This window comes from Elgaria multicarinata, chromosome 3 (genome assembly GCF_023053635.1).
Source record: "Elgaria multicarinata webbii isolate HBS135686 ecotype San Diego chromosome 3, rElgMul1.1.pri, whole genome shotgun sequence".
NCBI classification, from domain to species: Eukaryota; Metazoa; Chordata; class Lepidosauria; order Squamata; family Anguidae; genus Elgaria; species Elgaria multicarinata.
Genome location: NC_086173.1, coordinates 47839720 through 48128077, shown reverse-complemented (window position 1 = coordinate 48128077; position 288358 = coordinate 47839720). Strand labels below are relative to the sequence as shown.

Sequence of the window (288358 nt, the reverse complement as noted above, 5' to 3'; positions counted from 1 at the left end):
TTCCCAGATGGTGACACTTGAATCCCCTGATCTCAGACCAATCTCTCATCTCTGTCCCAATCTGCTGTACGCAACGAAACTACAACGCCTTCTTCCACCCAATGACACACAAGGACCTCTCCACCTCTGCTTAATTCCAAAGTGTGATGTCATGCAGCCCTCACTGGTGCTTCATCAGCTTGGAGTCATGGGCACTGAGGACAATTTAGGACAAAGATTCTGTGTTCTGAAAATTCTCCACTGTTTGTCTAAAAGAAGAATGGGGAAACCTTTCTCCTTGGAGCCCACATTGGGAAACAGTGCGTAACAGTGGTGGGTGGAGCAAAAGGATCCCTCCCTCCCCCCCCTCTCTCTCTCACACACGGACACACACGGACACCCCATTTACACAGCCCAGGCACTTGCTGAATTTCCATTAAATTCATTTATATTTCTGAGCTTTCCTGTATAACATTAGAACAGCCTATTTACATATGGCAACTGGCACTAGGCACTGGCATCACTCAGCCTGGAACAAAACTTTGGCTTTGCTGAACTGGCAGCTCCATTGCATCTGTGGCTGATGCCTATTCCCATTCTCCATGGTACAGACCTATATGGGTTAGGACAGACCCTCCTGACTGTTCAACGGATCCAGAAGGGATGAATCAAACACTAATTCACCTTTGCGCCTTCCATCCCTCTCCCTTCCTCTCTCTCTCTCTGTTTTGGTTCTAGAAAGTCCCTTTGCAAGAATGCAAGAACAGCACTGAAAGTACTGCAGTAAGATGTTCATGGTGGACGTTCTTGAACAACAAGACTGCTCCGCCACACTCACTGATGGAGTAACATCAAAGTAACTCTGGCTTCCACATATTCTATGGGTTGGCTGACAAAACATACACAGGCCATTTCTACACCAGCCTGGGGTTTAGGGAGGGATGGGGGAGGATCTCACAAGATCCTGATAGCGAGGTCCTCCCCTTAGTCCACATGTGGGCGCAACATCCCGGGAGGAAGGGGGGTGTCATGCCCCCCATTTTTTTTAAAGGAGCTGAGCACACATGTGCTCCAACTCAAACATAAGTAAAAAAAAATATAGACCCAACCCCGCTCCCCCACAATTCCTCCCGCCCTGGTTCCTTCCCTCTACTGCTCCCCTCTACTCACGGGGAGGAGGGAAGAAAGCAGGACGGGCAGCCACATGTCCTATGGGCTTGGGATGATTCCAAGACTGTGGGAAGAATAGGATTTTCCCAGGGAGTACTTATTCCTGGAAAAAACCGTTCTCGTCCCTCTTTCCTTCAGGGAGTCCCTGAGCGTCATTTGGATGCACAGGGACTCGGCCGTGACCAGCCCTCATTTTCGGGTTGGTGTAGAAATGCCAACAGGCATCATTCAGGGTTACTTTATAAATGGCTCTGAGTCTGTAGTCTAGCACCCATTGATTAAGGTGTTTGCTGATCTGGGCAAAAGGCAACGTGTCCAAAATCCAGTTTGCTAAAAGCCTGACATTGTCCTATGATTTAATGAATAGTGGAATAGGAAGGCGTACAAATATTTTTTTTTTTTATTGGGGTTTTATTGGTGTGTGAGTGTGTGTGTGTGTGTGTGTGTGTGTGTATGTGTGTGTATATGAGAGAGAGAGAGAGAGAGATACTTCAAGCAGGGATATATGTGTACAGATATATAAAACATCACTGTATGTTATACTAATTAGTCTGCTGTTCATTGCAAGAGATTTAGAAGATCAAAATCAGAAACAATAGCAGAAACTACCTATCGAATGTAGATTTCCAAACATTAATCAGGTGGCCCAGATTGAAATAATACTAAAAATTTGGGGACAAAGAACCCTTGCTATCATTAGGGGATATCAGTATTAAGCACTAATTTTGGTGCTATATTTTGTAACAAGCTAGAAGTGGAACACTACTGAAAACAAATAAAATGCAGAATCGAGCCGCATTAAGTTTTCAGCAGGATGGATCAAGAAATAGATCAGCTGGCATAGTGGTAAGAGCTGTATACCACATTTCCTGTACTGTTTACTCTCTCAGTATTATCTCTGCATGATCTTTGAGTAACAAGGTACCATATGACCTCTTAATAGAGAAACTTCTTTATTATTCCGTTAAGACTATATTAGAAAGCATACCCACCCCGTCCCCAAGCAGGTATCGCCTCCTTATGCCAGAGGCTGTAGTGAGAGCCAGTGAGGTGTAGTGGCTAGAGTGATGGACTAGGAGTCAGGAGATCCAGGTTCTAATCCCCACTCTGTCATGAAAGCTTACTGGGTGGCGTTGGGCCAGTCACAGACTCTCAGCCCAACCTACCTTACAGGGTTGTTGTTATGAGAATAAAATGGGGAGGAGAAGGAAGAGGAGAAGAATTGCTACCTTGGATTCCTTGGGGGGGGAAAGGTGGGATATAAATGAAATAAATAAATCTGTTCTCTCTTGTGCAGGCTACCGTGCGAGCCATGGATGCCACAACTGATTTCCTGCTGAAAGAATCAGATACGAAGATGAATATCACAAAGTTTGCATTGACTGGTGCCTCCAAGGTAGGTATGAACTACAAGTCTATGCTGCTGCACAACTGACCCTTTGCATGCGCATTCTTGTTTCTTCTGCACATGCTGTGTTCCTTCTCTCAGGAGGGAAATGCACACACTCCTCACCCATCTTTTTAATCATTCTATTGCAGCGTGGCCTTGTGACCTGGTTAACAGCAGCTGAGGATAGCAGAGTTCATTCATTTGCTCCAGTTGTTTATGATCATTTGAATCTGGTTAAGGTGAGGCTCCATTTCCTTTTGTTCCAAAGTAAAAAATCCATAGCAATAAGTTACTCTGCATATGCGTGTGTGAGTTTATGAGCAAATGGGAGGCTGATATCCCTCACCACTAGTCATACTTGCTGATGCTGATGTCAAAACTGCCATCTTGGCCCTGTGGGGAAGAAGAAGGACCGAGGGGACAGGAGCAGGCAGAAGTAACATCGGGGCCTGCTCCTGCTGGACTCTTCCCCCCCCCCCCCCACAGGGCAAATTGCCATCTTGGCCCTGTGGGGAAGAAGAAGGACCGAGGGGACAGGAGCAGGCAGAAGTAACATCGGGGCCTGCTCCTGCTGGACTCTTCCCCCCCCCCCCAGGGCAAACTGCCATCTTGGCCCTGTGGGGAAGAAGAAGGACCGAGGGGACAGGAGCAGGCAGAAGTAACATCGGGGCCTGCTCCTGCTGGACTCTCCCCCCCCCCCACAGGGCAAACTGCCATCTTGGCCCTGTGGGGAAGAAGAAGGACCGAGGGGACAGGAGCAGGCAGAAGTAACATCGGGGCCTGCTCCTGCTGGACTCTCTCTCTCTCTCTCTCTCTCTCTCTCTCTTTCTCTCTCCTCCCTCCCTCCCTCCCTCCTTGACTCCTTTTCCTTGTGTGTCATGTCTTTATTAGATTGTAAGCCTGAGGGCAGGGACTGTCTTTTTTGCAAGTGTAAGCCGCTCCGAGAGCCTTTTTTGGCTGAGGAGCGGGGTATAAGTATGATAAATAAATAAATAAATAAATAAATAAATAAATAAATAAATAATAAAACATGTGGAGGGCACCAGGTTGGGGAAGGCTGGAATAAACATAGGGCATGTCTAGACACAGGGAGGGGAGGGGGAAGAACTCGCGATATGGTGATCATGAGATCCTCCACCTCAGTCCACATGCAGCTCGCGACGTCCTGGGAGCAAGAGGACATTGCGCCTGCCATTTTGTTTGTTTGTTTTTATTGAACATGGGTGCATGAGTGCTCCATCAAAAAGGTAAGTGGGTTTAAAAAAAAAGACCCTGCTCCCCCCACCAACCCCTGAGCCCCATGCCTGGAACCCGCTCCTCTTGTTTATTCGCGAGGAGCTGGGATGAAAACGGGACGGCTGCCTACACGTCCTGCGTTTTTGGGACGATCCTGCGACCATGTGAAAAGCTGTCCCAGTTATCGTGGGGAAAGGGAGGATCATTCCCCCCCTGCCCCTGGGATCGCCTGAACATCATGTGGGATAACCCACACGATCCCCGGGATAACCACTCATTTAGGCATGCCCACAGGCACAGAAGATGAGCAGAAATAAATGTACTACAAATTTACTTTTCTCTTCTCCCAGGCGTTTTAACAGCATTTTAACAGCATTTAACAGCGTTAAGTTTGTTTTTAATGGACCCCAGAATTGTTGTTTTTAAATGGATATTGTTTTTATATTGTTGTTTTTATGTTTCTGATGTTTTTTAAAATTTTGTATACTTTTTAATGTTTACCATTTTTAACTGTTGTAAACTGCCCAGAGAGCTTCAGCTATGGGGCAGTATATCAATATAATAAATAAATGAATAAATAAAGTCAGTGGTGAGTTCTTTGGAATGAGGTATATACCCTGTACCACCAATGCAAAGGAAGTGGATTGCCATCAACTGAACCCTGCCCTCAAAGGCAGAAACTAAACGGCAAATCTAACACTATACTCAAGTTTACAATCACACCCTGAATCTTGACACTGTATATTAGGAATAAAATACAAGTTTGTCATGTTTTGAGCTTTATCAACTTGATCACATTAACAGTCTAAATAAATTCATGGTGATAATTACTATGCTTGTAGCTCCATACTGTATCACCCCAGGTAATTAACATGTAACACGCATGCTGCACATGACCTCACATATTCCCAAAGCTCACATCTCTTTGTCTTTGCTTAGATTTTGCATCATGAGTACCAATCACTTTGTGGGTGGAGCTTTGCACTGAGGATTTTACATGATGCAAACATAACTGGACAACTGGATGATTCACGATTCAAAGAACTGGCTTCACACTAGGGATGTGCTCCGCTTCTCTTTGGTTCAGAGAAGCAGGAGCGAGGCGGCCTAATTCGCCTCCAGAAAAGGCGGAGGCGAAGAGAGTCAGGGGGGCTGCGGATCGAGGCGAAGAGGATCGCCTCAATCCGGAGCTTCGCCTGCAGGTAAGTGGGGGGGAGGGGGACTAATCTGGCACTGCTGGCGCCGCCATCCATGCAGCGGTGGCAGCGCCAGGTAAGGGAGCAGGGAGGAGGGATGCTTACCTTCCTCCCTCACGGGGTTCAATTGAAGCCCCGGTTGAAGCCGGAAGTGAAGGCCGAGGCTTCTTCCGGCTTCAACCGGGGCCTCAATTGAAGCCCGCGACGGAGGAAGGTAAGGGGGCGGGGGTGGGGGCGGGGGCCTGGCCTACCTGGTGCCGCTGGTGCTGCCATTCATGCAGCGCCGGCGGCGGTGGCAGGTAAGGGAGCAGGGAGGAGGGACGCTTACCTTCCTCCGTCGCGGGCTTCAATTGAGGCCCCGGTTGAAGCTGGAAGTGAAGGCAAAGGCCTCTTCCGGCTTCAACCGGGGCCTCAATTGAAGCCCGCGACGGAGGAAGGTAAGGGGGCGGGGTGGGCGGGTGGCTTATCTTGCGCCGCTGCCGCCGCTGCCGCCGCTGCCGCTGCCGCCGCTGCCGCTGCTGCCGCCGCTATCCATATAGTGACAGCGGCGAAGCTGGATCTCGCTCCGCGGAGCGGAGCGGGAGACAGGCCGAGCGGTGCGAAGATTTTCCGGATCGGGCCACGAAGCGGATTGGGGGGTCCGTGCACACCCGTACTTCACACATTGATCCACTAGGTGAGTAGTTTTTATATGTTAGGGTTTTGTGGAGGGGAAAAAGGATGGCAGCAAAAAGGCAGAAACTAAAAACCGCTGGAGCCATATTGTTCAAACTCAGGTTGTCAAACCTCTTTGGGGTCTTGCACGTTGAGCAGTTTCAGCCCTTGGCATCAAGGAGATCTCCAGTTGTTAGTTAAGAAGTGCTGGGCAAGCAGGGCACCTTTCCTTTTGCAGATTTGTTGGGCAGTCGGTTACCTGGAGCTCAGCAGAGGCGAGGTGTCCACAGATCAAAATGTGGGAAAGGAGAGGTCAGCCCAAGCAACCCACAGGGCAAAACAGAATGACCTTTTTCTCAAAGTTCCACATCATGGGTGATGAAGGATCATCCTTAAGAGAAAAACTCTCACAACCAACAGTGAGGTGCCAGTGAGAGAGAGGCTCTAATCTTTGTGGATGCCCTGTTGCTGCAGATGTTGGAACCTGGCATGTCGTTGCTTCGCTTCGCTACCCCTTCCCTTCCACTTCACTTTGTTCACTTGTGAGCTAGGCTCTGTCTGCACTGCTGGCATGAAATGCAAAACATTTAAAGTGTGTATCAGAGAAAAATAGAAAGATTTGCGGCTTTGGCCAGCTGGTGTATCTCTTAGAGACAGAGTTAGATTGAAGACAGAACTCAGAGATGGCTGTAGCTGAGCCCTGAGAGGCTGCTGTGCCACACAGAGCCTTTTTAAGAGCATCTCAGAGTCCAGTGTTGGTGCAGGCAGAATGGGCTGGCAGTGGATTTTTTGAAAAACAAGAGTCACCGGAAGTGACCAAGCTATAAGCTGTCACCCTACCTCCAGCCACAGGCTGGCATAAGGCAGAGAGAGGCTGAAAGCAACCCAGATGCACCTGTAGCTTAGCCCTGAGGCTGGCTTGCCACCCAGAGTATTTTAAGAGTGCATCAGAGTTGAGTGGTTGTGCGGGAGGAGAGGAGGTAGAGACGGCTGGTGGCAGAAGTTTTTAAAATAAGAGTCACCAGACATGACCAAGCAATAAGCTGCAATAACCAGTATCCTCAGCCACAAGTGTGCAGCCCAGCTGGACTGAGATTGTTTGAGGCTGGAGGCTTTGGTTTGGATGCAATGACTTAGAGTGAAAGACAACAGAGGCTGCACAGGCTACCCAGAGACACCTGTTGTAACTTAGTCCCGCAGTACCGGCATGCAACACAAGGCAATAGAAAGAGGGTGTCAGAGTTGCGTGTTTGTGCAGGAAGTAGACAGGAGTTCAAAGCCTGGATGTGCAAAGTGGTGCCAATGCACAAGTCTTGAGAAACTAATGTATATAAGTGAGAAGTGTGAATGGGTGAAGTAGTGTTCACCGCCACAACACCCACCCTAAAGTTAGAGTAGAGAAACTTTACACAGTTACCCAGGAATAAGTCCTATTAAACTCAGTGAGGCTTGCTTCTAGTTAGACATGCATGAGATTTCACTTCATGAGGCTGCATTGGATAGGGAAAAATAAATCTGAGTGCTAAAAGTTGAAACTGTAAGAAAACTTCATTGATTTTTTAATAATTTTTATTGTACATTTTAACAAAACAGAAAAAGAAAATAAAGAAATAATAATAATAGACATATACAACTACATACTTAAAAAGCCTCAGTTTCAAATATGTCCAATAGGTGACTATTGGTCATTTCCAGAAGATATGAAAAAAAGAAGCATTAGCTGTGTGACACCTCCAACAATTAGTCAATTTGGACAAACCTTTATTAAACAGCTGCTGTAGCGTCCAATAAAATCAAAACAATAATTATTGCTGAATAAGATGTAACCAGAGATGCATTGACATATCAGATACTGATGCCAAAACATGGTCCATTGATTTAATAAAATAGAACATTCCAATTCCCTATTCCATTCCTGCTGACGCCCCAATGTATCATATTTATTCACTGATAATAAGTATTTATAAACATGAATTGTGGGTCAGTTTACGCGGTCAGCCTCAATAAGTGCTTCTAATAACAAGGGAGATTCTGAAACAGTAAAAGCCGCAGGGCCAAATCTAGATTCTAACAAATGTTGCAGTTGCAAATACTGCCATTCAGCTGTGGTAGGTAATTTAAATTTATCTCGCAAAGCCGAAGATAACAAAAACTCATCATCTGCACCCACTAATTGATCCAGGGTAAAAATCATTCTGTCTGTCCAAGTCTGCCACAAAAACATTTTCTTTCCTATTTTTAAGTCTGGATTTCCCCATATGGTGAATTTAGCATAAGAAAATAGGTCGAACTGTCCCTTTAGGTTGGCCATGTGTCCTTCAAAGAGGACATTCCTTTATTTGTCAGGCTCTCAAGGACACTCCTCTATGTGAGGCACTTTTATGTGAAGAGCTGTCCAGTCCAAGGTCAGTTAAAAGATAAAGAGCCATCGGAAGGAAGAGCCGGGCCTTGAACTTGCAAGCCAACAATTAGCACCTGAACAGCAGGCAGAACAGGTAGGCACACAAGTCACCATGACCAAGTTGTTTAAACAACACGACCAAGTTGTTTATAAACACAAATCAAGATAGTTTTAAAGACAATAAAGTCATATGTCAAGTTGTATCAAAGTCTGGATTATAACACTGCTTTTCATAAGTGTCACAAGTAAATAACAGAAAATAACAGGAATCTGGTATTAGTCCCGTTTCATCGTGTTAGACTTCCTCAGATAAGCAGTTTCATTATCTGTAATGCAAATAGAGAACTTTCCCAACAGCTGGTGCTTTGGCTCTGAGTATGAATCTACCTGTGTTGCAATAGGCAAACGTATTTCCAGACACCCTCTCGCTATAACCTCTGATACCTTCTAAACAACCTACCACTTCCACAATTGTCATTGGGTCAAAGGCTGTTGTTATTCAGGACTAATAAGGCACAATAAAGGTGATCATAATTTTGAAAACCCTCTTTTGGGCCAAACTGGGCAGATCAAGTAGGTAGAGACTGGAATGGGACAATGTGTGTGTAATGGGGGGGGGGGGAGTAGTTCTATTCTAATAACAAGGTCTTGTTTTATTCTTACACTGTCATACCATTATTTTAAAGGCTTGCCACTGCTGTATTTGTACGTGTTTAAAATACCTTAGATGGTGTGATCTAACATTCTAGGTGAGTCAGACCGCTAACTGGTTCCTTTCAGACTGGTCTCTTACTTGGCAGCTTCTTTTGGGCTACAGGAATCCAGCGGAGGAGGCCTGGTGTTGTTGTTCCCTGACAAGTTGGGCTGCATTTACACAAACAGTTCTGGCTGATGCAATTCAGGGCCCTGCCTAATGTGAGAGCATTTAAAAGGACTGGTAAGTCATAGTTGAGGATAGGCTGGCACCTGTTTTGAGGCTAGAGTCCCAGTATTAATATGTATGCTGCCCTTTCCCTTCTCGTCTTGGTGGCTTGCCTGCCCTCCGCATGGCTATTTGGAAGGAAGGCCCTGGATGACTACATGGCGCAGGTCGACCCTCACTACAACTACACCCTCGTGAAGACGGAGAAGAGGCCTCTTCTTGGTGTCACTATCTATTCACTCAACATGACCTCGCAGAAGTGGCTGGATGGTGAGCAGCAGTGTGCAAATGCGGAGGAAGGGGACCTCACTGCCACTTGTAGAGGAGGAGAGAGAGAAGAGGCATAATACGGTGATGAGCCTGGTGCAGGGATGATTCCCACCATGTGGAAAATAAGGGAAATGGGGACCTGTGGGGACCTAAATTACCAGGGGGCTGGCTATGAAAGGGACAAAAGACACTGCCCCTGCCTCTTCCCAACTTCTGGGGACAGATTTTCTAGCTATATGAGAGTGACCTGATAGAAAAGAGGGCAGGGCTCCTGCAGCTTTAACTGTTGTGATGAAGAGAGAATTTCACTAGGTGCTGCGTGCATACAAATGACACCTGCTGAAATTCCCTTTTCTATGCAACTGTTAAAGATACAGGAGCCCTGTCCTACTTTTCCTGTGGTCACCCTATGGTTAGGCATGGGTGCCTTCACCAAATGACGTAAAGCAGGTGGCTACTAAAGTGAGGGCCTTTTCAGTAGTGGCACTTGGTTGTGCAGAGCTCTACCCAAAGAGACTCACCTGGCACCAATATTGTCATCTTTTTGGCTGAAAATCTTTTTATTTCCACAGGCTCTTTAGTCCTTTCATTTTGTTCTTTAAATTTGTTATTGCGTTTTTAGAACTTCAATTGCTGCTGTCCTTTCTCTGTTTCTTACTTTAGTTGTATTCTGTTTCAAACCCCTGAAGGTTTTATAAAAATGTAATAAATACATTCGAATTCCCTTTCGCCACTGCTGCTATTCTTGCTTTCAAATATCAACTATGCTTCCTGGGTGGATAACGTGGTTCAAAGGGCAAGTACAGCCCCAAATGAGTGAATTCTGTGATCTCGTTTCAGAATCTGAAGTGAACAGACCAATTTGGTGGCATCAGCTGTTCATTGTTTTGCCAAAAGAACAAACAGTGAAGAACTCGTGTTTGCTGTTTATCATAGGCGAAAATAATGATGTGCGTTCTGTAGCAACGAGTTTTTTCCTTGCCGTTGTCAGAAACCTAGCAGTATCTACTGGATCGTAAGTAATAGGAGGGCTCACCAAGCAATGAATAGGGCAAGCTAGGCTGTGTGCAGCAGCTGTGCTACGTAATGAGGATTAGTAGTTTCAGTCAAATGAAGACAGAGAAATTTGTAGACCTGGACCCTAAAGCAGTAATCCCTTCTTGTTTGGGGGTGAGGGACGGGACAACAAGGTGTTGGGGAAAATGGGAAGAAAGCACTAGGCAAATGTTCGATTGAATCTTCCAAGGTGCTTTTTCCACAAAGAAGTGCTTTAAAAATTAACCACATGAAATTACTATTAACTCTTTAATTACTTTAATTACTTTATTATTAATTAATTAATATCCCAACTTTCTACTACAATAGTTCTCAAGATGCCTAACAATGCAAGGTAAAATACAAACTTATAATTCAAACAAAGGAATTGAGAATAAAACTGCTAGTATTATACTGCCTTTATTCAAATCTATGGTGTGACCACACTTAGAATACTGTGTACAGTTCTGGGGCAGATCTAGACAGCGACCTGAAGGCGCTTGCATGCGCCTCCAGTGTGCCTTGAAACTGATTGTGTAGATCCTGCCTACCTGCTGGCCAGAAGAGACGGAGGAGGAGGCAGCGGCGGCGGCGGCCCCGCATCGCCCCTTGCGGGGACGGGGCGAAAAGTTTCCGGCCTTGGCGGCGAGGGGCAATGCGGGGCTGCCGCCGCCGCTGCCTCCTCCTCCGTCTCTTCTGGCCAGCAGGTGGGCAGGATCTACACAATCAGTTTCAAGGCGCACTGGAGGCGCACGCAAGCACCTTCAGGACGCCTTCACGGCACTGTGTAGATCTAGCCCTGGCCACCCCCCACAAAAAAAGATATCACGAGCTGAAAAAGTGCAGAAAAGGGCAACTAAAATAATTAAGGGGCTAGAGCATCTCCCCTATGAAGGAAGGTTATGACAGCTGAGATTGTTTAGCTTGGAAAAAAGGATGCTAAGGGGAGACATGATAGAGGTGTACACAATTACAGAATGTGGATAGGGAGATATTTTTCTCCCTCTCTCAAAATACTAAAACCCAGGATCATGAAGGTGATTTGGTGGAACATTCAGAACAAATAAAAGGAAGTAATACTTCACACAGTGCATAGTTAAATTATAGAATTCTGTACCACAAGATATAGTGATGGCCACCAATTTGGATGGCCTTTAAAAGGGAGTTGGATGAATTCCTGGAGAAGAAGGCTATCAATGATTACTAGCCCTGATGATTATGTGTTACCTCCAGTATCTGAGGCAGTAAGCTTGTGTGCACCAGTTGCTGGGGAACATGGGTGGAAGGGTGTTGTTGCACCATGTCCTGCTTTGTTGGTCTCTGGTCAACAGCTGGTTGGCCACTGTGTGAACAGAGTGCTGGACTAGATAGACTGTCGGTCTGATCCAGCATGGGACTTCTTATGTTCTTACAATACAGAGGAGAGGATGGCATGACCAAAAGTACAATCAGCTCTAGCTCAAACATCCAGTCTGTAATGTTTCATGAAAATGGACAGTGCCAACCAGGTTGCAGTGCGGCACTTTTCAGGCATGGAAGCGGCCCTGGTGAATGGAAGCGGCATTGCTACTGCACAAGCAGAGTGCTCCCAGGCTTGGGAAGAGAGTGTGAGCCCAGCCAGCTCATACAACAGGTTGATAGTCGTAATAACCCAAGACACGAAGTGTGGAGTCAAGAGAGGCTGACCTTTGTGCTTGCTGCTGTAGCAGACAAGAGGCAGGGTGACAGTCAAAACTGTTCAGCCCTTGACTCGGGTTTGCCATATCTTTTGGTTCCTCAAATGACTCTAATACGTGCTTCCAAAGTGTGGCTTTTAAATGATTGGACCTGTTCTTGCTTGCTTGCTTGAGGAACCCCTGCCATGAGGGCAAGCCTCAGTGACATGTTCTAAACCAAGGCAGAACCAGCAGAGGGAGTGCCTGTCTGAGGGCGGTGGTTTCACACTGCAGCAGGTGCACTTACGGAAGGGTGCCATGAAAGCCATACACCTGTCAGGGCGATCAAGAAAGTTGTGAAAAGGAAAAATAAATAAATTAAATAACCAGGAGACAGAAACACACTTTAATAGCAGAAAGGATAAACCTCAGCATTTTGTCAAACAATATGTTTTTTAACAGTGAAACAGCAAGAGAAGCTCCCTATGAAGTGCACGCAATGACAGTTGAAAGAGAACTGCGGGAATGAGGGGGAACCCACCAGAGAGAGGTTCTTACCACACATTCCTCAGGTATAGAAGCTTCCGGAATTGAGGCTCCATGCAGGCACAGAGCCTATATGTGTGATTCATAGAGTCCATGAAAATAAACTTCACATCTTCTAAAAATAATAATTCATGCCTGATGTAGCATCGATTGGATGGGCAGCAACAGGCCATAGAAGTGAACTACGTCCTTTCTGCTTTCCGTTCACAGTTGTGACAATCAGCATGTATTTGCTTTGCTTCTGCAGGTGCGTAGCTCTTTTGAATCAGATCCCAAACCAGCCAATCACTTTCCATGTAAGTTCTACTGAATATTTTCTGTTCTTGAAATTTCACATTGATGTTCAAATTCTCTAGTGTGAGTTTGAGTACATAGAAAAGTGTAGGGATGAATGTAGTGAAGAGGAATCCTGCAGATCGTTTTGTTGGAGTCTTCCATGGGAGTCGTTAAAACAGCCTACTTGGGCATGGGCCCTGGGTCTTTGACCTGTGCCCTGAATCTTTAGAGCTGCCCCAGTTGCCATCATCTGCATTAATATAAGCCTGCTTCTTCCCTCTAGGCTCAGTAGCCTTGCAGTTACCTGGAGATTTTAGAATATGCTCCCTTAGTAGACCAATATCTGCAACAAGGGCCTTAGCTAGACCTAGTGGTCTAGCAGGATGGAGGGGTGAAGTTCTTGCGATTTTTTATCATGAGATCTCCCCCTCTGTTCATACGTGGTGTGCAACGACCTCAGACAGAGAGGTATTGCGCTCGCCTATTTTTGTTGTTGTTGTTAAAGGAGCAGCAGCGCACGAACGCTCGTACACAAAAGGTAAGTGATTTTTTAAAAAATAATTACTTTCCCCGCTCACCCCAACCCCGATGGGCGCAGAGCTCCTGAGGAGCTCTATGCCTCGTGTGCAGGTTCCGACTCCTCGCGAGGAACCGCAAGGAGCCAGAACAAACTGCGGCACCCAGCCACACATTCCCTGGCTTGAGACCATGGAAAAAGCAGGCCTAAAGTGGAGAGTGAGATCCTGGGGCAAGGGAGGGATCATCCCTCCCCGATCCTGGATCCCTTGTGCATTATGTGGACGCACAGGGATGATCCCGGGGATCGCTCCGGGATAAAGCCCCAGCTAGCTATGGCCCTAAATGAAATGTTCTATTCCTATCCATTCCATCACCACTTGGTGTCCAGTACAAACACTTTTTTTCTTATTTGACAACTAAGATGGCTACCTCTTTTTGTTGTCCTTGTGGGTGACCTCAGGTCTGCTGCAGAGTGATTTCTGTTCTTCACAGCCAAACCCCATATGGGAGTCCAGGAATCTCCAGGCAGTGTTGTCCCTCTGAAGCCAACTAGCCCTTGGCATCAATGGGATTGACAATCCTCAGAAGAGGTCTCCATTCCTGTTTTCCATTTGCCTTTAAAAGCTGCTTTAGATAACCCACAACGGTGCTTCAGGATGGTCACCAATATCACTCTGTATTTTCCTACCCTATTACTCAGTGCTTGCCGCTTGGAGCCAAAGTGAATTTTTCTTACATAGATAAACAACAGCAATATGCAAAGTGGAAATAAAATCAGATTTTATACAATGAGATTTTTTTTAATGAAAACAAAACCCCTGTCACTGTAGCAAAATCATAAGAAAAGCTTCAGCTAATACAAATTAATTTCGTGCTTCTTCATCAAATACATAGCCTTATTACAAATCCTTTAGTAAAACAAAGAAAAGGAAATATGACAAAATTTGAAGGTATATTATTGGAACATATGGTCAATACAAGAAGATGCATTTCTACATTTTATTCATAATTTATTGAAATAGATACAAATATGTCAGATGGATTGAAAATAATATGGGAAGATGATATTAGATCAAAAGGTGTGGGATAAGATATGGGCAATACAATCAAAGAAAAACTATATCAAAAGTTTGGCAAGAATAACCCCACAAACAATACAAAAGGTTGGAGAAATTGTAATCAGCAAGGTTTTTGTATCCATATGTGGTGAGCATATCCTGTTGTGCCAGTGTTAGAAAGTCATATTCTCAGAAATGGCAAATACCACACATCAAATTATACATATTTCCTCAGCATTGGCCTCATTAACAATGTGTGTGTGTGGGGGGGGGGAGGAAATAAATACAGATGTGATATCTAAGGACTTAATTGCATTCATGATAATAGAAGCACAAAGAGTTATAGCTAAAAGTTGGAAAACTGCAGAACTTCTAACATAGAAATCTTGTTATATAGAACTATGGCAAGTAGCTCAGACAGAAATAAATGATGTATCAAATGAAATGAGCCAAAGATGAAGTTAAAACATCTGACTTCTATAAAATATGGCAGGATTTTATTTTCTATACTAGCCAGGGACATAAGTCACAGAATTTGTCAAAGCCTTTCCTCAGACTAGGGAAAAGAGACTAAATATGGTGACAGCTGTTATGGTGAAGAATTATGAAGAAAATCTCCAGGCAGCCTAAGGATTTCACCTATATCTTGGTTTGTAAGGTAAAAGGAAAATAGACATACGTGTTAAGTGTATTACCCTCTGTTAATAATTAGATTTGAACTTCATTTATGGCTTGTTTGTTTATTTGTTGTTGTTTTTTAAAATGCATTTTTATTTCCCTCTTACAATTGGTTTGTTTCATTCTGCTTCGGAAAATTAATAAAATCTTTTTTAACAAAAGAAAAGAAGAAAAACGAGGAAGTGAGCAAAAGTGAATATGACCGATTTGTCCATCCCTATCTTGCCTCCATATAAGTTGATCAGCTATTCCTATACTCTTAGTAAAGGGCAGGTAGGTGGGCTGCTTCTTTGCCTCACACTGAGGAGGAGGAGGAGGAGTCCTAAGCATGTTTCCTTTCCCAACCTCATCCCTGATGGGCCGGGGCAAAGCCACTTCCCCACCAACACCACAAGCAAGGGTGGGATGGAGGGAATGGCCATATATTTTCACCAAAGTGGCTCGACAATGTTGGCTTTATGATACAGGAGCCAAGGCACCCCTGGGGGGTGTCTATACAAGGGGAAAGCCCCGGGGTGGCTCTGCAGTGGCACTGTGTCATTTATATGACGCAGCAGCCATTGTGGCACCACCCCGGGGCTTCCCATCAATGCTCTGAATTTAAAAAGTCAGGGATTACCCTGACCTTTTTCTGTGGAGCAAGGCAACAATGGCACATCCAGTCTGTCACCTTGCTGATGACAACCCGATTGGTCGCCATCGGCTGAACAGGAAGGCAGAGATGGGCCAGAGAGCCCAATGTTCACCTCTGCACCTCCACACCTCCTCTGGAGTGGAGAGGAGAGCTTGGAAAGCCCCATGAGTTAGGAGGGGGAACAGGTAAGGAATGCGACGAGGCTCAGCAGTGTTCGTGTAGTGGAGCACGGGGCAGCAGTGGCTCTTCTTCCCCCTTCCATTAATGGCTACACACCTCACATTCACACCTTGGCGTGGGAACAACCCCCAAGGAGGTCAAGCATGGGGTTGGGGGGTTCATGGGGCCAATGCGCTCTCATCAAGACACCCCCCAAGGCTTCTCAGGTGGGTATCGAAACAGAGCTTTAACTTCAGTTCTGCTCCACCTCAGTCGATCGTATTACATGATGCATGCCCCTCTCCATAGCTAGCGAAGCATTAGTCACCCTACATCTGTTTCCACCCCACAGGGAACTCATTTTGTGACAGATTTTCCAGTCACTGTGGATTCAGTGCAGTTTGGGAGTCCATGTGACCTCAGCAGCCTTCAGCACGGGCTGGTGAAAGTGGCGCTGATTGGCTGAAGGAAAAATTGCATGAGGTTGGGGCAGAGTGAGAGTAGAGGGCTAAAAATTGTTACCTGGAAGTAACTCATTGCCTTCCATTGCACTTTGCCAAATACAAAGTGCAATGGAATGGGGAAAGAAGCCAGCCTTGCTACTTTGAAACTGCCCTGTTGCAACCGTGGGCTCAGTCACTGCCTTTCCACTGCTTACTGCAGTTGTGCACTTAGGGACGTCCCTCCCTCCCCAGAGAAAAAGAGGGGTGCGAGGATGGCTGTGTACATGTCTATTCAGAAGTAACTCCTCCATTTCACTTTATGAGCATGCAAGTGAGGGGAGGGGGGAAAGGCTGATGATTCAAAGCTTCAAAGCTATGAAGGACCACAGCTGAGAGAAGGTGGGTGCATGGTGATTCAAAGCTATGAAGGACCACAGCTGAGAGAAGGTGGGTGCATGGTGATTCAAAGCTATGAAGGACCACAGCTGAGAGAAGGTGGGTGCATGGTGATTCAAAGCTATGAAGGACCACAGCTGAGAGAAGGTGGGTGCATGGTGATTCAAAGCTATGAAGGACCACAGCTGAGAGAAGGTGGGTGCATGGTGATTCAAAGCTATGAAGGACCACAGCTGAGAGAAGGTGGGTGCATGGTGATTCAAAGCTATGAAGGACTACAGCTGAGAGAGGGTGGGTGCATGGTGATTCAAAGCTGCGTAGGTACACAGAGGTACCCTGTCACCGATAAGAAGTTGAGCAGAAAAAGGAGTTGGGGAGGACCAGGAATGTTGACACTTGAATCCCGTTAACCCAGACCAATCTCTCACCCCTTTGCCCTCTACAATGCCCTCTTACCATTATGCTTTCACTCGACCACAGACAAGGACTTCCCTTCCTGTGCTTCATTCCTAAGTGTTATGTCATGCGTCCCTCACTGGTGATTCATCAGTTAGGAGTCATTGGCACTGAGGACCATTTAGGACAAACAGCATCTCTACACAAAGCTCAAATCTCACACCCTTACCAGGGCTTCTGCTTCCAGATTCCTTGCAGGATCAAGATCGGCTCCTTTTCACATGGTTTCACTCATTTTTCTTTTCTTTTCCTGGCAAATTCTATATGTTTCATTAAACGGACATTTGATGGTGATGCAATATAGTGTCACTCCGAAATCTCACCAAAAAGTTATTGCACCTTGAAGTCTCTTATTGCTTTTTCCCTGAACAGAATCGAACCACTTTAATGGCTGGATGGGAGGTGTCCTGGATCTTTAAAATATTGTGTAAAAGACTTGCAAACAAAAAACATGAGTGGCCAATCACAAGTGCACAATAAAAGCCTTATGTAAAAATGTTCCAAGTCTCTGTGCTATAAAAACTCTCCAGGAGGAAGAACAGATTTAGAACTGCTCATTTAGAACAAGAGCATGGAAACTTTCTCCTTGGGAGAGGGGCAGATGCCCTTCGAAACAGTAGTCCAGGGGAGACCTCTCTCTCTCTCTCTCTTTCTCTCTCACACACACCATTCACACAGCCCATTCACAATATATGCATGTCACTATACATATATAGCTATGCCAACAGGCACTGGCAACACTCAGCCTGGAACCAAACTTCACTGATGCCTCAGCTAGACCTATGGGTCTAGTGCAACGGAGGGGTTAAGATCTCGTGATATTTTTATTGCGAGATCTCCCCCTCTGTTTACACTCGGCACATGACAACCTCGGAGGGAGAGGACATCGTGCACGCCATTTTGGGTTTTTTTTTTGTTTTAAAGAGGAAGGAGCGCACTAGGGCTCATGCACAAAAGGTAAGTGTTTTTTTATTTTTAAAACATTTTCCTGCTACCCCACCCCACCCCCGATGGGCGCAGACCCCAGCTCCTCGCAAGTAACTGCGAGGAGTTGGGACAAACTGTGACGCCCACCCACATGTTCCACGGTCTCGGGATCATCCTGAGACCATGGAAAAAGCAGGCCTAAAGTATATGGCTATATCCTGGGGCAAGGGAGGGATCATCCCTCCCTGATCCTGGGATCCACTGTGCATCATGTGAACACACAGGGATGATCCCGGGGATCAGCCCGGCATAAAGCCCCATCTATCTAAGGCCAAAGACTCTTGGCTTTGCTGAAGTGGCAGCTCCATTGCATCTGCGGCTGAGGACTCTTCCCTCTTCTCCATGGTACAAACCTATACGAATAAGGACAGACTCTCCTGGTTGTTTAGGGGATCCAGAAGGGATGAAACAAACACTAATTCATCTTCTTTCTGTGTGTGTTTTGTTTCTAGAAAGCCCCTTTGAAAGAATGCAAGAACAGCAAAGGAAATGATGCAATGGGATGTTCATGGTGGACATTCCTGAATGATAAGACTGCTCCGCCACACTCACTGATCCAGTTCCCAATGGTCAAAGTAACTCTGGCTTCCATATGCTCTATGGGTTGGGTGACAAAACGTACACAGGCATCATTCGGGGTTACTCTATAAATGGTTCACAATCCTTATTGTACACCTCTTGATTAAGGTGTTTGCTGATCTAGGCAAAGGGTAAACAACAGGTCCGGAATCCAGTTTGTTCAAAGCTGGACAAAGATGAAATATTTTCATCATTCATTAATGAATGATGGAACATGAAAGAGTATTTTCTTGGATTTTCTTAGATGATGATGATCTGTGCATTCTGCTTTTGTCAGGATGGATCACAAATCGATCAGCCAGAGAAGTGGTGGGAACTATACACCATATTTCCAATACCATTTGCTCCCTCAGTATTACCTCTGGAGGACCTTAGAATGACAAGGGATCATATGAACTCTTAATAGAGAAAATCCTTTGTTATTATCCTCACCCCTTCCCCAAGCAAACATCTCCTCCTAATGCTAGTGGCTGTAATTCTATTCCGTCTTGTGCAGGCCACTGTGCGAGCCATGGATACCATAACTGCTTTCCTACTGAAAGAATCTGAGACAAAGATGATTATCACAAAGTTTGCATTGTTCGGTGGTTCCAAGGTAGGCGTGAACTGCATGTCTGTGCTACTTCAGCTCACCTGTACGCAACTGACCCCTTGCATGCTCATTCTTGTTTGTTCTGCACATGCTATATTCCAACTGCTCACCCATCTTTTTTTTTTAATCTTTCTATTGCAGCGTGGCTGGGTTACCTGGCTAACAGCAGCTGTGGATGGCAGAGTTGTTTCATTTTTTCCACTCTGTGCTGATCTGTTGAATATAGTCAAGGTGTGTCTCCAATTCTTTTTGTTCTGAAAGTGAAAAACCAGTAGCTATATGCAATCTTGTCTATGTGCACATGATTCCAAAAGCAAACAGAAGGCTTGCATCCCTCACCACTGGTCATGCTGGCTGGGGTTGATGGGAGTTATAGTACAAAACATCTGGAAGGCAATAGGTTGGGGAAGTTTGGCACAGACACGGGAGCAGAAGATGGGTGAAATATACAAATATAATTTTTGAAATGTTAGGGGTGAATTCTTTGAAATGAGGTATATATTCTGGAACACCAGTGGAAAGGTAGGAGATGTCTCTCAACTAAACCCTGCCTTCAAGGGAGTAACCAAACTGAAAGTCTAACACAGTTCTGAAGTTTGCAGTGGCATCGTTGCCATAATCCAGGGATCCTGAGTCTTAACCCCCTGTATGAGGAATAAGGTACGAGTTTGTTATGTTTTGAGCTTTATCAACTTGATCTGATTCATCATCTGAATTAAGTCATGGGAATAAATCCTATATTTGTAGCACCTGTTTGTCCTCCCTGCTATATCACCTCAACTCATTAACATGTAGCACACTTTCTGCATGTGACCCCATATGTCCCTGAAGCTTACATCTATTTGTCTTTGCCTAGGCTTTGCATCACCAGTACCGATCTTATTGTGGGTGGAGCTTTATTATGAAAAATTTACACAATGCAAATATGACTCGGCAATTGGATGAGCCACGATTCAAAGAAATGGTTTCACATATTGATCCTCTTGGTGAGTAATTTTTTTAATATCAGATTTCTGGGAGAAAAAGGAGGATGGCAGCAAAGAGGGAAGTGATGAGAAAGAGCAGCTCCATGCAGATTTCAACATGCAGTGATAGAGTAGCATGTCATAATGCAAGGACAGGGGGAAACTCAGGCTTGATTATGAGATGGTCAAATCAAATCTTTCTTTTCAATTCATGGTGCTGCAATTTAAGACAACGCTTATTCTATTTAGAGATGGCGGTGTAGTCACACAGACTTCATTTTACCTTTAGTCTTTATATAAATTACCTATTGTATTTTGAGGGAGGCTGTGAGGATGGCTCCACCAAAAACTAAGGCCACAACTAGACTGAAGGTTTATCCTGGGATCATCCAGGGTTCGCCCCTGCCTGAGTGCTGGATCCCATGTGTGTCACCTAGATGAACAGGTTTGACCCCTCGATGATCCAGGGATAAACCTTAGGTCTAGCTATGGCCTAAGAAAGCCATAGGAATGCCACCTACACCCCCAGAACCTCCCATGGCTAAATCTGCCAAGACTCTTTGGACAAAAGGTGAAGGAGAAGACGTGAACAGTTTAATAAAAAGCATATCATTACAGCTGTCTCAACAGTAAAAACAGCTGGCACAATTGGACCAAATGGATCAACAATTGGCACACTTGGATCAACTGGACCAGCTCCAGTCATTTTTGGATTCTATAAATACACTACAGGGGACTGTGGACTCTATGGATACTCCTCTTCTGCAAATGGAGTCTAAAGTCAACAACTTGGAGGATTGAATGACTGCTCATGAAACTGTGAACACTGCATCACATAATCTGCTAAAATTGCTAAACTGGAAAACAACTCCGATAAAAGATGTCAAAGAAAAGGCCGAAGTGCTAAATTCCTATGTTGGCTCAGTCTTCTCCCCCCCCCCCCCCAAAAAAAAAAAACCCTGGAAAAATGAAGCACAAGTTGAGGGGGCAGGATTGCAGTTTGAGATTCTAAACAAATGGTCAAGGAACACCTAATTTCTTTGAACGACTTCAAATCTCCAGGGCCTGATGAACTGCATCCTACAGTAATGAAGGAGCTAGCAGAAGAACTCTCAGAACCCCTGTCTATTATCTTTGTGAAATCATGGAAGACGGGTGAGGAGCTGATGACTGGTGCAGGGCTAACGATGTCCCTATCTTCAAAAAGGGCAAAAAGGAGGAACCTGGGAACTACAGACCAGTCAGTCTGACATCCATCCCTGGGAAATTTTTGGAGCAGATGATAAAGAAGTCAATCTGTAGGCACCTTGAGAACAATGCAGTGATTACTAGAAGCCAGCATGGATTTGTCAAGAACAAATTCTGTCAGACTAATCTGATCTCATTGTTTGATCGGGTAACCTCCCTTGTGGACTGTGGGGATGCTGTGGACATAATATATCCTGACTTCAGCAAAGCTTTTGACAAAGTGCCCCATGATATTCTGATTAACAAACTATTTAAAAGTGGGCTAGATGGAACGACGCCCGCCCACACATTCCGCAGTCTTGGGATCAGCCCAAGATGGTGGAAAAAGCAGGCTAGAAGTGGAGGGCGAAATCCCGGGGCAAGGGAGGGATGATCCTTCCCTGCTCCCGGGATCCCCTGTGCATCATGTGAATGCACAGATATGATCCCGGGGATCACCCCGGGATATCGCCCCATCTTGCTATGGCCTCAGACTCAAAGAGTGCTTATCAATGGTACCTCTTCAAACCGGGGGGGGGGGAGATAATGAGTGGGGTCCCGCAGGGCTCAGTCCTGGGCCAAGTGCTCTTCGGCATTTTTATTAAAGATTTGAATGCAGACAGGCTGGAGCGTGTTCAGAGGAGGGCAACAAAGATGATCAGGGAGTCTGGAAACAAAGCCCTATGAGGAGAGACTGAAAGAACTGGGCATGTTTAACCTGGAGAAGAGAAGATAGAGGGGAGACATAATAGCACTCTTAAAATACTTGGAAGGTTGTCACTGTCCGGAAAGCTGCCAATAGACCAGCTAATTAGACAGAGGTACAGATGTGGGCAGAGTGCCCAGACGAACCCCAAGAATTCGGCCACAAACTCAGCAAACAAACAGTGGAGTTTGTCTTTATCTGTGCTATGAAATAACACAGTTAACTCTTTAATGTCAGAGTACAAGACGTTTAAACATGAGGCAGAGTCCAGTTCCATTCCAAAAGTCAAAGGCTTACGAGAGGTAGAGAGAGTCCAAGAAAACAGTCCAGAAGTCCAGGGATACAAGCAGGTCACGAATTCCAATGCTGTCCAACGTTCAACCAGGATACAAGGTCACCGAGAACCAAAACAGGAATCAAGAGCTTTCCCCAGGATGCTCAGCTAATCTCTGGCAAAGTTCCTGTTGCTTCCCAGCTCTCTAAATACCCCTCCCTTGCAGCTACAGGTGTTCCCTATTGAGCTGGCGTCTAGCATAAATACGCAAAGACCTGCGCCGGGCTTCCTTTCCGCCCTATGCTGCTTAAACAACTGTGCAGGTAAGTTTGTTGCTTCTCCCTCTGTGTCTTCTGAATTGGCCAAACTCCCTTCTGGTTTAATCACCGGCACACTGGTACTTGGCTCTGCTTCCACTTCATTCTCTGAGTTGGCCCCACTCCCAGCTGCCACCAGTTCAGCAGCCGTGACACTAGCCTCTGTCTGCACTGGTTCTGCTTCCTCCTCCTCTGAGTCCATCCCCAGAAACTCTTCAGAGGGCCTAACAGTCACACAGAGGAGGGCCGGGATCTCTTCTCAATCATCCCAGAGTGCAGGACACGGAATAATGGGCTCAAGTTTCAGGAAGTCAGACTCCGGCTGGACATCAGGAAAAACTTCCTGACTGTTAGAGCAGTATGACAATGGAACCCATTACCTAGGGAGGTTGTAGGGATCTCCCACAGCAGAGGCATTCAAGAGGCAGTTGGACAACCATCTGTCAGGGATGCTTTAAGGTTGATTCCTGCATTGAGCAGGGGGTTGGACTTGATGGCCTTATAGGCCCCTTCCAACTCTACTATTCTTTGATTCAATGATTGCATGATTCTCGGAGATGTAACTTGTGTGTTCTCGGGATTCCTGAATAGCCTGCAGAGATTCATCTGGCAGATTTTATGGATAAGTTCCTGCATGAGCTGAGGATCTTCAGCTGGATATTGAACGCGACTATTGTGTGCCTGGAGGTCCTATATGTGGGTCCAGGGAGGGGGCACTTATTCAGTTTCTACGTGCTTCGACTAAGGAATTTCTTCTATGGATGGCTCAGCAAAAGGGAGAGTTGCAGTGGGGACCAACCAACACAAAAATAATGGTTTATCCTGATTACTCAAAAGCAGTGTCTGATCAAAGAAGGAAATTCTGTTCCTGCAAATAAGTCTTTGCCAGGAACAGAATTTACAACGTTATCTCTAATTTCCAGCTATTTTTCGTATTAATTATGAAAGCCAAATTAAGAAATTTCATATTCCTAATTCAGCTGAATCATTCTTAATTGGGCTCAAAGCCAAAACAAAAAATCTGTGCTATGAGAGTGTCTCTGAGGCTGTGCTGTGTTATTCGCAAGCCTGCATCTTTTGTTTTCTATTTTTTCTTTAAATTGATAAGACTTTCTGGGCATTGTGCCAAGTTGTTATATTTACTAGCTACTATCTCATACTTCCCCCTTTCTTATCTGATTTCCCCCCCTCCTCTTTCACCACCTTCTTTTATTTTTCTTTCTTTTCTTCCTAATATTTTTTTTCATAAATTTCAATGTATCCCTAAGTACTTTTAAAACAACTGTAAACATTCTTTTTAACCACTTTGTAAATACTTTTAATATTCCCCCCTGTTTTTGCTGTTGTCATTACTTTACAACTTACATACATATTTATTGTTTTTGTTCATTACTAATAATATGTTTAACATAGGTTTTAATATTAATGGACATATTACCATTATGATTATTTTATAATTACAGGTTGGCTTCTGTTCTTTTCTTTCTGTCTGTCTGTCTGTCTGTCTTTCTCATTTTTTCAAGGTAGTCAGGTAATACTTAAATATTGACTGCTAGTTTGATTGAATACTGATTAGTTCAATACAGGGGAGTGGGATGAGGGAGTTGCACCATGGTCTCTAACAAAAGACAGGATTTTTTAAATTTTGTTTTAAGTTGGTCTTTTGTTGTTTTTTGTTTTGTTGTTTTGTTTTGTTTTTTAAATATATTTCTTTCATTTTTTTCTTTTAGTATTATTTGGGAGATATTAGCACACAATCTTTTTATTTCTGCAGACCAATATGTATTGTACTTAGGTTCAATGTGACTTGTGATTTGAATGTAAGAAATATTTTCAACATTGGTATGATTTGTTTATGTGGTATTTATTTATATATATTTGTTTATGTGGTATTTATTTATATATGTGGTTTATGTGTTATTTATGTTTATGAAGCATAAATAACATGCTTCTTACTGTCCAATGCTTAATGTGACTTCATGGAATGTCAATGGGTTTAAATTTGGTAGTAATTTAAGAACTGTACATATATGTCATTTGGTTAATCTTTAATTGTTCCATTCTAGAATATAATGCACGATACAGTAACAAGTCTAAGTTCATAATAAAAACAGCAGGGGATGAAGTATTCCTGCCTGACAACACCAACTTTTACTGGGATGAGCTAAGAGGAGAGAAATATATACGGTGAGTTAATGTTTCAAATCATCAACAAGTGCTCTCTCTCTCTTCTGGAGGCACAGCCAAAAGGATCAATGGGATTAGGCTGTAAATATTTACAGATCCAGATATAGAGTTTTTCTGCACTAGGATGTTAGTCCACTGTATTTACTTTCATTGTTGTTGCAAAATTGAGATCTAACCCCTGTTTCTTTTCCTGCTTTTCAACTACATAGCTTCTAGGTGGCGCTGTGGTATAGCAGAATATTTCAATTACACAAGTGGAGAAATGCGTTTTGTTTCACTTGCACAAATAATACTGCATTTTCTCAGCTCTTAAAAAAGCCTCACAAGTCCTCTGAAAAAATAGTAACACATCATCATCTAAAGAAAACTTAAACAACTGTGCTTGAGGAACAACTAGCACACAGTTAAATGCCTTGGATAGAAAAGATCATATAGTGCAGGGTGTAGTCAGAAATAACATAAAGAGAGAACTGACAAGCAGATTTCTCAGGTGTAATGTAAGCCCAGCTTCCTTCCAAGCTTTGTAATTTGTATGTAGTCAGTCAGTCAAGTTTATTGCTTTTGGCCAATGGCCTTTGCAAAATTATATATGTACATAACAGTATACTGAATGCTGGATCAACTCTCAATTTTATTCTACCACAATTCTTTATTGTGTCTGCCTTTAATTTCTTTTATAAATGCACTGCATCTTTACTAACCCCATTATCAGTTATTATGTAACTTTAAGAGTGGATATTGGGTGATGAGGTCTTGGGGACGTCATAGGCACCAATCAATCAGTGCTGTACACAGCCATTTCATTTTGTAAATAGCAGATACAGTATTTTAAGACCTGATCTCTTAAAACACCGGATTTTGGGCAGAATGGATGTAGCGAGGGTGCTTCAAAATCAAATACACTGTTCCAAAAATCAGACTTCACCATTCATAATTCCTAGTTCTGGTAAATTTCCTTGAAGGTGGAAAACTCTGATCATCATCTTTTCCTCTTCCTCCATCTCTATTAAGGTTTTGAAACACTCTTTCTATTGCCTTACAGGATCATTCCAAATGTTGGTCACCTTCTCATCATGCCTCCAGGGATGCTCCTGAACCCACTTAAAGCTTTTTATGTTGCCACCATGCAGAATCTGAGAAAGCCGCAAATTTCCTGGAATAGGACTGAGGTGAGAAAAGCTAATTTGCCTTTTCAGTTACTTACAGGTAGAATTGGCAAATGTCAATATTTTTATTGGCAAATGTCAATACTTTTGACATTTCCTTCTGGCCTCCTAAAAATTACCATTAAACAGCAACATTCCTAAAGTTCCTGATATTTTCCATAACATATGAAACATGCTTCAGCAATACTGCATTTGTGTCATTTCAAGGGAAACGACACATCATATGGAAAATCCATGACTGAATCTTTTGAGGCATTTTTGTTCCTAAAAGCAACTGCGAGAGTTATCACCAATCTTATGGAGATAATAATAATAATAATAATAATAATAATAATAATAATAATAATAATAATAATAATTTATTTCTTACCTGCCTCTCTGATTGGATCGAGGCGAGGAACAACAATAAGCATAAAATACTGATTAAAAACATGGTATACACTGTTTAAAAACATACTAAAAACATACTAAAAGACTGTCAAGCTGACAAGTCTCCTCCAGCAGGCTATTCCACAGTCGGAGAGCAGCAGAAGAGAAGGTCCTCTGGGTTATGGTTGTCAGCCTAGTTCTTTTAAGAGGCCCTTTCTACACCTAAGGATTATCCCAGGAAAATGGAGGGATCGCCCCTGCCTGCTCCCAGGATCCCCTGTGTGTCATTTGCATGCACAGGGATGATCCCAGGGAAAAAGGTAGGTGTAGAAACAGCCAGAGTCTCATCATTGTACATTGGTACTTCTAAATTATTTTGACCAAGTCCCTCACCAAAAGCTCCTCAGATAAGAGGATCTTATGGGTTGATAACTGGTTAAAACAACAGGAAACAGAGGGTAGTAGCGAACTGACAGTTTTCACAGTAGACACTGAAATTACTCAAGGATCTGTACTGGAATAAATTCTATTTAATTTATTCAAAATGATCTGGAGTTGGGATAAGCAATGAAGTGGTCAGGTTTGCTGATGATGCAACATTATTTAGAACAGTGAAAACCCAGGTGCACTGTGAAATGCTCTAAAGGATCTTGCCAAATACCAAACCACATTTGAACGTAAGTAGTTAAAAGGGTTCTGTTTTTAATTGCTGGAAGCTTGCACTGGAGAAAAGGAGTAAGCAGCCTTTGGGCAGAATGGCACCAAGTTGGGTGGGGCTAGATGGAGAGAAAGAGAGAGAAATGGTGTGGCACAGAGAGGGGGGGGGCTGGCGGAAAGAGAGAGGGAAAACAGAGGTTACCAAGAGGGGGGAGCATGAAGGAGAGGAAGATCGGGTGGTTCCCCCACCCCACCCCACCCCACCCCCATAACCAACAGAGCAGCCACCCACATATCTTCACCCCACTGGTGCTGCTGCTCCTCTGCCGCCACTGCCACTTCTCCTCTGCGGCTGCCCTACCCACCACTGACTGCCGCTGTGCCCAACAACTGCTGGCTCCAAGGCCAGGTCAGGCCGCAGTGACTCCAAGGCTAGGCCGGGGCTCCAAAGGCAGGCTGGGCCAGTCCAGGCTCCCCGCCACAGCTCCTGTATGAACAAAAAGAACCCCAAGAGGCGACCACCATAGGAATAAAGTTAAACCAGTAAAATAACTGTTATTCAAAATTGTACACAACTATATTATACTCAGTTAAATGTATTCAATATGATGATAATACGAACCAGAAAACAATTCCCTTCCACATCAGTGTAGCAGTATAACATTCAATATGGTTAACAATCATTCACATGTATATTAAACCAGTCAATACATTGGACTAGGACCCCATTTGTAATGAGAGTAATGTGCAATCAAACAATACACAATTCACATACAAAAACAGTATATCTAGACCAAATTAGTCAAAGTAATTAAACATTGTTTAAAAGACCACATTAACAAAGTTCATGATATTCCTTGTTTCGAAGATCTCTTTCTCAAAACGTTCATCTTAATAAATCCACAACGTTGGTCTTAGTAATCTGTAAAAAAATAACAGTCCCAAAATAAACAAATTTAGTTAGAGCCTCGTTCCCAAGGAAAGGACACCGAAATTATTTTGTTACACATAAACTTACCTTGGGAACGAGGCCAAGTACATGAATGAGATAAGGTACTGTGGAAAAGCTCTAACTAAATTTGTTTATTTTGGGACTGTAATTTTTTACAAGATTAATCCATTCCAGTCCCCCATCAGATACCAATTCTCAAAATGTAGCTCTGACAATTTGGACAGTAGTCCATAAAATTCCGCTTTACCATTGTTAGGGGCATACACTCCGCAAATCATTGTTGGAACACCATCTGACACAATTTTTACCCCTAAATAACGTCCTTGTACATCAACTAGGATCTCTTCTGGTTGTAACTGCGGCTGTATATATATTACTAGTCCATTTTTCTTATTTGTACTTGCCGCAATAAATTCCAGCCCCAGGTTCATGTTAGTTTGTTAGCCAAAACTTTGAGCAATGGAAAACAAAGTGAATTGTTGTATTAGAAGCAATTCATGTAAAAGAATTGATGCAAAAGAGTCTAAAACATGCAAAGAAATGTTAGACTGCCTTCTACGTTTGGATTTTCAATTTTTAAGAGATCAGAGAAATTGTCATGCCTAGCCTTGCAGACCCCTCATAAGATGAGGAAGAGGCCTTACCAAAACAGAAAGAAGCTGAGGAAATCCAGGAAACACTCTGCCTGACAGGGCAGGAATAGCCAGACTCATTGCATGTGTTAGCAGAGAGTTCAGAGTCTGAGCAGGAGCACCATCCTCCCAGATTCTGTCTCTGTCCTGGATGGGAGAACTGGACTAACTTTTAAAGACACCATTTCCTAATTGAAGGAGGAATGCATAGAACAGAACCGTAGGCTTTAGCTAGGGTGACCATATGACCGGATTTGCCCGGATTTGTCCGGGTTTTGGGAGGGGGAGGGGAAATCCGGATTTTCCAAAGAGCAGCTCTAATGGGACTTAACAAAAATGCTTATAACTCTGTCATTTTTTAAGATAAAGACATGAAACTTGGCACGATGGTAGCTCTTAGGAAGGGCTTTAGTTATACCAAATTTGAAACAGATCCGTTCATCTATTGATTTTATAGGAATTTTTTTAAAATTGAGGTTTTAAAATTATTATTTTTAAAATCATCATTTTTAAAGATAAAGAGATGAAACTTCGCACCATGATAGGATTTAGGTAGAGCATCAGCCACACCAAATTTGAAACAGATCCGTTCATCCATTGATTTTTTAGGATTTTTTTAAAAATTGAGGTTTTAAAATTAATATTTTTAAACCATCATTTTTAAAGATAAAGAGCTGAAAGTTGGCACTATGATAGATTTTAGGTAGAGCTTTAGCCATACCAAATTTGAAACAGATCTATTCATCCATTGATTTTTAGGATTTTTTTAAAGTTTGAGGATTTAATTTTTTTTTAAAAAAGTTATTTTTAAAGATAAAGAGATGAAACTTGGCACCATAATTGCTCTTAACAAGGAGTTTAGCTATGCCAAGTTTGAAACAGATCTGTCTATCCATTGAGTTTTAGGATTTTTTTAAAAAAGTTTGAGGTTTTAACATTATTATTTTTAAATGACATTTTTAAAGATGTCATTTAAATGACATTTTAAATGACATTTTTAAAGGGCAGAAAGTTGGCACCATGATAGCTCTTAAGGAGAGATTTAGCCATGCCAAGTTTGAATCAGATCTGTTCATCCATTGTTTTCTTAGGATTTTTTTAAAAGTTCAAAGTTTTAAAATTATTGTGTTTTAAAACTGCTGGAGCCATATCCTTCAAATTCAGGTTGTCAAACCTCCTCTTTGGGGTGTTGCACATTGAGCAGTTTCAGCCCTTGGCATTAAGGGGATCTCCAGTCTTTAGGTAAGAAGTCTTGGGCAAGTAGGGCACCTTTCCTGTTGCAGATTTGGTGGGCAGTCGGGTCCCTGAGCTCAGCAGAGGCAAGGCATCCACAAATCAAAATGACATTGAATCTCTCACTTGTTCTTTATTTCAGTGATTTTAACATTAAGATGTTATGTAGAACAGATTTGTCTTAAATGTGTGCTGTAAAATCAGACATGTGACCAAGGCTATGTTCGGGTGGGCACACCCCCTTGGTGCTGGACACCAAAATATGGTCCAAAATATGGTCACCCTACCTTAGCTAGACAATGGAGAGGTGAAGATCCCACAATATTTTTATCGCGAGATCTCCCCCTCTGTTCACACACTGCACATGATGATCTCAGAGGGAAAGGCATTGTGCCCACCATTTTTAAATATTTCTTAAAGAAGATGTGCATGAGCACTCGTGCACAAAAGGTAAGGTGTTGTTGTTTTCTTAAAAAACATTTTCCCGCTCCACCCCACCCCCAATGGGCACAGTGCTCCTTGCGAGTAACTGTGAGGAGCCGGGACAAACCGTGATGGCAGGCCACAATTTCTGTGGTCTTGGGATCATCTCGAGACTGTGTAAAAAGTGGGCCTAAAGTGTAGGGAGAGATCCCGGGGCAAGGAAGGGATGATCCCTCCCTGATCCCAGGATCTCCTGTGCGTCATGTGGACCCACAGGGACGATCCCGGGAATCACCCCAGGATTTCACACTGTCTAGCTAAGGCTTTAATCACCAAGCCTCTGCATCAAAAAGCTTAGCAAGTAGAAAGAAGAAAGAGTAAGCCCCACCCAGGGAAACATTCAAAACCCAATCACAGCATTGAGGAGAGTCGCATTTTTCAAAATGCTAGAACAAGAGGAAGCAATTTGCTTTTGGATCACAAAAGCCTTGTGGCTAGCAGCAATGAACAAAAACCAAAGAACTGGGTTATAGATCGTAGCTGCACTAGCCACAGTACATTTCCCAGTGATTTGTTTTGATAAACTTAGTGAAAGCAATTATGGAAAAGTCCAAACAGCAAATGGGCAAACTATGGAGATTCAAGGCATAGGGGGTGGACTATTACAATGCCGATTGCCTGATAAAAATGTTGCAAATATAGCAAATGATGTGTTCTTCATTCCTGACCAACTGCAACACACTAAGTGTGTCTGCATTAGACATAAAAGGCTTTACAATACTCTTTGAAGACAGAAAGTACACAGTAACCAAAAACAATAGTTATATTCACAAACTTTTGAAAATGCAGGTATCTATTGAGTTAAGACTTTAAGGTCAGCAAGCAAACATGGCCCAAGGTCATGGAGATGAAAGCAGCCTGCACCTCTGGCACAGAAGACAAAGGTGATCTTGGAGCCACACACAGGCATCAAGGCAAAACAAAGTGACAACAACAATACATCTGGGTCTATATGCGTGTAAAGGCAAAGGGGGTCAGGCCCTCCTTTCCAACTCCAACTGAAAAGAGAAGTTCCAACATGTTAGATCTTGTACTCTGTGGTCCAATTGATGTGCCTTCATTGGGGAAGAATAGATATGTTTTAAATTTTGTGGATGACATATCTATTGCGTAACATATCTACTGAAGGAAAAATGTGAAACATACACCACGCTGGAGAAATACATCGCAATGTCCAGCAACAAATTTGGCAAACGACCTCAGGGACTGCAAAAAAACAATGGCGGTGAGTACATTTCACACAACACCCAAACATTCCTGGACAAACAGGACACATTCCACTGGAGGAGTGTGGCAGAATGGCACTGCCTAAAAGAAGCTGAGATCTTTCCTGGAAATGTCAAGTTGTATACTGATTTATTGATTTATTTATTACATTTTTATACCGCCCAATAGCCAAAGCTCTCTGGGCGGTTCACAAAAATTAAAACCATAATAAAACAACCAACAGGTTAAAAGCACAAATACAAAATACAGTATAAAAAGCACAACCAGGATAAAACCACGCAGCTAAATTGATATAAGATTAAAATACAGAGTTAAAACAGTAAAATTTAAATTTAAGTTAAAATTAAGTGTTAAAATACTGAGAGAATAAAAAGGTCTTCAGCTGGTGATGAAAGGAGTACAGTGTAGGCGCCAGGCGGACCTCTCTAGGGAGCTCATTCCACAACCGGGGTGCCACAGCGGAGAAAGCCCTCCTCCTAGTAGCCACCTGCCTCACTTCCTTTGGCAGGGGCTCACGGAGAAGGGCCCCTGTAGTTGATCTTAAGGTCCGGGTAGGTACATATGGGAGGAGGCGTTCCTTCAAATAACCTGGCCCCAAACCGTTTAGGGCTTTAAATGTCAATACCAGCACTTTGAATTGGGCCCGGACCTGGACTGGCAGCCAATGAAGTTGTAAAAGGACTGGCGTAATGTGATCTCGCCAGCCAGTCCCTGTTAGTAAATGGGCTGCCCTGTTTTGTACCAGCTGAAGCTTCCGGACCGTTTTCAAAGGCAGCCCCACGTATAACACATTGCAGTAATCCAAACGAGAGGCTATCAGAGCATGGATAACTGTAGCTAGGCTATCTCTGTCCAGATAAGGGCGTAGTTGGTATATCAACCTAAGCTGATAAAAGGTGCTCTTTGCCACTGAGTTCACCTGTGCCTCAAGTGACAGTTCTGGATCCAAGAGCACCCCCAAACTATGGACCCGATCCTTTAGGGAGAGCACAACCCCGTCCAGGACAGGGCAAACATCACCTCGCCGGACAGATGAACTGATATATGCAGACTTACCAAGTTGATAGTACAAAGATAATATCATGACAGCAACTTGTCTCCAGAACAGATTGCCAACCAAGGGCACAACACAGACACCATTTCAGCTGCAGCACAATTTAGCCCCAAACATGGGACACATTATCTTAAGTTGACCTTCAGTACCATACAAGGAACTCTCTAAGAGCTCTTCTTGACTTCCTTCATACCTCTGGCAGCTGCCTGAATTGACTTCACACAAGGCAGAAGTAGACAAGCCTGATACAATTTGTGGTTGAAAGATCAATTCCCACTTGAACCACTCTATCAATGCCATTGAATTGGGTCTGCTTGAGAAACTGCACTCCTGATTTCCCCCCTCTGCTTCTGCATCCCTCATTTGGCAGGGGAATACAAAGGGAAAGATGACTTGAAGCACTCCTGATTGTTCTTCCCCATCTCTCTCTTTCTAGACAAATACTACAGGCATTATCAATTTCTTCACAGACCAGAAACCCTCATCAATCGTGTGTTATACTGCTACTAGTATTAGCTGTAAAAGGTAGGATTCTTTCAGATATACGAAATTGTTGGTGGTACTTTCTCCCAAAAGCTGTTTCCTCTGTGTTCACCATGTCTCACCTTTTCTTTCCTATTCTTAGGAGAGACTTCAGGCTATTTGTGGCCCCTGGAATACCTAATCCTGTACTATGGTTTCCAGGCAGTGTTAAAAAAATGGTAAGTAATAGAATCATAGAATAGTTGGAAGGGGCCTATAAGGCTGTTGAGTCCAACCCCCTGCTGAATTATTTATTTATTTGATTGCATTTGTATACTGCCCCATAGCTGAAGCTCTCTGGGCGGTTCACATAAGTTAAATGCAGAAATCCACCTTAAAGCATCCCTGACAGATGGCTGTCCAGCTCCATCTTGAATGCCTGTAATATGGGAGAGCCCGTGACCTCCCTAGGTAATTGGTTCCATTGACTTACTGCTCTAACTGTCAGGAAGTTTTTCCTGATGTCCAGTCAGAATCTGACTTCCTGTAACTTGAGCCCATTATTCTGTGTCTTGCACTCTGGGATGATCAAGAAGAGATCCCGGCCCTCCTCTGTGTGATAACCTTTTAAGTATTTGAAGAGTGCTATCATGTCTCCCCTCAAACTTCTCTTCTCCATGCTAAACATGCCCAGTTCTTTCAGGTCAAGTCTATACCATGCCTATATTCCTGGTAGTCCCTGGATCATCCCTGTGCATCCAAATGACGCACAGGGATTCTGGAGGCAACCCAGGACAACCAGGGACTTTCCTCAAGATATCTGAGACTGTGGAAAACCCATGTTTTCTGCGGTCCTGGTACCATCTTGAGGAGCACGGGCCACGTGACCACTGCTCCCAGGTCGTCCCTTCCTCCCCATGAATAGCGGGTCTCTTTAAATGGGCACGGAGCTGTGTGGGAGAAGTCTGTGCCCATCAGGGGTGGGGGGTGGGTTTGGTTTTTTTTAAAAAAAACAACTCACTTTTTCAGTGGAGCACAATTGGATGGATGAAATGGAATACCTTGAAAGGAGATATTTCACACTGAATATTCTACACTGCATTATTTACTTGCAGGTCCAGTTGTTCTCACCCATAATTCTTAACCTTGGAGTTAGAAGCGCGCTCAGTTCTCTGTTTGCTTCTCTTTGCAGGGAACCGGTGTTTATAAAGCAGAAGTAGCCAAGCCTTCAAGAGGCTGGAGAGGCTTCTTTATTAAGGTAAGTATCCAACAGCACTTATGTGATGTCCCTCAGAGCAATATAAAAACAAAACAGAGAGCCTGCACAGAAGGACAAAGCTCCATTGCAGAAGTTCACCCTCAACATATGATGAGGGTGATGAAAAGTGAGATGGGCAGGGGTCTCACCTTTACTGTCCCCACTGGCAGGTTCTATATTCCCGCAACAGGAACGCTTTGGATAGGGCTAACCTGGGTCATTTCCAGGGCAATTTCCAGGGCATTTCCAGAACCCACTGAGGGGGAGACCTGGATGGATATCTATCTATCTATCTATCTATCTATCCATCCATCCATCCATCCATCCTTCCATCTATCCATCCATCCATCCCATGGCTCCTGGGACTGTGGACTACACCATTCAGTGCTTGCCTAGTTTTGCAATCAATACATCATTGTTCTCTGGCAAGTTCAGGGTAGAAAGTGATGCAGTCAAAATAACTAAATATTTAGCTAGCCTTTTAGCCTAGCTCACTGATACTGTGTCCCTCAGAGGAATAGGAAGCAATTAAGTGCTGCCTGAAAGGAATATGCATTGTTATGTGCTTAGGGTCAGTCCAAATTACCTCCAGGGGACCCATTCAATTCAGTGCCTCTGATTACAAAGAAATTCAGGATTTCCTCCAGGCCTGTAGCTCTAAGCCCAGGAGAGGCCTGCAGGAGTAGCAGGAAGTGAGGCTGAGGGAGGGATGATCTCAGGCAAAGGGGGAGCTGCTTCTGTCTCAGGAGGAGAAGATCCCTGAACAGCTGAGGGGAGGGCAGGATCTCTTGGACTGGTGATGTCGTGGGCCCTCATCTTGAACACAGTGTAAATGAAGAGACGCCCACAAGTTCTCTGGTGCCATCTTTCTAGCAAGCTGAAGTGCTGAGTAAGAGCTGAAGCCCCTGCAAGTTCTCCCCTCTCAGGAGTGGGGTGCAGGAGCGTAACTCTTAGGTTAATTGAAAATCAAGTGATACAAAAGTGCTGTGCAACCACTTGAATTGGCATGAAACCTTCTGCCATTACGCTTGAGTTTGGGCAGATTAAAAGTACAAGTAAATAAATAAGTTTCACCCTACTGCTGAAAAATGGTGTAAGATACTCAATCATTTCTTGAATATCTCTGTGCTATAAATTCAGCTTTCATTTCACTCTTCTTCACAAGGCAACAGACCGATTGCAATGACCATTTCTTTTCCAGGCCACTTTCCCAGGACCTGGGAACCATAAGTACGCATTCAGCTCGGAGATGCACATAATCCCAAACACATATCCATGTGCAGACTGCAACGGGGACCGATGCTACGGGGTGCTGGTGTGACCACCTCTGAAGATGCTGTGTATTGGAGGGAGTAGTTGCGATTGGCATGCTGCCATGATTTTCAGCCTATTTAATTTTAAGCATCTGTTGTGTGCAGGTGCAAAAAAGAAATGGCACCAAACCACAGTGGGAGGGGGTGAGAATTCTGGAGAAACTTCTCTTGGTGCAAGGCTTCAGTGCTTACCTTTCTGATCAGAGGTGGCTGAAGGGTGGTGATGTGCACACACTTCATTTTACCATTTTTATCTGGTTCCATCCTTGCAGCCCTTGTGTCTGCTTGAGCTCTCTGAAAAGCCCCCTAGACGTTTAACAACAACCAAACCAAACCAAAAGTGCTTCGCTCGGTTTTCAGGCACCCAGCAGGCAGCAGCATTGGAAACTTTGAAGTTATGTAAGAGCAGCTAAAAAAGAATGAAAGAAAAGTTGATCAGCTTTCATTTCTTACGTATTATTGGCAATAAAATGTGCAGTTGGATTAAACCTGTGTTGTTGTTCTTTTGCTGCTCTTGCTTTTTGGTCTACTCCAGTGGCTTAGCCACACAGGTTAGTTTTCAGAAAGAACAGTGATCCAGTTTAGGACCACAACTGATGATTGATTTGTTCTTCTGGAACATAAACTAGGCCTCCCTTCTTGAAACTCCATTCCCTCTCCCCAAACACACACAATGGCCTTCTTACCTCCAGAACCGTCTCTGGCTTTCTGGGCATCCCTCTCCACAGACAGCTCTCCTACTAGGGGCTGTTCTTAAAGATACATGAGGCCTAAACTGACTTTGTTACCCTGCCCGCCTTTTTAGAAGACATGTGTAGATCTTCTCATCTACACAAATAGTACTGTATACTAATTTCAGCATTACATAATCATTCCATAATGGCATTACAAGAATCATGAAAATACAAAATCTTTGTGCCGTCCTCGTGGCCTTGCAAGTCTTACAGGGCAACGCTCTGTAGCAGAGTGCTCCACCGTCTCTAATTCAGATGGCAGATCACCTAGGTCCTTTGAGCTGTCTATATGATCTATTAACCCCATTGTGGTTGTGGGGTGGCACTGCATTGTTTATATAGCGCAGCTGCCGACTTGAAGCCAAATTGGGGTTTTAGATCTGAAACATCGCTTTTTCACAATGTCCTTTTACTGCAACTTTTCCAATTGCTCAGAAGCCACCACCTTGTTTCTTCCCTCTGTCTGAGATGGCTTCGGTTTGGAAGCATTCCAAAGGAGCAAGGGGGTGGGCTGGACAGTGGAACAGCTGCCTCTGCTGCAGTTTCTCGTGAGTAGAGGCGCTGAGGTGGTTATTTGTAAAACTCCCTTTTCCTGGTTTGTCTCGCTCAAGTGTGGCTGGTTGGTGGAGGAAGCTCGGCTTCCTCTCTCCCGCACACATGCACACGCACACACGGACTCATGCACAGCGAAGAAAAGGAATAGCGCGCATAAGTCTTCCAAATGACCCCAGGAACAGGAGTGGGGATAGAAGGCAGCAAACCATCAAGTTTTGCCCAAAGTGTTTGGGAAGCTTCTCACAGTGGCTCTTCCCTGCTTCTGCTGCTGCAGCAAAGCCACCTGTGTACTACATACATGGAGAGCAAGAGGCAGGCAGAGAGAGGAGGGAGGACTTGGGAGCTGCCGAGCACTGCACTCCAAGGAAACCAGCGTGATTCTCTCTCTCTCCCCACTCCGGCAAAACAACAACATCAACCCTCATCAATGGTAAATGAGGCTAAAAAGGCGATGGTGGTGTTTCTGTGTTTTTTGACTAGCATTGATCTTGCTGTTGGGGCCTGCGCTCCCTTCTGCCATCTGAATTTATCATTCTCACCCCACAGCAGAGATGCTGCAGGGATTTGGGGGGAAGCAGCTGCAAAGCTTGTCATAGTAAGCTTCATCCCACGTCCACTTTTGTTCTGGTTCTCCCTCAAATTATCCTACTTCGGATATATAGCATTTATATAGCGCATGAAAGCTTGCAAACTTACACCTGTGTGTTTGTAAGTCCCAAGCCTCTTTATACGTCTCCTGTAGTGTGTTGCTGTTATCTGGCTGAGGATAAAAAAGTGTCGTTGTTTTCACCGTTGCCTCTGCCCATTGATCTCCTTTGCACCTGGTGGTAGTTGGACAACTCCCCCTCCATTCACCCTGTAGGAAAACCTCCCTCCTCCCTTCCATGAACTGCATGCAATGGTGTGATAAGCTCAGAGAAGCAGCAGCAGCAGCAGCGCTTCTGACTAAACGTCTCCGTTCACCCCAAGCCTTCCTGATTCCTGCTGGCTCGTTGCAATTTCTCGGAAACAAAGCAGGGGATCTAGCCTGTCCTGCTGTACAGTGCATGCCCCGCCTGTTTACCTAGGCTGCTGCCCCACGCACAGGAGAAAATGCTCTTTTGTGACCTCCCCCCAAGGAGGAGCATCTGGTTCTGATCACTGGAAAGGTGGGTTTCTTTCTTGTTTGGCTGAAAACTGTGAAAGTTTCCCGGCGGATTAGGGGGCGCGTGCGAGCGCCTGACGGCAGCTTTGAACTATCAAAGGAATCCAACACCTCTCCTCCATTCCTTCGTACTAGTTGACTATAAGCTCTGAAGGGCTTGAGGGAGGAAATTTAAAAAATCATAACGAATCAACAGATGACCCAATCTGATTAAAATTTGATATGCTGAAAGACCTACTTACCTGCCACTGTGCCAATTTGGATCTCTTTTTCTTTAAAAATGAGGGTACGCTGGCAAGGAGGGTGCATTTTCCACATTTCTTTTAAGGTGAAACTGCATACTCAGGAGGAAGCAGTTCTTCCCTTGTTAATGCAACCTGGGCTCATTCTCTAGGATTGCAAAAGAGAAATTGCATTGAAGATGGTGAAAAAGAGTTGAGTGGCGTGTATACCACTGGACTCCCAAAGCAGGCAAGAAATCAATACAAAGAATTATCGGGAGCCAGTAGGGTATGCAGGAAGGGAAACCTCTGCGGCTTTCCTCCTTGGACGCATGTGACTGCTTGCTCCTGAGCTGCCTGCTGTGCAAAATGGTTTAACGTTCCAGAAACCAGCAAGTTGGGTTTTTTTAAGTTTTTTTTTTTTTTTGCTGCCTATTGCGACTTCCATTGAAGCAAAGGCTCAGTTAAAAACACACACAGAGCTAAAGAGTCTCTCCTCCCCACACCTTCCTTTCTTCCCTTGCTGTCCTGTCTCACTTGATTTGTTTATATGTGGGTGAGGATTGCTGCTGCTGCTTTTTGCTTGTTCAACTCAGGGATTAGCCACTCCTGTTTCCCTGCCAGGAGGAAGTCGGGGAGTTTGGAAGCAGGAGGAGGAAAGGATTTGAATTGGTACACCCCTCTCTTTTGTCAGCAATACCACCCCATAGGCAAAGAAGATAAGCAAAAATAAATGTACTACAAAATTACATTTGGAATGAGGTATATGCCCTGGACCACCAATGGAAAGGTAGTGGATGGTCATCAACTGAACCCTGCCCTCAAAGGCAGTAAGAAAAATGCAAATCTAACACTACACTCAAGTTTGTAGTGTCACCATTGCAATGAGAACATTCTCAATGTTCCTGACAGGGCATCTGAAATGTGCTTCAGCCATACAGCATTCGTGTGATATCAAGGGAAACTACATGACTGGATCACTCAATGCAGTTTTGTTCCCAAAAGCAACTGAAAGGGGCCCCAACTTGGACCGGGTGTTTAGCTAGGGTGACCATGTGGAAAGGAGGACAGGGCTCCTGCATCTTTAACAGTTGCATAGAAAAGGGAGTTTGAGCAGGTGTCATTTGTATGCATGCAGCACCCAGTGAAATCCCCTCTTCATAACGGCTAAAGTTGCAGGAGCCCTGCCCTCTCTAACTAAAGATGCACTCGATGGTCACATTGTAGGACTTTTTTTCTGGATTCGGGATCCAAGATGGCAACGGACGCAGGCATGTAAGCTCCAGCTGTTACTCCAATTTATTGGAAAAGTTTTTTACTGTGCTGTTTAGTACAGACAGTCAGTAAGGCTAAAGACTAAAGGAAGAGGAGTGTCAGCAGGGGAGGTAGATAATTAATCAAGAAAGAAAGAAAGTCACCGCCGCTGGCCCCGGCTGCAATTCACAAACGGCAGCAGCCCGAAAGATTGATAAAGTTGTCAAGAAATACTTTTGTAAGCCGCCATGAGAGCCTTTTTTGGCTGAATGGCGGCATAAAAATCCTTAAATAAATAAATAAATAAGTTACTTCTGACTAATTTCTGCTAAGTACTTGGCACAACATTGTTTGTTTGGAAGACTACTCGCTAACCAAAATAATAACAATTAGGCACAGCTGGCAAGTACGTATTATACACACTATCTCTAGTATATATAATCAAAGCAGAGGCGAAGGTTGGGAGGAACGATAATTAAGTTGTTGTTGTTACTTACAATGGAGATGGTATAAAGCCCTCAGTGTGTGTTCATCTGCCAACATCTGTCATTAGCCTTTCTCCTCTCAAGCACCCTCCAGAGATTGGACCAAAGGAATGATGCTCAATATTCAATATTTTAAAGGTTTATCCACTCCTTAACAATTTCTTGTTAGGCAGTTTTACTGGCTGCATGCAGCGTATTTGCAGGTGAGCATTTTGGCTTAGGTTCTTGGCTTTAGCGTGGGATTTTTAATTTTGTTCATTCACAGACATGCACGTTATAGCTCCAAATCTCAAGTTGGCCTTTCAGTGCAACTACCAAAGGTCCCTTCTTGACTTTCTTCATACCTCCAGCAGCAGCCTGGATTGACTTAACACAGCCTGATTCAATTTGTGTTTGAACTAGCAATTCCCACTTGAACCACTCTGTCAATGGCTGCTGCTGGATTGGGTCTGCTTGAGAAATTGCATGCTGATTCCCCACCCCCGGCCACTTCTGCATCCCTCATTTGGCAAGGGAATACAAAGGGAAAGATGACTTGAAGAACTCCTGATTGTTCTGCCCCATCTCTCTCCTTCTAGACAAATACTACAGGTGTTATCCATCTCTTCATGGACCAGAAACCCTCATCAATCAGGTGTTATATTGCTAATACTACTACTGTCTCTAAAAGGTAGAATTCTTGCAGAGATGTCAATTTCGTGGTGGTTCTTGCCTCTAGAAAGCTGTTTCCTCACTGCTCATGTCTCATCTTTCTTTCCTCTTTCTCAGGCGAGACTTCAGGCTACATTTGGCCCATAACATATCTAATCCTGTAAAATGGAGGCCATGTGGTGTTGAAAAAGTGGTGAGTGGATTTAGGATACTATTTCTTCACACAGCTGAGGAAGAAATCAAGGGGATTTCCCATCAGCTGTACTTGGTCAATAAATATGTGCTTTTCTCATTTGTACCCCAAAAGCCACTTGTCTTCTCCCAAAGGTCATGTTTTCTGTTTCCAGAAACAGGTGTTTACAAGGCAGAAGTGAACAAGCCATCAGAGCGCTGGAGAGGCTTTTTATTGAGGTAAATATCCAGTCCTCTTATTTGACTTTCCCCCTGGGCGGCTTCTTTATTCCCAGAACAAGAATGCCTGGATAGGGCTGGCCTGGGTCATTTCCTGGGCTATCCCAAGCCATATCTTGGAGAGTGCTCACACCACACCCTCCAACATGTCCAAAGCTCTGCTGAGCTCATGCTGGCAGGGCAGAAGTGAGGGAGGAGGTCTGTTTCCACTCCTTCCCCCCTCCTCCCAAGTTACTTTTCTCTTTCTTTTAACCAGTTCCCTCCTTTTCCAGGGGGAGAAGGTTACCTGTAGTACCTCCAGGGCTGGGCTAGGTGACTGGTTGGTTTTGAGGTGTGGCTGGGAGCCAGCAGAAGGCAGGATTGACAATCTCCCCAGGACTTCCCCTTGTTACATCCTCAACATGCCTTTTCCTCCTCTCCAATATCAGAACTCCGGTGCTGGAAAGATAAAGGGCGAAGATGTTTTTGTGGAGGCTGGCAGGGGAATTCAGGGTCAGTTCTCCTCCTCCGAGGACGGACCTCTTTCGTTGCCCTCTGGGGGGCAGATCCAGTACAGTGTCCCTGGGACCACAGGACTGCACCAATCAGTGCTTATCTAACTTTGCAATAAATGCATCATGTTTCTCTGGCAAATTCAGGGCAGAAACTAGTCTTTCAGCACTAGCTGACTCATACCATGTCCTTCAGTGGATTTTGGAGCAATGAAGTGCTGCTGGAAAGCAGTCTGTATGGTGACTGAAACCGGAGGAGGTGTCTATGCGATGATGCATTGGTGCCGCAGCCCCCAAACCCTGCACTTCCACTCCTGCAGAGTTGTCCCCACGGCCAGGAGCAAGTGTGGGGTTTGCATCAATCGGAGGAGGAGCAGCCCCCCAGTGTGCTGCCGCTCCACACTCTGCCGCGCTGTTGCGCATCCGCCCTCCCCCCACCCCCGTTTTTTCCCCAGCTGGTGCTCTCCCTGCCAAGCATTTCTTTCTCCTGAGGATGTTGGAGAAACTGTGTGGAGGTGTTCCAGCAGCCATTTGGCTTGCTGGCCCACCCCTCCCTCTGACCAGGCAGTTGGTGACCAATCAAGGATCACCATCTGCTCTGGCGCAACTCTGGAGCAGCAACAGATGGCAGATGTGCCATCGTTGTCCCGCTCCACAGAAAAATGTCTGATAAGTCCCCAACTTTTTTATTTCGGAGCTTCTGGGGGAAACCCTGGGCTGGCTCCACAGTGGCTTCTGCGTCATATAAACAACACAGTGCCACTGTGGGGTCACCCCGGACCTTTCCTGACATATAGACAGCCTCCAGGGGATTGGACCCAGGTGATACAAATCTGCTGTGTAGCTGCTTGAATTGGAACAAAATCTTCTGCCACTATGTTTGATATTGAGCAGGTTAAATAAATAAATAAATTTGGCACTGATACTGACAAATGCAGTAAGTTATTACTATTATTTCTTGGATATTGCTGTAATATAAGCTCTTTGATATTCTTGTGCTACAAATGCAGCTGACATTGCACACTTTGCAAGGCAATGTACTGAGTAAATTTGCAATTTCTTTTCCAGGCCACTTACCAAGGACCTGAGCTCAAAAACTATGTATTTACAGAGATGCACATAATCCCAGACACATATCCATGTCCAGACTGCAAAGGAGAAGACTGCTATGGGGAGCTGGTGTGAGCCCCTCTGGGGATGCCGTGAAGTTTCATTGTGCCCTCGCCATTCCTTACCTGTGGTACTTTACAGGTGCTTTAGACGTCTTCAGCATCCTCCCGGGTTGCTCCTGCGCTTTACAATCACTGTTCCCTATTTTATCTTGATTTTGTTGGTTTGTTTGGTGGTGGTGGGGAATGCAGTACGTTTTGCACTCCTGAAACAAAACTGGCCCATCCACGAGTGGAGCTGCCTCATTACACCTTTTCCCGCTATGTAGTGGAGGAAGCAGTTGTGATTAGCACTATGCCGGATTTCTTGATGTATTTATGTTTGACCATTTGTTGTGGGGAGGTGTGAAAAGAAATTGCACCCCAAAACTGTGGGGAGGGGTGAGCAGTTCTGAGAAATTTCTCTTGGTGCAAGGCTTCAGCGCTTACCTTACTGTGTGGGGGTGGTGTTTGTGGCCTTCATTTATCCATGTTTATGTGGTTCTGTCCTTGCATCCTCTCTGGCTGCTTGAGCTTTCTGAGAAGGCGCCTAGAGGACTTAGCCAGGACTTCCTCCCTCGGCGTTTCCTAGGGCGACTGCCTGCTGAGCCAGTGAAAGCTGAGCAAAGGGTGGTTGCTGTTTTCTTGGTTTTGCTGCTGCTGTTGTGGATAAAAGGACTTTTAACAGCTACAAAACCCAACCACAAATGCCTCGTTCAGTTTTCAGGCCCTCAGCAAGGCCGCAGCATTGTAAAGTTGTGTAGCAGCAGCCAAAGAAGAAAGGAAGGAAAGTTTATCAGCTGTAATGCATTATTGACAATAAAACATATAAGCATATTTGGGAGGCCCGTCATCCCCCCACTGCTCCAATTGGGGCTTTAAAGGTCGGAAAGTGTCACTCCCAGACATTATAGAAAAGACCCCGATTGCAACAGTGGTGAGGGGGAAATGACACACTTTCCCCTCCTCCACTCTAATCACGGCTTCTATAAGCATGACAGAGGGCCCCGGAAAGCATGCTCCCCCCCCCTCACTGCTCCAATTGGGGCCTTAAAGGGTCTTGTTCACACTGCAGCAGGAGGGGGGAGCCACCGAGGTTGGACCGGGCTTCCGAATAGCAAGAGTAGTGGTAGCAGCGGCAGCAGCAGCTTGAGTTAGCAGCAGCTTTGTCCCCAGAGAGGATGTCAACTCATACTATTTGGTATTATTCCTTTTCACTCCTAATGTTCCGAGATGTAATCTATCTAACTTAGGAGGAATGACTTAATTTCCAGTGTCTCTGCAAATCTTTTCTACTCCTGAGTAGGCCAACACAGCTAGCAATCTCTGCTTGGGGGATGGAAAACTATTAATAACACAGGCATAGGCTCATAAGTGAATTTGTAGAAATACTTCTACTCTTTAGGGTCTAATGAGTTGATACTTGGTGTGCATCTCCATGAATATGAATGCTATCCTTCTTTAAAATGGGAGGGGGATAAAAGAGGAGGATGTTTTACAGTCTGATTCACACTTCTCAGAAATTGATGCTGTGTGTACATCTGTGTAAAACCAAATAGATGCTTCTGTAAAGTGTTCGGCATGGCTGATGATAAACTTTGCATAAATGGCCACCACAGCATGTGTTCTGTACAGCTGAACAGGAAACATCAGCAATTCACCACTTGTGGGCATAGTCACAGTGCAAAAACATGGAACTGAGGCAGGGATCCTCATGATTTTACGTGGAAAATACAACAAATCACAATCCAGTTACACAGCACAGCTGCATCCCTGTGATTGGATTGTGGTTTGGTATATTTTCCATGTTAAAATCATGAGGATTGCTGTGGATCCCTGCGTCAAATACACCTTTTTGCACTGTGGAGAAATGTGTGTATGTAGTGCTTGGTATGGGTGGATTTTATCTTTTTCAATTCATGGTGGTGCAACTTAAGATGACATTTATTTTTATTATGATAGAATTCACAATGGCATTGATTATTTGTTTGTGTGTGAAATGTTCCATGTGCTTAGCAATCCTTTGTAGGTCTGCTCAAAAGTAAGTCTCACTGAGAGAGAAATTGTTGTTTTCCCTTCCCCGCCCTTCGCTTTCAATGTTGTAAGGGGGTTGCTGGGTTGAATTGTTTGTAAACTTGGGCCTAGAATCCATTTTGTTTTGCTGTATCTCAGTCATATTGTAAATATGTGTTTTTTAAAAAACCTTTCTTTCCTTCATGGTGGGAGTTAACACATATTCCCGGCTATATTCCTCCTGTTTGATGGTCTCCTATCTCCCTTTAATTTAAATTGTGGAGAAGTGGGCTTATCTATAAATGCCATTTTCTGTGTTGAAACATGCCCTGGATAAATTTGGGTGTTTCTTTAAAAAAACACGTTTTTAAAAAAGGAGAAGCCTGCTCTCTGTTAGTTCTAGGAACGTAGTATGTTTCAATTATGTAACCCAAACTAAGGCCTTAGCTAGAGCAGGCTTTATCATGGGGCAAATCCCAGGATTGTCCCTGTGCATCCAGATGATGCATAGGGTATCCCGGGATCAGGGAGGGATCATCCCTCCCTTGGCCCAGGATATTGCCCTCCCCTTTGGGCCCGCCTTTTCCGAGCCTGAGACAGTGGAAAGTGTGGCCCGTTTCCGCGATTACTCGCGCGGATCCAGGAGCTGCGCCCATCAGGGTTAGGGTGGGGGAGCGGGGAAAGCAGTTAATTTTTTTTTTAAAAAAAAACTTACCCTCAACGCACGAGCATTCATGCACTCCGTCTCCTTTAAAAATAAAAAAATGGTGGGCACGACGCCTCTCTTCCTGAGGTCGTCGCACCTCACGTGTAAACAGAGGAGGGATCTCACGTTAATCGCAATGTGAGATCTTCCCTCCTCCGTTGCGGAATATCAGGTAAGTCTAGCTAAGGCCTAACTCTCTAGTGGTCATTGACTCTTGCCTGCTGCCTCAGTTTGCCTATGTGTTACTGAAAAGTAACATCAAATGCTGAAATTCCACATCCTCTGAAACTGAAGGGGGTGTTCCTTTAACTGCTTTGACCGAGGACAGTGTTTCTTTAAAGCGCATTTTGAAAGCCAGAGTTGTGTATTAACCTGTGCATATATATATCTAATTCCTTCCCACTTTGAACTCCCCGACCCCAATCAAGCAACCTAAAGAAAGAAAGGGATGAGGAGAGCTGACAGCCTCTTAAATATTCCTTCTCACAACACTACAGTGTCCCATCCCTTGTCCCCACACCCAATTCTGCCTTTACTAGTAACAACATACTGAATAAAGAAACAGAACAATGCAGCAAATGGAACAGTAAAGAAATTGAAATCAGTAACGTTTTTGTTTTGCTGATTTGTGGCAGGGAAGACAAGTTTGGTGTATGCCTTGAATATACTAAGATTGGTTTGGAATTAGGATTTCCCTCCCTGCTCCCCTTCCGAGAGAAGTTGTGCCAGTGTGTATGTGGGGTGGAGCCTCTGCGCCGGCTCCCTTGGCTACCACAGTGAAATAGGTGTGTGCGGCCAGATAGAAGTTGGTCAGGCGTGTAGGCAGGGCAGAGGCACTGTGCTGGCTCTGTCAGCTGCTGTTGTCACTGCCTCTGCCGCAGCAATGAAGTAGATGCTGCTCCCTGAGTTTCCTGCCTCTTGGTTCCACAAGACATCAGAACCTTATCTTAGAAGTCTCATGAGATGTGGGACTTCCAGGAGATGTCAGTAAGCCAGTGAGTGATGTGGCTGCCTAGAACTATGTCCCACTGACCCCTGAACCAACTCATCAGGCAGCAGGTTGGCGCACTAGGCACCGTTCTGCTCGCTGGGTTCTGAGAGAAGCCAGCAAGCAAGTGGCAGCTGTTCCAACTCTCCCGGAAGTCTCACATATGATGAGACTTCTGGGATGAGGTGTCTGACATCTCACAAGATGTCAGACAACTCAGCGCAGAAGTCTCACAAGACAAAAAGCTGGGATGTCTGGATTTCTCCAGATACTATTTAAAAATATTGAACACTGCCCGGCTCCCCGGGCAAGCACAAAATCCCAGGCAAATCTCGGGAATTCCTGCAATATGGTCATCCTATGAATGGATGAAATTCCTTGCAATTGCAAACCCTGATAGGGCAAGGTTCCCGATTGGGGTGGGGGCTGTTAGCATGTGTGACTACACATTTGCAACCACCCCGAATACTTTAGCAATAAAGGTGTAGGAGTCTTTAGAGATACCCTCTCCCTGGGGATGTTGAGATCATGGGTTGGGGAGGGAAGGGTTAAACCACCCCTCTCCATGAGCTCTGGTCCCAAGGCTCCATCACCTGCCTGGGATTACTTAAAAAAACAAAACAAAATATGCACACTGCATATACTGTAATATGTATAGTTTTAGTCTTATTGTGTCCGTGGGAGAGAAGAGATGGGATAGAAATTTTAGTATAAATAAATAAAATATAAAATATAAATGCTTTTCCTTGGAGCATTCATGAGGACGTACCAAATATTTCTGAAAATTACCTACACATTATATTGAAACTTCATGTCAATTTCAGCAATGAAGAAGCAGGTTCTCCCAAAAAGCTGAAAAAGCAGCAGTTGCATTATTGAGTGCCTACTCAGGAGAATGCAAACTATGCAGGTGCAAAATAAATTCATAAGCTCACAAAATGCTCAGTTTAAATTGCAAGCAGATGACTAAGTGTCTGGAAATACATTTGCATATTGCAAAACAGGGAGATTTCATCTTTGGAGCCAAACCACCTGAGGGTAAGCAAGATCTATTCTGGGTCTGAACACACCAACTGTTGGGAAAGATCTCCAAGTCTTGGCAGCCCTCACCAAAGTGTTTCGCCTAGATCAGGTTCTTCAATAAACAATGAACTAAACTTCCCCAGTACTAGTCTCTTCTGGCAGGCCTACCCAGATGAATTTTAAACCTAAGAATTTTCAGATCCTGTGATTGTTGTTTTAATATTGTATTAGTTTAATATTGTATTAGTTTTATATGCTCTTTTAACTAATTTTATGTATTATGTTGTATTTGGTGTTGTTCCCCGCCTCGTTCCAGAGTTAGGGTAGAGTTAGGATAAGGCCCTCCTCCGGGTGCCTACCCCGAGAGAAGCTCGGAGAATGGCAACAAGGGAGAGGACCTTTTCAATGGTGGCCCCCCAATTATGGAATGATCTCAATGAGGCTTGCCTGCGCCAACATCGTTATCTTTTTGGCACCAGGTCAAGACTTTTCTCTTCTCCCAGGCATATAATAGCGTTTAACAGCATATGCTGAGTTTTTTAACTGACCCCAGAAAAGTCGTTTTAAATGGATATTGTCTGTTTTTGTTTGTGTTTTATGCTTTTTATGGTTTTAAATTTTGTATATTTATTTTTAATGTTCACTGTTTTAAACTTTTGTAAACGCCCAGAGAGCTTCGGTTATGGGGCAGTATATAAATGTAAATACTAATACTAATACTAATACTAATACTAATACTAATAATAATTTATTATTATTATTATTATTATTATTGGCGTGCTCATCAGGAAGATGGACAAAACAGGAGGACAAGAGGGGTACAGACTTGCATGAATTTTACATATGTTAATTGTAGAACACCATACAGCCCCCACCATAGTGGGGAAGAGTGTGGCCACATGTCCTAGAGAGATTGTCGGACAGTTAATTGTGATTTAGAAACACGTACAAGTTTGCATTAAGAGGAACTTGAGAAGGGGCTGTGGTTTATGAAGAAAGAGGCAAATAGTAACAACTGCAGAAAACATTAAGAAATTTGGAGTATATCCTTAGAAAATGAGATGTAAACATCCCATACACCTCACGTACGACACTCACAAGAGGAGGGATTTTAGGAAGGGTCTTCCATCAGGTCAAATTCACCTACAGAGATCAATCAGGAATCTTCAAGTATTAAGGTTTCCATCTGTAGTAATGGGTGTACATTTTAGGATAATAGGCAAAGGCAAAGTGTATGAAGTCTGACCTCACCTCAACTTTGAGGTCTGCTTCTTCTGAAATCAAGATGGGTTGGGATTCTCGAGGGCAAATAGTCCTTTGCCAGCAAAATATCTGTGTAAGTTTGAAATCTTTTACATATCCTCAGTGTGTTTTTAATCAGGGCAGTTTAGTGTATGTATTCGTCTGAACTCCTTTTATTTCTATAACTTAATAAAAGTGATCTTTAAAAGTGTGGTGTAGTGGCTAAAGTGTTGGACTGGGAGTTGGGAGATCTGGATTCTAGTCCCCACTTGGCCATGGAAACCCACTGGGTGACTTTGGGCCAGTCACAGACTCTCAGCCCAACCTACCTCACGGGGTTGTTGTTCTGAAGATAAAACAGAGAGGAGAAGGATTATGTTCGCCACCTTGGGTTCCTTGGAGGAAAAAAGGTGGGATATAAATGCAATAAATAAATTTGTTGTTCCATTGAAGTTTAGTATCTTTCACTGCCCAAGAGAAGCCACTTGAAAAATCATAAGACACAACAAGCAAGTTCAAGCAAACTGCCTGAACTGTAGAAAGACTCTTTAAATTTGGCAAAAGCAATACCTTTCAAATAGTTTACTTGTGTTATATTTGGCATGGGTAAGAGGGATACCTTTCAAATTGGTTAAAGGCAGATTGGACAAGGGACTACTGTATATAGAATGATTGGCTCAACTGAGCAAGACTCCTTCAAATCATTTCCGTATTCCACAGACACACTGCATCCAAAATCCATTGTTTGCACAAGCACATCCTACCTCACATTATCCACACTTTCTCTACCTTAACACTTTTTCTGGGGGGCGGAATAGTGCCATGACTCCTGCCCCCACACTGCCACAGATGGGTTGAGGGAGGCCTGCCTAAGTACCATCCTCCATCACAAGCTAAGAAGCTCTGCCCCAGGGGGTTCTGGTAACTACCTACTCAAGACTCAAAAGCATTGAGAGGCTAGTCTCAGGATACAACCCCTTCAACCTCCCACTGATGCTTTGGGGCATTTGCCATTGCCTCTCCCTTCTTAATACTTCCTTACCTGTACAGACCCTACTACCTGTAATCAATAGCAACACACCCCAGTTACAGATGTTGCCATACCTGATGTATTCCACACATTTCTGCCATATTGCAGAGCAGGTGACAACAACAAAACTATTTCATTCTTAGGGCCAGTGCAGGTGTAGGTGATGTTGGAGCAGGAGAATCACACTTGTCCTGTAAGCAATGGCTACGCCTGTAGTGCACGAAGGGAAGCTGAGTGGGTGCTGAGCTGCTCCCAATCAATGCTGGGGCTGCGTGCCATAGCCTATGGCAACCCCTGATTGGTTGCCATCAGCTGAAAGGTTGCTGGACCACCTCCGCACCTCTGTGGACCCTTGTTCAAAAAATAAAATAAAAAGAAATTAAAGGGGTGTGTGTGGATATTCTGTGAGGGAGGGAGCACCCCATTCCTTCCCCTTGTTTCCCCCCCACACACACACACTGTTCCTCCCCCTTGTTTCCCCCGCCCACACACACACACATTTAGCGACCCTTCGCATTTACAGCTTTTTTTTAAAAAAAAGAACTAAACTTAGGCCAAGATATACTAAAAAATAAACCTAACCTTAGAAGAGGAGGCAAGGATGCTCCCAGGTGCCCCTGAACTGCCGTGTGTGTGCTCAGGTGGGTGGGTGTGGCGGCAGAGCCTATAGGAAAGCCCGCAACTGTGCTCCTTCCGCTGTAGGTGGTTGGAAGGAGCGCCAATGCAGCGCCGCGGTGCCCCGTGCTACCCCCGCTGCAGACCCGACGTCAGGACGAGAGCATAATTTGCAGGGAGGATAAGGACATTTCAGGGGGTAGGAGAAATTCACATTCCAGGGGGGTTGTCTGTTGTGGCAATGGAGGTTTCCTTCCTTCTTTCCTGTTTGTGCCTTAACCACAAGCTTCAGAGCTCCATTGGGTGGTGGACTGTCACCCCTCCCCGATCACCCCAGGAACAAACGCTACATTGTCATATGCTGCCATTCCAAGGGAGCTGTGGCGGTGGTGGTGGTGAGGAGTAGAAGCCCCATGAGGGGATCTGCTGACTTCACCATCCTTGGGGGGCAAAATAAAGACTTTTTTAAAAAAAACCTCCTTCAGCTACAAGAGAGTTTATTAAATACTCCTGGACCCCCACATCTAAGCCCTGCCCAAAATACCCACCCATACTCAGCTTCTATTTTATCAGGAGTGAGTCCGACTTTGACACCAGTGAAAACTTTCTTCCTGATACAGATAGCAGCCACAGGGTGGTGGCTGGGCGACTTTCACTGGGACCCAGTTCAACTCTCTCTCCTCTCCACTTGCTGTCCTCCTATGGCTCAGGAGGCCTCCTGTGGGTATAATTTGCATTCAAGCAATTCATGTGACATCTACTTTAGTTTGCAGCCTCATCAGAAGTGTGGGAGGCAGGAGGGGCTTTCCAGAGCAGCATCAAAGGACGTGTGTCTCACTCCCCGAGGAATGAATTTCAGGCAAGCTTCTCAAACCTATTTATTTGCGACATGCATTTGACATTGCAAAAGCTGGGATGGTTTACTTAAGTGGGGGGTTCGTTTTGTTTTTTCAACAACTGCTTTTTATGTTTTAGTTGTAATTCGCCTCTAGGGTTCAAGGACCAGAAGCCAGGATTACAATGCTTTCAGTCAAAAATGCTCACAGTGCTGTAAAAACAATTAAACAGCACCAAATGCAAAACTGCAAGGATGCCAGAAACGAGTTTTATTTTGTAATGGGAACAAAATAAAGGGGCAAGATAAGACAAAGAAAGTCCTAACAGGAAAGCTCGCCCACTCCTCCACATAACTTTAAAATGGCACCTTAAAATCTGTCCAAAAATTACAGAGATATTGTAATTTTGTTGGCCATCTATGTCTGGACCACATTTATAAGGTGGCTGTAGATCTGGGACTTGAGGTCAGTGTAGAAAACCTTTTTGATGATCTCAGCCTGGTGCAGAAGCTTCTGCCAGAGGTGAGAAAATTGGATCTTCCACTCGACCAATAATGGATAGAACTACTGACACACATCTAATCTAAATTTCTAGTGCACCTTGTCAGTGCTGTGTTTGCCATACCAATAAGCAATGCTTACGTGGAGAGGGTGTTTTCACTTGGGGTGTGCACGGACCCCCCGCTCCGCCCTGCGGGCCGATCCGAAAATTTCGGATCGGCCCGCTCCACTCCGTGCCGCTCCGCCCATACTCCACTCCTCTTCGCCGCGGAGCTCCGGCTCCGAATCGGAGCTCCGCAGTGGAGGGGAGTGGCGCCAGGTAAGGCCGGGAGAGGAGGGCGGGGGGGTTACCGGGCCCTGCCGCCGCCCATGCGGCGACGGCGGCAAAGCCTGGTAGGGGACCAAGGGGGAGGGAGGCCTTACCTGCCTCCTTCCGCGGTCCGTCGGCTTCTTCAATTGAGCCCGCGGTTCAACCAGGAAGTCTGGGCCGCAAGTGCTCAATTGAAGAAGCCGACGGACCGCGGACGGACGCAGGTAAGGGAGAGGAGGGTGGGTTTACCGGGCCCTGCCGCTGTCGCCGCATGGGCGACAGTGGCAGGGCCTGGTAAACCCCACTTACCTTTCTGGCGGAGCTCCGGATCGAGGCGAAGGATCCACCTTCACCTCGATCCTCTTTGCCATGCTCCACCGGCCCCCCAATCCTCTTCGTCTCTGCCTTAAGGGCAGGCGAAGCCCCCCGCTCCGCTCCTGCTTCTCCGGTTCAAGGAGAAGCGGAGCACATCCCTAGTTTTCACACAGGGGCATCCTGTGGACTGACAAGAGGAATCGTATGTTAGTTCCTCTTGTGAAAGCAGAGCTTTCTGTGAAATTTAACTATGAGATGACAGTGGGGGAATCTACACTACTGCTTTTCGGCGCCAGGTCAAGACTTTTCTCTTCTCCCAGGCATTTTTAACAGCTTTTTAACAGCATTTAACAATGTTAAGTTTGTTTTTAATGGACCCCACAATTGTTGTTTTTAAATGGATACTGTTGTTTTTATACTGTTTTTGTGTGTGTGTGTGTGTGTGTGTGTGTGTGTGTGTGTGTGTTTTTAAATTGTATACTTTTAATGTTTACTATTTTTAAATGTTGTAAACCGCCCAGAGAGCTTCGGCTGTGGGGCGGTATATAAATGTAATTAAATAAATAAATAAATAAATATTTAAAGCAGTATTGAAGTGCATTGATAATTGTTTGGGCACAGTACACATTCCTTATATTGTTTTCAAAGCATTATCAAACACATAAAACAGCAAAGCCAGCAGCCAAAGGGAAAGAACCAGATGTCTGTGGAGACACTGAAAGGGATTCTACAACCGCAGTACAATTACAAGCAAACGTCTTGTAAGGAATTCCACTCTTTCCTGATTCACAGCCGACCCCTTTTAAGGAAACTGAGATCCACTGAGAAATAATCCCGGGCACTTCGTGAGGAAGAGTGTTGGGCCATAGCTACATGGGGCGAAATCCCAGGGCAATCCCTGGGATCATCCCTGTACATCCACATGACGCACAGGGGATCCTGGGAGCAGGGAGGGATGATCCCTCCTTTGCCCCAGGATCTTGTCCTACACTTTAGGCCCACTTTTTCCGCGGTCTCGGGATCATCCCAATACCGCAGAACGTGTATGCAGGCATCACGGACCAACACACGGGCACAGGGTGGGGGGGGAGTGGGGGAAATTGTAAAAAAAACCCTTACCTTTTGTACACAAGTGCTAATGCTCTCCTTCCTCTTTAAAAAAATGGCGGGCGTGACTTCCTCTCCCTCCGAGGTCATCATGTGCTGTGTGTAAACAGAGGGGGAGATCTCATGATAAAAATATCACGAGATCTTCACCCCTCCTTCACGCTGGACCAGGTAGGTCTAACTGAGGCCTTGGAAAAGGCAAGGACTCTCTCCACATCAGAACAGGTAAGCTTTGCCTCCCTTTGGGACTTTCAGCAGTGCTGTGTGTTCAGGTGAAGAAGCTTCTGAGGAGCTTGGTCTGCTGTGTGCTGTGTTACCCAGACTTTGTTCTTTCCTTTCTCCAGCCTCAGTTGTAGAAGCCAAGCCAGAGAAACACCAACTTCAAAGAAGAAACAGGGAATGACCAGAAGATGCTCTCCACAGCAGAACAGCTAAGCTTTGGCTCCCTTTGGGACTTCCAGAAGAGCTGAGAGTTCAGAAGAGGGCTGCTGGCTAGCTTAGTCTGCTGTGTGTTAACCAGAGTCCATTCTTTCCTTTCCAGAGCCAGCGTTGTGTGCCACGACAGCAAAAAGAACAACATAAACTACCACAAAGAAATTTGTACAGCAACTAAAAATGTTAATTTCAGATACATTGAATGTCTCACTTGTTCTTTATTTCAGTGATTTTAACATTAAAGCATTATTTGGAACAGGCTTGTCTTGACTGTGAGCTGGTCACCCTAAACTAGTGGTACCAATAAAAAGCAATTGTGAAGCAAATCTTCCTTTTCCTCCTTAATGCAATAACTGTGTTAAAAAAAAGGACAAAAAAGTGGCAGGAAAACACAGGAGGGTCACAAGTAAAAGATGTTGTCATCTGGTCTCCTTGTAAACATCCGTGAGTGAGGCAGGGTGCTGTTGCCATAAAAGCCACATGTCTAATCACCGTAGGTATTGATGGGTGTATTTTCCCATCTTACTTAATATCAGAATTACCGTTGTGAGTGATTAAAATTGTTTCTTCACCCCAAGAAGTATCATCACACTAACTGTGTGTTTACTGTTTTGCAAATCCTGCAGCAAAATCTAAATGTCTTTAGTTGGTTTTCTAAATCACCTCTACAACACTTTACGAATCTTATGTAATTTTGCAATTTTGCTATACACCACATTGCTGCCTTGCGGCTATAAACTCGAACATACAGAAAGGCAGAGAATGTAAAAACCCCGAAAAGAACATGTAAAGAGGCAGATCATAATCCCATAAAAATATCGGAAGAAAAAGCCTCAGTAAAGGCGTGAGTTAAAGACTTCGTGTAGAAAAGACCCTGAGCGGATCTAAACTGCGTACTGAAGGCGCTTGCATGCGCCCCCAAAGCGATTGTGTAGATCCTGGAAGGAAGAGGCGGAGGAAGAGGCGGCTGGGGAATCCGGCCGTGTCCTTGCCGCCACCGCCCACCTCCCCACCGGCCTCTTGCTGCTGGCAAAAGAGCCACCCGGGTCGGAGAGCTTCTTCCGCTCTCCGCCCCACCTTCTTCCGCCGAGTGGCTCTTTCGCCGGCAGCAGGAGGCCGGCGGGGAGGTGGGCGGTGGCAAGGATGCAGCTGGATTCCCCAGCCGCCTCTTCCTCCGCCTCTTCCTTCCAGGATCTACACAATCGCTTTGGGGGCGCACTGCAGGCGCACGCAAGCGCCTTCAGTACGCAGTGTAGATCCGCTCCCCATAATTTTGTTGAGATTAGCATCTGTTCATCTGTTCGTCTAAAGCTAACACTCTGCTGCCATCTGCTGGTCATCAGTTAGGGTAGCATGAACGTCCAAAACTGAACCAGCTTGGAAAAGAGACGTTTCTTTAGAATCTTTGAATGAAAATAAGTGGAAGTCCTAGTACTAGAATTCTCAGGTTCTCAGCAAAAACCCAGCTCCAAAAAAAAGGAAAAGAAAAGAAAAAAGTTTACATCCCAAGATATGCAGGAGAATTAGCCAAAGTTCAAGATCCCCACCTAATACAGTCAATCACGAATGAGCAGCCATGGTAGGAAACTCACCAACAGGTATGTCCCCAGCCGCCATTTTGCTACTGTGTATCAGGCCTGGCAAGGTATATTGCTGCCTCAAGCAAAGTGGCAGTGCTGCTGCTGCTGCCCAGCTGCCTGTGCATGCCTGGGTAAGGCTGGGACTGCCCTTGCATGGAAGTTGAGTGGTGCTTCCATCTGTGTTGCATGTGTGTGTCTCCTTGCAGGATTCCTGTGACTGGTGCACCAGGAGTTGTAGGCGGAAGCCTATTTTTAAAATTAAGTTATTTTCAAATACTCAAAAAACCCAAATTCATGTTTTCTGGTACATCGTACAGCCAGACCTATCAGCTTGCCAAATTTCAAGTTTCCAACTCATCTGGAAGTAGGTAAACATTTCCAGACATGCAAACCCACAAGCATACTTTCAGCTTTATGGGTAGAGATTTCCATCCAGCCTCCAATATTCCATTCTTGCTGGACTGTGTACTGGCTTCTCAGCTCCAGGGATTTATGGGTTACGTAGATTCATTCCAATCTGGATTCAGACGTGGTTATGGACAGAGGCTCCATTGGTCACCTTGGCGGACAATCTACTCTGGGAACTCGGCAGGGCGAGTGTGTCCCTGTTGGTTCTGCTGTACCTCTTGGGGGCTCTAGATACCATCAACCGTGGAATCCTTCCCAGTATGTCCAGGCCTTCAGGATAGGACTGGGAGGAACTGTTATATGGTGGCTCCAGTCCTTCTTGGAGGGGCAATCTCAGAAAGCAGCACTGGAGGATTCCAGATTGATGCCGTGTGGTTCCCTTTGATGCCTGTGGTGTCCCTCAGGGTTCCATCTTAGCACCACCCCTGTGCTATTTAACATATACCTGAAACCACTGGGAGAGGTTGTCCAGAGTTGTAGGGTTTGGTGCCAGCACTGTACTGTACATATGACAACCAGGGCAAAGGTGTGGGTGTGATTTTCATTGGGACCTAGTAGGGGGAAAGGGTTCAACTCCTCACGCTGTCCTCCTATGGCTCAGGGAGGCCTTTTCATTGCTGCAATCCACTTTTTTTAAAAGGCAATTTAATTTGCATTCAAGCAATTAGTGTCACATCTATTTGGCTTGTAGCCTCCTGAGAATTGTGGTAGATGGGCATGAGAGTTGGGAGGGGGTTTTCAGGAGCAGCACGAAGACTGTGGAATCTCCTAGGATCTCCTAGTCAGAGGCCAGCCCCCCACCCCACCCCACCCCACTCCAAATGGATTTCACACATTTGACATTTCATAAGCTAGGATGCTTTTCTCAAGTGGAGATTTGGTACTGTTCCTTTAACAATAGTTTTTTATGTTTTATTTGTAATTTGCCTCAGGGATCCAAGGACCAGAAGCCAGGATAATAAAGCTTTCGACTGAAAATGCTAATGGTGCTGAAAACAGTTGTTCTCCTGTAAATACAATAAAATGTCACCAAACAGAAAATTGCAAGGACGCCAGGAACGAGTTTTATTGAGTAATGGGGACAAAATAAAGGCGTAAGATCAGACAATGGAAGGCCCAACAGGAAAGCCCACCCACTCCCCCACATGGTTTTTCTGAATGGCTGTTATGTCCAATGGAAGCCAGAGCCACAGGGATTTTCTAGATGAGGCTTTTGAATCTGCTACTTCTTCCGGATTATTTGTTTGATTAATATCAGGCCTTGATTTTTCCTTGCCTGCCTTTCAGTAGGTTTCACTACAAACCTTTACCTTGATGGCTGGAGACTGGTAGTATGTAGTGGAAATCCACACTATTCCCTCCCATCCCTGGTATAGATCCTCCCTGGTCTTTCACAGCCCCACTTTCCACAATGTGCAGAGGTTTGCACAGAGGAAGCCAGAATTTTAGAACAGGTACGAGAGAAGCAAAACAACATCAGAGGTGTAATTGACTTATATGTTTTATTGCCAATAATGCCAGTAATGCCTAAGACATTAAAGTTGATAAACTTTCCTTCCTTTCTTCTTTGGCTGCTGCTACACAACTTTGCAATGCTGCGGCCTTGCTGAGGGCCTGAAAACTGAACGAGGCATTTGTGGTTGGGTTTTGTAGCTGTTAAAAGTCCTTTTATCCACAACAGCGGCAGCAAAACCAAGAAAACAGCAACCACCCTTTGCTCAACTTTCACTGGCTCAGCAGGCAGCCACCCTGGGAAATGCCGAGGGAGGAGGTCCTGGCTAGGTCCTCTAGGGGTCTCCTCAGAAAGCTCAAGCAGCCGGAGAAGATGCAAGGACAGAAATTCGGCACCGTAAGGTAAGCGCTGAAGCCTTGCACCAAGAGAAATTTCTCAGAACTGCTCACCCCTCCCCACAGTTTTGGGGTACAATTTCTTTTCACACTTCCCTGCAACAAATGGTCAAAAATAAGTACATCAAGAAATCTGGCACAGTGCTAATCACAACTGCTCCCTCCACTCCATAGTGGGAAAAGGTGTAATAATGAGGCAGCTCCACTGGTGGTGTAATGGGGCCAGTTTTGTTTCAGGAGTGCAAAACGTACTGCATTCCCCACCACCACCAAACAAACCAACAAAATCAAGATAAAATAGGGAACAGCGATTGGAAAGCACAGGAGCAACCCGGGAGGATGCCGAAGACGTCTAAAGCACCTGTAAAGTACCACAGGTAAGGAATGGCGAGGGCACAATGAAACTTCACGGCATCCCCAGAGGGGCTCACACCACCTTCCCATAGCAGTCTTCTCCTTTGCAGTCTTCACAGGGATACCCGTCTGGGATTATGTGCACCTCTGTGGTAAATACATATCGATTCTCATTAGCTCCTAGGTAAGCGACCTGGAAAAGAGATTGCAAATTCACAGAGTACCTTGCCTTGCAAAGCGTACAATGTCAGCTGCATTTGTGGCACAAGGATATCTAAGAGTTTATAGCACAGAGATATGCAAGAAATAATAGCAGTATCTTAGAGCATTTGTCAGCAGCAGTGCCAAATTTATGTATTTATATTTTTAATCTGCCCAATATCAATCGTCATGGCAGAAGACTTCATTCCAATTCAAGTGGCTGCACCAGGTTTGTATCACCTGTTTCAATCACCATACAGATTCCTTTCCGGCAGCAGGGCAGATATAACAAGGGGAAATGTTGTGGAGGCAGCAAGGGGAAATCTAGGGGGTCATCTTGATGGCCCCCAAACCCCCACATCTACACTCCTTCACCTTCCCCCCCCCCGCGAAAGAGTGAGTGTGACACTTTCCGTGAGAGGAGGTGAAGGGATGCCCGTGCACCAGGTGCCTGCTCAGGTTCCAGGTTTTGTGTTTTTTTAAAAAAATTGTTTCGGAGGAGGCACTCCACCCGGGTCCAAAAGCTTGTTTGTTTTTTAAAACCTTTCCTCAGAGCTTTATCACACCTGCGTTATACTGTGCAATCACTGCGAATTGCGTGCAAAGGACTCCAAAGTTTTCCAGCTTATTATCTGCTTTTATTGTGAAGTACTCCCATGCATCCTGCTTTAATTGCGCTTCTTAACCAAAAGAAGTGCAATATTTTGCTACTAGTTTTCGAGCGTATCATTTGTTGTTTCCGAGAGGCCACTGGGGTGCAGGAGCAGGATTTGAAGAAAAATTAAACAAATGCTTACATCTGCGTAAGCTTTAAAGATAAAGACATCAAAATTGGCACAGTAATAGAGATTAAGGAGAGCTTTAAGCATGCCAAATTTGAATTGGATTGAGTCATCTGTTGATTTTTAATGATTTTTTTTACATTTCCCCCCCTTAAACCCATTTCCTGGTATGCAAAGGATCTAGCCGCCCGTTAGCAATAACAATGGTGACAGTTTAGCGCTGTAGGGATAATTTGAGGGAAACAAATGTGGGATGAAGCTCTCAGCTTCTCCCCATGCTGGAGAAGTGCCGAGGTGGGCCAGCAGCCGTTCAGCTCACTGGCCCGCCCCTCCCCCTCTCCCGGCCAAGTGACCAATCAGGGGTCGCCAAGGGCTGGGGCACACCTCCAACGCAGCTCTAGAGCAAGGGTGACAGATGGCAGAAGCCGTCATCTCGCTCCAAGATAAAAATAAGTTGAGGTAAATTCTTGCATTTTTTAAAGCAGCGCTTCGGGGGTTTGCCCCTGGATGGGTTCAAGATGGTGACTGCATCACACAGGAGACCTGCTGCCACTCCAGATCCACTCCAGGGTAAATCCGTCATCAAGACAAGCCCCTGGAGAGGTTGTCAGTCCTCCTGCTAGCTCCCAGCCTCACCTCAAAACCAACCAGTCATCTAGCCCAGCCCTGGAAGTGGTACAGGTAATCCCCTCCCCCTGGAAAAGGACGGAACTGGTTAAAAGAAAGAAAGAAAAAAGTAGCCCAGGAAGGGAGGGGGAGAAGGAGGTCATATAACTGCTGCTTGATATTTACCTCAATATAGAAGGCTCTCCAGCCTTTTGATGGCTTCTTCATTTCTGCCTTGTAAACACCGGTTCCCTGCAAAGAGAAGCAAACAGACAATTGACCTGCTTCTAACTCTGAGATTAAGACTTATTTGTGTGAAAAACTGGACCTGCAACAAAATGTTGCAGTGAAGAATTTTCAGTGTGCTATGTTTCCTTTCAGGATAGGTCATTCCTAGGAACAAAGAAAGCTGCCTTATTCTGGTCAGGTTCGCACTTCACTTTAAGCCATGATGGTTTATAAGCCGCTCCCACAATCAGACAAACAAGCTACGCAGAGCAAGTCCCCACCTCCCATCCCCGGTCATCCTTCCCCTTAGCTGGGATGATATCCCAGCTTCCTTTGCGCTGGATGCCATTCCCAGATTACTATTGTGCCACAGCTACATCACCTTCCTCTGTCTGATTGGCTGGCTTTTCGCTAGGGGGCGTCTTCTTTTACCGCTGCCTTGTCAGCGCTGATCTCACCCTGGCGTTAATCCTTTCCTGCTTGCCAGCATCCCCACGGCCATCACCCCACCAAAGCTGTGCTGACCCACTCCATACCCTTTCTGCCTTGCCTGCCTGCACCACCATCACCCCACCCAACCCGCAGCACTCCCTGCCTCTCCTTGTACCACCATTTCCTCTGTCCACCTGCCCTAAAAAGAGGCTGGTGGCTCTAAACCCTAGGAAGTCTGCAGGAATGGGACAACATTTCCTACACAGGTTCCCCTCGCGGGGAGGCACCCAAGGCAGAACTAAAGCCCTGTGCGGCTATGCCTCTCTTTGGGAAATGGGGGGGGGAGGTTTTTTGACACTTTGGAAGTTGGCATAACGTACTACTGAGAGAAGTGTGAAGGCGGAGATGGGCAGAGAGCACAATCTCTTGCTAGGCAGATCTTGGAAACAGAGATCGCCCGGGAGCATCAGAGTGGCGGCAGTGGTTCTGACTGCTCTTGCCAAGCGACCTATTTGAAAGTCTCTAGAGCTCCAGATGACACAATAAGCCATGATGATTAAAATACACCTCACGGCAGACCATGGCCTCCTCTTGACGAGCGCGGGAGGAAAGCGCATTGCTTTTATTTTCCCCAGTAGAATGAAATGGACTCTGCTCCATATATGTTACACAGCAGAGCCAGCCATCCCTAAAACCCAGTTTTTCAATGCTGGGAAAAACATACTTCCCAGGAGCAGGGGAAGGGCAGAACCACATCATCAATGAGAGAGGCTTGTTACCCGCCCATCTCCCCCAACCCCGCCCCCTGCTATTTTATGGGAATGGGAAGGAATGGATGTGGCAGATCTCTATTTTTATAAACAGGAGAAGCGCAGCTGTGCAACAGTAAAGTAAAGAATAAAAGCTCCGTTGAGAAATGCGCAGGTTCAGATATGGATTAGGGTGAACTAACACAGCTTCAGAGAAGCTAAATAACACAACATCAGAGAAGCTACATAACAACAGAACGGTTAGGAAAAGGATTGATGGTGGGAAGGGGCAGTGTCCTTGAGGACACCCCCACTACCCCATTTTCCCCCATCCCAGCAAACTGTCACTGAGTTAGAGCTTCCTATCCTATTTACTCCATACTAATTAACACAACATCAGAGAAGAGAATAAAAACATCATCAGAGAAGCTAAGTAACATAACAGTAGAGAAGTAAAGTATGAAGCAATAACGAAGCATCTAAATATGGCTCTCAATGGAAGGGGGAAAGGAGTGGTGGGGGAGGGGCAGCCCATCCCTTTCACCACATCACAGCCAGGTCACAGGCTTGCCCAGGATTTAAGGCAGAGGAACGGGGGCACATTGCAGAGCAAGCGCGAAGGAGGTACATTGCAGAAGCAAGCTCTTCAACTAAAAAGAACGCAGTAAAGCCACTCTGTGATATTGTGGCTGGAAAGGTGCGTGCTGGCCACAACGTCATCTGCCACAAAGGACCAGACAATGCACCCAAGGCAAAAGGGGGAAATAAAGACATGCCTCAGGCCTACCTGGAGATGCAGGTCATGGAACCTGGGACTTTCTGCACGCAGTGCAGCTGCTCTATCACTGAGCTATGGCTCCACTTTCCATCCACCCTCCCTATCTCCCAGTTTTCCATTTTCTCTCCCTCCAGCATTAGCCAAAGTTCCATGGCCATGGAGCATGCATATAGATGTGGAGGGCTTCTTGTGTATCCCCGTGTTCCCCATTCATGTCACAAACGTTAGGTCAACAGATGTCTGTGACACTCTCAGAGCCACGTTCCACCCACAGCAGCCACGGCAGCAAATTAACTGCACACTGAAGGCTGAGTAATTTCAATATCTATTCAACAGAAACATGACCTTTGGGAGAAGACAAGTGGCTTCTGGGGCATGAATGAAAAACAGCCACATTCATTTCCCAAAGGACTTTTGATGGGGAATCCCTTTGACTTCCTCCTGAGTTCTGCAAAGCTCTGCAAGCAGTAGTCTGAATCCACTTACCACTTCTTGAACACTGCACGGATCCCATGATATAACATTAAGTATTCCAGGGTCCACAAATTGCCTGAAGTCTCGCCTGAGAATGAGAAAGGAAAGATGGGACATGGTGAGCAGTGAGTAAATGGCTTTCTGGAGACAAGTACCACTGCCAATTTGACATCTCTGAAAGAACCCTACCTTTCAGAGACAGTAGTAGTATTAGCAGTATAACACCTGATCGATGAGGGTTTCTGGTCCGTGAAAATATGGATAATACCTGTAGTAGTTGTCTAGAAAGAGAGAGAGATGTAGAAGAACAATCAGGAGACCTTCAAGCTTTCTTTCCCTTCCTACTTCCTTGCCAAATGAGGGATGCAGAAGCAGAGGGGGAAATCAGGATGCAATTTCTCAAGGAGACTCAATTCAATGGCATTGATAGAGTGGTTCAAGTGGGAATTGATCTTTCAACCACAAGAATCAGGCTGTGGGAAGACAATCCAGGCTGCTGCTGGAGGTATGAAGGAAGTCAAGAAGGGCCCTTTGGTAGTTGCATGTATGGCACTGAAAGGCCAACTTGAGATTTGGAGCTATAAAGAGCATGTCTGTGAATGAATAAAATTAAAAGTCCCACACTGAAGCCAAGAACCTAAGCCAAAATGCTCACATGCAAATATGCTGCATGCAGCCAGTGAAACCGCCTAACATGAAATTGTTAAGGAGTGGATAAACCTTTAAAATATTGAATATTGAGCATCATTCCTTTGGTCCAATCGCTGGAGGGTGCTTGAGAGGAGGAAGACTAATGACATATGTGGCCAGATGAACACATGCTGAGGGCCAAACTGCATGTGACCATCTAGTGCATCTTTAGCTAGAATGGCCAGATACAAAAGAGGGCAGGGCTCCTGCAGCTTTGGCCATTACGATGAAGAGGGGATTTCACCGGGTGCTGCATGCATACAAATGACACCTGCTCAAACTCCCTTTTCTATGCAACTGTTAAAGATGCAGGAGCCGTGTCCCGCTTTCCATATGGTCACCCTAGCGAAACACCCAGTCCAAGTTGGGGGCCCTTTCAGTTGCTTTCGGGAACAAAACTTAGGGTGACCATATGGAAAGGAGGACAGGGCTCCTGTATCTTTAACATTGCATAGAAAAGGGAATTTCAGCAGGGGTTATTTGTATGCATATCGCACCAGGTGAAAAATCCTCTTCATCACAACAGTTAAAGCTACAGGAGCTATACTGTGACCAGATTTAAAAGAGGGCAGGGCACCTGCAGCTTTAACTGTGGTGATGAAGAGGGAATTTCACCAGGTTCTCCATATATACAAATGACACCTGCGGAAATTCCCTTTTCAATACAACTGTTAAAGATACAGGAGACCTGTCCTCCTTTTCATATGGTCACCCTAACAAAACTGCATCAAGAGATCCAGTCATGGATCTTCCACATAACATGGAGTTTCCCTTGATATCATATGAATGCTGCATTGCTGAAGCACGTTTCTTATGCTCTGATAAGTGTCAGGAACATTGAGGATGTTGCTGCTTACTGGTAAGGTTTTAGGAGGCTAGAGGGAAATGTCAATTTTATTTATTTATTTATTATTTAAAATATTTCTTAGCCTCTTTTCAGGGCAGAAGCTCTCCCAAGACAGCCTATAACAATACATAAAAACAGTATAAACATTAAAAGCAATAAAAACATACACAGTAAATAGCATTTAAAAACCATAAAAGCTAACAAGAAAATGAACAAGAAAATCATCAAGAACAACAAAGGGCAGTAGCAGCAAAACAGTATTCATTATGAGAAGGCCACAGTAAAATAAAACGTTTTTAAGGCCTTCTTAGGGTGGTGCGTTACAGTCCTCTGATCGGAGTTTGTTCCACAGGTGTGGGGCCACTGCTGAGAAGGCCCTCTCCCATGTGGTTGTGGTTGTTTATTCGTTCAGTCGTTTCCGACTCTTCGTGACTTCATGGACCAGCCCACGCCAGAGCTTTCTGTCAGCTGTCGCCACCACTAGCTTCCCCAAGGTCAAGTCTGTCACCTCCAGAATATCATCCATCCATCTTGCCCTCTTGCTGGTGGGCAGATAGGAAAGGGCCTCTCGTTCTGATTTTAAAGTGAGGGCAGGTGATCCTTCGAGTAACTTGGTCTCAAACTATTTAGGGCTTTAACTGACAAAACCAGAACTTAGAATTGGGCTCAGAAACACACCGGTAGCCCGTGCAGTTGGCGCATCATGTGGTCAAACTGCCCTATTCCCACCAATACTCGGGTGGTTGCATTCTGCACCAGTTGAAGTTTCTGAACTGATTTCAAAGGCAGCCCCAGGTACAGCACATTACAGCCCCACATTACAGCGCATTACAGCCCCACGTACAGTCAATAATAAAAAGCCCAAGCAAGAGTGGTTGAAAAATGACCAAATGTCATTCTCCTTTCCATCATTTGGTGGTAAAGGACAACATGTCTTGTTTACCTCAGACATTCCCCCTGTAAATAACTGACAAGGGCAATGAGCTTCTCTCACCTCAGTTCTATTCCAGAAGACTTGGGGCATTGTCAGATTCTGCATGGTTGCAATGTAAAAGGCTTTAACTGGACCGATTACATCCGGTTGAAAAAAACCATAATCACTATTTGAGATGATCCTGCAATGCAATAGGAAGAGAATTTCAAATCCTGCTCACTATAGATGGAGGAATAGGAAAAGATCTAAAAGAGCTTTCGCCGAGCTCTCCAACCTGGGTGGCACTTATCCCAGCAGCAGGAGGCCGGCGGGGAGGCGGCGGCAGCGGCGGCAAGGACGTGGCCAGTTCCCCAGCCGCCTCCTCCTTCACCTCTTCCTCCGTCTCTTTTTTCGGGGTCTACATCATCGTTTTGAGGGTGCACTGAAGGCGCTTGCGTGCGCCTTCAGTACGGTGTCTAGCTCTTCCCTGGTTACTCTATATTCGACACTGGTTAGGTCTTATCTTGAGTACTGCATCCAGTTCTAGGCACCACACTTCAAGGAGGATGCAGACAACTTAGAGGATGTTCAGAAGAGAGCAATGAGGATGATCAGGGGTCTGGAAATAAAGCCCTATGAAGAGAGATGGAAAGAACTGGGCATGTTTAGCCTTGAGAAGAGAAGGCTGAGGGGAGACATGATAGCACGCCTCAAATACTGAAAAGGTTGTCACACAGAGGAGGGCCAGGATCTCTTCTTGATCATGTGCAGGATATGGAATAATGGGCTCAAGTTACAGGAAGACAGATTCCAGCTGGACATCAGGGAAAACTTCCTGACTGTTAGAGCATTATGACAATGGAACTAATTACCTGGGGAGGTTGTGAGCTCTCTCACACTAGAGGTCTTCAAGTTGGAGCTGGACAGCCATCTGTCAGGGATGCTTTAGGGTGGATTCCTGCATTGAGCAGGGGATTGGACTAGATGTTTTTATAGGCCCCTTCCAGCTCACCTATTCTATGATTCCATGATATATAATTTGCAGATAAAGGAATTCTGCCATGAGGCGAAAAAAAGGCAGTAGTGCTTGAGAAGGGCAATTTTAACCCTGCAAAGAATACGGAAGCAGAAGCCCTGGTGAAGCTGCAGGATAAAAAGCTTGTTGTGGAGAAGCCCACAACCTTGTGTTGAAAAATTATTTATGTGGATCTGTAAATATTTACACCCAAGTCCCATTTATCATTCCTGCTCTTCCTCCAAAAAGGAAAACACGTATTGACATTTGGAAACATCAACTCACCGCAAATGTTTCTCTTCATCTAGCTCATTCCAGTAAATGTAGGTATTGTCCAGCAGATATACTTCATCTCCTGTGTTTTTTACTATGAACTTAGGCTTGTCGCTATATCTTTCATTGTACTCTAGAATGGAACAATTAAAGATTACCGAAATGACGGATATGCACAGTCCTTGAATTACCACCAAGCAAGAGAAGCTCATGATGAAGAGGAGCAACAGAAAATGCAAGGGTTCAGTTAAGGAAGAGAATGTCTGAAAAGTCTCACAGCCTTCCCCAACCTGTTGCTCTTCAAATGTTTTGTACTACAACTCCAAGCATTCCTGGGAATTGGCCCTGCTGGCTGAAGCTGATGGAAGCAGGTGTCCAAAACATCTAGGCCAAATCTGCAAGGAGAATGTGTGTGTGTGTTTTTTGGGGGGGGGACTCGGTTTACCTCTGGACTTTCATGTTAGCTCCTCCAATAAAATGGTGCAGATTTTTTTTTTAAACTAACTGCTTACACATGGGAAACAGCACCTAAAACTGCATTAATTCTGGATTGGCTGAGTGGAATCCCACAAGTAAGAACATAAGAAGTGCCATGATGGATCAGACCAAGGGTTCATCTAGTCCAGCACTCTGTTGATGCCGTAGCCAACCAGCCGTCGGCCAGGGACCAACAAAACAGGACATGGTGCAACAGCACCCTCCCACCCATGTCCCCCAGTAACTGGTTCACCCAGGCTTCCTGCCTCGAATACTGGAGATAAGAACATAAGAAGAGATAAGAACATCAAGTGTGTAGGTGTGGGGCCGTGAATAAGTGGAGGCTTGCTCCCAGCCCCTCTCCTTCTAAGTAGACATTGATCTGACTGTCTCATAGTCTAGCCTGAATTTTCCCATCTACCTACATTAGGACAAGCTCCTCCATCAAAGCTCAATGAAATCTGCTTGGAGCTGCTCTTTCCTACCGCTTCCCTTTTTGCTGCCATCCTTTTTCCCCTCCACAAAACCCTAACATATAAAAATTACTCACCTAGTGGATCAATGTGTGAAGCCAGTTCTTGGAATCGTGGATCATCCAAATGTTGAGTTATGTTTGCATCATGTAAAATCCTCTGACCAAAGCTCCACCCGCAAAGTGATCGGTATTGATGATGCAAAATCTAAGCAAAGACAAAGAGATGTGAGCTTTGGGAATATGTGAGGTCATGTGCAGCATGCGTGTTACATGTTAATTACCTGAGGTGATACAGTATGGAGCTACAAGCACAGCAATTATCACCATGACTTTATTCAGACTGTTAATGCGATCAAGTTGATAAAGCTCGAAACATGACAAACTCGTATGTTATTCCTAATGTAGAGTGTCAAGATTCAGGGTCCCTGTAGAGTATCTCTTGGCAATGGTGTGATTGTAAACTTGAGTATAGTGTTAGATTTGCAGTTTAGTTACTGCCTTTGAGGGCAGGATTCAGTTGATCCATCCGCTTCTTTCCATTGGAGGTACAGGGTATATACCTCATTCCAAAGAACTCACCACTGACATTACAGAAATGTAAATTTGTAATACATTTATTTCTGCTCATCTTCTGTGCCTATGTCTATACCAGCCTTCCCCAACCTGGTGCCCTCCAGATGTTTTGGAATCAGCGTCAGCAAGTACAACTAGAGGTGAAGAATATCAGCCTCCCATTTGCTCATGAACTCTCACACACATATGCAGGATAACGTCTGGATACGGATTTTTCACAAAAAACAAAAGGAAATGGGGTCTCACCTCACCCAGATTCAAAGCATCACTAGCAATTGGAGCAAGTGAACGAACTCGGCTATCCACAGCTGCTGTTAACCAGGTTACATGGCCACGCTGCAATAAAATGATTAAAAAGATGGGTGAGGAGAGTGTGCATTTCCCTCCTGGGAGAAGGAACACAGCATGTGCAGAAGAAACAAGAATGTGCATGCAAAGGGTCAGTTGTGCAGCAGCATAGACTTGCAGTTCATACCTACCGCAGAGAAACCAGTCAATGCAAACTTTGTGATATGCATCCTTTCATCAGATCCTTTCAACAGGAAATCAGTTGTCGTGTCCATGCCTCGCACAACAGCCTGCACAAGAGAGAACAGATTGATTTATTTCATTTATATCCCAATCATCATTATCATCCTCTTCTTCTCCATTTTATCCTCACAACTACAACCCTGTGAGGTAGGTTGGACTGAGAGTCTGTGACTGGCCAAACATCACCCAGTAAGCTTCCATGGCTGAGTGGGGACTAGAACCTGGATCTCCTGACTCACAGTCCAACACTCTAGCCACTACACCACACTGGCTCTCATTACAGCCCCTGGCATTAGGAGGTGATACTTGCTTGGGAACAGGGTGGGTATGCTTTCTAATATAGTCTAACGGAATAATAAAGAAGTTTCTCTATTAAGGGATCATATGGTTCCCTGTTACTCAAAGATAATGCAGAGATAATACTGAGAGAGTAAACAATACTGGAAATGTGGTATACAGCTCTCACCACTATGCCAGCTGATCTATTTCTTGATCCATCCTGCTGAAAACTTAATGTGGCTCGATTCTGCATTTTATTTGTTTTCAGTAGTGTTCCACTTCTAGCTTGTTACAAAATATAGCACCAAAATTAGTGCTTAATACTGATATCCCCTAATGATAGCAAGGGTTCTTTGTCCCCAAATTTTTGTGAACCGCCCAGAGAGCTCCGGCTATTGGGCGGTATAGAAATGTAATTAATTAATTAATTAATTAATTAATTAATATTATTTCAATCTGGGCCACCTGATTCATGTTTACATTCAATGGGTAGTTTCTGATTTTGATCTCATAAAACTCTTGCAATAAACAGCAGACCAATTAGTATAATGAACAGTGATGTCTTATATATCTGTACACATATATCCCTGCATGAAGAATCTCACACACACATACCCCAAAAAAACCTAAGACAATCCAAGAAAAATATTTGTATGCTTTCCTATTTCACCATTCATTAAATTATAGGACTATGTCAGGCTTTTGCCTAGTTCAGCAAACACCCTAATCAAGGGGTGCTAGAATACAGATTCTGAGCCATTTATTGTGCAAACCAGAATGAAGCCTGTGTATGTTTTGTCAGCAAACCCATAGAATATATGGAAGCCAGAGTTACTTTGACCATTGCGAACTCCATCAGCGAGTGTGGCGGAGCAGTGTTGTTATTCAGGAACGTCCACCATGAACATATTGATGCATCAGTTTCTTTGTTGTTCTTGCATTGTTCCAAAGGGACTTTCTAGAACCAAAACAGAGAGAGAGAGAGAGGGAGAGGGAGAGGGAGAGGGAGGGAGCAAAGATGAATTAGTGTTTGTTTCATGCCGTCTGGATCCCCTGAACAGTCAGGAGGGTGTGTCCTAATCCATATTGGTTTGTGTGGCATTACACACCACAAGTCAGTTCCCTAATGCATGTCTAGAATTTGTAAGTCTATTGTGTTTAAAATGTTGACCTGAGTGGGTGGAGACTGAATATCTTAGGAGGGGGGAGGAGGATATATAAGGGAATGACTGAGGTGACAGGAGGGGTGTGTTTTTAAAGTACTTCGGTAGGAGGGAGAATTAGAGGATCAGGGTAAAGAGGGTTGTCTTTTGAGTGTAGTGTGCAGATAGTCAGTTGGTGTATATTAAACAATCCTGATAATAAAGAAGGTTTAAGAGTGAAGGTGTAAGAGAAAGGAAAGCGTGTATGAGAAGAGAGAAAGGAATAGATGAGAAGTTTTAACAAGGGTCTGAAAAGTATTATTATGAAACAAAGTTTGTGAACATTGAAATAAATTTTTATTCAGTTTGTTTTACTACCACAACAATCCCACATGTCTCCTTGGCATTTATCATCTGCAGTTATATACATATAACACCCGTTCTGACATTAATGCACCATCAGCGCATATAATACACAGCGCATTATTTTATTCCTATTTAACCCCTTTCTCCACATACTTTGTAGAAAGGTGGTGTTTGTCCCTCACCTCAAGCTCATAAAGTGGCGGCGCTTAGCTTGAACAGGGAGTGTCCGCAGCCAGGCCTGTTGTAAAGAGCGTGTGTCATGGCAGTTTGTACCATGGAGAATGGGAAGAGTCATCAGCCACAGATGCAATGGAGCTGCCACTTCAGCAAAGCCAAGAGACTCAGTGAAGTTTTGTTCCAGGCTGAGTGATGCCAGTGCCTGTTGGCATATGCAAATAGACTGTTCTAATGTTATACATGAAAGAGCAGAAATATAAATGAATTTAATGGAAATCCAACAAGTGCCTGTGCTGTGTAAATGGTGTGTGTGTGTGTGTGTGTGTGTGTGTGTGTGTGTGTGTGAGAGAGAGAGAGAGAGAGAGAGAGAGAGAGAGAGAGAGAGAGAGAGAGAGAGAGGGAGGGAGGGAGGGAGGGAGGGAGGGAGGGAGGGAGGGATTCTTTTGCTCCATTCACTACTGTTATGCACTATTTCCCAATATGGGCCCCAAGGAGAAAGGTTTCCCCACTCTTGTTTTAAACAATCAGTGCTTGTCTTCTTCCTGGAGAATTTTCATAGCACAGAATCTCTGTCCTAAATTGTCCTCAGTGCCCATGACTCCAAGCTGATGAAGCACCAGTGAGGGCTGCATGGCATCACACTTCGGAAGAAAGCCTAGGAAGAGAGGGGTCCTTGTGTGTGGTTGGGTGGAAGAGGGCGTTGCAGTTTCCTTGGGTACAGCAGAGGGGGTTTGCCAAACGGTCACCCAGATTGAAGCGTCATTCCGGAGGGCTGAGCAGTGACACCCTGTTTGGACAGGTGCCTCGCTGAAAGGCTAAAGGCCCCTGTGTCAGGTAGCCAGAATGTGTGATTTTCTGAGTGACTGGGAAACCTGACATTGCATCTTAATGCCAACATTGTTCAGCCACACAGGTGAAAACATATATCGCCATTCCCTCCATCCGACCCTTGCTTGTGGTGTTGGTGGGGAAGGGGCTTTGCCCATCAGGGATGAGGTTGGGGAGACAGTCAAGGCAGACTGACAGCACAGCTAGGTCGGAGGGAGGGAGGGAGGAACCAAGAGTCCTTTCGGGGCTGCTGCTCCTCCCCATGCCGCAGGGTGAGGCAAAGAGGCAGCCCACCTACCTGCCCTTTACTAAGAGGGTAAAATAGCTGATCTGCCTATAAGGGGCCAAGTAGGGATGGGCAAATTGGTCAGATTCCCTTTTGCACACTTCCTCATTTTCCCATCAAGTTTTTCTCATCCCATTTCTGTATTAGTTTGTTATTTTTTAAGTTAAAAAATGCACATGAACGTTCATACACATTTTTGCGTGCACTTTGCCATAATATACAGATTTCTTTTGAATGCATTTTTGGATTGGAGTACTGCACTGCAGAATTCAGAAAGGGGCTAACCTGAGACTTTGGCTGCAGTTTGGTTCACAAATCAGTTCTGGAAAGGTGATTTTCGCACGTTCATGTTAGAATATGAACAAAGCAAATTTCTCCCCTATTCCTAGGGCCAAGTCAAATTTTTTTCCCTTGCTCTGTACCAAATTGGCCCAGGCCAGGTTGTGCCCTGCCCCCCCACACATCCACACACCTACTTACTCTGTTGGTGCTTGTGCAAAGGTACGGGGCCATTCAATGTGGCTCCAACTGAGAGGCACCGGATAATAGAGTAGAAATGTGACAGAACGTTATCGGTGGCCACCCAGAGACACCATTGTGGATTATCCCAACCATCCTCTGAAGGGAAAAGGCTGATCTGAAGGACTCCTCTTCACTACATTCATCTCTACACTTTTCTATGTACCCACCCTCACCCAGGGGAATTTGTAGGTCATTGGGAAGTTCCAAGTACAGAAAATAATCAGTAGAACTTACATGGTAAGTGATTGGCAGGTTTGGGATCTGATTCAATAGAACAACACACCTACAGAAGCAAAGCAAAAACACGTTGATTGTTACAACTTTGAAAGGGAAGCTTATGTCTATGGCCTGTTGCTTCCCATCTAGGTGATGCTGCATCATGCCTAAAATTGCTCGTGAGAAGGTGTGAAGATTTTGTTTGATCTCCTCATTTTGCAAAGCATCCAGTTCTAAGTCATGTCATCTTTGCAACTAGAGTTTGTGCGTGTTTATTTGGGGCGTGGGAGAGAAGGGGGACTTCACCTGGGACAGAGAGAAGCTTTCCTGAGTGCAGCAGGTTAGATGAGCTGCAGGCTGGAGATCTGCTTGCTGGTAACTTTTTATCACTCAGCTGCTGTCTTATTTGCGCAAACCAACCATTGGATAAAAGAAACATCCACATTAAATATTACATTTGAAACAAATTTAGATATAATACTTTGTCTCTACTGTGTGTTTTGGGGTTGATGTTTTTTAGGTCATCTCCTAGCAGCTTCTTTCTCCTTGCAGCCCTAACTCAAGGGACATGATGACACTTTAAGAGCTCCACCAATGGACGGCTGCCATCAGAGGCACGTTTGACAGGAATGCAAGACAGAGCCTTCCCAGTGGTTGCTGCCAGGCTCTATAACCCCGCTAAAGGCTAGTTCCATCATTGCTGCCCTTCTGCTGGCAGGCAAAGATGCATTTAGTCAGGCAGGTTTGGGGATTTTTAGCTGACTTTTTGCTGGAGTAGGCTTGTTTACCCTGACCTAAATGCGCATATTCGCATTTTAGGTTACTTGATGCAGCCGTTTTTAACCCGATAATGCACATCTTCGCATTCGTGATTTACCGTGACTTTTAGATCACTTCCAAGTTTGCACTGCGTTATGGCTATGTGTCTTTGGAGGAGTTGAATTGGTTTTTGACATGTGGGTGGAGCTTTGAGGGTAGGACAACATGATTGGCCGATTTCCCGATATCACACCAATAGGCTTCCTCATTCATTCACACCATTTTTAGTTTGAAGTCTCTCTGCGGTGCTCTGCAGAGAAAGCTTCTTAAAACAAATTTATGTATTTATATATTTATTGCATTTCTGTACTGCCTAATATGCGAAGCTCTCTGGGCACTTCACAAAAACAAAGAGGGGGTAACGAGAAGCCAGATGAAGGAGACGTGTTCTGCTGCCTCATTCCTTTCCCTCTGCTGACTCGTTCGTTCCCCCCACTCCCAGTTTGTCTGTTTTATGAATCTGCGGAGCTCTGCATATAGAATTTATAGTTTTGCTCCTCTCTCCTCCGTAGCTTCGTATGTGCGAATGTGAGTATATGAGCATGTGCACATTTATAACTACAGTACACAAAAATTTAGGACATAAATCACTGTTGCTGCTGCACTTTACCTGCTCTTTACCTACATTTGAATCAATGAAAAATTGGGTTTATATTTAATGAGGAGGAATCCCGTTGTCATATAGACGGGGGCCTCATCAGTTACTGTTTATTTATTTATTTATGGATGTATTTTGTAACGTATTGGCTTTTCCATTTTTAATTATAACTTTGTCTTTTATCTTGTGTTTGATCGATCATTAGCAATCTTGAACACTCTTTGTAGTAGAAATGTTGGATACTAATTTATTAATTAATTAAAAATTAATTAATTAAAAATTAATTAAAAATTAATTAAAAATCAAATAGATCATAATAACTTCATATGGTTAAGTTCTTAAAGCACTTCTTTGTGAAAAAGGACGCTAGGAGATTCATTTGAACATTTGCCTGGTGTTTTCTTCTCCGCCCTTCTCCCCACCCCGAAACAAGAAGAGATTGTTGCTTTGATTCATGGTTCTCCAAAATTCCCTGCCTTCATAGGACTGATAATACTCATGCTCATTACATAGCCCAGCTGCCCCACACAGCCTAGCTAGCCCTCATGGCCTCCAATATCATCTGTATGCCGATGATACACAATTATATCTTTCATCTCCAGATCTTTCTCCTGATGTTCACGATCGTATCTCGGCATGTCTTTCAGATATCTCAGCTTGGTTGCTTCATCGTCGTTTGAAACTTAATATGGCAAAGACTGAATTGCTTGTTTTTCCTCCTAAACCTTCTCCTCATCTCTCATTCTTTTTTACTGTCAATGATGTTACACTTACTCCAGTCAAGGAAGCTCGTAGTCTTGGCTTTATATTTGATTCCTCGCTCTCCTTTATTCCTCATATTGAGACAGTAGCTAAATCCTGTCATTTTTTCCTGTATAATATTGCCAGGATTCGATCATTTTTGTCTGTCTCTTCTGCCAAGACTCTTGTTCATGCATTGGTTATTTCTCGGTTGGACTACTGCAACCTTCTTCTCACTGGCCTTCCTTCTTCTCACATCAGTCCGTTGGTTTCTGTTCACCACTCTGCTGCTAAGATCATCTTCTTGGCTCGCCGCTCTGATCATGTAACTCCACTTCTGAAATCTCTTCATTGGCTTCCAATTCACTTCAGAATCCAATATAAACTTCTCCTGTTGACCTACAAAGCTTTTCACTGTCTAGCTCTTTCCTATCTCTCCTCTCTCATCTCACACTATTGCCCCGCTCATGCTCTTCGCTCCTCTGATGCCATGTTTTTCGCCTGCCCAAGGGTCTCTACTTCCCTTGCTCGGCTTCGTCCATTTTCTTCTGCTGCCCCTTATGCCTGGAATGCTTTTCCAGAACATTTGAGAACTACAAGTTCAACCACAGCTTTTAAAGCTCAGCTAAAAACTTTTCTTTTTCCTAAAGCTTTTAAAACTTGATTTTGTTCTGACTTTATACTGTTAGTTTTACCCTACCCAGTGCCTGTTTACCCTACCCTGTGCCTGTTTGCATTCTCTTCCCCTCCTTATTGTTTTATTATGATTTTATTAGAATGTAAGCCTATGCGGCAGGGTCTTACTATTTACTGTTTTACTCTGTAAAGCACCATGTACATTGATGGTGCTATATAAATAAATAAATAAATAAATAAATAAATAATAATAATATTCATTGCTTGGTGAGCCCCCCCCCCCCCCATTACTTACGATTCGGTAGATAGTGCTAGGTCAATGACCTGAGGAAGGGGAAACACATCATCATTATTTCCAGCACCCACAAACAGCAAACATGAGTCTTTCATTGTTGTGACTTTTGGCAAAACAATGAACATCTGATGCCACCAAACTGGTCTGTCCACTTCAGATTCTGAAAAGAGATTCACAGAGTTCATTCATTTGGGTCTCTATTTTCCCTTTGAGCCACATTGTCCACCCAGGAGACATTTCTGAAAGCAAGAATAGCAACAACAGTGGACAAGGGGAAATAGAATTTATTTATTTGCCACTACTGAAAAAGCCCTCTCCTTAGTATCCACCTCAGTATCCTTAGTATCATTTCATATGGTGGAGGCACCCAGAGGAGAGCCCCTGAAGATGACCTTTGCATTTGGGCAGGTGTTGCAAGAGGAAATGATCCTTCAGGTAACCTGTCCCCAAGCTGTTTAGGGCTCTGGAATTTAATACCATTACTTTGGAATGGACCCGGAAACAGACCAGCATCCGGTGCAGATCACAAAACCCTTGGCTGCAGTGGATCATATGGACTAGTCCCCATTAACATTCTCACTGCCCTACTTTGGACCAGCTGAAGTTTCCATTTTCCATTTTCAAAGGCAGCCCCACATATAACACCCTTCAGAAACAAGAGGTTACCAGAGCATGAACAGCTGTTGCTCGGTTATGTTTGTCAAGATTGAGTTGAAGTTGCTGTGTCAGCTTAAGCTGAGAAAAGGTGCTCTGTGCCACTAAAGCTACCTGTGCCTTCCAGTGACAGTGCTGGATTCAAGAGCACATTCATTTATTATGAAAGTACAGTTGAGGAAATGTACTGGACTCTCCCTGGCAGAGGGTCCAATGGTGCCCACCAAGGGGTCTGAGATGTGTTGTTGTTGTTGTTGTTGTTGTTGTTGTTGTTATTATTATTATTATAGAATATATTTATTTATTACATTTCTATACCGCCCAATAGCCGGAGCTCTCTATATAGAATATATAGAATTATTGTTGTCGGATTATTAGTATTAGTATTAGTATTGGATTTGTATGATACACATATAGCTTTCTAGAAATTATACATTGGATTCAGCAAATGTAGACCAAATATCCAAATAAGTATCTACATGCCACCAGTTCAAATACCGAAACATTGTAAAGTGTTCAATCCATGGCATGAAAGAAGGTGAGGGTTTCTCCTTCCATTGTTGTAATATCAATTTTAGCAGTCAAAAGGGCAACAGAGAACCCATTTACACTTACTGTTTGTGAATTCCCATTCAGCAGGTAAATAATATAAATGTGTGTTTATGTCAGTGAATATTAAAGACTGTTTTAGTACAAAATCCAAAGCAACTAGGAGACATGGCCAAAACATGTGTTTAAAAGAAACGTGAGCTGCATTTACCACCAACAATTAGTTGACTTTGACAATCCCTTATTAAAGACAAATCGTGATGTCCAACAGACACACACACACAAATTCCAGAACATGCCAAAGTGGCGACCCACTGATTAGGTGCTTTGGGTTCCTTAAATTCACAAATGTGCCGAGGGGTCAAAAATGCTTGGGACCCCTGCATCAGGGCAGCATATTTGGAACAAACATCAGTTTGCAACTTGAAGAGGAGAAGCAACTTAGCTCTCTGAGAAGCCATTGAGCAACATTGACTAACTGCCATTGTTCTGTTTGAATTGCAGCTTCTGCTCCTCCCCCCCTCCTTTTCAGGTACTTCAAGCCTCCAGTTTGCCGCAGTTTGCAACTTGAAGAGGAGAAGCAACTTAGCTCTCTGAGAAGCCATTGAGGAACATTGACTAACTGCCATTGGTCTGTTTGAATTGCAGCGTCTGCTCCTCCCCCCTCCTTTTCAGGTACTTCAAGCCTCCAGTTTGCTGGAGGCGCGAGCCGTGGGGCGAAGCCGGTCAAGCGGATCGTCTACTCTGGAGGAAAAAACCCAGCCACGGTCCGGTCGCTGCCACTTTCTGATTCAGGTCACGATCTTCTCATTGTCTCCTCTCAGTTCTTTTCTCCTCATATCTGCTCCTTATGGCTCGTTCCAATCTCGTCTCTCCTAACTTAGTTCCTATCCGGTGTCTCCCCTCTTCTCAGCTGCCTTTTTCGTGTTCCTTATGGAACTGTCGCTCTCTTGCTTCTAAGGCCCCTGTCATCCAGGACTTGTTTATCTCTAGGTCTCTCCACCTCCTTGCTCTTACTGAAACCTGGCTTCCTGCCCATGATACTGCCATCTCTGCTGCCCTCTCTCTTGGAGGACTCTCTTTCTCTCACACTAGTCGCCCAGAGGGTCGGGGTGGTGGTGTGGGTCTTTTATTATCTAGTTTGTGCCAGTTCCAGCCTCTTTCCATTCCACCTTCACATTGCTTCTCCTCCTTTGAGGTACATGTGGTGAGGCTCTTCGCTCCACTGCGACTGCGGGTTGCAGTTCTGTACCGCCCCCCAGGCTCGTCCTCAAAATTTATCTCTGATTTTGATTCGTGGCTGTCCTTTTTCCTCTCTGACAACTGTCCTACTCTTATCCTGGGTGATTTCAACATTCATGTGGATGACCCTCAAGATGCTGCAGCTCTACGATTTCGCTCATTATCTTCCTCTTATGATCTTAAGCTTTGGTCTGATGCACCCACACATTCCCTTGGACACTGTCTGGATCTTGTTCTCACTCGGAATTGCTCTGTGTTGGACTTTTCTACTGCTCACTTTCCGCTGTCAGATCATCACCTAGTTTCTTTCAATATTACTCATAATCCTCCTCCTTCACGTCCCGCTTCTCGCTCTTGTCGTGACTTGCAATCTATCAATTACGAGGCTTTTTCCCAGTCTCTAGCCTCCTCCCTTCCTTCTGTCTGTTCGGCTGTCTCCTTGGACTCAGCTGTCTCCTTCTTTAATTCCTCCTTATCTTCAACTCTTGATAATCTTGCTCCATCTACAACTCGGATAGTTCGCCCTTCTCAACCCCAACCGTGGCTCACCTCTTCCCTCCGCTACCTTCGCTCTTGTTCCCGCGCAGCTGAACGCCTTTGGCGTAAGACCAGGGACCGGGCAGACTTTGTCCATTACAAATTTGTACTTTCCTCTTTCTCTTCTGCCATCTCACTGGCCAAACAGCAGTACTACTCAACGCTGATCCAGTCAAATGCTAGGCATCCTCAGCGGCTCTTTGCGTCCTTCAATTCTCTTCTGAAGCCTAATCCGCCATCTCTCCCCGCCTCTCTGTCTGCTAATAACTTTGCCTCTTTTTTCAATGCTAAAATCCAAACTATCCGCTCTGATCTGGCCAGCTCTGCTCCTCTTCCAGTTCCTGTTCCTCATCTGTCAGCTCCTCCTGCAAATTTCTCTGCGTTTCCTTCGGTCTCTGCGGATGAACTGTCTACAATACTGCGCTCTTCGAAGCCTTCCACTTGTTCTCGTGATCCGATTCCTTCTCGCGTCTTTATTAATCTTATTCCTGCTATCCTCCCTTCCTTGCTACATATTATTAATCTTTCTCTGTCCTCTGGTTCATTTCCTTCTGCTTTTAAACATGCTACAGTCTCTCCCATTCTCAAGAAACCTACTCTTGATAGGCTATCTCTGTCTAACTACCGACCTGTCTCTTTGTTGCCGTTTGTTTCAAAGATCCTGGAGCGTGCGGTCTACTCTCGCTGTCTTGACTTTCTTTCTAGTAACTCTGCTTTGGATCCATTTCAATCTGGATTCCGTCCTCTGCATTCCACCGAAACAGCCCTTACTAAGATCACCAATGATCTCCTTACTGCCAAGTCTAAAGGCCATTATTCCGTTCTTATTCTCCTTGATCTAACTGCAGCCTTTGACACGGTTGATCATGATCTTCTCTTAGATTCCCTTCATGACCTTGGATTTTGTGGCTCTGTCTATAACTGGTTTGCCTCCTATCTAGCGGGTCGCTCTTTCAGCGTGCTGACTAATGGCAGCTCGTCTTCCTCCTTTCCCCTTTCAGTAGGGGTCCCGCAAGGCTCGGTGCTTGGCCCGTTGTTGTTTTCCTTATACATGTTGCCCTTGGGCAAGCTTATTCAATCTCATGGTCTCCAATATCATCTGTACGCCGATGATACACAACTATATCTGTCATCTCCGGAACTTTCTCCTGATGTTCACGATCGTATCTCGGCATGTCTTTCAGATATCTCAGCTTGGCTGCTTCATCATCGCTTGAAGCTTAACATGGCAAAGACTGAATTGCTTGTTTTTCCTCCTAAACCTTCTCCTCATCTCTCATTCTCTCTTACTGTCAATGATGTTACGCTTACTCCGGTCAAGGAAGCTCGTAGCCTTGGCTTTATCTTCGACTCCTCGCTCTCCTTTATTCCTCATATTGAGGCAGTAGCTAAATCTTGTCGATTTTTCCTGTATAATATTGCCAGGATTTGATCATTTTTGTCTGTCTCTTCTGCCAAGACGCTTGTTCATGCACTGGTTATTTCACGGTTGGACTACTGCAACCTTCTTCTCTCTGGCCTTCCTTCTTCTCACATCAGCCCGTTGGTTTCTGTTCACCACTCTGCCGCAAAGATCATCTTCTTAGCACGCCGCTCCGACCATGTTACTCCGCTTCTGAAATCTCTTCATTGGCTTCCAATTCACTTCAGAATCCAATATAAACTTCTCCTGTTAACCTTCAAAGCTTTTCACGGTCTAGCTCCTTCCTATCTCTCCTCTCTCATCTCACACTATTGCCCCGCTCGTGCTCTTCGCTCCTCTGATGCCATGTTTCTCGCCTGCCCAAGGGCCTCTACTTCCCTTGCTCGGCTTCGTCCATTTTCATCTGCTGCCCCTTACGCCTGGAACGCTCTTCCAGAACATTTGAGAACTACAAGTTCAACCACAGCTTTTAAAGCTCAACTAAAAACTTTTCTTTTTCCTAAAGCTTTTAAAACTTGATGTTGTGCAGACTTCTACTGTTACTTTCTACTGTTAGTTTTTCCCTACCCTGTGCCTGCTTACCCTTCCCTGTACCTGTTGGCATTCTCTTCCCCTCCTTATTGTTTTACTATGATTTTATTAGATTGTAAGCCTATGCGGCAGGGTCTTGCTATTTACTGTTTTACTCTGTACAGCACCATGTACATTGATGGTGCTATATAAATAAATAATAATAATAATAAAACATCTGAGCACCAGGTTTTGCAATGGGGAAAAGGCATCTTGGAGTATGACGAGAGACTATTGCAGCATCCAGGGAAGCTCCAAAACTCAACCCCAACGTTTACATAATTTGGACTCAATCTCCACCTGCCCTGTAGTCTCTCAGCAGGGAGTGGGCACAAAACTTATTAAAGTGGCGTATTTCTCGATCTCTCATAATACTAGAATTTGGGGTTCTAATTGTGCTCACCGTAGGTTTAGATAGGTGTGTTTTTCTGTGTTTCTTAAAATCATAATTAGTCTTGTAGGTTAATTAAAATTGTTTCCCCACCCCAAGAAGTAGCATCACAGTATCTGTGCATTTGCTGCTTTGCAAATGCTCTAGTAAACTCTAAATATGTTTGTTTGGACTCTGCCTCATTTCCACCCCATGCCTATCCGCACTCCTCCATCAATGAGCTCCAGAAGTTAACTCCCTTGCTGTAGTGGAGGCAGTCAGGAAATAAAGACTCTCACTTAGCAGCAGTTGTGATGGATCACAGGAGGGGCTGTGCTGGTTCATTTGCTTGCGCTCTCTCGCTCTCTCACCATGCAGACTACAGCCTGGGCCTCACAGTCTCCAATCCGGGGGCAGTGTCCTTGGTTCCTTCCATAGCCAGCCCCCTGGAAATGCAGGTACCCATGGTTCCCCATCTTTTCCTTACTGCCCACATGGTGGGAATCACCCCTGCACCAGCCTCCTCCCCACATTATGCCTCTTCTCTTGCTCCCCCTCTATAAGTGGCAGTGAATCCCCCTTCCTCTGCATTTGCGCATTGCTGCTCACCATCCAGCCACTTCTGCGAGGTCATGTTGAGTGCGTAGATAGTGACACCGAGAGAAGGCCACTTCTCCTTCTTCAAGAGGGTGTAGTTGTAGTGAGGATCAGCCTGCGCCACGTAGTCATCCAGGGCCTTCTTCTCAAATAGCCACGCAGAGGGCAGGCAAGTCGCCAAGAGCAGAAAGGAGAAGGCAGCAGACATATCTGTGCAGGAATCCAGGACTCTAGCCTTGAAACAGGTGCCTGGTTGCCTCCAACTGGTACCCTGGGTTGGATCACAGCTACAGATGGAAAATGCCTGGTCGTGTTGGCAATGCACAGCCAAGCTTTGCTCACAGGCAGTTCCTTCAATGAATGCCACTCTGCACCTTCCCAGTCCTTTTAAACAGTCACTCAGTAGGCAGGACCCCAAATTGCATCATCATCATGGAAGTATTTGTGCAAATGCAGCCCAGCAGTACGGGAACAACAACCAATAATCTTTTGCTGAGTTCCAATCCCCAATGAGCCTCCTGCTCAGGGCCAAAGCCAGCAAGGAGCCAGTGACACACCTAGAACATTTAGACATCTCATTGAAGGTGTTTTTAAAAACTGGAAAATGACATTTTAAAAATGATGGTATGACAGCTTAATCAAAGAAAACAAGACTAGAGAGTCTGTGAACCGCCCAGAGAGCTCCGGCTATTGGGCGGTATAGAAATGTAATAAATAAATAAATAAATATTATAATTAGAACAGACAAAAGTCCTTGCTCACCCACCCACCTACCCACACCCCTATTATCCCATTACAGTCTCTACTTACCTGATCGGCCCAAAATTATTCCTTGCTCAGACAACTTTCAAAATCATGATCACCTGTACTGTGCCTAATAGGCCCTGAGATATGACAACATTTGAGCTATTACAAGTGGGGGTGAGCAAACTGGGGAAGCGCTCAACCCACGAACAGCCACCATTTGCATAGAGGGGGGAGACTCACACCTTTTGGCACCTCTGAACAGCACATGTCTCTCCCCCCCCCACAGTGCCAATGCCTATTAACACAATTAAAAGGGCCTTTAAAACCCCCAAAGGTGCAGAGGAGGGGAAGACGTGCACTTCTTGGAGCCTCTGGAAAGCGCACACTTGCCCCTGCTGCATGAATGGTGGCGGCCATTAATGCAGCCAGGACGGACCCGCGCAAGAGCGCCCATGGGAGGCTCATGAGCATTTGGGCCCACGCTATGGCTGAGCACATCCCATGGGGCTGTGTCGTGTTTCCCAAAAACCTCCTGCCTTCTTGGGAGACAATAACAAGGCCTGCTAAGTAATCCACAAAGCTTTATTCAAGCAATAAACATCTCTTCCCACCTGAAGAGAGTCTAATCTCTAGGAACTTTCCTCCTAGGCAAAACTATGCAAACTAAGCGAGACAATTGTCCTTTCAAGAAGAATGGAAAGCCTTTTCCCAAGACACATTAACTTCAGAGAGACTAGTTCTGAAGCAGCTTCTGACAGGATGCCAGCCAGGCTGACTTTCTCTCGCCTTCCTTTAGCTCCGCCCATTTTAGTCTGCGGCATACTCTAGGAACAACTAACCTGTCCATGTTCTCTCCCTCGGAAGAATGTTGGCTTCCCACTGACTGTGTATTAGTTGCCCTTGACAAGATAAGCTCGGGAGAGAGTTCACTCTCAGCTGGTGAAGAGCCCGTGAGAGATTTCTCCCCCACTGGTACAGGCTGGCTTGTTTCTAGCGCCGACTCCTCTACTTCAGAGTCCGATTCTCATTGATCACCTGAAACACCTCCTTCCAACCCAGGGGGAGCAGGGCTGGACATGACAAGCTGGATGTGGGAGTCCACTATCCTTATGAACAGAATTTGATGTTCACACTATCCTTAATTAGGTGTCCAGCTACTCTTTAGTTCAGGAATGGGAAACCTGTTGTCTTGCAGGCATTTTGGCCTGCAACTCCCATCAGCCCTAGCCAGCATAAGCTAATGGTGAGGGATGATGGGAGTTGTAGGCCCAGACATCTGCTGGGCCACCCACCCCTGCTGTGGGCCTTCAGGTATTGAGTCTGAAGGTCAGCAGAGGGGCTGCTAATGCCTTCATCTGAATGCATGGGCAATCTTCCTTGCCACTACAAAACCCAATAGGGCAGGTTCCCGATTGCAGGGAGGCTTGTCACCATGTTTGGCTGCACATATTTGCGACCGCCCTGAATACTTTAGTATGAAAAGAGTAAAGGTCATTACAGGCACCATCCCCCTGGGGATGTTGGGCTCAGGGCTGGGGAGGGAAGAGTTAATCCACCCCTCCCCATGTGCTCTGGTCCGAAGAATCCACCCCTGCTTAGGATTACTTTAAAAACACAATACGGACAGTTGCACACTGCGTATAGTGTAATGTGTATAGTTTTAGCCTGAGTGCATCCAAAGGAGAGGAGAAGTAGGATAGAAATTTTGGGATAAATAAAATAAAAATGCTTTGCCTTGGAATGGCCACATTCATATGATACAACCCCTGCCCTCGGAGCATTCATGAGGACATATGGTATATTTCTGTAAATTCCTTGCTCATTGCACTGAAAGTCCCAGTCAATTCCATCAATGAAGAAGCAGGTGCCACCCCATCCAGCTGAAAACACAGCAGTTGCATTATTGAGTGCCTACTCAGGAGAATGCAAACTATGCAGGTACAAAATAATTCATAAGCTCACAAAATGCTCAGTTTAAATTGCAAGTAGACAGCTAAGTATCTGGAAATATATTTGCATATTGCAAAACTGGGAGATTTCATCCTTGGAGCCAAAGCACCTGAGGGTAAGCAAGAACCATTCTGGCTCTGCACACAGGAGCTGTTGGGAAAGATCTGCAAGTCTTGGCAGCCCTCACCCAAGTGTTTTGCCTAGGTCAGGTTCTTCAATAATCACGGAACCAAACTTTCCCAGTAATTTTGGCTTGCTCATCAGGGGAGTGGCCAAAAAAAGGTGGATGCGAGGGGGTACAGACTTGAATGCATTTTCTATATGTTTTCTTACATGTACAGATGAAAATTTAGAAATAATTACTATAGGGTTTTTTGGGGGAAAAATCGATATGACCCTGTTCAGATGACATGCTGAGCCATGATAGTTATGCATTTTGAGCTGAACATTAAGGCTTAGCTTGTCATGTGATCCATTCCTAACCATGGTGGCTACATAACCATGGTTAAACACGCTCACAACTATTCACTGCAAAAGGCAGGGTGACCAAATGTCCGGATTGGCCCGGACACACCCGGAAAATGGGGGGATCTGCATCCGGCCGGAAATACCTTCCCCCCCTTTTGTCCGGCCCCAATGGAAGCCGGGAGAGCCTTAATAAATCCCAATTTACCAGGCCTAAATTTCGCTAGTGAGTGGTGGTGGCCATCTTGAATCTCGCCCAAAATCACGCGAGATCTCGGCAGCTGGCTGGGAACTCTGCGAGACCCAGCCAACAGCCGAGATCTCGCGTGAGTTTGGGCGAGATTCAAGATGGACACTGCAAGGGGTGGGTAGTGAGAGTGGGGGCTGCGTGCAGGAACTTCCAGCAATGCAGCCTCCAGCCCCCCCCCCAGTGCAGCAGCAGCAGCAGCAGCAGCAGCAGCAGCAAGAACAGGAGGAGGTAAGACTGAAGTTTGTGTGTGTTTGTGTGTGAGAATGTGTGGGTGCATGGGGTCTTTGAGTGAATGCATGTGTGCATGCATGTTTTTTGAGTGAGTGATGCTGAGTGTGTGTGTGCATGCACACGTGTGCTGGCAGTGTGAGTGTATTGATGTCTGAATGGGATGCCTGGTTGTTTGACTGAATGAATGCATGAGCATGTTTGCAGTGGGGGTGGCTGTAGTTTTCTGTGAGTTGAGGGGATGATTTGGAGGTGAAGTTCCTATTAAATAATGCATTTTAGACCCATAGACCTTCCTTTCCAATTTGTTTACTATAATTGGCATGACGTATGTTTTGTAACAGTGGCTGACAATTGTTCATCCTTCTTAAAGAAACTTTTTTAAAAATTAACAGGGTTGCTATTATCATCATCATCATCTCTCTCTTTTCTTGCTTGTGGTTTTTCTAGATGAACATGATGGGCTTTGCCAAGTCATGTTGTCTTTTACTGATTCAGAAATGTCCTGACTATTGAACATATTTTAAGTATAACTACTTTCTGGATGTTGGCATGCATGTATTTCGGTAGACCTAATTTCTGAAGGTTTTCTGTAAAAACAACCACAATGTCATGCTGGTGACTGATGTGACTAACAAATAATTGTAAGTTTTTCCTGTTGCCATAGTTCTTTAACTTCCATATCCAGTGATGTATATTTTTCTTTTCTGCAACATTTTTGTCATTAGGTATTGCAATTTCAATGTAGGTGTGTTTTTCTTGGTTGTTTTTGACTGTTATGTCTGGTTGAAGTTGAAACAAGCTAAGACAAGCTTTAATCTATTTTGTTCCATGGCTAACATTTGCAGGCTGTTACGTGATGCGTTCTCATTAGACCCGTGTACAAAAAAGTCAGTACTGCTCACAGAAGCTACCTTGTAACAACTCCCCCCATTGATGACAAACCAATCTTATTGGTGACGTCATCACAACAATTATACAGGTTGGAACTGGAGACTTATTTCACTGGTCTAGAATCATAGTAACTACTCTTTCTAATTAGACTTTATAGCCAATTAGAATTTATCCTTAAAACAGGATACAGTATTGCAAAAACATGTTCATGCTGAAAACACAAAAGTGATAATCTGGCAATACACAATACTACTGACAGTATAAAAACTGTGCCACTTAAACAAATTCTTTCTGAGGTGGGGGAACACATTTTATATGATTCTTTCATTCTTGCTTATTGCTTATGTGTGACTGCCTATGTATGGTGATTAGCTGGTGGAGGGAATGGAAGAAGAGTTGAATGTACTAGGATAGACAAAGAAACTTGCTATTAAGGAGGGAAGCATGGGGTAAACTTCACAATATTAACACTATAAATGTTTTGGGAAAACAACAATTGGAAGAGAGCACATCTTTCTTTATACAGCAGTAAAACAATTTCACTCAAAGTTCTATTTTTATTCAGCTGAGATATCAGTTCTTGATGGGACTGAAATTTCTAGAGCTTCTTCAAAAGCAAGTTTTCTTGCAACGTGCATCACCCCGGCTCCAGACGCGGAAGCCGCAGGGAAGACGCTATCCCTGCAGCGTCTGCCATTTTTTGTTTTGTTTTAAAGGGGCCACGTGCGCCCCGAAGACTCTGCAGCAGGTAAGGGTTTTTTTAAAAATTAAACCCCCGTCCCGCTCCTGATTCCCCCCCAGCCCCCCTGCCCACTCTTTCCCCACCCTCCCTCCCCAGTCCCGATGTCCATGCCGCCCTCCCAGTCATCCTCCCGTGTGTGTGTTTGTGCTGCCTGTCCGTCTCCGCCGCCCTCCCTGTCCCCCTCTCCTGCCGGTCTGGCCTCCCCCCCCGGATCCCCTCCCAGCGCGCTGTTCCCTCCGCGGCTTTTCCTGGCTACTCGCGAGCAAGCGAGTAGCCGCAAAAAGCTGTGGATGCTGCTAGACCTTCCTCAGTCTCGGCCTCAGGCCGGGACTGCAGGAAGGGCACGCCATAAGCGACTTTGCTTATGGCGCCTTTAACCAGGTCTCAGCGCAGCCTGGGCCCGGATTCCCCTGTGCGTCATCTGCACGCACAGCAGGGAAACCGGGCCTTGCAGCGCGCTAAGGCCTCGTCTAGCAACGGCCTAAGTTATCTGGAACACTGCATACAGTCTATTGTGGGTCTTCTCACTGACGAGCAAATAGTCTATATGGAATTATTGAGTAGCTGCTTGTTTTTGGGCTCTTGTAGTCTTTGGATGCTGGAAGACTACTGCAACTGGTGTCATCTGGACTCTGGTCTTCTGTACTGCAGTTCATCTGGGTTCCATCTTTCATTATTACTTTTCTGAGAAGACTTCTTGCATCTCTTTAGGATTATGATGGTGTTGGCAAAAACCTGCATAGGAAATTAACTACAAAGAGGTGTGGACTTTCTTCATCGCTGGATGAAGAGCAATAACAAAACAATAACTATGTACATGAATCTGTGCATTTTTTTCTCCTTAAGATTTAGAGGCTAAGTTTTTACTCTGCACATGCTCTTGGCTAGGCTGCCAAGGGCTAGTTAAACCTGAGTGAAACTTTCAATCAGGGGGCTTTGGGGGTAGCAGCATTTCTTGTTATTATTATTATTATTTATTTATTTATATAGCACCATCAATGTACATGGTGCTGTACAGAGTAAAACAATAAATAGCAGGACCCTGCCGCAAAGGCTTACATTCTAATAAAGTCATAATAAAACAATAAGGAGGGGAAGAGAATGCACCAAACAGGCAGAATAAAAGTCAGAACAAAATCAAGTTTTAAAAGCTTTAGGAAAAAGAAAAGTTTTTAGCTGAGCTTTAAAAGCTGCGATTGAACTTGTAGTTCTCAAATGTTCTGGAAGAGCGTTCCAGGCGTAAGGGGCAGCAGAAGAAAATGGACGAAGCCGAGCAAGGGAAGGAGAGACCCTTGGGCAGGTGAGAAACATGGCATCAGAGGAGCGAAGAGCATGAGCGGGGCAATAGTGTGAGAAGAGAGAGGAGAGATAGGAAGGAGCTAGACAGTGAAAAGCTTTGTAGGTCAACAGGAGAAGTTTATATTGGATTCTGAAGTGAATTGGAAGTCAATGAAGAGATTTCAGAAGTGGAGTAACATGGTCAGAGCGGCGAGCCAAGAAGATGATCTTAGCAGCAGAGTGGTGAACAGAAACCAATGGACTGATGTAAGAAGAAGGAAGGCCAGTGAGAAGAAGGTTGCAGTAGTCCAACCGAGAAATAACCAATGCATGGTTATTTGCCGAGAAATAACCAATGCATGGTTAAAGAATAACCAATTCTTTAAACATACTTGCATGGCTGACTAGAATAAAGAAAACTAAAGCAATTACTCTGAAAGTTACTGGTGCTCTTTGTGCAAAGCTTGACTGAGTAATTGCAATTGAAAAAGGCTTATAGTCAGGGGGCTTTACTTTCCATTCTTTGGACTGCAAGCTAAGGACACTTTCAGCTTTAGTTAAGCAAATGCTATGCTCTGTCTTGGTGTCTTGAAGGGGCTCTTCTACCGCCCCATGAGGATGTTGGGCTCAGGGCTGGCAATGGAAGGGTTAAACCTCCCCTTTATTTATTTATTGCACTTCTATACCACTCCCATAGCCAGGGCTCTCTGGGCGTTTTACAGAAATTCTAAAATTAAGATAAAAACGAGTATACAAAATTTAAAATTCTAAAACACAGAACATACACACATAAAGCATTTTATGTTTTATGGTTTTATACACACATGTATAGTTTGATCCTAAATGTCCCCGCTGAAGGGGAAAAGTGGGATAGAAATTTTAGATTGAATAAAGTAAGAATGATTTGCTTTTGTAAAGGTAACATTCATATGTTGCAGCTTTTGGAGCATGCATCAGGAGGCAAAATATTGTTCTATAAATTACCTGCCCTCTTTATGTAAAGTTCAACAGTTTCGACAATGAAGAAGCAGGTGCCAATAAACTGATGAAAACACAGTAGTTGCATTATTAAGTGCCTCTTCTAAAGAACACAGTAACAAAATATTCATAAGCTCATAAAATGCTCGGTTTAAATTGCATGTAGACGGCTAAGTGTCTAGAAAGATATTTGCGTATTGTAAAATAGGGAGATTCCTCCTCAGAGCCAAAGCACCTGAGAGTAAGCAAAATCCATTCTGAACACACGAGCTGTTGGGAAAGATCTCCAAGCCTTGGCAGCCTCACCAAGATGTTTGGCCAAGATCAGGTTCTTCAATAAACTCCAAACCAAACACAACTCAATTCCATATTGCACTTGCTTTGTATTGGTTCAAGTTGGCATATATGAGTGACTCCTGCCTCCCCAAAAATGCTTTCAAGAGCAACTTCAGACTCGTATTGGGTTCAATTGACCAGACCTATATCACATGCTTATGGGATTGATACTGATAGCTTCATCCGACAAGTGTTTTAATGCATGCTCGTTACTGGGCACTCACAAAATACTTACATGATGTCGTCCGCCTCTCGCGTATCTTGCGCCCCTTCTGGCGGAAGATGCACAGCAAAAAGAACCAGTAAAAGTCCGGTTAGAGCTCTCCCCTACCTGACTCTATAGTGCTGATTACTTCCTGTTTTCAGGAAGCGATGTTGTAGTGGCGACAGAAGAAATGACGGGAGCCACTCGTTGACACTTGTGGGATGAAGCCCTGAGTGTTTTCTCTCCTTTGCTTCTGAATAGTGCTGATAGATGCTTAAAGGAAAAAATAGTCTAAGCCGTTGGATTTGGTTATAATTTCACAGATGTCTTACTCCTGTTGGTACTCATTATATAAGATGTTATTTGGTCTGGAGAGTTACTTTATAACCCTGACTATGCCCCTTCCCAATAAGAAAACCATTCACAGCATTGTGTCTATAATGCATGCCTTCTGCCTTTCTAGAGGGAAGATTTGACAACACTTCTGTCCATCAAAGACTCTGCATTTGTGGGTCTGGGGAGGGTGAGGACTTCCCACTCCTAAGATGTCCCATCTATGACCACCTTAGGTTTAAATTTCTCGCTATTATTCTCGGATACCTGTTAAACAGACCTCTCTTAGAACAGCCATGTCTTCTTTTCTCTGGCACTGATGTTTTTGCTTCTGCCCAGGTAGTATGTGTCAAATCCCCAAACGGCTTAGGGGGGATGATTCTGATCCTGTTGGATGTGTGAATTTGTGTATATATAAACATGTGGTTCTATTGAACTGATCCCTTTTTTTACTTATATTGTGGCTGCCTACAGCTCTAAACAATGAAATGACTAGTAGTACTACCCTCAGCACAAACAATAGCTTCAGGGGCAGTTCAGGTAGCAGCACAGGTGGTGGTGGTGGTGGTGATGGTAAGGGATAACCCCCTATATCAGTGCCCTGCTCCGATCCAACTTGGAGCCCCCTCCAAGCCACATTAAGGTAAAACATAAATGGGAGACCTATGGCCTAGTTTGGCCCACAGGTTGTTCCCGGAACCCTCTGAGTCATTCACCAAGTAGAAAAAGGTTTCAACGTCTTACTATTTCTAATAAGCAGATTGCAGTGGTTCGCAGCCTGCAATGATTAAACAGTAGAACAACAGATACATCAGGACAACAAAGCAATTTGATGAATCCATCATAAAGTAACAGTGAAAAAGGAAATCAATATGACTAGATGAAACAAGAGATGTCAATTCAGTCATGAAGACTATTGACAGACTAACTGAAGCCTGCAAAGAATAAGACTGACAACGTTTTTAGCTGGACTAGCAATCTATCTGTTCATAACCAAAGTATAATTTCAAATCAATCTGCCCAAAATTCGGTATAGTTGCCAATGTGCAGTTGTGTTTGCAGTATCCTAGAGCAGTCACTTTGGTGTAACAGCTTAACCATTCCATACATTAAACCACAGAATAAATATTGCCTTTTTTAAATGCAGATTCCCCCTAACTGGCCCAAACCAGGTTTACTTATTATCTATAGCTGTTTCTGCAGTCATTGACAACTCAAACCAAGAACAGAGGTGTGTGTGTCTGTGTGTGTGTGTTCCAATCTGTCATCAAGGGCCCTGCAGCCCAGAGTGCCTCCAAATGACCACTCAGTGAGTGCCGGTGCATCAAAGCAGCATATACAAACTAGGGATGTGCTCCGCTCCGATTAGGAGCGTAGAAGCAGTAGCGGATTGGCCTGCTCCGCCTTACCCAGAGGCGGAGTAGGAGCGGACCGCGGACCCCCTAGAAGCAAGGCGAAGAGAAGCGCCCATTTTTCAGAGCTCCGAGTTCAGGCGGAGCGCTCGGTCGCCATCTTGAAAACATTTCGCCATAGGATTGCATTGCGGCAAATAATCGCGCATAACTACGTTGTTTTTGAAGCTATCATTCTGAAAATTCTTGTGCACAGAGAGTCGTGGATGGGGGTCATTTTGAGACCACTCTCAACTTTCTGCGTTGTCTGGGTCGCAGGCTATATTTTTGTGAAAATCGGGTCAACCGCGCGGCTCAAACTGCGTTTTCGGCTTTTCGCCCATAGGATTGCATTGAGGGAAAGAATCGGGGATAACTGGGGGGGGGTTTAAGCTATCGTTCTGGAAATTCTTGTGCACAGAGAGTCGTGGATGGGGGTCATTTTGAGACCACTCTCAACTTTCTGCATCGTACGGGTCGCGGGCTATATTTTTGTGAAAATCGGGTCAACCGCGCGGCTCAAACTGCGTTTTCGGCTTTTCGCCCATAGGATTGCATTGAGGGAAAGAATCGGGGATAACTGGGGGGGGTTTAAGCTATCGTTCTGAAAATTCTTGTGCACAGAGAGTCGTGGATGGGGGTCATTTTGAGACCACTCTCAACTTTCTGCATCGTACGGGTCGCGGGCTAGACGTTTTTAAAAAATCGGCGGGAAAAATACCTTTTTCAAAGGGCTGAGGGGCAGAGTCAGCTCCCGGTCATGATGATCCCAAAGTTGGAGGAGGGCATAGGCAAAACAGGTAACTTGGGATTCTGGGAAACTTCTCTTTCTTCATCTGAAGGGGCTTTTCCCCGTGTTTTTTAACACAGTAGCCCCACCAAATGCACAAACACAACCTGAAATCATATACTAAGCCAATAATAAGAGATAGAAACACAGCACTGCTCCCCACCCTAACCTTGGGGAACAACTGAATCGATGTGGTGCAAGGGGATGAGCTCCCCTAGGGCATCTCATCGTGGACGTGCCCCCACTCTCTCCTGCACTGGAAGGCCATTAGAGCCTTCCAAAGAGAGTAAAACGGTGGAGCAATGCCTATCATGAGTTGAAGTGAATGGTCACTTTTCAGTGGTGGAGCAATGCCTGTTCTGAGTCGAAGTGAGCGTTTTACTTCTTCTCAGAGCTGTGGCTGTCAGTGTCTTGAACTGGCAGCTACTTCCCCCTCCCCCGGGCACGTCCCCCTATTGCTGGTAAAAGACAGATATAGCCTTTTAAAAAAAGTTCTTCTTGTTGTTTATTGAGCAACACTGCTGCTTTTAATTCCACCCCTCCTTTGTTTATTGATTGATTTATTCCATTTTATATGCATTACTGGCTTTCCTTGGCTCACTTCCTTATGCCCCCAGAAATGCCAGCTGCATGCCTGCCTGCCTTCCCTCCCTCCTCCCCTGCCCACCTCGCAGGGATGTTGTGTGTGGGGTGCCCGATTTTCAAAAATTCGCCAAAAATCAGGGGATGATGGGATTGCTTTGAAACTTGGCATGCGTGTGTATATCCCCATGAGGTGTCATGGTGCCAAACATGAGGTTTCTAACTTGAACAGAAAAAAAGTTGTATAATTTTTTAGCTTTCAATGCAAGCCTATGGGGGGGGAAACGGAGCTCCGGATCCGGATCCGGAGCTCCGGGCGGAGTGGAGCGGAAGTGGGCGGAGCGGGGGGCGGGGCAGAGCTGCCCGATCCGGAAAATGGCGGATCTGCAAGTGAAGCGGAGCGGGGGGTCTGTGCACACCCCTAATACAAACTCCATTTTATTCCATCAGTCATGAGCCAGTATGGTGTAGTAGCTAGAGTACTGGACTAGGAATCAGGAGATCCAGGTTCTGGTCCCCACTCAGCCATGGAACCTCACTGGGAGACTTTGGGCCAATCACAGACTCTCAGCCCAACCTACCTCACAGGGTTGTTGTTGTGAGGATAAATGGAGAGAAGAAAAGTTATGTACACCACCTTAGTTTCCTTGGAGGAAAAAAGGGCGATATAAATGTAATAATAAATAAATAATAAATGATGGTGCTACCATTTAATCAATTATTTAATTATTTATATACCACCTTATCTACTAAAAAGCTACCTAGGTAGTGTACAACAATTTAAGACAATAAAAGCTTAAAACCATTTTAAAAAATGAAAACATTAAAACCGCACAGTGAAACTGAGTTTAAAATGCAAAATTGCACATGCTCAGAGTATCACTGTTGTTTTTTAAAGTCATGATTGCTGACGGAATTTTGTTCTTATTGTTGTTCTAACATATCAGGAATATATCTAAGTTGTAAAACATGGAATGGTGGTTGGGTGCAAAAGAGAACAGGAATACTTGAGTAATACATATGGCTGCTGAAAAGAGAGGCCGATAAAATTAGGGGTGTGATCCGCTTCGCTTAGAATCGGAGAAGCAACAGTGAATTGGGGTGATCTGCCTCCTCCTGAGGCGGAGGAGAAGCGAATTGGGGGGCTGGAGAAGCATGGTGAAGAGAAGCAACCGTAAGTGGAGAACTCCTCTTTTCGCAGAGCGCTCCGCCCGCCATTTTGGATTTTTTCACCCATAGGATTGCATTGCGGAAAAGATTAATGGATAACTTTTTTGTTTTTCAAGCTAACTATTGGAAACTTGGTGTGCTTAGAGAGTTGTGGGTGGGGGTCATTTTGAGTCTATTTTCAGCACTCTGTGTGCTGCGGTTTGCTTGCTATAATTTTTTAAAAGATAGGGTAAAAAAAGTGGGAGAGGTACCTTTTTGAAGTGCTGAGAGGCAGATTCAACTCCCAATCATGATCACCTGATGAAGCATCCTCCAATCCCAAAGTTGGAGGGGGGGATAGGCAAAACGGGATACTTAGTAACTTGGGATACTGGGAAACTTCTCTTTCTTAGTCTCTGAACGGACTTTTCCCAGTGTTTTTTTAAACAGTAGCCCCACCAAATGCACAAACACAACCTGAAATCATATACTAAGCAAATAAATAACAGATAGGAAACACAGCACTGCTACCCACCCTAACCTTGGTGAACAATTGAATAGATGTGGTGCAAGGGGCTTAGCTCCCCTAGGGCATGTGGACGTGCCCAGTGCACACACTCCTGTTCTTGGAGGGTCATCCGAACACTCCAAAGATTAAACAATCAAGAACTTCTAGAAGCTAATGCCTGTCATGAGTTGAAGTGTCAGGTAGCTTCTTAAAGACTGGTACTTATTTAGGGCCAGTCAGATTGCCCAGTGGGAGGCATATCCTCCTCCCACTGGGCACGTCCACTTTCCTTACTGGTAAAAGACAGACATAGCCTTTTTTAAAAAATTCTTTTTTGTTTATTCAGCAACACTGCTGCTTTTAATTCCACCCCTCCTTTGTTTATTTATTACATATTTATACACCCCATAGCCCAAGCTCTCCTAGCTTTTCCTCTTCAGTGAAGTCAGGCAGGCTTTCATTGTGGTTCAACTCATTATTGTTGTTGTTGTTATTATTATTGCTATTAATATTAATTAGTATTGCTATTATTAACGTTATTATTTTGTTGTATAATAACGGCTGTGATCACAATGCAGTCAATCAACTCTGAAGCAAGGATCACAAAGCTTTACTCTTATCCTCCTAGCCTCCTAGTTATGGGATGCAAAAGAGAAGGCATCTTTCTGTGCTGCTCCCGCCTCACAGGGATGGTTTGCATTACTGGCTTTGAAACAATCCTTGGCTCACTTCCTTGTACCCCCAGAAATGTCTGCTGCCTGGCTGCCTTCCCTCCTCCCCCGGGTGCTGCTGTGGTGGGGCATCTGCCGGGACTGACTCCCCCATAGATCTATGGCATATCTCTGCCTGCCTCTCTGCCAGCCTGGTGCCTGGGAGCTGCACTACATGATGGGCTTTGTGGTTCATGCCCACCAGCCTCCAGCATGCTTGCTCCCAGTCCTCCTCCTCTGTGCCCGCCTCACAGGGATGGTTTGTGTGTGTCTTGCTTTGACTCAGGGGATAAGTCCTTCCTGCGCTCACTTAAACTTTTTGAAGTTCCATATAAATTTTTCAAGTGTGGAAGAAGATTCATATTTAGGTTTATCTACTCCCCAATTCATAGCATGTTAGGATTTCCATTGAAATGGCTATCTGCAGCTTTAAATCCCTGAGATACTGGGGTGTCCTATTTTCAAAAATTCCTCAAAAATCAAGGGAGGCTTGGATTTGTTTGAGGCTTGGCATGCATGTGTATACATGCATGAGGTGTCATGGTGCCTAATTTGATATTTCTAACGTGAAAATTGACAGAGTTCTAGCATGGGACTTGAATCGGGGTGAGTTAAAAGCTTAAACCCCCGCCAAAAATCAGGGGATGATGGGATTTGCTTGAAACTTGCCATGAATGTGGACCTAGATGGCATCTGTGAGGGTGCCTGCTTCCAAATTTTTTATCTGTCAAAATGTCAGAGTAAATCCCAAGTCTGAAAATGGGGTGTCCGATTTTCAAAAATTCCCCCAAAATCTGGGGATGCTTGGATTTGCTTGAGGCTTGGCATGCATGTGTATACATGGATAAGCTATCATGGTGCCAAGTTTGAGGTTTCTAACATTAACAGAAAAAAAGTTGTAGCCTTTTTTGGATTTCAATGCAAGCCTATGGGAGGGGAAAGTGGAGCTCCGATCCGGATCCGGAGCTTCACAGCAAAGCGGAGCGGACCATAAGCGGAGTGGAGTGGACCCGATCCGGAAGTTGTGAATCTGGAAGAGAAGCAGATCGGGGGGTCTGTGCACACCCCTAGATAAAATCATTAGGAGTGCAGTCCTATGCATGTTTAGACAGAAAAAAGTCCTACGAGTGCCAGCGTTCAAGGGCTTTCTCAGTCTGAGCATTGATAGGCATTTCATGCAACCAGTTAGTACGTATCAAATGAAACCAGGTTACCCCCACCATCATGGATGTTGAATTGGCTTACTGTATTTCTTTGATTCTAAGACACACTTTTTTCCCCTTATAAACATCTCTAAAAACGGGGTGCGTCTTAGAATCACGGGTGCGTTTATTATTTCTTAGAATCAAAGCTTTTTTTCTGTTGGTGGTACTGAAATTAGTGTTCGCCTTACAATCGATGGAGTTTTAGAATCGAAGAAATACAGTAGTTTCATTTTCCAAACGGCATTTCTAAAGAGGTAGTAGTGAGCAACTGTAGACACTGAAAATAATTTTGCAAGGTTCTGGAACTTCAATAAACTCTGAAAAATTCAAAAACAGAGCCTGAAGTAACAGACATACGATTAATTTAGGAGAAGACTGCCTAGTCCTAAGGTCTGGTTGAGCTGACTGTCTTCACTTTCTGCCTATTCATCTAAACTAAAGCTAATACTCTGCTGCCATCTGCAGGTCATTAGTTAGGACTAGGGGTGTGCACAGACCCCCCGCTCCGCTTCACTTGCAGATCCGCCATTTTCCGGATCGGGCCGCTCCGCCCCGCCCCCGCTCCGCCCACTTCCGCTCCGCTCCGCCCGGAGCTCCGGATCCGGATCCGGAGCTCCGTTTCCCCCCCCCATAGGCTTGCATTGAAAGCTAAAAAATTATACAACTTTTTTTCTGTTCAAGTTAGAAACCTCATGTTTGGCACCATGACACCTCATGGGGATATACACACGCATGCCAAGTTTCAAAGCAATCCCATCATCCCCTGATTTTTGGCGAATTTTTGAAAATCGGGCACCCCACACACAACATCCCTGCGAGGTGGGCAGGGGAGGAGGGAGGGAAGGCAGGCAGGCATGCAGCTGGCATTTCTGGGGGCATAAGGAAGTGAGCCAAGGATAAGCCAGTAATGCATATAAAATGGAATAAATCAATCAATAAACAAAGGAGGGGTGGAATTAAAAGCAGCAGTGTTGCTCAATAAACAACAAGAAGAACTTTTTTTAAAAGGCTATATCTGTCTTTTACCAGCAATAGGGGGACATGCCCGGGGGAGGGGGAAGTAGCTGCCAGTTCAAGACACTGACAGCCACAGCTCTGAGAAGAAGTAAAACGCTCACTTCGACTCAGAACAGGCATTGCTCCACCACTGAAAAGTGACCATTCACTTCAACTCATGATAGGCATTGCTCCACCGTTTTACTCTCTTTGGAAGGCTCTAATGGCCTTCCAGTGCAGGAGAGAGTGGGGGCACGTCCACGATGAGATGCCCTAGGGGAGCTCATCCCCTTGCACCACATCGATTCAGTTGTTCCCCAAGGTTAGGGTGGGGAGCAGTGCTGTGTTTCTATCTCTTATTCTTGGCTTAGTATATGATTTCAGGTTGTGTTTGTGCATTTGGTGGGGCTACTGTGTTAAAAAACACGGGGAAAAGCCCCTTCAGATGAAGAAAGAGAAGTTTCCCAGAATCCCAAGTTACCTGTTTTGCCTATGCCCTCCTCCAACTTTGGGATCATCATGACCGGGAGCTGACTCTGCCCCTCAGCCCTTTGAAAAAGGTATTTTTCCCGCCGATTTTTTAAAAACGTCTAGCCCGCGACCCGTACGATGCAGAAAGTTGAGAGTGGTCTCAAAATGACCCCCATCCACGACTCTCTGTGCACAAGAATTTTCAGAACGATAGCTTAAACCCCCCCCAGTTATCCCCAATTCTTTCCCTCAATGCAATCCTATGGGCGAAAAGCCGAAAACGCAGTTTGAGCCGCGCGGTTGACCCGATTTTCACAAAAATATAGCCCGCGACCCGTACGATGCAGAAAGTTGAGAGTGGTCTCAAAATGACCCCCATCCACGACTCTCTGTGCACAAGAATTTCCAGAACGATAGCTTAATCCCCCCCCCAGTTATCCCCGATTCTTTCCCTCAATGCAATCCTATGGGCGAAAAGCCGAAAACGCAGTTTGAGCCGCGCGGTTGACCCGATTTTCACAAAAATATAGCCCGCGACCCAGACAACGCAGAAAGTTGAGAGTGGTCTCAAAATGACCCCCATCCACGACTCTCTGTGCACAAGAATTTTCAGAATGATAGCTTCAAAAACAACGTAGTTATGCGCGATTATTTGCCGCAATGCAATCCTATGGCGAAATGTTTTCAAGATGGCGACCGGAGCGCTCCGCCTGAACTCGGAGCTCCGAAAAATGGGCGCTTCTCTTCGCCTTGCTTCTAGGGGGTCCGCGGTCCGCTCCTACTCCGCCTCTGGGTAAGGCGGAGCAGGCCAATCCGCTACTGCTTCTACGCTCCTAATCGGAGCGGAGCACATCCCTAGTTAGGACAGCGTGGGTTTCAAAAAATCGAAACAACTTGGAAGAGAGACAGACAGTTCATTAGTATCTTTGAATGAAAATAAGCAGTAGTACTAGAATTCTCAGATTCTCAGCGGGAACCCACTACAAAAAGAAAGAAAGTTCAGATGCCAAGTGCTAAGAAACTCACCACCACATATGCCTCCTCCCATTTTACTAGTGTGCATTATAAAGTAAATGCAGTTTTACTACTTAGATTAATTCATTCTTACAGAATCCGAGAGAAACAATTTTGAATGTGGTGCTTCTAGCATTGAAGGCCAAACATTGTCCATTAAAAGTCTACTGACATTGGTCTTGTTCTAACTTTTCTTAAAATTGAATTGTGGTGGTGGGGTTTTTAACTGAGCAAGCAATTGGGAGAGGAAGAAAATAACTTGTGATAGCCTTTGAACAGAATATTGAGTCCAGCATATTTCACCTTTTTAAAAACACAATTTCTAATCTTTGCAGATTGTAGGCAAAGCAATAAATAATAGCTATTAACTTTTTAAAAAGGTCTTCTGGTTACATCAGAGGATGGCACATTATGATTCTTCCTATTTTGGCATTGCTGTCAGTTCTACAGTACCCATTCTTCTGAGTACAAATACAGATTTCTTTTCATGGAGAAAATGCCCTGACCTGATTCTCGCTACAGGCCTCAGTTTCCCTAGCTGTTCATCTTACACCACTATTTTGAAATATCCCTAGGGTGTCCATATGGAAAAGAGGACAGGGATCCTGTATCTTTAGCAGTTTTACAGGAAAAGGGAATTCCAGCAGGTGTCATTTGTATGCATGCAGCACCTGGTGAAATTCCCTCTTCATAATAACAGTTAAAGCTGCAGGAGCTATACTAGAGTGACCAGATACAAAAGAGGGCAGGCCTCCTGCAGCTTTAACTGGTGTGATGAAGACGGAATTTCAACAGGTGCTGCATGCATACAAATGACACCTGCTGGAATTCCCTTTTCTAGACAACTGTTAAAGATACAAGAGCCCTGTCCTCTTTTCCATATGGTCACCTACTAGTATATACTAGAGACATTCAAGAAGTCTGTAGACATAAGCATCATCTAAAAGCAAATTTTTACAGAGTGCATGGCTTTAAGCTGAATGATTGGCATAGCAATCATTGCCTGTAGGTGTGGCCAAAATAGACCAGGTACGGTACAAATCAATGGGTAAGGGTAACCCTCTTTACAGCAAGGAGCAATTTCATCTTGCCTAAAAGAGGGAGCAAGTCTGCTCAAAACCAGCTCCCTAAACTCCACCTAATTGGGTAACTTCCAGCCAGACTCCAATATAACATTCTTGGACAAAGTGCTGGAGTGTGTGGTGGCCTCTCAGCTCCAGGGACTTCTGGACAGTGCAGATTATTTAAATCCATTTCAAACTGGCTTCAGACCTGGTTATGGGACTGAGGCTGCTTTGGTCACCTTGGTAGACAATCTACACTGGGAGCGGTGTCCCTGTTGGTTCTGCTGTACCTCTTGGCAATTTTGGATACCATCGACCGTGTTATCTTTCTCAGGTGTCTGTTATACGGTGGTTCCAGTCCTTCCTGGAGAGTTGATTTCAGAAAGTAGTTGGGAGAAATTGGCCAGAGTATGGGGGTTTGGTGCCATCAGTATGCTTATGACACCCAACCCTATGTCGCTTTATCATCTAAATCCAAAAAAGCTGTTCTGGTTCTAAAGCGGTATCCGATATTGGCAATGGACTGGACGAGAATGAACATATTGAAACGTAATACAGATGACACACTTTTTGTCAGTAGGAAGATAAAAGAACAGGGATTCCACCTGTGCTGCATGGAGTTACATTCCCTGTCAGACTCAGTTTGGGTGCACTCCTGGGATTGGTACTGAACCTGGATCCCCAGCTCCAGCAATTAGTGTACCATATGCAGCTGTTCCTAGAGATGTTCAGTCTGGCCATGGTCATACAAGCCTTAGTTACTTCATCTTTGGACTACTGTAAAATACTCTACGTCGAGCTCTCATTGAAAAAGCGTTCAGAAACAGCTGGTCCAGAAAGCTGTGGCCAGACTGCTGCCGGGGGCTGGTTACAGGAAGCACCTGAGTCGCTTGTTACTACAGCTTCACTGGTTACTGATCTGTTCCTGGGCTCAACTCAAAGTGCTGGTTATGACCTATAAAGCCCTATTGTGTTTTGGAAGGTGGGTATTGGAAAGGCTGCATTCTTCTATACAATCCTGCCTGGATTTAAAAATCTTTGGTGAAGGCCTTCAGTCAGTCCTGCCATCAGAGGTATGTTTTGTGGGGACACAAGAGAAGGCCTTCTTGGTGGCCACTACCAAGTTCTGGAACTCCATGCTAAGAGATGCTAGCTTGGCCCTTTCTTCCACTGGTAGACAAAGATGTTTTTATTCAGGCAGGCAAGCAAGCTGTTGCTGATGGGGTCTTTAATTGATTGGGCACTGTCCCTTTTATTGTGCTTTTATGGATCTGTTTTTATCCAATCTTTGAATTAAAGCCTTGTTTTTAACTTGTACCTTAATATTTTGGGGTGCTTTGAAAACCATTCTTGGTGGAAAGACAGGAATTAAATGTAAACCAACAAACAAACACTTTAATATCTTGCCTAACCAGGAAGGGCCTTCAACTTGAAATGATTCCAGGCCTTTATTTTGCTAATGTACATAAAATTTAACTGTTGTAATATATACTACTGATCTAGCAGTACAACCAATGTGTAAACCTCATGTTTGGATGTCACCAAAGATAGCTCACTAAATCCAAAACGTGCTGAACAAAGAATGTAAGCTTTACAAAGTTGTGCAGGGAAAGGACGGATGCAAGTATAGTAGTTGGTTGGGAGTTGCAGCTCAACACATCTGGAAGGAACCAGGTTAGGAGAGATGGTGCTAGAAACAACATCTCCCCACTGCTTCAGGCAAAAGTGAGTTAATACTAGAGTGCAATGGGAATCTTCAGCATGGCTACAGTGACAACGCACCACCACCACCCCAGGCCCTGTGTCACTTTATACCATGTAATGATATTGCAGATCCAAAGAGGCTGTTCAGGTTCCCTGGCCATTAGCCTAGCCCTGAACTAGGCAGCCCCCTGATCGTTTGGTGCAGTACTATTCCCCCAAAGAGGAGATTCACAGAAGACCAGAAGGACAGAGGCAGCCAAAGATGGGCGTCACGCCAAGGGTGAGATCAACATTTATTTGCTGCAGTTGCTCTGTGCTAGATCACAAGGTTGTGGCAAAACAAAAACAAAACAAAAACCCTCTGGAAAAAAAAAGGAATCAAAACGAAATTGTAACCAAACTGTTTGACCTGGAGTAACTTCCACCCTCCGCCCACATCCCCTTGCTTCCCCCCCCCCCCCGACCCTTGTGCCACAGCTGTGCTGGAGAACCCTGTTAAAGTTTCACAAAAAACCATTCTTCTTATTTAAAACAAATACAAAATAATCTAAAAGGAGAAAAATCTATACAGAGAGTATGTACATCTCAGATAAATAGACTAATACTGGAGCTTGCCAAGGTGCATGGTGAACCAACAGCACCACAGTCCTTTACAAGGGAAGGCAGTCTTCTGATGGCTTTGCCCCCTACCCCCGCCCCAACCCCATGTTACAGACATAAGCCAGCCTATACCCACCCTCCGGACCCTCACTTCCACCATTACCATCACCACCCCCACTGGGCTCCCAACAGTTCCCCAACAACCAACCACTTGCTTGTGCTTCAGGGCCAAGGGCTGCTGCTTCCCATGGGTCTGGGGCAACCACGAGCCTAACCCACCCACACCCAACCCTGCTGAAAGGTGCAACTGCCACCGGGCAGGCTATGTTGCAGGGCTCTTTAAAAGAAAAGAGAACACTTCTTTCTGCAGTACAGCAGAGAACGCCACAGGTCTTCTCATCTCTTGAGTTATGTCCATTCCTGAGCCATCAATTGCAATGGTAAAATAAAACTGAGGATGGAGAATGCTCCAGCTGCAGGAATAGGATCGTGCCCAAATGACGATGGGATGGCTTCCTGGCAGCTGCTGGCAAAAGCGGCCTGTGAAGCACCAACAAGGGTGACGCCACCTGCCCACCCACAACTGCACGCGTGCCCGGCTGGCTCACAACAGCACCGGTCATGACGGCGCAGTGGCTTGTGTGAGCCCCCTGCTGGCCTCATCCTGACATTGCATCAGAGACAGCCTAAATAGGTGCCCTCTAGAACGAGAGCAATGGAAATCCTGGAAGTGGCAGCCTTACACTGTTCACCCATGCCTGCCGTTGGGGGTGGTGGGGGAAGAGGTTCTGGGTTGCTCATTACTCAGCGTGCTTAATCAAATTTCTTGCCAAAGAGAACCCCAAAAATTCAATGCAACAGAGCTCACGACCCAACTGCTTTGGGGAAAGAAGCCATTGGGCTTGCTTGCCCAAAGAATAAGGAGTAACGGCAATGCAGAGTGCCGTAGGAGTCCCGACGTTTGGAGCCCCACTTTGCTGCAGGCTTGGACAGGTTTGCACCTCTTTGGAGTGCGCAATGCATGATGCTTTCTACCTCCCCATTAGCTCAGGCAATGAACGAGTCGGCCAGCACAGCAGAACAGACCCCAACATCCTTCTCTTCCTGCCGCATGGGCTACCGATGATGCAGTGGGCTTCAAGCTGCCCAGTTGAGGGGGTGGCAGGAAGAAGGGGTGGCTTCCTTGCAAATAGAGAAGTCGTGGAGTGGGTGGCGGCCATCAACATAGCCCCCCCCTCTCCCCTGCCCCCTTCCTGCCCCCAAACCAGAAAAGAATAGCAAAAGCTGAAGCTAGTCGCCTCAAGGATGGCAACACAGCGCAGGCGGTCCTGTGCAGTCTCTCATTCCCCTCTGCCAGGGGACCGAGAGGCGTCCCCTGCCACTGTCACTGCCGTTCAACTCAGCCAGGTGACTAATGCCTTTTGGTGGAAGAGACCTTCTTCTTGCGCGCAGCAAGCATCTCGTAGAATGGGTCCCGGCTAATTGCAGCTCTGAAGGGGGAGAAATGGGGAAGGGGTGGGGGGGAGAGAGAGGAGGCAGGGAAAGAAAGGTATTAGGAGAAATCCCAAACTGATCAGAAATGCTCTCCAACCAGCAGCGCTGGAGTTACAGGAGACCAGAGAGGAGGCAGCCCCCTTAGCTTTAGATGGTTACAGATCGCAAAGCTTAGCTAAAAGGGAGGAGGGGCAACCAGGGTGTGGGGAGACTGGGGTTTTCATTAATGGCCACCCTACTTTTTCCTCTTAATTCAAGCACAGTCCCCTACCCCAAAAAAACACACAACACGGTAAAGATCAACAAGGGAGCTAGACGTGGAACACGAATCCGTTTCTGAGCTGCTGTTCCTCCTCCCACCACAAATTCCAGGTGTTTATCCAACTACAGACCTATGGGAGAGACAGACCAGGAGGCAGAGGAATTCATTCTCTTCCTGCTTCCACTTGTTGCTACACAAAGTTCTAGCAAACTCCTTGCACTCCTTCACTTCGTGCCTGCAGCCTAGCATGTTGCCCCACTCCTTGCTCACTTGATGCACTTGATCCACTCTTCCTTCTCCTCTGGGGTGGGGGCAGAGATGCGGTACACAGTGTGGTTCCCTTCCACCACGCGCCCGTCTGCTTCAGTCTTACAGGCCTTGATCACCTGGTCCTTGTTATCAGGGATATATAGCTCAAAGCAGTTCTGCAAGAAGAATAGGAGAAAGAGGGTTGTTGATGCCCACCACTACGTCAAAATGATGTCAAAGACATGGAGAGCCCCCTTGCAGGATTTCTGCAGCGAGTACCCAATTCTCTAGGACTCCCGTAAGCACACAAAACTAGGAACGCTCCTATTAACCACTGTTTGTTACATCTGAACTGGGAAACTATGTTTATCTGCTTTGGAACAAGCCAGGATACTGAAAAACATGTTGAACATACTAACTTATTCTGAAGTTGGTAACCATAGTTTCCCGGTTTGGATGAAATGGTTGAAACTATGGTTAGAGGCTTCACAGTTTGATCACTTCCACCCCCCTTGTGGCATGAGCAAAGGAGCTGAATGTGCAGACAAAAGGTTTAATTCATCTTTCATTTTATTAAGTCAAGATATGATAGTTCAAATGTGGCTCAGATATAACATGGTTCCTCAACACCTGGAGACCTCCAGAGAAGAGCATATATTCTGTATTTGCACTGCTTTAGCACAGAAAATACTATTCAGTGCATTCATTTAAACAACTCATCTTCAGAACAACAAAGGTAAGCTTGAAAATGTGTGGGAAAATTCTGGCCAAGTCCCAGACATCTGTCTGCGCTTGGGCAGAATTTCCAGTGTACACGACCTTCAGGTGTCCTTGTGTTGCTTTGTCTCTTCCCTCTGACCAACAGAAGCAGAATGAGTTCTACAAAATGAGCAAAGCTGATTCATAATTCAGATATCCTTTAATTCTCTCTCTCGGTCTCATTTTTTTAAAAAAAGAAACACTATGCAGTGTACACAAGCTTGGCTCATAGGCCATCCAGTTATATAAGCATTCTCTGGGCATATTATTATTATTATTATTATTATTTATTTATATAGCACCTACTTACCGGCTTCTTAGAATCCTCCACCTCACGGATACTCAGATTCTCCAACGGAATAATGCCTCGGGGTTCTTTGTCCTGCAAGATGACCAGTTGTGAATTCAGCAATCACGAGGCTGGTTCATTCTAATAAATATAATTTGCTCCTTCATCTCAAAGGGGAATGATGGGGAAAATTTCCCCTCTCAGATGGATTCATCCCTAATGGCTGTTCCAAAGAGGCAGCCGTGTTCACTTCTATTGCAGTGAACACACCAAAGAGCCCTGTCGCACCTTAGAGACTAAGAGATTTATCTTTCCTGTGGCATAAGTGTTCATGGTTCCACAACAGAGTACACTGCATCAGATCCATATCTAATGCTGCTGCTGTTCCTTCATACAGTCTCCCACTCCAACCATAGGGAGCTCAGCCATTCATCCTACTCCAGTCCTGGGCTTTTATGTAAATAAGAAACATGCTCTAGCCTAGGGGTAGGCAAAAGGTGGATCTCCAGATGTTTTGGACTTCAACTCCCAGAAGCCCCTGCCATCATGGCCAATTGTCAGGAATGCTTGGAATTGGAAGACCAAAACCTCTAGAGAACTACTTTCTGCCTCCCCTGCATCCGCCGCTGCTGTAAACCCTCTTTCAAAATGGCACATTAGCAACCCTTTTGTGCTACATGCACAGTCACGAGAGAATCCTGCGCCACTCACCGTGGTGTACTCAAAGTAGTAAAGGCAGTTGTCGGTCAAGATGAACCAGCGCCGTTTCCACGTCTTCACCCGGCCACCTGCACAACGAAGAAGCAAGCTTGACAATGCTTGCCCAGGCCTAGAGGAGGGCTCTGGGCACAAGAGCAGCTAGGGCAGACGCAGAGCTAGAGCCTACGGGCGCGAACACACAGTGTCGGAGCGAGCGGCATCAAGAGCACAAGCAGAGCCAGCCCCAGCCCAGCAGGCGATTACATGGCGAGCACAGCGGCGGAGCGTGTGGGGGAGCAGGGGGAGAGAAGAGGCGGTGGACAGGGGGAGTGCCCTATCCTGTACCACTGAGCAGACGTGGATCTGCCACACACACCAGGGCTAGGGAAGAGGCACTCATTCCCCAGTAGTGCTGGGATCGGCTTAGGGTCAGCTGGCAAAGGACACTGAAGGCCAAACTAAACGTTTTTCTGGTCATACATAATGGAGCTATAGGTTTCTTTACTCCAGTGTAAACACATGTGGACCCAATTCAGACTGGGACCATGATGCTCTGGGGGGAGGAATTAAACCTTCCCTCTCCATTTCCCCCCAAAATTCCCCCCTCCAAAAACAGAGGACGGGTGGTTTAAAAGGAGGGGGGAATCCTCCTCTGGAATAAATGAAGGCTCTGCCTGTCTGTCTGTCTGTCTTTCTTTTAACCCTGCAGAGAGGTGGGGGATGGAATTTTCAGGAGGAAATTGGGGTGGGGGGATGGATGGATCTGCTTTCCAGTTTGCCTTGGTCCTAAATCCGAATCAGCCACACATAGTTATCCTGGAATAAAGAAACCTACCGCACATCACTTTACTGTTTAGTTTGCTCCTGATTTAATGTATAGTTTGCTCCTGATCTCTACAGGATTCCACTTGACCCTAAGTTGGCATCCCGCCTCATGGCCAACCCCTATTTTTTAAAGGAAAGAGAAGGGAAATGTGGAATCACCTACCCTACCAAGAATTTCCCTGACAGTCCGAGAACCAGCTGTCAAGGAGGTGGCCTTTCTTCCCATACCCAGAGTTTGACTGCATTTTGGGTCCTAGGCTGTGGTCAATGAGAGTCGCCTGCCCTCACACACACTCTTCTAGGCAACAAGAAGGGCTAACCGATAGCCCTGGGATTAAAAGGGATGTATACTGACATGACAGGACTGGCTTCCCCATCCTGTCTCAGTGCTCAGGGCTTCCAGACATGGGGAAAAGGAAGTGACCCACAGGGCCTGAGGAACAAATACGTACAAACCTGAAACTATCTGAACAAGTTCCTCTTGGAGGAGAATGTTCCCCAATCCAGTTCTGTGATGGTGCCTGGGGGTGGAGGTGGGTGGGTGAAGAGGAGCTGGCCTGGAACTGGCACCAATTAGGGAGAGGTGCCCTCCACCCGCCTACGTAGAAATCTTTCCCATGTTGGCACTTGGCCCAGCCAAGAGCTTTATCAAAACAAGTCAAGACGACATCAACAGCCAGGGCCTTGGGTAGAGTGAAAGGGAAGTGCATTCGCTTTTGCACAAACTGGCAAATGTACCAAACAACCCAATTCTCAGGTAGTGTCAGGCAAGAGATCTTGAGGCTGCTGAGCAAATACAGCATGCAGAGCTCTGAACAGCAAGTCTATGGAGCGGCTCGTGTGGTGTAGTGGTTAGAGTGTTGGACTGGGACTCAGGAGACCCAGGTTCCAGTCCCCACTTGGCCATGAAGTCACTGTCTCTCAGGCTAACCTACCTCACAGGGTTATCGTGAGGATAAAATGGAGGTGAGGAGGGCCATGTACGTCACCTTGGGTTACTGGGAGGAAAAGGTGGGATATAAATGCAACGAAAAAATAAACCTAGAGCCAAAGCTGCCTAACCTCACTCTCTGTAGCCCATAGAGCCTTCTTCAGCTGGCCTACCCCAGTCAAAGGCTGCATCATACAGATCCCCTGTGCACCAGAGAGGCGGGATATACAAGGCGGGCAGGCAAAGCTGAAAAGCTATTGGGGCAGCAGGGAGAGGGGAAGAGCTCAAAGTATCACCTGTCAGTATCGGCTACTCCCTCAAGCCAAGAGAGTGGAGATGAGCCAACCATGATTTAGTAGGTGCAGAAATCTAGAGACCCGCCCAGGGAGGCCCTGACAGCCACATACAGGCACAGACAACAATGCGGCCTCATTCAGCAATGCAAGAACAAAAACAAAATAAAAAACAGCAAGAACAACAACAAAAAAACCCAAACAGCCGATTGCTCCAGATAGTGCCTGCCACAGTCCCCAGGGAACACAGGAATCCCCACTGCTGCAAGTCCCTGAGATCATGGGATGGCCCACTTTACCACAGCTCAGCATATTTAAAAGGAAAGGGGAAAAGCCCTTCTCAGAAGAGCCACTGCTGGGAACAGGGGAGGGCCAGAGCTCAGTGGCAGAGACTAGATTCAGTCCCTGGGATCGCCAAGGAGGAGGATCAAGTGGCAGCTGATGAGAAAGACCTCTGCTTGAGACCTTAGAAAGCGGCTGCCAAACAGAGTAGATCATCCTGGGCTAGACGGACAAAACAGCCTGGCTTGGTGGAAGGCAACTTCCTAATGCCCCTGCCAGTGGAGTACATGGTGAAATGGCTGCTAGGGAGCACTAGAGGAGCCACCTTTGAATGCAAAGCCCATTCAGGCTGCGTCAAACAGAGCTATGGGCCGGAAAGCCAATTGGAATTTCCGTCAGCCCCTGTCAAAGGAAATGAGGCAGGTGGCTACCAGGAGGAGAGCCTTTTCTGCGGTGGCACCCTGGCTGTGGAATGAGCTCCCTAAAGAGGTTCACTTGGCACCTACATTGTACTCTTTCCAATGCCAGGTGAAGACCTTTGATTTTCCCAGTGTTTTTATTTATTTATTTTATTTATGACTCAGCAAGGCACGTCAATATGAAATCAGAGGATCAACAGCGGAGGAAGAGAGGACCTGGATAATCGGAGGGGGGTGGGGGTGGCGAGTCATGTTACTTTGTGTGCTTGACCCAAACTGTGACTTCAGAAGCAGAGTGCGAACAAGGGTCTGTGCCATTTCCCCACAAACCTTTTGTTAAGGACTCCCAAAGTTGAAGTTGTGCATTTGGGTTAACAAGACCAACTTTAACGATTTTGCAAACAGCTTTGCGTATCTCAGAACATGTAAACAAACTCAAGAGGCCGGGATATCATTAAGAGGGATGTAAAACGCTGGTCGTTTCTAGGCATTATTTCCAGGCACCCCCATCCTCTGTACAACCAGGTTTACATGATTGTAAAACTTCCAAATCGGTCATGAAATATTCAAGAAGCTCTTCTTTTGGAGTGCTCCAATTTGCTGTCAAGTTTTGAAACTGAGAAGGTAGGCCCTGCCATGCATTATACAGCTTTTCTTTCTCAGCCATGAGAAAATGGTATTAAAATTACAAGCCAAGAGCATTGTTATGATACGGGGCCTGGAAACTCCAGGAGAAAAAAAAGCCACAAGAATTTCCAATGATTAAACATTTGTTTCAAGCCCTTCTGGTAGCTGAGAAACTCTTGGAAACATATAGCTGCAGTTTCTGCTAATATAACACAGTAAATAAGTTCACAGATTGGTTTCTTTATCTAAAATGGATTGATAAGGATCATGACTATGGCACAAGAACTTATCAGATCACAACCAGTTGAACGTTTTGACTTGAACTGGGATCCACCTCACAAATAAGCAGGGCTCTTCCATTCACCAACCAGGACCAAAGCAGTATGCGAGCATTGGCATGCATCACTTTAAACAGAATTAAGACTATTATTAGTACTTGTTATAAAAGGGCAGCACCTCTGTTCTGCTGGCTGGGCATTCTTAGGGCCTTTCCAGATAAAGGTCTTCTGTTAAGAATTGGCTTCTATTTCTCACAAGTTTTCTCACTGTGCCCTGCTTCGGGATTTTCTTTTTTAAAAAAATGAAAAGTAGAACAGAAATTAACCTAAATGCAATAAGGTCCTTTCCCGTGAAAGTAACCCCTTAGTACTAGCTTTCCCTTTCCCCATGTGATGGAAGGGGAGGAGGGTAGCCTTGATGCCGGGAGAGAGAGCCAACTGGGAGATTTTTAAGCTGTAGGTGGCATGTGTTAAAGCACAAGGACGGTGGGGGGGCGGGGGCGGAAGCACACGGCTTCTGAAGAAGGAAGTTAAGCACTTGAAGACTGGCGGGGCATTCAAAGTTCAGCAGGTACGTGGGGAGGACTTACAACATGCCCTGCAGTGATCTGAGGGGCAGAATTCAATTAGCCCGCACAGCCACCCCCCACCCTCACAGCAAGACACCTCTGATGCTTGCGCTTGCTGGGATATGAATTTCGTTGCAGGGCTGGTCGACGGCTGTTCTCCCCTGCAGTATCGGGATGGTTCAAGGATGGCTGTGCAATCACTGCAGCTAAACTGCAGCATCTGGAAAGTGCCTCTTGGAGCAACAGGAAGGCAGTTTGAAGCACCACACTACTCAGCGTTCTTTGGAAACAGCAAGTGAACCTCAAATGGTGATTGCCCACTTCACCAACCCACAGGGTAAATTTCCAGGGAGATGTGGCCACACTACTTTTTCAGTCAAGGGCACAGCGCCTGATCGACAGCGAGCTGCTGAGAGAGTAATTGCCTCTTTCTGTGGGTGTCGTGACCTGCTCCTCCAGCCCAAATCAAGGTTTTGAACCCACATCTTGGGCTGAGAAGTTCTCCATGGCTGTTTACCATGGCAAGCACCAAGGAAAATGCCCGCAAAACATATGTTTGGGTTTTTAAATTCTGGATATTAACAAAGCTTGGGAGACAGCAGCTGCCAGATTCAAACACAGCTCTGGGAGTTTCTTGGGTGTTTGTCTGTTCCAGGGTGGGGGGGGGGGGCAAGCAGGACAGAGGTGCTCTTCCTCCCTCTTTCTCCGCCACCCCATCCCCACCGTCCCACCTCTCCCCCCCCTCCAGTTCCCCAGGGACTGTGCAGCCAATTAGCAACGGTGGCAACAGCAGCAATAAGACTAATATCACCAGCAATTAAAAATAAAGAGAGAACAGAAAAAATAAAACAAGCATTGCAGCACGCCCCTGATCCCAAGCAAAGCTAGCAAGGGGATATGGGGGTACGTACCTCCTGTAGTTTGGGGGGCAGGGGAAGGCAGAGCCAAAATCATGGAAACATACAAAATGAGGGAGAAAAGAAAATTAAAAAACAAAGGACTTTAAATTTTTGCCCTTGCTGCACACCCCAGTTGCAGTCAGCAGGGGGCACTATCCAAACTAAAAGGGTTTTGAGCAATAAAGGAAGGGATGGAGGAAGGGCTCCCAAGGCCAACATCTCTCCTGGCATGAGGCAGGTTATCCTTTCCAGCAGAACAGTCTTCCCCAACGTGGTGCCCTCCAGATGGCCAATGGCCGTGGCTAGTTGGGAGTGATGGGAGTTGCAATCCCACACATCTGGAGCCCACCAGATTGGAGAGAGTTGTGCTAGAGTGCCAAAAAGGAACGTGCCCACCCTGCAGTTTCTGGAGTCCCCAGCATGCCAAGGCCAAGAATGCAGCAGCCTTTCTGGCAGAAAAGGGCACCGTGAAGATGTTTGCCACAGAAATGGCCATCTGGGCAGAGTTAGTGATTTTAGTGCCAATGCAGGTGGTGGTGGTGGTTAGGATGGTCTGCAGCCAGGACACCTCCGGGGACGGGGGGGGGGGGGGCATGCATCATCAAGAGCAAAAGGATTCAGCCAGGGGACAGCCCAGACCCACGTCTCCAAGATCCTGCACACATGAGGAATTGGGATAGAGCTCCAGTCTGGAACGATTCCCAGCCCAAACAACTTCATATCCAGGAAGAGAATTGGATCCTATGTTACTCTAATTTAACACTGGACTAACATTGGATGGGACTAACATCGGATACGACCCGGAAGGAACCCACACATCTCCTAGGGAAAGGTTTCAGGGCTGTAAGGGTCACTCTCCTCAACCGTGGAGAGTTAGCTACAGGAGGAGTGCCCAATTTGGGAAGTTACGCTGTGCTGGGTTTCCGTGGCAATATCTGGACTCTGCCACAGCATCTGCACGATTTGAGCCACCATTATATATAAAAAAGATCACCTCAAAATGTGAAGTCCAAAACAGACCTTTATATTTAAGACAGATATACACACCGACTTAGCTCTGGGGAACGTCTCCTGAACAAGGTGATTAGAGTTTGAACCTCCCTTCCAAATCCACATTCCTTTTTGTTTCAATCAAGGCTCATTATACTAGAAGGTAAGGATCTCCTGCACTGAGACTGCACACTGCCACTTCCAAAAAGAGGTCAAAAGCCACTGCCGGCTACAATATATGCTATCCTGCATGTGAAATTCGATAGCCATGCTCTCTCCGCGATCTCCTCTTGCTTCCCCGGCTATAAATGCGGAAGTACCAATTCGAGATGTGGTTAGCTTAGTCCATCTTTCGCATCCTGGTGCTCTCCAGATATGCTGGACTGCCACTCCCATCATTTCCAGCAAGCATGCTCACTGGGGAGGGTGGAGGTTGTAGTCACAACTCATCTGGAGGGCACCTGGTTGGAGAAGGTTGGCTTAGTCTCTTAAGTGTGAAGGGTCATTCCAGGGTTGGGTCTGAATACAGGCAGCATGTATTATGATACTCACAGTAAGCTGTCATGAAAAATCCAAATCCTACTGTAGGCTCAGCTTAACTGCTCTGCACGAATACTATAGCTATTCTGTTCCTGTCCAATGCACCTAAGCTCTACTTGCTGGGAAAATGTGTAAAGTCATTTTACGTAACTACTAATGAGTCAGTTAGCTGCCCCTATAGCTGTCCTGTCACTGCTTTTAGAAAAGGAAGAGGGAGGAAGCACACAAAATTATGCATTGTGTGGAGAACGTGGACAGGGAGACATTTTTCTCCCTCTCCCATAATACTAGAACCCAGGGTCAACCCATGAAGTTGATTGGTGGGAGATTCAGGACAGATAAAAGGAAGTACTTCTTCACACAGTGCATAGTTAAACTATGGAATTCGCTACCGCAAGCTGTAGTGATAGCCACCAATTTGGATGGCTTTAAAAGGGAGTTGGATAAATTCTTAGAGGAGAAAGCCATCAATGGCTACTAGTCCTGATGGTTATGTGCTACCTCCAGTATCCGAGGTAGTATGCCTATGTACACCAATTGCTGGGGAACATGAGTGAGAGGGTGCTGTTGTGCTTATGTCCTTATTTGGGGTTCCTGGTCAACAGCTGGTTGGCCACTGTATGAACAGAGTGCTAGACTAGACAGACCCTTGGTCTCATCCAGCATGGCTCTTCTTAAGTTCTTAATAGCATGGGACTCGTGCTCTGTGAATGAATTTTTCAATGTATATTATGCAGCTGGATAGGGTCAATTGTGGAGCATGACTGAGCAGAAGGAAACTTAAAAACTAGTTTGAAAATCTAAAGATCCAGGCAACATCCATCCAAGACTGAGATAAGACTTTCATCTTCTTTTCTAATTGAAAAGACAGAGGTAGTAGAACCTGTTGCCTTACAGGTTTTGCTGGACTACAACTTCCATCACTCCTGACCATTGACTTTGCTGGCTGGGGCTGATGGGAGCTGGAATCAAGCAACATCTGGAGGGCCACAGTTTCCCTACTGCTGTCATAGATAACAGAAACGTCACAGTTCACCAGCAAACTTAAAGATGCCTTGTTACAAAGAGCTGCAGCGATATGCAATTGTGTTTTCAACTAAATACGTATTTCCTACAAGCTTTAAAATATTATGTAAGTATGTCTGTGTTCTTAATGGTGCACTCTAGCAGTCCAGCCTCAAGTCTGCTGTGTGAGCAGCCTTAATTTCAGTCTCCATTGTAGCGCAGTGCAACCTCGGCTACTTTTCTTAGAACAATGTGTGTGTGTGTGTGTGTGTGTGTGTGTGTGTGTGTGTGAGTGTGTGTGATCCTTTGTCATTTATTGCATGGCCTTGGTTGAAAGGAACAGAAGCGGAGGGATATAAAAGGTGAGAATTCAAACTTTGGACTGAGTCCCAGCCCAGAAAACAATTAATCAGAACTGCATGGGGTACACATCTTCCCTCACACCCTTGGAATCAAAAGCATCTGATTTTATTTTAATTCATAAAGAGCTTAAAGCAAAATAAGAAAGCCTACATTCATAAATGAACAATTCCATTAGCTGCATTTCATTAAAAATTAAGCGACTGCAAATTTGATTATTCAAAGGATCTGAGTTTTCAAGTTTGATTTGCAGATTCCAAAAGATTTCAAAGCCCTAAAGGGAGAAGCTAAACCAGCCAGGGAGTCCGTCTGCTCCGGCCAAATCCTGGGCAAGACAAGTGAAAACTCGCAGGAGGAAGGTGACCCAGTGTTGCGCAAGGAGGGCAGCTGGTGAATGCCTCGCAGGTGCCATGCATGCACAACCAGTACGTGCACAGCCAGGATGCGTGAGGCGATGCCAGGGACTAGCCTGTGACACGGAGGTGAGCAGCACGGCACCACAGACAAGTCTTGAGCTTCGGCTTAGATTGTTGTAGTTAAGGATCTGGTTAAGAGACCAAGGGGTGCCAACCTCATCTGGTCTGTTGTTTGACCCACAAAACCAACCTGTCTCTCCCCATACACCTATACATTCTTCCCCCAACTCCCAGCCATGCCCAGGTAACACAGAACCACAGAAGTTACCAAGCACCACAGCCCAAACCTTCCTTGCTAGATCTGCTCGCCCACAAGCAGGGATGAGTAGATGTCTCCAAGTCCTGTAGGAGGTACTTTGTGCTGGACTGTGGCCACCAAAGCCCCATGCAAAGAAAAGTGGCCAGGCTCCTGCTGTTGAGGTCCACGCTCCCTGCAGCCACCCATGCCATGGCAGCAGCCCTGCTCCTTGTGGCTCAGGCCTTGCCTCGCTCAGACACACTCACCGAGCTTCAGAAGCCAGCCTTCCCGGTCTGGGTTGAAGAACGTGTGCGTCAGGTCGTTGCCATCATCCTCGGGAATTTTGAAGGGCTCATTTTTTATGCTGTCATAGAGATTCTGGCAGGGCAAAGAGAAACACACGGGGAGTCACTTCCACAGCAGGGATCTCTGTGCAGCCGCCTCCGCCAGTCCAGTTCCTGTTTCCCAGAAAGCATGACTGACTGGGGGGTGGGGGGAAGGGATCACAGCTCAGCACTTGAACACAGTAGTACAGCACAGGCCTTCAACGTAAAAGGTCAAAACGCTTCTCCTTTAAACAAAAATATGCTCGTATTCTTTTGCATTTTTTGTTCCATGCCTTTTGCCTTTGGCTCTGCTCACCTCTGGAGTGTGGCCCCCGAGAGCTCCTCCAAAACTGAACTGAAAGAGGTTCCCCACCCCTGCATGACTGTATGAGCTGTTTACACCATCCCACAGGGTGACTGGTAGAAAAAAAGGAGGGGTGTCGCTATGCTACTCCCCTTCCTTTCCCACAGGGCTTACCCTGAGCAGCTCCTCGGGCAGGTCCCCGCCGTCATTGATGCCTCGGTTCATGGCGATGAAGCGCTCTACTGCTGGCTTGTCTTTGACGTTGGGGTTGTGCAGGCTGGTGTTCAGCATGATGATGGCGAAGGAGAGCACGTAACAAGTATCTGGGGTGGGCAAGGATCAAGAGAAGGGAGGGCTCAAGCACCGACAGGGGGCACCCTTCGGCTTCCATGGTCAAGGGAGAAGCCCAAACGCAAATGACTGGCCCAGTTTGAAGTGCTGGTGTTAACCATTAAAACATAAGTGGCTTGGGACCAGGTTACCTGAAAGATTGCCTGCCCCAGCATGTATCTACCCGAACTGGACTGGAAGGTCTTTTTCAGAGGCCCTGCCCCCTGCAAGAGGTCCTTTTCAGTAATGACACCCTGCATAGGCGTCCCAGAGAGAACAGCCTTCCCAGAGATCTCTCTGTCAACTTTCCAATGCCAGGTGAAGACTTTTTTTGTCTGGACAGGCTTTCTTTAGAAAATAACTCATGTCGTCTGGGCCGCTCAGCTTTAAAATCTGTGTTTTAGTTCTGGCATTGCCGAAAGTTTTGTTTTATACTGCATTTATACTGCTTTTGATTTTTATAGTTTTGCTTGTAAATTGTTTTTATACTTATTTATTGTAAGCCACCCACAGAGAACATTTTGCTATGGCGCAGCAAACATATAAATCAATAGCAGCCAAGGAAATATCATCAAGTCCCAGGCTGCAAGCTGTGTATTTCTTGGGTTGTTCTCCACCTGTGGATATGTGCGTGGGTGGCTCAAGTCCATCCCAAGGGGAACAAAAGGGGATAAAGTATTTTAAAACCTATTCCCCTGGGCTGTACGAAGTTTGAGACAGTCAACCCTTCCCCACTCCCAAACAACCAGTCTGGAGATCTGCCCACGGAAGCCAAAAGGCAATCCTGCTGCAAATTTTGGAGAACACCTCCCCTGCCCCCAGGAAAAGGTCTGTCTCAACCCCCCACCCCCCATGGCAATTCACATACCGGTTGACTGGAAGACACCAGGGTTGCATTGACAATACCGCTGTGCAAATGCTTCCATCATCCGGTCGATCTTCTGCGCTTCCCCTGGCAATCGAAAGCTCCAAAGGAACTGCCTGTGGGGGCAACAGAAAACAAGCACATGTCCAACCACACTGTGTCAGGCTGTCAGCAAGGACGCCACGGGAGGAAAAACACTGAATGGACAGGCTTCATGAGACAGCGGAAACGTCCAATCACATTCCCCTCCCAAAACAGAGTTGTTTAGGCCTGGTCTTCCCTAGGGAGCACTATAGCCCACCCCATGAGGCAGAGTGAGGTGGCAGATTCTGGGGGGGGGGGGGGGAGAGCGAAGAGTGGCAGCAAGGACAGAGCTGTGGGTGCCATGCAGCCTGCTCTGTGCCCCCTAAGCTAGAGTGCCATTCCTCAAGTGTGGTGGCGGATTCCATTTCATCACCGGTGTTGAAGAATGATCCAATGGCCAAGCTAGCTGGCATCTGTAAGTGCAATGGGCGGTGTCTGGGGGGACATCTTATCCTTTGCCCTGCCATCCATGGACTCTTCTTGCCTCTCTATGGGCACGAATCATAGATAGAGGAAGCTGTGGGAAAGGGGAGGTTCAGCCACAGCACCGTCACTCACCGCAGGGCCTGTACGAGGTTGAGGTCAGTAAACTCATGCAGTTCCACAAACGAGTGCAAGACCTGGATATTGAAGTCATCTCTACAGAGAGGAAAAAGAAGAGGGTGAGACATGGGGACAAGCAATCTACCCATGATGTAGGGTCACTTACCACATAGAGTGGCCAGGCCTTGGCTGCTTTCAGCGACGACTGCACTGCCCCGGCCACTCCTGGATCATAGGATGACCTGCCTTATGAGTCCGTCTTACCCAATAGTGCTAATCGGACTGGCAGTGGCTCCCCAGGGGTCTCTCCCATCCCCTGTTCCCTGCTCCTGTTAACTGCAGAGGTGAAGGAGTGAAGCTGGGACCTTCTGCCTGCAAAGCACCTGCCCTGCCACAGCGCTGTGGCTCTTTCCCTAATGTGGGTGGCATCCCAAGCAAAAATGTGGAATGTGGAATGACCCACATTGAGGCCTTGAATAGGGGCTTGTGCAGCCTCCGCTAGCTTGGTGCCCTCCAGACTCATCGGACTACAACTCCCATAATGACCAACCAGCAAAGCCAAGGGCCGCTATAGGGGAAAGCTCCCCTAGTGTCTACTCCTGAGAAACTACCAGAAGTTTGGCTAAGAGGATAGGCAGGCTGTTCCAGGGCTATTCTAGAAGTTAAGTAGTGCCACGGTACCTTTCGGGCACTGCCAAATATTGCCCAGCTGCAAGGAGAACAACAGAGCAGCCCCCAACAGTTAAACGTTCACAGTCTCACTTGCCGTTTCTAGCTCTTCTAGCCCACCCAGGACGAACAAATGTTGTTGGGCCAACTGCAGAAACCATGTAATAAAACCATGTAATAAAATAAATAAATAAATAAATCACAGAATTATAGAATAGTAGCGTTAGAAAGGACCTATAAAGCCATCGAGTCCCTGCTCAGCTAGTCCACCTGGAAAATCTGAAGCCATGTGGCACTGGCAAGAGAGACTTGTGTGGTCTCTCTAGAGATCCCCATGTCTAGATCCCTCCTTGAATGTTGCTCAGAGGCAGAAATCAGAATCCAACATCAGAGGTGTTGTGAGAGGCCAAACATCTCATGCAAAGCCCCAGAGCTTGCCCTCATTTACCTTTCACCCAAGTAGTCACCAATGGCTGTCTTGTTGAGCCCTTCTCCCTTGTAGAGGAACTGGGCAATATCATCACACGTATTCTTCAAGAGGTCATTCTCAATCAAGAACTGGATGCCCTGCAAGCACAGAGGGGTGAGGGTGTATCTCTGGATTTCCACTATAGAGTATGGGAATCCAAAACATTTGTAATACTACTCAGCCTGCATATAGCAGGTTTAAAACGGTCAGTTGGTTACATTTCTAATCTCAGCAGCCCCTACAATAGCTCTGAAGATAGGCCATATTGTATATGTGTGTGTGTGTGATATGGGGGAGAGAACAGTGGCTTGCCTGTGACCACTTAATAAGTGTTGTGGTCAAGATTAAAGCAGTGACTTCCTCATTCACTATTTACATCTCAGCCATTGCACTACATTCTCTGTAGGAGAATATATCTACAGTATCTATATCTAGGCATGGTCCAGCATGAGTCAGGATTAGCTGTCATAAGACCCAAGGCCCAAAAAGCCCATAGGCCATGTTCATGTACTGCAAAGAAACATCCTCACACCGAGGCTCTCGAGGATAGAACAGGGAAACTAGAAGTCTTGGGCATTTGCTTCCCAAGAGCCCCTGAACAGGAAGGAATTACTCAGAGGGGAATAAGCAAATAATCTGCGGAGAGAGAGAGAGAGAGACAGAGCATGCATGTGAGGCAGACTGAGGCAGACAGACACACCTCCAATTCTGGGTAACGAAAATAACAGCAGACAGCTTCTGACTGGGCCCTTTAACCCTGCTTGCAATGGTCAATCTTGCCGTGACCACGGCTACTGCCAGCACCACGGTGAGGTAGCATTGGTTACCTTCTTAGGATCCATGTTGAATTTCTTCCTGCCCATCGCCACCTGCTTGTTTCTCTGCATGGTTTTCCTAGAGGGCAGAAAAGGCTTGGTAAGACTTCCCTCCACCTCCTTCACCAAAGAACCACCTGTGGACAAAACTTCCTTGGCATTCCCTGCTTACAACTTAGCCACAAACACAAGGAAGCCAGATATTCAGCCACTTTATTTCCCCATCTCCATCAAGATGTATCCCCCCCCTCACACACAGCCTCCATTCCAACTTGTAAGCCTATATTTTGAATCGGAAGCAATTACATTCTCCACCCCAAGCGGTAAGACCTCTCAACCCCAGTTCAATATGGTGAAGCGTGATCGTCTCACAGCACTAAAATGCAGCCTGTGCAGCAGGGAACTGTCACAGCTAGCAGGTCTCTGCACCATACTCCAAACGTGTGCCCTGATAGACTAAGTAGCATGAGAAAGGAACGCCTCCAGAGTTGCCCTACATGGCAAGGGCCTAGCCTCTGCAGAGAGGAGGGAGAGGAAACCACACTGAGTGATTGAAAGAGACGTCACATGTCAGTTTCCATTGACAATTCGGGCAGCCTAATCTGTTGGCGACTCCATTTGCCCCAGTTCAGAGTAACAGTCTGAGACAGGGAAGCTGGTGGCAGATGGGGAAACAAGCCAAGCCCTGGAAGACTTGGGAGCTGGGGTGAGGGTAAGAGGAGACCTAGAGCCATTTGGAGAACAGATCAGGCCAGAGATCCCTTGATGATATTAAGAGCAACAAGAAGCCCAAGAGCTTTGAGGTCCATGTCATTACTCATGGGACTGAGCAGCACGCGCACACCCACCCACCCCTCATTCTTTTCAATAATTGACGTGGTCTTCCCCACCTCTTGCCAGACCTCAGGCCTTAAACATAACCAAAGCTTCTGCTTTGCATAACAGAGTCCAGATGGGCGATTCAGTTTTGAACATGTGTGATGGAATCTAGACAGAGGGAGTCTCATTCTTCAAACAACTGCAGTCAGCAGAAATTTTACTAGGTAATGGCATGGGAGTGTTTTGGGAGTGTTTTGTTTTGTTGTGAAGGACTTGTCTGTGTTTGGGTATTGCTTCATGTACAGCACTGGCTAAATGCTATTTGCACTTGAGTTAGGTCACTGAACTCCCGGAAGAAGTGGACATTTCCATTTCAGTGGGCAAATTTGACCCCGACTATCCATTCATGTCAGAATCCACTTCAGCTCTGTTGAAGCGAAGGATTTTGGCAGCTTGCTTGCTTTATTTTTTCAAATGGCCATTCCCACAAAGTAGTCAAAACTAGGCCCCAAATTTCATCCTCACCACCACTCACCTCTCTTCTGTGGAGCCCAGGTTCTCGATTTCATTAGTCACTTCTGCTATCTCATCTTTCAGACGCTGCAAAGAAGAGCAATAGAAGAATGAATGAGAAAGCAATCAAGTGGAGCTAGATGAGTGTGTGTATGTGGAGGGACAACACTTACAACAACAACAACAAAGAACTTCAGAAAGATCTGTATTATTCCAGCCTCATCTGAACTCTATGCCTTCCCCCAACTTCATTATCCAAGTTGGAGAATGATCAATGATTTGGGTGGGGCGTGGGGGGTGGAGGAAGAGAGAGAGAGAGAGAGGGAGGGAGGGAGGGAGGGAGGAGCATAGGAAGGACTTGCCAAGTTCACTTCACCACTAAAACCCAAGAGCCTGCTGGGTAGAGACTTAGAAGAATAAGAGAGATGGGTTTTATCCACAGACCTGACAATCAGACTCTCCTTCTTGCCTAAGGGGAAACCCTGTTCCCCTCTGCTAATCAGTGATAGCCAAGTCTGCTGCAGGGGCCTATTTCCCTGGGATATGGAGACCAGAGAGAAGCAGGCCTGCCCATTCTGACTCAGAAACAAACCAGGCTGTGTATGCCAGCCTGTGGGATGTACCAGCATGCTGAGCTCCGCTAGGAAGGAAGGAAGAAGAGTGAGCCCCTGAGGCTAACACAATTACTGGGTTAATCTCATTAGGAAGTGTCCAGCATATGGCAGTGATTAGCCTCTGCTGCTGCCTTATTTATTGCTGATGGGATTGACGAGCAATCCTGCCAAGCAAGAGCACCCGCTAGCAAGTTGCCGCAGGGAGGAGGCAGCCCATGCCAGAGCCAGGTCTAGCTGGCCATTAGGGAATACAATGAGTGGGATGCAGGGCGGAGGTATGATTCCAAAGCAGTGCTTTGGAGCAGACGTCCTCATCTTGAAGAACTGCACAAATCTGAAATGGCTACCTCATGCCTCAGAGGGGATGGGCTGAATGACAGGTGGTTGGTTGCACTGTGAGTGCTGGGTGAGGAAAAGGGAGATGAAGCAATAGAATCGTATAGCCCACTAACCTTGTCATGTCCACAAGGTGCATCAACTTGACAGGCCAGGGCTAGAGGTGGGGGGTGGGGGGGGGTTTCCCTCCCCGCCAATGTAATGCTTAGACATGGAACCCCCACTGGGTAATTGGGCCCCCCGGGCAATTTCTCCCCTCGGCACCCCTGCTGGAGTGGCCAGAACAGGGCTCCTTGCTGATCTGCAGTGACATGTGCCCAAGACCCCGCTGAGCAAACGCACCAGGCTGCCTTATGGGGAAGTGGAAGAACCCGGTGCTTAATTTTCAGAGAAAGAAATGCTCAAACTCGCAATGAAGAATCATTAGCTGCTAACCCAAGACGTCCAGAGACTGGCTGTGGTTACTCAGGGGAAAGGCAAAAGAAGCCAGCACCCCTTTATTTTTCATTTCACACTTGCCGAGCTGAGCTACAGCACAACAGGCAGTCGAGCCTGAAAAGAGTCTGGGTGGAAACATCTGGAACAAAGAGGTGCCACGCCCAGAAGAAGTGCCAGGTTTGCAACCCAAATCAGCCACCAAACTTTCTTTGGGAGGGAACTTGGGCAGGGCAGAAAGTGCTGTCTTTAGCATCAGAAATGACACATACACAAATCCCATTACTCTGACAATGACTTGGTGTCTTCTGTAGGAAGCTGTAGGAGTCAGACCTTCTAGCTCAGTATTGCCTCTACACTGACTGGGAGCCATGGCTCTGCAGGGTTTCCACAGTTGTCTTTCCTAGCCCTACCTGGAGAGGCCAAGGACTGAACTGGTGGCCTTTTATGGGTTGACAAAGTATGCGCTCCAGCCCTTCTGTATCCCAACCTCACCCCCACCCCACCCCATCCCACACACATACCTGTATGTCCGCCAGCAGCTCCTGCTTGCGTCGACGGATGTTCTCAAGCTCTTGACACTCCTCAGGGGTCAGGTCATTGGGCACTAGCAGGGCAAAGAGAGAGAGATTGTTAGTTACAATAGGCGATTCTATCTCAGCCTGCTCCAACTATAGCTCCCATCACCCCTAGCCAGCATGGCCAACGGTGGATGATAGGAGTTGCAGTCCAGCACAGGTTGGGGGAAAGTTGATCTATATCATGATATGATCTGTTCTTCACAGGACTGGGAGACTCTGATACAGCAGTTGCCGTTGTAGACAGTACTGCTTTTTGTCAGTGTAATGACGTAGCAGACACATTTCACATTTGAGTTTATGCTTTTATATGGAATTCGTTATCAACATTTCCCAGAAGGACCTGGCTGACCACTGCTGGAGACAGAGCACTGGGCTAGATGGAGCCTTCGTCTGATCCAGCAAAAACAGGCCCCTTGGTAATTGAGAGAAGCTCACATGAGGCTCCCTGGTTGCCATCACTCAGGCCAAGATCTACTTAGCTTTAAGAGCAAAGAGCATCAAGTTGTCTCTGACCATTGCTGCTCCCTGTCTCACAAGCAAAGAATTGCTACCCTGGACTTTGTATATTAAGTTACAGAGGTCTGTGTTAGATCACAAGCTCTGAATACATTGTTAATGGTACAAATGAGATCCTGCTTGGAAGCAGAGTTAAGAGAGGAAGACATTATTTTATGGGAAGGGAGAGGCCATCTAAAAACCAGGCAGCCTGCTCACTGGAAAGGCCGATGCAAGAGCAGATAAAGAAGCAGAACTCTCTTGGTATATTCAACACTCCTGACTGTGCAGAAGAGGCTCAAGTTTAGTATGACCCCAGACCACTTTATGTAACAGTTATAGATAAGGGGGGAATTTCAGCACGTGCAGCTTCTTCCCTCAGAGTATTGCAATGGCAGGAGAAACTGCACTCACTGAAAATGTCCTTTCCAGGGTGCCATTTAAAAGCACAGGAGCCCTCCCTCTTCTCCACATCCCTCCTTGAATCTCGCTAGCCTACAACCGGCTCCTGCATCAGGAAGCTACATTTCAGCCTACATATTGGAAAATCTAACCCCAAGAGGGATGGGGAGGGGGGCAGTGACCATTTAATCCAACCATAGTTGTTGGAAGTCGGCTGCAAGCAACAGGAGGTCTGCTCCTACTAATTACCGCAAACACCACCCTATGAGCCTATTCTACAGAAGAGCCCCAGGAGAGCCTCAGCCCTCCTGAGTAAGTTAAGGCTGCAGGGCTGCACCAGGCAAGGCCTGACGGCAAACGGCAGTCGTACGTACACAGCAGCGTCAAAGCTTCATAGGTGGCCCGATGAGCCCACTGTAATCCTCAGGAGCCGAGTCTGATTTTTGTCACCCTCGGAAAGGCACCAAAAGGCAGTGCTAAAAGTAGGCACAAACCCCAGCACAGAGGAGCCTGGCATCTACCAGCCTCGCAGTGAGTGATTAGAGGCCACAGCAGAAAGGCGTATCCAAGACAGATTACACCTCACTCCTCTTTGACAAGCACAAGCCTTGACAACAGAAGGTGAGCAATTTCCAGGGGCAGGAGGATGCACTGCCTGCCCATCCCTAGATGCCACAGGAGCCTGCCCCCTGCCCCCAAATTCATCACTGAAATCCGATGGTGCAGTAGTGGCAATGGGAGAGAAAGGCTCCTTTTTAAAAATGAAAAGCTACAAAGGTGGTGCAGAAGATAGAAAAGGGGCAATTTAAAATACCCCCTTTTGCCACTGTTGCAGCACCAAAATTCAGCAGCAAACTGTGGCTTTTTGCTTTTAAAAGGAGCCTCCCCTCCACCCCTTTTCAGCTGTACCGTAACAGTGGTTGGGCTGTGGACAGCCACAAAAAAGGCCAGCCCACCCCTGCTTTTGTAAGAAGTGCTTAGGAAGGCCACATTGACTGGGACTTTCCAGCAAAAAGTAGAACTCATACTGAGCACCCAGTTTGTCATGTGTACCCCAGGAAGGGGGCAGCCCAGGGTAGCCGAAACGGATCATATACCCCAGAACCCTGGCCTACATCTTTGGGGTGGCATGCATAATACAGTGGGTTCTCACATCTGCAGCTAGCAGCGTGAGACAGACATTCCCCAAATATCACTGGAGGAATTCAAGCAATTCTGACATCCAACACATTCTAATTGCTGCAGAGGGGGTGGATGGGAGTGCCTTGGATTGCCCTTGGTTTTGATTTTTGCTGATTCAGCTGACCCAGGATGGGGAGAGCCAGGACAGAGGCCAGAGGTCAACCTTAGTCCAAGTGTAGATTTGACCATTCTTACAACCCTGCGAGCCAGCCTGGAAGGACCACGTGATCATTAGGGAAAGGGTGGGCAGAAAGTAGATCTGCAAATGCGTTGGATGTCAACTCCCAGCATCTCTGACATTTGGCCATGCTGGCAGGGGCTTCTGGGAGTTGAAGACCCAAACATCTGGAGATGTACCTGGAAAGACAACCTATCCAGCTAAGGGAAGAAGCAGTGGCACCTCAAAACTCCCTTGCTGTACTGAGGGAATGGGGAGGTCAGTGGTGTGCCCCTGTCCTTCCTGGGAGCCCAGTTCCACAGTTGGGGTGAGATGCCAAGCATCAGCCGGCCCTGAGCCTCTTGCAGGGAGATCAGAGTTCCTGACACAACAAGGCTCCATTGTGTGGCGGCTGGAACAGAGAAGGCAAACAAGGGAAGCGCCTTTTCGTTGCTTTGCAGTTGGACACGAGGGCAGGAGCCCAGAGCCAAGCTCACTGCAGCCGCAGCATACAAAGGAAGGCTGCTCTTAAAGAGGCAGCGTCTCCCCACCTCCTCATCAGACAAGGCAGGTGAAAATAAAATGCAGGAACTTCCTAAGGCTTAAAGCTTGAGCCTGAGTTTGACAACTGACTGATCAAATATTGTCAAATAACTAAGGCATCAATTTAGTGGGGGGGGGGGAACAGAACAAAAAACTCACCTTCCAAAACTGCTATCAGAAGCATAACAAAAGCACAATCTGAGATCACAAGGAGCCCCTTCCCCACATTAAACACAAGGGACTCTGATAGACCTTACTCCTGGGCACGTGTAGGACTGCAGCTTTTTGCTTCCAAAAAACCCCCACCTAGGTGCCTCTAGATAAGTGCAGAATTAATTTCCAAGAGGAAAGCATTTATTTTTTATTCTATTTTATTATTATTTATTTAATTTGTGCCCGGCCTTTCTAGCAAAAATGGCACTCAAGGCAACTTACAGGCATAATTAAAATGGATTAAAACAACAGAATGCACTCATTAAAATACAATAAAAACATAGAGAATAAAAAAGACCACCCAACCCAAAAGACATACCTACAGGCTAAAGGCCTTTTTAAATAAAGTGCTCTTTGCCTGCTGATGGAAGGACAGCAGGGAGGGAGTGCACTTAGCTTCCCTTGGGATGGAGCTCCACAGCCTGGGAGCAGCCACCAAAAAGGCCCTCTCTTGCGTTGCCACCAAACGCACCTCTGAAGGAGACGGCCTTGAAAGAAGAGCCTCTCCAGAAGATCTTAAGAACTAGGCAGGCTTGTATGGGATAAAGCGGTCTTTCAGGTAGGCTGGTCCCAAGCTGCATAGTCCTGTATAGGTCATGACCAGCACTTTGGCGCAGAAACAGAACAGTAGGCAAGGAAGCTGTTGTAACAAGGGAGTCACATGGTCCAGAGGGAGAGGTGGGTAATAAATTTATTTATTTATTATTATTAATTATTATGATTATTATGTAACCAACCCCAGTTAACAGTCTGGCTGCCTATTCTGGATCAGCTGATATGTCTAAACAATTTTTCAATGGGAGCTCCACTTAGAGTGTGTCACAGTAATCCAAACAGAATTGCATGACCATGGCCACATCAGACTCTCTAGGAACAGGGCCAGGTGGTACAGTAGCCTCAGCTGAGTGAACACATTCCTGGCCACCGCCAACACCTGAGCATCTAGGTTCAAGGCCAAGTAAAGGAGTGCAGCAGGAGTGCAGGCCTGAGACTTCATGGGGAGTGCAACCCCATCCAACACAGGTGCGATCCTTATTCCCCGATCTGCCTTTCAACTGACCAACAGCACTTCTGTTTTGTCTGGATTAAGCTTCAAACCCCAGAACTCAAGGCAATCTCCTTCAGCAGTTTTATGTATATGTCCAATAGCACGAGGGATAAGAAGAAACCATGAGGGACACCACAGGCCAACAGCCTTGGCATCAAACAGGAAACCCCCAGCACCACCTTCTGAGGTCACTCCCCCACAAAGGACCAAAGCCACCATAAACAGTGCCTCCCAGTCCTACCTCAGAAGGATACCATGGTCAATGGTATCGCAAGTCACCCGAAGGTCCAGCAGAACCAACTCCTCTTGTCCAATTCCTGGCATAGATCATCCACCAAGGAAACCAAAGCAGTCCCTGTTCCATAACCAGGCCTGAAGCCAGATTGAAATGGACCTAGATAATCCTTCCCATCCAGAAATCTCTGGAGCTGAGAAGCCACTAGATGCTCCAGCACTTTTTTTCTCTTCCTGCTCTGAGAAAAAGGGCAAAGTGTGAAGTGCCTTTCTGAGAGGAATGCTTCCGTAGCAATTTGGAAACTGTGAAATCTGGTTCCTGCACCTTGTTTTCATCTAGCCCATCTAGGATGGTAATGCTAGTCACTGCCTAAGAAATGGACTAAGGCAATATGAGGGGGAGGGGAAGAAGAGTTTAGGTCCTGCTCTGGGCAAGACAGCTAGTCTGCATGATGTCTCAGAGAGACCAACACACAAGCATGCTGCATGGGTCTTGCAAAAGAAAAAAAATGATGCCAGACATCTTCATGGTCCTCCAATTAATGGGCAGAGCTGTATGGAACAGCACAACGTGCATGCGTTTAATTCACAGCACATGAATGTGCACAACACTACAAACGCAGCTGCCCCTCCTATGTCCAATTCAGTCAACTTGGCAATTCTCCTAGCTCTGTGTCACTGATGACTCCTGTAGAAAAGTCCAAATCCCCACGCTCTGGCTCCAGATGCCAATTTCTCTTAAAGTTTCCAATGGCAAGGTGGAGAGAAGAGCCCTTCGCAACCACACACAGGCCAGGTCTCCCAAGGTGGAACAGGACAGATGCCTTCGTGTTCCCTTTCAAACATTCCCTTATGTCTTGGCTCCATGCTTCCTCCTGAACCTTATGGGTTCCTCTTCAAAGATCTCAGCAATTACGCAAGGAGTCAGTAGGAAAAGGTGGGACCCCTGGCTTAACTGGGTGGGGAAAGGACAGAAGGGGCCCTTATTCCTGCTGTTGCTATCATAATGACAATAGCCTGCCACATGCCAGAAGGGCACCCTTGATTGCTCATTATCTGACAGTGGTCAAATGATCCATGAAATCAATTGGCAATACCTGAATGGCCAATGGACCACATCCCCAATGCTAGCAAAGCCAGGGCTACAGATATATATTTTGGCCAGTACTATGAGAAGCTGCTGTGCAGGAGGTAGATGTACCTATGCGAAGTCCATAGGCTTAGAGCAGCCTTGCCCAACCTGACACCCTCCAGATGTGTTAGAATGCAACTTTCATCATTCCCAGCCAGCAGGAGGGTGCCATTTAGGGGAAGGCTGGTTTACAGAAACACCAAACGAGCCAAGGCACTCTGGACTGCTAAAGCCAAAGCAATGTACCCAAGTAGAAGCCTTCCAATGAGCTGGTGTAGCACGGCCCAAGGAGTGGTGGTTTACCCAGAGTTGCTCATCAGCACAATCTCTCCCTGTTCTAATCCCGTTATCTTATTCTCTTCCCAGAGGACCAAGTAATCTTGCATCCAATACCTGCTATAGGAAAAAGATATATTTCTATCCCTACCCACGTTTTCTTCCAAAACAGCCTGCTGATGCCAGGGATTTTCCTTTCGCCCAGCATTGTTTTCTGAATTGCAGTGCAGAGCGCTTTCCACCCACTTGGGTATCCAATCCAGCTTAGCTCAGCTCAGCTCAGCTTTCTCTCTCTCTCTCAGAGAGAGGCACCCCATGGATACCCTTCCTGCTCCCCTCATTTCATGCCAGTGAACCAAGCCAAATGTGTCCCCGTCACCCTCCCAGAGTTGCAGCCTGGGCCTGCCAGGAAGGAAAACATGGCTTGGAGCAACCCATCTCCCTATCAAAGGCAGCCCACGTCAGCTCTAACAGGAGTCCCATTCAACTTCCAAAGACAGCTCTGTCCTTGCAATAAAACATGCCATACAGGGAGATGGGTGAGAACAGGAAGCACAAAGCAATCACACTTCTAATCGCATTCCCCTCACTATCAATTCAAAATTGTTCAAAGCTATTCTGGGTAGAATCTGAAAGTTGAAGATTAGAACTATTAAAGTTGAGGCAGCCTCTAAGAGGGTAGCTGGCTATTGCCTCTGAACCTCTTCCTAATTTTTCTTTCAGGTTAATGGCTCCAAGACCGTTTTACTTGGAGGCTTGTGGTTCCAATTTCTTCTTTCCACATGGCCCACCTGTTGGCTCCAACCTTTGACCCAGAACAGGAACTCCTTGCCTGTGCCCCTTGTGCTATGATGCCCCACACACACACACACAAACACATGGTGCTAGCAAGCTGCAAACAAGATGCCCATTTGGCAATCAATCACTGTTCTAGTCCGTCTCCCTTCTCTCCAAATACCACATTTTTCTACCTTCTCTTTGGGCAGAGCAATGGCAGCCCATAGTGACGCTGGCATGACTCTTGACTACTCCTTATGCTGCTTATCATTTACCCAGAACACATCACTGACAGAACTTGCACAGGATTCACTTTCAGACCTTAAACAACCCTATAGAAGAAAGTTGTGACCTCCCTCCCATTCCCCACTCAGGAAATATTTCTCTCTCTCTCTCTCTCTCTCTCTCTCTCTGTGAGTGTGTGTGTGTGTGCTCCTTCCTCCTGTACATACAGCAGGAAAATCCAATTCCCACAAAATGATTTGACAGATGGGGGAGGGAGCAGGTGGAGAGAGAGATTCCCATACATAAGCCCGCAAATTGCTAAAGCCATGCTAACACTTCCCCCACCCTCTACCTCTTCAACCCCTTCTTCAATGCAGCTTCTCCCCCCGCCCCACTCCCCTACCAACACACACTCAAAAATGGGCTCAAAGGAAAGCAGCGTCAACGCAGTGCCCTCCAAGCCCGGAGCAAGCTGTTGGGAGATTCAAACAGGCAGGCAGGCATTGAAAGCAAAGCACGCTGATAACAGGACAGAGGCATGCAGTTATCTAGCATGGCTATGACAGAAAAGACAGGCACATGGTACTCAGCAAGAATGACACACATGGCACTAAATGCAGCTGTGGCGGCTGGACAGCACACAGACAGGATGCCAAACAGCAGATTTTCCTCTAAGAAAAGCGGAGACAGAATTCTCATTTGCAAGTACACACACAGACACACAGGGAGAGAGAGGCTTACCACAGGCTGCCGCCCTGCTCCTTCTGCCCGCTGTCAATGCAAAACCTGTGATGCACCATCAGTGCGCTAGGAGCCCCATGTGCTGGGGAGCCCAGCCCTATCACGGAGAAGGGGCTGTGTTTCCACAGCCGCCTCTCATTCTACTCAACTGAGCTTTGCTGCTCTGGCTTCCATGCAGGCTGGCGGCTTTGGAACCGCCCACCTGCCACTACACAGAGCCCAGGCATTAACCCCTGCCTGGCCAAGCTGCAGCTCAGGGAGGTGCTAGAGGCAAGCCACAAATACATGAAGACACATAAGCGGAACCAATATCCAACAGACGCCCATGTTCTATCTCTGCCTGGGCCTGAAATCGGGTGCTTAGTGCAGCCTTTCCCCAAAGTGGAGTCCTCCATATGTATTGGACTACAACTCCTGGCATGCTGGCTGAGGATGATGGGAGTTACTGTAGCTGGATTCTGTGGCCAACAAGAAAATGATTAAGAAGACTATTCTTTTCCTCGACTGCCTGCTATGTCTACATCAAACTGTTCCAGAGTCCCACAGCAGCTGCAAAAGTTGAGGCCGGAATGATTTTGGGTTGTATCCAGTATTAGCCTAACTTAAGACCCATTCATTTCAATGGGTTGACTCTAAATAGGACTAAAATTGGATACAACCCTTTATTTCTAGTTCACACTTCAGTAGCAATTACTTGTCAAGCATAGCAGGAACACATATAACGTTCCTGCACCACCCAGCATGTCAATGCACACACCTCTTTGTCAAATTATAATATAAGTGGATGGGCATTTTATCTTGTGAAACCTTGGCCTGAGGCACAAACATTCTGGCTTCAGGCCCTGCAGGTTCAGCTTTTACCTGGCATTGTGAAATTGTTTAACAAACTCTTTTTGCAGCTTCAAACTGGCATCAATCTTACTCACTCTTTCAGACTGTGCAAAGGGATGGCCCTGTATTGATCTGCCACCACGAATACAAAATCTCTTGATTTCTACCCTTTGATTTCAAGCTGTGTGCTTTCATACAAGACAACAGATGGTCTCGCCCTGTACATGCTGTCTTGAGCAGAGTCCTTCCCAGAGGTTTTTTGGAAAGTTTTCTGCTGAGTAGATTTAAAAGGAATAATAAGCGTTCAGACATACCGTTTTGCTACTGCAATTTGCTATGCAGCCAGACGTTTGATCATCCAGATGTCAACCAGTCTCCCAGTACACATGAAAGGCTTGCTGGTTTGGTATTCACTAACATCTACAGGTTACAACAGCCCTCTTATTCAAGGCACTGCCTGCTTGCCAACTGTTCCCTCAGTATTAGAGGATCACCACTGGACCACCATCCCCTGTAAGAAGGAAAACGAACTCCTCCACAGCACCACTCTCCCCCTAAATGCCTACAAGCCCACTGGAACTACAGTTTTCCCATGCATTTATCTGGCTTCTGGGAGAGTCTCCATGTATAGCACAGGTGGGGGAACCTGTGGCCCTCCTCCAGATGTTATTATTATTATTATTTATTTATATTGGCCTTGCTGGCTGGGGCTGATGGAACATCTGCAAGGCTGCAGACTCCCCACCCTTGATGCACAGGAATTGAAATGTTTATGCGTGTGTGTTTTGACTATTCAGAGGGGTGAAGACTAAGGGTCAAGACCCTTCACCTTTGGCAAATGTGGGCTCAGGCTATACGATACCCTAGTAAAAAGTGACAAAAAAGTTTCACAATCATGGCTGTTTCATTAGATGTCACCTGAGTGTTAAATTCGCTTATAATTTTACATTTGAGCTACTTAAATGCAGTGCGCTCTGTGTGCATCTGATAGTTCTGGACCTTCAAGCGGTTTACTTAGTAGCTCAGACGGCCAGGCAGAAGATGACTTCTTTCAGAACATAAAATTATATTTAATAGTGGGGTGGGGGAAACACTGAACTATAATTGTGTCTGGAAGTAACCAGAGATGAATTCCTACTTTCTTTATTCCAGGAGATATAGTACCAAGCGTGAGTAAGTTATAAAGAAAAAAAGAAGCTCCTAGAAAATGTGAACACATATCTGTCAAAATTATCACAGGGAGAAGGCGTGTTGGACTAATAACCAGTCCACTGCAACTACTGGTTGGAGATGATGGATGTTGCAGTCCACCACTTCTCCATGTATAGCACAGGTGGGGGAACCTGCAGTCCAAACTTTCTCAAAATGCAATGAAGTCAAATGATGTTCAAGAACTGTTCCACCCTAATGTGACATCACAACTGTTTACATACAAGTACCTGTTTCCTCCTTTGACCTCACCAAACCTCTTTTCTAATTTTAGTTGCAGATACAAGTTGAAGGTTCAGCATTTTTGATAATTTGATTCCTTCTATGAAGACCTGGCCCCCAACTTCTTCAACCTAACCTGGGGAGTTTAAACACAGGCCCCACCGGTGCCACCCTTCAATAAAGGCCATTTCTTTCTGTGTACACAAGAGCATTCCTTCTCCCATTCTGTCACACTAGAAAATCCCACGCCCCAAGCCATGCTTACATAAACATAACTTGCCTAGCTAGACATCACAGCATCTTCAAGAAGCAATGTCCTTATCAGTGGCATTTTTCTCAATCCACTGGTGGATGACGATACCCACAACGCAGCTCACAGCAGCCGCAGCAGCAAGTAGAATCCGCAAAAGGAACAGCACACCAATTCCCCTGAGCAGTGAACATTGGACCATTGCAAAAGTTGTGGCTGCGGCGTGGAGGGTACTTTAAACATGCTCTACATGATGGCATTACAACATGGCAAACTATATGTGTGCTGCCACACATCCAACAGAACGGGAGATTTTTACCAAGCCATCACAGAAGTTAAGATAAAAGGCTCATGATGGGTGCAATATCACCAGGTCCTTATGGTGAACCGCTGTAGCCAAACAATCCACCACCAGAAAGCGTACTTCCTGGAGTACTTCGGTTTCATGTTATTTTCAGGACATGAACAGTTGTAGATTTGCCCACAGTCAGAAGGAAAGTTCATCATGAAAGAATGAAGACACCTCATAAGAAGTTTAGAAGAGCAAAAATTAACATTAAAACTCATCCATGGTTTGTAACGGATAGTGAAGGAGAGGAGAATGGCAGCGCTTGTGGAAGGTTTTTTATCAGCCCAAGCACATCCACGGGACGTGAACAGATAGGGCGCACCTCAGAAGAATACTACAAAAGAAAGGGGAGGTTGCCTTTATAGAAAAAGCTGCCTGGGAAGTGTCATCAAATGCTTAAGAGGTTGACAGCACATCAGATTCAGCCAAAACAAATTCCTTCCAAGCCCTCCTGAAGACACAGCTTTTCTGCAAGGACCTTGGCTCAGCTTACTGTTTCCTGTACCCTACTGAAGCTTTCCCCAAGCTGGTCCCTTCCAGGTGGGTGCAACCATAACTCCTGGCTAGGAATGCGGGGAGTTGCAGTCCAACACATCTGGAGGGCACCAAGTTGGGAAGGCAGCTCTACTGCAACTAAGCACATGGAACTGGAACAACAGCATAGACTCCCCTTGTTTACCATTGCCTTCCTTTCGTCTCCCCTGCCCTCAGGTCAAATTTTAGATTGTAAGCGCCTCAGGAGAGGGGCATTATATCTGATGGCGTTATGTCACCCAACAACAAATTGCATGCTTTCGCACTTAAGAGTCATGGGCAAGATGGGGGGGGGGAGGACTCTGCTGCCCTTGGGATGAGAGGAAAGGGCAGTTATTGAACAAGACCCATGAATAATGCTGGGCATTCAGTCCCAGGCAGTCTCGTGTGTACCAAAGGCAGGGGCGGAGGTTAACAGCAGCAAAGAGGAAGAGAAATTCTAAGTATTGTCAGCTTCCTGTGTACGTGCAGAAGACATTTAACCCCAACAGATACTCTCCGTATAACATCAGCAGGTGTCTGCAGATGTGGAAACAGGATGATTTCGTCTGCATCCCTCTACTCTGGTGCCTCATAAAAACTCCTTGCCTTGACAAGATAAACCTCCACAGAGCTAGGGCTGTTACACTCCTATCACCATTGCAGCCACAGACCGGGTAAGATGGTTTCTGGCACATGGAAGGCAACAAGCCAATCACCCTATTGCATCCACCACAAGAACCAAGGCCAGACGGCTACTTTAACTTCCTCAGATGTGAGACCCAGAGTTTGTGAGGGTGTGAAAACTGCGCACCACACGGCATGGAGACAAGACACTTCTACAAGAGCTAGGAGTTGCGTTTGCTCCAGCTGCTTTCCTTCAAGACGGGTCCCTGCTCCCAGGTATTGTCACAAGAAAGAAAGCTCATCAGTTAAGAGAGGGATTCCCTTCCCTACAATGTCGGAAGGGAAGACACTGTGAGGAATTTTACACATTCTTTGAGAACAAATCTACACAATGCGACGCTCTGCAGCTGAAGCCCTGCCTCTGCCAGTCAATTTGCTCACAAGCGAGCCATTTCATGAGGCAGGCTAGGGGGCTTACTAACCATTCTTGTGTGACTCTCTGTGCATATGCAGTTGGCACCAAAAAAGAAGAAAGAGGTGTATAATCCGCTCCAAAGATGAAGCAGGGTGTTGCACCCCCTCCCTCGGACTCTGAACACTACGCAAAACCATTCTAAGACATCTCAAGGAAGCCATGTGCTGCATTTGCCTCCCGGCTTCAAATGTTTTGGCACTGTGACATGGTAAATGGCCGAGAAATTCCACCCACAGAAATGCAACCATAAAAGAGGGGAATTTAAGTTCCTCCCCCATGTTACACCGTTCAGCACCGGGGCCCAACTACACAACCTGTTGCTCCCACACTCTCCCAAGATCAGGCCTATTACATCTTGCTCCTCGTTGACAGAGAGAAAAAGATGCCTCACGAGGGAAGCTGTGGGGCGTGGAGAAGCAGGTCTTGCCCATTGCTGAGTGGGCAGAACAGTTTGTACCAGCTGGTCAGGAGTCAATGCCATATTCTCTGGCAGGAAGCCTACTCTCTGTGTCACATGAGGAGGGAGAACCCGTGGCCTGCATGTGGCCCTCCAAGACTTTCAATGGGGCCCTTGTAGATGCCTAAGCTGCTGCTCCAAATTTCCAGCACATCATGCTCCCACAAGCCTGCCACTCAGCTGTCCAATGGGTGGGGAGAACATGATTTCCTTGCAGAGGATGGCGCAAGGCAATGCCCTTCCAGAAGTCTGTCCTCCCCGTGTAAATTACACCCACACCCAGCCTGCAGATGGTAGATGTGCAATTGTGATGGGGATGACATACAAAGAGGGTCATCCCCACATGTTGTCCTCTCCATGAAAATCACACTTCCCACAGCCTGCCAAACAGCTGCATGGTGGAATGGTTGGTGGCAAGGAGTACAATTACATGAGACGGGTGGCATATGGAGAGGTGTAACCTTTTCTTTCCCACATGCCAGTCCTCTCCATGAACAGGTGCACAAATGGCAGGGGGAGAAGTGTGCGCGTGCAGCAATGGGGACACCAACCCAAGCCCCACCCACCACCAGCTCTGGCTACACCCACCAGCATGCAGCCCACCACTGCATGCATTCCTTGTGTGCAAAAAGGTTGCACAGCCCTGTCATATGTGGATAGTGCTAAGCAATGGCAGCTGGTAAAGTCGCCAGCTTTGCACCCCTGGGAGTGGCACAAGCAGGTACCAGATGGCCCAACTCACACAAAAGTCCACTTAGCCAAGCAGTGTCTATTCCCGAGTCACAGGTACAATAGTGAGCGCTAGCCAGAGGCTTCCTCACTTCTAGGATTACATCGAAAGTCAATCCTCAAATTGTTGTCTCTCCAGTTTTGTACAGAGATGGGAGAGGGCCTGCACTCTGGCTTCCCTGAACACATTCCAGACTGTATGAAGCGTCCTCACAAATCACACAAACACTAAACCCTCAGAAATGTGCCAAGCCTGTAGGATTCCGGTGAGGACTTCTGCAACACCAAGTGAGGCTGCAGCTTCACTCCAGGAAAGGCCCGGGGAAGGGAACACATGACTCAGAACCGACATCAAATATCTATTTAAACAAGACATGCAATGCAAATGGTTCTCTAAAGCGACACCCAGGATAAATGTGCATTGTTCTGGATAGCCGAGAGTTCGCATTAACAAGGGGTTTAGAGAGTAAGTTAGGATCTTTGCTGTAAGCTTTGAACAGACTTTGTGACTAACAATGGGCCATTCTAAGAAAGGTCTTTGCTTACTGGACTGTAATTTGTATTGTGCTTGTGGTTTCAAGGGGTGAATGAATTGAAGAATAACTAGTTGCTCTGAAGCGCCTTGATTAAATGGAACAACAAATCCCAACATAGCTCTGGAAAATCTTCAAGCATCTAGGGATCAAAGTGCACTCTTCGTTACAGAAGAAACAAAAGCAGTGCTGATGGCAGCCCAAAACTGCCTGCCTGAAGAGTCTGGGACCATTTCCTTTTACACACAGATTACCACAAATGGGTCTTGATCATGCCATTTTCAGGGCACGCGTCTGCGCTAGTGTCTCCAGTGAGATGCATCCCATGTGAAAACAGAAGCTATGATGTGTCACACCCTGTGCAGAACAGCAGTCAGGAAAGAGACCTGGTTCAGACAACACACTAAACCATGGATATTAACCATTTTGTGGTTAAGCAGCATGGTTTAGCGTGTTGTCTGAACCAGGCTATGTCAGAAGTGAAACAGGCTCCGTTCTGCATTTACAGGCGGAGAGTGGCAGCCTTCAAGAAACCGGAAAGGGTCTATCTCATATAAATGACGTACTCTGCTGGAAAAGCCCTTACACAATGACGTCAAAAATCCAGACTGAACGACTTAAGGGAGAATAGTCTGGGATAGCAAGGAAATCACAACCCAGGCTGCAGAACACTGATAACACTGCAATAAGAGCCAAGGGGGAAAACCAGGGCAAGGCTAACAAGAGATGCGTTCTTCAGTTTTGGAGCGGAATGGAGCTCTCAATTGCATATGGCTCCAAGCTGGGAGAGCATCCATTTCCCAGGCTCACGATAGCCTGTGCAAGCTGGCCCAATGTCTCTTTAGGCTTAGCATGCTGATTAATTGATCAGGCAAGGACATTAAGAACAGAGGAAGCTGCATTATATTCGAATGTTGGTCCATCTAGCTCAGTATTGTTTATAGCAGGGATGGGCAGAAGGTAGATCGGAATGTACTGGAAGACCTTGGTGTGAATTGCAGTACATTGGGTGTCAGAAATTCTTTGACAATTGGAGATGTGAAGGCATGTCGGGGATGGGAAGACTTTGTCTATTTTTTCTCACTGAAGATGCTTTTCATTTTTTTCCAACAGAAAAATTGAAAACTTAAGGGGAACTCTAAAAACCACCCTCATGAAATATTTTCTTTTGGAATGAACAAAAGGTTTTACTCACTCAAAATGTGTAGCATGAAAGTTTATGTAAGACAATCTACAGCATTCAAGAACGTTAATTCTTGGATATTCTGTAGAGCTCAATGTTATAAAGTTTAACTTGCTATCCAAATATGCTGCTTAATATTATGACTATGACACTAAGTAATATACCTTCTTTTTACTAAAATGTTTCTTTTTTACAACATTTGTGATTGCAATCTTTAACTCTCTCCCCCTACTTCTCACATGGAAATAAAATACCTTAGACAGCACAGGGTGCACCAGTTTTCAGATTCCTCTCTCTAGCATTGGGTATATTCACAATTTTGTTTGTATAAAGCAAAACATTTATACTTTTGGCACTGCAATCCTATGTATACTTAGAAGTCTAAAAGAAGTAGGTCTTATTTCTGAGAAAACATGCACAGGATTCTTTTATGTAAGATACCTTTGAAGGGTTTTTACCTTAAAAGACAGCCTAAAAATATTAATATTAATAACATTGCTTAATAAGTTTCATAAATATGCCAAATAGCATTAATTTTATATGCTAAGAAAAAAGTCCTAGAACAATTGGACTTTTTTTTTGAATAAGCATGTATAGGATGGCACACTAAGCTATAAATGATACATTTTCTGTTGTTAAGCAGCAAAATAAGTTTAGGTTTGACAAGAAAATATTGCATAGATTTCATCCCCCACCCCGCCCCAATTTCAATTTTTTCCCCAGGTGAAAATCCAAGTGGCTTCAAATTTTCTGGAAATTTTCCATCTCTGCTCCCAATGTTTAGCAATAGTAACTATGAAAATTCCTCCCCTTCCCCCAGCACCTACCACCACCACCTAATTAAACTGCTCTAATGAAGAAAGCGTGGGGTGAAACTAGGCACGAGTCTTCGTATGTGAAAGGATTCTGAGCTCAGTTCTGGTACTGAAAACATATTCTTGGGCTGAGCATATATGCTCAGAGGCACCTGTTCCTTAATTCTAAGTGTACAGAAGACCTCCAGAGCTGTCATTTAACATCTGGGTCTGATTGGTGGGGCTGTAAAGATAAAAAAAGAAAGAAACTGGATCCATGAAGATTTAAATTTGGCAACCTTGGTTTACACTGACTGGTAGCATCTCTTCAAGGTTTTCTGCAGGAATTTTCCAAATCTTTCCTGGAGATTTCCCAGCTCTCCCTAGGATTAAACCTGGGAACTTTCGCATACAAAGTATGTGCTCTGTGACGGAGCTACAGTCCTTCTTGCTACAGTCAAGTCTTGTTAAATATTCCCTAAAGTAATGATGCCTGAAGAAATAGCCTGGTTCTTTAAAAAGATGTTTTAAATAGTTGCTATTACTTCCACCCCACCCCCATTCATTGAAAAGCAAACAAACAAATTTCAACTGTAGGTTGACCGCGAGATTTCAGGATAAAAGCCAAAAAGAACTATTCCTCAAAAACAGACAATCTTGTGGCACCTTAAAGATTAGCAAATTTATTATGGCATAACTTTCCATGAACTTCAGTCCACTTCATCGGATGGATGAAGTTTAATCCTAAACTGCAAATATATATACGTGTGTGTGCGTGTGTCCGTGTCCAATACACAGTGTATATACACACACACACACACACTCATTGGTTTCATTATTTATTTCATTTCTATACCGCCCAATAGCCAAAGCACCCTGGGAAGTTCACAAAAATTAAAGCCATAAGATACTGCAGACTAATATGGGTTTCCCTCAGGAAATCATTCAGTAAATGGTTCACAACGTACCCAATATGTTAAATGTATTACTGCATTTAATATGGTGTGTGTGTGTGTGTTATTAAACAGCAGCTGTGTGATGCACAATTAAGATCAGAAAGCATTTTTAAAACCCTCCCCGCACACCACAGTCCTGACACCCTAAAATGGGGAGGGGGAGGTTATCATTGGATTTTTTTTTTTTAAAAACACACCCTTCTTATCCTGATGGGTGGCCAGTGGCAATTATTTGACTCCCCCGACCAAAAATAAAAACCTGAAGTGCTAGTTTTCGCACTAGCTTCCTACACAGTTCCTCCTATCTCATCTGGATACACATCAGGGAAACTCAATGCTGACTGCATTCAGAGTATAGGCAGAAGCCCTGCCCCAAACGCTTGTTCCCTCCTTGAACCCATCCATGTGCTCTCCCCTCCCAGCAGCCTCCTCTGTGCCTGAGGGCTGAGGCGGAACAGTACGGGCAGGAGGCATCTTGTACCAGAGACACGCCAGCGCACGCAGCTCCTGAGCTGCCAACAGAAACTCTCACTTTTCAAGTTCAGTGAGTCTCGGCCCCTCCCGCAGAGAGGGCAGGAATAAGAGGGTGCTCCCACTCACAGAAGAGCCCCTCAAATTTCTAGGCCTCAGCAATCTCCAAAGCAGTAGGCCTACTTGACACTATTGATTGCAATTGTTTCCCCGACTTCCAGAGCAGTCCCCCGGGAGAAGCATGCCTCCATGGGAAGTGCCTCCAGAATCTCAAAGCACTCTTTTGCTCAATATTTTATCAAAACGTTGGTGGCAACACTGCTATAGAAATACACAGGGCCAATTTCTTGCAGGACTCATCCCATAAACCTCTACAATGCCAGGCTAGACCCAGGCTTCTCCTCACACCCTAGTCAAGTGAAGTCCTTATGGGTCCCCTCCAATTGAGCAGCTCACCCTGCCTCCCAAGGAGGGCTACGGGATCTCCCCACCACACGTGCTCACCGTTCTCCATCCTGAGCACCATACTGCCAGCGGCAGAGAGCTGTTACAGACCACTGTCGACGTCCGTTCCAAGGCTGGGGCAGCTCGACTGGGTAGACACCTGCGTCTGACTTGCTGTCTGGCTGCTGCTTCCTGGAATGAGTCAGGTCTTGTCCCAGGCTAATGGGCGGCTCTCGCCTGGGACGGATAGGCGTCATTACAGGCCTGCCTGCAACTGAGATAACCAGTACCGCCCTGTTCCTGTGCTGATCCTTCTGTCTTCGGAGGGCCGTTAACCCCTCATGTTCTTGACGACAGATGGAAACTACAACTGGATGGATGCAAACACAAGGGCTGGCACTAAAAAAAAAGATGGGGAGGAAAAGTAGAGTTCCTTTCAATGCTGGAAGCAAAGGGCAGGGGTCTCAGAGCTCACTGATGAGTGCTGCTCCAGTAGTCTGGAACTCTCTTCCGAGGGAAGCTAGACTGGCTCCCTCCCTGATGTGTTTTAGGAGGCAGGCAAAGACTTTTTTGTTCCGGCAGGCCTTTGATGAATGATCTGGTCCTTCGTCTGTGCCTAGAAACTTTTAAAATTGTAATTTTAAATGTTTAAATGTTTTAATATTGGAATATGTTTAATATACTTTTAACTTTCATGTATCTCTATAGGTTTTTAATGTATATGTTTTAAATTTTGTAATTCCGCCTTGAGGCCCAGCAACGATAATAATAATAATGCATATTTTGGGAGCAATACGTTGAGACCCACTTATTAGATTGTAAGCCTATGCGGCAGAGTCTTGCTATTTACTGTTTTACTCTGTACAGCACCATGTACATTGATAGTGCTATATAAATAAATAAATAATAATAATAATAATAATACTAGGGTAGTGGCTGCAGTGTTGAACTACGCATGGGGAGACCAGGTTCAAGAGCCTACTATTTTTGTGAACCGCCCAGAGAGCTCCGGCTATTGACCAGTATAGAAATGTAATAAATAAATAAATAAAATCTCTTGAAGATAACTGGATGACACCAGTACTGAGATATCATGACTTGACTGGCCATTTTTACAACAATCCTATGAGATGGGATAAAATGGGGTCTGGGATGGGAGATCTATGCATGCCAACTTGAGCTACTTGGAAAGGTGGGATATAAATACATAAATGATCAATGCTTTAATCCATCCAGATTATTAGACCTCCCAAACAGCCACCCATTCCTGAAATGGCTTTCAGAGGGTCTAGGAAGAGTCTCTAAATACACCACCTTTTGAAGGACAGCTTAGGAAGGAAGAGAGCTCTGAATTGCTGGGTTTTTGAAAGGGGTGTCTGCCTGAACAGTTTGGAGAGTATTTTGTTTACACAAATGGGTCTGAAGGCTCAAAGGAGAGAGTTAACAGAGGCTGTCAGGCCCAGCCCACCTTTCCATCTGCCCACTCCCAGTCTAGGCACCTGCCTTCTAGCACACAATGCAAAGTGAAAGCAGCCAACCACGGTGCAACTCTCACTGTTCACAGGGTGCCCTTGCATACACAGCCTTCCCATCAGGCTCTGGAAAACAAGAACCAGTCTCACTCATCTCCCTTCTTGTTTTTTTTATATATTTTTATTATTATTATTATTATTATTATTATTATTATTATTATTATTATTATTATTATTATTATTTCTATTTATATCCCACCTTTTCCCCAGTAGTGGGACTCAAGGCAGTTTACAAGATTAAAACATGTACAATTAAAACATATAAATATAAATTACAAAAGTTAAAATAGAATTAAACCTACAGTAAAATTAAAAACGTGTTAAAAAATGTAAGAACTGTAACAGGTTAAAGGGGGGGCAGGGCGGAATCCAATACATTAACACAGGTCCAGTATCATTCCAAAACCCTGCTGAAACAAAAAAGTTTTTGCCTGCCTCGGAAACTGTAGCACAGAGGGAGTCAGCCTAGCCTCCCTGGGAAGGGAGTTCCAGAGCCTTGGAGCAGCCACCGAGAAGGCCCTCTCCCACATACCCATCAGGTGTGCCTGGGATGTTGGTGGGACTGAGAGAAAGGTCCTAGCCACTGTTCTCTTGTGTGCTGGGTCCTCTGAAATTGTAAGCCTGCAGGCAGGGACTGTCTTGTTTAGTTTTACACACTGCAGGTAATCCACTCCAGAAGCCGTTTTGACTAAGGACTGGGTTTAAAAAATACTTTAAATAAACGCAGTCCAATGCATCTGGACGCCCTCAGCATGGGGAAGGCTGGTCTACTAGACCTTTCCAGGAAACTCATCTTGCCACTTGGGCACCACTGAAATTTCAGGGACTGCTCTAGGAATGTGCCTATCCTGATGTGGGTTGGTAAACTACTGAACAAAGGACCACCATGCATGCATCCCAATCAGCCACCACCACCACCACAAAACCCATACTTTCCATACTACCAGCTTTCCGGCTTGCTTCATCCATTCTAGGCCACTATCATTTGTACGCTTTCAGTTAAGCATATGCTATCCTTTCTGGCTTCCTGTGCCCTGAGGCTAGAATCACCACATGGAACCATTCACACATCATCCCTGGGTGGCTGGGACTCTTCCCAGCAGGATTCAGGACCTGGGAGCCTTTGCCCTGTTTCCAGGTGTGTTGCCAGGAAGGCCCATAACTCCTAGGCTCGACAGGCGGATGCGAGGACAGGGCTTCTGCGCCCTTTACAGTTAAACAGAATATCAACAAGTGGACTATGACAAGGCACACCTGCTGACTTTCCTTCCGCTGCCTAGGCACAAGAGCCCTAGTTCTTCCTTGCATCTGGTCACCCTAAGAGCTGTCACCACAACTTCCCCCCAATGAGCTTGAAACCCCCCATACAACCTCAAACAAGGGCTAGTGGCAGTCTGTCTGCAACCCCACCACTACTCAGGGCTAAACTACATGCCACGTTAAATACATACCTTGCCACTGAGCCTAACTTTCTTTTTTTTAACTCCAGGTAAGTACATAGGGCCCCAATTCAGATCAGGACCACTGGGCACAGATAAGAGAAGATTTAGGCCTTCCCCCTGCCTCTTCCCCCTCTCTTAAATGTCATTTAGCTTTCAGAGAGAAGAGCATGAGGGGCCAACCTGAGGAGCAGGTGCAAAGAGTTGACACAGACTGCACCTAAATCGCAAAGGAATGGCTGGTTTCAAGGTTTTTAAAAATACAGAGCTGTGGTCTTCCTCTGTTAATCATTTAGGAAAGTCGAGTTTCAAGGATTCACAGAAAGTAAGCTATATCTTGGTGTTCTGTATTTTCAAGGGACATTTCCTTACAGGATATTGAGTAACTTGCTATTTGAAGCCAAGTTAAGTAAGCGCAGATAAAGAACCAGACCTGCAGTGCCCTCTGCTGGTTAAAGAAAGGCACCATACAGCACCACTTTTGCCTTCGACAGAAATTTCATATTTGGAATACACTCCTGGGTCAGTACAAATAATTTCCCTGCCACTATCTCTACTCCATTTTAAGATATTCAGACTGCAAAAAGAATTACACATTTCATGAGGCGACAGCTATTTGTACGGGGCCATTACGACTATAGGCTACTCCTTGCCCTCTAAGGCTTCTGGAAGTGATGTCAGAGAACACGTGTGAATCACTCTAGAGTCACCCTGCAATGCTGCCAAATCTTCCCTTCTCTATAAGCATCATATCCTGATAGATGCCAGACAGGAGGGCACCCAGACCAAGAAAATAATGGAGGAAAGCCAGTTAATAAGCCAAAGACAGTTCTGATAACATCCCAACAGTCTTCGTTCATTTACCCCTTTCCCCTTCTTCTCTGCCCACATCTTCATCCAGTTCCCTCCACACAAAAGGTGGAGCCTGAGGGAATCGTTGTAGAAAAATGCATCCCCCAAAACTCAGTAGCAAAACCAGTAACGATCACACTGTGGCTGGTTACAGCTCTTGAGCCATTCAAAAGTTGCTCCCAGGCAGATCAAGAAATTAAACATAAGTTAATGAGTAAACTTTCTAGCATGCCCACATCCTAGGGACGCAGCACAGAGCTGCGTCTGACCCCTCCATTTCCCAGGCCCGGACTGCGGCTGAGAGAGTACAGTCTGTGTGATCTAGAAGGCTCTTAGGTAGCAGATCCCTATGGATCATGGCCTGAGCTGGGGACTAAGGAGGACATTGCAGGGGTCTGTAGCAAAAAGGAAGATATGAAGGAGACAGGTGATGACTCTAAGAAGCATGCTTTTAGATTAAGAAACTTTGAATAGTTCTCTGATTCAAAGAGTAACACACACATGCTGAAGAACCAGCCATAAACAGGCTTTTATTTGCCTCTACCAAGTTGCCAGGCAAAGAGACCACAAGAGCTTCCTGCCCCTCAGCTGCTGTTGCTACCACATCCTGTTTTCCTGATGACAGCTGCCTCTCACTGCTGCATCAGAGAAAATAAACGTCAATGCTGCCAGGAAAGGGCTCCCCACTCCAAGTCTGCTACATCTACCACTTTAGCAGCAGGACAGCCTGCTCCCAAATTCACACTTATAAGGGACACACACACACAAATCTTCACACTCACACCTGAGGCATAACAATCCCAGATGTCTGGAGCCTCCTGGTTGTGCAGAGTGGAGGCCTGGTTTCCATGGACACACTGGCTTCCGTTTCCATCAACTCCTGCCAAGTCAGAATACCCTTCTGCCTCAATGTTGGGGATGGATCCAGCAGCCATCTGGGAAAAGGCTATCCCCCATGTCCATGGAAGTAGGGAGAACATAAACAGCCTCTTGGATTCTCCCTCACATACTTCATGACAAACTCCAGCTGTGCCCTCTTTCCAAGCTGCTGGGTGATGAGGGAATTCCTCTCCCAATCTGACACAAGACTGGCGCCCGCCAACCATTGCTCTGTCATGCACATCACTGCCAGATGGCATGTTGCAACTCAGACAGTTGTAGCTGTGTTAGTTCTACAGAATAATGCTTAAGATAACAAAAATGTATTTTTATTGGACCTTTGTTTGTGGAAGACAGTTATGTGCTATTTTGAGTTGCACAGAGTAGTTCAAACAGCAGAGTGTTGATTTCTATGTCACTTGAAAGCTGACCTACCACTGTATCATCAGGTAAGAGTTTTCACTTTCCCCTTCTTGTATTTCAAGTTATTCTCCATGAACCATGAATTAATGCCTGCTCTGCATGTTCAACGATACCACCCTTTAGACCAGGGGATTTGCTTTTCTCTTGTTGCTGAAAGTCTGTGCCCCAAACCTTTCGACCAGAAAACTCAAATTCTGAATCCAGAATAAATAACTTGATTAGGGAGGCACAGTTTTGATTTTATAGTATTTGGAATTTCTTTAGGTCTGCCGGACTCGGGAGGGACACCTGACCTGTGCAAAAAAAGGTATGGTCAACTGACTTATTAAGGCTGCCATCGTATGGTCCCTGGGAGGGTGTCCCAGATGCCATTTGATTTTTTGGCTCTCTCCGCCCTTTGAAGGTGGTGAGAGAGAGGTCAGCAGAAACCTTTGCAGCTCTTAACTCTCTGACGTTGGAGTTCTGACAGTAGTAGAGGCAAAATAGGGATAGTTGTGGGGAGGGGCATTCTATGGCAGGAGAGCCACAGACCTCCCATGCCCACAACACACACTCAGAATGGGAGGAAATACCAAACTAGCCTTAGAGCTACATATCTCATTTTCTGCCCACTGGCATCAACAGGTGTGAAACAGTTTAAGGAAGGCAAAAACAGAAAAGTAAAGAAAAGCCATTCCTTCTTCTCTTCTGCAGGACTTTGGATTTTTGGAGAGCTCCAATGTTGGTGCTCCCCATCCCAAGCAGTATGATTGCTCTGTAAGCATTTTAAAGCTTTAATTTTATTGGGGAGACAAAAAGATGGGCGCCGACTGTGAAAACAAATCAGTTAAGAATGAAATCAACTTTTTTTAAAGAAGTAACTAACAATGGTAGATAAAGTTTCAATAAATGTGAATTCACTGAACTCTTTGAACACCTGGGTCAGCCTACAATTACTACATTTTTAAATAAATGCAATTAAAATAGTGATCTTTAGTATCAGCTTTAAAGACTAGCCTTTTCCGGCAGGCCTACCCAGATGAATGTGAAATCAAGATTTTTTTAAGATGTGTTGTTCCCTGCCTCGATCCAAAAGGAGAGGCGGATATGAAATCATCATCATCATCATCAATAAAAGTTTATGTTCCTGTTTCAAGATACCTGTAAATACATCAGGTGGTTAGTAGGAGACCCTTTGCTATATTGCTAGGGTTTTCTCTGACTGTTGCAGGGCCAGAGAGGCTTCTATGGGGGGGGGGGTAGCCAGCAGGGGGCTCTGTGGGGTAGAAACGCCTCCTGGGGCCTCCCACAGTTGCCCACTCTTAGGGCCTAGGGTGATGGGGAAGGTTGGAAAGTACCATCATTCCTTGGCTACCAAGACCAATAGTGGTTACTAAGATCAATGCAGAAACCCCCACCCCCCACCCCAGCCATACATTCAAACTTTCCTCCATAAATATTATGGGCTAGAAACTTACTCTTTTTTCAGAAGGGAAAAATCAGGTTCTGAGAATTTTGGGGAAAGCTACCAGATTCTACATTAGTTGCCCTATTCAACCGTAACAGCTGCGATCAGCTGAGTCATTGAGATTCCTAAATTCCTTGGCAAAGACAGAACACAAGAAATAGAAATAAGTTAGGCATTATCTCTTATTCTTTGGGACCAGTGCATCACAACAGTCTAATCTAAAACACAGGGTACAGCAAAACCTGGGGCTTTGCTAGTGAACCAGGGAGTTCAAGATTACAATGGCAGGCTTAGCAGAGAAGCCAGTGTCTGTACTTGAAATAACAGCCTCTTGATTTTAAGTGGCTTTAATACTGGATCCTTCTACCTCATCTACTTCCACCCACCCAACCCACCCAAAAACCACAAACGTATCAGTCGAATCAGTACTCACCGCCCATCCGGTTATCTCACAGTAAGGAAGTAGAGGCAAAAAAACAATTCTATCCCATCAAGTATTCACACTAGGGTTGTCACCTTTTCTCTAATAGGGGGTTCTGATCAACAGGCAGACATTCATCAGGTGAAGCTTTAGGCCTCACCAAATTTCAATGCTGGAGAAAACCTGCAGCCAATTTAACAGCTGTGTGATGGATGTTCAAGAGGCAGATCTTGTCAGGAAAAAAAACTACACAGTAATTTGGCCAGTTATCTGGTTTTGCTCCTGATTCCATTTGCTCTGTTTAACGTGTTTTGCTATTTCACTACATAACATTGATTTTACTGTAAGCTGCCTTGCCCAGTATCCTCCTCTGGTAAGGCAGCTAATATTTCTTAAAAATGAGATGACAGGGTTGAGCATGGAGCAGGGCCAAGGCCTCAGGAACAGGCTATCCTTCATATGCCACAAGGCAAAGTCCAAATTGGCCAGCAGAACTTTGTGACCCATTACAGTACAGCCCTTTATAGAAAATATTCTCCCCCTAGGAAGGTCGAGCAAGAGGTCACAGCCACAATCCCACTGCTAGACATTCAATCCCTCCACACACTTTACAAGGGCTGCTTCAAATTACAATTCCCCCCACCCTGCTTTATTCTCATGTACACAGAAGCAAACATAAATCCAGGTGTACCACCATAGATAGCACCTGCAACTTCTCACAAAATGTACAGATACTGAGAAGACATAATTAGTGGCGTCCAGAGGGAAAACTCATTTGTGAAGTAGCATGGAGTTTGTATCCAGTTCGAGTCTCCGTGTGTGTGTGTGTGTGTGTGTGTGTGTAAACAGATTCCCACAGGGGTCAAAAGGAGATATAATTTCTAAATCATTGTAATCAAATGCAAGGCCATGGACCAACACTACCCCACTCTCCTTCCACCCATATATGCTGGAGGTTTTGCTGGTTCCTGAACCAAGGACTCAGTCGGATGGACTCCCCGAGTCCCACATCCCAAAGCAATTCAGTCACCTTTGATGGTGCAAGCTCCAGCAGACAAGGTTACACTTCAGCTGAACATTAGTGCATTAATTCTCAGTAAGTGGAAAGCTACAACACGATTAAAAGGCACTGAAACTTTGGTCCGAAGCCCTTCCACTCAGAGGGGCACCAATACGCCTGTCATGGCCTCTCTCGCCAGGTGAGTCACAGCAGAAGGTGACTAATCTACCCCTCCCCTCTGTCTTCCTACACCCCACTTTCTCTGCCATCAGCAAGACACTCCTGGACAGGGAAAGATAAGCACTTACCTGGCTTGGTGGTCACCAAGGCGGAGGGGCAGAGGAAGGCTTGGAAACTGGAGGCACAGAGCTCACTGACGGTGCCCATGATGGTGCCTCGACACAACACCCCTCTCAAGGCTGGGGAAGTGCTGCTGAGGAAAGGCTTAGCAGGTCAGAGCCAGCCAGAAGCAGGTGGGGAGGAGAGCCCGGTTTCAGAGCACCAAATGGCTCTTCCAAGCAGCAGCCGTGGCGGCCCCCCCTGCTTCCCAGCAGGAGGGAGACACACGCTGCGCAAGGGATCCCCAGTCCGGCTGGAGCAGAAGGAAAGTGGAGGCTCCCACGCACTGAGCCCAGCCAATCCCGGCTCCCCTGCCAGGAAACTATTACTACTACTGTACCGTACCACCGCCGCAACACACACAAAGCCACTTAGAGGGCAATTCAGTTTGGGAACTTTTCCCTGGGTGCCCCCTGACTCCACCCCGGCTGCTCCTCCCAGCCGCCCAGGGGAGGTTTGGGCAAAGGGTATTTTTAGGTCAGTTTTATCCGGCTTCATTATTAGAGCTTTTAAGCATCTAGTGAGCTGGGCTGTTGCATAGCAACAGTCCCTGCATAAAGGGAAGGTGCACGAAAATGTAGCCTATACAGATGCCGCCAAAGACTGGCATGTGTGTGGAAAGTGCAATCAAGCAGTGGGGGTACAAGTCTTAGAGTAGGGAAGCCGGCATGGCTCTTGCTTCCACCTGCTCAGCACTACAGAAGAAGAATCGGGAGCAGCACTGTGTAGATCTTTCTGGTAGGTCCAGTTTGAGACCACTTCTTTAGAGACAAGACGTGCTTTTCCCAGGAAACTGTTTCCACCCAAGCAAGACGGCGGAGCAGATTTTCCAGCAGCACTCTCATGGCAAAGGTTTCAAAACGTAAAAGGCTGCAATTGCATGCTGCAGTGTGGGCCTGGCCGCTATCGGCTGATTCTCAGCTGTTCTCTTAAAAGGTTTTGAGCCCTCAAGAGAACAGAAAAGTCAGCTGAGAGAGCTTGGACAAGAAAGAGTCTTGCTAGCGCTCCCCTTCGTCACAGTTATTGGCTGCCTTGCAACTTACTGGGGGTCACGCAGAGCTTGATTTGCACACCAGCCCCCAAGCAGCGCACAAGTTTCTTCTACATGTCGGCCTCGGCTTTTTAAAAGACCATTTCTGTAGGCAGTACGAAACCAATACCTTACAGAAAGAGGGATGTAAAGGATTCAAGGTAACTGAGCCTAACTTGCATAAATCCTTCAGAAAACAAAATACTTTTTTACTTATCTGAGCAAGGGAAGGCAAATTGCCCTTAGCCTGGCACAGAATGGGAAGCAAGAGTAGTACATGATTTCCACAAAACCATGTTTATGCGAAAAGTCAGCCTATACCCTGAAAGAGCCAGGACAATTGATGGACTGATAAGAGACAGAAAGCTGCAGAAAGAAGTCCATCCTTTTATATTTTTGCAGTGTTTCAACTTTTTTGGCAAATAAAGCTGATTTGAACCCTTCTTCATCTCCTCCCCTGCCACTTAGTCTCAGAGAGGCACAAGGCCTCCAGCCCAAAGATCCACCTTACACTTCTAATCCAGCCCAGTACCTTTTATGGAGCAGCAGAAGTCTCACTAGCAAAGCTGGTGCTATCACTGCATCTACAAGGATGCAATAAACAATATTAGGTCCAGATGGGAGTGCAACAGTACGAGCTCCACTTGAAATGTGCAAACCAGGCAAGACACATGCCACTACTCCAAAAAGGTTACATAGGACAAAACAACATAGCTATCCCTACACCCAGAATTCAAGGATAAAAGGAGAAATTTAAGAAAAGAAATGTGGGGAAATTGATTGTCAGGTGTCTATACTGGGTGCAGGCAAATGGCACGGGGTTGCTTCTCTGGGGAGTTCATGGAGAATAACTTGGCTCCACGACAGACAGCCAAGCAAACAGGATTCACTATATCCTCCTGTCTTCTTGTCCGATTCCGCACCCGGCTTCTCTTTCCCAAGTGGCCTGTAAAGAGCCATGACCTTCAGTATGGCCAAAAGCTCTGTGGTACAAGGTTGAACAGCAATTAAAAGAAGGAGGGACTGGTGGGAGCTCTACAGACACAGGTGCATGTGTGCGGGGGGTGGGGGGGAGGACCATCCACAGATGCTGGGATGGAAGCCTAATGCTCAAAGAACAAGGCTGCATTGGGTAATCAGAAATATGAGTCCAATACCTTGAAGGCAATCCCACAAAAGCTCTCTTAGCCACTGGATTATCCAACCAATGGCCTTCTGCTCGTATCTAACCAAAGGCCTGCTGCTGGGATGGAATGGGATGGGTCAGGGGGAAACCTGCCTGTCACTGTGAAGAGAAACGTAGCTTGTCTTAAGGGGCTCTCCCAGCTGCCTGGAATTGCTGGTCTAAAAATTATAAGCGATTTCCCTGGAAGTTTCATTTAGATGAAGCACTCTCAAGCTACTTCCAGAGTGCCTGGAAACGAAATACACAATGTCAACTTCCTCTTTTACAGGAAGTGCAAGATAATGTTCCTGCTAACAGCTAAACTGCTAGAAAGTGGAGGGCCAAGGAAATCCCCTCAGTTTCATAATAGTTTGATAAGCTTTGGGATCTACTGATCATGGGATGGGGTGGGGGAGAAACGACATTCACTAAATCAGATTCACACAAAAACAAGCCAAACCAAATACTTTTCATTTGGCTCCAATCCTCTTGCCTCTCAAGCAGAGAAGACTCAAATCATCCTTCCCTAGATTAATTTAGTTTGGGAGCCTAATAACCAACATCCACAGTAAAACTGGCACTTAGGTCTCTTTTTTTCCTGGTCGATACTCATCAAGGAACAATTTCTCATTGGATAATAGAAGGAATGTTTGAGCTGTAACTGTGCATTTTCTTCTTTTTTTATTATACAGTTTATATGCTATTGAATAGAAATAAAATAGTCTAAGGAATTGCCAGACAACTGTGCCATTCAATTAAATAGCAAGTTGTGAAAAATAAAGCACAGCTTTTAAGACAAGACATTTCTCTGCAGGATGGAGTGTAGGAGGGGCAGAAATGTGCAAGGTATGCAGAATGTGGATAGTGATAGAGCACATGCTTTCCATGCAGAAGGTCCCAGGTTGAATCCCTGGCTTCTCCAGGTAGGGTGAGGAAAAGAATCTTGCCTGAAACCCAGGAGAGTCATTGCTGCCAGTCATGTCATATAATCATAGAATAGTAGAGTCTGAAGGGCTCTATAAGGCCATTGAGTCCAACCCCCTGCCTATTGCAGGAAACTACCTTAAAGCACACCCGACAGATGGCTGTCCAGCTGCCTTTTGAAGGCCTCTAGTGTGGGAGAGCCCACAACCTCCCTAGGTAATTGGTTCCATTTTTGCACTGCTCTAACAGTATTTCCTGATGTCCAGCCAGAATCTGGCTTCCTGTAACTTGAGCCCATTATTCCATGTCCTGCACTCTGGGTGGTGACAATATTGGGCTAGATAGGCCAACGGTCTGACATAAGGCAGCTTCCTATGTTCCAAGGGTCAATATATGCAGTAAATAGGATGAAAGAAAGAAAAATAGTGAGAAGAGGGTACCCATTCAAAAAAGGCTGACACTTCCCTTGGCCCAAGCATCAAGCAGTCCAGAGAAGCCCATCCCACAGATGAGTGGCTAATATGGGCAGCCCTTGCCTTTTCTGTCAAGGCACTCAGTTGTGGAACGCCCTTCCTAAAGAGACCCACCTGGCTCCTATGTTTGTAGTCTTTTTGGTTGTATTCTCCCAAACATTTTTAACTGTTCAAGTGCATTTCAAACTGTGTTAGTGCTTTTTATTTCCTCCAATGCTGCTGTTTTTGTTTTTTACTTTTTATTTTGTTTTAAAATTGTTTAGGCTTTGCATTGTGTTTTATTACATTTCCATACTGTATGGCTTTAAGCTTTATTTTGTGAACTACCCAGAGAGCTTCAGCTATTGGTGGGTGGGAGAGAGAGACAGAGAAAAAAATAATAAATCAAACTTCAAAATCTCTTGTGGATTAACTTTCAGGATTTGCAGTGCTAGTTCCACCTTCTATTTTAAAATAGACATCAAAGTCTGTGATATGATCTGCAAATGAGGTCGCTGGAGACTTTAACTACTGGAAGACAGCTGGCAATAAAGGTGTGTGCCCCTAGGAAAATCCCATTTAGGGTGCAGCAGGACTTTTTCTTCCTAAACATGCATTAGATTGCACCGCTTAGTTACTTTGCTGCCCATCAAGTACCCTGGAGGCCCTGAAGCACTTTTGGCAGACCCCTTTTTGTTTCACAAAACTTCATTCCTTTGGCATCAGTGCCCATGATCATAACAGCAGGATACTATTATCTAGTCATATGCTGCCTGGTAGGAGCAGCTCAACACTGTAGGGTGGTATTTGCCACCATTATCTGCCACACGATGCGGCCAAGCACCCAGAGGATGCTACTCGGTTTGTGTCCTACATGGTTTGGGTCCAGGTTACCTGTGGGATCGCCTTCTCCCGTACAATCCACCCCGCACACTCAGGTCCTCTGGGAAGAATTTACTTCAGTCAGCAAAAACTAGATTAACAACCGTTACCCAGAGGACCTTCTCCACCGCCACTCCCAGACTGTGGAATGGCCTGCTGGGAGAGATCTGCCAACTCAATAGTCTTTCTGAATATAAAATAGCAATAAAGACTGATCTCTTCCGGCAGGCCTACCCAGTCGAATTTTCAGACCTCTGGCTGTTATTTTAATAATGTATTAGTTTTTATGTTTTAATCAATTTTATGTATTGTATAATATTTTGTATTCCATGTTGTTCCCTGCCTCGATCCAGAGGGACAGGCAGGTAATAAAAATTATTATTATTATTATTATTATTATTATTATTATTACTGCTGCTGCTACTACTATTATTATTATTATTATTATTATTATTATTATTATTATTATTTGAAGCGAAGATGGCAGTGTTTGGATTGCCCCTTTTTCCTATGCTTTTTAAACAAGGACAAGATGGCCTTGTTTAAGAGTCCATCTTGTCCTTAAACAAGGACAGGATGGACTCGATGGCCTTGTAGGCTCCTTCCAACTCTGCTATTCCATGATTCTAAGATCTGCCTCCTAGATCCAGGGCTCCCCCATGAAACCCAGCTATTGATGTTGCTTACACTGTACTCTGCCCAATAAGCCTCAAAAGAGGATCTCAAAAGGAGTCCCATGATGACTTCTGCCCCAAATGAGTGGGCCGAGCGAAGAAAGGTTGTTCTTTTCGGTGGAAATCTCCCTGCAAAGGAACAGACAGCTCTAGCTAAAGAGCACCAAGTGCATCAAGATAAGATACTGTTTCTACTTCAGATTCTGAGCATGCACATAGCCAAGCAGTAATAGGACTAGGGACAAGTGTGGTGCCTCAGAACTGGAATCTAAAATTATGTGAATAGCATATAAATGGAAAGTTGTCCACCAAGACAGAAAGCCATCCCAGTATTGTTCAGTCCTAGAAAATGAGAGAAGAGGCATTTCTTAGAATGGGACAGCAAACAGTTAATATTCCTGGTTTCAGCAGAATGAGACTAGCAAGCCAGAGTACTTACTGCATTATAAACATAATGTAGTCTTCTCCAATTTGGCACACTCCAGATGTTTCGGAATACAAAAGCATATGGAGGTTACTGGGCTGGGAAAGGTTAGCTTGGAGCAATACCTCTAGGAAAACTGTCAGTGTAAAGGAGAGCAGATAGACTCCGCTGGGTAGAGGACAAATGGGTGATGTAGTTGGGAAAGGGTAGTTTTAGCTTGATATTATTACGTACAATGTTTTAATGACAAAGAGCCTTGGTTGACCACCTGGAGGGGGGAGGAAAGACAGATTGCCAAGCCTTGGCACCAGGAAGACACTTCTTATCTATCAAAAGATCAATCATCATCATCATCATCGCAGAGGCAAAGGGAGGTATAAAACGGCCAGAAGGAGGGGGTCAGGATGAAACAGGAGAGAAACGGTATATAGTTGGGGGCCCACCCCAAACTCCTTGTCTTTGCGAAAGGATGTGGAGAGACCTTTGGTAGGGTGGGGGGCAAGGCCCTGCTTTTGAGTAGTCACAGCTAAGATTTTATTGTTTTAGTCGTTACTTGTTTTTATGCTATGCATGCTTTTATGATATTTCTAGTTATTCTCCCTATGTATCAACCTTACCCTTAGAATTAATAAAGTCTTCTACCTCACATAGTGAGCTTCCTTTGTCTTGGTTTGGGTCCATGCTAAATTCAGTGGTGGCAGCTCACAGAAGGGCTTGTTCTACCTTTACAGTCAGTACTGGCCCAAGTAAGGTGCCTGCCCATTTCAGCAGTTGCATGCCAAGGTCAGCAAGGCAGAGAGAAAATAGGCAGTGGGGAGAGAAGGAGGCTTAACCCCTCCTACGCCTGCTGATACAGCAAATGCTCTCTGGTCCCTCCCAAGCTTACTTCCAGTTTCAGAGCCCAGCTAGGGGGAAATATTTAAGAATGGCCCAAGTGTGGGGGACAGAACTGGCAGGCATGGGGGGAGAGGGAAGAGAGCTAACCCCACACATCCTTCCACCCACTGATTCTCCCCTACAACACTCTCCCCCTGTCAGGCACGTACACACATATAAATGCTATGAGAGAAGCCTGAGGTTGGGAAGCCTGTTTGTTCTGGACATGGAAAGGAGAGTTCTGCCTGCTGCTTGTGGCATAAAAGCTGCCCTTAATTAATAGTGGCACTAGCTCCATTGCTTTCTCACCTCTAGAGAGCAGCAGTGCATTTTCTGCGGCCGTACTTCCTCCTTGCTTCCCTCTCTCTGCCATGCATGCCCTCCCTCCCAGCTCCAATCCCTCATTCCTCCCCAGCTCTTTTTACAGAAATCCTTTAATCCTGGTGGCCGGTAATTCTCCATGCAGCAGGATTAGTGCCACTGCCAATCTGCTCCAGGCAGGGACAGGAAACTCAGACACCCAAACCCACCTGGGGGAAACTAACTCTCTCTCTCTCTCTCTCTCTCTCTCTCTCTCTCTCTCTCTCTCTCTCTCTCGTGTTCTAGGAAACCAGAAAGCAAGAAGGTGACAAGTCAGCAAACTAGATAGCACAGGCATCACATACAAAGGGCTCCTTTCTGGTGCCAAACAGGACTCCGACAAGTACTTTACACAATCCAGATCAATCCTTGCTTCTAAGGCATCATCAACCAGTCCCAGTGTTTGAAGGCAGGAGAAAGAAGCAGCAGAGATGCTTTGGGGTCATCAGGGAAGCCAAAATGCAGAAGCCAAGTTCTGCAAGTTTACTTAGATTTTCTGATTGGTGTCATTTGCAAGAATCTGGATTCCTGGAGGAAGTGGTTACTGGCAGGCTGGGAAGGTGGAGGATGGTGGGGAAAGGCAAAAGATTTCTGGAGTACAGATTGAAGTGGGGAGCAGAGAGAAGAGGCTGTGCGTAGGACCCACAGGGAAGGAAAAGGTGGTTCTATCAAATTCCTATACTGTGAAGACCCTCCTTTCAACCTCCCACTTATCCAATGAACCATTGTGCATTCTAACAGATGCTGCCCTTCTAAAGGATTCAAATTTTTCCTACCACAGTCAGGACTAGAAACACGTTCTTTGAAAAAAAAGAATGAAAGCAAGATTCTCATGCTTTTTCTGGTGGCAAGGATGGAAGTTGAATGAATTAACCTGGACCCATGTGCTTTTAAGAGGGTTTTGGGGGGGCTTGCTTCCCCACATACATGTAGATATTTTTCCTAACACTTCATCAATGCAGTTAGTAAGTGGTTAGGAAGAAATGGAGCATTTGCAGCTTCTTCAAAAGTGAGGAACACACAAAATTGGTGTACTGTGCTGAAATAGCAAGCATTCCTGACATGTGAAGGGGAACTGGCAAAATATCTTTTGAGGGTAAGGAAGAGAGGAGTTGAAGCCTACCCCAGGTGGAACTGCATCTGGGACCTGTATTTGAAACCTGTGTTTCTCTTGTTCACCTTTGGCCAAGCAGCAGCTTGTTGCAGACAGCACTACCGTGAATTCAACCACCCTAATTCCTTTTTCCTATGATCAGAACCCAGAGACAGAAGACAAAAGTTGCATCCTCAGCAACATTCCAACAGCAGTCCCTCCCTCCCTCTCACCCACCCTCCTGCTTAGGGCCAGAGCGAAGCGTATGCACATCTAGTGCAAGTTCCTCTGTGAATGTGCTGACCCAGCAAACCATCTTTGTTCTGAAGTGACTTTTAAACACAAAACCACCGCTCCCCTATGAGAAACCATTTGCCTATAGAACAGCGTAGCTACAACATTGCTAAAGAGTGAGGGTCAACTGCTCCACAGGAGCCCCCTTGCACAGATGAATAAAGACTAGGCTGGAAATGAACCACACAGCCTGAATTTGGGAAACCTAACACAAAATTCTGAAAATCTCAACCTTCTGTTATTTTCGGTGTGTGTGTTTTTAATCAAGTTTCTATCCTTTTAGGACATCAATGAAGTTTTGGAGGTACTGGGTAGTCTCAATATAATTGCTCAAAACCCAGAGATGATCAAAGAGATGCTTCTAATAATCACAAGACAGGGAACTGTGTGAAATACCAAAGCCCCGAACCCTCTCACACTTCTGTTGCCCATTAATGCCTCATATCTTTGCACCGTTGCTTGCAACTCCAGCCCATCTCCCAGCCAATAAGAACACAAGAACACAAGCGAAATCTAAGCACATTTGCATGACGTAGTCAAATCATATAATGTTTTTACCAGGATGGACAAGACACAGCACTAGGGTTCTTGCTTTCCTACTACCCTCATCACTTTGTTTTGAACTGCTAGTCCTACCAGGATAGATTTTTTAAAAATCAGTGATTTTAATCCATCTATCTATCTCATAGATTTTAAATATAAACCCGATTTTTTTTAAAAACACCAAATTAATATAGTGTATTAGTGTATCACTTAATAGCAGTTACAATTAAATATCATAAACCTGCTAAATCTACACTTAGTCTCATAAAAAATGTTACATACCAATCACACACGGATATTCATTTCAGTTTTTCATCTCATGGAAATGGTTCTGTTCAGCCTAACTACCAACTATTGCCTCTTGAAAGTTCTGGGCTTTCAATTTCTCTGACTAAAGTCACATGTGCAAAGACACAGGCTAAATAGGATTGCTGTTGTTCTGTGATTATATGGTGGTGGAGTTGGTCCAAGCAAGGCAAAGGAGTTAGTTAAGATAGAAAGATTATAGAGCAGGGTGGATAAAAATTGATGTTTTTTTTAAATAAATACATAAAATGGATTTCTTTCAGTCCAGTAACTATCAAACCTTGCTTCAACCTATCAGTCATGGGTATTTCATTTTTGTTTGCTACTTTGTTTATTGTGAGGATCAAGATAGAGTGAAGAAGAAAGGAACAACACCTGCGGGGGAAAGAGAAGACAAAATTGACCAGAAAGCATCTTCCTATATTCCCATGCTAAGATTGTAATCCTGGGAGTAAGCGGCACTGAACTCAGTGGGACTTATTTCTGCGTAGACATGTATAGAATTGTGCTGTTGACTTCAAATTGTCATGGGTACTGGTCATAATTAGGATCTTATATGAAAACACTAAAAATATCCCACCCAAGTTTTTTGGGTTTTTTAAAGGAAAGAATTCAAAATGTATCCATTGAGACAAAGAATTCAAAATTTATCCATTGAGCCTGCTTGTAAGAATGAAACAGTGTAAATAACAGTCTATTTAGTTGTAAATTAAAATGGCTTTAGTGGTCATATTTGCACCATGGTTCAGGAAATACATGAAAACATTCAATGAGAAACTAGATTTAAATTAAACATTCTTCTTGCCGATTTAAATCATGATCTAAAACCAGGGGTAGGCATGGGAGGGGAACCTGCTGAGGGCCCACTGACATTATTATTAATAATTATCATCATCATCATCAACTACATTTATATTCCGCCCCATAGCTGAAGCTCCCCTGGACCTGCTTCTCCTCTTCACCATTGCAACCCCACCAGCACAGACTACAGAAGTGGTGAGAGCCAGTGTGGTGTAGTGGCTAAAGTGTTGCACTGGGAGTTAGGAGATCTGGGTTCTAGTCCCCACTCAGCCATGGAAGCCCACTGGGTGACTTTGGGCCAGTCAGACTCTCAGCCCAACCCACCTCACAGGGTTGTTGATAAAATGGAGAGTAGGATTATGTACACCACCTGGGTTCCTTGGAGGGAAAAAGGCAGGATATAAATGCAATAAATAAATAAATAAATAAATAAGAGGGATCAGCAGTGGATGCCATGGACTACTTACTCGCTGGCTCGCCGCCTGTCAAGCAAGTAAGTGGCAGCAATGAGGAGCAATAGCAGCTGGCGACAACAGCAGGGAGAAGGTGCCATCATTGAAGGAGAGGCCCACGGAGGGTGCCTTGCCCAAAGGCCCTCAAAAACCTGGAGCCCACCCTGTTTAAATCGCTGATTTAAATCAATCCACCCTGAGTCCGACTTAAACTTCCAGGTTGTCCAAGCAAAATTCAAGAATCACCATGCACAGCGCCATAAGGAACCCCCTCCCACAAGACACTATGTCTGTGCACAGCATCTCTCCCAGAAAAGAACCAATTCATTTCATGACCTCAGAGCAGATGTGTACTCAACCATCTTGCTTAGTAAAAGTCAAGAAATAAATGCACTGATGCTCAGAGTGCTTCTGATTAATCATACGGCATCACAGTAGAAGAATTAACCCACACATCCACAAGGAGGTTAAAAGCACAGGGGATTAGTGAAAATCACCCAGTGATTGGATTCAATTAGAACACCAATGCCCAGTCAGAAGTAGGAGATTTTGGGGAAAGTGCACCACCTGCTGGCTTTATAGCATCATTTCAGAGCCCCCAACCTGATCCACTAACCTGAGTTAGCTTTTTCAAAGAAAACTGGGCTCCAGAATACTCAGAGCTGTGAAGATCAGGGGGCAAAGAATGTGTGGCGCTAAAGGCTTGTTGGGCTGAAATTCTCACCAGCCCAAGCCAGAATAAAAAAAATGGGGAGGGATAATAGTAGCTGCAGTCCAACAACATCAAGAGGGCCATGCTTTCCACAACTCTGGTGTAGGTACACTTCCTCACTGGCAAGGGCGGCATGCATATGTACAGCAGCAAGGTCATAAGCACCAAGTGAAAGCAGAATTGCCATCCCACATTACTGATGGAGCACAGAGCTAACACCCCACCACCCCCATTGCAGTTCTATAGCGCTAAAGAGCCAATTGTGGATATAATTATTAGCCCACGGTAAACGGGGGCACTTGTGACCCTGAAGTTACATACATTGCAGGCAGCTGCTATGCGTCTGGGAACATATAGCAGCTGCCCACAAAGTATGCAAGTTTCTTCAGCATTTGAATGGAGGCTGTCTAAAGCAATTGAATGAAACCCGAGACCATCTCCCACCATGTTTGGGTCCAAGGCCTGCAGATTTTATTTCCAACCCAACAGACGAGAAAATACTCATTGAATGCAAGCCACAAAAAGCAGAGAGTAAAGATTTGCAAGCCATACTCTAGCAAAGCAGACGACCCGAGGTATTGCACTGCTACGGCAAAACAGCAAAACCCAGGAAAATGTGCACTAAAAATGAGTTGGTGTTAGGGGTGTCAGAGAAATCTGCAATAGACTGAAATCAGTTCAGATTTCTACATGTCCAAAGTGCTGGCTCCACAGTGGATCAGCTTTTTCTGAGTTACATGGATTCTGTGGGCTTACAGACCAGTTTTCACTTTTGGGGAAGAGTTGCACTAATTTTGCATCAGCGCAAGTACACATTAGTGCAAATGCGTAGATTCACATTAGTTAATGCGCATCAGGGCTAATGCAAATTAGCACGTGAAGAACTAAATTCTGGTTTAAAAGAAATCTGATTCTGTCAGTGAGAAGACAATGGAACAAAATCTGCCTATCTGTGAAAAACAGACAGAACGTTTTTCACAAAATCCATACATCCTATTTGGTGTTGCTGTGCACAGCTGAACAAAAAACCTGCAGCTGTCCAGCCCTCTCCAACCACATTAAGCATCCATGAGTGGGAAAGAAAATGGGAACAAGGGGGAGCCTGGATAGACCTTGGCAAGCCGTGTCAAGGGAAGGGCAGAACAGTGGGAGGAATGAGTTGAGCTTGCGTGACACCGAAGAAGAGGAACCAAGTTATGGGGCAACCACCCAGCTAGGAGAAAAGATATGGTACAGAGGATGTGGCATTCGTTGCATGAATGCACACACAGTAGTTTCTCTCCTCGTTCTCATACTGACATAGCACTGGTAGAGAACTTGCAAAACAGTTTCAGAGTTTGCTCCCTGCATGGGGATCATCAAAGTGGAAGACATTTCTACAAAGGCCTCATGAATCTCAACTCACAGCCTAGCCAAATCACTCTGTGTCAATGTTCCTAAAGGCTCATTTGATGGTCCTGTTCAATAAGAATCCTGTATTCCAGAGTTGTCCCTCAAAAGCTTTTCCGGAGAGATTCTTGCCATCACAATAGAGTCACATCCATTTGCAAGAGTGCCATTGCTCCCTCTTTGGCTGGAACAACCTGACAACTCCCATGCAAATCTGGATAAATTTAGCTTCCTTGTAAACAAATAGGCTAGCAGCTGGCTTCAGAAGTGACAGCGCTCAGAGCTGTCCTAAAAGAAACACAGCAGGCTTACTTTAAAGTCTCTAGAAGGACAAGACATTGACTCTCATGCCTGGGGGATGCCCCTGCAGGGCACTGACAAGGCTATTCCAGATTAAAATAACATCAGTTTGGAGTGGAGATTTTCTTCCAAAATACTTTTCCATCTGAAACATAATACTAGCAGGGTACCAAACAGACTCTTCTCCCCATCTCTCTCAATTTCGTCCTAGATGACGGGCAGGCAACTTGTGCCCTCCAGATATTTAGGGCTACAATTCCAGAAGCCCCAGCCAGCATGGTCAATGGTCACGGATTATTAGAGTTGCTGTCCAAAACATCTGGAGGGCCCCAGGTTGCCTACCCTTGCTCTAGATGAGAAAGGCCACTTCTGAGCCTTTCCTAAACCACTGCTCAGATTGCTCAGTTGGAAAGTTTTGAACTGCACAGAGTTACAATGTCCACCCATCCCTCCCCCACCCCATTCCTTCTGCAATCTTGCTGACACCTAAATTGAAAATATATTCTGAAGTAGATTAAAATCATTCTGAGGCTAGAAGAACATCTAAAAGTTGAGAAAACTTAAGATCTCTTTTTAAATGACACTTTTAAAAGATACATGAATTGGAAATATTTCCCAGACCTTGTCAATACTATTGTGGAGAAGCCACCACCATTACATTATTTTACAGCAAATACGAGATCCAGAGAAAATAGCTAGCTTGAATATATACATCTGTCAGAGGCAACCAATCTTAAGGCTTTCCTACCAAGACACAGCTCTTTCTCAGAGTTTTCATCATACAACAGCCTTCCCCAAGGCGCTGGACTGCAACTGCCATCTTTCCCTGCCGGCATGGCCACTGATGGGAGCTGCAGTCCAACACATCTGGAGGGCACCATGTTGGGGAAGGCTGCCATACAGCTTGCCTGAGATGGAGGAGAGCAGAGAAGAGAGCATCTGTCCCTCGTTGTCCCCAAGTTACCTCCATGGATGAAAATACAGGAGCCTCCATGTGACTGGGCATTGCTATCCAGGTTGGGAACACACAGGGGCTAAATGGCCTGGTGAGCAGAACTGGGCAGCATGCCACTCGCCTGAAAGGGAGATTATCACTGTACATCTAATCCAGCCCCCACTCCTGATGAGAAAGCCACTGCATGCATCCTTTTAGCATCGCTCCTCTTTCCGCAGGCATGGTGGCTGGGATCATCGCAAGGAGTAAGCAACAATGCTGGAACATCCATGTCCAAGGCAAGTCAGGGAGAAGTGTGCTGGTGGCACAGACATGTGCACATGCTGCTGTAAAGCACTGCTTGCCTCTTAGGCACATCCAGCTGCTTCAGTGGCTGTCATCTTCAGCCCGGGTCTCTGCGATAAGCAGATATATGTCCAAGCTGCCCTGCTCAAAAGCCACCTGAGGTTCAAAGCTCAGCATGGACACATCAAAGGGTATCTGGTCCCATAGGCCATAGCGCTAATACACTGGAATCAAGAAAGCCCAGGGTGCTGTACACCCGACAGGATACGCCACGCAAGAGAAGGAATAAATTGAGCCGATCTCAACCATTCCAGCATGCATCACAAATAACACAGAGATTTGAGCTCCCAGCTCCACTGGGGAAGCCTCTAAGTCAGCCACTCACCCATAACTGGGTCATACATATTTATTCATTCTCCTGGTGCAACGACACTGCAGAGATGCTCCCAACATTAAAGAATTCAAGTGGATCCAGGGGAGACGTGAATGAGACTAATTTAAAGAACAGCACTGGGAGTGTCTGTCCATTGCAGTGTCATACACACACAAAGCTGAGTAAGCAAAGGATTGCTGCTGGCTCTTTGAGGCGGGGTCTACAACTGTGTCTTATACCTCACCTATAAGCCAATAAGTAACGAAAAAATATTTTTCGCACAGGGTGTGACCTCTACAGTTCATTTCATCTATGTACATAATGTTAGATTGTCTTCCTCCAACCTGGCACCCTCCAGATGTTGTCTGACTACAGCATCCATCATCCCCAGACAGTATGCCCATGCTGGTTGGGAGTGATGGGAATTCTAGTCCAATACATATGGAGGGTGCCAGGCTGAGAAAGCCTCTGTACATAAACTGCAGTCATTCCAATTATTTTCACAATACATGCCTTGGATCAATATGTGGCCTGTACATCTCTTCCCTTCCACACACACATCTCCTCCACATGTGGAGGCAAATCTCCTCCACATTACGAAAGAAAAAGGCTACCATACTAAGAATCTGCACACCAGATGAGAGCAAGACAGTGACAGCAAAAAATTCTGGTCACAATACAGAAGATTCTGCTTGTTTCTTTAGATAGAGCTTCTGAAAAGACACACACTTTTAAGTTCTAGCCATTGTACAATCGTTTGTCATAGCATTTCTGAATTTATTGCAGTTCCTTATATATGTCAGGAAGTGGGTCCACTCCACCTCCTTGTGCAAGACATGAAAAACGTTTGCCTTTCTAAAAGCTTCAAATCCTCCAAGCCTGGGTCTGCTGATCCCTGGGTAGAATGAATCCATCTCCTGGGGTTAAAAAGTACCCCACCGCAAACGCTCTGACCATGACCATCTTGTGAGCACGCTGCACACACTCCCTCCCACCGTTGCTTCAGGATACACATGCCTAAAGCTGCAATTTCAGTTCGCATAAGAACAGGGCCTGGCCCTGAGCCTTGTGCAAGTCACACAAGGTGTCTGGCAATCCACCCATTCGGGACTCACCCAGCAGGCCAGCCGAAGGGCTCCCTGCCACCCTATACCCTGCCCCACATTCACAAGTGAATAATCGGCACACGCAGGAAACGGCAGGCAGGCGGTTTGGCACATGGGTTAAACATTGCTATCAGTCAGCACAAGCCCTAAAGAACAGGATCCACCCTCCCTCGGGAGAGGCACAAATATGACAGCTGAACCACAGCGCAGACCTAGGAATTGCCCCATTCCCCCCACCCCCATCCACCCAGCAGCCAGACCCAGAGCCGTCTGGGGAAGGACAGTAAGGCAGGCAGAAAAGGGAAGCATCTGCTGCCCATGCAGCTGTTGCTACCCCGTGGTCATTCCCACAACCGCCCCCCCCCCCCCATTCTCTGAGAGGGAGTTTACGCTTCCCTGCTCAGCTCCCGGCCTGCACGCAGCCCAGCGGACAAACGCCCGCTGCATGAAAAGTCTCCGACGGAGGCACACACGGAGGCCAGCTGTCTCTCATTAACCCTCTCCTCAGCGCTGCGCGCAAGGGCGGTCGCCCCGACCCCCTCCCCGCCAGGGCTTTTAAGGGAGCCCCTTTCCCAACCGCCACCTCTCCCGGAGCCCCCCGCAATCCACTTCAGGCTTAACTCCCCAGCCCGGGAAGGAACAGCTGCCCTCCCCCTAGACTACAGCAGCTGTCTAGGAACCTCGCAACGGGGCAGCTGCCCCTCGTCCGCACACACGGAGGGAGGGAGGGATTAAGGAAGGAGGGGGCCCTCCTCGCCCTGCCGCCTGCCCCCCGCCCCCCAGCTCCAGAGCGCCCCACGACCCCACTCGTCACCCACCGCCCCTCGCCTCGCACCACTGCCTTCCGTCGCATTACAAGCCACGGGCTGATTCCCCCCCACCCCCCGCCCCGGAATCCCACCTTGGATTCTGGACTATTCGAAGTGGTGCCCCCTTGCAGACAACTCCCTGACCCCTCGGGGCAACAGGCCATATGGCTTTCATTTGCTGTTTGCTATTGCCTTCCCCGCCCTCTTTCAAAACACAGAATGCAAAAAACAAAGACTCGTTCCCCAAATCCAGATGAGGCAGGTGTGTGTGTGTCTGTCTGTGTGTTGGGAGCGAGGGGTCCCCGCAATTCAAGCCAAGGACAGTTCTCCGCCCAAGCAACAAGGGCCACTCCCCCTTTATGCCACCCGCGAGATCAAGGCAGGATTACTCCCCCCCGCCGCCACCCTCACCATGGGTAAGCATCCCGACCCTGATTCCTCCCCAATCCCTTTGCGCGCATTTTAATTCATTCGCTCGCTCACCGTATCCACTCTCCTCTTCCTCCTCCATGTTACCACCCAGAGCTCAGCACCGCTACCGCTGGGGGGATGCAACGCTCGGGCCGCTACTCTGCAAGTTCCTTCCCACCGCCGCGCGCACGTGATGGCGGAAGGAGGAGCCCCGAGCTGAAACCCGACGGGAAAGAGGTGCGGCGTTGAGACCACGTGATGCGCTCCGGTTTGCGAGGGCGCCGCTTGAGAGAGACCAGCGTGGCTTCTGTCCCTCCGCAGGATGGAATCCAGTGAGAGGGAGCCGGTGTGTGGTGTGGAGAGTGTAGGACTCCAGTTCTATGAAACTCCCTGAGTGACTCTGGGCCAGTTACTGACTCTCAGCCTAACCTACCACACAGGAGTGTTGAGAGAATAAAACAGAGGAGGATCACGTGAGCCACTCTTGGAGTTACTTGGAGAGAGGGGAAAGGCGACATATAAATGTAATAATTTACATTTAATAATAATATAAAGCCTTACACGGCTTCAGACCACAATACCTGACGGAACGCCTCTCCTGACATGAACCTACCCCTACACTATGCTCAACATCTAAGGGCCTCCTCCGAGGGAAGCTTGGAGGATGGCAACAAGGGAGAGGACCTTCTCAGTGGTGGCCCCCAAATTGTGGAATGATCTCCCCGACAAGGCTCGGCTGGCGCCAACATTGTTATCTTTTCAGCGCCAGGTTAAGAATTTTCTCTCAGGCAGTTAACAACATATGCTGAATTTTTAATTGACCCCAGAATAGTTGTTTTGAATCAATATTGTTTTTATGCTTTTGATGATTTTAAATTTTTGTATAACTTTTAAACATTGAGTTTGTTCTGACTCTATACTGTTAGCTTCACCCTACCCGGTGCCTGTTTACACTTCCCTGTGCCTGTTTGCATTCTCTTTCCCTCCTTATTGTTTACTACAACTTTATTAGATTGTAAGCCTATGCGGCAGGGTCTTGCTATTTACTGTGTGGTCTGTACAGCACCATGTACATCGATGGTGCTATATAAATAAATAAATAAATAATAATAATAATAATAACTTTTGTAAACCGCCCAGAGAACTTCGGCTATGGGGCAGTATATAAATGTAATAAAATAATAAACAATCCCAAGTGTGTCTGGTTCGCTGGACTCGTTGGCTGAGTTTGGACAATACGCTAATCAACTGTTGATTTCCATTTTGCTCCCATTACCCACCCACCCCCGATTAGCATGTCGTCAGAACTCGGCCACCCCGCTGGATAGAAAATGGAACCGCTACTCCGCTAAAACCCACCTTGCATTCAGACAGTCAGGCAGAACCAGCGTCAAGTCAACCACGCGTTAACCACCTTGGTTGCGGGAGGATAGGGTGGTTAAATGAAGGTGCATTAAGTCTCCATGAAATGACTGGAGAAAATAGGAGCCAGACAGCAATACGTGCCAGGATGCCACGGACGAGAGTCTCTCTTGCATGGTTTCCTGTGTTTCAAAGTATGTTGGGAGGGGCGGGAGTTGACGAGCAGGTGCACTGCTATTAGAACTCGGGTGGGCAACAGGTGTTGGGCTGTGACCCGTCAGCCCTTACCAGCTTATGCAATGGTGAGGGCTGATGGGATTTGCAGTCCAAAAGCTGGAGGGTCACAAATTGCCTGTTCATGTTACTAGTAGTTTTGAGGCTCACCAAGAATGTAGTGTGATTTAATGCAATCAGGGTTCTCATGATGTAGAACAGAAGGAACTGTTTTCTTTGACCAATGGAATTCCCACCCTCTCCCATCTGGAATTCTGACCAAGCAGCCAGGATGGACCCCTAGGATTCTGCTCTCCATTATCTCTCATCTGGGTGGCTCTTCTAGAAAGTGAGGTTAGAAGGTAGCACATAGGACTGGTTAATTAGTTCATGGCTTCACTTGTCGCAGGGGATCAGAACAAAAGCTGGCTGAGTTTTTGTTTTGTGTGTTTTTCAACGGAAAAAGCAGATGCCAAGCACTCTGCTACTGTTGTGTGAGAACGATCATTCAACACATAAACTTAAGGACTAGCTAGCTAAAGTGAGAATAATGATGTTTGGGGTAATTGGTTTAGGTGAACCATTTGGAACGGCTCTTAGCCAGGCACCTCTCCACCGTGCCTTGGTCCAGCTCCAGCTGAGAGCCCCCTCCCTCCTGCTACCAACTGTCTCTGCAGAGGCCACCAGTGAGGGAGGAAGCAGCAGCCAGGCACCTCTCCACCGTGCCTGGGTCCAGCTCCAGCTGAGAGCCCCCTCCCTCCTGCTACCAACAGTCTCTGCAGAGGCCACCAGTGAGGGAGGAAGCAGCAGCCAGGCACCTCTCCACCGTGCCTGGGTTCAGCTCCAGCTGAGAGCCCCCTCCCTCCTCCTACGAACAGTCTCTGCAGAGGCCACCAGTGAGGGAGGAAGCAGCAGCCAGGCACCTCTCCATCGTGCCTGGGTCCAGCTCCAGCTGAGAGCCCCCTCCCTCCTCCTACCAACAGTCTCTGCAGAGGCCACCAGTGAGGGAGGAAGCAGCAGCCAGGCGCCTCTCCACCGTGCCTGGGTTCAGCTCCAGCTGAGAGCCCCCTCCCTCCTGCTACCAACTGTAACTGCTGAACTTTGCAACTAAGATTGTAGTGCCTGAATTTGCTTTCCTTTCCCCCCTCCTCCTCCCTCCCAATTCCCTTTCCTTTTGTGTCATGTCTTTTAGATTGTAAGCCTGTGGGCAGGGACTGTCAAGAAATACTTTTGTAAGCCGCCGTGAGAGCCTTTTTTGGCTGAATGGCGGCATAAAAATCCTTAAATAAATAAATAAATATAGCTAAAGACTGAAGTCAGTCCTCCCATCTTTTCTTCTGTATAACTTCTTGTACTCAAGGGGAAGTCAAACATGTCCATTTCCTCTGGGTGTATTGCAACGATTTCTCAAAATGTGAGGAGAAGCTTCTATAGTGGTGTAAAGGTTATTGCCAGGGTAAGTCCAAAACTTTCCCAATCCTTTTCTTGTCTCAATAGATCAAAATGTCATCTTTCCATTCAGCGCAACACAGGAAGCAGTAACACACACACACACCTCATAATGGAGATCACGAAAGCAAACTTCTACTGCATCGTAGGCTTTTAGCTTTCTTAATAGCACTCCTTACATTGATATTGCATTCCCTTTCTCTTTGAGAGCCTAGCCCTCAGCCCCGAATAACAGCATTTTAAGTTTTGGCATAGGCTATATTCGCACTACTAGTTTATTAGTGGAACGTACGAGGAAAGTGCCCTTATTACTGAAGTAGGGATTGGCTCGTCTGCAACAGTAATTCAACATTAAATTGCATTTAGGCACCCTTGGCAGGTACATGGGTAAGCATTGAAAAGTGCTTAGTTCTACTCTCCTAAAGACCATTTCTACATCAACAGACACAGACCAAGAAGCAAGAGGTTATGTTCTTACCCCCCTCCCTCTTCTCTCAATTATTGCCCCTTCCAAAAACAACCACCCACCTTCTACTTCGGCTGCATTTTTGTTTTTCTTTAAAAAAGGGGGGGGGGGCATCAATATAACAAAAATAAAGAAAAATGTTAGCTAACAAACATTCATTCTGAATGCATACTCTCTCACTGCAGGGAAGTATGGCAAAATTGTTTTTAAACATCAAGTATAAGCCAGAAGGGGGGGGGGGAATTGATCAATAGAATGCTATACATAAATTCTACAGCAGTAAAAGCTGTTAGAGGATGTGTGTGTGTACAGGGGGAGATTGTAGCTCAGTGGTGGGGGCCTTGCTTTGCATGCAGAAGGTCTCTGGTTCAATCTCTGGCATCTCCAGATAGGGCTGGAAAAATTCCCCGCTTTAAACCCTGAAGAGCTGCTGCTGGTCAGTGTCACCAATACTGGGCTAACTGAACCAATGGTCTGACTTTGTATAAGGCAGCTTGGTATGTTCCTAGTGTGGGTGGCGGCAGGCGGGTGGGGAGTAAAATCTGGAAGTTGCAGACTGCAGTGAGCCTCCCTAAGGGATTAATAACCTCTGCAATATTGCGTATTGGATCCCAGCCACTGCCCCACACTATAATGTGGAGGCAGTACAAACTGATCCCACCAGCATCCTGAAGCGGTAAAATCCAGGAATAGTTTTAGCACTTGATTCTGCTGATTATGTCAAACAGCCGTATTATTTTAGAGGCTGGCCCCAAGCCTTCCTCTTCTTCCTAGCCTTTGGCTTTAGTTATAATATAGACCAAAGCATCAGCTATGCAACTTTCACGTCATAAAAACAGGATGTCTCTGAAATTACCCACCGTAGCCAAGGCCTATACTATACGCACACTATATTATGCAAGGTAAATTGGTGCTAACAGAAAATGGGATTTAATAGGCACACAGGGAAAAAGTGAGCTAGGCAAGTGGATAGCCAGCTGGAAGAAAAGAGCAGTCCTCACCAAGTGCTCCACACTAGGCAAGCCCAGAAAGTGGTCAGCCATTGTATAAGAGGATTCCTGCAGAAAGTGGCTGAAAGGTTGCCCCAATAGCAGCTAGAAAGAACAGGCAGGTGTTAGACTACAGCAGCAATAACCATCACAGCTGAGAACATAAGAAGAGCCATGCTGGATCAGAGCAAGGCTCTATCGTGTCCAGCATTCTGTTCCCACAGTAGCCAGTCAGATGCCTATGTAGATCCACAAGTGGATATGAATGGAAGAGCAACCTCCCGCCCATGTTCCCCAGCAACTGGTGTACATAGGCATATTGCCTCTGATACCGGACGTAGCATATAGCCATCAGGACTAGTAGCCACGGATAGCCTTCTCCTCCATGGATCCTGCTAAATATAGGCTGACAGGTCACAACATTGTTTTTGAATTATTTTTCCCAATGTAACAATGCTTGCAACACGGTGCTTACCCCTCTGCCTTTTATAAGATGGGCAAGACACCATTGAAAATGGGGGGGGGGGGGGATTCCTCCCAACCAATGAAAAAGAACCATCTTTCTCACCCCTAAGACCTGTAATCAATCACAATAGAAACTGATTGACAGACCAAATAAACAGGACACATACACAAAACATTCCTTTATTGCACCATGGACCGTTGCTACAACTAGGGCTACTGCAATAAGCCCCAGCACGAGGTGCAAAGTGTTCCCCTGTTCAGGGTATCTACATGTTGGCAGGAGATTTTAAAATGGGCACTGCCAGAGGGGGAGACTCTGCTCCCCACTGAGAGAGTGAATAGTTTCAGTGCCCCCCCCTCCCCCCCAGGAAAAAAACCAAAACATTGTCAGCTCAAAATAAACGAAGGGGCCAAAACCGTAACTGTTTTGATATGTTACAAGGTGGAAAGAATTAGATTTGTTTTCAACCCTCGCACCCAATCTGTGAATTGAGAAAATGGGTGCCAAGGTTGAATGGGCAACAAGATTGACTGGATGCAGCGGGTGCAAGACTGGGTGGGATGCACATGGACTGCCCCTCAAACTGATCATGCACTTTTGGAAAGTTACAAGTAAAGGGTGCCTGAGAGCCACCAAGGTAATCACCAGACAGCAGCAGATACAAAGGAATAAATAAAAACCTAGACCAGCCCTGCAGGAACAGGAGCCCTTATTCCCACTTGGCTTGACAACTACCCAGTAGAAAGCTTGGCACAGGCCACTTGGGTCTCTTTCATTTCGGCAGGAAACAGACCATTCTGTCTTGGCACCAAAGCAGCAAGGTTGTAGGCAGCCACTCCCTAACACAAACTGAGGTAGAAACCTACTGCGAGAGTCAGATCCTCTAAGGAAGCCATATCTTCTGCCACGCAATCTGTGCAAGGATGCCCACCAGAAGATAATTAGCACAAGAGCAGAAGAGGGACGGTGAAGGCCCAAGTAAGGAAGCTTCAAATTGCAGGTGAGGAATTGAAAGTTGTAATATTCCTTTGGGTAAAGGGCTCCTAGTTTAGTATGTGCAGAATTGGCATGTTTTCTTAATATGGGAGAACATTCAAACGGTCAAGTCCCCACCTGTAGGTCCAAAGTAATAAGACTCCAGCAATAGATACAATACTACCTCAATGTACTGACTTGACTATGGTTTGAGGATGCCACTGAGAAGTTGTCATGGTGAAGCAGCACCTTTTGGGGGCCCTGACAGCAATTTCATTTAAAAAAAATAACAAACAAGGGGGGGGGGAAAGCAGCCACACAATGATACAGGGCAGGCCAACTCCACCACCAGCTTCCCTTGCTGTACAGAGCTCAGTTCCAAGGGTTCTATACAGCAGGAGCAGGATGTAGAGAAACATTCAGATATTTCACTGAGAAGTATTTTATGCTCATCTGAAAGGAGGCAACTAGGGACAGGACACAGATGGGTGAAGAAAAGCCACAAAAGTTACCCTTGTCATAATGACATAGCTGGGGAGTAGGGAAAAGGGGCAATCACCACTTTAGGCAATAAAGTGTCCCATCTCTCAGAAGCTGGACACAGTTCTCAGTTTTCTTCATCTTCCCCTGGCAGGAAAGGCAGGGGAGGGCATCACAGCTCACCAAGCTTACATTTGTGGGGGTGGAGGTAGCAGAGGGATTTTACCTCAGAAGGCTGGTCACCCCTGGCCCCACTGTTAGCCCAAGACAATGCCCGCAGCTACCCTGGGAGAACAGGCTTCTCATTGCGCTCCTGTAGCTCATGGTGACAAGTGCCTGGTTTAACCCAGGCGCCACACAGAAGATCCATTGGAGCTGAAATGGTAGCATTCCGCTCAGGGCAATCCCTGTAAATTCCATAGAGTTGGTAGCCTGCGACGGGTGACGATATACGTTTGGTCACAAGCAGCTCCAACATAGAGGAGTCCACCATTGTACTGCTGCAGCCAAGGACTCATCTGTGGAGTTGAGATGGAGAACAGATTAGTGTCATAAACTTTTAACTGATTGCACTATCTTGAACGGGGGCAGGGAGAAGAGAGCAAGAAAAACAAGGGTAAACTACGTGTGACCAGGGCACCGTGGATTTTGCAACCGAAGGATTAAAAGGAAGGCGAGACATTTGTGTGTTGCAGAATTACTCTAGATTTCCCCTGTTATCACTCAAATCCCTGACAGACTTTCATGAGGCCAGAATTCAACTTCTGTATCCAGAATAATGCACTCAAGACTAAACAAATGCCACATTTGACTATTTGCTAGAAGTTTTCAAACATCCAAATTTTAAAGTAAAAAACAAACAAGAACTCTTCAGTTGATATAGGACCCTGCCTAAGGAAAAAATTAGGGCATTTCTGCGTGCACGCTTCAGCCATTGTTTTTGCAGAATTAAACGCACCTTCTCACCCCCTTATGCACCAGCACCAAATCCTAATTACATATCCCTTTTCTTTCCCCAATAACTGCCCATTTGCCTACTCCCAGAAGCCACTTCCTTGCAATTTCATAAAGCCTTCTTAACACAATTTCCCTCAAGTTCCTCACCATCTCAAAGCCGATAGCTCAGGCTAGCTACTTTAGCTGGATGTGTCACAGCCCAGAAGTTACGCCGGCTTTGCAATTTCTGGAAGGCATTGAAGTTTCTCCTCCGCTCACGCTTAAGCTTCTTGCTTTTCTTCACCTGCAGATAAAAAAAGAATGCATGTTTGTCCAATTTCTAACATCCAAACCACCATCCCCTCCAAATGCAGTGCAGAAAGGAAATCCCATATGCAAATAGAGGTTTCTTTTCTGGCAGGGTGGACAAAAGCTGATTTAAAAAACAAACAAAAAATAAACAGGTTTTTATAGAATTCTGCGCATTTCAATCATAGTGCCCTTTTAAAAAATAACCTAGTTTAAAAGGAAATCTGAATTTATCACAAACATTTCCAAGCCTGCACTTACCTCTTAAAATCAAATCATGACCATCTCTCAAAGGCTGCTTTTCTATGTTAAAGAATGTTAAGGAATAAGCCTAACTAATGAGATTATGCATGATAATGAGATTTAAGCATGATCATTTATTATTGTGGGCTTCTGGCTGGACTCAGAGACTAGCAAATCACAGAAGTTGGGACTCAGAAAGTGCCATCCTGCCTCTTACCTGGACCATCCACATCTCCCATACAATTAATTTTGTATTCCTATTTTATACTCTCTAACTATCTGAGCTTTGCAATGTTTGGTTCTCAAATTATGAACGGATATTTTCCATCTCATGGAGAAACACTATTTGTCAAAAAAAATTATCAGCCTTTTGCTTATGGAAAGTTGTGTACGCTTACAGCCTGACTCCCTCATTCATATAGATTCTGAACTAAGACCGACGTTGTTCACTGGGCGTTACTCCTAAATATGTGTTCATAGGATGGCTAAGTCAGCCTTCAAGTAAGTGATCTTGTTTAACATCCGTAATAGCCAAACAGTGCATGTGGGCTGCATGACCAAAAGTTTTGATTATGCTCCTAGGTCATGTAATGGTTCTATTTAGTTGTAAGTCAGTATATTTTAATAGTTAAATCAGTTAGCAAGCATACTTGTTCATAAAATATGTGAATTTCAAAATGGGAAACCTGATTTAAGATCAGCCCAACTGGCAGCTGGGCACATTAGACAGGCCTGCAAAAATGGCTCCTTACCTTCCCACTGTCAAACTCTTCATCCCAATCATCAAGGACTGTCTGTTTCTGGAACCATACAGCATCGCGCATGGCATCCTGGCTGACGGCTGACACCTCACCTTCCCATGTCAACACTGTGGAGCAAACGTAACAGTACAGAAGAGCTAGGAACTGTGGCATCCCTCCTCACAATCCTGCAATGTTTCCTTATTCCCCCCTCCCCCCGAAGAACCTAGCAAGTAGCCAACTTCAAAAGAGCACTTAGGGAAACAGGAACATTATCTATCTTCAGCCATTTTGACCAGAAAACTTGGTTGTCCTTTTCAGAATGCTAAAGATCTCAATTATTTCCTTTCCTACTTTAGAGAAATACTAGTCTTCATGGTTCTAGGGGTGGGGGGAACTCATTACAAACATATATGCTTCCTACAATTGTGGAATACACAGAAACAGATAGGGTGCAGGATGGAACCTTCCATTTCATCGTTCCTAAACCCTTTTCTTCCCTTCTTCACTTGCCTTGGCTCAGCTCCCTAAAATCTCCCACCAGGTAGCTGAGAAAGGTTAGGAAGCTGGTGTCAGTTACAGGAAGCTGGTATCAGTTATAGCTTAATTAAATACATTTACAGATTTTATACTTATTCTACCAACAGAAATTGTATTTCTTGGTTGCCATTCTTGGCTCAGAAACTCAGAATCCTCAGTCTAAGAAATAGGCTGAATGCTCGCACATTCCACTGCACAGCTAAATCAACAGCTAAATTAGTTAAATCAACTTCACATAGCTCCCTTAGGATGGGAAGGCCTTATCTGTCTACCAATAGCTCTCCTTCCCGAGTAGTACCTTGTTTTCCATAAGCTTTATCCAAAGAATCTTTCAGCAGCTCCTGGACTACATCCGACCGCCCACGCTTATGATGTAGCCCTTCCTTCTCAGGACTTAGGATGTTCAAGGAGCACTCGTCCCCACGGGTAAGCTGGCTGCCGCAGGCCAATGCTCCTGTAGAAAGAGAAAGGTGGGGTGAGTGGAAGTCTGGCTAACTGTGCTGGACCACCAAGGACACACTGCCGGGTGGCCAAGACAACAGAACAGCAAAAAAGCAATTCATTGTTCCCCAGGGACAGCTGCATTTGCAGTGCTCCAGAGAGGCAGATAAAATGCTTACTTCACACTTTCAAGGTGAACATACGCAAGACACGAACACACTACTGAAGCCTTTCCACTCCTCAGACTCTTCTCCATTAAACCAAATGTCCAACAAAACAGTAATACCACATAACACAAGAGTTGGCACCTAGAATTCATCACAACGATCTGTTTAACACGAGCACTGCCAAAACGTTGTTTTTCCAAGCCAGAATTCTTCATTTTTATCCTTCTTTATTTATTTATTGCATTTCTATACCGCCCAATAGCTGAAGCTCCCCATGAAGTAGGTTAGGCTGAGGTAAGGCCCAAAGCCACCCAGTGAGCTTCATGGCCAAGTGGGGACTAGAACTTGGGTCTCCCAAGTTCCAGTCCAACACTCTAACTACTACATCACACTTGCTCTCCACTGCGTCTGAGGCAGGTATCGCAATGTTGTTCCTCAAGGAGTAACGGGAGGGTTGATGCAGTGGGATTTATTTGCAGTCCAATGGAATTAGGAGCCATAGCAAAAGGAAGCTTTTCTGCGCTTGTTCTAAAGCAGGAGAATCTAGACTGGGGTATGGGATGAGAGAAGCACCACCATCACCCCGCCCCCCCAGACTTTGGGCTGCCCTTTCCCACCCCACCAGCCAACCCTAATGAAGACATGTCACAAACCTGGAGGGCTGACTCTGCCCGAAGAAAGGCCGTTCTCGGTTAATTCATCTTGGGGTCTGCTGTCGTCAGGCACAGAGTCACGCTGTTTCTCCTTCCTCTTGTGCTTGCAGTGCTCACTCTCTCTGCCTGTGTCTGAACCTGGTGAAGGCGGCTGCTTTTTCTGCTTTTTCTTCTTCTTTTTCATGCTACAGGAGTCTTCCACCGACACATGTGGTAGGCAGACCTCTGCTTCATACTGTGGAGGACAGCTGCAGGCAGTGGATTAAGACAATATTTTTAAGCACGTATTTTAAAGTTTAAATCGAACGTTGGGGGCGCAAAAATGTTAAGTTCTATTAATTATCCCTTACAAATAAACTGGACCATTCCTGAATGTAATGCAAATATACTAAAGTCTACGCTCAGTCTCTTAAAACTGAACCCATCAAATACCGACAAGATTACATTTTTTGTTAAAAGAATGAATCGAGAAGTGTTGAATTGTTGAGGTCAAACAAATATGTTACATGAATTCATATTTATGATTGTCAGTTTCAAAATATTTAGATGCTCACAGATACAAGTGGGAGCTGCAATAAAATATTGCCGCGTGGAGTGCTCCTGTTCAGGGTTCCAGCCAGCTAATCATGTCCTCTCCCAGGATATTCCATTCCTTTCCCCCTCCCTGCTTGTTCTTGGTTCTGGTGTTCTGTGGCCACTGAGCCTGTTGTCCTTATTGGGAGTTCCCCCACCCCCTTAATACCCTTTTCGTAACGTTTTTCTCTCTCTACTTTTGCAAACCTTGGAGTTCCTCCAAACCTGATGCCTCCCCTTGTGCGTGGACGGTGCAATATTGGCTACATAAGCATAGGCGCTCAGAATATTTTTTACTCTTTATATGATTTGTTTTCCATGTCATGGATGAACACTATTCGTGCCCCATTACTCTGGTCAGTGTTCTTCTAGAGGACTGAAGACACAGGTAGGCCGTACAAGCCCTGCTCTTGTCTATGCACGAGCAAAACCCCTACCCCAAAGATGAACAGCCAAGGAAATGCTTACCTGCTCTCGGGAGACAGCAGCAGTGGGCAGCCTTCCTCCCTCTGCTGCAGCCTCTTTTTCTTCTTCTTCTTCTTCTGAATGGAGCTGGTTAAATTAGAATCTGGTGCCCTGTAGTCTACAGCCATTCCCCCTCCTTCTCCCTTCTGGTCTGCCTGCAAGTCGGGAATGGCCACCATGCTGCCGTTTTCTTTCGGTTGCCTTTTCTTCCTGGGAGGATTGGAGAGCCAGGTCCCCTCCGCACTGCCATTTGTCACGCCTGGGTTGCAATGGGTGGCTTGTTCTTCCTCCGAGGGGCTGTGCTTCCGTTTTCTCCTCTTAGAACTGGCAAGGAAAGGCCCTTTGTCCTCGGCTGGATAAGAGAGGCTTGGTGTCCCTGTGGGCACCGCAGGTGAAGACAGAGGGGCAGCAGAGAGGCAGCGTGATTTGAAGCTGGATGAGGGTGTGAAGTTGACAAAGGCGCTGTCGGCGGCTTGTGGAGGTGCTGAAGATTTGGAAGCAGGTGAGAGCACCCTAGAGAACCACATATACACATAAAGTTAAGACCCAACAGGTTCTGGAGCTGGTGGAAGTCTGCACAGAACTCCATTGCAATCCCAATTCTACAAGAGGGTCATTACCAGCACCTCCATAAAGACATAAAGGGCCCCTTATGTCATTTAGAAGGACAAAAAAGAAGAAGAAGCATCAGCTGGACATTAACAAACATTTGGTTGCCTCCAGGGTCAGGCTGGTATGACATCGGACTTAAAAGTCACTTTTCCTCCATCTTGCAGAAGGCAAAACCCCAGCGTGTATCACAATTCCAGGACCAGTATTTCCCCAAAGACTCCACACCACTTCAGTCCCCACCCAAACACAGCCATGCAATTAGACCAGGCCTGGGGAACCTGTGTCCTCCAGTTGTTGCTGGACTCCAATTCCCATCAGCCTAGCCGATGGTGAGTGATGATGGGAACTGGGGTCCAACAACATCAGGTGGAGAGCCACAGGTTCCCCGGCCCTAAATAGACAAGACAGGAAACACACAGACAGACACAGGATTAGCATGCTTCCATAAAACAGGCACGGGACTTTCCGGGTTGCAGAATTTCTACTTTCTTGTTGTGGAATTATTTCAGTGCCAGATTGAAAGCCCTCCTCCCCTAAGGAACTATTGGCGCTTGAAAGTTTATACTCTTTGTGGTTATGGAGATACATCTGAAGATTTCAGGCAATCCACACACAAAATGTGTGTTTTCTTGGGCAAAGGGCGTGGGAGGAAGCGTCTGGGCCCTGCCCTGCTTCCTGTTTATATCCTTTGTGATTGGAGGCCATTTCCCTACGTTATGTTTTCCTTCTCCCGCTGTGTTATCCATTAGCCCTCATCCTCCTAGCACATCACTTCTCACAGAAAACAATCTGCTAAATTCTGCCAGTGTTCAAATAAAGCATGCAGACTTCCGTTGCCGTATGCTAAAAATGCAAATTTGAATCATTCACTAAACGTGCAGAGTTCAGCTACAGAGAATGAAGAGCTTTATCACAGCAGGGAAAGCATTTGGGGACTGTGCAATGCGACTGTTCAGAAACATCAGCTGGTACATTGGGTAGGAGCCAACTAAAGTCTTACTTAGAGTAGAACCATTGAAATGAATGGGACTTAAGTTGGAACGTTCAGTCTGGAGAAAAGAAGACTGAGGGGAGACAGGTTAGCAGTGTTCAGGGACATAAAAAGGTGCCACAGGGAGGATGGTCAAGAACTATTTTCCATGGCCATAGAAATTAAGACCCAAAATAATAAGTTACAGCTACCTAGATTTAGATTAAACATAAGGAAAAACTTCCTGACGGTAAGATCTGAACAACAGTGGAACAGTCTACCTATGGAGCTTGTGGGTTCTTCATCTCTGGAGGTATTTAAGAAGAGGCTGGACAGCCACCTCTCATGGATGGTTTAATTGGTTTTCTTGCACATTGCAGGGTTGGACTAGATGATCCTTGTGGTCCCTTCCAACTCCCCAATTCTATGATTCTATAACTGTATATCTCTGCAGAGCTATGTGGAGGCTCTGTGCCCAGGAGATAAATTTATCCACAGAGACCTTAGAAAACCTTTGTTGTGACTATCAACCCACAAGGAAGGAAGCAGACTAGTGGGGCTCTAATAAAAGCCTGCCAAGGGTGAGAGAGGCACAGCTTACCAGCATCAGGCTACACAGCTGGAGAGTTGGAACTACTCTCAAATATCACATCCAAGTGTGACAAAGACACTCAACTTCACTGGCCATGGTTCTCAGGGCTAAAACAGACATTACTTTAAATTATATGTAACAGCTGCTATCCCCCACCCCCATTTGAACTGTAGGATAGCTGCAGGAGCCCCAATACAGAACTTTTTAAAAAAACACCATCCCACCCATGTTGGGGTCCTGACCCAAAAAAAGAAAAGAAAAAGAGGGACATAGCTACTAGATGCAGATTTTAAAATTATGTCTGTTTTGGCCCGCAGTTCTGGGACAGAGATCAAATTTGACCAGACCAGACAGGACACTCAATAACTGGTGGATTCCAAAGCAGAACCAGACTCTCAAGGGATTCCAGTAATGTCCTCAACACTAGAAAGGCTTTAATTAGGAAGAGTACTAAACAGGCTATGCATCCAGGATTAAGTGGCAGAACGCACCTACAGTATCACTGAGAAGAGCATCCAGGGCACGGCTTACCTGGGATGGCCGTGCACAGCGGCGCGGACGGGGTGGGTGGTATTTGTGGCAGCTGGTGGGGAGTGGGGCGGCGCCCGACGCTCACTGCCGCTCACCTTCTGCCGTGTGTTGCTGCCCTGTAGTTATCGACATAAATAAAAACTTGGTGGTCTAAAAGGAGGTTTCCGTGACCCCAGGGGGCAAAGGGTGGAATAAGAAGAGAGGGAGGGGAATGAAACAAAAAGAGGTGGGGGACGGGACAGGGAGGGGAAGAAGAATCAGAAAAGTGTTTGTTGTTAGAAACAAAGGGAAAACAAGGAAGGACATGTAAAATAGACAGAAGTGTTAGAATAAATAATGGGGCAACTAACACTTCCCCATTCCCCAGTGGTTCATCTCCAAAGGCAGCCCCCTGGGTTTCTCTGCTCCAGCCTTGAAGGTTGGAAAACTGGTCTCCTTAAGCTGGGCCTCGTGAGCTTGCAGGTACAGCCTCATCAACCCAGAGGACTTGAGGGACGAAGAGGAGAGCTCTCCACCAATTTCACCCCAAGACAGTAGGAGAGCAGGTCTCCCAGCAGACAAGGCAAGCACGAGGCAAGCAGTTTGCTTCACATACGCGGCCTCTTTGTGGTTTATGCAACCCTGGAGCACAAGAGAAGGAGGACAGCCTGATAGTGCTTGGGCCTTACAGGAAAGCCAGGCGAGAAATCGCCTGGGCTATTGCAGGGGCAGCTATTACACCCCTGAGCCTGCAGCATGGTCCCTAGATTGACATGGCCGTCTGCTCTTCCCTCAACCTTGTGCCACCTTTCCCTGCCCCATTTGTCCCAACTTGGGGGAGAGTAAGGAAAAGTCCCCCCAAACGCACCTTTCTTGCAGAAAGGGCCAGTTTCTTTGCCGGTGGGGGTGACATGGTACTTCCCAGCTCCAGATTGGTCACATTCGCCAGCAACGGTGACTTTAGCTTGGCAAACTTGGAGTCCTCGGAAACATGTTTCCCAGAGGCACAGTCCGTTTCCTGAGAAGAGCAGTAGCCATTGATGCTCAACGTGGCCTGGGGAAGTGCCTTGATGGAGTTATGGGCTGGGCTGGAGGAAGAGGAACTGCTAGAAGATGAAGAAGAGGAGGAGGAGGAGGTCAAGGAGGAGGAGTCCTTGCTTTGTAGCTCCGTGCCTTCTTCACGCACTTTGGCCTCAGGGCCTCCTCCAGAAGTGTCTGGCAGCTGCGAAGACGATGCTAAGCGCTTGTCTCCCCAGGAGCTCTGCCTGCCCATCTCCAACCTGGCACTGCCGGCATCACTCAAGTCCTGAGATGATTTCAGTGGCAGGAGAGGCTGCTTCTTGCATCTCTTGCTTAAGTCATCCAGGAACGTTGGCTTGGAGGGGAGCTTGGGTGATGAGAACCCAGGGATAGGGATGAGCTTGGGAAGAGCAGCAAGCGTCCCATTCTGAGGCTTGGAGTTGGAAGAGAAGGAGTTGCGGGGAACAGGGACACCAGACTCCTCGGCGTCCGAGATTTTTTTGGCCTGAGTCGCATCTTGCCTCTGGGGAGAAGAGAGAGATACAGGTGTTGGATGAACGCAGGTAGAGCCAACACCATGGACTGCTGGACTGCTGCACCTGCATAATAAGCCAGGTAAACCTGTGGCATGACTGTACCACTTTACACGGCAGGAGAAGCTCATGTGATGGACTGCTCACTGCAAGGGGGGCTGGGGGAGAAACCTTACACCTAGAAAGTTAGCATGTCAGGGAAATGGGTAGTCTCTCTCCCCTCTCTTTATCATATCCAACGTGACACTCCCGTTAACGCAAATTGTGTTGTGCCAGCATCAAAGGCCTAGAGGGCAATGCCAGTAGGGCTTGCGAGTGTTGTGCTAGAGGTCGCTTACGCAAGTGCAACAGAATTTACATCAGTGGGAGTGTCGCTTTAGATACCGGCCCCAGGTTTATGTGAAGGAGCATCAGTCAGGCAAGCCTTTACCTGCAGCCTAAAGTGGCATGACCCAGACCCGGGTTTGCCACTTCACGGAAAATCAGCTCCAATATTGAGATGAAGGACTGTGTTTCTTCAACTCCTGGACTACCCCAGATAATCCATGAAAACAACAACAACAATAACAATAATAACAACAACCGCCTGCCCATGTGTCTTCCCATTAAACATACTGGAGGGGAGGGGAATGCTTAAGAAGTCAGAAAGGTGACTAAGGTGTCAGTGGTTGCAGACAGAGCTCCAGCGTCCTTGCTCAACGGTTACAGGTTACAGGATTCAGCTATCCTTGGGCCAGAATCTGGATTGCTTGGGAGCAAGCTTTTCTCTTTTATTTTCCTTCTTTGAAACTTTCCTGTAGACACAGCCCAACCAGTGGCCAACCCGGGACAGCCAGCAGCCTGTGCTGATGCTCACTTTGCTTATTAGTGGCGACGTGAGGGCCCCGTTGCTCACGCTTTTCTTCATGTGGTCAGAGACAATGCTGGCTCGGTTGGGCACAGGGCAGTTGCTTTTGGAGATGGATCCCTCAGGATTCTTCCTGGTGCTTGGGATCCTTGGAGAGAGGGAAGGAGGGAATAATGCAGAATTTTTATTACTTGTAAAGATTTCCCCCCAATTAATTCGGAACATCTAGCAATTTAATAACACAAAAACAATGTTAAGAGGGCCTGTGGAAATTAGAAGTTCTTCACCTGGCACAAAAAGGCACCCGACTCAGTGCCAGGTGCACCACTTTGGGGATAGTGTTTCAGAATCAGAGTGGCACAACTAAAAGGGCGCTGTCATGGGTCACTCGCATGAACTCCTGAAAGCAGAAGGGCCCAAAGACAGGCCTCAGAGTAGGGTCTTCATAACCAGGGAGCTTCATGTCTACTAGGAGGAGGGCTTTCTCTGTTGTGGCACCCTGGCTGTGGAATGAGCTCCCCAGAGAGGTCCGCCTGGCGCCTACACTGTATTCTTTTCATCGCCAGTTGAAGGCCTTTTTATTTTCTCAGTATTTTAACACCTAATTTAAATTTTGCCGTTTTAATTCTGTATTTTAATCCTGTATCAATTTCTGCTGTCTGGTTTTATCCTGGTTGTGCTTTTTATATTGTATTTTGTATTTGGGTTTTTAGATTGTTGGTTATTTTATTATGTTCCTCATGGTTTTAATTTTTGTGAACCACCCAGAGAGCTTCAGCTATTGGGCGGTATAGAAATGTAATAAATAAAATAAAATAAAATAAATGTCGGATAGGACGGCCTTTAAGGTGTCCCGGTCCCAAGCCATTTATTTATTTATTACATTTCTATACCGCCCAATAGCCGAAGCTCTCTGGGCGGTTCACAAAAATTAAAACCATCATAAAACAACCAACAGGTTAAAAGTACAAATACAAAATACAGTATAAAAAGCACAACCAGGATAAAACCACGCAGCAAAATTGATATAAGATTAAAATACAGAGTTAAAACAGTAAAATTTAAAATTAAGTTAAAATTAAGCGTTACAATACTGAGTGAATAAAAAGGTCTTCAGCTGGTGACGAAAGGAGTACAGCGTAGGCGCCAGGCGGACCTCTCTGGGGAGGGTTTTATCAACTAACATTTCACCTTGAGAGGATCCCAGAAATATTTCGAGAGTAGAGAGATGCGATCCATACACCTGTCCTTAGTAAGCAGCCTAGTTGCCAAAATTTATACCTAAACCACTCATACTGAGCATCAAGAATATTAAACACAAGTTGGGAATGAGGATGGCCATAGGAATCAAGTCACACCACTGACCCCTTCTTGCTCAGTACTGCCTAACAGAGGTCTCCAAAACAGTGCTTATGGGTGCCGACGGGCCCATAGATACCTCCCTTGGCACCTGCCACGTTCCCTGTCCCTCATGATTTTTAAAATTTTAAGTTTAAAAAAAACTATTTTTCAAGACCAGGAGGCTGCAAAGTGAAGTGTCAGCCTCCAGCACTATCTTTATTTCGAAGAACGCCTCTGAACTCTACGCAGGTCCGCAGCGATTCTTAGAAAAGAAAAATGCCAGGTGGCTACAAGCCCAGTGCTTTGATTTGAAGGCTGCCCAGGCACCCAGAAAAAAAAGGGAAAAATGTATCTTGGGGTGTTGGGGTGGAATCCTATGGAGCTAGTGGGGTGTTTTGCCTATGCAGTGTGTGGTGTTGGTGGTTTTATTTATTTATTCATTACATTTATATACCACCCCATAGCAGAAGCTCTCTGGGCCGTTTACAAAGATTAAAAATATTAGATGAAAAAGACTGAACATTAAAAATCAATATACAAAATTTAAAAACAAAAACAGCTAACATCTTAAACGCTGCCCATGGTTGTTATTATTTTTTTAAAAATGTGCAGTGCGTGTGGGTGCGTGCGCTAGCTGGTTTGTTTGTATTGAGCGGTGTGTGTTATGCTTGGGTTTGTGTTTGTGCGTTTTGCATGGATTTTTGGTGTCTTTTTTTGCGGGGAGCAACAGGTTTGTTTTGGAGTTATTTGTCGGTTTGATGTGGGCATGGCTGGGTCTTTTACATGTTTGTAAGTTTCTCTCAGCATCACCACTTTGCCTCCTGTGAAGTAGGTAGTTTGTTGTGCATTGGGGAGCAAATATATGATTTGAAATTTGGTGTTCAGCAGAAAACTGTGGGTTCAAAAGAGCGGTTTTGTGTTTTGGCATTCCTACCCCATCTCTGCCTTGTAACTTTAGTTCTTGGGCAAGTTACGCTTCTTTTAGCTCCACTAGTTTGCCTTCTGAGAAATAGGTGTTTTGTGAATCATCCCGCCCCACTACGGCAGCCATTTGGGGAATGGGCAAGCCCCGCTACATGGCAGCCATTTTGTGAGAGTGCCCACAACACTCAAAATTCCAAATTTGCCCACTGGCCCAGAAGGTTTGGTTACGCTGTGCTGACTGGTAGTGACTCGCGAGGATTCCAGGCAGGGGCCTTTTCCCAACTCTATCTGGAGTTGCCAGGAAATGAACCTAGGAACCTCTGCATGCCATGCACACGCTCTATGAACTGAGCTACAGCCCTTCCCCAAATATGAAGAATGACCAATTACATGATAGCAACATTCAGTGAGTCCATATACATAGAAGTAGGAGAGGGCCCTTGTCAAAGACTTGCATCGGCAGCAGCCGCGTTATTATCACCAGCATGTCATTCAGCTCATTCCCCTCCCCATTTTCAAAACTGAATTTCTACTCCTCTCTGTTCCACTTGATCAGCAGAAAGGACAGGAAAGGACAGCAAGACCCCCTAGCAAAAAGACATGAGCAGGTGGTAACGAGTACTGCAGGCACCCCACTTACCTAAGATAGAAGAGCACATAGGCCTGTTGGTTGAGAACAACTTTGATGTTGCTTGAATGTACCAGGGAGTCATTCATCTGGTACCACTGCCCATTACTAGCCTAAAAATGGGAGAAGGATAGAAGTGTTTGTAACTGCCCCCTAGCCCACTTGGGCGGGGTGGGAGAAGACTGAAATAGATCAATTGTTGGCTGGGCACAACGCAGCACAATTCTCCTAATGACCCTGTTCAGACAACACATTAAGCCACGATGGTTAAGCATTTTGAGCTAAACATTATGGCTTAGCATGTCGTGTGAACCATGACTTAGTGTGCTGTGTGAACCATGGTGGTTACCTAACCACGACTTAAACTTGCTCACTATTTGCTGCAAAACGGTTAGCAGCCTAACCATGGTTTAATGTGTTGCCTAAGCAGGCCCAAAGCACCAGTACTTCTAGCTATCCTTAGCTTTGGATATGGTCAGAAAGCCCCAGAGTCGTATATTCTGCAACAACAGAGTGCTGTTGTTGTTTTTTGCATTTGAACCTTTGAACTGAGATATTAAAAGCCTGTCCAACTAAGAAGATCAGCACAGGGCATTTACACCCCTCACTATTCCAAACAGCCCCCTTGCAAAAGCTCAATGCTATTACCTCGCAGCTTGAATGCAAAGCACCTCCCCCAGTGCCAAACATACTGCCCCACTGTCACTGTTGCCCCTTGCCCCATGCCAGCAGACAAAGGACTCACCTTGACGTAGCAGTAGTAATGCCCTGCATGGCAGCTGTAACCCGAGTGTACAAGCACAGCATAGAGGCCATACATGACAGGGTCACCATTACTCTGTGACATGTAGGGACGGATATTCAGGAATTCAGGGTAGCCGACATCCTGAAAGGGAAAGAGTCCATAGGAATTTGTCCCACCCACTTATTCTGTCTCTTAAGTGAACATAAAGGCCCATAACTGGGAAGAGAAAGAGCCATGCCAGGCACAGTAAACACAATGGGTCCATGGAATGATGGTCAACCAGTTTTTTTAAAAAAAAAAACTTCTACAAGGCCATATAAGGGACACTGTTATCCACTCTTAAGAGGTTTGGCAGAAGGTCAGAAAGACACCAGTGACTTGAACTCCTCCACACCTTCTTCTTGGGGAGAAAGGACCATTGCACAACCCTCCCACCTTCCAGATCTCCACACCTTGGTGATCTTGCCCCCACTGAAGTTGGCAAAGCGCTTGAGCGAGATTGTGAGTACATTGGATGCCCGGTGGATGGTGAAACGCTTGGTGGCTGGCACTTTCTTCTTGCACCTGCATGGAGGAGAGGCAAGATCAACATTACATATGCACTCGTTGAGAAACAATGGATCATTGCTTGCAGGCCTCAAAGGGTGAACAAGGGGATACCAGAAATGCCCACCCACTGCTATGTGGCTGCTCAACTGCACCTCACACATGCAACCTTGAAAGTCCTTGGGAAAGGGCTGCTTTCCTATATTCTAACCTGCTCTTATCTTCACTGCAAGCAATCCCCAAATATTTACGCAAACGGTTGGGTTTCAAGTAGAAGGTGACTGGATCAGATGTAACACACATTTATGCAGATACACACCAGTTATTTGTCCACTGCTTTGTCAGTGACTAGGTGAATCCACCCCCACCCCACCCCCATCACTGCTTTCCTTTTTCTACAGCCTCAATTTATTTTTCAAGAGTGAGTCAGCAACCATTGAAGCTGTGGAGGATAAAAGATCTGCCTGACCTCCTAAGTTAGTACTTCCATTCTAGAAGTACATCTCCATTTTAAGAAAAACAAAAAGGCATAATTGAGGGTGTATGGGAGGAACAGGCAGGTTGAGGGGAAGACCAAGGGAGACAGCAACTCACTTGGCACACATGTAGGCATTCTCCCCACTCAGTACGTCTGCCTTTACGAATAACTCTAACGCCCGCACGATGTTGGCAGCCTGCTGTAATAAAAGAGGGAAATTCAGAAGAGAGCCTTACAAATCATATGAAGAACAGGGTCACACAGGAGTCCACAGAAATCCCTGGCCAATGGGGATACCTCTGAAGAGCAAGCCCAAGGGAAGGAATAGGCTCTTCTGAGGGTCATTAGGCCCCAGCTCTGTAGAAGTGGCTCCATCCCTCCCAGCTGCTGGTGTTTTAGCTTAAAAACACGTGTGGCTCCCCCCAACCACACATGCACCCTTTCTATGAGGATGGCAGCCCACCCTCCACAGGGGCTTATGAGTCCTGGGTGAGTAAGAAACTTTGAAACAACTTCCTCTGATATATCAATAGCATGTTCTACCACTCTTCGGAAGGTGTCCTTCTCAATACTGAGCCATTTTTCTTGGGCCCTAGACTCACAGTTAGTGCTGTAAAAACCTCACAACCCCTCACCCCCAACACACATTTCTAAATCTTTATGTTTACTGGACGTCATGAGAGAACGTGACTACAGTGTGTCAGGAATAATTGTGGCTTCTTTTGATTAGGGGGTTCAACATAAAGGACTTGGAACAAAATACCACCATGAACTAAAGGACTGAAGCAGTTCAGTTAACCCAGTACTGTAATTTCTACCTCAGTGGCCCAATTATCTATGACAAACAGCACAGAATAAAGAAATATAAAGCATTTCCATCACATGCTAGAAAATGATTAATGTCAAATATATTTTTAAAAAACCTTTAGAAACCCTTCAAGACCCACGAAACGTGCTTAGAGGCATATCTTCCATGCTTTTAGCTTATCACTGCCACTGTATTTTCCTAAGCTTCCAATATAAACGTTGAAACCTAGAGGTTTTAGTTGTTGTTTGAAAAAAATGGTAACCTAAGATTCATAAGATTCAGAAGAGCCACAAGCCAGACAATACAACTCAAAACTCATGCATGGTGTTTAAATTATCTACCCTCAACTTAATCACAGGCATTCCTCAGCTTAGATTATGCTGCGAGATGGTTTACTGGAGAACCAAAGCAATGGGACATGGAGAAGGCAGAAAGAGTTCCTTTCCAAAGACACACTCTGCCTGGGGCAATGGCTGTAGAGGTGTCTTGACTACCCCTATTCCTGCATCCACTTCTCCATAACCCTCCCCAACTGCTCTTTCTTTTCCATTTCCTATCCATTTCCAATGTACTGAGTTCTTATATGCCCCCTCATTACACTTTGGCCTTCCCTAACCTGGAGCCCTCCATCCCCACCCCAGCCAGCATAGCCCAGTGGTCAGGAATCCTGGGAATTAATAGTCCAAAACATCTGGATGGAGAAGGCTGGCTAAGCGCATACTCCCTGTATGCAATGATCCTGCAGGAGTCAGAAGCTAGGAGGCCATTCATGCTAACAAATCTACAGATGTTATGCATGTTTGAACATATATATTTTTTATTATTTTAACTACCAAGTTATGCCTTCCTTTAGACCCAGAACTTTAAAAAGATGGAAAACTCCGGCATACCCTTATCTCCAAAGCCACGTCCAGGTAGGGGTCGTAAGTGTCTGAAACACTCTTGCACACGGAGCACTTCACTGCAAAGAAAGCAGAATGGTTGCTTGCCTGCTCTCCATGGCCACAGCTGCCTGCCAATGTCATGTTTCATCATGGGATGGACGAGGCAGCAATGCTTCTTTCTCTAGGTCCAGCAACACCAGGGCTGGAAGCAGCTGAATCCGAGGATACCCAATATCCCCTTCACAGCCTAGACAGAGGCCAAAGGAAGCCAGCAGGAAATTCACATAGCAGACATCAGGAGCTGAGTGCCCACCAGTCAGTTGGCACTGCAGAAGTATCGCCTGGCAATGAAGGAAACTCGGGTGTTGTAGTATTATCACTTGTAAGGTGGCAAAGGGACGACCCCCCGGCGGACCCTCATCAAGAAAAGGAAACGGGCAGCTCCTGGTAGGCCCACTGCCCTCAAGGGTACTTGCTAAGCTGCGCTCACCACGAGACCGGAGGTAGCCGCCGAAGATCTGATGCACCAATGTGGTAGCTTGAGTCTGCCGATCCAGCCTGGAAAGACAAGCGCCAGAGGGTTGAGAGAGGCTAGACCGCATGTCTGAAGCGGTAACCTTCAATTCAACAGGATGGCTTAAGACACAGGAACAGCCAAGGAACTCAGGCAAGAGTTATCAGATCGCCAGCACATCACTCAGGCGTTTACTTCCCCGGGTAAGGGAGAGGCAGCCACCAGCTGCTGAATGGCTGTGTACCCAGCATACACTATTCCCCTGCACATATTCTACCCATGTTTCCCCTAGACTCCCTTCATGAGGCGGAAAGGTTGTAAGATTTCAAGCTGTTGATCCTTTCAGCCCAGTGAAAATGGGTGTTGTGACTCCCAAACACAGAGACAAGGAGTGGTCCATACTTGGTATAACCGTTGAGGCAGGCCTTCTGCATGGCATCAATGGTGTAGCGCAAGAACTCATGAGCATCCTCCTGACTGCCAAAACGGAAGTGCCGAGCAATCTCTGCCAGAGGAAAGAGAAAAGAGAGCATGAAGTTTGCTTCCTCTGCCCTTCAACGCAGGTCCCACGGTGCCAGGAACGGACATTATCACCAACACTGGGGCTCAGAAATTGCTCCATGTAAACTGAGTACCACCAAAACTCCAGATTCTGCAGCAAGGGGATTCTAACTCACCACTGGCGTTACTACGCAAGATGTTGATAAGCAGAGCGTGTAGTGCCTTCTAGTCTCATCTTTGTAGTTTTTGAGACATTTCCCAGCTCCAAGTTGAATGATTAAAAGGAAAGAAAGGAGCACCCAAATACCAATGAATTCAAACTTCCCTCTATAATCATGAGCTCTACAAAGCTTGCTTTTTCAAAAGCCAGTATTTTCAGCATACTAGGTCAAGCACAGTGTAGTGCAGGGCACGCGCGCACACAGAGCCAAAAGCCATGGCCAACACTTCAAACAAGTGATCTTTGGCCCCATGCCTTGTATGAATTGGTGAGATGCAAAGTGCTCCTATATCGCTATCCAGTCCCAAAATTCCCTCCACTGCTTACTTTTAAGATCTCTGATGAAGGACACTGGCTTGATGGCATTGCCGCTGTTGGCGAAGGCCTGTATCATGTGATTCTGCATAATGCACATCATGCAGAAGCCTCCCTGGTGACCTGGAAGAGAAGAAACCAGGAATGAATTCATACACTTCAGAGAGACAATCTGTTTCCAAGTATTGCAGCAGATGCTGATTTGGTTAAGCCAGAAACCCCATGAGAAGGGGCATAAAATAGCCTCACTCAGGCTAGAAGATATTTGCCCAGCCAATGCTACCTAACTTGCCTGCCAATAATGACAGGGGAGGGGAGGAAATAGAAGGCTGTGCTTTGATGCAAATACTGTTTTCTCATCATGATTCTCTCATCATCATCTCCATCAATTTCAACAAAAAAAATTCTCAGCTAAAAACACATTGGGCCCATTCATACATAACAGCAGCAAATTGTGGGTTAATTATGCCACAGCACATGCCTGGAGCATGCTGCCACTATTTTGAAGATGCAATCTTTGACTGTCCAGATCAGAGGTTATTTCATGACATGTGAACCCAGACACTATGCGTCAATCTTGGCTTAAACAACCCACAGTTAATCTATGGTTAGGGTTAGTTAATCCACAATTTGCTGTCATTACATGTGAACCGGATTCTAGCATCACAGAGGCAAAACCTGCACTTATTTTTAGGCATTTTCCCATAGCTTACATCAGTGATCCCTCAACTAGCTGGAATAGCTTAGTTCCCAACCCTATTACAACTCCATCACAAGCTCCCCAAAAATGCAGGATTTCTGCTGAGCAGGTCAGGTGGCAAACGGGTGAAATGCCATATAACCTGCCTGTTAAACCGACAAGCAATTTGTACATGTGCAAAGCTGTCTTTGTTGCCATCCCAATAGCTCCAACCTATCCCTTTTTGCCTGGGTCGCTTTTGTCTGCCCACCTCCCATCACGGCCATGCACGTGTACTCTCCAACTTAAGAGTCAGCACTACAAACAATGATGGGACAGGTGTTTAGAGCAGCAACTCTCATCCAACCAAGTGCTGGCTCTGCTCCTTTGCAGCTGTTAGCAAAGCCTGCCAGGCCCTCACTGCAAGGATGAGTACACAGACCTGTAAAGCAGCTGCCTGCTGCAGAAAGGACAAGATACATTGTGTGTCACTCGTCCTTGGACTCACAGGCCCTGCTCCCCTTTTCATTCCCACCCACCATATGGCAAACAAAAGTCACCCTTGAGCTCACATAGCCCTGCAAACCCATTATTGGAGCTGGGAAAGTATAATTCCTCTTTGTCACAAGACTTGCTCCAAGACTTCAGTTATGTGAAAACCAGGGCCACCTAATGCTGGATTATTCAAGCCCCACAGAAAGCTGCAAAGTGCAACAGTATCTTTAACGCGCAAGCTTAACGTCACTCTAAAGCCTTCTCCTAAGAGAAATCCTTTTGAAATGCCACTAATCTCATAAACGTTCAGCTGCTTCTCCTATATGATATTCTGCTAAATCTGGCCCACCGAGGTTCCCTTTCTCCTTGACCACCAGCTTTTGCACCATTTCCCCCCTATATTCTAAAAGATTTCAATGCCTCTCCTACGGCTTAGTTACAGGCCCTATGAGTTTTAAACTAGGGCTGGGTTTTGGAGGGCTTCACCATACCCCTTTGGCCCCGCCCACCACTGGGATGCAACCCCCAGGAACTGCTCCCAAATGGAATTTGGACCCTCCAACTGAAAAAGGTTCTGCACACCTGTGCTAAAGTATAATCTGTTTAACTTGAAAAGGCACTATTTCCCCCCAAAGGATAATATCAGAATAAGAGGAAAACACGATGCAGTGAGAAATTTCAAGTATTCCTTGTGGAGGGGCAGGAGGGAAGCTTTCAATCTGAAGCATGTTGAATTAAGACTGGGACAGAACAGGATTCTTCTTAGTTGTGAGAAGACTAAGAATTTGGGGGGGGGTATGCAAGAAGATTTTGGACTTCATGGAAGAGTTATATTAATACTTAGCACTTGAGCAGTGAAAGTACTTCACACGCCATTATCTTGTTGTAATCCTTACAACAACCTTGTTAGGCAAGTCAGTATTATTCACCCCTGTATTGCAGGTGTGGGGACTGAGAAGAAACAGCTTGCACAAGGTCATCTGGAGAGTTCAGCAAGGTTCAACCCAGGGACTTCGTGATCCACACTTCAGTTTCTTAGGCAGCAAAGCCTATGACCCCAGGAGGGTGTCCCAGAGGTCCTAGGGAAGACCTGATCTCCCTCTTCGCCCACAGAGGGGGAAGCCACGGATGGAGAGGGACTCATCTGCCTTCACAAGCCTGCTAGCTGCAGGCATGGAAACGCCCAGTTTCCTGGCTGCTCCATCATCAGCACCTCCACTGATGGAAAAGGCAAAAAGGGGCCAGATCCAAAACCCTCCCATTTCACTGAGATGCCCCCATAACACAGGGAAATGCACGCCGGCCCTGTATTACTACTTTCCCTCTAGCTGTCCCACTGGTGTAAGCCCAGCAGGGCTTTGGATTTAGTGGTTGCTCCACCCTGGGTTCTCCCTCTTGCACCCTCTTTGGACTGCTCTGCCTGCCACTCTGCTGCCAGTGTTTGTTTTTAAGGATTCCAGGTCCATCAGTCATAGGCCTTGGAACAGTGACCTCAGGGTGCAATACCACAGAACTGCTGCAGCCTTTGCCTGCGCTTAGAGTGGAAGAGAAGATGCCGACCACACATTGCTCCGCCTCGGAGCACCGACTGGTGGGGCGTGAGCCACTTCGCATGTAAGAGGACACACTAAAAGCCCCAGCCCTGCACTCACAACTGCGGCTGTGCTCCTTGGAAAGCAGGTAATTGGCTAGAGGTGGGGTGTATGTCAGACACTGCAAAGTGGAGTTGAGGAAGCAAGTGTTGCCCAGGTTGTGGAGACCAGCTCCAACGCGGTACACCCGCTCCCATTTCAGGGAGAGACGCTCCACAGGGAAGAGGACCTTCTGTGGGGCTGGCACACCGTCACCTCCCTGCACATGCTCATTGCCTAGAAAGAGAACGAAAGAAAGACAGTCAGCCAGATCGAGACATCCCAGGACCACCGCCACCCCCCGAAAAATACGGGTGCAGTACGCAAGGTACCTTGCTTCCGAATGAGCCCTTCTTCAGAGCCCTTGTGGCGACTGGGGTTTTCTGTCTTCGGGTTCAACAAAACATACTTGCTCTTGAGGCTCTCCAGCTGGTAGGAGAAGCTTTTAGAGGCTGGTTCAAACTCAATCTTTTGCAGCAAAACCTTCTTGGCAGAAGCTGCCAACAGCCTGCCCAGCTCAACATCATCAGCAGAGTCTTTTCGCCCAGGCTTTAGGGCTTCTTTCAACTTGTCCACGATGGGCATGATGCATCACTCTGTGGCGGCAAGGGCTGCCCTGCTAGCTAGGGAACTTCGCTCTGCAGGGCGAAGCTGCAAGAGAAATTACCTGACCTCAGAACCAAACATTTCCACAATGCCCCGGCAAAAAACCCCGTGTCTCCTTATCTTACTATAACTGAGCCTAAGTACATGTAACTGCAACGAACAGGTATTTTCCCCTATTTACTCCTGCCTCCATTTCCCCTGCCATTCCTCTTTCCTCCCTTGTATAGAACTTTAGATGATAAGCCTTTGGGGCAGGATCTTATTTTTATTTATTATTGCATTTGTATCCCGCCTTTTTTCCTCCAAGGCAGTGTACATAATCCTCCTCCTCTCCATTTTATCCTTACAACACCAACCCTGTGAGATAGATTGGGCTGAGAGTCTGTAACTGGCCCTAAGTCACCCAGTGGGTTTCCATAGCCGAGTGGGGCCTAGAACCCGGATCTCCCGACTCCCAGTCCAACACTTTAGCCACTACACCACGCTGGCTCTTGTCTACTTTTGTTTTGTAAATTGCAATCTACATTGGTGGTGCTTCACAGACCACCATGAATTTAATTTCAACAACCTCAGATTCTGCTTTTAACCCAAAATTTTGCAGTACAGTTACACATTTTGTGTTCAGTATCTGGCAAATTGGAAACAGTTTAGCTTTTCCAATTGTGGGCTTTTTAACAGAAATTACTGAGAGCAACTTACATATCCTACTCCTAACTACTAGGCAAAACCAGGAAGACACTACAGTTTTTGCACCAACAGACACTGCTCCTGTACTTTGAACTTGTCTCATCACAAAGCCTAGAAGTTCATTTCTTTGAAAATCAGGATGCAATGTTTTTATAGACGGAATAAAGACTGCAAAATAAATACATCCCAAGACTCTATCCCAGAAAGCCTAATGTTTGTGATTCATTCCTAGTTGAGCAAGTTCCTTAGTATCGTACTGTACCTCTTAGCATCTCTCACTCTGCGGGATCCAACATTCTCCGTTCCTCAAGGAGAGGAGGATCCCCAGAAGACAAACTAAGGACTTCACAAGCAAGAATCCTCATCGTGGAGCAGATTGCATAAAACTCTCTAACAAACAAGGTCTCAAGATGCTCTGAAACTACTTGGGAATCAGCTTACTAAAGAGAAATTATGTTCCAGAATGCAGAGCAAAACAGAAACACAATCTGAGCCATGCTTTGTAACAATTCACATCATGGCCTTTATTGTAAGGGTTGCATTTGTCCCATCCTTAGGTAGGCTCTTCAGCAGCAGTATGTAAGGAAAGGGCTTTCTGTGTCACCCGATTACTGTCCCCAAGGGGCAACAGAGGGAGACAACAGTGCACTGACAAACCCCAAGTGTCTCTCTTTAAGGGAGATTTAAAACATTGTTGCCATGCTGAATAGAAGTACCTATCTGCATATAAGTAGCGCACCAGTGCAGTAGACCTTCCTGACAGACAAGCCCATACTTGGTTCTTGGAAAAGGGAGATTTGTGGACCACAAATCCTACACAAAATACTCTCTTATCAATATCTAGGAGTATCTAAAGGAGCCGTTCACCGGAAAGGCTACAACCACACTGTCAGGCTCAGGGCTGGTTATAAGACAGATGTGTGTGTGGGATGGTGGCCACCAAAATTATTTGTTCGGCTGCCTGGGGGCCGGGGGGGGTGGGGCGGCAGGGAGAGGTAGTGACATCAGTAGCTGGCTAGCTCACCACAGGGATACTACACTGCCATGGAGGCTACTGATGTGGAAGCTTCAATGCGGATGGAAGCACGGAAATGCCGGTAAGCCCTTTCGAACGCTATGATTCTTGTGTGGAACCCTCCCCAAATGGAACCAGTTTCCCACAGTCACCAAGCCGTCACATATAACGCAGTTCTCGGACACACTACATCTGTCCCCAGAGCAGCACTCCTGCACTCTGCAGGTCTCTGGCAGTTGATCAGAGAAGGGGAAATAGATCCTTAGCAAGGACACTTCATCCCCCAGCACCATCCTGTTTCTGACAGCATGGATATGCATTTCACCTGGCTGGTCCCTGCAGGGTTTTTGACAAATTCCATCTCCTGGAAGAACTCCCACAGCCTACCTCATACTACCAAGCTTTCCCGTTCACAACCTTTTCCTTTCTAATGGACCCAGAGAGATACATCCTAAGTTACCATGCAAAAGACAATTGCACTGTAGATATGACAAAAGCCCTTGTGTGGCAAGGCTCCGCTGGCTCTTACCAAAGCAGCAGCAGCAGCATCTAGCCCAGCAGTCAAGGACACACAAGCTACAATAACAAGGGAACAGCAATGGGACCTAATGCAACGTCTAGCCAAACACACAGCTACCCTCAGCATTTTGCATGGAAATAATGGGTACCGCGGAGCTTCTGCAAGCTAATACATCAAAAGGGATAGAGCAACTGATATGGGGCTTTGAGAGGCCCAAGGCCGGCCGGAAAGCAGCAGAAGTGTTTTTTATGCTCCGCATGGCCCAGCCTGCTCTCCCGGGAGACGGCTTCCTCCACTTTCTGATTCATCTATCAAGGTAAGAGAGACAGGCTTCCTCCCCTCTCCGTTCCCCTCCTTCTACAAAGCCAGAAGGCACATTGGACCCAGATACTGCCACAACACATGACCCCCCCCTCCCCACAACTGCAGCCCGGGGAATGTCAAGTGCTTCTGTCACTCGTGGTTGAGGGTTAGTCTGCTAGTAGAGGAGATTGCAAGGCGTCCCGGAACATAAGCAGTTGGTGCAAAGGGCACCCACCCAGGTCTGCTTCCTTAAATCAGCTGTCCAGCTATTTGCGATTACAACTCCCATTAGCTCCTGCCAGCATGGCCACTGGTCAGAGATGATGGGAATTGTAGTCCAAGACATCTGGCGGGCACCGGGTTGGGGAAGTCCGCTTGAGATGTTCTTGCCCAAGGCCTGGTCCCAGAGTCCTGGCGGCGGCCCTCCACGACACGCCGCTCGCGCCTGGAACAAGGCGGACATCTCCGATCCACGTGGTTTGGTCCAAGAGCAGCCTCGCCAGGGCCCGGGGGCGTCTGCTTAGGCCACCGCGGCCAAGAGCGAGCAAGGGGCAAGCTCCTGAGAGCCGTAGATCGCCAGAGACACACAAGGTTGGTCCGGAGGTAACAGAGCCGGAGACCAGGAGAGAAGGGAAACGGGGGAGGGGGGCAGTTACCCGGCCAGACCCTAGACCGTTTCGCTCAGAGCCCCGATGCATTAACCCCCCACCTACCACGGCCTCCTCCGCACGAGATGGAGAGGAAAACAGCTCGGCTCTTCACTTGCCGGGGGCTGGATCCCGGGGGGCCCTTGCCGCGCCCTTCCCAGCCCCACACTTACCATCCGGGGCTCTCCAGGTCCCCGCGTGCGCGCACATACACACACGTGTCCACGCCGCGTAAAGAGAGACGGGAAGCCGCTGCGGCTTGGCGGGGCTGCTGCTAGGCCGCTGTGCCGGGCCCAATCCTAAGGGGCGGGGAAACGGAGCAGTCCCGCCCGGTCTTCTCTGACGCGACGCAGCGCGCCCGGCTGCATCTTTGGGCAGGCAGCGCCGCCTGCTGTCTTCCTCCCCGCGCTTGTTGGCGCCGCCGCCGCCACCGCCACCGCCTCTTCGCGAAATCACCAAGGGCTCCTTGGACTTGAATGCAGAGGCACCTCCGTTAGCCTTTGGATTGCCATCAGATCATTTCTGAGGAAACGTCCCGGCCTGGCTTATCCTGCTGTGCCAATATTATACCGGGGGAGGAGGCACAGCATAGCGCGTGACCGAAGAAGAAGGAGAGGGACCCAAAAAGGCGCAGTGTCCCGCAGAGACGGGCTGGCACTTCCTGCCACGTGCCTCGCACGGGCAAAAAAAAAAATCGGGCCGGGCAGCGCGAGCACACGTGAATGTGAAGTCATGCTTCTTAGGCTCTATCTGCATTTGGCACTATTTGAATCCTTGCCTTCCTTTCCAGGCACACAGAGCCGATGCTCGAGAAACCCAACGTTAAAGGGCGGCGTTTTGGGGGGGGGGATTCTTAAGCCGAATTGACTCTTCTCAGCAATTTTAGATCCAGGGCCGGTAGGAGGTCGTGCCGCTGCCCTCTCTTTTTCCTCGCCCCCTGGCCAGAGCTAGCGATGGCTGCACCCCCACCCCCGCCGCTAGTGCCCTATCAAATCCGAAGAGGAAAGGCTTAATTAGGTTAAGGCTAGGCCATACGCTAGGACTTCTGGGACAAGGCAGGAATAGAGAAGATTCCCGTTGGGGTAGGGGACGCTTAGGGTAAAACAAAAGTCTTTTTAATAATAAAAAAGCAAGCTTACGATTACTGACTGATAGGTAAAGGTAGCCCACCCCTGCTAAACGTGCGAAATAAATTCAAGTGCAACATAGGACTGCCCGCGTATATTATTTCCACCAGAGCCAAAATGCTCCATAACCAGATAGTCAAACAATGATGCTGAAACTAAGCAGCAAGAGTAAGCTAGGACTGAATCAAGTGCTAAGTTCTTTTTATAACAGAGAGCCCTTAGAATGCTGTCACTAAGCATTTATGGTGTTATGGGTCCATTCCAGCCATTTGACCATTTCTCACACCAGATGGCTTTGCGATTGGCAGAAAATTCTTTTAAGGCGTTTTATTAAATGTATTAGAAAGCTGTAAGGAAAATACAGATTTGGATAGTTAAGTGGATCAATCTCCTAAACATTTTCATGGCAAGGAACAACTCTAGTTTAGGGTTGGGGAAGTGGAATCAGGCCCGGGCCAGATGGGAAATGCAGGCCCCATTTCAAACTGCTCATTAAGTATTTTTAATCAGTTCTAAATACATATAAACTAGAACGATTTATAAAAAAAGGTAATGGCAAGCACTTTTATTCAAGATGTATATAAGACATCACTTCTTCACATTCAGAAATGCTTTATGTGCTTTTCTTTGGGCAAATTCATTATCAACAACAGAAAAATCAAGCAACTTTGCCTTGTCAATGTTAATGTTCAAAACTGCGAATCCATTCAAACGTTCTTGCACCATTGAGTAGGCCCCCCTCAAAATCGTAGGCCCATGCCAACTGCCCACCCCCACCCAGCCCTGAGTGGAATCTTCAAAGTTACATGCATGTAGGCAGTCCTCCCACTAGAGTGCTCCAGGTGCATTTACTAGGAAACCAAGAAGCATCCTTGGGAAATATGATACGTTGTATACAATTGATTTCCAGCTAATTTATTTATTTATTTATTATATTTTTATACCGCCCAATAGCTGAAGCACTCTGGGCGGTTCACATATATGAAAGAAATTAGTCCGAGATAACTGCTGTAATTTTTTGAGACCAGCTAGACTCCTTCAATGAAGTGGAAGCACATGTTTGACTGCGACATGGAGCTTAATTCACTGTGTGTTGCTTGATTTCTTACCGTCACTTGAGAATCATAGGAATGCTATCTCCAACTTTGAGAAATAAGGGAAGATGGGAAAACAGCTGCATTAGGGGCTTTGGAAATAGGCTAGGAGGGCAGTGAACCAACAATGTTTCTTACTTTGGAGATTGAGATCAATTTATATCTGGGTGGGTGGGAGAATAGAGAGAGCAAGAGAAAGGGAGTGGGGAGAAAATCTGGGACCTTCCTTCCGTCTAGCTCCACTCTGCACCTCCGCAGAAGCAAAGTGTACTCCAGACAAGGACAGTCTGTTCCCATTTTATTTGATAATACTGTTTATTGTCCGAAGACTCAAGTGTCCACGTATGAATTATACAAAGCATCAGAGACATGCACAGTCTGCTTGTCTATTCAACAACTTTCATGTGTTCCCAGCACAAGAAAATCTCAGCTTTCAGAATCCAACAACAACAAAAAAAGTTTCCCCCCTCATCAATATTACTCCACCCACCAAACAACAACCCAGCCCCAGCTCCCCAATAAGCTTTAAATTATGGCAGCAAGTTAGATACTTATTTTTCATACTTACTAAGCAAAGGTTTCAAAATAATGTAAACTTAAACAAAAATATTTTTTTTGAATTGCTGGCATGAAGAAGGGGAAACTGTGTGTATGTGTGTGTGTAAGTGTGTATTATATCAGGGAAGGTTCAGTGTGGCACTAAACCCCACAGCTATAAATTAAGCCAATTGAAGAGCCTTTCATAGTGCTTTTCCATAAATAGATCTTTCACAATGGTTGTGTTTTAGACTGCTACTTGAATGGCAAACTTGTCTTGCTCCCTGGCAGACACAAAACTGCACTTTGGCTAGCAAGAAGCAGTCACATGTCAAAGCCAGCCTCCAACCTCTAGAAAAGGCCTTTGCATGTTGCAGAGGCATGAGGAGGAAAACAGAAGGAGAAATATTACTCCCAGCGGTACTCAGAAATAACTGAAGGGAGCTCCACCCTCCATACATTTTGACATTCTTCCCATTTTGTGTTAAAAGCTTCCGATGCAGAACCCCTTAAAAATAATAAGTGCAAATCTAACAGCTAAACAAGGAAATTAAAAAAAAAAACATAATAGAGGAATGATACAACTGATTGCCAAAACAAATGGAAAACATTAAAATCAAAGAGAGTATCAGCACAGAGAGAGAGAAAGAGGTAAATGTCACATAGGATATAACCATACAGGAAGCAAAACAGGAGTCTTATATTGGACTGAACAGATTTTTTTCCTTTTTCTTTTTTTTAAAATATATTGAAATCAAACAGACTGGTCCAATATGACATCTTTAAAACTCTACCTTGATGAACAGCATGAAAAGGCCACAAGGGGCAGGTATACTTCCAGATACCCTCCAAATCTATTTTAGAGTATTGCGAAGAAGGGGTGGCTATGCAGAGCTTGGAGACCACAGCAAAGAAAGAACTGGCTCAGAAGAAAGTAAGATTATAGACAGAGAAACTGATGCGATTCTTTTGCAGGCAGCCAAGGTTTGTTTAATTACTCCAAAGGAGCATTTAGACTCACAGTTTACAAGGGTATACCTTGACGCCGGCTCTTATAGTCACATATTTGGGAAGGGAACACAAACGCTTGCCTTCTGGGGAGCTCTTATTACAAAGATCAATTTATATATAGGGCAGATGGCAGAGCTTGGGGCTACTTTGGCCATGTTAAAAAAAATCATTACTCTGCATAGCAAGAAATTTTAAGGTGGAGGACAACTCTTGTGGTAGCAAAATCCTAAACACTTAATGGGAATATTAAATCTTTCCACTGGCTGTGACAGACTTTGGCACCAGATTTACATTAACGGTACAAGCATGCAATATAGGAAGTGAGCAAAGCAGATGGTTCAACTAGGAGGACTGATGGGCTCACCCAGATTCCCCAGCAAATGTTCTTTTACTGAAACCTGATAGCTGAGAATGCAGACCCAGAACCTGCCTGTGAACCTGCATGTGAACCACAGGCAGGGCTTAACATCCATTGACTAACTTTGTGACCTGACTAGTCCCCAAAATATTGTCCCTAAAAGGAGAGACTCTCTGATAGCTAATTCTCAATGGGCTGCTTTGTCATTGGAAGAGAATGCAATTCTTTCCACCAGTGCAAGAGGATGATATAACTCATGACAGGCCCCATCTTCTTTTGTGTAGTTTAAGAGACATGTTTGCTCTCAGACCACCACAGGTGTGTTTGTGTGAGAATGTGGCAAAGAGAAAGGAATGACTCTGAAGCACTGAGTATGGAGGAATTTAATTTGTGGTGTGTGTGGAGGGAAAGATGCGTTCTTACACAGGCAGAAGCTAGTAGAGTAGGAAACAGAGGGGATGAAAGCTGTCTCCACAATGAGGGATGCCCCCTCTCAAGGCAATAAGAACCTGGTAGGCCTGCTACACAGAATCAGAGGCAACACCTCTCAGCCAATCATACTGTTCATTCTGGTTCCCCTTCCAGTGTGCCTTGTATTGGCAACTATAATCCAGGAAGTAAGAAACCACTCCTTGGCAGAAACGCAGTAGAGGAAACAGACTAAGCAATATGCAAGTGGCCTAGACATCCCCTTCCTTAGTCCCCTCCACCCTACCACTACTGTGCCTGCCTGGGAGACCTTATTTTCATGCTGTTTCCAGGAAGTGATGTCAAAGGTGGACCAATCTAATTTCTTACAGGCCTTGTTGCTATTGGCTACCGGACTGCCATAGCCCTGGGGACTCAAGGGTCCTCAATGTCAAGAAACTCTTGCTTAGGTGGGGCCACTCCACGGTACCACGCACATGAACCATCACTTCGCTTGATGCAGGCATAGTGCTTTGCCTGCCGTCCATTGATGTTCTTCTCTGTCACCCAGTCAGTCCACAGACACTCATCCTGAGCAGACACATAGCAGGGGATGGAGGGGCAGCGGGAGATCTGCAGAGATAGAAGATATCATAAGCATGTGTGATTTGCCACCACCATAATTTATTTATTTATTTATTTATTTATTACATTTCTATACCGCCCAATAGCCGGAGCTCTCTGGACGGTTCACAAAAATTAAAAACATTCAAAGTATAAAACAACAGTATAAAACCATAATATAAAATACAATATAAAAGCTCAACCAGATAAAAACAGCAGCAATGCAAAATCACAAATTTAAAACACCAAGTTAAAATTTATTTATAGACTGTTAAAATGCTGGGACCTGGCGTCTAAAAGCATATAATGTAGGTGCCAAGCGAACCTCCTTAGAGAGCTCATTCCACAGCCGGGGTGCCACAGCAGAGAAGGCCCTCTTCCTGGTAGCCACCTGCCTCACTTCCTTTGGCAGGGGCTCGTGGAGAATGACCCCTGAGGATGACCTTAGGGTCCGGGCAGGTACATATGGGAGGAGGCATTCCTTCAGATAACCTGGCCCCAAGCCGTTTAGGGCTTTAAATGTTAATACCAACACTTTGAATCGGGCCCGGACCTGGACCAGCAGCCAATGAAGCTGGAAAAGGACTGGCGTAATGTGGTTTCATCGGCCAGTCCCTGTTAGTAAACATGCTGCCCTGTTTTGTACCAGTTGAAGTTTCCGGACCGTTTTCAAAGGCAGCCCCACGTATAACACATTGCAGTAATCCAATAATCAGCCTATGAACCATTCATCAGAAGAGCCCTGCTGGAATCAGACCAAAAGACCCTCTAGTCGAGCATTCTGCTCACTACTAAGGTCATACGGAAGACTTTGGGAAGCCAGCTTCTCTAGGAAATCTTTGATCCTGGCCATATAAATCCCTCCGTAGAACCCCAGAGCTGAAAGATACCTTAATCCTAGTCCACATACCAAAGCAGGAATAAATCTAGCCTGTTCTTCTCTGGTAGATGCCTTAATATATATTGTTTTAAACTGTCTGTTGATTGAACTCCAGAACCTTATTTGGGGAAAATGCCTCTACTATAACATAAGAAGAATCTTCCTGACTTTTCTGTGTAGTCATATATCACATTGGACTCACATTGAAAGAAACTGAGTCACATCAGGGATTGATTGCCATAGGGCCAGGTTGACCAGAGGGTTCTCAGCTCATTGAAATATGGGTGTCATCCCTTACCATACATAGGCCAGAAATTAGGGGAAACCACATCTTGATCAGTCCTTTAAATCTGGGAATTCAGTTGCTGTCAGTGTTCCCTTGTTTATTTCTCAATTGGAACAGAAACCTGAAGTTCTACTGATAGCATAAGGCTAAGTGATACTGGGTTACTGCTGCATTGTGCTACCTTAAGCCTGGTCCAGAAAATACAGGTGGTGCACAATGTTGAAGCCAGTCTAGTAACAAGAGTTGCTTCTCACCAGCATAATACACCTGTGCTGAAGAAATTGCACTGGCTGCCTATGTGCTGTCAGGCCATGTTTGAGGTTCGGAACTTGTCTATAAAGCACCAAACAACTCAGGACCAGGATATCTAAGAGACCACCTGACCCTCTATCTGCCTGTGTGGATGCTGTACTCATCAGGAGATGGTGCCTAGGATATTGGAGGCCTGATCCAAGATGGTTCAGGATAGGCCTTTAGTGTTACAGCACCCACAAATTAGCCAGGCACCAACCCTGTGGGGTTTTCAGTGTTTATTGAAAACCCAATTGCTTCAACAAGCTTTATCCAGGAAGGTAATTTTGTTTTTGCCATATTATGATATTTGTCTATTTTAAGCTTTTTTAAAAAAGATATTTTAATGGTTTATTATGTATTGTACAATATAAGTGATCCATATATATTGTTAAATAAATAAATAAAAATAAAGTGTTTATGATTGTTAGTGTTCCTTGTAAGCCTCCTTGGAAATAAATAAATACATACATAAGAAAGCCTACAAGCAGGGCTTGAAAGCCATTACTTTCTCCTGCTGTTGCTTGCCAGCAGCTGGTATTCAGTTATATAATGGGTTATAGCCAATGTTACACCTACTTATGATAGGCCACTGCCATAAAGTAGACTTACATTGGATACAACACACTACCTCCACGTTTGAAAGTTCCATCGTTACTGCCATTGATAGAGTTATCCCCCATTTAAGATACCATAGTCCAAATTGCTAGAGAATATTGATCAGCACTCAGAGGCTGACATCTCTCCAAGACTGTAAAGGCTGTCGTCTCGGGGTGACTTCTAGGCAAATATGAGCAGCAGCACTTCATTTTAGAATCTGAACACTGGAAAAATGTGAGGGGGAAATACTCCAGTATGCTATTATATAAACTGATAGATTGCTAGAGATGTATGACCACTCCGTTCTCCAGATAAAGCTATATAGTATGCAGTTTTTCCCTTGGGACACATCCCTGTTATGTTAAGTATGTGACTAAAGCAAAATAAGGCAGCAGGAGGACCCAAAACTGTAATGGTCTTATTTGGATTTACCTTGCACTCACAGCCCATCTGGTATCGCTGGTTTAGACTCTTCTTCTGGGTAGCACTGAGGGAGTCCCAAGGAATGATGAAGTCACACAGTGTGATATGCATATTGCCATTGCCCTCAGCTTTCCCTGCAAAACAAAGTAGTTATTAGTTGGGGCATGCATACCGTACATTACAAACACACACGCTTTCCATATCGAACACATCCCGATCAGCTTCCCAGAGTCAGCTTATCCATTAGCAAGTGTCTCACCTTGGCCATGAAGGGCCTGTTCAGAAGACACCTTAAACCATGGCTTTAACCATGGTGGTTAAGCCAGAAAGCCAGGCCGTGTTCAGAAGACACCTTAAACCATGGCTTTAACCATGGTGAATAAGGCTTTTTGCTTTATTCGCTGTGGTTAAAGCCATGGTTTAAGATGTCTTCTGAATGGGGCCAATGTGTCAATCACAAATAAGTGTGTGCTACAAAAACGCTGTTGTGCAAAGCACTTTCACTAACCTGGGTTCACTCCCAGTGAAATCAAAATAAAAGTACGGATGTGCTGAGTAAGACCAATGGTCCACTTTGCTCAGCACTTTCTATTTCAGTAAGTAGGCAGCCAGTTACCACAGGGAAGTTCCAGCATCCATCTCCAGCAGTTAATAGCCAGCACTATACTGTGACACGCTCTGTTCGGTCTTCTCCACGCTACTCATGTTCTTAAAAGCTTCTCCTCTGCCCTTGCTCAATCAACTTTTTTTCTAAGCTGAAAAGCCCCAGTAAATTAAAATCTTATCCAGGCATGCATTTTGAAGAACCTGAAAATGCATTTTTATTAAAGTAGCATACCAGCTTGCAAACTGCCGTGCTATTTAGCACTTTTTAAAAATAAATACATAAATCAGCTTTAGCATTCTCATCTGGAGTGTTGTGACAGGACCAAGGAAGAAGACAGAAAGGAATGTAGTAAGCAAGCACGGAAGAGTATCAGGAAGGGCCCCAATTCAGCTCTCTCTCCAATAAATACAGGATCTGGGGAGAGAAGGGGTGCAGTTTTTCCTATTGCCTCCTCCCAACACTCCTCCCACTCCCCTCAGCAACTTATCTCTCTCCGCCCATTCTCAGTGGGCAAGTCCTGATTGCCAAAGCCACACCAACACCATCATCCCCAAGAACAAAAAAATACAACACAAGCTGCCTTCCCTTGCATATGGAAGCAGCACTATAAGTGTTCTCCAGAGTGGAAAAATGCTTCATACTGACTGCCTTCATTCGCATCTAATTTTTTCCCTAGGTATGGCATTTGGTTAATCATTTTCCTAGTAATAATCATAAAAGTACTATCGGGTGAAACTATGTCTGGACTTTTGATTATGAAACCATTACTGTGAAACAGTTCTTGTCTGGGCTGTTTGTTCTATGAGGAATGATGCAGCTTCCAGAACGGGGGGGGGGGGGGGGAGGAAAGTGTTGTCTGGACAAGCCCCACTTAATAAGGAGTTTCAAAATGCCAAGATCTAGCAGACTACTCTGTAGATTATGGCATAGCACACTTCCTTACAGTCTCAAGCGCCCTGGTGAGATTGAGCTGACTGTAAAAACATTATCATCCTTTCATGAGAACACCAGGAGGTGGCGCTTGGCAAAGCCCTACAAAGAGAATTTCAAAGAAAAAGCAGCCTGTGGGCTCCAGTTCCAGCTGCATACTCTGACAGATGCCAGGGCAGTCCGTGCTATGTCAGGAACCCTCCATGTGCACCATGGAGGGCAGACTGCATTCGTGTCAGTTGGAAGTGCATTTAATTCTGCTGACGAGCAGCCATCGTAGGTACAAGATAGTCTGGTTCCACGTATGTATGTTAAACATTTCTAGACCGCCTTTCATCCTAACAGATTTCAGGGTGGTGCCCAATAATAAAAGTACAATATAGGAAAAACAGCATGTTATCATCCTTCATAGCGTATAAAACTGAGTGGAAACAAAACCAGAAAACAGTAGACAGAGGGAATAAATCCAATTCAAAACGCCTAAAGGTGCAGAAAATATAGTAATGTCAGCATCAGTCAAACTTCCTTAGGGAGGGTATTCCAAAGTTGGGGCGCCACCACAGAGAAGGCTCTTTGCTTTGTACATCACCAACTGATGGCAGTCAAAGAAGAGCCTCCTCTGATGGGATGGGATGGGATGGGACAGGACAGGGGTGCAGAGTCTCTTTCAGCCCAAGGGCCAAATTCCGTTTTGGAAAGGCTGGAGTGGGTGGGTTGCATTCCAGTGGTGGGCAGGACAAAAATACCAGCCTACTTTAGCTCTTCCTACCACTAACTAAGGGTACATTTTGACGAAGGGAAAGCCCCCAGGGTGGATCTGCAGTGGCGGCAGGTTGCCTATATGACACAGTCGCCATCACGAAACCATCCCAGGGTTTTCCCCTGAAGCTCTGGTTTAAAAAAAAGTTGGCTATTTACCCCAACTTTTTCCACTTGCGGCAAGGCGACAACGGCATCTGCCATCTGTCACCTTGCGTCGGGGGCGTGCCCCAGCCTATGCCAACCCAATTGGTCACATCAGCTGAACTGAGGGTGGGCCAGTGAGCACGCCTCCCCGGAGCTTCCCATTAAAAGAAAAATGTTTTTTAAAAAGTAAAGTGGGGAGAGGGCGATCCAGTGAGCATCTGTCTCACTGGGCTGCTGAACCTCCGCACGAAAAGAAAAATAGTTTAAAAAACACTAAAGCCGGGAGTGGGGAGAGGGGCGGTCCACCTCTTCGCCTCCCTATAACTGCAAAGCTTTGCGGTTAAACACAAAGTTTTGTTTCTTAAAAAAAAATGGAGCAAGGTAGCGAAGGTTCCCTGCTCTTCCCCTGTAAACCCCACATTAGCTCCTCCTGTGAGGACAATGCAAAGGAGCACAAACGTGGGGGTTTCAGGGCTCGCGGGGCCAAAGCACCACTGTCAAGACACGGCCTAAGTCTTAGGAGAAGTGTTTCAACTTTTTAGAATGGGGGGGGGAAAACTACACAAAAGTCAGGACAACCACCAAACTATCAGTGGATGACAGAGAGAGGCATGAATTTCTGGGCAACCGCAGAAGGGGGGATTTGGCTCCAAGCCTGTGGTTCTGTGCCCGATATAGGAGGCACTTTGTTAGGTATTTGGGTCCCAAGCTGTTTAAGGACTAACACCTTGAGTTGCGCTCAGAAATAGGCCACCAATTAATTCTTTAAGAATAAGTGCAATACGGCTCCACCTAACTAAACCAGTCGAAATTCTCACAACCAAATTCTGAACTAACTGAAGTTTCAAGGGCAGCCCCACGTATAATACATTATAGTAATCCAGTCCCAAGGGGCCTCTTGGACTTGTTACATGTGTGTCCCACCCTTCTTCCAATGATTGGAGAGCTGTGTTTTAACTTTACAACATCCTTGTGAAGTAGTTTAGGCAGAGTGACACAAGGCCTTATCCAGTGAGCTTTCAAACTAGAGTGAGGATTAGAAAATGGGTTTCTCACATCCAACCCAACACCATAGTGACCTCCTTGCTCTGCCTTCATTTTTCATCCAGCTCCAAATGACATCAATGCTCCAAGGGACAGGGGGAAGCATAACATTAATTCTCCTTTCTCCCGGCACTTTGGGGTCAATGAGTCTCTGCAAAAAATATTCCTTACCTGCAATGAGATACTCTTTCTTTCCACCAACATCCAGCGTCACCCCACACACTGCTGAGGAAGGAGCCGTGTAGATGAATTCAATGTCCTGGTCAGGTCCTTTAAACATCTGGGAAGGGAAGAAGTTGGTGAGGCCAAGAGTGGAGGACAGCAATTTACATCACATGTTATGATGTAAATGAACTAACCAAGACCACACAAGTCATTCTTGAACACACCTCCTCCCATATTTATTGTTTTATTTTATTTTAATTTAATTTATTACATTTTTATACCACCCAATAGCCAAAGCTCTCTGGGCGGTTCACAAAAATTAAGGGCGGTTCACAAAAATTATGTACCTGCCTGGACCCTAAGATCATCTTCAGGGGTCCTTCTCCGTGAGCTCGTGCCAAAGGCAGTGAGGAGGAGGGCCTTCTCTGCTGTGGCACCACGGCTGTGGAATGAGCTCCCAAGAGAGGTTCGCCTGGCACCTACGCTATACTCTTTTTGATTCCAGGTGAAGACCTTCTTATTTTCCCGGAATTTTGACAGTTTACCATCTTAGTCTTTAAACTTTGCTCTTTGAAATTTGTATTTTAAATCTGTCTAAATCTCTGCATTGCTGCTCGGTTTTACCCTGATTGTGCTTTTATATTGTACTTTTATATTGTGTTTTTATACTGTTGTTTTATACTTTGGTTTATATTTGGTAGTTTTAACTTTTGTGAATCTCCCAGAGAGCTTCGGCTATTGAGAGGTATAGAAATGCAATAAATAAATAAGGGTACTACCAGAGATAATCCCCTTCAACTACTGCCAGTTTTGCTAGTTTGGGGATGAAGGAAGGATGCAGGGGAAACTGGCAAGGAAACACCAGGACACCCAGAAATGAACATTCTGCAACTTCTCTACACCCTTATTTTATTCTTGGTTTGTCTATGTGTGAAGAAGATAGCAGGAGAGGCAGGTAGGTGCAGGCAAAGACAACATCAGGGCCTGCTCCAGTTGGGCTGTACCTTCCCAAACTGCTTACAGGCCAACTGACACCAAGGGGTTGTCTATACGGCTTCTTTACCCTGGCGTAAATGCTCATATTTGTAGTTGTGATTTACTGCAAGTTTTGGATCAACGTCTGAGTTGATCCATTATAGTTATGTGTCCTTGGGGAAGTTAAATCGAATTTTGACATGTGGGCGTAACTTTGTGGGTGTAACTTTGAGGGCAGGACAAAGTGATTGGCTGATTTCCCGCCTTCCCACCTATTGCATCCTCTGGCTGCCTCGTTCGTTCCCGCTGTTTTTATGTTGAATTACATGAATCTGTGGAGGTCTGCAGATGGAGCTTTTAAAATTAAAACAAAGAGGAGGGAATGATGGGCAGCGAGAGGGAGGAGAAGTGTTCAGTCCTCCGCTCGCATCCTCCTGTGCTGCCTCGTTCCTTTCCGCCCTTGGTTTTCCTCTTCTATGAATCTGTGGAGCTCCGCAGATAAAATTTATAGCTTTGCTCATCTATACTCCATACCATCGTATGTGCGCATTAATAACTGCACTCCAAAAAAAAATTCAGGAGATAAATCGCTGTTGCTGCTGCAATGTGACGCTCTTTGCATAGATTCGAATCTACGAAAATTCGGGTTTATATTCAATGAGGAGCAATCCCATTGTCGTATAGACGGGGGACAACTGCCTTGTGGGAAGGAACTTCGGAAGGCAACTCCTGCTCCATTGGGCTGGTTGTTTTGTTTTTTGATTGTGTGATGTATCTGTTGTAATCTTACGTGAGGATACAGTACTGTACAGCTTATTACTAGAGATCTACCTAACCGATTTTGCTATTTTATTTTTCTTTTAAACTGACGCTTGAGCAGTGTATACTTGCAGAAAACTTTGAAACTTGGGGAAAAATTCAAAGCCTGAGCTTTAATAGCAATTAATTTCCTCCACGCCAAACAGGCAGGGCAGCCCCTCGGCCAGAGGGACGATGGACAGCCCTGCCTGAATAATCAGTGTGGCACAAAGACGGGCCCCAATTAGGCTGTCACTGCCAGTGGGGAGCAGTGGGGAGACAGCCAATGGAGACAGTGCAAGGGAGGGGGTGGAGCTGCGCCACATGCAAATTTCAGAAAGGGGATTCACTTATGCATGAACCACATCTGTATTATTCATGAGCCCCTCTGTGATGAGGGGACTAAAGGGCAAAAAAGTGGGAAAGGAGCAGGACTACTAGCACCGATGGCGACATGGGCTTTGCACTAGTTTATAAAAGGCTTTATAAGACACTTTGTGGAATCTAGTCAAAGACCAGGATCTAAATCTGAATCTAATCATAACAATGACACTGTTATAAGCCACCCTTTAGAAACAGGACTCCCAGCACAGAGTAGAATTTAATAACAAATACAATACATTCATTTTTATAACTGCTTTCACCCTATCCCTCCCCACAGCAAAACATTTGCCCCAATGGAACTTATGAAATGTATGGTAGTGATAGAGGAACCCTATCTAACAAAAGGTAAGCAGGAGGCACTGACCCAGTTTGGGGGTAGGGAAAAGGGGACTATGGGCTCTGATACAGGATGTCCTGCCCTAGTATTCATCACCCTATGAAAAAACAAAGTCGGGGTGAAATCGGCAGTGATAAGGCTGAAACAGAGGACACAAGAAGATGCCCCCTAGCATGCAGCCAACCAAACAAAGAGAGGAACATGATATAGCTTCACTGCAAGGGTCGGAAGGATATAGCATCAAGTGCAAAGGAAGCCGGGATACCATCCCCACAGTGCAGAGGAACTTTAGAAGGAGGAGGGGCAAAGGGGGAATATAAACCACGTTGTTCGGTCATGTGAGAGATCACAGTAGCTTATTTTCAAAATAAGCTACTGTGAGTAGCTTATAAACCACCTTGGCTTAAATTAACGTGTGAACCCACCCTTAAACTTTTATCTGAGTTTTAGCCCAGTTTGTTCACAATCCATTTAGAGTTTTCCAGTGCCCTAGCTAGATCCGTTCTGGCTGCTGCCAATAAGAACAGTACTGGTTTGGGGAACATTTAGTAATACCAGAGCAAATAATGGTAGATGAGGTGTAGCATTATACCCATGATTTCATGAAACACCAACACCCCAACTCTAGTTTTTTTAGGGCAGGAACACCACATGTGTAACTAGGATCCTCATTTCCAGAAATCTCCCCAGAATAGGGTTGACAAGCTTTTATTAATATAATGTAGATCAGGGGGTGCAGATCTTCAGGACCGGGGGCCAAATCCAGCCCACTTGAGGTCCCAATCTGCCCCTCCATGGTTCCCAAGAAGTCTATCCCCCTTTCCCTCAGCTTTCCCCCCTTCCCACGACCACCAATAGTTTTGTGGGTCTTGCCTTGCCCTGTTTTGCTTTCTCTCCATCCACCCCAGCCACCACTGGAATGTGGCCTCCAAAAGCTTCTTCAAACTTGAACTTGCCCCTCTGTCAGAAAGCTGTTTAACACTCCTGATGCAGATAAATCAAAGTGAAGTGCCCTCAATGGGCCAATTTTAGAGAGGACTTGTGCATCAAAGCCAAGATGGTTCTTATAAGATGCTTTTAGCACATGACTTTGGGACAGAGTTTCCTAAATCTTCTGCACTCCTTATTGTTAAGTCATTATGACACAAGGAACATCTATTGGGTTTAACTCCAGGGTGTACTAGGCTCTCAATTCACTCACTTTTGTTTTTAGTGCTTTTACCATAACACAGCCTGGATCAAAGGTATCCTTTGGTATTCTGAACTGGGGAGTCCTTCAGGTTTGCGCAATTGAGGATCTGGAGTGGGGAAGACTCCATCATAAAGCCTTTAAGATACACAGAATTATTTTGAATTGTGGTATATGGTAACTATAAGCCTTCAAAGCTCCATTTGGCATCATTCAGACTTTTAGATGAACAGTTGTATTATACTAGCTAGAACACCAGCAGCAGGGTAACAGGTTTATACGTTCTCTGTAATTCTGTGATATGCTTCTTTTCTTAAAATGGACACAGAAATATCTTTTGGGTTCAGTTCCATGTAAATGAGACTCCCATGTACGGCTTCTTACCTTTATCTGCTTGATTTCATACTGGATGCGTTTGATGGGGTTCCCATAGATGTCGTTACCAGAGTCCACCTCTCTTTGAGCGACAGCCTTTGCTCTGATCACTGAAACACAAAGACACCGAGGAAATTAGTGGACAGATGTAATACCACTGCCAGTCCAGGTCTTCCAAGGTTTACTACAATCCTAGCAACAGTGAATCTTACTCTCCCTGCTTCAATAACACAGTAGCTGTACTAGCAAGCAAAATCTGGAGCCATCAATCCCTGGGAACAGTTTATGTGGCATAGTGCAAACAACACAGTAACCTCCTCCTCTACTTTCTCTCTGTTGTTATAGGTCACTATTAACAATCATAAAGGGGGTTTGCAGCCATCCTGGAAAAGTCTTCTTGCTCTATTTATTTCAGAGATAAGGTCACAGATTTACACCATCCACAACTACCCTCCAAGAGAGGAAAGATTATTGGAGCTGAGACATGTTGCTGTAGGGATATTGGTTATTATAAGATATGGAAATTAATAGTTTTTCTTGCTAAATGTATTTGTCATTAAAATTCAGACCCTGTCATCAATAAGGAAACTGTCTACACTGAAACTTACCCCCAATAAACATATTTCACATTTGACCTTTATTTAAAATCTTCAGGTATTTTAAGAAAGACACCTCTTGCTGTGCTGGAGAGAATAAAAGATGCAAACAATGCAAGAAAAGCAATACCTTTTATATAAGCTTATATGTTCTAACCCAATGAAAGATCATCAGAATTCCCAAGCTGGGTCCAGATCAACCAAATAGTGCATCTACCTCAATATTTTGTCTTTCACCATCCAAACTTCCCATTGATGTGCACAAGCAGGGCACAACAGGAATATATATCTGCAGTTAGTCCTCAGCAATTACTGGTAGAGCTGTGGCTCAAATTGACTTTCACCCACCTAATCCATGCTCATTAAAAAACACTGGTACAAAACCCAGTAATTGAACTTACTCTCAAAGCATACAATCTGTACACAGCAGGCATGGGAAGACGGTAGACTGAAATCTACCAATAGATCTCAGAGTGTTTGGAATAGATCAGCAAGGGTTTCTGACTCCCAATTGTTTAACAATAGCAACAACAAAATGGGTGGGTATTTTTAAACCTAAATTTGGCTGCTGAAATCAAGAAATCTCGGAGCAACCAGAAGTGGACTTTTGTATGAAAGGACTGCAAGCTCAGTTCAGCTTTGTTCTGAGTCGAGGAAACAAATTCCTTGGCTCAGAATGCGCTCAGAGGCACCCTGTTCTTTAATGCTAAGTGTATGTCTTTTGCATCAGGCTCTAGTTGGTGGATCTAGTACAAAACAAAGTTGATCCAACAAGCCTGACATCTGCCCACCCCTGTTCCTTAGTATAAACTTTTGCTTGCTCTGAGTGTAAATTCAGGTACTGAGTTTTTATGAACTTTACACCTCAGCCCAGGGAATACAAAGCAATGTTCAAAAGGTCAAACTGAATCTCTGCCAGAAGGCATGAGCTTCCACACACATTAGCCTCCCACAGATCAACCACACGCTGAAGACCGCTGTGCCACAAACAGAAAGCAGGAGCTAATCAGGTATACCACACCTAAGCGCATGATTATGTTCATATGCATCCAGGAAACACAAGCAAAAACCAACCCACTGTTACAAGACATGTCAAAATACGATATGCTGCATATTACATAGGAATTGGGTTTGCTTGGAAATTAAAGTTTATTCCCATTTTTCTGCCTCATAGTAGAGAGCAGAAGCAAGGAGCTAAAGCCACCTACCCATCTTTTAATGCCTTGGGTCTCTCATTCAGTCCTTTTGCATGATTTCACTTACACTGAACAACCCAGCTCCCCTGTTTGCATGATTCTCTCTGCAGTTATGTGGTCTAGAAACTTACATTTTAAAATGAAAGCCTGAATTTCAAATCATTGTAACGTTTCGGGAGAGGGGGGAAACAGTTTTTAAAAGTTCTCCAAAGCATCAGCAGCTCCTCACAACATCCTGTAGCAACAAATTCCATCGGTAAACTGTTCAGTCTGTTAAGAAGTGCTTCCTTTGGTTTTTTCATACACATGTTGCCAATCAGTTTAATTGGGTATAAATTCCAGAAGGGTAGACATGTTAGTCTGCAGCAGGCAGCAAAAACAACAGAGAGTCCTGTGGCACCATAAAGGCTAACCCATTTATTGTGGCACAAGGTTTCCCGAACCAGAATTGGCTTTGTCAGATGCCACAATATATTTGCTAGCCTTCAATGTGGCACAGGACTCTTTGTTGTTTTTCCGGGGTATCGAGTTTCTCCGTGTCAAGACTGAATAACTTTTCCTTATGCTGTTATGAGAAGGGCACAAGTCTGACTCAACATCCTGCTTACCAGCAGATGCCTCAAATAAAGCTGCCTTATACAGAATCAAACCTTTGGTTGCCCACTGGGTGAACAGAATGCTGGCCTAGATAGGCCTTGGGTCTGATAAAGCATGGTTCTTCTTACGTTCATCTGGGGCCCAATACTGTCTACTCTCCCAGGTCGTGGTCCTTCCCAGCCTGATCATCTGAGATGCTCGGTATTGAACTTGGGACCTTCTGTATGTAGCGTATATACACTACCAGAGTAAGGCCTAACTTCATCACACCACACCCCAGAAGGTTCTAGTGCAGTTTCTAATTAGCCATCTTTGCATTCCTCTTGGTGTTCGCCTTCATGCTGACCTGGAACTTTTAGCCCAAGGCAAGCCAATTATCAGGAGGAGGAAACGGCAGGTGTGTCTTCCCCCCCCCCCCCCCCGCTCTGGTACAATGGATTTATTTATTTATTACATTTCTATACCGCCCAATAGCCAGAGCTCTCTGGGCGGTTCACAAAAATTAAAAACATTCAAAGTATAAAACAACAGTATAAAATCATAATATAAAATACAATATAAAAGCTCAACCAGATAAAAACAGCAGCAATGCAAAATTACAAATTTAAAACACCAAGTTAAAATTTATTTATAGACTGTTAAAATGCTGGGAGAATAAAAGAGACCCACCCAGTCACATGGCAGATCAGTCTCCACATATCACATATGGGCAAGCCATAGGCCACTTATGGCCTACAGAACCCATTGGGTGCCCTGCCCACTTTCCCTCTCAGCTAGTCATTGATCTCTGCAATCCTCATCACGATTTCTACTGGCAGCAAGGAAACAGTGATCTTCATAAGGATTGCTGCAAGGGTGAGGTTACAGTCTCTTCTTTTCCCCGTGATCCTGATGAAGATCGCTAGAAGCAGGGGGAAGAGTGTGTGTGTGGATTGGTGTGTGCATGCAGGGGGTGCGGCCCCTGAATTGCTACCCATTACTGCATGCAGCCCTCAGGGGCAAAGAGCTTGCCCACCCCATCCAAACACTCTCTACAATTTCAGGTAAGATCTAAGTGCTACTGTATGTTTTTCTCACCATGGATATTATGTCAAAAAATAATCCAGCCACCCTCAGCTCTGCCCTGGCATACCATTTTTGAACTCTTACTGAGTGGATTGCTGTGATCATATGGCAAGAAGCTATATGCTCCCACCAATGGTCATCTGGTGCATGGCTACTCACAGTTCAGTAGGGTGATCTGTGCAGTTAAGTAAGGGTTTATAAACAGTAATGGAGAATGAACGCATTTGTGTGGTTACTTTAATAGTAAAACATCTGGCATGAAGGACTGCAGAAGAGGCAACAGAAGAGTAAAGGAGGCAGGCTTCTTTGTTTGGGAGCTCAGCTGGCAGTGCCGCTTGAGTTGGAGGTGACTGGCCACTACGTTAGGGTTAGAATATCCAAGCTGTAGCCAGCCTCACCCACCCACCTTTGGCTGGGGGCTCCTTCAAACATCCATGGACCCCTGGGCAATTGCCCACTTTTACTGGCCTCTGTGTTGCAAAGTGTATACTGAGTACTACAGTGGCCCTGCATATCCAGGAGTATCTGGGGTTTTATCCAGGATAGAGTGTGGCCCGTCCATAGATCAAGGCCAGTGCTACTAAGAACAGCATCGGTGTTGGCAGTCAGACTGATCCACGGCCAAGCATTTCAGGAGACTCTCGTGCTTCTGTGTTTTGCATGGTGTAGCCTGGCTATTGCAATCTTACAGTATCCAGGAGGCATTGTGTTGGGGACATTCTGTGAATGGATGCCAGGCAGGATGTGACTTGCTCAGCCATAGCTCAGCACCACCGTAAGTAATCAGATAATCTCTACTTAGCTATCGCCAGCTAAACCCAAAGAGATGCAACACTGAAGTGCGGAATCCTTCTCTCGCTCACAGCTTCGAAAAACCATTGTGAAGTGTAACCTCGTAAGTGAAACTGGGATTGTTGTTTTTTAAGCACACCTTGACTAAAATTAAGCAAAGCCTTTGGGGACTAGCTGAAAATGCTTTGTGGTGCAGATGCAGTTTGCGTTCTGCCCCTTTGTCCATTCCTAGAATCAGCTGCCCATTTAGTCCTTCGAAATCCTGCCAGCGATTGAAACAACTAACTACATTTAGAGAATAAAAAATTAAGGGGCAGCTATGGATATGATGGAGAGTACTTGTTCAACAAACTGCTGGGAAGTCAGTGTTTTAACTGAGCAGTTCTCAAATTGGGAGCTTAAATGGTGAGTCTCTATGTTGGTAGATAATAAGGACAACTTGTATTTTAGGATTGAACCCAAAGGTAAATTTCCAGAGAGAGAGAGAGAGAGAGAGAGAGAGAGAGAGAGAGAGAGAGAGAACTCCTTGGTAGATCTGTTTACTACAAAATGTGGGAATCATTGTTTGAGGCCAGGAACATTAGGGGAAAATATCATTAATTGTACGGGCAGTTCAACAAAGGAAACAATTGCCTAAAAAATATGAAATCTCTTTTGCATAACTCTTTTTTTAAAAAAAAAAATAACACAATGTGTCCACAAGGGGTGAAAACCTTGCCCTCCTCCAAAAAGATATATCTCTCATTTTAGAAAACAAAACAGAAAATGTTTCATTAACATCCAACCTGAAAAACTGTTTTATGTAATTTTGTTTGATGCATTATATGCACTGATTAGTCTTAATAAATGTATTATTTTACTGAATTTGTGCATTGGGGGGGGGAGTTATTATGCAGTGCGGAGAGCTGTGTTGAAGTACCTTGGTAGTCAATTCCCGCTCTAGAATTCTCACTGTTTCCTTCTGCCCTTGGTCCTACCTAGGAGTTTCAAGCATCACAGAAAAGGGGAGGAAACATTTCTGCCTGCAGGGCATTATCCCAGCATTACACATATGGTGCATCCATCACCAGGCTCAGTTTCAGCACTTCTTTTGCCTCCCTTTTGCTGCAAACTGCCTGTGGCCTGGCTTGGATGCTTTTGGCCTGGCCTAGACAATTGTGTGACAGCCGCTGAGAGTCTTTAGGCCTGGCTAATGGTTATGGCTCCAGGCTTTTCCACTCACGTGCTGCTGAATCACTGGCAAAAAATGCAACCTCGTAGAAGGAAGATTTCTGTTCTTAACAGTGCGGCTTTGTAGAGGGGAATTGCTGCTTTGCACTTTCTAAGCCAAGCGGCCGGCAGTTCAGCCAAGCCGGGACCAGGGGAAAGGGAGGAAGAGTGAATGCAAAAATACACACATGAAGCCCAGGCAGAAGATCAATGAAAGGAAATCCCATGTGCTGTCATCCCTTTGTAGCCCCACAGACATGGGGAGATTATTGTTTTAAAGAGCTGAGAGGTTTGCAACAACGCCAGGACTGGGCATGTTTGGATGAAACAAGGAAAGAGTAAATTCCCACCAAATCAACCCTTACTGTGCTTATTTGGTGATGCACTAGTAGGCATTCTTAGAATAGATTACAGAAGTTTATCTCTGAGCAACAGACCTAAGCGTTCCAGAGGAACACAAACAGTACAGATGGTCATAGTAGGCACAGAACCCAGTTTCCTATATTATGGTCATATGATAGGAGTAGAAAGAGAGAGAAGAGAGTACAGTGATGTAATCACTATTTATTTATTTATTTATTTATTTATTTATTTATTTATTTATTTTTGCATTTCTATACCGCCCAATAGCTAAAGCTCTCTGGGCAGTTCACTATTAACACTTACAGCATGATAATGCATGGAGAAGAGGAACAGCACAGAGGGCAATAGTCAACACACAAGGCAACCTGGGGAGAAGAACTTGGGGAATAATATCTACCACACAGGGGTCCACAGATGGGCTCACCAGCTCATCACTGGTGAACACAATTCTTTATTCTGCTGAGATGCCTCAGGATTTCCTAAACTTTATGCTATATCTCAGAGAGACTTGGGAAGCAGTCTCATTGCTTTCCAAGCCTCTCCAAGGCTCAACGCGAGTCAGGCCCCAGAGGAAAGGTGGTGGTGGTGGTGGTGGTGGTGAGAACGGAATCTGAGTCACGATGAGTTGTGGAGAGGCTTGCAACACTTGTGAGATGTCTTGCTGCTTAGAAAGCTTCTCTGCAGCGCAGTATGTTCAGGTTTAAACCCTTGCACTCTCAGAGCTGGGGAAGGAAGACCAGGGCTTGACCCCATAATTATGCCAGACCACGGAGACATATTAGTGTCTCCAAATCTCGGTATGATGTCGCAGGCAAGACCCCACCCCCACTGCCCACTTAAGTGGCTACAAATTTGGGCTAGCTGCCAAGGACCCACTACCCCAGAAAGAACAAAAATGATCATTTGTAGCACTACACAATTCCGCATTGGAACAAAGAACAGCGAGCGCAATGACACAAGTGAAAGCACACAACAGTTGCAATCACAAATGCGCACTAAACCTCCAGCAAAAGAATGAAACAGTGGCATTATACACTAATGCAAGAGAATGTTGCTGTTATTAATTCCCTGAAAATGGAATGGGAAAGACCAGTTAGCCCCTTCCCTTGCACTATGGAAAGACCCTTCCTTTATATATGAGTAGCCTAACACATTGGTCCATAGTCACTCTGGATATTATATAGAAAGAGCCAAAATGAAATAATTTGGATCTTGACTGTCCACATGGCACTCAAAAACGTATCTAAAAATAGGTCATTTAAAAATAAATAAAAGGACTTGAATTTCAAACCTCTTAACATCTGACCCCTCTTGAATTTATCTTCATGTATCTTCAAAGGCAGTGATTTGATACTGAGCATCAAGTCTCATTCATCCCCCAAAGTTGCCACTTTAGCATCTTGCCCCACAACTACGCCATTGCCTTCTAACAGGCCGATCCTAACTATGCTTACTTGGAAGGAAGCCCCATTATATTTCAATGGGATTCCCAAATAAATGTCCATAGGATTGTGTTCTGGATTGAATGCACTGTACTTTTTGGGACATTTCCTATTGTTTCTGTACAAGGATAGCTCCAACATGTATCAATCTAATGGTCAAGGAACAACACCAATGAGATAAAAAAGGGCATGGCTGTCCCAACCTTTTTATTTCTGTTCATTACCAGATGGGAATTTGGGGTGTAAAGAAGGCTCATGCTTAGGTTTTTGAAGAAATCGTGAACAGGGATGGAAGGGTGTGACTATGACAGATAGCTTCTGGGATTTAACAACAGGGGGGGGGGAACTACTGAGACCATCCATCTAGCACAGACCTGACAGTTTTCCCCATTTCCATTTTGATCAGCTAAAGTTGCATTTGGCTCAAGAGCAACATTTACTCTTCCTTGAGCATCCTGCCCTGGAGTTTAGTACCTCACTGCCATCTAAGGAGTATTTTCTCTTACAAATTTAAGAAGACCTTATATCAGATATGCAACCAAATCCATGCGATCTCTGCTGCAGATGAGTAGAGTGTTCATGGTATCATTCTGTGTCATTCCATGTCATATTATTCCTTTTTAAACAGATATGTTCTGATGCAGGACAGGTCATGCTAGAGCAGCATCAACATGGACACATGTGTAGTCTCTGGAGCCAATCCAGCCACAGAAACAGGTTGTCACATGTGGATCTCCCTGTCACGCATGCAAGAAACTGCACCAATACTTGTACAGCTTGTTGGGTTGGGATCTCTCTAAGCAATGATCTGAATTTCCCACATGGTGGGGAGCCCCAATTCAGAGATCTGCCACAATCAGGTGGCCTTTTAGCACCCTGAGTCCAGGTGAGTCTTGCAGCTCTGCAAATCACATTTCAGCCTTCATCAGAGTGAAACTAGCTGGATTGTCAGAGCAGCCTCTGAATATGCATGCCTTTGTTGGTATGATCTCAGCCAGGGTGTTTTCTTGGATGAGAAAGAAGCTAACTTCCCCACTAGGATTGGAATGACTTACTTGGCCACTGTGTTTTTTTGGGTGACTACTCTGGAGTCTGACATGCCCTCGGGGATATTAGTGCAAATGCAAACAACAGATAGGACACCTGCTTCTGCACTTGTCGAGCCCTTTCACCCCACTGCAGAGTAGAATTGGGATCAGTGCCCCTTTCGTTTTCTCATTGACAACCTGTGCTCCACTCAACATACATAAATGAGGGGCTGAAGCATCACATCAGAGATGTCTACAAGGTAAAGAATAAAACTTAGCAGGCAAACCCAAACAGTTCAAGACAAACAATATATTCTTCTGCCATACACCCCAGATTTATTCAAAGGTCACCTTCAGACCTTGAGAACTGTAAGAAACCTTTTTTCAAGTCAAGAGCATCTGTACTATGTATGGATGTATAAAAGAGCCTAAACGAACAGTGTGACTCGGAAATAGGCATATGAAATTCAAGGCCAGCAATAAACACAGTTATGCTTTTTGAATGCAGAACTTTCCACATGGGAAAAGCCAGCAAAGCTTTTCAGAAACTGAAAGATGTGTGTAAACAGAATACAGGAAGTCTCAAAAGTACATAATAGTAATGTAATCCCAGCTATAATCTACAGATCTAAAGCACTGGCAATGCAAAACACAGTAATAATGAGGTTTAAATGGATACCATGGCAGATGTCCCAGAGAGATTCCCAGAGTAAAATATCAGAATAAAGTGACACAAGCAAGTATAAGACACTCAATCTCCAGCTTTGTAAGATGCAGGCCCTTCAATGGAATTTCGATTGCAAGTCTCCTATCCATTCTCTCCAGTCTTACAGTGTGGTGCAACCATCTTTAGCTCATTACTTTCCTTACCCTATGCCAGCATCTTGGTATACTGAGCACAAGATTCCTATGACCAGCTGCTGGACTGACCCACCAATCCCTGGGATAAGTTGATAAACAAGACAAGCCCAGCTTGCCTTGCTTATCCACTTATCAGCAACACACAATTTTGGCATGGCCTTACAGACAGAATGCAATCAAGGTAGTTAGCCTTGGTAGCAGTAAACTAGAAACATGTTCGAAGAAAAAAAAAGCCAAGATGTCCATGACTTGGATGGAAGGGTACTGGTTTAAACTGGCAGGGGGGGGGGTCAGTGAAGGTCTGGTTTTAGAAGCAAAATGTGGTATATGGATGCTGAACCCCACACTCCCCACAACTTCCATGGCTCACTTTCCCAGAATCCAAATGTGTACCTTTTTTCCTCCAGCCAGGCTTCAATACCTGCTGGAAGAAAAATAACCGAAGCAATAGACCGCGGGAAAGGGAGGTGAGTTAAGTGGGGAGTGTTTAGCGCCACCGTCACACCCAGTCTGTGACAAAAAGATAGATCAAAGGTGATTTTAAAAAGTGGTTGCTTCATGTTCCTCTTGGAATTTGATTCCTGAATTTAAAGCATTCCCCTGCTTAACGCTAGAGGAGAAGGATGCTTAAGTGGTCAGAAACAAAAAGGAAGTGTGCTAACTGAAGGACCAACACCATCCTCAGCAATCGGTGCCCAAGGGGTTTGTTGATCTCCCTGGAGAGCTGTGAAATGCAAGCAAGGTTGATCTTCTGAACCACAGAGCCCCTAGCTCACCACATTTGCTTTCTAAGCCCCTCCCTACGCATGTATCCCTCAGCTGACAGCACTACCAGTCAGAAGGCACCATAAAATCCTTGCGCCCAGCATGCCTATGGCCTTAGCTAGACCTGGTGAAATCCCGGCACGAACCCCAGGATCATCCCTGTGCATCCACATGACGCACAGGGGATCCCGGGATCAGGGAGGGATCATCCCTCCCTTGCCCAGGGATCTCGCCCTCCACTTTCGCCCCGCTTTTTCCATGGTCCCGGGCTGAGCCCGAGACCGCAGAACGTGTGGCCTGTTGCCACGGCTTGACCCAGCTCCGCCCGATTACTCACGCAGAGCCAGGAGCTGCGCCCATCGGGGGTAGGGTGGGGGGAGCGGAGAAATTAAATTAAAATAAAAAAAACTTACCTTTGTGCATGACTGTTCGTGCACTCCTTCTTTTTTTAAAAAAATGGCAGGCATGACGGTCGCGCCTTACGTGTAAATGGAGGAGGGATCTCACGTTAATCACAACGCAAGATCTTCCCTCCTCCATCGTGGGATAGAAGGTAGGTCTAGCCAAGGCCTATGTTGTTATTCTAATAGAAGATAGGTAATGGCAGTCCAAGGTGAACCGCCCAGAGAGCTCCGGCTATTGGGCGGTATAGAAATGTAATAAATAATAATAAAAAATAAAAAGGCTTCAGGATGGACCCTACAGCTTCCCATACACACACACACACACACACACACACACACTCACACACATACACACCTCAACCACCTTCTTCCCCATGGAACACAACCATGGGGACCTTCACTCCCTTCCTTTCAGATATAAATTCAACAGACACAAGAGAGGTGCTGGATGGCTCCCTCCTGTCCAGTATGAAGAGCAACAGAGGGTGCTTCCAGGGCTCCTGGCACTACTGATCAGGAAGCATGGTGCAGCTCTTTTGTCCTTCCTTCCTGAATGGATTTTTCATGGCAAGAACAAAAAGACAAAAGTAGTGCCGGGAGAATGCGAGAAGGGGAGACAGCGTCATCAGGACCCTCCACAATATCCTGCAAATGAGGCAGGGCGATGGCATGATCCAAGTCTTGTCTGGAAGCACCTGAAGGCCTTGTCAGGCTTCTCCCCTTATTAACTTTGGCTGCTCACTCTTGTTGCTGTCCTCTCGACCCTTGCACAAAATACGCCCCCTCTCAAAAATTAGTTGCAAATCAGGATTCTGGTGGTGTTTAATGGAGACCGAGCCCTTGGCCCTTTATTCCGTGAACATCTCTGGTGACAGAAGCATGACTGAGGCTGGGACAGCAGTGACCAGACCAGGCCCCGGGAGCAATATGTTGCCTATCCCTCTTCCACATCCTTGGCTATGCTGGACATCTATCTCCAGCAAAAAGAAAAAATCCTGAGATGAAACTGTCACTTACATCTCTACTAGTTACCATAGCAAGGGACCCAATGCCCTCTCTGCATGTTTCTCTAGAGGGACTTATGCATTAACCAAAGCCAACTACAAGTGCCAAATATGCAGCTTAAGTAGCCAGGGATGGAGGGTGTCAGTCAGGTGCTTTTGGGGGGATTAGGAACAATAGAGGTAGAATTGAATATAGTCCAAATTAGCAACACCGACTACTCTTACAGCTCATGGGACCCCTTCCAAGCTCTGAAATCTTCCAAAACAAGGTTTAAAGCTTCTTATTTCTCAGGTACAAACACAGCAAAAAGTGCAGAGTGGATCTAGTCTTGTGTTCTTTGACAACAGATCCCTTTGTTGTCAAGAAATGCTCTACAGGCATTCCTCACCACAGCCAAAGTGGTTTAATAACCATTCCCTCTCCCAGGTGTACCAAACTACACTTCCCACGATTCTTTGGAGGAAGAAGCTATGACAATTAAGCTGTCATCAAACTAATATATAAATTTACAGTGCAGTTAAGGCCCTGCAGCAGCCTCTCTAAAACATGAGAAATCTGTCCATTGTTTTCCTGGCACCTCAGTTGCACTTTCCAAGTAGCAATAATCAATGCCTATACTCTCCATCCTTCACACCAGAGGTGGGCAATACAAGTCCAACAGGCCCCATGCAGCTCCCACCCACCGCCAACCTCAGTGTAGCTCGCACTGTGGCCCAAATTAAAAAAAATACCAACAAAATAGCGCTCCATAGTGACTATTGAGTGCTAAAATGGACAAGTTTGTCTTGAAAACAAGCTAAATTTGTCCGTTTTAGCACTCTATAGCTGCTATGGAGTGCTTAAAGGGTCAAATTTAGTGATTAAAAATATTTTTTATTTTTTATTATTAATAGTAGTAGTACACTCCGCAAAGGGGATGGGATTCCAGGGGGCAAAAATGTCCATCGGACATCTCACAGTTACCCAGTCTTCTTTACACAGACACACACACATGTCTTACCCCAAATAACTTCAACTTGACCACTCCAGGATCCAAACGCATTTGAGAATGACCAACTTATTGCTATGCATAGCCCTGTTTATATAGCACAAAACTCAGGCCTGCCTCAAAGAAATATTCTAGAAGCAGACTGACACATAGAAGAGAGAATGGAATTCTTGTCCTTAACACCACTAAACTCTGTAACAGTGTTCTCACTCACACAGCAGAAGGCAACTGCTCTATCATTCTACAAAAAATGTGTTGTCAAATCGCCTCCCTTTCAATCTTTCTTTCAGTCCCCACCCTGTCTCTTTCCCCATCCAGACCTCCCCACCACCCCGGGTCTCTATTTAGGGCCAAACTAACATTACATTAAAGGCCTAGTTTGGCACTGCACAATTGTTTTTTTAAAGTTTAAATAGCAGCCAAGGGCATCAGGATTGGAACTGTTTTGAGGTTTTGTTTAGTTTTTAACCCTTTCCCCAAACTAGCAAAAATAATCCCTATACCCATATCAAATAGCAGCTTGGGGTGTGTGTGTGTATTTTTCTTGGGATCACAGCATGGAAAGAACAGCCCCAATCCTTCTCAGGCTGTGGGTGGGGGTCCCACAACTGCTATTTACAGTTTTTTAAAAAGATGCACACAATGGGCTCCATCATACCAGCATTTTATCGCACTCTTGTCATGCCTGGTTTGCTGATTTGCAGCACGGTACTCACATGACGCCATGACTGTCCTGCAGTCACCCTGCCTCTTCCCCTTCATTTTTTGTGTTTTCCTAGAACGGGGAAAGTCTGGTTTATTTCCTCCATGCGGGATTAAAGCGTTCTTCCGCTCCTGGGAATTGCCTTCCTCGCACCATGTCCTTTGTTTGGGGCATGTGCTTTGAAGGGAGGTCTTGCTGATGAAAGAGGAGGGTGGGGTTGTTCTCCTTCTCCAGCAGGCCGGCTTGTGCTCGCTGCTCCAACCCCACCCTCATTGCCCACAGAAACGGAACCCAGCCGATGAAACATTGTAAAACTAGACAATAGGGGTGTGCACAGCAGGTCTTCTCTCCCACAAAATTACAGTCAATGGGAAATAACCAAAATGCTTACAGCTCCCTCCATAAATATGAGAGGGTGGATTAAAGCAGATGGTTGTGTGTGTGTTTAAGCCGGTGAATGATTTGAGGGGGGGAATTAAAAAATTCGTAAAAACTCAAAGGTTGAAGGGATCTCGTTCAATCTTGACATGCCTAAAGCCCTATGTAAAAGCTATCATAGTGCCAAGTTTCATCTCTTTTCTTTAAAAATGAGGAAGCTGCAAGCATTTTGGTTACATCCATCACATTGGCTGATGTGTCTGGGATTTTCTATGGTTACCTACAAAGTTGTTGATTGTTTCATTGGGACTTTGGCTGGGAAGAACAGGTACAGTAATCCTATGTTGTTAAGTGTTATTAATTGGGAGAGGGGGATAAAATAACTGGGGTGTGGAGCATGAAAACGGGAGAGTGCTGTGATCTTTAAATGCCGAAGAAGGGGCAGGGTGCAGCCTTGGCGATACTTTTCCAACAAGGCATGGGGAAAAGAGTGTGTGAAAGTTGGACAGCTGGCTTGACATTAAGCAAAGAGGTGGTGAAGAAAGTCCCCCCTGTGCTGCCAGGAGGACTCCGCGCCTGGCTTAAGGACCTCCTTGCTCTCCCCCCAGCACTTCCCAAACACTTTGGGGACTTCTGCGAAATAAGGAAGTCCTGCCCGTGACTCCCCAAACTTTAACCACTGTGATCACTCCAATGTTGGGACTGCTCTGTATAAATAAATAAATCAGGTCCCAAGTGGAGGTGCCCACATCCATCACCCGACAAGAACCAATGAACTGGAGGGGGAAGGAGAAGGGGCAGAGTGGGGCAGGCACAATAGCAGGAGAGCAAACAAGTGAAAAGAGAGTCCTCCGGTAATCATGAAAGGGACCAGCGCTAATGAAACAGAGGTAAAAGTCACGGGTGTATACCAGGGAAAAAAGTAGGTGTGATGGAGTTCAATGACAAACTACAGGAGAGGCCGTATGCAGAAGGTTCCAGGTTTGATCCCCAGCTTCTCCAGGTAGGGCAAGGGAAGAATCCTCCCTGAAACCCTGGAGAACTGTTGCCAATCAGTGACAACGATACTGGGCTAGATGGACTAATAGTCTGACTCAGTCTAAGGCAGCTTCCTATGTTCCTACGTATTTAATGTAACATGTTGTCAGATCTCAGATATGTAGGTACTCATTTATCTAGCCAACTCACTGCTTCGATGCACTAACTATTGTTATAAAAATGGTGGGCTTATGAGCAAGGCATTCAAAACCCTTTATTTTATTTTATTTTTAAAAAGGAGGGGTGACTGGCCTGTAATGATAATTGTATAATTACTGTAAGGGTTTTTTTAAGTACCTGCACCAAATGGCCTTAAAATATGTTTGTGTGTGTTTGTATGTGTTTTCCTAATGTTACGTTTAGTCTATCCAAAAGTAGACTGTTGAAGCTTCCTGTGACACCTGCCACTATACTGAGATCTGAAATGAGAGAAGCTTATTTAAAGAGGGGGCAGGGCAGGGAAACTCTACATTGTTCCTGAAGAATGCAAGAAAGTTGAATGAAGCTTAAACAAAGTGCAGGAAACATGGGGCCGCAATGAGATAATGCATTTTAATTACGTATATATGAGAGGGAGGTGCTAAAATGTGGTAGTACCAACTTGCTTGTATTAGAGAAAATGCTGCACAAAGATGATAACATTGAGTGCTAATACGGGAGGGGGGGGACTGATTTGCAAAGGGAGGTACACTTTAGGTTTCCTCTGTGATATTGTCTACCAGGAAATAATTTTCAAAGGGGCAAAAAAATAAGCAAGTGTTGTGTAGTGGTTAGACTGCTGAACTATGAGTGGAGAGATATGGGTTCAAATCCCCACTCAACCATAAAGCTCACTAGCTGACCTTTGGTCCATCATCCTCGCTCAACCTAACCTACCTCACAGGGTTGTTGAGTGGATACCAAGATGTGTGTGTGGGGGGGACTATGTACACTTCAATGAGCCCGCTGGAGAAATAATACTATATCATCTATGCCTTTGGCAGCCTGCCCATGCCCTTGCTATGGCTGGCTCTGCCAAGGGCAGATTTATTTATCACATTTCTATACAGCCCAATAGTCAAAACTCTCAGATAAAAGCAAAAAGGGAGAACCAGCTTGAACCATTGAAATTTGCCAGTAGTTTCAGTTTCTCTCCTCATCCCAATGACAGGCCATGACCTGAAATTTACAGCTCTCTCCCAATTTGGGTGAACTGTGAGCTGCACATTCCTGACTAGATGGAGGTCAGCACCTTGAAATGAATCAGAATATCCTCTTGTGACCAGGATATTGAGAAATCTGTGGCTGTAGTTGAGTTGTACAGCTACGCCTACAAAAACATAGTCCATGCTCCCAAATACTATTTTATGAAAAGCAATACATAATGAATGCAAACAGAAATTATTACAAACTGCCTCTAATTATTCTGATCACAGAACTTGAATATTCCAGTGCAAGAATCTGAAGTTGAACACACACACACACACGCACGCACGCACACACTCACATCCCACTTAGGATCCCAGGTTGTGTTGTAGCATCCCTTGGTGCCGCTTACTATTTGCCTGTTGCAAAATATTTTCATAGAATACCAAGTTTCAGTAATTTATATTAAAAACGTTTATTAGCCACCTCTCCAGCACACCACAGACAATCACAACCAATCAGCTAAATGCTGAGAAATTGGTTCATGACTCTGGTATTGAATTAGAGTCTAGGATCTGTAAAGACACACTTTCCTCAAGAGTGCAAAGTCTAGACAGAAAGGACTGGAGCCCAAACTGGGCATCCTGGGAGCAAAGGTTAGAAATTGATGCTGGGTGTTTGCACATGTGCACATGTACGTAAGCGTGAAGAGACGCAAAGCGTACACACACACAATTCAGATGTCACAGCAACTTATTCAGCTGCTGTGTGCCTGGCTTCTACATTGAAGCATCATATGTACATGCAAGAAAACTGAACCAGTGCCAGTCTTTCCCCCCACCCAGTGCCAGTCATGCCCCCCACCCAGTGGGTGCCAGTCTTGCCCCCCACCCAGCACATACACACATTACGCAATTTTGCCTTTTTATTTTTAAAAACACTATATGAACATGCAGGTGTTTGTATGTTCATTTGTTATTAATAAAAATCATATTAATTAAAAGGGAAAAATGTAAAGTGCAAAACTGCTCAGGGCAACATTGTTGTTGTTGTTTCTAAGTTATGACATTGGAAACAGCCAATCATTCCTGTGCACAGCCAGCTTTTGCTTTAAGACTTGTAGAACTGTTCATGTGGAGGTAGGGGGCAGGGGCAGAACTCAAGGCTACAAAGAAAAGGAAGTGTTGGACTGAACAGAGCAAGGGCATTTCCAGACAGACCTCACTGCTCTAAAAATGTGACTAATATTTTCATCCTGAGATTTACACAGCCTAGTGTGGAAGGAGAGAGGCTCCAAGCAGAGGGGCAAATGCCATTTAAACTTCTCTAGCAGCCATTTGCTTTATCTGTTGGGAAGTACTGTAGGGGCTAAAGCAGGAGCTTCCTGAAGTCCTGTGCTGATCTGATATAGCAAGCGGGGTGTGTGAACTGGTGCTGTGGCCACGATGCCCTCCAACATGAAAACTGTAAAATCCAGCATGGCTGCCACTGCTGCTTTCTGCAGACTCTACTACAAGCGAGTGTGATGGAGTATAGTAAACAGTCATCTGTTGTTTCTCTATGGGCCATGTCAACCAAGAGGGTTTCCCAAGGGAAGTAAAAGTAGTACAAATGATCATGTGTCTCCATCATGGTGTGCGCCTGCAGATGTGAACAAAAATGGCATAAGAACATAAGAAGACCCTGCTGCTGGTGACCAAGGCTCACCTTGTCCAGCAGCCAACCAGATGCCTCTTGGAAGCTCACAAGCAGGGGTTGAAGGCAATATCCATCCCATGCCCTTTGTTCCCAGAATTTGGTAATCAGAGGTATACTGCCTCTGAACAGGGAATCTCTGTTTAGCTATGGCTAATAACTATTGATAGATCTATTATCAGAGCCGGCCCTACTATTAGGCAGAGAGAAGCAGCCACCTGAGACAACGGATGCTAGGAAATGGGGTGGTAGCTCCCTCACCTCTGCCACTCCCCATGAGCTAGCCAGCCTTATACTCTGCTGCCCTCAGATGTGGTGGAGGGCACTGTCCTGTTGCTTCACACATAGGGCTCTTTCACACCAGTGATTTATCGCACTCTCGCCATGCCTGGTATTTGGTTTTGCATTGCGGTACTCTCATGACGTCATCCCTGTCCTGCACTCATCTCGCCTCTCCCTCCCCCCCATTTTTCCATCTTATTTTGGAGTGGGGAAAGTCCTATTTTTTCCTCCGTGCACAATAAAATCACTCCTCCAACCCTGTGTAAAGCTGTCCTCATGCTATTGGCACATCCTGATATTTTTGTTTGGGGTCATGTCTCACTGATGATACAGGAGGCGGGGCAATTCTCCTCCAGTGTGCCATTTGAATTCCTTTCCTCATTTTGCTTGGGGATGCTTGCAGAGTCAGTGGCACAAACGAACGGTCAACTGTACTTTTACTGATCCAACTCCCACACACTTTTAGCTTCCCTCTTTTTTTTGCCTGCTGTACAGGTGCTCAGGTGGAATTGCGCAACTACACCCTGACACCTATCCATCCTGACACCTATCTGATTCCTCAACCGGGAAGAAACAAGCGCAACCGATAAAGCCCTAAATCACCCATGCTGTCTCCCATTAAAAAATTCCTTTCCATTTATTATGTGGTTCCCCAAAGTCATCCATCACCGATTGCTAACAACAACCCCCTTCACTTATATTGTTTAATATGATCCTAGGGGAAAGTGTTGTGTGTTGTTTTTCCATAATTGTGCAGTTTCAGGCTGCAGTGATTGCATACCGTTGTGTTTGCACAGAAATGTTTTTTAAAAAATGGTTTCTGCCCACCAAGAGTCAGTTTGCGAGCAGCTGGTTTAATGAAAGATGCTGCACCCTGCGCAGCTCAGATGCCAGAAACGGGTGATAAAACCCCAAATCCCTTAAATGTTAGGCCTAAAAAACAGAAGTGAGGGGAGTGTATGTATGTCCATCACAATGTCCCTCACAGCCACAACAACCAATGAACTGCAAGGGGAAGGAGAAGGGAGGTGGTGGGGAGGGCGCAATAGCAGGAGAGAAAACAAGTGAGAGGAGATTTTGCTGGAATAGCAGAGATACAAGGAAGTGCAAGCCAGCACAGGTGAAAAGATGCACGAGCTGAAATAGTTAACAATGTGCACACGTGAAAGAGACTGGCGCTTGACGCGCTAATGAAACACAGGCGGATAACACGGGGGCAAAGCACGACAAAAATGTAGGTGTGGTGGAGCTCATAAACTCACATGGCAGTTCCTTCTTTCACTCTAAATAATTCTCACATTTGTGCACTATACATATTGTTTAGCCTGTTACCAAGTATTTCCTTATCTTATCATTCCTAATACAGCTATGACTTATATGTCTGTCTGGCTCCAAACTGATTCATTTTCCTTTCCTATCCTTTGATGATTATTCTCTCTCTCTCTCTCTCTCTCTCTCTCTCTCTCTCTCTCACACACACACACACACACACACACACACACACACACACACACTTACTTCAGCAGGGTATCAAAGAGGACTCCTACTGACCACTGTGTCATAACGACATTGACCTCTGCATCTCCGTGTTTGAGAACTTTCAGGAATTTTAGAAGAAAGCAAAGGAGGCCCATAGGAATCCTCAGGGGCTGTTACCAGCAGAGTATTTCATGAAAAAAAATATTTTATGATATGATAAAAGATCTGGAAAGTCCCTCCACATGGAAAGAGGGCAGACACTGTCATCGCAATATCATTTCACATATTGGGTCCCTGTTGGTAAAACTGCACATTAGGAAACACTGAAGAGTATGTTATCACTTGGGAGTGAGGTGGGAATAATCAATATGGCTTCTATGATGTTGTTCCTATTGTTGTTAGAGGTGTTGCAGAGGTGGGCAATTTGTGGCCCTCCAGATGTTCATAGGCCATGCTCTCTAGGGCTGATAGTCGTAGTAGGCCGAAATACCTGCAGACCCACAAGTTACCTAGCCCTGGATTATTGGCTTTCCTCAATAGCCCAATTGACTTGTGCTTGTTTTACTATAAACTAGACTCTGGCTTGCAATTTAAGGGATACTAAACAGAAGTAAACAAGTTCAACGGTATGATTAATTCCAGATCCAAAACTACTGCTGCCATCCTTGTGGAAATTGAGGCATGACTGATGATGACTCAAGAGCCTTTGCTTGCTGTTAAACGGGCTGTCCCAATATCTATGTGCGCACAAACCGAGATTTTTCTTGCTAGTTTCAGGGAGCAAAAAGGGCCCTGTGAAGTTCAGGGGGTCAAAGGAGCTGTCACAAGATCTCTATGTGCAAGAATTTATATGATCAGTGCATGTGCTCCAGGGAGGATGCAAGCAACTGAATCTCATCTCTCAGAAATCTCTGCTGCCATGGAAGGAAGATATACTGGAAAGCAAAATGAAACCGCAGACAGCTGCTGCTGACAGCAGCCACTCAGTTCCTGGACACGTTACCAAATCAGGAAAGGCAGTTTGGGGCAAACAGAGAGTCTGGAATTTCTAATGGACACAGTCATTGTAGCAGAGAGGCTGCCTTGCCAAAGTATTTCCAAATCCCATCTCTAGAGCAAGATCTGGAAGCTGGGTCCAGAGCTGTTTGTTTAATATGTTAAAATTTAATAAGGGGATTATTCACGAAAAAAATGGAATTTCAGGCCTGGCCCTGCCAGGCCCAGCCTTTCAGTAGCTTCCAAGCTGAGCAAATTGGGAAGGGAGAAAGACAACGCCTATTAATAAAGAGCAACTGGTGAGTGACCCAGTACAGAGTGCCTAGTTTAAAAGGGCAAGGCAGTCTTCTTTCTTCCTTACCCACCCCCGTCCCTCAATTCGGTCCTTTTTGCCAGTTGCCAAGTTCAAGGGACACACAGTGACCACAAAAAGGGATGATCTCAAGGCTGTCCGCTTCTGCATTTAGCTGAGCCAGCAGATGAAGGCCTTGATTGAATCAAGATGGAAAGACACAGTGCTAATTTTTCTCATGAGGCCCTTAGCCATGTTGGGCAGGAGGCCATGGTACAGACATCTCTCTACTCACACTGAAAGCTGGTACCCATGATGCACTGCTCTGGGTGGAAGGGAATGAGAGGAGGGACAGCTGTGAATGAGACATGATAGCACTCTTCAAATACTTAAAAGGCTGTCACACAGAGGAGGGCCAGGATCTCTTCTCGATCATCCCAGAGTGCAGGACATGGAATAATGGGCTCAAGTTACAGGAAGCCAGATTTCGGCTAGACATTAGGAAAAACTTCCTGACTGTTAGAGCAGTATGACAATGGAACCAGTTACCAGGGAGGTTGTGGGCTCTCCCACACTAGAGGCATTCAAGAGGCACCTTGACAATCATCTGTTGGGTATGCTTTGAGGTGGATTCCTGCACTGAGCAGGGGGTTGGACTCGATGGCCTTGTAGGCCCCTTCCAACTCTACTATTCTATGATTCTATGAATGGTCTCCTCTGAAGTCCTGTACTCTTCAAAGCTAGTGAGTGCAGGCAGAACAGAGTAATCCACCCTCCCCAAATCAAGCAGAAGATGGACTTCATTCCCATTGAGACCAGAGTTGGACATAGGAAGCTGCCTTAACACCAAATCAGACCATTGGTCCATCTAGCTCAGAATTGTCAACACTGACTGGTAGCAGCTCTCCAGGATTTCAGGCAGGATTCTTTCCTAGCACTACCTAGAGATGACAGGGATTGAAGTTGGGGCCTTCTGCATACAAAGTAGGTGCTCTAACACTTAACTCTCTCTCCTCTTCTCTGTTCTGAAAATGGCACCCACCAATTTGCACTGATTAATTTCTACGAAGGCTCGGGCCTACTTATATGCTGCATCCACTAACCGGGAAGGCCCATTCTCTAATCCCAGCTGTTTGGGAGCCTTATGTGGTTACTCTGCAGTGAGTTAATACTGCAAGACACATGCTCAGAAGCACTCTCTCCTTCACTGCTCTTTCACACATTCCAGGGCTACACCTTCACAATGAAGGAAAGTTCTGAGGGTTTTGTGAGACCTGCCCCAAATTATCCCTTGACTCACTGGACCACATCATCAGAGGTTTTGAAGGCAGAAGGAAACTGCTTCCCCGATTTCTTGATTCTCATACTAAAGGAAGAATTCCAAAGCAGGACCCATCTTTGTGAAAGAGGCTCTTTCACGTCCTTGCTTCTTAGCCAATCACAGGCTCTTAAGGCTCAGGAAGAAAGTTTTGCATCAAGTTGGAAGTTCCTAAGTTAGAAGTTCCTAAGGAGTAGCTGTATTGTGACTTTACACCTCTCATCAAACATTGCTACACTGGCCATTTCCTGGAGCATCAACAAACCAATGAACAAAGGCTCTGGGCATGATGAAAGATATAGTTTTGAAGCAAGCTGAGCCTCCAGCTTGATTACCAGGCAGAAAGGACATTCTGATGGCACTGGGGCAAGCAAAGGCCCCTTGGCTACAAGAATACAGTTTCCCTGAACAGCTGCCTAGGGGACCCAGAAGTAGGAAGTGGAAGCTTTTTACACACAAAAGCAAAACAGTGGCATGAACACAGGGGGGTGGGGATACCACAGAACCAAGGTTCTCGGGAAGGGGGGTAGCTTCTTTCCCTTGAGCCAAGAGACTGCAAAGATATTTGTATACAATAAGAAGATGGAAATCTGGTTCTGCTATGTGCCAACCCAAGCTTCTTCATGTCCTGCAACCTCCCTGCTAGTGCCATCAGACAGGCTCTGGTGCCCCATCTCCTTCCACGCCTCCTTCTGGCTTCCAGGCCGTTTGATCCCCTTGTAGGCTAGCAGCCCATCACAGAAATCCTGAAAGATCCCTGCTTTTTGAAGGGTTTCTTTTTCTTCAAATTAGTTCACAGGGAAGTATCTTGCAATGCCCAAAACAGTGATAGCATTATATCTGCACCTTGAGTTCAAGACACAGAAATGAGAACTTTGTGCATGCACCCAATTAAAGTAGAACTGTCCAGCAAGCTAATGTGTTATACCTGTCCTGCCAATTGGTTTATGGAGTTTGGGGGCGGGGGTGTGGCTGCTCCCGTCCCCTTCATTCTAGTAATGGACTTTTGTTAAAGGTACATAAATCCCCTATGCAAATAGGAAAGGAGCACACGCTCTCCCCCACCCCTCTTCTGTGTCAGGGAAAATGGGCCCTCTGGCTTTCCGTTTGCCTTTGTGAAGTTTTCATTTCCTGGTCGTTTCCCTTCCACTTCTCTCTCAATCTCGAAGCTGTTTCCACCAGCCGCTGGCAGCCTACATTTTGCAGGCAGAAAGCCATCGCCAGAAAATGAGGAATTTGAGTCCGCGGTTGTCTTTGTGCTTTCAAATGAATTCCTGTGGATCAGGTCAGAGCGAGCATGCTAGGGCGAGGGATGGGGGGAGGCGGCGGAAAGCAAGGCAGGGCGACGCTACGGTGCTTGCAGTGTTGTGATGTTGTTTGGAAGAGAGAAAAACGATGGGGTGGCGTGGGGAGTGGGGCGGGGGGAGAGAAGAAAACGGTCAACCTAACGAATCCCAGAGCATTTAGAAACCCTCGTTAACAACAGCAAGTGTTGGCCCGGTTTAGGAAGGAATCGACCTCCCCACGCACACCGCGGCTCTTTCCTTGCAGGAGAAAGGGGTGGGGTTGTTTTGGCTGCTAACAAGTGAGTTTGCAGCAGCGGGAGCAAAGGCAGCTCCGGGCGGAGAGAGAAATGCGGGGTCGGATCACGCCACGAAAGAAGCCGCTAGGGGAGCCGCAGAGAAGGGGAGGGGGGCCGTCCTTTTCTTACCTACATCTGCATTGCAAAACGCCTGTTGCGGATGCACCGGGGAGCAGCTGCAGGCGTCGGCGAGGCGGTCCATCCTTCCCAGCAGCAACACGGCCAACGAGGCCAGAAGGCTCGGCAGCGTAGCACTCATCTTGCGGAGCGGGAGAGAAGGAGGGAGGGACGGACGGATGGCTGGAGGGCGGGCGGCCGGGCTGACTAGGTGGCGGGCGGGCGGGCAGGCGGCCGAGATTTGACTGCTCACGGCTCCTGCCGCCTCATCCAGACACGCGCGCGCGCGCGCCCGCTCACTGGGTCTTCGGCGCTCTGCGTCTGCGGCGATTCCCGGGAGACTCGTGGCGCTTCAGCACGAGGCCGTCCCGAAAGTTTGGCTGGCTGTCGGGCTGGGGGGGCCTGCAAGAGGATACCGCCGTTGGAAGACCAGAAGCCCCGTAGATCGTGGCTGCGCTGCTCCTGCCGCTGCCTTCTAGGGAGGTGTTTTCTTCCCCTGGCTTCGGCTAAGCCTGGCTTTTTAATGGGCTCTGGGGATTCGCTGCCCCTCCTCTCCGTGGCATGGGGCCAGAGCGGGCGGCTCGCCTGCTCCCGTCAGCGCTCTTGCGCTGCTTTTCCTTCCTTCGCCTCCGGCCCCGACCAGGCTCGGTTTCGGCAGCCCTGCCTGCGCGGGCTTTCTTTGCTTGACAGCGTTCCCCCTCCTGGGTCTGGAGCCCTCCGCCGAGCAGGCTTGGTGGCGCTATAGAAATGTTTTTAAAAGTAATCGGAATGTGATTATAGGAAGCACCCTGAGGTATCGCCTCCCACACATCCACCGCATCGAATTTACAGTTCTCCGGGTTGCTTCGCCCTTATTGCTATATCTTCCCCCACAAAAACAGTGACACCAGTGCACCACTGACTAATCCACATGACCTGCTTATTTGGGCCCTGGGCCCTCTCCTGAAATCTTTCCATAGTATCAGTCAGCAAACTTCTGAACCAAAAGTGTCTGGTGGTTCCCCTCACGGCCATTCAGAGAGCACCCCGTGGAATAAACACCTTAATTCTCTTCCTTTGCCCTAACATCCGGGAATAAGTCGATTGGCCAAGCAGTCAGCAAGGAGCTGCTTTGCAAATGATGTCAGGTGTGTCTAAAGTTGGGCCAGCCCGCCGTTGGCAAGATCTCTAGAAGACTGTTTTGGTGACTGCTGGAGGAAATTTAGGAAAGGGACGGGGCATGGACACTCCTGGAAGCAGTGCACCTCTTTGCCATACTTTAAGCTCCATCTGACAAGTGTTTTATTGCACGCTTGTTACTGGGCACTCACAGAGATGGCTCAGGTCCCTCACATGACGTCGTCTGCCTCCCATGCGCCTTCCGCCCCTTCTGGCCTTCCTTGCATGACCAAAAAAACCCTCGTTAAGTCCGATGTATTTTTTAAACTCGGAATTGCTGCTCTCTCCTGCTGTGTGCAGGAGAAGCAGAGCCGTTAGAACAGCGGACTCAGTGGGCCTGAAATGAGGAAGGAAACACTGGGCAGAGAAGTGAAGGTAGGGAGCTTTTTGTCTTCTCCAGGGCTGAGAGAGATGGTGAATGCCAGCCTATCAATGTCCAGTGTTCTATAGAGCTCCATCACACCTACTTCCCCCCCCCCCCCCGCTTTGAGTCTGCAGTTTCCTCCTCCATTTCCTTAGCAAGTCTAGCGCTGGGCACTTCCACACCTGTGCATCATTGCGCTATTTCAGCTCATGTATCTTTTCATCTGTATCGCTACTATGCTGGTGAAATCATCCACCCTGCCCCATGTTCTCCTTCCCCCTGCAGATATATATATATATATATATATATATATATATATATATATACACACAAATACAATAGTATGGCAGCCTGAAACTGTGTAATCACAGTAAAACAACACACCATGCTTTCCCCTAAGATCATATTAAACAATGTAAGTGAAGGGAAAGTATTACAATTCATTTTTGGAGAAGTTTGTGGTCAATGTTAGCATGGCAATGGGAAGCCAACATTGTTCTGGTCAGGAAACCTAGACATGCCTACTCAGGAGTTAAGAACCATAGAGTTGAATGGGACCAATTCCCGGGCACGGGTGGCGGTGGCCATGCTGGTCTTCTCCGCAGGGTTTCAGGCGCCCTCTCTTCCTCCCCCTTCACAGTTGAGCAGAAAATCACCCCTCCCTCTTCTTTTGTCAGTGAGACCAACATGCCTGCAACAAAAAATGGGATGGTCCAATATAGCACAAGGACAGCAATACACGAGATGGAGGAGCGGCTTTATTGTTATTATTATTATTATTATTTATTTATATAGCACCATCAATGTACATGGTGCTGTACAGATAACACAAGAAGGGAGGAAAAACAGACTTTCCTCGCTTCAAAATCAGATGGAAAAGGGAGGGGAAGAGGTGAGATGAGTGCAGGACACGGGGGACAACATGTGAGTACCATGCTGCAAAAATACATACCAGGCATGGCAAGAGTGCAATAAATCGCTGGTGTGATGGAGCTCATAATCCACCTTCATCACTGGATTAGAGCTTCTAGGTCAGAAAATTACATTTCTAGGCAAGCTTGAGCTCTGGTGTCAGTGATGAATCCGGATTTAAAAAATAGTGATCTGGAACTTCATACCAATCCACTTTTACTAGCCTCCTGATACAAAATGTTTGGAGACTGTTTATGGTTCGTCTGGTGAGAAAGAAGACCTCTGCGCATCCCCAAAGGCACTCCTTTATTTACTTCACATGTTTTAGGGTTGAGTGTTTCCGGGGCAAAACATCAGCAAGCCCTGGGCTCACATTCAGCTGTGGAAACTGTTTTCAGTGCTGCGGCTCAACCCTAAAACATAAAAGTTCCCACCCTGTTTGTACCAGATGGAATCTTATGGCAATAGAAGAAAAAGACGTTACAGCTGCTGGCAACAAGGCAGGAGACAGCCCAACATCTTGTTCCAATAGGCCTCTGCTCTCCTCCCTGCCAGGATATAGGGATTTCTCAACCCCCAGATCAGAGTGCAGTTCCTGGGAGGAAGCAGAGGACCACAGAGCCCCTCTCCGTACCACCGAGAGGCAAAAGTCTCATGTGCTGTATTTTGGTGTCTTCTTTCATAATCCTGACAGGCCTTCCCAAGCATCCTGTAACTAACTTAGTTCTGCTGAGTTGCATTTCTCAACATACAGTGTGGCAAAGTTGCTAAATAGGCTATGTTCTTCATTGAGCACTATCTCAGCCATAAGTAAAGTTAAGTAAGTTAAGGGGTCCGGTCTCTTGATCTTTCTGAAGAGCGTTGGGTGTGGAGTTCATGGCTTTCCTCAACCTGGCACACTCCAGGTTGAGGACTACAACTCCCATCAACCACCAGTATTGCCCTGCTGGTTGAGGATGATGGAAGGTGTAGTCTAAGACATCTGGAGGATGCCAGATTAGGAAATTATGTTCTAAGTTGCAGACCATCTCCAAGAGTGTTTTCTTTTCTTTTCCCCCTGAAATATTTCCAAAGTATCTTGATTGCTCCCTGTTCCTCACAGCAGGGACTATGGATCCCATCTTGATGGGACACATTCAAGGTTGTTGCCGTGCTCCATTTTACAAAAGTAAAACAAAGGTTCTCTTCACTCCAAACCATGCGCTTTGTCCCGTAACCTAGTTATCTCTCATTGGGATTCACTACTGCCCTGAGACTCTATGTCAAGGATGGGAACCCTGTGGTCTTTCAGTTTTAAACTTCAACTACGATGCTGAGAAGAAAGATGTCCAGCCACAGTACAGCAGCCCCAGAATACCCAACGATGTACAGAAATTTGCATTGGGCACAGAAAGGATCTGTAGGAGTGTTTTGACAATGCTAGGGTCAGGAAGCCAGGCTGGAGGCGGGTCCTGCTGACGGCCAGGGAGTGGAGCCGGCTGAGTGCCCAGCAGTGAGTCATGGCTGTTGGAGATAAATGGAAACACATGTGCAGCCATTTGCAGGCTTTATTGCTCACAGCATAGGAAGCATGGACACTTAGTAAACACAGGCCAAGGGCTGGTCCAATCCTGGAACTCATATCCTCAGTTCTCACACCCACTCTTGCAGAAACCTAGGCGTGGAGGGTGGGGAGCTGCTGGATGAAAACATCTTGCTGCCTGAATTGGAGCCCAAATGCCCACCCATTTCCATCCTGCCAGCAAAACTTTTAAAGTTTTGTTGCATCATTCAAATAGCAATTCATGCCTTCATCATCCCCCCCCCCCACCATGCCCCAGTTCATGGTACTACCTAAAGCTGTTTCCCTGGTGCATGACATGACCAACCCTGCAAACTTTAGTAATGGTTTTACCCAATACCAGTCTAGCTTGTTCCCTCTCAATAAATATCTCTGTCCCTCCCCACACTCTCATCCTGCTTAAGGGAATATGAAAGCAGTGGTTCCACATGGAGCAGGAAAAAAGTCAAAAGGTCAGTGTATTAGGTCATGACATTTTGATTTTGAGCACTTATTGATTGGGGTGTCATGATTTTTCCTCTATGCGAACGGACAAAGCATTCCATCTACCCTGCTTCTTTCCTTCCCATTCCAGTTTCCTGCAAAGAATTGGCTAAGATTGTGACCTGTATGAGACATATGCCCTAAAGAGAGATGGATATTCCCACTGCACTGAGGCAGATGCTGGTCTTGGGAAACTGCAGCCACAGCTGTTGCTTTTGGGAACTACCAGTAGGAAGCAAAAATTGGAGCTGTCTCGCTCCTCTGTATCCTTGTAGAGGAGCAGCTGAGATACCCACCCGTGAACAGGCATGTTTTAGCCCTATATCTCTTTCACTAATTCTGTGAGGGAGGGACTATGGTCTTCTAATAGGATTCTGAGCACCCCCACCAAAATACACTCCCCATGGTTCTTTGGAAAAGCCATATAGTGTAGATGTGTTTGTTCGTTCGTTTAAAGCATTTTTACCTTGCTCCAGCCAGAAGGCCTCCCAGAGTGGCTTACATGAAAGCAGCAAAACAAGAGAGTCCCTGCCCACAGGCTTACAGTCTAAAAAGACGCAACACTTAAGGAAAAGGAGATGGGGAGGGAAGAGGGGGAAAAGTTAAGTCTTTCCGCAGGGCTGATGGAATGTCCCTGCTTCCCCCTCTCATCTTTCTAGAATGGCATGCTGGAATGGTGGTGGTGCCAGTTGAAGGAGGGGGAGCCTTCATGGAAGTGGTATTCAGTATGGCTGGTAGAATGACCCCACTTCCCCCTCAGTACAGCCTGCTGAAATGGCTGGTGGTGGTGACAGATGTTGCATCAGACATACTGCTTTTGTCCTATTATTATGCATACAGACAGCTGCAGAAGCATGATACAAGTTAGAAAGAAGGAACCTAGTCTTAGGAAATCTCTAAAACATACTCTGTATCAGACAGTTTGGACTTAAAACACATCTAGTGGGTACACTATGATTGCCTTCACAGTAGCCCGTTTCCTAGGAATTATCATCCTTGGTTCACTTACTTTTACGGAGAAACCTGACAACATTGAAGACTAGTGTCTCCTATGTTGCCCTATTTGTCAGATCTGACTTCTTTCTTTCTGCATTAAAATGCAGTTGCAGCACTAGCCTTCCCAATGTGGACAGGTACATCTCTTATTAGGTTTTTCAGGGCTCCTGAGCCTTTAATTTAACATTTCCTGTTTGCAGGTCACAATCATTTTATTGCTTCCTGATTATTATGGTTAGGGAATTAATGATGAATAACATGTTATTTACCTCTTGAATAGCCTCTGTTTTATTACCAGATTCTGTTGTGGGGTGGGGGGAAGCTTTACCTATTAGTTTCCTCTTATCTCTTTTTGTTTTTATAGTGAAATAATGCTATTTTTACATTTAAGAAGTAAAAATAAAAAATATTCAAAGAAACCAGTAATTAAAGCCTTACCACCAACTTCACAGGATCTGACAGGGAGGAACAAGGAGAGCCTTCTTAAGAACATAAGAAGAGCCCTGCTGAATCAGACCACAGGCCTATCGCATCCAGTAATGGCCAATAAGATGCCATTGTGGGCAGCCCACAAGAAGGACATGAAAGCAATTCGCAAACACCCAGAATTGTTCCCCACCAACTGGTACTTAAATTCCTGCTGCTTGTGGTCCTTATTCAAGAGGTAATTAACACGCTGTGAATCAGTAATCCCCTGTAAGCAACTAAATGGGTAGGATTTTAATTTAACACTGGAAGGGACTTTTGCTGAATGGGACCTATTTGTGAATAAATATTGTAAAAGGATCTTGATAATATAGTGCACGCATGCACGCACACACACACCGTATTTTAATTCTGCTTCCAGCTAATTACAGAAAAGCAATGCCTCAACAGTGTAAAGGGCTCTACTGTGGAAGATACCTATAAGACCAAGCCAGCCCAATAATTTTCATTTTACTAAATTACCACTAATTACAAAAACGTATATTTGTATGGCAAAAAAAAAAAAATTAACTAAAAAACAAACACAAAAACCATGAAGTGATATAGAACACTAACAGAGAGCCTCATCCCTTGATATTTATGTCCAGGCAATGGGAGGGTGAGTTTTGAAGGAGATAGCACAGCTCCTTGCTAAACTCTCACTCACCCACAAGATGGGAATCATATACAGAAGCAGCTGCATATGATTGCCAGAATATATGACAGAGAAACATCCTCTAATCTCCTTGTATGGGACCAGTGCTGTCGCTAAGATCGTGCTTCCTTACAAGGGATTGGTGGGAATCCAGGTTTGCTTTGTTGTGGTGTTGCTTTCTGGTCTGAGATACTGCTGACAATGCTCATGTAGTGCCCCCTCACACCTAAACAATCAAAGCTGCTTTTAAAATGCTGATCCTGCTCAGGAAATGACAGATCTCTGCTATGTACATATATCACAGACAGGCTCTTGAAGGCTGAGATGGAAACCTATTTGGAGCTGGAGAATCACCCTCACCCCTACAAAGAGACATGACAACATCATCACACACCAGAGAAGGAGGTAAAAGATCCCTGCAGCCTAAGAGCCTGCTTCTTTATGACCACAGGATCAGGAGAACAAACAAAAACCAGAAGGGAGGCCCTCAGGATAAAGGGAAAGCAAGAGGAGAACAAATTCTCAGAGGTGCCAGAGTGAAACTTGTTTATTTAAGCCCAATACATTTTGGAGACAGTGACCAGGTTTGCATTTATTATTATTATTATTTATTTATATAGCACCATCAATGTACATGATTGCAGGGCTGAAAGAAACCATCGTGGTTTCCCACCCCACCCCCAACCCTGTGCATGCTGTACAGGCGACCTTGATTTGCATAATTACCTGCGATGCAGCACAGATTGCCGTGAGAATCCAGCGTGGTGCAAGGTGGGGATGGCTTCTTACCCACGCCACAACCCATGACTTGCAGTAGGAGTTGTGGACTTGGTAAGAAGCCATCCCTGCTGTGCACCGGACTGGGTCAGACAACATGGCAGCCCATGCTGCAGCATGGGTAATTATGCAAATCATGGTCACGTGCGCAGCATGCTTAGGGGCAGGGGAAGAAGCCACAATGGCTTTTGCCCCCATGATCATCTGAACACCCCCTGTGGCGCCTTCATCAGGGGCAATCAGATAGCATTTCTGCAAAATAAATAACTTCACATAAATGTCAATGAATGAAATGTTGTCAATGCTATAAGAGAATGAAAGCATGATTGTTGGCTTTAAAAGACATATTATGTAAAGGAAGTAAAAGAAAAACATAAGGACAAGAGGAATGAACAACACAGATAACATTTAAAAACAACTGTTATAAGCCTGAGTAAAACCACTTTTTAAAAAATGATAATGAAACATTATCACAAGACCTCAGAACACTAAAAATATCACTGTAAGCTCTTAGTAAAAACCTAAACATTTAAAATGAATACCAGCTTAAAAATCAGAAGGCCATCTTAATATGGTATTGCTAATCCACCAAAGATGGTAACAGTAGAAGAGATATAAATACAGATATCAATATCAGTGTAATAGATAGCAATCATACAGATTAAAAAAGTATCATCTGTGCAACGGACTTCCATAGTCACTTAACAGAGTTAGTTTGTGTTGGTACATAAACTCTTTCAAGAAATCAGATCAAATTATTCTCAATACAGGAAATTCCTCCAGATTCAGTTTGTGTGCTGTCACTCATCTCAGGTTAGAGGAGGGAACTGCAGGGACAGCAGCAACCAAGGGAACCTTCTTCTGACAATCGGGCCAAAGCAAGTCAAGCAATGCAAATACATGTTTTTGTAATTAGTGGTGATTTAGCACAATTAAAATCAAGGTTTTTGGGCTTGCTTGGTCTCATAAGCATATTCTGCAGTAAGGCTCTTTACACCGTAGAGGCACTGCTTTTCTGTAATTAGCTGGAAGCAGAATCAAAATGGACCCCCCACCACCACCACATTGCACTATATTATCCAGTAATGCCCTTCTCCATGGTCAAGATCCTTTTATAATATTTACTCACAAATAGACCAATGATTTGGGGGGTTGTATTGGTATCCTACCTAGTCAAAGCTGCTTCCTTTCTAGCATACAGTAACCTTTTTGAGTGTGAAGATTACTTGGGAATATATGGTAGTTTGTTCTAGATTTGCTAGGATACCAAAAGTGTCACGGAACAATGTGTAATATTTGCTGCTGAAAACTTTGTAAAATGATGCCACTGGAGACTTGAATGTGTAATAAAACATAATCTGACACTATGCAACTCTTACAACTGATCTCAACATGGGTGGTGCCTTAGGTCAGGGATGAGCAGAAGTAGATCTCCAGATGTTTGGGACATCAACTCCCAGAAGTCCCTGCCAGCATGGCCAATGTTCAGAAATGCTGAAAGTTAAAGTTTGAAAAGAAAGGGAAAGGATCCACCAACACTCCTAAAGTTAAGTGCACTATGCCTGGGAAGCCTAGTGTGTTGTACAAATGCCTAACCCTTTCTTTTCATTCTTCCAGTGAGGGTTCCTCCTTATATCTGTTTGAAAGTTAAAGTTCTGCACACCCCTGCCTAGGTTACAATTCTCCAATGGTGTTCGTTTCCCTGATCTGCTTCCCTCCACACACCTACTCACTTTGGTTCCTACTGTTTCTAAGTTGGTGGACAGCACCCACAGACTCACACAGATTTTCTGTTCGAAACAAACCTAAGTTAAACAAAGTCTTTCCACTGAGCTCTCTCAAACTGTGGCCTCTCTCTCCTCAGGCCTGAAGCAGTGCCCTCAGCCACTTCCTCGTTGCTCCCAGGAAGCACAATTCACTCAGGCCAAATCCAGCGCTTCTTGTTACACCTTTCTTTACACAAGTTCCCTAAATTCTTATATGTGAGACAGTCATTACCTTGGAGAGAGGGTGAGACCTCTGCTTGTAGCCAGGCCATCTGTAAGTATTCTACCCATGGCAGGAGGGAGATCCTGCATTGCTTTGAGTGTATCTGTTCAAAAAGGGATAGGACTGTCTCGTCATTTTGTTTCTTCTTGCCCATCTCCCTTCAGGAAACCACATTTTATTTCCATCCTGTAAACCTCCCGGTCTGTTTTTCTTGTGTGCCCAGAGTTGCTAGCCTCGCCCCTCTTCCAGACTCTCTCACAGACAGCAGCTATTTTGGCTGGGGCTCTGGTGCTTCCCTAGGATGACCACATGGAAAGGAGGACAGGGCTCCCACATCTTTAACAGTTGTATTGAACGAGGAATTTCAGCAAGTGTAGTTTGTATGCATGCAGCACCTGGTGAAATTCCATCACAACAGTTAAAGCTGCAGGAGGCCTGTCCTCTTGACCGGATACAAAAGAGGGCAGGGCTCTTTCATCTTTAAGGGAATTTCAACTGGTGCTGCATGCATTCAAATAACACCTGCTGAAATTCCCTTTTCCATACAACTGTTAAAGATACAGGAGCCCTGTCCTTCTTTCCATATGGTCACCCTAGCCTGAGGCTCAGCATCCTATCAGTTCCTTGCAGACTTGCAGCATATTTATAAGGTCACACCTATTATGGCTATAAGAACCGGTAGTTGGCTTTATTCTGTCAACATTAACAACTTTTGGCCAAAGTAAAGCCATTTTTTGTATTGTTAAGCCTGTTAAAGCTTTCATACCAAGACACTCTTTTTGAGAGAATTAGTCACACCTTGCTTTTTCATTACAATGCTACTTAATTTGGAATTAGGATAGTCTTTGTCCTATTTGAAATAGCTACTGAAATGTTTTTGATTGTTTCTCAACCGACCATACTTGATTTCACTCTGTCTTAGAGCATCATCAGATGGGGGATTTTCACATTTCCCTACCATCGCTATGGCCTCCTGCTGCTGACCCACAATCAGTGGGTCGGGGGGGTGTGGCGGCTCCAGCGGGGTGGCGGAGGCCAAGCAAAGAGTTTTCTACCACAATTGCCACCACAGTTTCTGGACTCCTCTATTTATTTATTTATTTATTGCACTTATATACCGCTCCCATAGCCAGGGCTCTCTGGGCGGTTTACAGAATAATAATAATTGCTTGCATTCTGGGATGGCCAAGAAGGCAGCGGCAACAGGGAAGACGGGTTGATCCAGTTCCAGAGCCAGTTCCAGGGCTGCTTGGTCAGCTCACTGCTGGGCAACTGCTTGTGCAGAGGCTTTGAGGCCTCATTGTCATGGTGAGAAGCTCACTGCTGACACCTTCCTTGGAAAGACTAACAGAGCCAGAACATGACTGGTCTGATGTCACAAAAGCACAGGGTTCCTCGGAAAGACTAACTGAACCAGAACATGACTCATCTGATGCCACAGAAGCACAGGGTTCCTCGGAAAGACTAACTGAACCAGAACATGACTCATCTGATGCCACAGAAGCACAGGGTTCCTCGGAAAGACTAACTGAACCAGAACTTAACTGGGAGGAGGAATTATTTGGCAATAGTAGTGAGTCTGATATTTCTGAAATAGATAATTCTGAAGATGAAAGTGCTTCAGAGTTGCCAGATGCTGGTTTAGGGGATGAGTTAATGCATCCCTCTGTTAAAAAAAAAAAGTTACCTGGCTCAAGTGACATTGCTCAGTCTTAAAAAGAAAGTCCAATTCAGCCAGTGCTAAAAAGTTATCCATCAACAAAATATGGCCAATTGTCATGGAGACATTTCAACCCAGCACGGTACAAATGCTATTCTTGGTTAGAATACAGTGTAATACAAAACACTGTGTTATGCTTTGCTTGTCACCATTTCTCTGGAAATGATCCCTGTACGGCTGAAAATCCATTTACTCATAAAGGGTACAACAACTGGAAAAAAGCTACTGCTAATGATTCAGGAATGAAGCTGCATAACAGAAGTGCAGTCCCCAAAGCCTGTAAGGTGGCATGGGAGAGTTACAAACAAACACAGAAATCCAAGGGAGGCTCAGTTTTAGTGCAATTAAGTGATGCTCATAAAGAACTTATCAAAGAAAATAGGCATTATATAACCAGTCTAACAGAAATTCTTTTGCTCACTGCTGTACAAAAAATTGCTCAGCGTGAACATTGGGAAAGTGAGACAAGTGATAACAGGGGAAATGTTCTTGAACTTGCATCTAGTTGCAAATGATCCCAGAATCCAGTCTAAAATAGATGCTCTTCCTCACAACACAAAGTACACACATCATTTCATTCAAGATGAATGGTTAAGCAAGATGAGCAGAATGGTTCTGGAGTCAATTTCTCATGAAGTGAAGGAAGCTGGCTGCTTTGCATTAATTGATGATGAAACTAAGGACATATGTAAGCAGGAACAAATGTCACTAGTTCTCCGTTATTGCTACAATGGCAATATATATGAACATTTTGTTGGTTTCCATCCATGCCATCCACTGAATGCTCCTTTACTACTGAGTTACATAAAAGAAATCTTAGCATGTTGTAGCATAGATACCAAGAACTGCATAGCACAAACATATGATGGTGCAAGTGTAATGAGTGGGAAACTAAATGGGGTGCAGGCACTGCTCCTGAAATAGGTGCCACAAGCCATCTATGTTCATTGTTTCAACCACAGGCTGAACTTAATTATTGTTGATGTATGTAACAATATTGATGTTGTTGCAAATTTCTTTAACCTTCAACAACTGTACATATTTGTATCCTCTTCTTATGTGCATCCACGTTTCATTGAATTGCAAAAACAAACAAGGGATAAAAGTATTGCATTAAAAAGATTGTCAGACACTCACTGGGTGTGTCAGATTGCATCGTGTCTAACTGTTAAGTCAACACTTCCTGTAATTCTATTGCTTCTGAATATAATCAGCAATGAATCAAATTCTGAAAGAAGTGTAGAGGCTTTGAGGCCACTCTAAATCAAACAGATTTTGGCTTTGTGTTTTGCCTGAATCTTTTTAGTGAAGTGCTTCTTGAACTAAAAGTGGTATCAGATTATTTGCAAAAATCTGATTGTGATGTGGCTCAAGTATGTGCCTTTGTTAATTCTCTGATTGATAAATTGCAAGATCTCGGAGATCAGGAGGGGAATTTTCGTAAAATGATGGCAGATGTGAAGATGTTTACAGAAGAAAATTCAATCAAAATGCAAAATAAAGAAAAGAGAATGTGCTGTATTCCAAAACAATTTCAAAACTATGTTACTGAATTAAAAACAGTGGAAAGTATTGATCCAAAAACTGACCATGATTTTAGAATTAAGGTGTTCCTTGCTGTTGTTGATCGTGCTATTAGTGAACTTCAGAGAAGATTTAAAGACGATTGCAATGTTTTGAATGGGGTTAACGCTTTCAGTCCCATGTGCTGTTACTTCCTTGATCCAGAAAAACTCAGGCCATTTGCAAGTCATTATAGCAGTGACATGGATGGATTTGAAGCAGAACTCAAACTTTCCCCCAAAGTTCTAGAGAGGTATGAATGAGAAAGACAAATAAAAATTGACAGAGTGAACCAAGTGCTTACTCTTCTTGAAGAACTGAAACTGTCTTTCAGTGAATTCCACATACTGTGTGCCATAGCCATTACAATACCTCCAATAGGGTGACCAAATGACCCAGAAAACCCCGAAGACCTCCGTAAAAATGGGGATCTCTGGGGCATCTGAGCCCCAATTTACCAGGGAAAAGGCCCAAAGGATGCGTTCCCAGACTTCCAGGAACGCATCCTCCAGCCCCTGCCCCCAGCACCAATCTGACCTTTTCCTTGGCTGGCGTGATTGTGCCGGTCCAGGAGAAGGCCTGGATCAGCCTAGGGGGTGGGGAGGCTGGAAGACGCATTCCCGGACTTCCAGGAGAGCTTCGGGTATGGGATGGTACATAAATGTAATAAATAAATAAATAAATAAATCTGCCTTGAGTAGAAGTACCTGCATGGATAGAAAGAAACCCAAAGAATTGCCATTAAACAGCCAAATTCTTCTTGTATTCTGATGATTTTGAATAGGAAAGATTTAGGTCATTGAGACTATTTCTGAGTGCCCCAAACCCAAACATTAAAAAAATTAAATGCTGTTTCCTTTTTTGTTTTTAAATGCAGTTTTATTGATTTTTCAACTGTATTATAACAAGAATAATAAATACAAAACATAATTCAACAACAGCCAGTAGTGTTTAGAGTGTTGGACTGGGAATCAGGAGATCCGGGTTCTAGTCCCTACTTGGCCATGAAGCTCACTGGGTGACTTTGGGCCCGTCACTAACTCTCAGCCTAACCTACCTTACAGGGTTGTTGTGAGGATAAAAATGGAGAGGAGAAGGACCGCGTAAACTGCCTTGGGTTCTTGCGAGATATAAATGTAATAATAAATAATGAACTATTTCCACAACACAAAATATATAAGACCCGTATATCGCTATGAGTGACCTGGTAGCCCATCTTGGAATACAGCTATTTCACCAGGTTAAAATGCTCGGTTTTCCATTATTTTTTACACAATTAACAAAATGGGGAAGAGGAGCAACACATGCGTGGTTCAATAGGTAAAATATTACACTTATGCATTAATTATACTTATGAGTCACGCTATAACAAAATGTTATCAGAATGACAATCAAGAAGACAAAAATTTAAACAAAACAGGAGGATGTTTAACCAAGAGGATGTATACAGAGAGGATGTATATCCAAATTAAATGCTAAAATCAGTGAAAAGCAGCTATACTCATTTCAATTAACACAACACAACAAACATGAGAATAATTCAGTTAAGCCTGTGGCTTAACTCATGGGCAAAGCACATGTCTCACACAAATGCAGCTAAGCCCCAGTAGGATTTGGGTTTGCCTTTTTATGAAAAGGAGTCTTGTGAGGTGGAGGGCGAGAGGGTGAGCTTAACTCCTTTTCTGCTGGCTATTTTTCTGCTCAAATTCACCCACTCTACATCTGTGTTTACAAGTGTAATTATAAGGGCATCTGGAACCCTGTAAGCAGAAAAGCATATGTAGAGCGGAAGAAGGTTGGCTGAACAGAAACCCCACAGATGAACATTTGCTTCCAACAATTAAAATTTGTTCCCAAAGATTGAATTAACAAAAAAAATTATTTGATTAAACTACCAGTTTAAAAGATGAGTGAATGCAGCTCTAGTTTTTACCTTTCCTCTACCCACAAGAAACACATAGGTTAGGGAAGCTGTATAAAGATGTTTCTGCCCATCCATGAAGCAGGAGCACCTCACTCAGAGTGGGTAGCCTAGCACTCAGGGTGGTGGTGGGGGTTTTCTGTGTCCACACACTGACCCCACTTTAGAGCAGGTGGGAGCTAACCAGGTATTTGCTGACCCCTTGAGGTGATTCTGTTGCAGGCCTGGCCTAAAACATTTTTCTGCCAGAGGCAAAGGGTGTCTCTACATTAAGAAGGGGGGGGGAATCCTGCAGTCTTACCAGGACTTCTTCTGAAATCTTTCTGTGGCCCTTTAGATGGTGACCATGTAGTTTTGAATTAAAAACTTCCCCTCTTGGTAATGCTACTAAGTTCAATGAGACTGCACTGTCTAGTGGTGAGAATTATAGTGCTATGCCAGCTTTACACACTTGGGATATCTCATTATTTTAAATACTTCATTATCCCCCCCTTTTTTTTTAACATGAGATTACCATGGGAAAGTGCAGGAGACATCCTGGAGGTTGACAGCATCATGTAAAGGTCCCAGAAACCTCAGTGAGTGGCTAATCACAAGCGTGTAATAAATTGCTCATGTTGAGAAGCTCAAAGGTCAAGGTAGCACTCATTCCACATATAGAAGCTGACTGGACTTACTTCAATACTGGTGACCAGTATAGCATCCACCACAACACCTGAGGGCAGCAGACCAATTCAGGGGGTGCAGGACAGGCCATGTGGTACCCCCTATCCTCCAATATAGGCTTGCCAACCCCCAACATCTGCCACCTGACACAGTTTGCCTCACTCTGCATAATGGTAGGGTTGCCCCTGATTTTTGGCTGAGCAAGTGCTTTGTTTTAGATCTCCATAATGAAGGATGACATGTTAGGTTCAGAACACTGTGCGCTATTGTCTGGCTCAAATACTGCGAGAATCATCATATGCTTTAGTCCAGTGTTGATGCACAGAACACATTGCAAGACAGTAGTTAGACTTGCTATGCTGAGTCCTCACTCTCCTCACCTGAGAAAGCTGTTCACATACGGCAGTCACTCCTCTTCCACCTGCAGTGTGTGTGAGTTGTTACTCTCCCGGAGCAGAAAGCTGGCCTCACTGTTTGTATGAAGAATCAGTCTGTGTGCACACAGGCTCAGAGGTTCCACGTCCTTCTCCGCCACCAAGACAGTGATGTTGAAGTCAGAGTCCTGCTGGATGTCATACAATTTGCCAAGGTCCTCAGGAAAATTTCCAGAGTGATCCAGGGAAAAAAAAATCACAGGATTAGACTTCATTTCTAGAATGACAGGAACAAGAATGAGACCAAAAAGATCTCAGGGGCCAGAACCGAAGAAATGCTGACCAGTATAATGTCCTATAACAAATAGCTCCCACTACAAAGAGAAAGATAGAGCACCACCCTGTGAACAGAATGTTGGACTAGATGGACCTTTGGCTAATTCAGCACAACTTTCATGTTCTTAACACTAGCAGAACAGAAACTACTTTACTTCCATATATAAAATGGTTTTAAAAATGATGCGTGGAAATTAGATGGCAATGGAATGGAGATCTGCCAGAATAATGTCAAAGTACCCTAACCACAATCAGAAAAATGAGCATGGCTAGGTTTGCGGCAGGTAAGGCAAGGGTGAGGAAATGTCCCATGAGCCTCCCTCTATTTGAAACTGAGTGGATTGTATCCTGAATTTACCCTTATGGCTCTGCCTAGATTATCTTGACATAACGAAGCACATCACACTGGAGACTCACACTTGCCGTACACCACTCCTGCATCCTCCCCATGGCCACAGCTGTGGGTCAGCCAGCCTTGAGAGTTACATTGTGCAAGATGTGTCTCGGTCCCAACACAGCTGAAATCATCTAGGACAGTGGAGCCCGATCCTGTGAAGGAAGTAAATACAGTAATACATCACACCAGAGATAGGGTGTTAAAAGAGGTATAAAATGTCTCCTGCAGCTGTCCCATTGCTCAGAACCTGGATGATTCCTTTAGCTATCTAGCTGCCAACTCCAGATTGGCCCAGAGAATTCTAGAAGGTCAAGGCAAGACTAACCTGCAAGGCTTTGGAGCTCAATGCAACCATTTATTTATTTGTTTATCAGATTTATATACTGTTGATCATATTTTAAAATATCTCTAACCTAGCTATATACAGGATCCTGATACTGGAAGCTTTCTTGAGGCCCCTTGATATATGAGACCTAAGACAGACTGTACTATTTTTCGTTATCATTGTTATTATTAATACAAGTGGTTTGTTGTTGTTTATTCGTTCAGTCGTTTCCGACTCTTCGTGACTTCATGGACCAGCCCACGCCAGAGCTTTCTGTCGGCTGTCGCCACCCCCAGCTCCCCCAAGGTCAAGTCTGTCACCTCCAGAATATCATCCATCCATCTTGCCCTTGGTCGGCCCCTCTTCCTTTTGCCTTCCACTTTCCCTAGTATCAGCCTCTTCTCCAGGGTATCCTGTCTTCTCATTATGTGGCCAAAGTACTTCAGTTTTGCCTTTAATACCATTCCCTCAAGTGAGCAGTCTGGCTTTATTTCCTGGAGTATGGACTGGTTTGATCTTCTTGCAGTCCACGGCACTCTCAGAAAATGTTGCAGTGCATGCCCCATCTGAATAGGAGCACTCCTTTTCAACGTTCTATCCAGCCATTCATCCAGGCAGGTCGTTCCACTCCCCATGTTCCATTTTTCTCTTCTATCTGTTACGCTGTGGATAGTGAACATGCTTAATTCTCATTAGCTGTTTTTCGGGATGGCTTGTTCTGTTTCCTTAGGTTTTGAAAATATATATTTTGCATTTCTGAAAACTTCAGGGTTCCCACCAGGATGCTGATACTTCTTAATGACGCTACTTTGGTGACAATCTGGGTGGCACTCAGGAATTACTCAACTATTGGAAGGAGTTATGGCAATGATGCAGATGCACCATCAGTGTTCATGAGATGTTATAGAGTTATGGAGCAATGATTAGCAAAACAACAACAGAGAACCTGCTTGGAGGGGCTTACAATCTAAATTCTGAAATTAGACAACAAAGGGAAGAACTAAAAAAAAAAATAGGAAGAATATCAATGAATTAATGTAAGCAATTACACTTTCTGATGCTCCCACTCACGAGAGACTGCATGCCTTGATGTTCATGGGGTTTTTTGTTTGTTTGTTTGACAAATTGACTCATGTACCCAAAAGCATGGCAATTGTAAGTTAAGATATCCAAGTTTAATTTCCGTGCCATGTAAGCAGTAAATCAATGGAAGATAAATTCTTGGTGCCAGGTCTGGGACTGGTGCAGAGTTGCACCATCAACAGAAGTGTGAGTGTGGATTGAAGGAGTTTAGAATCCACTAAGTGTGCTCCACCCCAATGCAACCTACATCCTGCCCAAGCCCATGACTCCATTCTGTTATGGCCATTCAGCTGAAATAGCTGAGGCGTTCAGATGACATATCTGACATTCTGCCGGACACTATTGTACTTAACGTAAAATGTCTCAGTAACAACAGTATGTGGAACCTTAGCAATGGATCCTATTTCTTTTATCCTACTCATTCAGTAGAGCTGCACGAGAGTGCAGAAGGTGTAGGTAGAGTTTTCATTTGGAAACCTTTTGAGCAGCCTCCCACGTGGCAGCTGTGAAGTAAGAAAATGTGGCAATCTACACAGAACAAGTGCACCAGACGTTACACTGTGTTGGCAATACAACACAGTTTAAGGATCCCTGCATTGTATTTCCATTTACCCGCACAGTGGCACAGTCCTGAAGAAAGATTCCACTTCAGACAAATATTTTGAGGCCATCCATAAATAGGCTAGTGGACGGAAGAGGAGAAAAGTATTTTTCCATAGACACAACACATCTCTCTCATGCTGTTCCTAGCCTCCCACTGCCAGCAACCGCAAAACATACAAGGGCTCCAGCTTCTTTTCAAGCACACTGCAGATTTCAGCAACTTGAGATTTCAATAAAAAATTAAGTTAAATTAAGCTGTGGATTCCAGAGGTTGAAAACCCCAAATGGTGCCCTGTTCTGCTCCACCAGGAAGAGCTGGGAAGCTTTGGTTTTAGTGACACAAAGAGCATGTTTCCTTGCTTTGATGTTATAAAACATAAAGAAATCTCAAGTATTAAATTGAAGTTGGTTTCCCAGTTGCTTGTTTGCAATTTCTAGTCCCTATTTATTGGATTCGAAAGGTTCAGATGCAGTCTGAATATGTAAATGGCATATTAATCCCTCGGCATCACAAAATAAGCTTTGGATCACTCCAAATAATCTAATTATGCAACGGGCAGACTATTGCTATACGAGGCACTATTGGGCATCATCCAACCCACAGTTCATGGCAGGTATTATTCAGATTAATTCTGTATCTATGATCAAATAAAAACTAGGAACTGCCACAAAAAAAGAAAGAAAAAGGAATTGGGAAACAACTTCTTCATAGTACAAGCAAAGTACCTGGAGAAAGCATATGCCCTTTTCTTCATGGAGCAAACTACGCAGATGGCAGCAGGTAGCTCATGCTGGTTGTTGGTACCAAGACATGGACTTAGGGCACATGATGTAGCCACTTTGCTGAAGATAAACAGGTCTGGTCAGTGCCTGGCTGGGAGACCGTCTGGGAAACCCCATGTATGTTACGTTTGACCCTGTTCAGATCACATACTAAGCAGTGGTGGTTAAGCATGTTGAGCTAAACATTGTGGTTTAGCATGTCATTTTGTAAACCGCCCAGAGAGCTTCGGCTATGGGGTGGTATATAAATGCAATAAATAAATAAACAAACACACAAACCATTCTTAACCATGGTGGCTATATAATCATGGTTTAAACATACTCACGAACCATTTGCTGCAAAAGCATTACCAGCCTAACCATGGCTTAGCGCGTGGTCTGAACAGGCCCTTTCAGTTCCATAATGGAAGAAAGGCAGGATATAAAATATACTAAATAAATAAAATAGATAAGCGCTGACACATCTCCATCAAACAGAGATTAAGAGCACAGGATGAGCCTTTCTGGTTTTCAAAATCACAGCCAACCGGATGAGTCCTTGGAAGGGCAGCACTCAGAGCTGGCCGCTTCTAATCCTCTAGGGCAGGATTTCTCAAACTTTGTCATTATGAGCCATCCTAATTAAAAAACTGCCTGATCTTACCCAATATTGTTGCTAATACAGAAGAAAATATGTGACTATTGGTGCAAAGCAGGGAAACAACATAAGAAGAACCCTGCTGGATCAGATCAAGGGTCCATCTAGACCAGCATTCTGTTCACACAGTGGCCAAGCAGATGCCCCAATGGGAAGCTCATAAAGGGCTCCATCAGACCTACTTTTTAAATCCAGTTTTCATTCACTGTTTCCCCCTCCATTTCCTTAGCGAGTCAAGCACTGGGCACTTTCACATCTGTGCATTGTGGCACTCTTTCAGTTCATGTATCTTTTCACCGGGGGGGATCTACACTACTGCTTTAAAGCGCTTTAGAACGGTTTTGACAACTGTTAGGGCCCAGGACACACTGCATATACAGTTTTCAAAACGTTTTCAAAGTGCTTTAAAGCACTTTAAAAGCAGTAGTGTAGATCCCCCCCTGGAGTGGTACTATGCTGGTGAAATGTCCCACCCTGCCCCTTGCGAAAGGTTTACAGGGGAGGAGGAGCGAAGGTTTGTTTTGCTTGTTTCAAAGGATGGGCAGATGAGCAATCATTTTAACTATTTTCTTTTGTAAAGGTGGTCAGGTCCCCTCCTTTACTCCAAGGTAACCAAAATACTTACATCTGCATAAGTTTTAAAGGTAAAGAGATCAAACTTGACATGGTAATAGCTTTGGCTATTGGGTGGTATAAAAATGCAATAAATTAATTAAGGAGGGCTTTAGCCACCCTAAGTTTGAATCAGATTGGTTCATGCCTTGATTTTAAGGAATTTTTAAAATGGGAATTTTAAAAATGCTTAGATCTGCGTAAGTTTTAAAGATAAAAAGATCAAAATTAGCACAGTGATAGCTCTTAAGGAGGGCTTTAGCCATGCCTAATTTGAATGAGATCGGTTGATCCCTTGGTTTTTAAAGAACTTTTTAATCCCCCCCCCCCCGCTAAAATAAATGGGTCTATTTTCCTGGTATTCCACCAGTGCGAAGGATCGATCCTTAATCCACTGGAGGCTGGTGGCTCTGATTTCATTGGGGCTGTGAATCCATTCTAGATTTCAGTCAGAATCAGCCAGAACTCTAATGGTGCTGTCCATGGTGCTGAATCTATTTTGAAACAATCCCAGCTGCCAGTAAGAAAATATAAAAATATTTTTAAGTAAAAATTGGGAGGAGTACAATCTCATGGCTCCAAGGAAGATGACCGGGGTGTATTGGTGCCAGCAGGCATCGCCTACCCCTGAATGACCCCCTCCAAAACTTCCAGCCTGCTTTGTCACCAACTTTAGTCAGCATCTAAGATTTTGTGCTCACATTGCCCCCGCCCCCCGATAGAACGTTTGCAGTGGTGTCTCACCTCTCCATCTGGAAGCACCACAGGCCAAATAACTCAGCAAGGAAGAAAGACCAGCGCAGTTCACAGCTAAGCAGAGGGGTAACTTTTGCTGAGTTAATACATTATATGGAAGGTATTATAAAAACACACACACACAAATGAAATAAAACCAGGATACAGAACCAGGGATCTGATTAAAATATAAGAAGTACAGATGACACAACTGAAAGATAGAGTGGGTTGTATCTGATGGTGTTCTGCCACTGGTGAAACGGATTTCTCAGCCCCTCTGCACATTGAGAACTGTTGGGGTCCGTGACACATTCCATATACCATTTTGAAATCGCTTTCATACTGTTATATCCTGCTTGGTATAGATCTGGCTTCCAACAATACTACATTCAAAGATTCTTTCAGTGACTTTAGCATACTTGGTATTCCAAAAACAAGCATCTACATTTTCTAGAAACAATACATCATCAGTTGTGCCATTTATCAGTACTGACCATCACTGAACAAAATTAATTACTTTGTGAGCTTCCTAATAAATTTCTGTAGCTAGGCCAGCATGTAAAAAATCCAAAGGGCCTGCTTATCTTGAATGTTCAACAGTAATAGCAGAGAAGATGGTAAAATGCACAAATTGTCTCTAGAAAGAACACAAGCTTCTCAGTAACAGTCCATTGAGTAACAATCTTTGGACTGTTTCTGAGAAGCTTGCTCATGATGGCTTTTACATTTGCATTTTGTTGGCCTTACCCCAGGACCTCATCCAGTGGTTCCCAAACTTTTTCAGGTCACCGCCCCCTTGGTTCCACAAACTCATGCCCAGTGCCCCCTACCCTACCCTATAAAAATAATTATTCAGAATAGTGGTTTTCAACCACCCACTAAGGAAGATAACAATAAAATTCAAAACAGTAACAATTAATAGAATATTGATTCCAAAGCACCTGCCGCAGGCTTGCCAAGGGAGGGAGGGAAAAGAGAGCGAACGCCTCCATTTTGCAGCTGGCGTGGCGGGGCACACCAAGCAGGGTATGCCTCTTCATTAGTGTTTTATGCTTTTGAAATATTTCAATTCACCATTAAAAGGACTCTTCTTAATAGTATTAATACATGTGTGGATTCTTCCCCTATATGGCTTAGGACCAAACTACCTTCTCCTATAAAAGTATCCCTGAGTTTTAAGACCTTCTGGAGAGGCGCTTCTCGGAAAAGACCACCTCGAGCGGCCCCCTGCTGCTTCCTTGCCTCTTAACGCCCCCCTATGCAATCCCACCGCCCCAAGGGGGCAATACTGCCCACTTTGGGAACCACTGACCTTATCTAATGTGTCTTTGGTTCTGGGAAAGGCAGCATGAGTAAAGGACTCCTGGCAGCTAGCATGGCAGTATGCTAGCTACCTGCTTTATTGTTCATTACCAGTGTGTTCCCTACTGTGACTCAGTCAGTAGAAGTTGCCCTCATGTGAATGGAAAAGCAATGGGAACGCTGGATAAATGCAAATGCCTTCTTGACCTCTTAAGTCACCACCCTAATTACTCCATGATGTAATCTATAAGACTTAGAAGGAAATGGTCTCCAATCCTGAAGCATCTTCACCTCAAAAGTATTAGTAGGTGAAAGCACACTTAGGTTTTCTTCATGGCCTCTTTTCATGGGAAAACCTCCACCATTTTGCCAATTTAGCTGAAGCTGCTCAGCTGAAAAAAGCAGACGGTCTTGTACTACTTAATGCATGTGACAAGGCTTACACAAAACGGTAGGTGTCTATCAAATTTTGATTTTTTTGATTGCAAATGCCAAAGTTACTTATTTTCACTCTAGATGCCTTGCACTTACATTGTGGCCTGAATTTTGTGTGTACATTTTTGTGTGTAGATCACAGTAAACCCTCACATACACAGTGACCCTGTTCAGACGACACGCTAAGCCACGGTGGTTAAGCCTTTTGAGCTAAACATTATGGCTTAATTTGTCGTGTGAACCATGAGTTAGTGTGTCAGGTGAACCATTCCTAACCATAGTGGCTACATAACCACGGTTTAAACACATTCACTAACCATTCTCTGCAAAAGGGCTAGCAGCCTAACCATGGCTTAGCGTGTCATCTGTACAGGCCCGTTGATTTGATTTGACCGGCTTGATGTAAATGCTGTACCTTTACCCCATCAGACTGAGTTGGTCCTTCCAGGTGAGATGGAAGCCGCTCTTTAAGTTGTGGCTCTGCAGCAAACAAGTGCTGCCATCTAGTGGCCAACCTTTCTGAACCTCACCCACGATTTGGAAGCCATATCCTAGTTTGTCATATAAACAGAAGGTATCATGAGAGGGAGTACTTTGGAAACATCTGATTTGAGCCAGCCTCATGGCAGTTGAATGCCAAAACATCTGGAGGGCCACAAGTTGCCCACCCAGTATACTTTAAGGTGTAAATTAAAGTTCGTTCAGCTTCTTTGGGGTCCCTGAAGCCTAAATTCCCAGAAGTTGTTTCATAAGACTCATGTTTCTTGAATTTATGTACAAAAGCCTATCTGTTAGAAAACAGGTGCCTTACATGACTATTTTCTGTTCTGACCAAAGCAACAAATTATCAGAACAATTTGTTAGGTATTTTCAGGTAAGCAAAATCATCACAGGCTCTTGGACTAGAAAAAGTTATTGATAATTTATTGTGAGGAAGACACACAGTGGAAGGGCTGCTGTAAATGTTTAGGGAAATGTTCAAGAAAAGTGTGCAGGGCTGAACCAGACTGATGTGCCCCATCCTGTCACACACACGAAGAACAAGGAACACCCAACGCTCAAAAATACTGCAGCTGGAAGAAGTCAGGGCACTTTATTGCAGCTGCAACACTGGGGCCAGCGGTTTGACGCCCACAGGTATGGCTTAACGAGATGTCCTTTCAGGTTCATAGCTATATGGAATCTGAAATATTTTACAGTTAGGCATGGCACAGAGCACCTAACTGAAGCAATCCTTTTGCCTCTGTCATAAGGGGCTGGCGGTAGATCACCCTTTTGCTCCAGACACACAAAGCTCTGAGCTGTGCTGTTACCCCGCTCTCTGCTTTTACCTGTCACACTCTGAGCCCAGAAGCCCAGGTTTCACCTGTGATGTCCCCACCCAAAAGAAGAATCCACCCAGTCAACACTACTATGGGATGTGGTGGGCAGGGATAAGGAAGACCTCCAAATGACTGGTTAATAACCTTGCTGGAAGACCTCCCCTTTACAGCAAAGGCACATGTGAATCACATAGTATGTAAAAGTGGAGTGAAGTGGGGAGAAGCTCAAGCCGATTCTTCCTCATATATGTGCTGCCAAATCACCAGACTAGTTGAGTAAAGCAGGGAGCTGGCCAGAAATCAGGCCAGTTCCAATGAAGCAGAGAAAGAAAAACTGCAGAGGCACTGTGTACCCTGCACCACTAGAGGTCAGCACAGAAACAGGCCACAACTGCAGTAGCAAAGTTGATTTATAGAGATGAAAACTACGCCATGACCAGCCCTTCACAGTCCCATCATGCTCTGCAGCTGAGCCAGAGTTAGAGGAAGATGCCCAGGGCAGGACTCCTTCAGCCCCTGGCCCACCCATCCCAGTTCATCTGCCTTGTCTCAAAGGATCCATTCTATCAGTTAGATAAACTCAATGCCCTCGTATTTGATGGAACCGATACGGGTTTCAGGCAGCAGGCAACGCCCATCCAACGTGAAGGCGGTGATGTAGGTTGCCACATGTCCAGCATCTTCCTCAGATTTCAGCGCCACAATTATCTGGTCGTCGGTGTCAGGGACGAACTTGAAGGAGGAGAAGCCGTGCGTGGGGATGATATCGCCAACATGGCTAACAGTGATATCGGCAAAGTCTGGCGTGGAGCTAAGAAGCAGATTGGTGCCACGGCGCTCGTCGTCCTGCTCGTTGTAGCGCCCGTGGCTGGCACGGCGGGGCAGAAAGAACCAGCGCTGGAGTCTCTCGCTCCACGAGGCAGACTCATGGATCAAGTAACCTGGGAGGGATGGAAGAAAAGTGGACATCAGCAGGCATGGTGCAAGGGACAAACGCAATGATGCCCCAGAAGGCATACCTCCAAAGGGGGAGAATGGGCAACGTTCACAGCAGAATCAGGACATGACCACATCAAAGTCCTGGGAGAAGAGGATGGATAGAACCGTTACAGTTATCCATCTTACAGTTACCGTTACAGTTATCCATCCCTGACAGCTGGACAACCATCTGTCAGGGATGCTTTAGAGTGGATTCCTGCACTGAGCAGGGGGTTGGACTAGATGGCCTTGTAGGCCCCTTCCTACTCTGCTATTCTATGATTCTATGATCTTGGCAATTCATAGTGTACACAAGAATAAAGAGACCATCATCCTCTACAGGCATCCTTATCCTGCTTCCCCAAATTCCACAGCCTCCCTGCCTTCCTTTTGGTCCTCAACCAGTCTAGCCCTTACAAATAAACCCTCAGATTCTTGGGGCGAGGGGGGGGGATCTCAGAAGCAGAATTACACAAAATACACAGATGCAACCATGTTCCTTTGGCACCAATTATTCCAGTCCAGGAACCTGTCCATTGCTCACCTGGGAGAGTGATCCCGGCCGCTGCTCGGAGTGTGTCGTAATTGGCCACCCAGTTCTCGTGAGCCACATCACCTTTGTAGCCGATGACTTTCACCCATTCAGGGTTCTGGTTGAGCACCTCCCCCGTGGTTGTCGTCCATTCCTTGCCCAGGCCTCCCACATAAAGATGCTCATCCTTCACTGCCAGCCATTCCGCCTTAAACCCTGTGTAAAACAGGTTAAGGCATAAAACAAGGTAACTGACCACGGAGCAGAGGGTTCTAGTCTAAGCCACATACCAGGGCTATATGGGCATAACCTACCACCATTCCTGCATAAGGAGGTAAGTGGTGTGCATGTGTTGTGGATAGGGGAGTTCACTTCCCAGGACTCTGTTCCAAGCATTGATTCCTGCATTGAGCAGGGGTTTGGACTTGATAGCCTTATAGTCCCCTTCTAACTCTACTATTCTACGATTCTATGAAGCATGGCTGAACTGCATTTCCACAGACTACTTGAATGCCTGAGTCCTCTTACATGAACTTGCCCTTTCCTCTTCTCCCCACTGTGTTCCTCACCTGAGGCCTTGCTCTGCATCCCACTGCCTTCTGAGGTATGGCTGAGTGAAAAGTGGAGCAGGGCCTTTTCGAGTGAAGCACCTCAATTAGTGCAACTCTCTCCTTAGAATTATTTGGTCGCCTCTTTTTCTTTTGAGTTTTAGGAGAGTGGCAAGATTTCGCCGTGCTTTTAATCTGCTGTTAAGCCTCTCAGAGCTTTTCTCCTCTTGTGATGGTTTTGTACCGCTTCTAATGGACTCATTTTTATGTTTCCTCTTGCTTTAATTGATTTTATGCTATTGGCTTTTGTTTTTAGATGGATTGCTTCTCCTGTTGCTAATTTTATTGTGTAATTGTGTGTATGTTCTTTTAATTTGGAAGTTGCCTTGGGGCCCATTGTAGGGCCAAAAGGCATGGTTTAAAAAATCTAAATAATTTTACTTTTGTCTCTTAATCCTCAGCCCACTGGTAGCAAAGAAGGTAAGTTGCTGAGTCTAGAGTCAGCTGTGCAATGCTGTACAGGAACTGTGGGCCAGACATACCCATGACAGAAGGCACAGCAATTCTGAGAATGCCAACAGAACTGGGGGTGGGGGCATAGTTACATTTGGAGAATCGGGAAGTTGGGGGGATGATGTGGAAGTTAGGGAATTCTCCAACACAAAACCTGGCCTTCACTTCGTCCCAAACTCACCCTTGTCGACAGTGCCATCCCCATCGGACAAGATCACCCAAGGTACCACCTTGGTGCCATCGATCTGGTAGACCACACCAGTGCGGTCGTCCACAGCATAGAGTTTCCCATTGAAGACCACCAGCTCAGAGAGCTCCATGCCGCGCCCCTTCTCAGCCAAGTGTGATTCCAGCATATGGTCCTGGGAGTCCCACTCGACAGAGACATGGTCCCCACTGGCCGACAGTATCAGGTAGCCCTTCTTCAGGTAGCTGAACCAGGTGTGCTCACTGGGACCCTTGGAGTTCGTGTCGAGGTCGGCAATGAGTCCGATGCGGTAGCGCACACCTTCCGGGATCCGCTGCGGTGGCGACAATGGGTAGGTGTCATTGTATCGGTCGCTGGGCAGCACGCTGAGCTGCCAGGTGTGAGCATTGGGAGGAACCGGCCTGCTGGCCGAGGGAGAACGCTGGAAGCAGAGGAGCAGTAGCACAAGGACCAGGGTCAGAGAGGTGGCCACAATGGCCTTCCAGCGCAGGCGGAAGCGGGGGTCAGCTGCTTTGGTCATGGACGCCAGCACCGGGAGGCTGCCCACGCTGATCCGCAAGGGATTCAGAGAATCATCCCATTGCAGGCGTGGGGGGGCTGGGACGGGCATGAGCCTGAGGTTCCCAGGAACCTGGGAAGGAAAGAACAGGGTCAAGGAAAGAACACACAAGGAGTGTGGAAGTTTGATGCACAACTGCCATGGGGCCGGGGGGCAGAGAAGAGAGCTCAAAGTTCACACAGAGCTCAAAGTTGTGCTACCTGCCTACGGGAGAAGGAAAAGTGCAAGGAATGAAGAAGGTACAGGTGTTGCAGTAGTACGGGGGCGGGGGGGAAGGGAGGGAAGGGAAGCGAAGCCAGGCAGTTGGGCTAAGAACTCTTGCAATGGAACAAGCAAAGCAGCAGAGTGATACTATGGTTCTCCCTGCAATGACGAGGGCTCCCTGCTGGAGCTGGGCGAAATTGCACAAGAGAAACTGATGCACAGAAAGCAGGAAATGCCAACTGATTAAAACATGTTTAGCTAATTAATCATCTCTCCTTTAACTCATTAACTGCTAAATTAATCGCATTATCAACACTTTAATAAAAGGCACCTTTTGGAGATACGGTTGGAAAATAGCTTATGATCAACCACCACTATTCTTCCAAGGAGCCTAGGCGGGCACATACGCCCCCCTCCCTTCTTTATTGTCAGACAACCCTGTAAGAAAGATTAAATAGGGACTGGCGCAAGGTCATTCAATACATTTTGTGTCTGAGCAGGGATTTGAACCCAGCTCTCCCCAACTGAAGTCCAACATTCTAGCCTTGCTGTCTTTTTAATACGGAAAAGCTACTCCTCATTGTTATAGAAGGAACGGCATCTCTAAAAATAGGCCCCAGAGCGAAAATAGCCAAAACAAACACACAAGGGTGATCTTAGTTCACAGAATTTGCCCTCAGCAATTAAAATAGGCCCACACCAATCAAAGTGTCACTAATTAACCAATTAAAGCAGTCCAAACAGAGGCACACTGGTGCAGGAAGAGAGTTAGGGACAGAACATAAAGTGGAGCCGAGATCACACACACCCCTTCCAAGTCTAGGAATGTAACCCACAAGTCCTTGGTCCCAGCCACCTCCACCTCCCCTCTCCCACTCAGCTAGGGTTCTCCGAGGCTGTCCACCCTGAGGCTTCTGAGAACGCAGGAGCCATGCCTTCACCCGCCACTAAGGACTCTCCCATCCTAGAAGATTGGCTCGATACATCATTCTGAACAGGAATTACACCAAAGTCCCTGTCCTTCCAGACCTGGTTGGCTGTTCCTGATTCATATCTTGCTGGCAGTTCTGGGGACCAGCCGCACCTACAGATCGCAACAGGTGGCAGAACTCAGCTCCTCCCCAAGTAGGATCCAGGAAACGTAGCCAGGAAATGTCCCCAAGTCAAAGATCGTTGACTTGCCCAGCCAGTTCTGCTTAAAGGCACAACAGACCTTCCTTCCTGTTCTGCTCACATAGCATGAGTAGCATAACGTGTCACAGATTGTATAAATTCCAGCACCCCCATAACTCACATAGTGATAGCATTCCCAGTACTATTCTCTGGAATATAATAGAGTCTATGATCAAACTCACTGGAAAACTTTCCCTAGATTCAATCATCACAGTTCCAAATTGTGTTTTGGGGAAAGGCAAGCAGGTGGAGTGGGTGGGCATTTTTGTTAGAAAACCTCCAGCATGCACCTGGATGATCTTACGTTCACATGCCAGCATGGGTATTGCTATCCTGAATACTGGAACACAGGTTGTTAAATTTCCACCAACGCTTCCACAGCCTCAGTTGCTGGGCTTACAAAGAATTGAAAACATTTCTGCATTGATGACTCTCAGCCAGCAGTCAGTGTGCTGGACCAAAGCCTTTTTGGGCTACATGTACCACAGCTTTAAAGTCCTGAGGGGGGTGAATTGCTGGGGCAAGATCTGCACAGAAGAAGCAGTGACACCCTTGTGCCAAAGCAAATATCTTTCAAAATAGCATTTTTTTCTCCCTCTCTCAAAATACTAGAACCCAGGGTCATCCCATGAAGCTGATTGGTGGGAGATCCAGGATAAATAAAAGGAAGTACTTCTTCACACAGTGCATAGTTAAATTATGGAACTCACTACCACAAGATGTAGTGATGGCCACCAATTTGGATTGGCTTTAAAAGGGGGTTGGATAAATTCCTGGAGGCGAAGGCTATCAATGGCTACTAGCCCTGATGGCTATGTGCTACCTCCAGTATCTGAGGCAGTAAGCCTGTGTGCAGCAGCTACTGGGGAACATGGGTAGGAGGGTGCTGTTGCACCATGTCCTGCCTTGTTGGTCCCTGGCCGATGGCTGAACAGAGTGCTGGACTAGATGGACCCTTGGTCTGATCCAACTTGCCACTTCTTATGTTCTTAACAGTGTTTTACATAACACCAAGGGAGAATTTTACAGCACTGCAAATGTTGAGTGAGCATAAATATCCAAGAAAGCCGCCTAGATACCAGGGGTCATCCCATGAAGCTGACAGATGGGGAGATTCAGGACAAATACAGACTACTTCTTCACACAGCACACAGTTAAACTATGGAATTCACTACCACAAATTGTAGTGCTGGTCACCAATTTGGATGGCTTTAAAAGGTGATTAATTAGACAAATTCCTGGAGGATAAGGCTATCGATAGTTACCACTCATGACAGCTACATGCTACCTTCAGTATGCCTATGTATGGGGAACATGGGTGGGAGGGTGCTGTTGCACATGTCCTACTTGTGGGTTTTCCACAAGCAGCTGTTGGGCCACTGTGTGAGAACGCTGGACTGAATGGACCTTTGTTCTGATCCATCAGGGCTCTTCTTATAGAAGGGGCTGATGGGGGAGGGAGAAGCATTCTTGCCACTTTGAACAGGGGATGTTAAAAAGTCAGATATATGAGGCAGAAGCATCAATATACATTTAGAAGGAATCGCCCTAGACCAGCCTTCCTCAACCTGGCTTCCTCCAGATGTGTTTGGCTACAGCCAATGATCATGCTGCCTGTGGGTGATGGGAGTTGTAGTCCAACACATCTGGAGGTCGGGAAAGGCTGTCCTGAACAAGCGAACAATGGCGTTTTTCTTCTTCTTCTTCCGCCTGAAAAAGATGACTTTTCAGCGTCGTCTGGATTTTTCAGGGCGGAGGAAGGAGGAGAAAAAGGGAACAGGCGCAGTCACTTGGGCTGCATCTTCCCAGCCCAGCACCGCCTTTGGGCCTGCAAGGAAAGAAGATCGACGTTCCTCTACCGGAGAGGGCTCGCCTGATGGACCCAGGGGTCTGGCACAGAACGCGCGCCAAAGGAGTCGCCAGGAGAACCAAGCCAATCCGCTCGCCCAGGGCAACGCACACGCAGAGCCGGCGCAGCTACTCGGTCGACAGGCGGAGCCGCCGACCAAATCCAAATACATGGGGGAGCGCCGGGAGGACTGGGACCAATGGGGCAGGAAGGAGGAGGAACACAAACGACACCCCGCCAGTTGTTTTCCCGAGAACCCAGGTGTCCGGCCCCCCAAAAAACACCCCCTCCTTCTCCTCCCCGCAACCACTCACCGATCAGGCTCCTCCCCGCGCCGGGAACAACCGGAGGGAGGGAAGGACTTTCCGCAGCACGCCCTCCCTCCCTCAGGAGCGACTACAGGTCCCAGCATGCAGCTCGCCCATGAAACGACTACAATTCCCGACATCCCCCGGGGCAGAACGGAGAAGATACGCCTTCTCCCGTTCACAGGAAACCGGGAGGGACTACATCTCCCACCATTCTTTGCGCACCAAGCGGGCGTGGGAGCATTGGTCCACCATCATGCTAAAGCTGCGGGAAAATATAGAACCTTCCTCTTTCCTCAGCCTTCTACTCCTACTGGCTGCCGATCTAGTCTGTCTTTCGACACTCCTTCTGATTGGTGTGGTGGGAAAAGAACGGGCGGGTGCAGCTTACTGGCGGCAAGGGAGGGAGTTAGAGGAGCGAACTTTTTTTAAAAAAAAATTACCTTTGCTGCAAATAGGTGACTTGCAGCAAGTAAAATGTTGTGCTTTTGTTTTGTCCTGAGCTACTTTGGAAAAAGGAGAGTAGTACATTTGTAGCCTGCAGTGTAATTCTCCTGTTGTGTTTATAATTAACTCATTGGCAGCTGATAAGGAACTGCGATCTTGTTCTAAAGTTTTGGTGTTTTTTTAAATAAGAAAATGAAAAAGTTTAGTTCCTTAGAAGCAGCCATGACTCAGCCACCCTTCGTTTTCCTCCATTTGTCTTCCCCACTCATTCAGAGGAGTCTCTGAGCGAATTCTGCTATGATGAGAGTTTAATTCCTGCCAATGTGACTTTTCCTCTACCCCTTAATTTAAATTATGTTGAATTTCATAGCTGAAAGAATTACGCAGGATCTAGGCACGCTCAGTTCCCTCCCACATGTAAAATCACACTCCGCTACCTCGCAGCCACAGCCACGGAAAAAAGAAAACCCTCAGAACTTGCTGCTCCGATTTGTTTGTTTCAAAAATAATTTTGAAATAGCTAAGAATCCTTCTTTGTGTAGACCATTGACAATACAGCTGTTACGGCTCTTGCGTTGTTTAGCCCCCGAAGAACCCAATGGTCTGGGTTCAGATGATATGCTCAGCAATCTATGAAGCAGTTGCTCAGGGGTTGCTGTGTAAAAGTGAAAGTGGCAGGCACGTTGAAGCCAGCATGCCTAGTTTCTCCCACTCATCTTTAATCCATGGGCTGTTGTTACATGTGAACTGGCCTCTTGAGTTCAACTCGCTGTAGCAACTACATTTTGGAGAAGATTTTAAAATCTGTTTTAGAGATATATTCAGTCTCTGGTTTATGGCTTTTAGATAAAGACTTTCCAGGGAACATATCTGGCCCAAAGCATTTTGCTGCCTGAGGAGGAGCAGGAAATGGTGTCTCCTCCCCTCAAGACAAGGCGCATAGTGCCCAAAGCCAACCAGGCTATTTTGACACATGAGGCAGAACATCCTACACGCACCTCTCCCCACCGTTGGCAGCAGAAATAAAATAATTAACAGTTTGCTGCCCTTTCCTGTCACCCAAAATCAGTTGCCTGAGGTGGCTGCCCCACTCTGATGGTGATGCCTCTCCCTGGGAATGTGCTCTGCAGAGTTTGCCTGTGATGCCAGGTTGGTACCTGAAACATGCTGGGCTGTTTTCGTTGGGCACAGGACACAAAGTATTGTTACCAGTAGTTGGAGTGAGTTGCTAGAAACCACAGCTTGGGCAGCTATACATACAGAACAATATTTTCCTGAAAAACACTGGCCTCTGACTTAATGCCTGGCTAGCCGTTAATATCTGCCCTGTGGCAAGAGGACGCCAGCCCTTTTCTTCCTTCCTTACTCTGAGTTTTTTAAAAGTTCTGTATTTCTGTACCCTGTGGTTTTCGCTACTTCTGTGTACTGGAACACATGCCTAAGAGTCCTAACCCTGGAGTAGTTTGGCCCTATGAGGGTGAAATTTGCAGTGGCTCAGAATAAAAGGACTATCCCAGACAAAGAGCTCATGTTCTAAGTTACTAGAGAGAACAAATCTACTCATCAGCAGAACCACCCCCACCCCAGCCATTCAGAATGCAAGTCCTAAAAGGGGGCTTTCCTTCCACTGGGATGCCAGGATATTTAAGGAAAGGGGACAGCTGGAAGAGAAAGGGTTAGGGTGTGAGTAATGGGTGTTTGAAGAGTTGGGATAGAAGAAAAAACTGAATTGCAATCAGATAACTCTGACATTTTCTTACATAAGATTAAGGAGCAAAAAGAGATTAGAATGAAAACAAATAGGGCACTTTTTAGTTCACAAACGAACTTTGCAAGCCCAAAAGCTTTGATGTCAAAACTGGCTTTGTGTTGGCTCCCTTTAAAAGTCTATCTGTGATACAAAACAATTTCACTTGCCTTTATTTATTTTCTTATGTTTTATTTTTATCCTGTTTTTAAACTTCACCTTCACATGGAAGTTAACAGAGAAAGAGAGTGAGGATTGCAGGGAGCGCCAAAACTCTGGACTTGAATCACTGAGGAGGCCTCTCCTTTCCTTGAATGCTGTGAGCTCAAGGTGTTCCAAAGGAGTTCAGGGCTATGTTCAGATTACAGTGCAATTTTAGGACTGAAGATTTGCTGTTGTCATGATATCACTCCTCCCCATCTCTTTTGAGACGATACAGTGGCTGTGTTCAGAAGACACCTTAAACCATGGCTTTAACTATGGTGAATAAGGCTTTTTGCCTTATTCACCATGGTTAAAGCCATGGTTTAAGGTGTCTTCTGAACACAGCCAGTGACTAAATGTTGTTCCAAAATCCACAGTCAAGCCATATCTTGAATAGAAACAATCAAAATGTCAACAACAAAAATAACAAGCAAGCTTTTAAGTTCTCTGGAATTTTTCATCTTGCTGGATGTCAAGCAAAGTGGAGGCAGTGAAGAGATCTTGTACAGAAAAAAAGAACGAAGACTACTGAAAGGGAAAGTGTGTTTCCTTGTTCATTAGTTCCAACTCCTACAGTTTACACTTTTTCCAGGATTCAAACAAGACTTGTTGTGCCTCTAATTTTTGTTGGCTACATAGCTCTATGTTGAGATCACTGACTCTGCATTAGCCTTAGCTTTGCAGATTTCACTTTGAAAAGGTAGCCACCTACTTATGCAATTAGTTTCTTTGGGGAATTACTAGCGGAATAATTTCATGCTGGTACATAGATTAGTTCTTCCCAGTGACTCATAAGCAGCTCTGCCTTTTCTGCTGCTCGTTACTTCAGCCTTTTCCTAACAGCCATGACCTACATAAGTGAAGGGATTGGGTTCCCATTAGGCAAAGAGAGGTGCTTTTGTATTGGTAGCAACAGCGTTAGGAATGCAGTCTTTGGGCACAGCTGTTCTGGGCTGGCTAAGGAATAGAACCAGTGGATAGGATCTTAGCAGGTCCTCCTTGCTCAGGCCTTTAGCAGTTTGGTTCTTGCAGAGCAGGAATGGAATATGCACACATTTCTCATCTGCAAAAGTTGGCGTTGAATATTAATAAGAAGTGGGGACCTGTGGCATGGGGAGAAACCCATCGCATTGTATGTTCAGTAGGAGAGGATGTGCACTGCATGCAGAGGGTCCCTAGTTCAAACTCTAGCATCTCCACTTGAAAGGATCAGGTAGCAGGAGATAGGCCAGATGGCCACCTGAGACCCTGAAGAGGGGCTACCAGTCAAAGTAGCAATGCTGGGCTAGATGTATGGACAAGCAGTCGGAGCTACTATAGGGTAACGGCCTGTGTACCTACAAAGCAATGGCCAGTGTACCTGTGTTCCTACCCTTTGAAGGGGGCAATTAGGTTCAGAGGAAATATGCCTGAGGATGTGCTTTATTAAGGGATCAGTTCCAAGGCAGGAGAATCTGGGCTTGCAGGATGCATGTCTGAGGGCACATAAACTCCGACGCAATTCTCCTCCCTCCACGTTTATGATAAAGGAAAGTACAATCTGCAAGGCTGTATGATTATGCTAATCTGCAAGCGGCAGGCTGTTTGAGTCTCTTCAGCCTCTCAAGCCCAGCAGGCTGAGGGTTCATGCCTGCACATGGTTCTCTGCTAGTTATGTACCCACATAAGAATTGAGTACCTGTGTAGCCCTCCACCCTCATCAGTTTTTATACTCTGTTCTCCCCTTCATTTTGGTTCTCACCACATCTGAACACTGCACAGTACTTTACTTATTGGAAGCTTTTCAGCTGAAAAGGCTCTGAGAATGGCTTATATACAATCAATAAAAACAAGACAGTCATGACATAAAAGGAAAATTGGATGGGGAGGGAAGAGGAGGAAAAGCAAACTCAAGCACCAGTTCTTAAAGTTAAATGATAGGTCTTATAATGACCAGCTGGAATGGAAACAGTTCAGGGAATGGAGGTGCAAACTGATGTCTCAGCAGAGCCAATGGAGTGGTCCTGCTTTCCCTCCCTCCCTCCCTCTGCATTTATAGCATTTTAGACTCTGGTACAAAGTGTGCCACATACTATATCTTCTTGAACAATAACCCTGTAGTATTATTGTCCACATATTTCAGATGGGGGGCTGAGGCTGAGAGAGAATAGCCAGAGAATGTGTGGGTTCACATGATCACAGAGGGAAAATAAGCCACGGTGGCATATTTTCTCTCCCTGTATGTCTTGGGTCATGTCTAAATGAAGTTGCCCCGGGGTGGCTTCGCAGTAGCAGCACGTCATCTACATGATTCAGCCACCATTGCGAAGCCATCTGGGAGCAAATCCTGGAAACTCCGCTGAAAAAAAGTCAGGCACTTACCCCGATTTTTTTTCGTAGTGGAGGCTTGTCACAGCCAATGGTGCTCCCTGATTGGTTGCCATGGGCTGGACAGGGAAGGGGGGGGGCCCTGTGCCTCTGCAGCTGCGCAGACACAGATAATTTTTTTAAAAAAAGAGGAGGGAGGAACGGCCCCATTCCTCTCCTTTCCCCCCTTTTAATTTTTTATTTGTATAGAGTGGGGAACGTTCGCACTTGCATTCCTTCCTGTGCAGATGCTGAGAAGGAACGCAAGTTACCTAGGGAGGTTGTGGGCCCTCCCACACTAGAAGCATTCAAGAGGCAGCTGGACAACCATCTGTCAGGGATGCTTTAAGGTGGGTTCCTGCACTGAGCAGGGGGTTGGACTAGATGGCCTTAGAGGACCCTTCCAACTCTACTATTCTATGATTCTATAAGTGCGAGAGCAAGGAGCCTCGTGGCGCTAAAGCACCACTGCCAAGATGGGGCTTGTTCACATGATGTCTAATTCGCATAATTATTCTTGCTGGGTATGGGTTATCGTGATGTCTAAATCCCGCAAGGGTAGCTTGCTGGGGCAGTTTGCAAATGACCCTGAAACTATAGAACAAGCCATGGGGAGCCACCATGGTATTTGCCCCTTCTGTGCTCATGCAAACCTGGTCAAAGATGAGCACCTGAACATTTGCCATTCACAAAATGTTCTTGAATGATAACAGCATTGTAATGGTGAGCCAATTTACATACTGTATGTAGTGTGATAAAAACACACACCATCTTTGTCCTTATTTAAACCTCAGGAAATGGCATTGAATTTCTGGATGAATTATACTTCAGCAATTTTGCATTGATGTCTTTCTTTGAAATTCCTTTGTTCAAGAATGGCCGCCTTAGAGGTTGTGTACTTTCTGCATTTGAAATCCCTCTGATATCACATTTTTTACACACACACACACCATGCATATATAAATCTGCCACTTTGAGGATAACATTTCATCCAGTCATCCATTTCATGGACAGTGTCCATGAAAGCATATGCCAGAATTAATGTGTTAGTCTGTAAGGTGCACAAAACTCTTGGTTAACTAATATCTGTATTTGCTATCCCAAAGAAACAGGTTTTTTGGAACATATACAGAGCGCACAGTAAGCTGACTACTGGAAGCATTTTGATGTGCAGAGCTTCTCTTTCTGGGGATCTGAAATTTGAGTAGCACCACTTATTCCTGCTCTACCTGTATAATTGCAAGTAAACTATATACTGGGGGGGGGGGAGGAATGCTCTAAGCCTCCAGTGCTCTCTCCCTCCTCCAAAGAAAGCCAGTCTGAGCAGCAGTGCTCCTGGAACTCCTTGCCACTTGGGGAAGTAGGATGCACACAACAATACAAAGGGAGCAACAACCTCCAACAAATGGAGCCAGGGATGAGCCGGCTGTGAAATCCTGGGCCAGGCTGAGCTAGGCTTCAGAATGGCCTGCCTTCTGCCAATCTGATCTCCATGGCTATGTGCAGTGGCTGTACATTTCTCTTCCTTCCCTCCCTCCTTCCTTCCTTGGCTTTGGACCTCAACATCTGGAGATACTTTTTGGCAGAGGAAACTTGCCTTCCCTGTCCCAGCTGTGGGTGATGGGCACACATATGGTTAACGGCAGCTGTGTTCCCATCTGAGGGAGGAGGGCCGGCGTGCCGTGTCTGCCCCTTTCTTTCCCTCTTGCTCTCTCTCCCTCTCAGTTTTTCAGAAAGCGACTTTCTGCTGAGAGCCTGAGATCTGAAGTCTAGAAGCAGCAGGACAGCCAGGCTTCCCTCCTCCTCCTCTGTAGTCCACTAGCAGGAGGGGGTGGAAGCGTCTCCTCAGAGGGGGATGCTCTAAAAGACCCAAGAGGCAAGGTGGTCAAGCAGTGCCCCTGGCAGCCTGGAGTCCTGCCTCCGAGGTAAGTGCCAGCCTGCTGGGCAGAGCTCCAGGGCCAGGTGCTTAGGGCGGTGTGTGTGCAAAAGAAACTGGGATCTACCTGTGCAGATTTGGCTGGGGAATAGCAACCTAGGGATCTTGTACAAGGGCCCTTCTTTCAGAATGCTCTGGGTTGCTCAGGCGGATGGTACCTGAGATATTTGGAGGGGTGGGGGTTGGATCTGCCCTTTGTAGTCTCCCATGACAGTGAGACTGCTTTTGCCTCTCACCACTCTACTATCCAGCCCTGTCTATATGCAACATCCTGCACACCCCTAGATAGAAAGCTGATCCAGAATTTGGCAGGACTCATTTTTTGCCACAGGCCAGCCAGCCTCATCCTCTGTTCTTACAGAAACTCTTGTTCTTGAAGAAGTGTCCCCTGGGGGCAACCTGTACTGGGCAGTGTGAGCGATGCACCATCGCTCTGGCATGGGGAAGGAGACTAATGACTCTCTCACTGGGTCCTGGGCCTGCTGGCAGACTTGCCACTAGCCGCTGTTGAGCAACGGTAGCACTTGCTTGTGAACAGCTATGGTCCAGCAGATGGGCCAATCCAGGAGCAGTTCCTCTGTGTTTCCCAGTCACATCCAAGAGGGTTACGGGTTGGTAGCCATGAGGTGAGCGCAGGGGCCCTGCGACTCTGGTCCTCCTCACCCCAAATGTCCTCTTTATGTTTGCCTGAGTGGAAAGGACTCCTGGGCGTTTGGGTTTCTTAATGCTGAGGGGAATTTTTCCAGGATATGACGGCTTTACATTCCCAGGCGTTACCGGCTGCTGTATCAGGCCCTTGAGAGATGGAGGGTGGCCAAAGCGTACCGGAAAAAACAAATTTAGTCTCGGAGCACACAACTCCATTGGCGTCTCTGCTCCTGTTTGTTGACAAGCCTGTGTTTGTCCAATGATATATCTCTGTCTGTCTGACACTGTCTCTCTGTATATAGACGCTTGTCCTCTTTGTGGGCATAAGTCTGGTTCACTTTTTTGTTCAGTTGATCTTGCTGTTATACTATTGTATAGTTTCTGGTAGACTGTTCACACTCTCTCTAAAACTGGTGATGATGTATCGGTTGCTTTAAAAACAATTAACATAGATTAATCCCCCACTAACCATGAAATGTGTTCAAATTAGAAATATTCCATTCCAGCTTTACTATAGCCATATGAAGCCTGCCATACAGCGCTTCTGCTCAAAATGCTTATGATCAGACTTTAGTGAGTCACCACAGGAAGGGAATTCAAGAACTGTGGAGCAGGCTTCCTTGACTTTGTGTGGGATTCTCAGTCTATATAGGTGCACCTTGGTTTGCGTATGACATGTATTTTTCTATTGTGCATGATAATATACTGTTGTGTGGTCTCAGGGCATACGATGCAGTCCCATTGCAGAAGCTAAGCAGGGCTTGGTCTAGTCAGTGCCTGGATGGGAGACCACTTGGGGACCCCTTTGAGTTCCACATGGAAGAAAGAGAAGACAATAAATGTACTAAATAGATAAATAAAACAATTTGTTAGCAAATGTCAGCTTTCCTTAATTAACATCAGGTGTTTTCCTCTGCGAGTGTGTATACATCTCTGTGCCGATGAGATTTCCATCAGTATATCGGAAAGCAGTTTTATGGCTAGACATGCCTTCAGATTGGATGTATCTCTCTCTCTCTCTCTTGCTGAACACCAAGTTTCCTAGTTTTTGCTTCCCATTATTTACTGGCCATTCGAATTCCATGAACAAATTCTGCCTGTATGTTTCTGCACTCTGCACATGTACCAATCTGTGAGAATAGACACAAAGGTGGAAAGCTGTGTAAGTTAACTCTGCCTATAGACTCTGAAGTGCGTAAATTACGCACAGTGAGCAAGTACATCTGTGAGTAAGTACAATACAACAAATGCATGTAGGGGGAAGGTGTATGTGTGATACACAAGGAGGATGTATAAATGTATCTGCACTGCATAGTGGGTGAGTGTAAGTGTGGGGAATGCATTGCACAAGAGTCTGTACCTGCTCTCCCTCCAGATGTGTTGGACTACAAGTCCAGTCATCCTCAACCAGGATGTCTGTCAGACTACTGGCTGGGGTGGATGGGAGTTGAAGTCCAACACACTTGGAGAGTGCCAGGTTGGAGAAGGATGGTCTCAGCTCAGACCCCCACCTCCGCCTTGTACTCAGGTTACTTGTCCTTCGCCACAACTCCCATTACAGCCATTTTGTGGAAGTGCTGAGGACAATTTTTTCAAATGGCCAAATATGCTTGCCCTTGGTCTGTACTAATAGTTAAGTGGTTTCTCTGTAAGAAGCCTGAGAATTATACGTAGTTCTGTTCAGGGACTAGGGTTTCAGCATCCTCAGAAAGCTACAATTCCCAGAAATCCTTGGAGGACAAATAAGTTTTAAAGCTGCACTTATCTCTAATGTATATGTACTCATGAATGAATCATAGAGTGAACTGCATATATGTTCTTTGCACAGCACGGGACTTCTATGTACACTATGATTGTAGCTCACTTCAAATTGGGTGTACCTCTCTTTACTGCCTGTGAAAGTATGACTCCTGCTTCCACATGGACCACAGCTATGCCCTTTGGTCCATATGTACAAGACAGGCTATTGCTTCCACAAGAATCTTCTGGGTCTGGATTTTGACCCAGGTGTGTGGTTCATTCCCTGAGAATATTCCCAGAGGCCCTTTGACCACAAATCTTAGGAGGTTTGCCCAGTTTTGCTTGGTACTACGCTGCCTTGGCTTATTATAAAAGTGAAGAGCAAGCTACCAAAATATGCACATCTACATGCATTTCTACACTCACATGTGCTCTGCCATGGAATCAGTGGCTTGCCTTAGCATATAGCATTGCACACATGCGCCTTAGGATGGAGTTATTGGATTGCTGCCGCAGGCAGCTGAAAGGCACTTCAGAGGGAGTGAATCACAGTGTCATCGCATTGTTACAGGGAATGGGGTGGGGGTTCTCTTCAAAAAAACAAATAAATCCCAATCTCACCCACCTACTTCTGCCCTCGTCATTGAGAAGAGGACAGTGTGTGGGAGAAAGAGGGAGTTGGGTCTCTTCTTGGACTCATCTTGCTTGTTTTGAGTTTGATTAACCTAAAGGCCAGACAACACTTGTAGAAAACATGGTTTTTGCAATCAGAGCGGCCATTTCTCCCCTGCAAAGTGGTGCTGGGGGGGGGGGGGAAGGTGATTTGCAGGGGGGATGAGATGGACAACGGGATGCACAATCCTTTCTGCACCTGCCATTTTCAACCTACAGCATGTCCCAGCTTCTTCTTCCCTCTTGACCTCGTAAACACACACTTGGCACTGGGAATCCTTGGCATAGGGGAAAGCACTTAGACAGTGGTACAGGTGGGGAAGGGATTAAACTATTCATTCATTCATTTATACATACATACATACATACATACATACAATTAATATTTTACCCTTCCACCAAGAAAAGGGCACTCAAGTGGCTAAAGTCATAAAACATTTTTTGAAAAACCCATAATTAAAAACAATAAGCAAAAATACATATAAAAAACACAACAAAAATTACAGAATCAAAACAGCATCCAAACCAGCGGACCATTTTACAAGCTGAATGCCTACTTGAATGAAAATGTCTTTGCCTGCCAGCAGAAGGACAGCAGCCAGGGAGCCAATCTAGCCTTCCTTGGCAGGGAATTCCATAGCCTAGGGGCAGCCACCAAGAAGGCCCTCCATCACACCTCCACCAAACATGCCTCTGAAGGCCTCCTGCATATTGCTTCCCCAGCCCTGCCATTTTGTGGTGGAGAAAGGATGACCACAGTTGCCAGAACCATGTCTGCACTCAAAAGGGTAATTCAGCCCTTGTTGATTATAACAAAAATGCCACGTGGCAGCTAGGAGGTGCCAGTGACCAGTAGTTATCAGCAAACACCTGTTGAGTTCCCTCGGCTGCTTCACCCTCCATGCATCACCCAAGATTTTTGTAGTATTAAACATTTAGGGTTGCATCAAATATTGGTCCAATTTAAGTCCCTTTCATTTCGATGGGTGTACCCTAAGTAGGATTAACATTGAACTCAACCCATAATATGTGAATGGGGGAGGGAGGAATAACATTTTCCTAAATGTTTGAGGACACACCATGGACAGGTGCCAGGGGGATCAGCAACTTTGTGTTTGGAGATATCCACCTTCACTTCATACTTAAGTGTCCAATTGCTGGAAAATGCTAGTGAGATACTATTGGGCTCAAGCTGCTGTGTAAGGCAGACTTCCCCAACCTGGTGTCTTCCAGATGTGTTGGATGGGGATGCTGGAAGTTGCAGTCCGACACACCTGGAAGGCAACAGGTTGGAAGAGGCTGGCGGTGCAACGTGTGAAGGGGCTCTCAGACATTCAACTTCGGGTAGTCCTGAAAGGCCCACCTGTATTCTGGTGTAGTGTTTAGTGGGAGGGCGGGGAGGGGGGATCCAGAGCAGACTGTTGAGCAAGCGGGATATTCTCCAGCCACTGATGCCAAACCCAACGTCTACATGCCTGACTCTCTCTTCTCCGACAGACGCCCGCAGCAATGAAGGCACCACTGGCACCAAGTGCCCTTTTGCTCCTCTGTCTGCTGTTCCAGGCTTATTGCAATGATGGGGATGTGGAAGAGACGGCTGGAGTGACACCACCCCCACCACCCCAGCATCACACTTCCAGGTGGGCCATGCCAGGGAAACCAACTAGCCATAGCGTGCCCCCCCTCCCAAACGCAACGCCTTTGCTCTTGTGCTGTGGGAATTTGGTCCTGAGCTGAGCCACTTGACTACGCTCTCTCACGGAGTCCTCTGATGAGAGATGCAGTTTACACCTGGGCAGCTGCTCTGAATTGTTACTCTTTGAGCAAGAACTGCTGACAACTGAAGAAATAACTTTGTGGTGTAGTTCAATGCCCAATTAACTTCATTAATGTGCATCTTCAGCGTGCAGTTGATGCACAATTAACTCTATCACTCTGTCCCATTTTAAAGGAAGCCAGAGGCTGCTGGGTGATGATAATGGCTCCGGAGGAGGTGTAAATGACTGCAAAAGGGGCCTTAATGGCGTGGCATCATAGGCACAACACTAAAATTCCCTTAACTGGAGTGAGCCTTCCACTGTGTATCTTTGTACTTTCAAAGGGCCATGCTTTTCTAGGGTGTGTGTGTCCATACACTCTATTAACCCTGTAGCGGCTGTGCAGTGGCGCTGCGTTGTTTATATGATGCAGCTGCCAACTTGCAGCCACTTTGGGCTCCCCCTCCCAAAACGGTGTGTTTTCAAAGTGCTGGTTTACCATGGTCAGAGCACATGGACACACACACACCAGCTTCAGTTCGGGTTATCCGATGGGCATAGCTCTGTAAGTGCAGGAACGCAGGGCAGGGGTGGGCTTGATTAAGGGAATGGCCGCTGGCACTGTGGTTTTTCCTGGCCAGACAGCCTGCGCTCCCTCCTGCCCCATCTAGCTTTCTTGATTTTGCCTTGCAGCAGCAATGCTGTGGGCTTTTGAGCTAATCAGCTTCCAAGGTGGCATCGTATAGACATCCCCTAGATCTCTCTCCACCCTTGCAAATAGCTACAGCTCCAAGGCGTCATCCCGTCTTTGTTTGGCCTGGTTGTTGTGGCTGGGAAAAGTGCAGGAATGTTGGGAACAAAGGGGTTTGGTTTTGTAAAGAGCTTGGGAACTCTGCCTGTAGGTTTTTGGTTTTGCCCCTTCCTCCTCCGGCTGAAAGTAGTGGAAATGCACACCTCCAATGGATTCAGGCTCACCCTTCTCAGATCTCCTGCGAACCATTCCTGTTTGCAGGAGATCCTTCTCACTTGTTATTAAACAAATGAAGATTACGTAGATGCAGTTTCACATCCAGTGGTTTGTGGTTTCAATGAGTCTGTTTCACATCGCACGGCTGCAGGCACACCACCAGATTTGAAAAACTGGTGAAATTCACAACCTATGCACTGTTTTGTAAATTGAAACCTCCCACTCCCCTGCTGAGACTGCAAATCATCTGCCAGTTTAGGGTTTCAAAGAGAAGCCTCCTTCAGCATTATGGGGCCCTCAGCTAGAACACGAGGGGGAAACTGCCCAGAACCATCTTGCCAGAGCAGCACACCGCCTCCTCCCCCTCACAGAAGCAGTGACGGTCACAGGAACTAGGGGACTGTGTCAACCAATTCAAGCAGCAGTGAGAATTTTGCCCGGTCTCCTGGCTAGAGTATCAGCTCTTCCTGTTAATAGGCCAACTATTGCATGTCCAAAGTTGGCACAAATTTGTAGTAGCAGCTGCTGCTACAAGTCATGAGTAAGTAAGAGTGCAATCCTAGAATCACAGAATCATAGAATAGTAGAGTTGGAAGGGGCCTATAATGCCATTGAGTCCAAGCCCCTGCTCACTGCAGGAATCCACCTTAAAGCATTCCTGACTGTCCAACTCCAACTTGAATGCCTCTAGTGTGGGAGAGCCCACAACCCCCCTAGGCAATTGGTTCCATTGTCGTACTGCTCTAACAGTCAGGAAGCTTTTCCTGACATCCAGCTGGAATCTGGCTTCCTGTAACTTGAGCCCGTTATTCTGTGTCTTGCACTCTGAGATGATCAAGAAGAGATCCTGGCCCTCCTCTGTGTGACAACCTTTCAAGTATTTGAAGAGTGCTATCATGTCTCCCCTCAATCTTCTCTTCTCCAGGCTAAACATGCCCACTTCTTTCAGTCTCTCCTCATAGGGCTTTGTTTCCAGACCCCTGACCATCCTGGTTGCCCTCCTCTGAACCTAGGGTGACCATATGAAAAGGAGGACAGGGCTCCTGTATCTCGAACAATTGTATTGAAAAGGAAATCTCAGCAGGTGTCATTTGTATATATGGGGGACCTGGGGAAATTTCCTCCTCATCACAACAGTTAAAGCTGCAGGTGCCCTGCCCTCTTTTAAACCTGGTCACTCTAGTGTAGCTCCTGCACCTTTAACTGTTGTGATGAAGAGGGAATTTCACCAGGTTCCCCATATATACAAATAACACCTGCTGAAATTCCCTTTTCTATGCAACTGTTAAAGATATAGGAGCCCTGTCCTCCTTTTTATATGGTCACCCTATCTGAACCCCCTCCAGCTTATCTGCATCCTTCTTAAAGTGTGGTGTCCAGAACTGGATGCAATACTTAAGATGAGGCCTAACCAGTGCCGAATAGAGGGGAACCAGTACCTCACACAATTTGGAAGCTATACTTCTATTAATGCAGCCCAAAATAGCTTTTTTGCAGCTACAGTACATTGTTGGCTCATATTCAGCTTGTGATCTACAACAATTCCAAGATCCTTCTTCTTTGTAGTATTGCTGAGCCAAGTATCCCCCATCTTGTAACTGTGCATTTGGTTTCTTTTTCCTAGGTGTAGAACTTGGCATTTATCCCTATTAAATTCTGTTGTTTTCAGCCCAGCACTCCAGCCTATCAAGATCACTTTGAAGTTTGTTTCTGTCTTCCGGGGTATTAGCTATCCCACCCAATTTTGTGTCATCTGCAAATTTGATAAGCGTTCCTTGCACCTCCTCATTAAAATCATTAATATAAATGTTGAAGAGCACTGGGCCCAGGACTGAGCACTGCGGTATCCCACTTGCAGAAGCAGAGAAGAGGAGCTGCCCCAGCTGTTCTAATGGCACTGCTTTTCTGCACACAGCAGGAGAGAGCAGCAATTCTGAGTTTTAAAAAAAATCAGACTTAATGAGGGGGTTTTTTGTCACGCAAGGAAGGCCAGAAGGGGCGCGGGAGGCAGACGACGTCGTGTGAGGGACTTGAGCAGTGCCCAGTAATGAGCGTGCAATAAAACGCTCATCAGATGGAGCTTTCTGACTCTCAGCCTAACCTAGCTCACACGGTTGTTGTGGGGATGAAGTGGAGAGGAGAGCTTTATGTACACTGGGATACAAATGTAATAAATAAATGAAATATGAATGTGAGATCACAGAATAGAAACTTTGGGTATCTTCCAAGGAAAGGGGGTACTGAGATCTATTCCCCCTATGACCCAGCTTCTCTGTGCTGTTTCTGCCTCCCAGGACTGAGAATGACTACGAGAAATACAGCAAGCGGCCGAGAGGTTCTGAGTGTGTGCGCTGTTGTGATCCTCCTGAGCGCTTCACAGCACACCCTGCCTACCAGCCTTTACCTCAGATCAATATGACCATCCTGAAAGGTAAGGGGTACCAACTCTACCTCTGTGGATTCAGAGCTTGGGCTACAGGGAAAGAGGGGAGACAATAAGCGACAAGAAAAATGGGCCAGAGAGGTTCATCTTATCCTCCTAGGATCCCTGAGCTGGGCCTCCTTCTGGCTTGTTGGGAAACTACTGTTCCTGCCTGGTTCTTTATTGATCCAAGGCCTGAAGTTGGTAGATAGAACGCAAGGCTGCCAGATCTCAGTCCAAAGATCTATTGTTAGGGCCGGCTCCAGGTTTGAGGGGTCACCCCTTGGCAAAGGGCACTCTGGGGGCAGCAGCAACAGCAGCAGCAGCATTCTGATCTGTGGCAGGCGGCTCTGGGAGAGCCATTTTAATTTCTTCAATATCTCTAACATAGCATTGCTCCAAGGCATTGTAGGAAATTAAAATGGTGGATCCTAAACATTTGAATATAAGGAGAACCCTGCTGGATCAAACCAAAGGCCCAACTTGTACAGTATCCTGTTTCCCATAGGATGGCCTCTCAGATGCCCCAACAGGAAGCTCACAAGTAGGACCTGAGCACAATAGCACACTCCCTCTTGTCCCTCAACAACTGGTATTCAAAGGCCTGCTGTTTCTGATCATAGAGGTAGCAAATAGCCGTCAAGACTAGTAGCCAATGAGAGACTGGTCCTCCATGAGTTTTTGTCCCTTTTTAAAAAAACATCTAAGCTGGTGGCCGTCCCCACATATTGTGGCAATGAACTCAGCTGCCTGGTGCTCATTAGAATACCAGAAAGAAAGAGACCTCTGGCAACCTGGCAACCGCTGGAGGATTTTGTGTGCTGATGCCAGGCCTACATTCTGTAAATCCCCTGCGTCAGGAGATAATGGAGCCGTGGCTTCTTCTACCAGTTCCTCCCCAGGCCCCATTGTCCGCCCCCGCCTGTTGTGTGGCGCACCTGGAGTCCTCTCTTCTTACATTACATAAATCCTGCTGGTTACAGCAAATGGGGGAGGGGGTCAGGCGACAGAGCCAGAGGAGGAATGGGCAAGAGAAGTTGCAGCTGCCTCGTTTCCAGATGCATCAGATAATTTAAAGGATCGTGGCAGATCTCCAGGTTGTGCCTTGGCAACCCTGCGTTCCATGCAGGGCTATTCTCTGAAATGCCCTCCAACCTGAGCAAAACCGTTTGCAGTTCTCCAATTAGGAGCAGTCACGTGGTGTGACTGGGAAAGCAGGGGTGAGCTTCCAGTCCCCATGCTTTGGTCATGGGGCGGGGTGGCTGCCTTTGGACGAACCTTTGGGTTCTTTAAATTCCAGAGGGGCCGGTTTGGGAGAAATTATATGAGCTAAATAAAATTCCTGGCTTGAAGAAGTTGTTATGATAATTTTATTGAAGCTCCTTCTTTACTCAGGCCAAGGAAAACCGCCAAATTAGTCTTGAGTCAAACCCAGGACTCCAGAGGTTGCATTAGGACATGGCCTGGTTTGTCTGGAAGAAAGTAGAAGATGGGGAAATTGTGTATTCAGAGGATACCTCTATGAAATGGTCACCCAGTAAGCAATGGTACCAAACTGATTGGATCATTTTCCTTTGAGGCATCTCTCCCAAGAGCTGATGGGTACAATTATTTTATTTATTAATCTGTTAAATGTACAAGCTGCTATTTTTTTCTTTTTTTCTAGTTAAATAGGCTATTGTTCTAGACTACTACCCCATCAGTTGTCTCCTTTGAATTGAACACAGAAACTGGATTCACACAACACAACAACCCATCATGGGTAACAAGCCATGGTGAGTCGTCATGTTATCCGAAACTGGGCTGCTTCCCACAGGGTGGCTTGTTGGTGGACAACAAGCCATCCAGACAACCCATGATTTGTTCTAGGAGTTGTTCTACCCATCCTGGGTTGTGTGAAGTGGCAACTGAGCCACTTTGCAAGAACTGGAAAGCAACCTGCTGCGGTTGGAGTTTGTGTCCACCCATGCCTCCTCAAGCCCCCCTTGCCAGTGATTGCTCCTGCTACGATGCCCAAAGGGCACTTTGGAGGGGCAGTTACTCATTTGCCAAACCATTAAAAAAAAAAATCCGTCCCCCTAAATTTGCCCAAATATGGCTGTATTATAAATATATATATTTTTGGCCCCTGAAAATGTCTTTATTATTTTATTATGATTATTCCTCCATTTTTTTGCAGTTGCAAAAGCGGGCATTTACATTTGTTAAACTATATAGAGTCTTGTCTTGTCTATTGCCTTGTATGTTTCAGTTGTCAAAGGGAACAAAGTGTACTAGGAAACATACGAAGTAATTGACAAGATGGGACTGCATATAGGCCAGCTAGACAGCTGTTGACAATTGACAGGACCTGGGGTGGGGGTGGGGAGTGCTAGATTGGCCCCTTGGCAAAGTTATCCTCAAGTTTTGAAGTGTGGAACTGACCCTTGGGGGTCCCCCACTTGCAATGCACACCTCCACAAGTCTCCTGCAAGTGGTTTTAAGGGTGATCTAGGGTCTACCCCATTTTTGAAGCTCCCCTGTTACTGTGAATAGGAGCTGCAAAAATGGGGTGGACCCTAGATCACCTTTAAAACTACTTGCTGGAGATTTGGGGAAATGCACAATGGAAAGGGGGGACCCCAAAGATCAGTTGCACACTTCAAAACTTGAGGATAACTTTGCTAAAGGGTCAATCTGGTTTGCTTTCTCCCCCACGGTGGCTTGTTAACTACGTTGCTCATACTTGTTACATGCTGGGAAGGGGGGAATTTGCATAATTCCCCTTGGCAGTGTGGCTTGTCATGTTGCATGAACCCAGCCAAAATGGCTTGTTGCTGTGGGTAACAAGCCACCTAGAGCTTATTGCCTGTTGTAGGGTTCTGGATGGATGGCTAGGTTCACACAACACAACATGCCAAGGAGAATTATGCAAATCCACCCCGGTTCATGGGGGAGGGGGGAAATGAGCCACTGTGGCTTGTTAATTGCCTGCTGATCATGCACACTGGCGCAGAGGCCAAGGTTGCCTAAGTAGAAGTGGTGCTCAGTTATGTCCTCTTTACTTCTCAGGTGAGAAAGGGGACCGTGGTGAGCGTGGCCCTCAAGGCAAGTTGGGCAAGGGCGGTTCTGCAGGGAGCAAAGGCCAAGTAGGCCTCAAGGGGCAAAAGGGAAACATGGGCTCTCCAGGGGAGCGGTCCAAGACCAACTACGCTGCCTTTTCGGTGGGCCGGAGGAAACCCCTGCACAGCAATGACTACTATCAGACCCTCGTCTTTGACACAGAGTATGTGAACCTCTACAGCCACTTCAACATGTTCATGGGCAAGTTCTATTGCTATGTGCCTGGCATATATTTCTTCAGTCTCAACGTTCATACTTGGAACCAGAAGGAGACCTACCTTCACATCATGCACAACGGGGTTGAAGCGGCCATCTTGTATGCGCAAGCTAGTGACCGAAGCATCATGCAGAGCCAGAGCCTCATGCTGGAGCTGCAGGACCAAGATGAAATCTGGATTCGGCTCTTCAAGGGTGAGCGCGAAAATGCCATTTTCAGCGATGAATATGATACGTACATTACCTTCAGTGGATACCTAATTAAGCCCAGCTCTGAGCCCTGAATCTGCAGGCAGATGGACAAAATGATACTAAGAACTTCACAATGCTTCATCCTTCCAGCACGTTCCTGCTTAGTGATTTCTAACACTACTTAACTGCCAGAACTCGCCCTCTAGCTCTGATTCCTGCCCTGAGCAAGGGGTTGGACTCGATGGCCTTATAGGTCCCTTCCAACTCTACTATTCTATGATTCTATAAGCCACCCATACTACTTAGAACAGGGGTGTGGAACCTCAGGCCCATGGGCCAAATCCAGCCCTCCTGGTGTCCCAATCTGGCCTTCCAGGGTTCCCCAGATGGCCCCCAATTCTTTCCCCGGGCCCCATTCGCTTTCTCTTGAGTGCTGATCACAGGGTGGATTCCAGCTTTTGCACCTCACACCGCCTGCAATTCTGAAAGGTTGAAATGCCTCTCTTTAAAGACTAAGATCTTTAAGCTACAAAATGCTGGTATTTGGGGTATTTTAGAGCCACCCCTTTGCCTTTGACCACACCCCTTTTGCCCCACCCACCACTGGACTGCAGCCCCTGAGAGCTCCTCCAAAATTGAATTCAGCTCTCAGGCTGAAAGAGGTTCCCTACCCCTGAACCAGGTCTTTATCCACATCGAACTATGACATCATTTCCCTTGGACAAGGCTTCCCTCCTACATTAACCTCTATCCCTTCTTCCCACCGCAGCAGCCTTGAGCAGGGCCAGCTGTGCTCCCAGATCTTCCCACATGCTAATCTAAACTAACTATTGCCTTGATCGGACTTTCCATGACCCACCAATTCCTCTGCCCTACTGGGACTCACGTGCTTAACCATAACTGCACTTCTTTTGCACAAGTCTCCTTAGAAGACTTTAAGTCTCTGAGTTCTCTACAATGCATTTGTCCCTGCTTTCATGGTCGCAGACAGATGCTTCCTCTCCCCAGATTTCATCACTATTCCTAATCTGCTCTTTCCCTACCCCACTCACACCATTTAACCCAGCAGGGCATTATCTAAATACCTCCTAACCTTAGACTTGCTTTACCATCCCCAACCATTGAATTCACATGTCCTGCTGGAATCCTCACCCCCAAACCCTTCAATCATGACTGCACCACCTCTGTTCACGCCCACGCTGACCTCAAGACTTAGCCTCCTCCTGCACTGATGTCTGAATTCATTCCTAATTGTTCTCTTCCAACTTTAACTCTGAGCCTTGCTCCTGCCTGCTCAGCTTAGCCACTGCCCCTGACTGTGAGCCCCAATCGCACTGCTTCCTGCCAGTCCCTGTCCCTGATTTCATCCACTGGGCAAGAACCTTCTCCATGGCACATGTCCTAGGGTGCTTCCACATGGAAGGCTCCTAGCACTACCAATGAGAAGGCTTTGTGCAGCCGTTCCATCCTTTCCTCCTTAGTGGATTTTCTGCAATACCAACAACAAAAAGATAGTAGTACTAGAAAAACATGGGAGGGTTATTAGTGGAAGATGTCATTGTCTGGACCTTCTGTAAATTCTATGCGTGAGGCAGGGCGATAGTGCTATAAAAGCCTCACCTAGAAGTGTCCTTAGCCTGTTTTTATCTGCTATTGACCTCTGACCTTCAGTCACATTCAGCATGATGACCTGGTTTGCATGCAATGTTGGGAGCCCATGGGAGCAAGCGAGCCAGCATGCTGGCTCTCGCCTGCTCACCCACTTCTGCTTTGCTAAAACAACCCAGTGACACCCTATCCCTGGGTTCTGCTTCATAATAAAATAATAAAGACATCTCCAGGGGTCGAAAAAAATAATATATTTCTGCTTCATAATGTTGTTAAGGGAGAAACAACCCAGAGTTTTAACCCGTGGTTTGTTCTTGGGTTAAAACTCTGCATTGTTTTTACCTCAGCAACCCAGGGCTCTTCCACACGTCGTACTGAGGGCGCTTCTATGTGCCCCCAGTGCAACCCCAAAGCGATCGTGTACTTGCCTGTTTGAAGAGAAGAGGAAGAGGCGTCCTTGCCACTGCCGCCGCCACCGCCGCCACCCACCTCCTTCCTCGCCGGCCAGGTCGGAGAGCTCGCCGGAAGAAGGCAGGGTGGAGAGCGACCCTGCCTTCTTCCGGCGAGCTCTCCGACCCGGCCGGCGAGGAGGGAGGTGGGTGGCAGCGGTGGTGGTGGTGGCAAGGACGCCTCTTCCTCGTCTCTTCGCTAGGCAAGTTACACGATTGCTTTGGGGTCGCACTGGGGCTGCATGGAAGCGGCCTCAGTACGACGTGTGGAATCCCCCCAGAGCTTTGGGTTTGCAGAGAACATCTGAGGGAAAGGGCTTCCCTGGGCTGTTTAGCATAGCAGAAGCAGGCAAACAGTTACCAGCCAGCACACCTGCTTGCTCAGAAGCTCCCAAACAACCATTAACTTGTTTGTTGTATGTCAACTGGGTCTTTAAGTCTCTGAGTTCTCTATAATGCATTTGTCCCTTCTTTCATGATCAAGGATAGATGCTTCTTCTCCTCAGGTTTTTATTAGTATCCCTAATCTCCTCTCTTCCTACCCTACCCTACCCACACGATTTAACATAGCAGGGCATTATATAAATACCTCCAAACCTTGGTAAATATTCTTGTTATTATTCAGTATAACACACATTAGTGCATACATTGCTCTACTCTATACACTGAGCCAGTTTGGAATGTGAGGCATTGCTTGCTTCAAGGAGGCGAGAACTTCCCCATCTTTGGTGCCATTTAATGGCAATTTCCTTGAGATGCTTCATGTTCTATCCATGTGTCCATTATAGCCTAGCACGAAGACACCAGCTTCACCAAGCACTGTCTCCCATATCTTAAACAACATCCCCAATGCTTTGGCACTGCGTCCCATACACCACAAATGAAGTGGGTTGAGCTCAGCGCTATGCTGAATACGGTTCTGTTGGCATCACAGCCTCCTTGCTGGACAAGGATGGCTTGCAGGGTCTTACCTCTGTCTCTGGTTGTAGAAGTGGGTTGCCAGTGTCCTTGGCCCTGAACCTCCTTTGTGACACGGAGGGTGCACTAAAAAACAAAGTTGTCCCTATAGCAGAGAACATGTAGAAATTTGTATTGATCTTCAGCATTTCACTGTTCAACAGACTAGAATCCTGCTTTCTCTCTCTTTAGCTTGGAGGAGGCTAAACTAATCGCCCTGACCTTGCTGTCTTCCATTGGTACCAAATGCCCCCTGTGCACATTTGGGCCTTGGCATGTCCCACCACAGGAATCCTCATTGTAGCACTGACTCAAGAGGCTACTTAGGGCCAAACAAGACATGATGCTATTAGCAACTGAGTGACTTTCTTAAAAAAAGAAGTAAACAGCAGATGTAGGAAGCTTGATCCAGACCAGACTGGGGTGTGTGGGTGGAGTGGGGGGGGGCTTTAACCTCCCCCACCCACTGTGATTGTGATCCAGATCTGGGCCCCAGTGGCTGATCTTTGCATTGGAAGTAAAGCTTCCACTGGCGTGAAACAGGGAAACAGTTGCATATTTTCCATCCCTGACAGCCCCCATCCTCTCCTCTGTGCTCAACAGGAAGCTGCCATGCCCTGCAGGCTTGTCGCTTGGCTAGATCTGCTGATAAAACCTTGGACTAGGCTGTGTGTGTGTGTGTATACCATGGTACTCGCTCATTCTGCCTTTCCATTAAACATACAGAAGCAATTAGGATCACTGGGTAGGCTCTTGGGAAACCTTTCCTTCGACTCTGCTTTTTCTTTCCTTCATGTACAGGAATTGAGGACACTGGACTCAGTGCAAACAGTCAGAGGTTCTCCTTATAGACTCCCATTAGTGCACAAACATCCTCTCCCCCAAAGTGTGGGTGCACAGCCTCTGGAAGGGCTAAGTTGGCAGTAAGGACATTGTTTTACACATGAGGAAAGATCTCTCTAGGGTTTTGGATTGTTGGCCCGGTTAATCTGTAACCCTAGGGAAAATAAACCAAGACCTCCTTGGAATCCTTCTTTAAAAATAAGGAAATCACAATTCTCACCAATTCTATCATTCTGATGATCTTAAAACACGTGCAAGGAGGAAGTCATCAGAAAACGGCCAAAGATGCACATCTTTGCAATTTGGTCACACAGCTTCAGGGTTTCTCAGACAGCCTTCAGACCGCAGTTTTCTCCATGCCTTGGCCTAGTCCTTGTTCAAACCAGATTGGTTGAGGGTCAGAACCGGCCACCTTGACAGCGCATTCTTAGAAACGGACTGGGGAGATCTGGAGAGAGACGGAGAAAAAACAGGCTGCGGAGGTGACGTGTGCTAATACTATTATTGGTGGAAGCAAGGAAAGGATGAAGTCACCTGCTTGGGGGCCAAGAGAAACATCTTGGGTGGCAGACTTTCATGCTCAGCTGATGGGATCCAGAGCAGCACAAGACAATTAGGCACAGAGCTTCCTAGAATTCCTCCTGTATACTGTTAAGAGTAGTGCCTGCTCCTGTCTGTCGTGTGTTGAGAACTCACTAAAAGTCATAGCTCCCAGACCTGTGTACATAGTCTACAACCATGTGTACACACATGAACAATGTACAGAGGGTTCGGGTGTATTTTTAAAAAATACTTGCATAGGGAATGCGTCATGTGAGAAACAGCGTAGAAGCAACGGCTATGTAATCAGCTCTCATCATTAAAGCAATACCTCACTTAGCAGACCATCCCGGCCTGCTTCAGGGATCACTCTTGCTGTTCCTGCAATCTTTCATGTTGTGTTTCCCAGGTCACAAATCCAGAAAAAGGATACCCCTTTTTACTGTAAACACATCACTTCATTTCCAAAAATAACAAACCCAAACTTTGCCAAGCTACTTTTTTATTATTATTTAAACGTAATATATAACAAAGCATACAATCATGTTATTTTATTGGAGAGCCAGTATAGTGGTTATAGGGTTAGACTGGGACTCTGGAGATCCAGGTTCTGGTCCCCACTTGGCCATGAAGCTCACTGGTTGACTTTAGGCCAGTCACTGTCTCTCAGTCTA

The 288358-nt window shown here is 45.7% G+C and overlaps 5 protein-coding genes and 1 long non-coding RNA gene across 12 annotated transcripts; 2 read left to right on the top strand and 4 right to left on the bottom strand.

Annotated features, from left to right (window-relative positions):
* Positions 1-12720: 12720 nt before the first annotated feature.
* Positions 12721-19198, top strand: LOC134396659 (uncharacterized). Its single transcript, XR_010025287.1, has 3 exons — positions 12721-12750; positions 18513-18635; positions 19136-19198. It is a non-coding gene; the product is annotated as an uncharacterized LOC134396659 (long non-coding RNA).
* Positions 19199-101714: 82516 nt separating this feature from the next.
* On the bottom strand, positions 101715-164293 carry CYTH1 (cytohesin 1). 5 transcript variants are annotated; one of them, XM_063120141.1, is made up of 13 exons: positions 164215-164293; positions 121670-121752; positions 119783-119847; positions 118441-118507; positions 117593-117711; positions 116491-116571; positions 115852-115964; positions 114828-114976; positions 114289-114401; positions 105364-105442; positions 104674-104745; positions 103626-103780; positions 101715-103089 (listed from the first exon to the last, which is right to left on the bottom strand). In XM_063120141.1, the coding sequence occupies exons 1-13, from the start codon at positions 164240-164242 to the stop codon at positions 103011-103013; spliced, it is 1203 nt and encodes a 400-aa protein (XP_062976211.1). In that variant the 5' UTR covers positions 164243-164293; the 3' UTR covers positions 101715-103010. The 5 variants fall into 5 exon arrangements, with proteins under 5 accessions (XP_062976211.1, XP_062976210.1, XP_062976212.1 ...); XM_063120140.1 differs by lacking the exon at positions 164215-164293 and adding an exon at positions 147496-147519 and having other exon boundaries at positions 105364-105440; positions 114290-114401; XM_063120142.1 differs by lacking the exon at positions 164215-164293 and adding an exon at positions 139255-139488.
* A 4957-nt stretch (positions 164294-169250) lies between these two features.
* On the bottom strand, positions 169251-195434 carry USP36 (ubiquitin specific peptidase 36). 2 transcript variants are annotated; one of them, XM_063120126.1, is made up of 20 exons: positions 195354-195434; positions 191735-192053; positions 191424-191639; positions 188610-188720; positions 187964-188066; positions 187538-187605; positions 187054-187124; positions 185472-185554; positions 184784-184895; positions 184332-184472; positions 183599-183699; positions 180703-180841; positions 179162-179836; positions 178315-178430; positions 175613-176122; positions 174572-174819; positions 173609-173764; positions 172783-172898; positions 171647-171782; positions 169251-171060 (listed from the first exon to the last, which is right to left on the bottom strand). In XM_063120126.1, the coding sequence occupies exons 2-19, from the start codon at positions 191985-191987 to the stop codon at positions 171651-171653; spliced, it is 3351 nt and encodes a 1116-aa protein (XP_062976196.1). In that variant the 5' UTR covers positions 191988-192053; positions 195354-195434; the 3' UTR covers positions 169251-171060; positions 171647-171650. The 2 variants fall into 2 exon arrangements, with proteins under 2 accessions (XP_062976196.1, XP_062976197.1); XM_063120127.1 differs by having other exon boundaries at positions 185472-185551.
* A 2263-nt stretch (positions 195435-197697) lies between these two features.
* On the bottom strand, positions 197698-234025 carry TIMP2 (TIMP metallopeptidase inhibitor 2). The gene is made up of 5 exons (XM_063120147.1): positions 233858-234025; positions 210539-210639; positions 206478-206586; positions 202829-202953; positions 197698-200348 (listed from the first exon to the last, which is right to left on the bottom strand). The coding sequence occupies exons 1-5, from the start codon at positions 233985-233987 to the stop codon at positions 200151-200153; spliced, it is 663 nt and encodes a 220-aa protein (XP_062976217.1). The 5' UTR covers positions 233988-234025; the 3' UTR covers positions 197698-200150.
* A 23580-nt stretch (positions 234026-257605) lies between these two features.
* On the bottom strand, positions 257606-264986 carry CANT1 (calcium activated nucleotidase 1). Of its 2 annotated transcripts, XM_063120124.1 has the most exons (5): positions 264898-264948; positions 262591-262753; positions 260772-261429; positions 259542-259745; positions 257606-258960 (listed from the first exon to the last, which is right to left on the bottom strand). In XM_063120124.1, the coding sequence occupies exons 3-5, from the start codon at positions 261406-261408 to the stop codon at positions 258590-258592; spliced, it is 1212 nt and encodes a 403-aa protein (XP_062976194.1). In that variant the 5' UTR covers positions 261409-261429; positions 262591-262753; positions 264898-264948; the 3' UTR covers positions 257606-258589. The 2 variants fall into 2 exon arrangements, with proteins under 2 accessions (XP_062976194.1, XP_062976195.1); XM_063120125.1 differs by lacking the exon at positions 262591-262753 and having other exon boundaries at positions 264898-264986.
* Positions 264987-271415: 6429 nt separating this feature from the next.
* Positions 271416-283426, top strand: C1QTNF1 (C1q and TNF related 1). Its single transcript, XM_063120123.1, has 4 exons — positions 271416-271560; positions 276129-276271; positions 279650-279786; positions 282829-283426. Exons 2-4 carry the CDS (start codon positions 276141-276143, stop codon positions 283377-283379), a joined length of 819 nt encoding a protein of 272 aa, XP_062976193.1. The 5' UTR covers positions 271416-271560; positions 276129-276140; the 3' UTR covers positions 283380-283426.
* The last annotated feature ends 4932 nt before the right edge of the window (positions 283427-288358 follow it).

Coding starts and splice junctions, on each gene's coding strand:
- C1QTNF1 (XM_063120123.1), top strand. CDS start 276,141: ATGAAGGCACCACTGGCACCAAGTGCCCTTTTGCTCCTCTGTCTGCTG. Junction 276,272..279,649: donor CCCCAGCATCACACTTCCAG/GTGGGCCATGCC, acceptor TCTGCCTCCCAG/GACTGAGAATGACTACGAGA. Junction 279,787..282,828: donor CAATATGACCATCCTGAAAG/GTAAGGGGTACC, acceptor TTTACTTCTCAG/GTGAGAAAGGGGACCGTGGT.
- USP36 (XM_063120126.1), bottom strand. CDS start 191,987: ATGCCCATCGTGGACAAGTTGAAAGAAGCCCTAAAGCCTGGGCGAAAA. Junction 191,640..191,734: donor AGGGCTCATTCGGAAGCAAG/GTACCTTGCGTA, acceptor TTCTCTTTCTAG/GCAATGAGCATGTGCAGGGA. Junction 184,473..184,783: donor GTGGGGGCAAGATCACCAAG/GTGTGGAGATCT, acceptor TTTCCCTTTCAG/GATGTCGGCTACCCTGAATT.
- CANT1 (XM_063120125.1), bottom strand. CDS start 261,408: ATGCCCGTCCCAGCCCCCCCACGCCTGCAATGGGATGATTCTCTGAAT. Junction 259,746..260,771: donor GGATGGCACTGTCGACAAGG/GTGAGTTTGGGA, acceptor TGTTTTACACAG/GGTTTAAGGCGGAATGGCTG. Junction 258,961..259,541: donor GGCCGGGATCACTCTCCCAG/GTGAGCAATGGA, acceptor CATCCCTCCCAG/GTTACTTGATCCATGAGTCT.
- CYTH1 (XM_063120141.1), bottom strand. CDS start 164,242: ATGGAGGAGGAAGAGGAGAGTGGATACG. Junction 117,712..118,440: donor TCAACATGGATCCTAAGAAG/GTAACCAATGCT, acceptor CTGTGCTTGCAG/GGCATCCAGTTCTTGATTGA. Junction 105,443..114,288: donor GGCTGGCTTCTGAAGCTCGG/TGAGTGTGTCTG, acceptor TCTTCGTTGTGC/AGGTGGCCGGGTGAAGACGT.
- TIMP2 (XM_063120147.1), bottom strand. CDS start 233,987: ATGAGTGCTACGCTGCCGAGCCTTCTGGCCTCGTTGGCCGTGTTGCTG. Junction 210,640..233,857: donor GTTTTGCAATGCAGATGTAG/GTAAGAAAAGGA, acceptor TTTGTGTTTCAG/TGATCAGAGCAAAGGCTGTC. Junction 206,587..210,538: donor ATGAAATCAAGCAGATAAAG/GTAAGAAGCCGT, acceptor TTCCCTTCCCAG/ATGTTTAAAGGACCTGACCA.